Raw genomic sequence first — 274,771 nt, forward strand, 5'->3', positions numbered from 1 at the left:
AACTTCTTACTAAAAAGTCATCCTCTTTTTTGTTTTTTATTTTTATTTTTAGTTGTGGACAGTATGTGATCTGCAATTGACAGTATGGGTTTAAAGAATTTAAATCCAACTCTAGTCTGACTTCAGCAATAGCCTACATAAGATCTACCTCAAGTAATGGTATAACTTTGTATAGCTGAGATTTTGATGGAGCCTGAAGTGTGCCACAAATTAAACAGGCATTTACAGAATGCAGTTCCAGACTTTATGCTCGATGACATCACGCATTTGAGTTTTCACATTCTTTCATTCAAATTTGGGAGGGAGTTGTTCATGCTTACTAATACTTTTAGACTGTCTTAGACCATAGGAAAAACATGTACATTTTCAACGTTGCATAGATTTCCTTTAGTTTAAAGCCATGTATGTTGCACATAAAAATTAAATGCAAGCCAACCCAAAGTCGTATTTAAAAAGATATTAAAACTAAAGTAACCATGCAAATAATTGCACAAATGATTTGTGTAAAATATCTAAATAAACCAGTAGTTTGGGAAAATATCAAAACTCAACTTATCATTATGATATGATGCTTTATCATTCATATTTTCATAACAGAGTTTAATTTTTTTTCCTATTTATATTTAATTATATTTTTTCTTCTTTTCAAAAGTCAGTTTAAGTTTAAAATGTCATTAATGTTCCATGGTACATAGTTCCCCTTTAGTTTAAAGCCATATATGTGGAGCATAAAAATGAAATGCAATCTATTCCACAAAACAGCCAATCTGGAAATCCATCGGTAAAAAAAAACAAAAAAAAAAAAACAAACTTTTTTTTCTTCCTTCTACAATGTAAATTGCAGAATCTGTCAGAGATTACAAAACAGCCCCAAAAGTCATTATTAAAAAGAAATTAGAACCAAAGTAACGATGAAAACATCACACAATAAAAATGTGTAAAATATCCAAATAAACCAATAATAGAAGAAATATTAAGACTCAACTTATCATAATGATATGGTGCTTTATCATTCTTATTTTCATAAGAGAGTTTAATTGTCAATCTATATTTAATTATATATATATATATATATATATATATATATATATATATATTCGTATGAAAATGCCCCTTTTCAAAAATCTTTAAGTTTAAAATGACATTTTTCGATTTTACATACATTAAAAAAATCTAACATGAAATAGAAGTGTAACTGTTATTAAATACACCAGTGACGAGCATTCAAAATTTGAATTTGTATAACTGAAAATAAGGAATTCCAATAAAAATATTATATATCTACATATATACATAAAATATGTTATATCAAAATAAGTATGATGAAATAATAATCATAATAACAGTTTAATGATTCATTTATGAATTTACATTAATTTATTAAATTCTCATTTATTTTATAGTGTCTTTTTTAAAATGTATGTTATATTTGGGCTTCATTAATTTAATAATCTTTTAATTGCTTGTGTACTATTTTTCAATTTCATATCGTTTTTTTGAATGTCAATTTAATTAGTCAATTTATTACAGCTTTTAAAAAATGTAATTAAACACTGTTGAAGTGGCGCACTCCAGGCTCCATGTTGTTATAGCAGTTAGACGCAAGAGGACAGCACTGCGACATTAAACTGAATGTGATCCATAATACAAACACTACGACGAAGAAGAAGACAAACAGGAAGATGAAGGAAACAGCTGCTGACACATCCTAGGTATGCTAATAGTGATGATAAAAAAACACAACAGAATAGCTTCGTTATGTCGCCGCAACTGATTTAAAAGCAAAGAAACGCCTGTTTGGAAAGGGAAAATTGCAGTTTAATGTCTAACTGGATATGTTGGTCGTTGTTTTTAGCTGAATATTAGGAAAGTCCCTCCTGTTGTGGAGCGGGTATTAGCATATACGTGACACCGTGTTTAACGCTCAGTAAATAGCTCCTGTGTGGACAGGTCATTTACAGCCAGACGTCAGCTCAGGACTCATTCAATGCACCAGTCGGAGTTGTACATGTTTTATTTCCCGTCTTTTAATTTCACAGCGACACAGTGTCAGGAGACACATTTTAGAAACTGGTATTGTATTTATTTATGTAATGTTTTATAGATTATTTGTGCGCCGAATTTTTCAGTAAACCGTAATTATTCATAAACGAGAATAGGTTGTAACTAATTAGTGAGAAATGCTATTTAACTTTAAATTATGTAACATTTTAAAGGGAGTTTGGTGTAGTGCGCTTCTTTGAGGGTGATGCAGCATATATACAGTGTGGCTTGACGCCTGTATGTGGTCACGCCTTCAAGTTGTTGAATGGCAGTTTCACAGATGGGTGTTACAGCTGGGAAAATAAGTTGTGAAAAGGTCACTTGCATAAAACGTCATCATTATATGACAGCTATCAGCTTTATTTAAGACCTGAATCATTGTCTGTGTAGTCTGCAGTATCTCTTTTGTGGGGTGGAAAATTAGGGTGTAGCTTCAAGGAGTTACTGCACATTTTTAAAGTATGCCTTTGTCAATATATTCACTGTCTCGTTGATTTTATCTTTTATTTTTCAGCAGGTTCTATGCTTCAGCTAAGGACCTCTGCAGAAGAAGAAGAAAGTAGTCATGAAATTTCCAAGCTCAGACAGGCTGTGTTAGAAAACAATGACAGACTCCTCGATGAGATGCTCTGCCAAGAAGTCTACAAAAAGGTCATCAACTGCAGGGGAGGCTGGGGCATTGCAGGCACGCCTCTCCATGCTGCAGTGTCCAAAGGCCATTTCAGCTGTCTGCAGGTTCTGCTAAGCCACGGCGCTCTGGTAGACTGCGTGGATGTCAAGGCTCAGACGCCTCTCTTTGCAGCCGTTCGTGGGAAATATCTGGACTGTGTGTTAGCGCTGCTCAGAGCTGGCGCCAACCCCAATGGGAACTCATCCAACAACTGCTCCCCCGTCCTCACTGCTGCTCGAGAGGGTGATGTAGAGATTTTAAAGGAACTGCTTAAACATGGCGCCGAGGTGAACTCCCGCTCCAAAGTGTTGCTCTGGACTTCCAGTGCCAGGGTTTCCAGTGGGCCGCTGTACCTGGCTGCCGTTTACGGACACATGGAGTGTTTCAAACTGCTGCTGCTCTACGGGGCAGACCCAGATTACAACTGCACAGATGCAAAGCTGCTGAGTTCTATTAAGCAGCCCAAAACTGTGCTGGAGATGTGCCTCAGGCATGGCTGTGGCGTGGAGTACATCCAGCTTCTGATCGACTTTGGCGCGAACGTCTACCTCCCTACGCTGATCATTGAGAAGTCCACGAAGCAGAACGAGGCTGTGGAGCTGCTTCTGCACGAGAGAGGTATCAAGTCTAATTGCACATGATGTGACTGGATGGTGCCGTGCTCCTGTAATATGAGGCATTTCTGCTACGTGGTATCATGATATGACGGTATATCAGTGTATTAAGAAATCCTGATTAAATGATTTTCAATACAATCAAAGATACAGATGCTCCAAACTATTAAACTCACATGGAGATGCTGTATTGAGGATGTGTAGTGCACAGCATGTGCCACCAGAGGTCAGTCTCTGCTGCTGGAATTAGGTGCAACAGGCAGCTGGGCTGACAGACGTGGCAACTGTCAGTGGTGGGGATAACATTTCAGCACTGGCAGAGAGACACAGTGGGGACTAACAACATATTTTCAAATCTGATTCTGCGAATTAAGGGTTTATTTCGACAGTGTACACAAATACCATCCTACTGTATACCCCATCGAAATTTTAGGAAGGTATAAATATAAATATATGAAAAAGTAGATACTGCCTAAGCCTTATGTCTGCCTCAAACAGGAAGTTATGCAGCAACTGGAAGTTTTGAACAGATTGAATCACAACAAAATTATACTGAAGGCCACTGCATTCTCACTGAAGTTGGGCAGTTGCACATAATCTTGAGATTTACATTTATAAACAGTTTGTTGGATTTTATGGAATGTAATTTCTGAATATTTTTATAATAAGTTTCCCATAAAGGACAGTGTAATTTGGGGCCTATTATAGGGAAATTAAAAACAGTTTTCAAGTCGTGACTTGGGATAAAATAAATTGCCAGATTGTGTTTAAATTGGTGCACAGCAAGGTTATTGTAGTTAACTAGAACTAAACTAAAAATTGAACTAGGTGTGGAAATAACCTTTTTGTTTTCTAAAATAAAAATAAAAGCCAGACTTTGGAAGAAAAAACAAAACCAACTGAAACAATATTGTGTACTTACAAAACTAACTTGAATAAAATAAAAATAAAGAAGAAATATCCGTAGTTTTAGTCTTTGTCAATTTGGTCAAATTTGTCAATACAACCAGCATGAGGAGGCGGTAGTGAATATTTTTTTATTGTGACTTGGATGTTAACATGAATGTGAGTCAGAAGTGAGTTTATAGAAAAAAATAAACTAAAACAAAACACGAACCAAAAAAAAAGAAAACCATCTGTTGAAACTAACTGAAACTAAACCTGATTTAAAAGAAATAAAAGTTATAAATGAAAATCAAAAATAATTATGAAAAGTTGGGAAATTGCAGCCCCGTAAAAGTTTTTACATTCACTCCTCAAAACTGTTAGACCTGGAATTGATGATCAAATTACAGCTGCAAGACACAGTCAAAATGTTTTTCATTCCTGATCTGATATTGAAGCAACAGAAGAAGTCCCCCTCACACATTAATCCAGCAGACATTTGTCTTTGCCACTGTTGTGCAGAATCTGATTTTCACATTAGTCTGTGTGTGAGCATGAATATTTGAATAACAAATTCTCCAAAACCTCTGTCATGGAGAAGACTGAATTAACCTCCTAGTGATGGTATTTTAAGTTTAAAAAGTAGCCCAGCCATTGCATGTGTTGAGTGACACCCTTGAATATGACTGCTAGTGCTTAAATTGCGAGATGAGACGTCACAGACAACAACTAAAATATTCTTGTGGCTTTGGGCAGGTCTTGTTGTCTTGTTGAAATGCAGTAAGAGTATGTATTTTAATATATTTCTTAGTGTTGCCCAAATGCTAACTTGTTTCCTGTCACCTTCTGTCTGTAGGAAATCCAAAGGCCTTGACTTCACAGTGCCGCCTCGCTGTCCGAAGTTACCTTAAAAAGATCAACAAGATCCACTGTATCGAGCAACTGGACATGCCAACAAGTCTCATTAACTTCCTGCAACACAAACCAGTCCCAGTCACTGTTCTGTAGCCGAGCCAGCTGTGTAAAGTCATTTTTATTTAACTCCATGAACCACCTTTGTTTTAAATTCTGTCTGTTTGTGTGCTGAAATGTAAAGACTGATTCTTCAGTCAGAACATTAAATGTGTGGATAAGTGGTGTGTACTTATGTCTTATTATTAGTACTTACCCTGTAGCTGTTAGAAGACCTCTGTGAAGGAGCTGTTTCTTTGAGTTAAAGTTCTTCATCACATGTTTATCACAAGTTAGTGACCTCTTTTAGAGGAGCTGTTTGCTCCTGTGAAAACTAAGCAGGTCTTTAAATGAATCAAGTTCAGTGTGCATAAAACCTCTTGTGCAAAAATGTGAAGACTAATGTAATTTTAACTTGTAGTCTTAGAGTTAAGGATAAGAGCCATGCATAACCCTATCGAAGTGTAAAGACTTGCTCCTCAGTCAGTTATATAAACTAATCAAGTACAAATTCAACTGATTTTAAATTTATAAACTTGCCAGTAAACATTTTTAAGAAAATAATTAACTCTTGTTAATCTGTGGGGTTTTTCATGTTGGAAAATGCTAACGGCTCTGTGAAGCTACACAATAGTGCTTTGAGCCAAATGCTAACATTAGCATAAAGCTACAGTATATTATAGAGCAGGGGCGTCAAACATACAGCCTGGGGGCCAGAAGTGGCCCACCAAAGGGTCCAAATCCGGCCCTCTAGATGACTTTGCACACCTACTGTAATATTGATGCACTTGTGAAGGCTAAAGCGATTTAACCAGTAAGCAGACACCTCATATAAAATGCTTCCTCAGAGGCTTTTCCATCCCAACCAGAACACAGCTCTCTGAAATAACAATGAATACTCACTGAAGTCAGATTTAAAGATAATAAACATTGTGAAAAATGTTGTCAACCAGCCGCTTTAGTACAAAGAATCTGTATCAATCTGTATCTTAAAACTGTATCGGTGTAACCCTGCTGCTGAGGCACTGACAAAACTTCAGACTGTAAGGCGGGGGATGACCTACAGTAACCTGCTTCTTCCATCCCTTTCACTTCAGAGGGAGTGGAACATTATGAAAAAAATCCACTGATTTTTCTTAGGATATTGCTGGCTGATCATCATTTGTTTTCTTAGTGGATGAATATTTTCAGAATTAACTTCTTTACATTAAAAAAGGGAAACATTTGAAGATGCTGTTATAGGTAAATGTGCAATGGTTTTACTGGTCTGGCCCACTTGAAATGAAATTGGACAGTATGTGGCCCATGAACTTAACTGAGTTTGACACCTCTGTTACAGAGCATATCTTACGAGTCTTATGCATACTGGGCCAGAGCTTCAGGCATCAATCAGAGACAAAGTAGAATTACTGCCCTGTGATAACTAAAGCTGAACATTTGACCTTTTGGATAATATTATCAGTTAAAAAAAGAATATAGTCATACAAAAGTTATCCCTGTCATTTATTATTTATTTATTTATTTATTTATTTGAACCACTGTCAGTGTGTGGCGGTGTATTTAATTGCAGAGACTCTGCCCTCTGTCGGTATTTTACTACTTTCTTTTTACTTTGCTGTGTTTGGGATGTTTATGGGCGTGTACTCCCACAGTGTGCAGGTGAGGTTGGGGCTTTATGCACCAAAAAACACCCAAAACAACACACAGAAAACAAATATAGCAAGGCAAACCAGTGTGAATCTAAGGTTGGCTTTTACTGTCACTTGGCTGGTGAGTGTGCTTACAAAATGGCAACCTACAATCCTGCAAAGCATACCGTTAAGGCATTCCTGAGATATATTCACGAGAATGGGACAAACAGATGGACAACTCAAAAACATAATGCCTCCGGCGAAGGCTAGCACCGGTGCAGATGCATAAAAACAAAGAACGATTTAAAGACAAAAACCCAAGGGGGCTTATATTTCTGTTGGCACAAGAGCATCTGCAAGTGAATACTGAGTGCCTTGAAAACATACACCGAAGAAACAGAATCACTTGGTTATTTATTCATACAAAGACTTTGCATGTTCTTTGAGTAAACTTCAGCATTTAAATAATTAAACATGAACCACAACATGTTCAGACTGACCTGTAGATGGCAGGAGACTGTTTGTGCCCCAAAGAAGAAGAAGGCACTACATTTGGTTGAAAAGGAGACGATCATTATAGAAGAAGCACGAAGTAAATTATCCTTGTACCTTGCTGTTTCGCAGCGACAGTAATACAGCAGGAGTCAGAATGGAGTACACAAAATAAATCAATCACTGGCGATCCCTTACGTTACAAATCAAACACCAGACTTCAAGTATTGCCATCATGAGGAAATACAAAAACTGGAAGACATAAATCAAAAAGTAACATTCATTTCACCTTTATAGCCAAGAAATTTTGTTTAACAAATGATTTTGAAAAAGAAATCTCATCAAAACATTCACAAGCTCTGGAATCAGGAGAGTATCTGTTAAATATTTATAAATGTCCCTAAATGAGGTGCCTGCAATTTGAAAAACGTGACAGCTGCTCTCAGGAAGTGACTGCTGGCATTAAAAAAGATAAAACACATCAAAGACAGCTTCAAGTACAGTCATCTTCACACCTTGTTTTACAAAATAGCTCTGTTTCTCTTTTCACTACTGAATCTCAAGTAGCAACAATTCAAACAAAATGGATAAATAGTGTTTCAGAATAAAACACTTCATTTGGTCCCCTTTTTTAAAAAAAACTGAGGTCAGCAGCACAGTGATGACATCATGGCCGTTGAGTGTTCTGTTGACTTGGTGCCAGTGTCCACAGTGACGTCAGCCCAGCCCCACATCCAGTGACATCATCACTACAAAGCCCAGGATGGAGGTCCAGGATGCCAGCTTCCCATTTCCACTGGTGACACCAAGTGGGAGCAAAGACATGAGAGTTAAGTTAAAGACAAAGACTTTAATCCTGTCATCAAAAAGTCCATAAATCTACTCTCACCTGACTTGAGCCTCAGGTATGATGTCGTCCACCACCACGTATACCATCGCCCCGGCAGCAAACGCCAACGCATATGGCAACAGAGGTTCTGCCAGGACAACAGCAACGGCTCCCAGCAACCCAGCAATAGGCTCTACCATGCCACTTAGCTGGCCATACCTGATGGGAAAACAGGAACCGTCAAATTGTAGTATCTAAACTAAACGTATCTGTACTCAGCACAAGACACGTTTTCCTTACCAGAAGGCTTTCCATGTTGAGACCCCTGAACCCCGGAGCGGCAGGCTCACTGCCAAGCCTTCTGGGAAATTCTGGATGCCAATACCGATGGCCAAGTTTCTGAGTGGACAAAAAAAACAGTCAGAGAATATCTCTTTATGTCAGCTATTAACAATCTCGTAGAAGTTTCTGAATCGTTTCATTAGCTACTGAAGCACAGAATACATTGTCTGACACATTCCTCTTAGTCAGGCGGCTTAGCAAAATAATGGGGATGCGCCGGACAAAAGCACCAAATTTTTTCCACATGTTCTTCATCATCATAACTTTCAATTTAGAAGGGGAGCCACTTCATCAAGATGGTGGAAGGAAATCCAAGATGGCCGCCATGTAAAATCTATAAGTGCCAATATCTCAGCTTCCAAGCTACTAAAAAGGTCAATCTTGGTGTCAAAATATACATTTTCTGGGTCAAGGAATGCATTAAAGCTATTAGGAATATCACTAGATGATTGTTTGTGCCAATATTAAATCATTTGGTTTGTTCCTTCACGAAAGACTGGTGCTGAAATGCGCTGGAGATTGTTTCTATGTCTAATATGATCATGCCATTATAAAGGTATTTGACTTTTTAAAGAGATTGCTTTGAAACTTCTTTGTGATGTCTACATGTATCCCCAACCAAAGAGCACCTCCAAGAAATATTTTGAGTCCAGGAATTACTCCTACCCAAACATCGTTTGAGACAACAATATGCATTTGATGAAGTAAGCTAGAGTGATGCCACTCACTCTGCACATGCTCAGTTAGACAGTTAGATGTTCAGTTATTGACACAAACTCCCAGAGAAATTTACCAGCAAGTGTTTTTAGGTTAAAAAAACAAACAAACATTTCTATCAGAAGAATGCTATTTTTGGATGATGACACTGCTGTAAGTAGCTACTAAGTAGCTAGCAAGTACAGGTTAGTAACTAGGCTGCCTAGCTAGCTAGTTTCAGCGGGTTAGGGTTAGCCCTAACCAGTAGGCTACTCAAGTTGTTTTAAAAAAAAAAAAAAAAAAAAAAAAAAAAAAATCAGGCTGGATGGTGGATTTTTTCACATGGGGACATAATTTGTGCTGATGACAGTGCAGAGGGTCTGCCATAGCACCACTGCTCTTACATAGTTAGGGTCAAATGCACAGGACAAGTGCAAAATCATTTCTTCTTCTTCTACCTGGGTCAACTGATGATACTAATAATAATCAAAGTCAGTTTTGCTTTTAGAATATTGAATTATAGTGTATTTTTCAAAAAAGCAGTTAGTGGTATATGATCAAACTGGTATCTAAGGGTTATTTTTTAATTGGGATTAATTAAATCATATAAATTAAACAAGAACCCCTTCATGAAAAAAATGAAAAAGAAATTCGGAAAAATGTTGATCTTTATTGATACAAATACAAATATTGTAGGTTAATTGAAACTTAAAATATAAAAATATATTGAAAATACAAATACTACAAAATACATAGAACCAATTCTGTGGCTGCCTACCCCACTCTCCCCTATCTCATAAAAGTTTCCAGAGATTTTCATAGTCATGCTTGTTGTTCTCAATATTTCTTGCCCTTGCTTGCTGGCTATAGTTGTCCTCTATGTGAAGAAAACAAGCTCATTATGGTTTTGTTAAAATGACTGAGCAGAAATCTTATGCAAGCACATGACATTACTCTTCCAGTTGATTTTTAAGAAAACTACATATTTTCTTGATAATGCCCAACATTCAAGTGTGGATTTAAAAATACACTGAAAATAAAATAGTTCTGGGGCTGAATTTAATTTCTCACCTTCCTTTTAATATCACTGTTTAACCCTATGGGCCCTAGGCCTTTTTGGGGTATTTTTCCTGCCTTTACTTTTAAGCTCATATAACAGTCATTAAAAAGGCTACATACACATGCTATATCTTGTTTTTTTCAGGACAATCTGATCCAGATTTGCCATCATTTCATGTCCTACTATGTGCCTGTATTTTATATTAATTCTTATATCAATGAAAAAAACAAATCCGTGTTACTAAGTTATTACATTTTTACATGTATCTCAGCATAGCAAGTTGGAAGAAGACATATTCTGCCATATATGAAGAGGGGAGACTCTCTGGAATCTGGCAATATAAGAACCATGATGGTGGGACATTCTGTCACTTCACAGCTGTCCAAAACATGTGGTTTGTGCCAGGCGGACATGATAGCCAGTATTTTTTCATTATTGCAAGAAATTCCATTGACTCATTCACAAGTCAAAAATGTGTTTTATCTGAAAGAAACATGCAATATTCACATCTAAGATCATAGAAAAATAGTAATAATATTATTCCTCACTATATGAAGTGACTGATAACAAGATCTGTATAATGGATTGTAAAGAAATTTGTCAGGTTTTTATTTTGTAGACAGTTGATCTGTATTTATAGCATGTTGGGATGACAGCATAATGATGTGTGTGGTATCACCGGAAAGCTCTGGTCCTGCACTTTCATGTGATATGTGTGGCATTTCTGTGCGACCCTGCATTCGCGAGTAATCCATCCAAGAGTAATGTGTGTGCAAAGCTGTATGAAAGCTCTGTTATACATAATTTTAGTGTAACTTTATCATTTTTTTCGCTGTGAAAACATTGGACTACCGACAAGTGCTAAATGAAAAGTCAAAGGATCACCAAATGCAGGAGGGTAGATCCTCTGGGGACCATTAATGTCAGTACAAAATATCACAATCCAACCAATAGTTGTTGATATTTCACTCTGGACTGAAGTGGTAGAACTACTGCCTAACCAACCTAATGATGTAGCCATCCATAGAGCCACACTGCTAGCATGGCTAAAGATGCAATGATATTGAAAGACAAATCCAACTATTAACCATTTTAAGTATGAAGGATATTCTGGCATGAAAAGGGTTCTAGCAATGATCCATCAATCAACTGAATTTCTGAATTTCCCCAACAACTGTCAGTGAGGAATGCTGAATCTGCATCCGGATCCAGATCAGTACTGTATCAAAAACATATAGCGTAAGAAATACATGAGATACGAGAACAGCATACAGTAAATTTGTTCATCTACAACAAATGTTATTGCCCTGTCTTATCTTTTTCATATGTAAACAAAGTTGCTCAGTGGTGCAATGTTTAACCACTCTGGACAAACTTTAAACAGTTTGTACTGTTAAAACTGACAAATATATCTGAACCCAATCAGACAGAGGAACCAGTAACCACTGACCAGCTGCTGCTTAACTGTTTTTACAGTTGTGTTCTCACTAGGTGAGTTAATACTTCCTCCAAATGGTTTGTGCTATTATTCCTATTTGTTTGTTTGTTATTTAGCAGATGCTTTGTGACATTTTCATTGAATGTTACGCCATGGCAAAAAGAAAAAGTAATGATGGCATGCTTACTTCAAATTCCATTTAAAAGATTATTTATTTTTTTTATTTATTGGCTTTTTTGCCTTTGTACATGGGATGCCAGCTCTACCAAGTGAGCTACTGGGCGCCCCTGGAAAATAGATTTCTTAGCACTGGGTGTCAACATTTTCACTGATGTAATGAGCTACTACACTTGCTTGAAATAACATAATCCAGGACATGTATCCCCTGGTTTTCCTAGAATGTGTTCTAATGTACTGTTGTATTGTGGTTTGATGCTGTCAGTTAGAAAAATAATCAGATGAAATCAATTATTAAAGAAAACATATAGAAGACAATGCAGTCTTGTGCAGATGAGAGGACTGAGGACTGAGGACTGTTGGAGACTGTTGGGAAATCTTTAGGGAAACAAACCATGGGCACAGCTGAAATGCTGCAGAGGGTGTTTGCACAGGAGAAGGCCAATGAGGTGAGAGCCTGATCCTTCCTGAGGATAGCGTGGTTGTCCAGTGTGGTTATATTCTTTAACTGTCTGATTCCACTATGGTGGGAATGTTTAATTAATGTTTTGGTGTTTTCAATGAATACTTTAATTTTATTATCTAAACTCTCAATACTTTCTGACCCACACTCAAATTTCACTGTCACCAATTTCAACATTCCACTCTTCAACTGTGGAGGTCTGAGACCTGATGGAAGAGTATCTGAAGCGTATGCAGATCAACTTGGGGAGGCCACGGCTTCAACTAGCTCAAACTCGGCAAATAGAGATGGATCTTAGTGCCCAGCTCACACGGCTAAAGGTGCAAAGCATTGAAATCCTTTCATCTATCTTCGAAGCATCATCCTACATTCCAATAACTGACTGTTGTCAAATTTTAGCCCTGAATTTTAAATCCGAGCTTTTAAAATTAGCAGCAAAATGTAGGAACATCTATATTAATTCCATTATGATGTAAAACTCTCTTTTCTTTCTAAGAATTCCATGCTGGATGGACATATGAACTCTGCGCTTTTCAAGCAGTGGGTAAACGGAGCTGCCTTCCACACCCAGATGTTGATCCATCAGGCTCGTCTAGAGGGGGCGGTCGGTTCCAAAGCCATGCAAGCAGCACGGATTTATCAGCAACAGCTCAACCTTCTTCTGAAGACGTACAAGAGCTACCTTAGCAGAGTTATATTTGTGGAAGCTGAGGGTATGTCATATATTTGTTGTCTATACTACCATGAGAATGAGATTTTTGTTCCAAGATTTCAATGTATCAGCTGGCCAGAAATTGGGAGGTGTTTTCTTGAAAGTGAAGTAGTGGAAACTATGTTTAAAAAACCTAAGATTACTTGGGCAAAGACTTATTTCTCAAACTTAGCAGCACAAATTCCAACTCTTAAGAGCCAAAATGACACCTTCTATATCCAACTCTGACCGACTGTCTATGTTTGTGAAGCCATAAGTCCTTTAGAAACGGAAACTTACAGTGATTCACAGAAAAAAAAACACTAAACACTAAATTTGAAGTCTACATAAAATACGAAAGACTGAATTTGTTGTCTTTAATCTTTTAAAAATGTTTTTTTTCAAAGATGATTTTAATCCTGGAGAATTTACAAATGGTCAGCAATGTTAGAGAGGCTCAGTCTTAAGGAATTATAATCTGGTTCCACCAGACTGATCTGAGGAGTAAAATAGGAAAAGATGAGAACAAAACCTGTTTTGGTCGACCAACTGCCACCTCTCTCTGCAATACCAGTATGTAACCACTAGATGTCAGCAGCACACAACACAGCCCCAACAGCTACCATATTCAGTCCAGTAATCCAAACTTTAAACTGACCCAAACCACCTTTAATCTTGATCTAAACCCAACCATTTTCGACTGTATACAAAAACTTGATCCATTCTGAAACATCTCAACAGCTATTGGATGGATGGACTGCCTCTCTTCATGTAATGTCTAACTTGTGTTCTGATTCAGCTATTCAGTGCCATTTCACTAAAGATGTACTTTGTATGATGTAAAAAAAAATATTTTATGTGCCCACAGTTTTGGATTTGAGTGAGTATGTTCGCTCAAAAGATGCCCTGTGTTTTGTTCCGTAGTGGCACTTCACATTGCTGCTTTTAATAATCAAGGGTCTTGGGACATATGATGAGACGTGCTGGTTTTGAACTGCTCGTGGGAAGAATGAACATGTGAGAGTCTATCATTCTTGATTGAAAGCTCTGTTTTTGCTGTCTTTCTCTGCCTTAAGAACACGCACTGTGAAATTTCTTTCCTCCGACTCTCTTATTTCACTGACTGTTGTCTCTCGTCCATTCTCCTGTGTGTATCTCACTCACTGTAGTTGCAATGCTTATCAGAATGCACAGATTTGATTGGCTGAGTCGCATTGTGTGAGATGATTTAACCCATGCAATTGGTCTGTGAGGTTGCTGGTTGCTACGCTGCTATAAATGCTGCGTCACTTAACATAGAAACACTCTGTCATAATTCAATAAGTCTCAATCATTTATCAGTCATAGGTCTGGGTCTGGATAGGCTGTGTCTGGGTCCAGACCTGCAGGGTTTCTAGGAATGACTTTGGTGACTCTTTGTGTTTCATCTGGCACCATTATCAAGTCAAAGGTTTTATTTGTTTAATACTTTGTGACGAAAAAACTGCAAAACTAATGACATCCCTTTGAGCCTCACTTGTACTTTGTGTTGATGCTACTTAGCTAATAATATCATTCTAACACATTAGCATGCTGACTTTAGCATTTAGCCTAGGGCTGAGTATAGTCTCACAGAGTGGGTAACATGACTGTACTCTTGTAAATCCTATGACTGCCCAACCTTCTGGTTAGACAATCCAACCAAAGTGCATCTGCACACAACCCTGATGATGTTCTCGGAACCCATTGGCTGTAATCGGCGTCTGACTTCCGGCAGACGGCGATACAGGCGTTTAACCTGGCAACAACTGCAGCCGGCTCAAACGTGATTGGTCAATATCACGCGGACTACAAACAGCCTACAATCGGAAACCAGGGCTCTTCCGCTCTTCTTCCAGAGGCAAGATCTCCGGGGTTTTTTTCAGTGAATGTAGAGTCTGTATATAAAGACTACCCTGATGACACTCATCAAGTGGAAAACAGCTTCATGTCCACCTTTAGTTTAGTTGTATCTGACAGTAAGTTCATTCCCAAAAATGAGGCAACAATCGACATAAAAGATCTTCACTTTAAATAAAGCATATTTTAACCTCTTAATTTCTCGACCTGTTATTTGGTGCATTTTGCATTGTGTAAACATGTGTGCACTTCTGCTTCACAATACTCATGTTTATTCCTCCTGTCACAAATACCAGTAGAAACTGGTGAGTATTTTACCTGATTCATACAACTTAATCACACTGTAAATCTCAGGCTGTATTATAAAGTGTTACCCTTTTTGTGAAATGTTTCTCTTTGTTCAAGAGATAACTATGTTCACCTTGATTCTCTCAAATGGGTCCATAGAGAGGACAGTCTTTTATAATCAGATGCTGATGCACCAGATTGGCCTGGGTGGGTTATAAAATGGGATATGACCAGAGTTCCACATGTACTGATCAGATATCTCCTACCTCTTGACTATGACTGCTCTCTGCAGTACTATGATTTGACCACTAGATATCAGCAGCGCACAACAACAGCACAGTTATAGGCACGCGTAAAACCTGACCATGTTTGTTCCATGACTTTAAACACACCAAAGTTTTACTCAATTCAAACTGTATGACCTTAATACCAAAATTTAACTGCGTCAAAGCTTCTTACCAGAACCATCAGTAACTTCAGTCTGAATTAGCCTTTTAATTTCTCACTTGCCAGTGTAGAAAGATGCCATTTTGCATCAGTGAAAATGTGTATTTCATGTACTTTTCTTTGCCCTAATTCCAATCTTACCTGGCGCTTTCAAAAGTCGCAGATGAAGTCTTTCCAATAGCTCCGAATCCAACCCCAACAGCCAAACCCTCTGCAGATAAAAACACAGACAATTGATCCCTGTTAAGTGTATGCTTTTTCCTTTGACTTCTTTGAAGCACTCTGCTACAAAGAAAAGACAACATTTTTAAGAAGGAGGAAGGACCAAGGCTGGCAAAGTGCAGACAATGAGAAAATGACTGAACAAATCGATATAAGTGGAAACAGTTATAAAGAACGTTTGCAGGATAAAGAAGCTTCTATGGGCGCGAGATTACATGAGATGCTCTTCATATAGTACATGACAGCTTTGGCCTGTTCTGTCAGACAGAGCAGCGTGATCTACTTACACCAACAGTCCGTGGGGATCTGCACTGTGAGAAATGCGCTGTATTCTTTTTATTCTTTTATGTAGTCTCATCTTTTATTGTTAGGTTTTTACTGATGTAACCTGCTGTTAAGGTTTCATCTCTCTATCCATTTCTGCAGAGGCACTGTTGACTGTAGAATGAGACATAACCGCTGATCTTCTGATCCATAACTGAGAGATACATAATAGGAATTAGGTCTTATGTTGCTACTAAAGGTACTACATCTAGAACTGCAACTACATAAAGTATTACAATACGAAAGCTGCGCTAAGCGAGCAGCATCCTTCTCCTCTGATATCCCATTTGCCTCATTTGAAATGCCTGTCATGCATACTTAAAGTACACACCACTCAAACGGAAAGTGAAAAGGTCACAGTGCATGATGTATCTATGAGCGTATTCTTGTGTTTGAGAAGTATATGTGTATGCATGCGTGCCTGTGTTCGTGTGCACATGCAGTCAGATCTACAGGCTGTTTTGAATTTCATACCAAAAAGGCAATATTACGTCTGCTTCATACGCTGACAGGCAGCTGCGTCCTGTCATGTAACTGACAGCTAAGTTATTACAATGCTAAAACATGGTAATTTCCTAATATAAGAGCAAGCATCAAAGAGTTGTACCCACAGAAAGATGAATGGTTTATTCAGTAGCCCCACTGATCAAATCCTAACATACTGAAAGTACTCTACTACAGTAACATCTTTCTGAACTAAGACCTTATTTTGAGTTTTGTTATTTCATCCTATGAGTGTGCCAACATTGCGTGTTGAATTGTTAATGCTATCCTGATAGCATGTAAACACATATATAACCTTTACTTAACTAGGAGGTCTTAAAAACATCATATTCTATCACTAACACACAGCTGTCAAAGAGGATAAACCCTGTCAATTAAGGTAAGACATGGCCATCTCTGGAGCCACCAACAGATCCTTTAAATCGTTTAGCCTGACTAGTGGTAATCACCCGAGAAAGGCTAGAATGATTCTCCATGTTTCTCCAGTACCACAATTTTGTTTTCTGTAGCTTCATGACTGTTAAGATTCTTTGAGACAGCAAGCAGGTAACCATCCTGTTTCAGTTGGTGGCTAATTCTGACACCTTCTTTGGGTAGTGTAATCTATGGCACATAAGATCATCATATATTTGTAGTGTCACTGTCTTGTTAGAACTATTTATTTCTAAAACGTCAACTGTTCATGACCTCAGAAAAACAGTCCTGTTTTCAGCTTTGTGAAGATGTAGTTTCCAGCTGATCCAAGAGGCATTTTAAAGATTTAAATTTAGCTTAAGACACAGCAGATGTTTTTCAGCACATTAAGGAACACTTCATCCCTTGGTTTTTGAGATATTACGTGTCAAATAGTGAGCTTTAGAGGTGGTAATAGGCAGATTTTGACTTTGGAGCTGGTCCCCAAGAACGCTGCTCAGCATTTCTTCTACTTTTTTCCCAGTGGCCACTCCTGGTATTGCAGCAAAAAACAAAACAAACCCTTGTGGCCCAAAAAGCACTTTCCCCATAGACCTTTTTCAGGCAGACATTTTGACATGTCATAGTAGGACAAGCACAGGAGTATTTAGTAACATGGTATTGTGCATGTTGACTCACTTAAATAATTTACTGGCACACGTAATGGAACCAAGCCATCGTTCATGTTTTCAATTTCACCTTCCTGCTGTGACAAGTAAAAGATTCTGCTGTGAAAAAGGTCCACTGACCACCATTACAAAAGAGGCACCTGTTAAAGTGCGCACATGGTTAATTATGACTTAAATATAAATATTTGATTGATAATGGTTTTATACTGTATATGTTACTGCAGACTTTTTTATACTTTTTAATGCCACTCGAAATTAATAGGGCTGTAGTCATCCAAAGAAAATCTTGGTCGACTAAAGTCGTACATAATCTTCAACTAATCGTTTAGTCGTGGGGAAAAAAATCTGCATGTCATTTTTACTTCTGCGGTGGTGTGACTGTTTTACTCTGCAGTTACACCTCCAAAACGCTAGTCGGCGGTGGAGGACTCTATTAAGTGCTGTAAAGTTTACTTGATTCAAAACACACATTAATTACACATTAAACATGGCTTAATGGAGACAATTTCAAACACAAGTACGCAAACTGGCTTCACTATAAATTGCAGCACTGACAGACAAACACTTGAGTTAACCCGGACACATTTCCCCCACCAATACAACATGCTAATGTTATTAGCACAAGTCTATGGCATTTTACATTGTAAAAATTAGCCTAGCGGCTAACGATCTTTTCCTCTTCTCATATAAAACCAGGGACAACAGCAACATGTAACAAAGGTAACGGCACACAGTTTGGCCCCATTACAACTCACAAAGTTCACTGACAAAACGACTGTCCTGAAATTAAACACATTTTCCAAGCAAATACAACATGCTAACGTTATTAGCGCCAGCCTATGGCATTTTACATTGTATAAATTAGCCTAGCGACGAGCGGAGATTTCCTTTGCTTATATGAAGCCAGGATAAATCCCGAAGGATAAATCGACTTAAAATGCTATTTTAGTGGAGGCTTTACTGTCTTCACAATTTATTGTTTCTTATCTGTTAAATACAAGTAAATACAAGCTTCGTTTCCACTGAGGGAAACGGTGTCAGCTTACAGAAACTGACAGGAGGTCTGTGTCACTGCGACGCTGAGCGTGAGGGTGGGCGAGTTCAACTTTCTGTCAACACAGGTAACTTAGCCTGTCCCTGCACCGCAGGAAATAGTGGATTAATCCTGGAAAGCTGTTGATGTAGCACTTTTCTCCTTATGAAAGTAACATGGCGATTATTCGACCAATGAGAATTTGGTCCGACGAGAGCATATCGACCAAATAATCGACCAGTCGACCAGGAGACTACAGCCCCTAGAAATTAAATTTCAAAAATCTAAACTGGAAAAAAAACAAACACCAACACAAAAACATGAACCAGCATCAATTACTTAGGATTAAACAATTTTGCCAAAAGTTCATTGTTACATAAAATATGACTTTTTGGGATATTTTTGGCCAGTTTTGTGTTTCTCACTCTTGCACTGCCTTGATTCTCATCATGAGTTTTAAATAATAATATTTTTTCATAGAAATACACCAAGCCTCATGTGCACTGCCTTGTACCTGTCCCAACAATGCCACAGATTCTTGGTTAAACTGTCAGCTTTTGTCACAATTTGCACCGTGCTGTCCAAGGTACAATGACAGATGGCAAGCAGACAGTGAATCCTCTGCTTTGAGCATCTCAGCCAGAAACAAATGTAAGTGTTACTGGTACTGGCATGCTGATCTGTGTGACGTTAATGCAAGAGGCACTCAGAAATTATATTTAAAAAAAGATGTTAGCAATCATTTTGAGATTTTACAATGGATTGTCAGAAAATCCTACTTCCCAAGTCTTACCATATTTAAGACTCCTGACCAATTACAGCCGTTTTCTTTTTTAAAAAAAATAATAATTTCAATGCCTTTCAAGACTTTTTAAGGATGTGCGGGTACCCTGTTATATTTGTAAAACTTTCTTCCAGCTGAGAAAAATCTAAATTTAAGATTTATGTCTCAGACAATGTATGACACACAATGTAAAGTCTAGTCCTCAGGGGAGCGTCATCTCTCCTGTGCTGTTTACTCTTTATACTAATGAATGTCGAGCCAATTCATCTGATGTTTTTAATGTAAAATTTGCCGACGATACAGTTATCGTTGGTTTGATAACGGAGGATGAAATTAAATATCGTGATTGTGTGGATGAGTTTGTTAACTGGTGTCGTGCAAGTTTTCATCAGCTGAACACCAAGAAAACAAAGGAAATGATTTTTGATTTTAGGGTGGATAAAAGAACACACCAACATTTAGCTACTGACAATGATTGTATTGAAACTGTAAATGAACATAAATATTTTGGCATGGTCATTGATAACAAACTGACGTGGAACTCAAACACAAATGCTATTTATAGTAAAGGACTGCAACGACTATACTTTATGCGGAAGCTTAGACAGTTTGGTGTTGACAAACATATTATGCTTCTGTTCTATCGTTCCTTTCTAGAGAGTATTTTGACTTTTGTTTTATTGCCTGATTTTCTTCACTCTCAGTTGTCAATAAGAACAAACTTAATAAGATTGTCAACATGTCCAGCAAGATTGCGGGTCAGAAGCAGTGCAGCATAACAGAGCTTTGTAAGTCCCGGGTAGCGGGAAAGGGACATGTATTACATCCTCTGCATGGCGAATATGAATTATTACCATCAGGGCGGAGGTACAGAGTGCCGCCTCTTAAGACTTCCCGTGCCCAGAGGTCGTTTATACCTTTTAGCATAACTCTGTTAAACAGAATGGGTGAACCTGGGTGATGCTGTGGGCACTTTGGTTGTATTGTCTGTTGTATAGTTTGATGGACGTTTAAATTGTCTTTATTGTAATGTCCAACGTTATGAATTGTCTGAGGGTTTTGTCTGCAGTGTCAAGTGTTTTTGTTGTGGTGTCTTCATTGTAATGTTTTATGTATCTTTTTCTGTTTTCTCTGACGGCCACAGACACAAGAAAAATTTCCTAAAGGACAATAAACAATATCTATCTAGCTATCTATCTATGAGCCAAGAAGGAAGTCGTGGGTGGAGCCAGTGGAGGGCCACTACTGCGCATTTTCATCGGGCCTCATACCCTGGAGGTAAACAAGAAGGTAGAAATTGCTTTAGCATATGCACCAGGCGAGCAATTCTCATTGGATTGAATAAGTGCACTCTTAGGGTCTGGTATCCAGATCTAATACATCTTGTTCCTTTCGATTTCCTGTCATTATGATAGGCTAAGCTAAGCAGCTGCTGGTTGGAGCTTTGTATTTATTGTACAGGCACAGTATCAATCCTCTAAATCAACTTTCGACAAGAGAGTGAAAAGGCGTGCTTCTAACTTAACCAAGAATTGTCAACATAGGCAACTCCTTGCCACCGTCTTTACTGCCATGAGGGCAGGCCTGCTGCCATGTTTGTGAAATCACCTCATCAACCCCACAGATGTTATTGTGTAACTGCAGCCTTTCAGTTTTTCTATTTTTCTTTTCCTTTGGGGCTAGTGTCATGAGTAAAAAAATATGGGGCTGTTAAGGCTTCAAAGTATGTCTCATTTCCCTTTAATACAAAAACAACTGGTCTTTTCCAACCCCTCCTCTCCATCCCTCAGTGTTCTTCCCCTGTTGTTCCTCTCTGTTTCTCTTCCTGCAATATTAATAGCCTACATCAAGCTGCTGCCTTAAACCAAGAACAAGCGACAAAGATAAAGTTAAGAGAGAATAAGACAATTATGATGAGGCAAAACAGAGATGAAAGACAGAAACAGTGGAGAGACCATACAAAGGCAGGAGAGTATCCTGGTGGCTCAGAGGCCACTTCATGATAATCTAACGTCTGTCATTATCTCTGATAACAATGCACACCGGCTCTAATCAACTTTCCACCGGCCCATGACAGGCGGACATATTGCAGAGCTATTATGGACGGAAGCACACTTGAGTTACAATGTGTGTTCCCTGTACTATTCATCTCAATCCTCTGGAACTGTCTGAGATGCCATGGGGCCAGTGGAAACTCCAACAGCACTGAAAAACCTTGAAGTGATCGTGAATAAAACATGAGCTGAGAGTGTCAGTGTTTGCCGTTTGGCACAGCTTGTACAAGGCTAGGGGCATTATCCAAGTTAATCTTGACTGATTTAAATTGGTCCATCAGACAGTAGGGCCGCTGATTTAATACAACAGTAAGAAAAAAAATTGTAGCAGCTGCTCACCTGTGGTACTGCTACACAGCTGGAAATGTGCGCTGGGGGTTTGGGAGTGTTTTGCAAGTCCACTGAGCTGGAAGTTTTTGTTCCAAAACAGAGTCCAGGGCTGGAAGGGGAGCACTAAACGCCCCCACATCTGTCGGCTTTAACTCATGAGACACGTGTCTTAGTGTTCTGCCACATCTCATGGCAGTTAAAAAGCTATCTCAAGGATTGTTACAATATTTACAAACCTAAACCTGACTTTCTTGGCTTTTGTTGCAGCACTACACTGACAGTAGGAGTAGTGGGCCAGCTGTAGAGGATTAGGTAGTGGAGTCAACTGTGATGTGGCTGAACCAGCAAGCAATCTGCATTGGAACAGCGCCTTGGTTTCCCAGGGAAGAATGGCTGCCTCAGGGGGAAACGCAGTGGGACAAGGACGAAGGTTAAGGAGGCGAAAGTCAGAGTGGGGTGGGTGGGATAAGTGGTGAATGGGTCCAACAAACCACAACTTTCACCCAAGAGAGCGGTGTTCCCGACCTGTAAGATTCTAAAGCCAAACCCTGTTCTTTTTTTCCAAAACCTAACCATGCGTGTTTGTTGTTGAAGAAAAAAAAAAACGTCAATTTGCTGCTTTGTGCCGATGTAGTGTGTTTATTTTGAAAAAGACTGTATGTATGTATGTTAAATTTCCTGTAAAGACAGAAGTGTATCTTGAGAGAAGACAATGCATGTAACAGGCAGAACTTGACACAGCGTCCCAGAACGTCAACAACCAACGCACCCAGGGTACCTTGCATGTTGTGTGGACATGAAAACCAACTGACAATACATGACGAGGTCGGAATGAGAACGTGTTGATTACGTCACTTTAAAGATGTTGATATGATATGTATAAAACATGCAGATGCAGCATTTTAGTGGTTTGCAAAAACATACAGTGCCAACATTTTCATCTGCCAACTGGGCTGCTGACGGTCAACCACTTCAGTCCTGAAGGAAATGTACTGGAATAATTCTCTTTAGCTTCTATACAGACATCCAATGCATGTTCCTCAGAGGATGAAACCTAAAGGCTTCAGTGATCGTCTTACTTTTCATCTAATGCCGTCATGAGGTCTAAATTTAAATGTATCCAGTTTGGTTCATGATCACCTTTATGCTTTGATGAAACTTTTCCTCCTCCACAGGAGACAAAGGGCCATTGAATGGTTTGATGAGTGTGAAGATGATGTGAATCATATCCTTTGACTTTCACAGTCCCCAGATCATGTTAGACAGTGCTCTCCACCATCATTATCCAACAATGAATGAGGGAATATCTTTCAGAATAGTGTTCAACCCCCCAGTGGAGTAAAGAGTCTATGCTAAGGAACACTGAAGCTGTTAGGTTTTCCATTTAATTCTTACCCTACTGCATTATGGTCAGTGTGAGCTTTTTGTTAAAGAAATACACCACCAACATCCCCATATATCAATTGCTCAACTGTGTAATGTTGAATTTGTGAGGAAAACTTTCTCATATGCCTCCACATTGAATGAAGAATCCAAAAACAGCAAGCATCCTTGATGGATTGAAGTAAAGGGGTCCATGTTTGACATCTGTTTACAAACTTTCGCACAACTTGTGCAGTATAATCTAAGTCCCTGTCTTATTTATCCATCTGCGTGCACAGATGCATGTGCAAATATGCATGACAGGGAAGTGGTGAACACACGACTGGATAAATGAGACTTGATTACACTGCACAAGTTGTTTGAGAGTTTGTATAAAGATGCTTTCATAAAGTTTTGTTGTTAATCCTGCTTACTTCAACTCATCAAGGATGTTTGCCTTATTCGGATTCTTTTTTCACTTAAGAGGCGTGCTAGAAGAACATTTTCTTGCCAGATTCAATGTAACATGGGGCGAGTAATTATACAAATGATCATTTTGGGGGCAAGATATTCCTTTAACACCAAAAAGGGTTGTTAAGGATTCAGAACAATAACCATCAAGTCATGAAACAGTGTCAGAGGGTTTTTCAAATGCACACGCATTAAAAGCTATGGTATAGAAAACCTAGTGTCTCTGGCAAATCGTTGAGACAGACTGACATGATTCTTGAGAATATAGCTTAGCGTGAGTCTTCAATTCTGTCAGCAGAGATGAGAGATGTATATATTGTCCCCTGTGCACATTGTGATTTTTTACTCCCCAGAAGACACATTGGTTGTGTGTGTGTGTGAGTGTGTGTAGGTGGGTGTCTGCGTATGTGCAGCGGCTGGTCCTATCCAATTCCTGCTTAATGTTCTATGCTCTTTTAAGCGAGCCTGACGATAGTGCTGCTGACAGCCCATTGTCACAGCAGCCACTCATTTCCATCGCACTTTCCTTTAATCTCGTCTCCTCGCTCGTCTGCACTCCTTTTTCCACTGAGCCTGCCATTACTGCGCCTCCTCTCTCTCTCAGCTACCTCCCCCTTTTTTTCCCTACTGCAGAATTGTGACGTTTTAAGTTAATTTTACTCTTCTTTTCATCTGTTTTGTGATGAGATGTTTCTTACAAGCACATCAAAGTCTCCTCTCATCGCTCTTTATGCTGTTGCTTTTGCATCCTCCCCGTCATCAGGTGACATCAAGGTGACATTTCAGAATGTAAAATTATCCACTGGATCATAAGATACAAATTACTGGACGAAAACCATGACTTCATCCCCTGCAATACTACGACATCTAAAGAAATATAATTGGTGGTAACTCGTCTTTTATATTTAGAGTGACTCTGCTTTCTGCTGCTGAGTTTCTGCTTTAGTTCAGATAAAACAACTGTTATATCCACTTAGCTCTCCATGACTTTGCATTCTGTGAATTCTTAAATAGCAGTCAAGTTATGGACAGGCTTTATTCCTATCTTCCCAATTTATAAGTATATTTGATCAAATTTTAGTAGAAGCATCACTATTTATTGATCTGCTCCTGTTTAAATCAACCTCTATTGCTGATAATGCAAACTTAAAACATCTTCCATGTGTACCTGTTGTCATTATAAATTCAAGATAATGTACTCTTCCACAGCACCTATTAAATCAATACTCACAGTCACGTCAGACCCACCACTGCTGCTGAGTGTCTCTTTGTAACTGAAATTCTGTTCTCAATAATTGCCTCTTCTTTGCCGTGCTTCCACCCAGTGTTCAGCTGCTAATACTGAAACTCAAGACTTTGTGCACAGATGTTTTCAAGAGCCTTCCAGCAGGTCAAAGGGCCCAATCCACCTCTCTTTTCCAAAAACTGAAGTGTCAAAAACTGCAGGCCATTGAAGGCTGGCTAGGAAAGCCAGTCAATCCCCATAGACCCCCATGTTAAAATGCCCAACTTTACAGCTGAAATAAACATGTTTACAGTCTGGTGCAAAAACAGTTTTGGTCTGTATAGCTAATCTTAACATTGTGACAACTGTACGGGGATTGAATTTTTATATAACTCAACCACGAAAACCAAGATGGCAATGCAGAAATACCGAATTTGAACGTGAGTCCACGAACCAATGGTTGAGGCACAAGCCACCCTACAGCATCTGTCTGTGATGTACCAGGCTTTTAACTAATTCCAGTGTGAACTGATCTGCTGCAATGATGTAGGAGAGTGAGAAAGTCCAAACAGGACAGGAGGGAGCGGTGGTGGATGGTTCAAACACACACTGGACTTTTACCAAGCAGACAGCTGTTTGTGTCTCATGTGAAACCAAAAGTTAATTCTGAGATTTTTTAACGGCGCAATGAAATTACTAACATATGTCATGTGACGTAGTCGTTAACAAATGTAGTTGTTTTAACCCATAGACTGTATATAATTTAATAATGGACGTAGCTACCGAGACGTCACCCACTGCTTTGTAGACTGTTGTTTTGAAACCTTGAGTTAGACATTTTGACCATCAGCATCTTGAACTTTCTGAGCCAGAGGTGACCATATTTGGATGAGAGGTTGAGCTGTGGAGGAACAAGGGGTGGAGCTGACCGAAAGAGTCAGTTTTGGTGACGAAACATTTAGCGTCCGGTTGTAGCAGACAGCCTGTTTGACCTGATTATTTGGTATTTTGTAGCGTGGGGCAGGTTAGGCCAGGCTGCTCCCCTGAACCTTAATTGGCAGGCTTAATTGCTTGTCTGGTGCCCAATTAGTTTAACTAATCCCAATTAATAATTGCGATAATAAACGTTGTTCTTTCAGGCCTTAAGTTACGCTACACGGTGTCCACAGAAGTATATTTCCAAAGGTATTGTATGAATGTAACGTGCAGAAGTTGACAAGTCCAAAACTGATGGTTTTAGACCTCAAGCCATTGCATATACACACATACCATTTTTGCTATATCCCCCACAAGTGTTTGTGAGGTTGTGTCTGTGAATGCATGAACACCTGGATGCATGCATGTGTGTGGTCACAGCTATCGCAAATTCATGCTTCTTCTGACAAAATGTTAGAGAATCATGAACTATGCCCGTAATTATAGAAACTGATAGTTTCATCCCACCAACAATCTAAAATCCAAAGATGTTCAGTATACTTTATAACTATATGTTCCCTTTTGAAAAAGCCATAGCTCCATTAAAGTGCCAAAACACTAATGTTCAGTTCTGCTCAACCGAGCTTACCTGAGGCTAATTACAGCCTTCCTTCAACATCTGTTACTTTTTCAGTCTCCCTTTCAAACTCGATGCCGACTGATTCAGAATGATGCTCATGCACTGTATGGTCAAAGACAGGGACGGGATTTATGGCTGAGCTGACAAAGAGTTGCAGAAGTTATCGACTGTCACACCAGATAAGAGGCGAAAATTAGCGTGTCCAGCCAGGTATCATGTTTCCATCACTGCTGATTGGAGCTGAAGCTGATAAATACCTGAGACTACTGCAGAGTCATTTGTCCCAGCAATGAAGGCCGATTTAACCCTTTCCCACTAAACACAAAAACCAAATGTTAATGGGTTATAAGTGGATTTTTTTTGTCCAGTAGGAACAGGGCTTCATTATACTTAGACCAACTGCGGGCAGTAGCTGTCAGCGACCTTGTTCCATCAATCACACTAACAGGGATCAACCCTAATGGTGGGGTAAGAGGATGGACATCAATCTCCTGCTCAGTTTGATGAACCATCACTGAACTTCTGTCACAGCTCTCTCTCTTTGGTAAAATGGAGAGTGTAGAGCCTCTCTGAAGATCGGTACGTTATTATGCAGCTGCTGTTTGTGTTGTTCAAGAATAAGAGGAGAACAATGCATTAGCACCTCAGGAAGAGGGTTTCTATTCCCACTGGGACAGCTAGGTGTCGAAAAATAAGTAAGTGCACTTATCACACCCTGGGAAAAAGCACTCACTAAATGGCTGACTTTTTTAGCACCTAATATTACAAAAGATTACTGTTCAATATTGCTATTAAAGCCGAACAGAGATTTCTATGTAAAACAGACCTCTTTCATCAGCCTTAATCACAAAATGGGGTTATCACAGTGTTGAGCCACTAAGAGAAAGAATGCAAGGTCCTCTGTGTTTCTGGCTGATGTTCAATTACGTGATTACTGGGTGAAGACGCACTTCAAAGAAGCCTTTTACTGCAATTTGGGGATGAAAGATTACACATAACGCAAGAATGCAAAATAATGGCTCCCACTACATGTCATAGTATGGCAAATATACAGTACAGGCCAAAAGTTTGGACACACCTTCTCATTCAATGCGTTTTCTTTATTTTCATGACTATTTACATTGTAGATTCTCACTGAAGGCATCAAAACTATGAATGAACACATGTGGAGTTATGTACTTAACAAAAAAAGGTGAAATAACTGAAAATATGTTTAATATTCTAGTTTCTTCAAAATAGCCACCCTTTGCTCTGATTACTGCTTTGCACACTCTTGGCATTCTCTCCATGAGCTTCAAGAGGTAGTCAAATCAAAATCATTTTATGATTTTAATGTTGATATATCATAGTCTGGACACGGTTGCTTATATGAACACAGGAAAACACATGCCCATAATAATGTTTTTCAACTTAAAGCTTCTGCATGTGATATTCAGAGCACTAACATAGCCGCAAACATCTATTTGCTATATGGAGTATTTGCATCTTGAATGGAGAATGAAGTCATGCTCCCTCTGTGTTTGCTATAATCCAAGCTTTTCTGCAGAGTTGTGGTAGACGGTCTGGTGCAAGGTAGACATGCATGAGAGTCCCTGGGCCCTATTTAGATGGTCTAAAGCGGACGGCGGAGGGCGCATAATCCATGTCGCAAGTGTCATTGCTATTTAGATGCAGGCGCAGTTGTCATTTTCACGCCCTGCGCCCTTGTCGTCTAACTAGCAAATGAACTTGCGCTTCTCTGGGTGTGTTGGTCTAAAAATGAGAAGTGGTCAGGCGCAGTCATGGCGCGTTGCTAGTTAGATGATGTAAAAAGCAAATGCGCCAATGACCAACAAAAACCTGGTCTAAAGTCAACGGGGCAGTATTTTGCTGTTAAACAAGTTGGTAATACACGTCTCTAGGCGGGTGCACAACGCGCATGCACTCTGCTCAAACACACACGGAGCAGCCACACATATGCAAAGATAACAAATAAAAATATGATTACAATGAGAAAAGGTTATTACTGTGCACATTAAAATATTTATCAGAAACACGTCTAAATAGTCAGTCATTAGTCAGAATGATCTAATCGCAGTAATAATGATCATCATAATCCGGGAGGTCCAAGCTGCAGTGTCCGAATATACGGAACTGCGAGCAGACCTCCACGGGCTGATGATGCATAGCCTGTAAAATGAACTTGTCTTTCCCAAATGAATTGTGATCATTTTGGCATGTAAATCACAAAAAGATGTGAAAACGTTTGATAAACTTTATTTTGACATAAACACAACAATAACCAGTTTCTGTGAACTAAAAACGTAAACTTATAGCCCTACAAGTACAAATGTATATGTAAAAAAAAAAGCTTTTAGAACGTAAAACTGAAGATCATCTTGTCAGGAGGAGGAGGAGGAGGAGGATGACCCCAGCGCGCAGCCAGACCAGACGGGCCCGGGTGCAGCCACGGGACCAGCCCTTCCTGCACCTTCAGGCGGGGGGTTCAGGATGCTGGAGAGGGAGCTGGGCTCTCTAACCTCCCGAGTTAAAATAAAATAAACTGAACAGCCTAATTTACAATTTGTTGACAGCGTTTCTCTTGTGTGTGCGCGCTCTCTCTTTCTCTCTCACAGTTTCACTCTGTTTCTTTTCTTTTGTCTTTTCTAAGATGACAGATGCTGAATATATACTCCCTATCTGATGCTGTGGCTGTTTGTGGCTGGCTGAGAGGGATGTGAAGTTATTAGATTGCAGCTGTGTTAATCAAATCAGGTTGGGTTTCCATTACGCGTGCCAAATGTGCCAAACGGTGCCAATCCCCTTTGATCTGACATCAGATGTGACGGGACAGTTGATATAGAGATACATTTATTGTCTCCTCAGCTGTAAAACGCTCACTCCTTCCAGTTGGTAGGTCCGCCATCTAACTAGCTCTCCGCCGTGCGCTCCAATCGCGCCTCTCTTAAAGGGAATGAGAGGTGACACTCTGATTGGCTTATGGAATGATACGCCCATAACACACCCATGACTAATTCACAGAGTAAGTCCAACCCCTTTAGACTCTCCGCCATGGCGCACAGTCTGAAAATGTGCTGTCTAACTAGCAAGTGACTGGGACACGCCCATGCGCCACACGCCTGGCGCTTTGCGTTTGCATTTTAGACCACCGTTAAAGGTTTTTTTTGGGGGAGTTTTTCCTTATCCGCTGTGAGGGTCCAAAGGACAGAGGGGTGTTGTATGCTGTAAAGCCCTGTGCGGCAAATTGTGATTTGTGATATTGGGCTTTATAAATAAAATTGATTGATTGATTGATAAATAGGGCCCCCTGTGTGTTTATTCCACTTGGCTAGCTAATAGCTACCACGGTGCATTGTGCTCATATGGTGGTTACCACGGATGGCGTGCTCGCGAAAGCGAAACGTCCGTCCTCCCATTTCCTCCCCCGTGTTAACACAAGCCCTTTGGCAGTTGATCTTGTTCTCTGCTAGAATGGTAAGGAGCTTCTGGATGTCATTGTCTGCCCAATTTACAGCCACTCTCGGTTGCTCTTCTTCTTCTTTGAGTTATCTGCTAACTGCTACTACCTGCTTTTTAAATTTTGCGGCACTGTGTCATAATGCCCCATCCGTCCCGTCTATGGTCCCATCCTGCCTGCTGTCCTTCTTAGACAGACATCGATTCGGTGCTATTACTACCTCCAATGTTGGCTTAAATGTGAGACAACTCTGGCAGGTGCCATTAAACCTGAGGGCCATTTGGGTTGAGAAACGCTCCAGCAACATTTCAGCACCTTATGAATAGGGCGTTAGCTGGTCAGTCAGGGTGTGCAGCGTATTTAGATGTTGTAGTCGTGTTCAGTGACACGTGGGAAGCTCATGTTCAGTGGTTGAATACAGTGTTTGACAGGTTGGCAGAAGCAAATTTAACTGTGAATTGACCTATCTTGGCAAGGTTATAGGCCAGGATGAAGTTTGTCCTATGCAGGATAAGGTGGAGGCCATTGATGAATATCCTATGCCAACATCCAAAAAGCAGCTGATGCAGTTTCTAGGGTTAGTGGGATATTACTGCAGTTTTTGCAACAATTTTACTACTGTGGCTGCCCCACTGACTAACCTTTTGAGCAAAAATACTCCTTCTGTCTGGTCTCCCCATTGTCAAACTGCTTTCAGTGCTGTCAGAAAACTGATCTGTTCTGCTCCTGTTCTTTTGCAGCTCCTGTTTTTGATAAACCTTTTAAAGTTCAGGTGGATGCAAGTGGTGTTGGAGCTGGGGCTGTCCTCCTGCAGGAAGGGGAAGGGGGAATTGAACACCCTGTCTGCTTCTTTTCGTGTAAATTTAACCATCACCAGTTAAACTATTCAGTTGTTGAAAAGGAGACACTGGCCTTGATTTGGGTACTGAAGTTTTTTGAAGTGTATGTGGGACCATGATCGCCAGTTACCATTTACATGGATCACAATCCGCGAACTTTGCTGGCTAGAATGCAAAATGCTAACCAAAGACTTATGTGTTGGGTACTGTTTCTTCAGCCTTACTCACTTGTTGTAAAACTCATTAAAAGCCATGAAAATTTAATGGCGGATGCACTTTTTTCGAGCTCCATGTTGATACCACAAAGACCCTATTAGCGGGGGTCTTTGTTTTATGGGGGACGGCCACAGGCCTTGGGTTCAGTGTGTTTGCCTGTATTCCTGCCTCTGCTTTCTTCTTTGAGAGCCTCCTTGATTGCCTGCCCCTCCCGCCTCATTTAGGGTTTGGCTTCTCCTGCTTGGGGCTTTTAAAAGCTGGGTGAATCAAAGATGCCTCTCTCTCCGTCCTGGAGGGTTGGTGCCTTTCAAACACTCTCCTTGGTTTGTTTGGTTTGGGTTGATTATGTTGAGTTTAGCCTTGGTTTCCTTTTACACATACTGTAGCTTGTGTTAGCACCCAACACCCTCACCACTCTACTGATTTAGTCTGACTTAACCACTAGTTTTTCTTTGTTGAGTATTTCAATAAATTATCTGTTTATTTAAAAGCTGTTCCTGTGTTGTCCTCCCTTCTTTGTTATGCTCTCCAACGAGCTGGGCATAAAACCCCCAATTCTGTGATTGTATCTTTTCTAAAGAACGCCAAGGCAGGATAACAGTGCGACATTCCCACCTTGAACAGGCAGTGAAAAGTGTTGATAGTTAGCACTGTTAGCACTGTTCCCATTGATAGCACTGCTCACGCTGTTAGTACCATTTGCTGCTAGCCGCCAGCTCCACCTCCATGTTGAGAACTGTTTGCAGACAGTCCCGGCTCAGATCCTGAATTATAAATATGCTCTGAATGTCGTACACAGCTTCTTTAAGGAGGTGTTTAAATGCAAGGTTGTAATTAAGTATTTTTACATTGTTGTACTTGTACTTTTTCTTAAGTAAAGGATCTGGGTACACTGGGTTTGTTCTTCACTTCCAAGGTGGACCTGTACACAGTTGGTCCAACACAGAGAAATGCATGTTTGGATTGAATCCAATCATTTTGTACTGACTCAGACACTTGGTCAATCACAGACTCCAATCACGACTTAATGAGTTATGTGCTTATAACTGAATAACTTTAATAAAATTATGTATTTTGTTTTTCTGGATGGGAGTTAAGACTGTAGGAGGTATTTTTCATTAACAGCCTCACCGGAGATTGCTGTGGGTGTATTGCCACCTACAAATGTGTGGTTCTGTGCATGCATGTGAATGTGGGTGAGTTTATATCTGCACGAGCATGCATGTCTGTATGCATGCGGAACTGTATTTGTATAAGAGCACTTACATTTATTATTTGTTAATGTAAAGTATATATATATATATAACAATTATGATAATTTAAGTGCGGTGACCAGTCGTAATCATTAGTGAACCAGCATTTCACATTAAAATTCATATTTAGTGGAGGACCACCATTTACTCTCCTCCTACACACAGCATGTGTCCCTCATTTGCTTTTTATCCACACTTCCTGGAGCAAACAATCATTCCACACTATGAAAGGAATGGAAATCAGTCATGTGTATGGTGGAAAAATCATTCAAACCAGTGAAACCGCATTTTCTCATTAATAATGGGAGCTACACTTTGATGCAAATCCATAACTGTCCATAGATCAATACTCTGCTCATGATGCATTGTATATTTCCACATTTAATGAAACAATCAAATGAATGTCGTGGAGTAAAATATGCAAGCATGTCTTCACAAATGCTGGGGAGAAGTAACATTAGACTACAGAAGCCTGATCAGAAAGACAAAATGAGACTGCAGCAGTAAAAAGAAATACTGAGATTTGTTGTATAATTTACAGCTCTATGTAAAAAAATAGGACACCGTTCCAAAGTGCTACGTTCTTCAAATGAAATTAGTGAAAATTGCAATGTCTGTTATTTATACAAAAACAACAGGGAGTTGGCACACCTTTGCTGCCTATTTTCTCTCAAACATTATCTCAGAATAGTTTTCACACCAGGGTGTCAGTTTGCAAAACTCCACACATAAAATGCTACCAATAAATTTGGCTGTAAAATCTTGCATAGCACACACAATGTCATCAAATTAGGTAAAAACTCTTGGAGTACGTTTATCACAATAACACAACACTATGTATACATCACTGACTTTGTAGCATTTCACAATAAGATTGTCATTCGACTTATGTTATCATTTGAGGTGAAAAGTTCAGTATTTGAAATGATGCAGTAAGAAATACTTTAGAAAACTTGTTTTGTTCATTTTATGATGTATTACTGAAGAAAATGAAGTCTAGAGTCTGATTTTACAGTACACTGAGTCCTTCATTATTAAAAAGCAGAATGATGGTTGTGATTGTTCTGCATCAGTTTCCTGTTTCTGTTCTGTATAGTACAAAAAGTCCGTTGCCAAGACAAAGCAATATTGTGACATTATAAAATCTTACATTAGACCAAAAGACTCAACTCTAATAATAAGTCAGAAGTCAAGACAAACTCCTATCTGGTTCTAGCGATTTTAGTTTTAGTTTTTTTTTAATTTTATTCACTCTTCATCAGATTTAATGCTATTTGAGGTTCTGTTAGTAGGCTGTAGTCATTAATAGAATAAATATTTTTTGAAATAAACTAGTCCATAGCCATTGGTAGCTTTGTCACCTTCTACCTATGCCAATCCTCAATGCCTATGTGCAGTTTCACATAGATTGACCACGTCAGTGAATAGAAAAACATGGGACAGACAGAATGACTGACTGACAGAATGACACACTGACAGTTTCCGTGATTATGTACAGCATACCATACCATGACTTAGCCATACCAAAAATTAGAAAAACAAACAAACATTCGTCCACAGGGGGAGCCACAGCGATCGGTCGCATTTTAGCCATTTTTAAGCATTTTTCTGTTGTTATAGCGCCACCCAGTTGCCAATTAGAGTTAAATTTCTCCAGTCATCTTGAGGTGTCCTGTTCTACATATCTACCAAGTTTAGTAAGAATCAATATGCCGGTTAGGCCTAGATAAGAAATTAGCTCTCTAGCGCCCCCATTTTGTTTGATGGGGTCAATAATGGAGGGGTCCCCTCAGATTATGTGTGGTCATATGCCTACAAAGTTGCGTGGTGATCGGTGAAACCCTTGAGATGTTATACACCTTTATGTGATGAGCCACGCCCTCCTCAATATTCATTGCCTTATAGAAGCTCAGTTTTAGTAAGTTTTCCAACTTCTGCCAAGAGAGAACTTTAGATATTGGTCCCTAGATTATGTTCACCGAGTTTCATGCAGATCGGTCAAACTTCCTAGGAAGAGATCAATTTTAAGTTAAAATTCAAAATGGAGGAAAATCTATATAGCTGGAAGTTATGGGGTCTTTGGCAAATTTGTTCATCATGAAGAGAGGCATCTCTGTGCAAAGTTTCATGTCTCTACGACATACGGGGCATGAGATATGCCCATTCAAAGTTTGCTATTTCAATCGAATGCTTTAGCGCCCCCCTTTGGCCAATTGATGTAATATTGCTTCATTTGCATCCTCCCATTACCCTCTACCACTGTGCCAAATTTCACATGGACTGACCAAGTCAGTCAGGAGAAAATTGTGAAACGCAGAGACACCCACAGACAGAGTTTTAGACATTATATAGTAAGACATGCATTTGTTGATTAAAGCTTAAATCCTCTAAGAGGTAGGTTTGACAGTATTTTATTCAGCCTAAATTTGAATCTCTTAGTCAGTCCATTTGTCTTGAGCTCTTAATATTTGTGACAAGAGTTAACAAGTGACCATCTTGCAGTGGGATTACAGTCACAATACAGCAATCCACCACTTAACACAAATGACCAGGTCGACGCCTTGAGCTTTTGGTTACGTTCCTCAGGTCATTCCTGAGCAGTTTTTGCAGCGTGGCACGGTGCCTGTCCTGCTGGGGTGCCACTGCGTACGACAAGTGTTGTTGCCATGAGGGGGTTTATTTTGTCTGCAACAGTGTTCGAGTGGGTGGAGCACATCAAGTAGCATTCACATGAATGTCAAGACCAAAGGTTTCCCAGCAAAACATTGCATTGTAACGAGACGATCAATGTTTTTCACTTGACCCACCAGTTGTTTTAATGTTTTGGCTGATCAGCCTCTGTGGTACTTCCCGCTACATCAGGTGTCTCCAGGGACCACATTTTGCCATTATGACACACAACACACACAAAAACAAGGGATCACAAAGGGAAAACAATACCAGCTGACATGACTTGTCGCAGCTGGTGAAAATAACATAAACTCAAAACTTAAATAAGATCCATACATTGTGTTAGCTGAGAAGGTCACAACCCAAGATAAAATGTGAAAATGAGATGAGCTGCATTTCAATTAATTTCTTATTCATTTTTTTCTACCCACATGGCAGTGGTGGTGAAGTAATTAGCAATTATCTTTTAACACTATGCACCTGAGTTGTTATCATAAGGACGCATTTATTCAGTGATTAGCGTGCACACACTTGTATGAGATATCTGTCATCTAGACATTGAGATTTAGTGTTTTGCACTTAGCCATTAATTAAAAAAAATATTTTACATTTAAAAGTAAGAATGTAGAAAGTTAGTTTGGCTCTTTGGACCAAGAGTTCTGCACAATGAAACACTGTTTCAAAAAACATAAACCAAAGAAACCACATCATAAGACATAATTTAGTGTCTTGAGTGCAACTTAAATGGTCTACAGAGATGAAACAACAGAGGTAAGATAATATTATGAGGTGAGACTTTACTGAGACAACACAAGGGAAATGGGTTTAGGGAATGTAGCAAACAAAGTCAAGATAATTGTGTTGCCAATTTTACATGCACTGTGTGAGTTGGCTTTTTAAGCCCACGTCGGCAACAATTCCCAACCCACTCCTAGCTCTCTAATAAGAGCATAAAAAAGTCCCTACAAACCTCTAAGATACACGAAACTCAAAACTGTGTCTTTCTAACTAAAGAGGTGTTAATGTGTTGGTTGTCTTGCTGTCAGCTTCTAGAAATGTCAACAGTAACTGTTAATTGCTTCCCTGTTTGTTTGTTTTTTTCTTTTCATGAAACAAGTGATCTTTATTTCCTGCCTGAACTGTTTAGTTTGGAGCTGTTGTTTCATCACTGACTCCAAATATTGAACACTGCTCTTCCCTGGGCGTCACTTTTGATGTTTAATTGACACGTCATTAGACTAATTAGCTCATTAGACTTGACATAACATTGGCTCTGCGTAGCGTTCAATAATGCATCGTGTATTCCAGGATATATTTGGCTAGATTTTTCACCATTTACATTCAAATAACTTACTCCAAGTCAGGAAGAAACAGAGTATTGACTTTTAGTGAGCACTTCAGCCCAGAGTCAGTGCAAAACAACCTGAGCTGGCAAACAAGATTTAGTGCAGGATGTGACACAGCAGCTCTGCTGTTAGCTGCCTGTGGAGCTCAGCACCAGGTGAGTCTTTCTAAATGAACTGTAAATTGTTTGGCCTTCATGGGGTTGTGGTGTTGAGCTGATTTAATGTATATGATGCATGAGGTGGTCATGCTCCCTCTGTGTATTGATAATACAATACACCTGAACCCTGCTTAAAGAAACTGTCCATTTGACTTTAATCATGTCAAGGCTGCTCTGGAGTGTTTTCAGTCCAGCTTATTAAGGCTATGGCATTCCTTTGTTACTTTCACTGCTATACACTGTGCTTCACACGTTGCCATAGTCACACACATCACTGTCGTGTGGCACTATAAAGTTACTTGCAATATTTGCTTCAGCTTCTTAATTTTATTTTTTTCTTTTACAAGCACCCCTATTATCTGGTATCTGGACTTTTGTAAGAAAAAAACAGAACAAACCAGTGATTTCCAGACTTTTTCTGCCCTGCTCTCCTCCTCTGAGTCACTATTTAACCCCTAAGTGGTGGGGTGTCATCAGGTGGTGACAATATGGAGAAAATTAGTACCAAATGTGGTGAGTAGAAATAGAATTTTACTGAAAAATCATTATTGAGAACATGAACTACATGTTCCTTTTCACCCATGATGTCATTTCTGTTGTGCAAATGATCCAGAATAATTCTAGCTGCTCTCTGAGGCTGCACATAGACACAATCCATCACAGTCTTTAGTTTTGCAGGTATTTATTAATAGACCAAATATCTGAACAAATTAAAAATTTGATCTAATGATGGTGCTAGATGAAAGTTTAGCCTTTTACCGTCCCTGTAACATTTAATTAAATTTACCTATAACACTTATCCAAGGCATATCCAAAGTTAATTGAAAGCTGTTCTTGTTCCATTTTTAGTATATGTACATGCATGGTCTTATTTGAAACTTAAGTTCCCCCCCAACCGCTGCAAATGCCACTGTCATTGACTTATAGCAGTTTGAACACAATGAAATAAACATTTTTGTGTTTGCTTTTGTCTCTGGGACTTCTTATCTGGAGAACACAGATGACCACAGCCTTACAAAGTCCAAATTCAATGTTGATAACTGTATCGTAGAATGTCAAAATTGCACGTTTTCTAAGGTTTTGTCCAAGTGCTTTACGAAAAAAGAGGGTAAATCAATGTACCGAATGTGTGATTAAGAGTGAAATACAAATCAACAAAGACAAAAATGTCTACTTTATGAGCTTACTGTATAAAAAAAAACACTTGTAAAAAAACTTAAATTAATAAGAAAGACTTTCTCCCCAGGCGGCACGGTGGTGTGGTGGTTAGCACTCTCGCCTCACAGCAAGAGGGTTGCCGGTTCGAACCCGGGCGTGGGAGCCCTTCTGTGCGGAGTTTGCATGTTCTCCCCGTGTCAGCGTGGGTTCTCTCCGGGCACTCCGGCTTCCTCCCACAATCCAAAGACATGCAGATTGGGGACTAGGTTAATTGATAACTCTAAATTGTCCGTAGGTGTGAATGTGAGCGTGAATGGTTGTTTGTCTCTGTGTGTCAGCCCTGCAATAGACTGGCAACCTGTCCAGGGTGTACCCTGCCTCTCGCCCAATGTCAGCTGGGATAGGCTCCAGCCCCCCTGCGACCCTCAAGAGGATGAAGCGGTTAGAAGATGAAGACTTTCTCCCTTTGAGGCATTTGTTTTTTATTTATGTACATTTTAATGGTCTATGGCCATAGGAATGAATTCAAAACTCTTGAGGTCAAGAGTTTCACTGGCTACAAGACCTGTCACTCATCAGACTACCCATTTGCTATTGGCTTGCTCAATAAACTGAGAAGAGAGGCAGGCCGTTCCTTTCAACACATGCCTTCGCTGGCTATTGTAGTCTGTGGAGAGGACATGAAAGTGTTCATTGGTTCTAGTGAGGTGTCAATCAAAAGGACAGAATTCAGCCATCATTTCGATAGCAAGCTCTTATATTATATATATATTTGAAAGTTTGTTGAGAAATATGAACAGTTGAAATGATGCAACAGCAGTCCATCAATATCTATGGATGTGATAATGTGTTTGGACTAAATATTTCACTGGATTTAAATCATCTTGATCTTTGCAAAATATAAGGATTGTTTTTGTTGGAGTATTATCAATTTGTGGATTATGACAAGGCAAAATATGCAAGTTAAACTGTTTCGTTGGTTGTCAGAAGCATTAGTGTAGCTGCAGTGGTGGTTGCATCTTGAAATAGTCCACCTCAACTGAACCTCAAGAATCACAGCTTAGGTCATATGAGCAAACCACTTAAGCACAGCAGCTGTTTACATATAATTATCTATTAAAGAGGTTTGATGGAATCACCCTAGCGATTACACTTAATACTAATGGGGACATGACTGTGTGTTGCAAAGTTCATGGCAATCCACCCAAAAGCTGTCAAGACATTTCATTCAAAACCGCAATGGTGGTGCAAGAGGAAGAACAGGAGTACTAACATCATCAGGAAACATGATATAGGGAGCCTCTCATTTCTTTTGGCAATCCATCAAGAAGATTTTGAGATATCTCAAGGGATAAGTGAAAACTTACGGCGCTAAACAAAAAGCCTCTGGGGCACATGAATATCTGTACACAATTCATTGGCTATCTATGTAATGACTGTTGTCAGTCTGGACCAAAATTGTGGACTGTCTGACCAATCGTCAGATAAACATTCCTGTCCTGAGAGACATGTGGCTAGCTTGTAGCAAGTTAATCAGACTTCCAAATGAAATACAAGGCTTTCTGACTGTAATGACTCGAGATCACCATGGGTCTATAACATTTAGTATTTGACATTTTTGCTCAATGAGTATCATCCAAGGTTCCTGTAGTTTTAACATGGAAGAAAAAGCAGATTTAAGTTGGAATGGCCATTCCTGTCATCTACCTTTGTTGGGAAGAGCCCAAAATTTATTTGTGGCCTTTTTGTCTAGCATTTGCCTCAATTTACTTTCACACTTCGAGGTTGTTGCTGTAACTGAAACCTCTTTTAGCCAACTTGGTATTCATCAAGTTGTGCTGCCAGATGACTGCTTGAATTTTGCTGCCACTCAGAATCAACAAGAAGAACCCACAAGAAACCGGAGTTTGGCTTTTTATGCATGGCTTATGCTAGCAAGATCACAGCTGACTTTGTTTATACAGGAATTTGTGATGGAACATACATGCGCTAACTGCCACCTCTGTCATATAGAACATAATGAACTGAAGTTACATTTAGAAGGCTCATGATTTTGCAAGGTGACTTCCACTACCTGAACAGCAGTGGTAGAGCAGGACTGCATTACAAAATTTATTTTAACTTCACTAACAAACAACTTTATCAGCTACATTGACAAATTCCCTTGTCAGATACTTTAGACAGCAATATGGCTCATTCTCACCTGGGATGTTGTGGATGGTGATGGCAAGGATGAGGAGAACAATTCGTCGCCAGCTGCTTGCTGTCTGTCCAACTCCTTCCTGTTGTTTATTTCCTGTCTCCTGTCCATCTGAGCTGGCCGAAGGAGTTCCTCTCCTCCTCTGGTACACATCTCCATTATCTATTTTATCTGTGCGACATAGGAGAATGTTGTTGAATACAAAATTCTGCAATGACTGTTCAACAATTACACACAGATAAACAGTATGTATCTTACATCAGTTTGGCATGTAAGTTAAGTGAAAGCTTGAACAATCTCATAGTAACCTTTCCAAATAGACAATCCACCAATCTCTGCTACTTTGCAGAGTGACTGGCCAGGTAGACATGGTTCTCTTGGGCTCTCCTTTTTTTCATTTTTGCATTACTTTTTTAAGCACATCTGTCTGTATTGCCAAAAATATCTTCAAGGAAAGACTGTCTGCCTCAGATGTTGTTATTCCCAAGTGTATGATTTATTGTGTGAAGAATACAAAGACCCACAAAAGCCACAAAAGTCTTGGGGGGAGATCAGGGAGGCAGTGTAATGAAGCCAGGAGGTGTCTATCATCTTCCCAGCCCACCTGAGAGGAAGCCATACCATGCCCACTTCCACATGATGAAAGCCGGCTGTCTGACGTCAAGGCCAATAATTGGCTGCAAGCATATGCCACATAAAAAGACTGCTGCCTCCTAGTAAGTGCGCCCATGGCTGTACCCTGCGGTCCCTCCGCCTCACACCCGGCTCGGAGATGACAAAGTTGAAAAGCGTGTCGATTGGGGTGTGGAGTGGTGTGGGATCAGACCCCCGGTGCTAGGATTTGTGTCTGTCTGTCTCTTCAAAATATAACAGCTACATAAGACTGGATATTGGTATTTAAAGGGACATGTTGCTGATTTTCAAACAGCTCTGTGTCACTGGAGTGTGTGCAGATTAATGGTGTTTGGCATTTGCTGGACGATTAGCAGGGAGCTGCTGGCGCTGGAGCAGGGGGAGCCAAACACTGTTCATCTGCACACACTGCCCACACTGTGATAACAGAGCTGGTTGAAAATCAGCATAGTTTTCCTTTAACAGCTGCAGCCAGCTACTGTTAGTAAAATTAAATAAACACAGGGAAGGCACACACATGTAAACCAGACACACAGACACATAAAGGAGTTAGAGGGGCATCAAAACCCAACATCCTACTTCTAAAAAGAGGCATGAGAGGCAGTTGATTTCCTCAGTGTTTTTTGGCAAGGTTGGTGTTCAAAACCACAGATGAACTCAAGCAATAAGATGCCTCTTTGAGTGAGTGCCTGACTTGCTGCGTGCCACAGCAGTAGGCTGGCAACCAATTATCAGGTCTTGACGTACAGCAGTCTGCTTTTGTGAGTGTGGTTTCATCTAAAGTGGGTTGGAAAAACAAGAGATGCAGCTATGAAGAGGCCATGACGGCAGGTTTGTGGACCTGTCTTTAAATGTGGACATTCAGTTACCCAAGGGGAGGGTGGGAGCTAACATTCACTACTCTCTCCACTCACACAGAGGTTGCTAAAAGTTATGGAGTACTTTGCTGAAGACCCCATTAGTATTCAGTGAGAACACTTCACAAGTTGGATGCATTTACAAAAAGGTGCTGAGAACAAATATGTCAAGAGGTGCATCCAATAAAGCCCAACAAAGACACTCAACCCAACATCAAGACTCTTCTTTGAAATGCTTATCATAAACAAGACCCTCAAATTTGTCAGTCGAGCAGCACTGAAGCACTTGCCTTCCAATTATCTGTCACACAATAAAAACTTTCTATGAAGCATTGCACTCAGCAAATAGTTACCCACAAGATATTTGAATCAAAGAGAAACTTACAAGACAAGTAGGTTTATTACAGAGTAGAGCAGATGTGTCTGCCGGCTGCCTCAAGCTTGATTAAGATTTGTGTCATCGAGTCTATAAATGCAGCCTGAGGAACACACTACTAGGATTTTAATCTAATGTAAAAAATGCCCTGGCTTTGTCTCTCTATCTGTCCAATTATCTGCATTGTGATCTCTGTTCGCGTCATGGAAATAAAGCTAATGGTCCGGGATAATCTAATTAGCATAAACCCCCACTGGAAGTTTCACATTTAATATTAAATTTGCTTGACATAAAAAACGGTCAGTAATCATCAACCAAATGGACGTGATGGATAACCTTAGCCTGAGAGGAGTAATGAACACCACGGCATTTAGCTGACTAAATGGTGTAATGTGTTGATGTTTAACAGTTGTGTTCCCAAAGGAGACTGCCTGCAGATAGAAGAGGGTGAAATGCAGAGGATATTAATTTATGCACTGGGAAAAATTTGGGCAACCTCATGATCTCATACACTTCTCATGCCATGGGAAAACCAAATACCAGCATATTCAGGTTGCAGCAAATGCCAATAATGTTCAACGGATTTAACAAATTTCTGTTGCAGTACAACAAGTTACTACAACTTGCTCACATGAACCAATCTGAGTTTTCTTTTTGCTGCTTTTAATTGTAAAGTCAGTGATTTGCAGCTAATATGTTAAACACACTACAGCTAAGGTTTATCATGTTTTTCCACTTTTCACCCGTCTTTAATGGAGCCTGGAGTGTGCCACCAAGATGATCACTGATTGCATTAATAAATTGATACATTTAAGCAACTGTAAATTGACTGCTGCATTCAAACCTACAATAACATACTTTCTGGCCACTTGGGAGCAGCAGAAACAAGCTGTAAACACAACACTGACACTAGTATTATCCCCTTTTAAGTTGAGGATTTTGTCATAGAGTAGGACTTGTTCAACTGTGCAAACACAGCCTCTCTCTTTAATTCCTTTAACCACCTTCCTTGTAGCTCTCCCAAGCTCTTCCAAAAACCTGATATCAAAGCCCTCCATAATGGTTAATATGTTTTTCCTTCTGACCAGAAATGTGGGCTTATCAACGCACAGAGCTGATCGTAAATAGGCGAGAGGCCATGTGTGGCAAACTACGACAAAAACCCCAGCTGAGATGCATTTTCTGAATGCGCTGTATACATGTCCAAAGAATGCTCCTTAAACCTGAATAATATTAGCATTTCCCACGTCTTCATCGGAAAATGATACATTTGAAATAAGGCCTAATTCAGACTATCTACACAGAATATGCTGTTAACATGATCCGCATCCAATTCAGAGTATTGTCATATTTGGAATAATAATGGAATATTTGTGTGCATGTAAACATAGTCACTCTGCCAACTTTGTCAGCCTGCTTTTTGGTGCTGGGCAGGTAGTGAGATTTTTATAGTACTTTCTCTGAAATTAGCCGTCTGCTGTGTCTGGAACCGACGCCAAAAGAGTGATGAGGATGGAAAAAAAACAGCACAATTTCATAAAACCAAAACAATGTCCCAAAAGATGCTTTAAAACTCTGTAAAGCTGAGGAGAACTACAAAGGCGGGTGATAATTCTCTGTGGGATCTGTCACTACAAGCGACACCTCTCACATAAAATTAACAATGTGCTCCATTGTCAGTACAAAGACACTGATAATAGCCACTTTAATAATACATGAAATATTAAATCTCACCTTTGGCCTTTCATCTACAGATTTTGTACATTAGGCAGTGATACCATACAATTCCCATGCTTGTTCCTGGTCACTGGAGAGGGCAGCAGCACTGTGTAACAATTAACAGCTCAGTAATTGCCCCCCTAAAAGGATTTATTCTACTCGGCAAATTTAATGACATTTTTAGTATTTTATTCCTTTTTTTTACTTTTTACAGTATAATTTAAATGCAAATTTAATGAAAGTTATAATTGTTTTTGAATGTATTCATTTATTAATAGACTGTAATTAAACATTTAATCATCTCTGTAGTAACTCTGCAGACTCCATAATTTTTACCTCTTACCCCCCTGCAACCTGTCAATTCTAATCACCACCTGCTTCCATCTCTTTCTCCTCCTCCCCATCCTTCCTTCCTTCCTTCCTTTCGTCTCTCTCTCTCTCTCTCTCTCTCTCTCTCTCTCTCACATGCATTCCCAGACACAAGAAATTGACCTCTATTAGTGCATTCCAAGTGTCTCATTTTTTGCCGTGTAGGTGGCAGTAAATTGGAATTATTTGGCGTGCAAAGGTCAAATGATATAGACTTTTGCTCATGGTGCATCCTCAGTCACTGGATGTTTTTAATGGCCAAAAGCCCTCCATCCATTTTTATCCAACAGATCTTCCTGAAGCATTTAACAATAACAAAAGGCTATGTGTACATACACTACGAAGAGCATGTGCTACAAGCTACAAACACAAGTTACAAACCATATGTATAATTATATAATGTTGCTGAGAAACACATGTATATTTTCATGATGAAATAAATATCATAATGCAATCCAGCACCAAAGAGCTACAATGAATACTACCTTTGTGAAGCCTGTAATGTTCTCTTTGTTTTGAGACTGGCACAGGAGTATTGATTCAACTTTGTGGTCATTTATATTTTTCACTTAGTGGTGTTGATACATCGGATTATACTATATTGAATGATGCACTATTCACTAAGTCTCCCTGAGTGCCAGGGCCAGTGATGTCGGTTTAAATAAAAGACTGACTTAAGCCTCAGAAATTAATATGAACTTCTCTCTGACATGATCTCTTCAAAAAGTGACATGTTCCCATACCGTTCTCACAGATAATGATTACTGCAGGGTGGCTGTGGTGACCCTTTCACCCTCTGTTCTGTCTATTGTATTACATAGAAATCAGGTTTGGCAATTCGCATGGCTGGAAAATCAGAGCTGCATCAACAATGTCAATTTAATTTCTTAAAATTAACCTTGTTCTGATAAGATAAAAAAAAAAAGGTCACATTTATTATATGCACAAGTAGCATCTTGACGTTACTCAGTATTCAAATATAATTTTTTAAAGAGCAGCTGCGTAGTTGGGTAATTATGGTAATAATGACAAACTGCTGGAAAGTCAGGTCTTAAAATGTTTTGACTGACACCTAAAGCTGACAGACATACATATTTTTATAAATCTCACCTGTTGTGTTAACTCACACTACACTAAATCTGCCTCTCTATCCAACCAGAACCTGCAATGTTTATGCTCACACTGTCCAGATCAACTGAAAAAACAGATAAAGTGGCGGCATTACTTTGTTCTATTCTACTGTGAAGACAAAGTAAAAATATGGAGCCGCAGATGTCCGAAAGATGCAGACAGTATGTTCTGTCTGCTCTGTATTGAGGTTCCATTTTATATCACACCAATAACAAATAAGGAAGTATGCATGAAACACATCTTCTGACAAGCATAAAACTGAAGTAACACTGAGAAAATAAAGTAAGCTCCAAATAAATTTCCTGCAACCAAATCACCTGAATAAACACTGGCATTGCCTATGTTTCTGCAAACCATGTTAAATTTGTACATTTTATATGCGGCGTATAGGTTGAAACTTTACAATTGTTTAAAGTTTATATTGTGACAATGCCTTGGTTAACGTATGGTTTGGTCTGGCACAAAAACCACTTGGTAAGGGTTAGGCAAAAATCATGCTTTGGCTTAAAATACACAGTTTGATTGAAAGAAACAGGGCTGGAAATATCCCGAATTTGTTAAAAAAATACCTGCTTATGTCGCTACAAACAATGTCCCTATCTCTCATAAAAAACTACCTGCTTTTGTTGCTACAATGAGCCCAAAAATGTCCCTTCCTCTCGTTAAAAAATACCCACTTTTGTCGGTAAAAACATAGCTGGAAATGTCACTACCTCTCATTAAAAAACACCTGCTGTTGTTGGTTCAAACAGGCTGAAAATGTCCCTACCTTTCATTAAAAAACACCTGCTTTTATTGCCACAAAAGGGCATGAAATGTTCCTATCACTCATTATAAAATAGTCACTTTTCTTCCTAGAACAACAGCGTAAATTATCCCTACCTCTCATTAAAAATACCTGCTTCTGTTGCTACAAATACAGCTAAAAATGTCCCTACATGTCTTATAAAAATACCAGCTTTTGTCGCAATGAAAACTACTGGAAATGTCCCTTTTTCTCATTAAATAATGCCTGCTTTTGTCACTACAAACAGGCAAAAAAAATGCCCCTATCTCTCTCACTTTTGTTACAGCAAACATGGCTAGAAATGTCCCTACTTCTGTTAAAAAAAACCAACTTTTGTCGCTACAAACATGGCTGGAAATGTCCCTGCCTCTCATTAAAAAATACCCACTTTTGTTGCTACAAACAGGGCTGGAAATGTCACTACCACTCATTAAAAATACCCGCTTTAATTGCTACAAAAGGGCTGGAAATGTCCCTACCACTCATTATAAAATAGTCACTTTTGTCACTAGAAACATGGCTTGAAATGTCCCCACCTCTCATTAAAATATACCTTCTTTTGTTGCTACAAACATGGATAGAAATGTCACTACCTCTCCTTAAAAAATACTCCTTTTGTTGCTACAAATACAGCTAGAAATGTCCCTACCTCTCATTAAAAAATGCCTGCTTTTGTTGGTCTTGAACAGTGGTACACTACTGTCTACTGCTTGGCAGATGCTTCACCAAAGTGTTACATCATCCACCATCTCTTCCTGATGAGAAACTCAGCTCAAATACATGTAATCTTAACTACATCACATTAGCAATGTTGATATGACATATATCAAACATACAAATTTAACATATTCATGGCCTGCAAAAACATGCTTGTACAATGCCAACATTTTATTCTAGTGACGGCTTATTTTTTCATTCTTCATTTTATTTGTATCATTATTTTTACAGAGTGTCTGGTTGTTTGTTTACTGATGCTAGCACAGAGCTAATTTTGCACCTAGAAATAAAAATAAATAGAGAAATACAGAATGGAGCCTGAGAAGGTGTGCAAACACAAATAAGCAGAGGCAAATGTTGCATTAGAGTAGACAAACAATACTTGGGGGGTGTATGGGAATGCATATGTATGTAGTGGTGCACATGCATGACAAGGTTCAAAAAATCTATACCACATAATCAAGGTAATCAGATAAGATGGTTGTGCACCAAACCTTTACAAATTTGGTGGAACAATTGCTCATTAAATAAAAGGACAAAAACATTCGAAACAGACAGACTGGAGCAAACTGAAACATAATGAGACATTATAAAAGCCACACACCGTAAACCTGACAAGACAGCGTGCCAGGTTAAGACTGAGGAGGACTGTCATTACGATGGTGGTTTGCATTAGAGAAAGTCAATATTATATGAATTGACAGCTACTGAAGCCTGTTCTGTCTGTCTTACTCTCACACACTTACGAAACGTTTCTCAAACATAGGGAACTTTGGGCTTTTGTTAGGGATTATTTTCAATGTGGATGAATGCACATTTGGAGCACTAGTGGATATTTACAGGATTAGCACGGTGTACATTGTAATGAAACAACATTCAGCGCCGAGTCCAGCGCCATGTGGGGTCTTAAGAGGGCTTAGACCCCTCAGTTGTTCTTTGTGCCCCCCTCTTTTTAAGCTTTATGTATCTATACAATTACTGGCTGAGATACATGAGACTACTAGAGCAGTGCTGTCCACAGTACTGAAACGGAGTAGAGGAGACAGAAAGAGACCTGCAAGCGGCAAACACTTCTTTATTATGTGCCCTCCCCTGCTGATTTTGAAGCTGATTCCTAAGTGGAAAACAAATATTTAGCGCTCTGCTAGTGCTGTTTTTAAATGAATCTGACGAGTAAATGTCTTCTTTATCAATCAATCAATCACTTTATTTATAGAGCACTTTTCATACATAAAATGTATCACAAAGTGCTGTACATTACAGAACACAAGCAGGAAAGGATCAGGGGGTACAAAATAAAATACAAATACCCCCCAACCAACCCCCCAGCCCACATTTAACACAGACCCCCCCCCCCCCCCCCCCCCCCTCACACACACACACACACACAAAAACAAGTCAGGACTCAGCAGGAAGCCACAGAGGACTGAGGAAACGCTATCTTGAACGAAAATGGGGAAACACAGGAGCTAAAACTAAACTGATAAAACCATGACAAGATATAGGAAAGTAAAACTGTTTTAAAACCAAACAATAAAAGAAAATAAACAAAGTGTTAAAACATAGGATAGTAACTCTGAGACTAAAGTGGAGTAAAATACATAAGATTAAAAGAGTAAACTAAAAGAGAGGCTAAAAGAATAAAGCAAAAAAAAAAAAAAAAAAAAATCAGCTAAAAGCCAGACTAAAAAGGTAGGTCTTTAGTTTGCTTTTAAAAATATGAACAGTAGGTGCTGCTCTCAGGTCCTCAGGTAGACTGTTCCACAGATGGGGGCCATAGTAATGAAATGATGCCTCACCGTACGTTTTGGTTCTAACTTTGGGAACTATTAAAAGACCACTACCTGAGGACCTGAGGGCTCTACTGGGCTCATATGGTAAAAGCAAATCAGATAAATAAGAAGGACCAAGACCATTAAGAGATTTATAAACTAATAAAAGAACCTTAAAATCTATTCTAAAAGATACAGGTAGCCAATGCAGAGATTTTAAAATTGGTGTAATGTGAGCTCTCCTTCTGGTCTTCGTCAGCATGCGTGCAGCAGAATTTTGCAGCAGCTGAAGCTGTGAGATATTCTTTTTAGGAAGACCAGAGAGGAGGGCATTACAATAATCAATTCTGCAGGTAATAAAAGCATGGATAAGAGTCTCTGCATTAGCTTGAGAGAGAAACTGGCGCACTCTGGAGATGTTCTTAAGATGATAAAAAGCCGTTTTGGTAACATCTCGTATGTGTGATCCAAAACTGAGATTAAAATCAAATGTAACACCCAGATTTTTAACTCATTTGCAGGGATTAAAAGACAGTGCCTGGAGTTTGTTCTCCAGTTTCTCTCTCTCTGGACCTGTACCGATGACTAAGACCTGGGTTTTGTCTTGGTTGAGCTGCAAGAAGTTGTCTGCCATCCAGGACTGGACGTCTAAAATGCAGTTAAAAAGGGCATCAATTGGCCCTGTGTCATCAGGAGACACGGCCATGTAAAGCTGTGTGTCATCAGCATAGCTGTGAAAGTTAATGCTGTGTCTCCTGATGACATCTCCTAACGGTAACATATAGAGATTAAAAAGTGTAGGACCTAAAATTGAGCCCTGGGGAATGCCACATTCCATTTCATAGGTTCTTGATGAGCGTTCCCCAGTGCTAACATAAAATTTCCTACCATTCAGATATGTTTTAAACCAGCAACAGTTTGGCTTCTTGATGTGAGTTTTAATACTTTTGGACAACAATGGAGCCCTATGGTGCAGAGGAAGTAGATACATCAGGCCTTATTCTTCAAGTTTAGGCCTTGTTTCTCATTTTTACTGAAACCTGCTGTACATCTTCTGTCAGCTGCGAGCCCTTCCTTTAAGTCTCTGTAGCTTTAAATCTGGCAGAATTCTTTGAAATAGTTTTTCCAGGTTATTTAGGACTTTGATGGCCCCGTAGTTTGCAAGAGGACAGGGAAAGGATTTTTGGCAGTGGGGTTATATGACCACCACTGCTGATTTCAAGCACTGCAGTTTCTGGGTGTGCTGTTGTATTTCAGTGACAGGTCTGATTAGCGAATGGATGATGTTGTTGTTGCAGGTACATGAGTGGGAACAAAGCCCTGGCTCTCAACTGCTTCTTTCCGCTGTGCCACTTACTTGCTCAGGAAGCCCTCTCTGCATGTTCTTTATTTTTGTTCCTTCAGTGTGGTAGACCACAGCAGAGGAGAAAGGGCACTTTGCTAGGGAATCATTAAGGTTCATTGAACGTTCGCTTTCTTTGGGGAGCATTTGGATGAGATTGCTCTTTGCTTCAGGGCAGATGGTTTTGGGTGACATAGCAGAAGAGGGGTGCATCAATTGGTGGCTGATGACCTGTACTGTTGCCCTTTACTGTATTGCAATTATATCGCTTGTATGAATACAGCTGAGTATCAAGTTGGGGAAGCTGAGGATTGGTCCCTGGAAGTTCAAAGTTGGTCACTGCCCACAATACAGCAGGAAAGATTATTTTCCCAGCCTTTCCAGAGAGGCAAACATAAATGGAGCTGGGTATAGTGAAGTATGTTGGCTCATCACTGTTTAACTACTCAAAGCCAGTGTACTTTGTTAGCACAGGCAGCATGTATTTGTTTAGATCTGTGCAGTATTTGTCCTTCTGCCAATGATTTGGTGGATTGTTATTGGAATTTCTTGTTTGTTTGGTTCCTCCTCAGCTTGGTCAGAAGGTCTTTTAATTTACTTTCTAGGGTTTAGTTCCACTGGCCTGTTTTAAAGAGGAGTGACTTGAAATGTGTTTTCGGACAATGTGTGCTAGTTAACAACCAGAAAGCAGCAGGACTTTGGTTTTTATCTACATAGTTTCTGTTAGTATCTGATTCTAAAATCTGCCGGGGACAACTAACCTGGAAATCCAGGTCCCCGCCCCAGCAAATTCGAATTTGCTCTGCACGGGGATCTGGCCCCAACAAGCAGAGCCCGGTGAATCGCCATCGGACCAATCAGATCAGTCTAGCTGACAGAGGCGGGCTCTGGGCGGGCGTAACATGATGAGGACATGATGACTCCATAGGAGTCGAAAAGTAAACAGCCAAGATGGCAGCCGGCGAAGGACCGCGTCCATTCAATTTAGCTTTCGAAGAAACGCTATAACTACACTTATCTTTTTCCTTGAGTGAGGAACAGAAAACTGCCCTAGAAACCTTCGCTTTCAGGAAGGATATTTTTGCCGTTTTGCCGACAGGATACGGCAAAAGCATAATATATCAGTTAACCCCACTGGTCGGCAAGCCAATGGGGCTTAGTGCAATGAATATGTCACCTTGTTTTTTGCTCTGATTGGCTATCGTGCTATCCAATTGCGTGCAGCGGGGGAGCGTGTTGTGTTTTGTGGGTTGAGAAGTTCTAAAGAGGTGTTGCTTATGCTTATGATTGGCCAGTCTGCATTTGAAGGCAGGACATAGCAGAGTCAACTGTGTTGTTCTTGTCTTTTACAGCTTTTAAACTTGACACCACTATCCAGAGTAAGAACGTGTTGTTGTTATGCAGTTGCTACGTCTCAGTGGAAGAAGTGGAAGAACAAGACCATAACTCACAATTTAGATTTTCATGAAACCAGACGGTGTTTACTGCCTCTGCTGACACACATTAATGTGGTCTGTCATTTCAGGAAGGAGATATTAGAGCAGACAGCAGGAAAAATAAATCACCCACATCCTAAATTAATTACCCCAAGGAGGTTTAGGTAAACACTGCTTCCCAGTTGGTAGCTTAGATTTACAGGAAATTTGATTAGCCTGTGAAGGTAGCTTTGAGGAGCTGTCCTGCTTGGATTGCCTTGCACACTTGAATGAAGACAGGAGGTACACCCACTGCACACACACATCTCATTAGGGCATATTTTTCAGTCTCCTCCAAACACTTAGCAGAGTAGCCTGTTACTTTGATTGACAGGTGGGTGGAAACACTTCATTGAGATGATTAGCGTTCTACGGTGGAAGTCTCAAAGTGGCTCTGACTGACCTTGGAAAACCCACACAAATTCTCCTTGACAATAAAAACCACCATAGAATATTTTATAACTTGCTAGTTATTTATTTATTTATTTTTTGTTTTTTGTTTTTTTACGTAGCATTTTGTTATCAACATCTACCTCCACCTTCATTCTCTTTCACCCATTTCTCTGTCTCTTCCACCCACGCACTCACTCTCTCACACACTCTCTGACAGTCTCACATCTCTACCTTACAGCCCAGCAGTCTCACTCAGATATGCTTCTCCCCTCTCCTGCGGTCCCTCTGTCCGTCCGTGCTGATTGTGATTTCTGCGTCCACAACCCCCAAGTAAAACCCTCTCCTTGGCTCTGGCCTGCTGACCCTATATCTTTATTTTTTCTCTCCACTGCTTCTCATTAATCACCCTCCTCCTCCTCCTCCTCCTCCTCATTGTCTTCTGTGTCACGCTTCACCTACACAGCTCTGTCCTCGCTCTCGGTGACTCTGCCTTTGTCAACACCAATGACAGCACTAGCACCAAGGCTAAGTAACACATTCCACATGTAAGGAATTCTGTTAAACTTACAAATCCAATAAATAAGTTCCACTAACTTATTTGTTTAACAGTGGAAACTGTAACCACAGTTAGAGTGATCAGGTAGCTTGGGATGAAACCTTCCTATACAAATACTATTCAAGTAATTTGCTAATAGTAATCAAGTAGTCCACTGACAGCGTTAATTCTTTTTATACATGACAATATACATAAAAACAATTTAGTGTAATCCTATTTTTTATTTATTTATTTATTTTTCTCCCATGATACTTTGCCTTGCAATAACTTGTCTGCTTCTAGCTGGCTACCTGAGGCTGCTGCTGCTGCATGCACACTGAAATCCTGACAGGCAGAAGGTCATTCTCTCTCAATGAAAAACATAGCGTGTGCCCTCGAAGCTTCTTGCTGCTTGTCAGGGCTCCTAGTGTTGGAGACAGAAAACTAATGCGCATGGCGAAAGCACCTGTGGTTGAAGCTGCCCTCGTAAGATGGATTAATAATACCTGTCACATAATGCGCCCGGAAAGATACGGCCACACTCCATTTGCAAACATTAAATAAAATTCAGTAGATAGTGAAACTGTGTATTTCATTACTTTATATTAACATAATAAATATACAAACACTACTTATAGTGATCAATTTGACCTGGACAGACGTATCGCTAAGAGGTTTCCACCGTATATGAGATATTTCATATATTATAATTCCATCTCAATCATGTAAGATGCATACTGTGTCAAGAACGCATCACAACTAGATATACATGTAAATGCCTACTTTGCATATTTCAGTTAGTTATAAAGCTTTATTGAGTGATTGTAAATAGTTACGAGTTCTTTACAGTTGGCTGAAAAATGTGTATAAAAGGGGTTTGAAGAATTGAGATCATATGAAATATGTCAACTGAGAGGTAGACTTGGAAGATCAATGCCACTTTTGGTTAGCTTAGCATCATTCTCGGAACCCATCGGCTGTATTCAGCGTCTGACTTCCGGCAGACGGCGATACAGCCTCTGGGGGCAGACCCCCGATTTTTTGGCATTCTGGTTTGATTTGGGCGGAGGAGGTGAATTTCCGTTTCCGACTTCCGTTTATATATAAGTAAATATGCTGACCCATTGCGATGGATTCAGAGATTGCAGTGACGCCAATTATGTTGCACCTCGTTAGTTCACCGCACGGAGCGTTTAACCTGGCAACAACTGCAGCCAGCTCAAACGTGATGGGCCAATATCACGCGGACTACAAACAGCCTACAACCGGAAACCAGGGCTCTTCCGCTCTTCTTCCGGACGCAAGATCTCCGGGGTTTGCCTACAGACTCTACATTCACTGAATGTAGAGTCTGTATATAGAGACTAGCTTAGCACTAAAATGACTTAAAGCAAATAACTCTTCTGTAAAACCATCACTTGGTATTTCCTTTAAATGTTGAAATTTTCTTTTAAAATATTTTTTCTTTCTTTCATTATTTCAAAAACACTGACTGGAATTATAAATTGTTGTTACAGTGCGTTATAAAGCATTAACAGTTTCCGTTTGTCAAAATCATTCACAGGTGCCCTTATTTTGGTCTTGTGTGTATGTTACAAAGTACTGAAGCAATACCATTATGTATGATGTGTATGAGGACACATATAGGGTTGGGCCGGTGTAAACATTTTCCAACAAGTTTGAAAATAAGCCAGAATACATGTTTTTCAGAGTTTGAACTGGGCCTCTTAGTTCAAGTCATGGGAAATCGAAATGCTGCAGCAAATAATGATATGTTAGATAAATGTGTGTAAGGAGATAAGTGTGCTTCCAACTTTGTCTAATGCATTTTGCTTTTGCATGCACACAAGAACACAGTGGACAGATTCTGAAATTGAGCAACCATTTGGATGATTACATCTATTTTAGCTTGTTTAGCTATTGGACAAAAAATAAATAAATCTGCAAATGTTGGTTACAGGGTGTTCATCTGCCATCCTGCACTGCGTCACATGCGTGTATGTGTATCTCACACTAACACAAGCCTACTTAACACATCTCTCACACAGCCTCAATTCCCACCTGTTGTCTGTCATCACCTTGGGTACTCATTAGCAACAGCCGCCTCAGCAGCCATAGGAAAATCATTCTGCTAATAAACAATAAACATTGTTATAGTTAGTGATTTATTACCATTAATATGCAGTTACAAATGAATCCTGCTGTGCCAGCCACTCATATTGGCAACAGTTACCCTGACAACCTAGGAACATTGACTTGGAAAAATGAAAATGGCTCAGGTGACCTTCCTTGAGAACAGACAGTGGTGTGACAAAGGTGGGGGATCAACTCATATTGTTTTCATTGCAATCTGACTCTTTTTAGCTTTTTACCTTTTTTTGTGGGTCAAATTTCTATAATGTCTTGATATTGCCAGTCCAAATGATGTTGTTGATTAAATTCCCCGACATTAATTATTATTATTATGACTTTAATTCTCTGACATGTCTCTTTGTCTTATCACTTATCTTTGTTGGTAACTGACCAAGTGCAATTAAAGCTCAGCAGATCCTTTTAAAGCTGCACTAATCAATATTTTCATATGAATAATAGGTCAAATGACTAGTAGGGGTCGTTTGTAGTCAAGAACCAACAGAGAATTATCCCTGCGCTCCCCTTAGCTCTATATGAAAGGAAAACTTCACCCCCCAAATGACCCTTTATACTGTATATAAATTACTATTCTGTGTTACACAGAATTTGCGAAGAACACTTTGTTTTTTTTGTATGCATCAGCTGAAGAAATAATACAATAACAGAGACAATTCTTGATGAAGTTATAGGGGGGAAGAAAGATGATTTAAATGACTTTGGATGTGGCATGGTTGTTGGTGCCAGTCAGGCTGGTCTGAGTATTTCAGAAACTGTTGGTCTACTGGGATTTTCACACACAACCATCTCTAGGGTTTACAGAGGATGGTCCAAACAAGACAAAATATCCAGTGAGCGGCAGTTCTCTGGGAGAAAATGCCTTGTTGATGCCAGATGTCAGAGGAGAATGGCCAGACTGGTTCAAGATGATAGAAAGGCAACAGTAACTCTAAAACCTCCTCCTTACAACCAAGGTATGCAGAAGACCATCTCTGAACCAACAACACAGCAGATGAAGCAGATGGGCCACAGCAGCAGAAGACCACATGTCAGCTAAGAACAGGAAACTGAGGCTACAATTCGCACAGGCTCACCAAAATTGGAACATGAAAGCACAGATCCATCCTGCCTTGTATCAACTGTTCAGGCTGGTGGTAGTGGTGTAATGGTGTGGGGGATATTTTCTTGGCACACTTTGGGCCCCTTAGTACTAACTGAGCATCATTTAAACGCCACAGTATTGTTGCTGACCATGTCCATCCCTTTATGACCACAGTGTACACATCTTCTGATGGCTACTTCCAGCAGGATAACACCCCTACGGGTTGGGATTGAGTTACTGCCCCAAGCGAAGGATTTCAAGTATCACAGGGTATTGTTCATGAGTTAGGGTAGAATGGAGTATGAGATGGATCAGCGGTTTGGCGCGGCATCTGCAGTAATGCTGACGCTGTGCCGGACTGTCGCGGTGAAGAGAGAGCGGAGCCAGAAGGCAAAGCTTTTGATTTAGGCCCACCTAAGTCCCAACTGTGACCTATGGTCATGGTAATGACCGAAAGAATGAGGTTGCAGATGCAAGTGGCTGAAATGAGTTTCCTCCGAAGGGTGTCTGAGCTCAGCCTTAGAAATAGAATAAGGAACTCGGACATCTGGAGGGAGCTGAGAGTAGAGCCGCTGCATCTTTGCGTTGAAAGGGTAAGGGTAAGGGGTAAGTTGAGGTGGTTCGGCATCTGATTAGGATGCCTTCGGGCGCATCCCATAAGAGGTCTTCCAAGCACGTCCAACTGGTAGGAGGCCCCTAGGCAGACCCAGACACGCTAGAGGTATTACATATCTTGTCTGGCCTGGAAATGCCTCAGGATCCCCCAGGAGGAGCTAGTAAGCATTGCTGGGGAGAGGGGTGTCTGGAATACTGCGACCTGGCTTTAGATAAGCATTTGGAAATGGATGGATGGATGGACCAGAGGCATGTGAGAACCACCTAAACTTTACATATTCTATGTAACACGGGGTGAGTATCTGATTTACATGTGGTCATTTGGGGGGTGAAGTAATCCTTTAAGCTCATTGTTTTGGTTTTACAGTCTTACTGCTCTCATCATTCTCTTCCACCTGTAGCAGGAAGCTGTTACTAACAACAAAAAGCCCTAAACCAATGTACACTAACTACCCAGCATCAACTGCAGACAATGTTCACAGCTACCTTGTGAACATAATGAAGCATTTAGCAGCTAAAGAGTCAGAATGTTTTCCCCAAGAGTTTGTGAAGATCAGACCAGAGTAAAGGATGGTTAATATTTGACCTAAAGCACAACTCTAAATGATGATGTTGCTCTGTGACTGCTAAATGTGTAAATTAAACAGTTTTAAACATGGCTGCATTAGTAAGCATACCCCGTTTCAAACAATTTACTAGATCATCAGAGCACAAAAAACGAAATGCTGGTAGTAATATTTTTCTGCCTTTTTCTTGCTGCATACCTGATACATGGCAACAACTCAGTTTATTCAATTTGTCATAACTGACAAAGCACACTTGCTCTCTTTCAGCTGCGGTCATGACTTCACTTTCAGCCAGTAACCCCAACCACCCACTGCCAGCTGCCTGTGAGCTGCCCACTGTAATCAGAGCAGTCTACTGCTGGCCACTGAGCAGCTCCAGGGCTCATGTGTCATGTTTAAGGTCATTTCCCACCTCTTCTCACCTACAGTGTCCAAACCAGTGCAATGTTTGCATCGTTCGTCCACAGTTCTGATTCTGTAAACTCAAAAGATGGCGCTGTCAAAAGTTTTACTGCAGTAAAACAAAATCTCTACCTGAACACTAAACACTGCGCAGGCTAGCATGGAAATATATGAAGGTAAAAGGGATAATGTGGGGGAAATGAATCACTCCGGGATTGTTTTTTGACAACCCCCATTTATTGTGGTTAGTCAGGCAGTGGAAGGCACTGATTGCTGACATTATCAGCAGTAGAGAAGCTAATGGTCCTTTACATGGCCTGGGCAATGCTGCTGCAGATTCTGTCAGTCAAAAATGACCACAGACAGACGGGGTCGGATGGATTTGAACTGACATTAATAAAATTTAAAGAAAAAGGATAGCAGTTAGGGAAGGAGTTAGAATGATGGATTTACGTGACAGCGTGAAGGCAGGAGAGAGTGAGGTAAATAGAGGGAGACAAGGAAATGGGGAGCGGCGTGGGTCAGTGTGAGAGGGAAGAACAAAGACAGACCAGGGACACTGAGGGAAACAGAGGGGAGATAATGGAAAAAGAAAGGTGGGCATTGAGGTAGGAGAATACTATCCATTTTTCAATGTCGATGCTCTCCACCACTGTGTCTTAAGATGTGACTGCTAGATCACCAACGCAAACAATTAATAGTATAGAGGTCAGCAAAGGTCATAATCTCACAGCCCAGAAATACAGCACTGTATATAATGGAGTGACCTCAGACTGATATTCAGGGTTGTGCAGAGAGAAATACCAGCGAAGGAAACTCACTCACTGTACTGATTAACTGTCCAATGACAGAGCCAGTAAGCCAGTGCCAACAAATTATTTCAGCCTGGCATGAATATGTACTAATTATTGTGAACACAAAGCACTCCTACATCCATCCACTGAAGGGAACAGCAGCTGCACAAAGCTTGGTCTATGCTGTTTCTAAAGGGCCATTTGTTCACTTGGGGGTCATGTATTGTTCTATTTTCTCCATCTTGGTGTCCAAACTAAACACACCGATATAATGGAGGCATGTGAATTTCTACTCTTCTTAATTACTGTCTTAAATCCTTAAACTGTCATTAGTTTATGGTATTGTTGATGCCCAAGTCTGAAAACAGTAAAATCAGTAATAATCACATTGACTTTCAAGCCATTACATTCAATTTGAAAGTTCACCCTCTCAATTTAAGTTTGCAATTAATTTAGTGAACTCATTTTGTAAAGTCACGGCTGAAAATGGGCATGACCAAGTCAGATTTATGCAATTAAAACACAATATCTGCTGGCGCTCATCTCATTTAGTAGCACATGAGGGAAAAACACCTCTTGAGTAAAGTATTCGGGAAATCCTCCACAGTGAAGCCATTCTGCTAGTCTGCTTCTCCACATGAGGCTAATTAGACACTGTACATGTTCACTTGGCAAACACAGGTGTAGCTTGTTACATTAATAATGGATGCACTCCATTCAGGTGTGCCCCTTAGTGTATGCTCGCTCACTGATATGGATTACTGGCACCCCTAACTGAAACACGAATGATGTTATTAGCTACACCTGTGCTTTTTCTACAATGAAATGCCAAGGTGTCTGTTATTACTTGAAATGTTTTTTAGTATTATGGTTGGTGGGTGGGATTAGGGTAAGAGTTTTGTTTCTTTTTGTTTGGTGGGATTAGGGTCAGAATTTAGCTTCTGTAGTTGGTGGGATGAGGGTTTGGGTGTTGTTATTTCAGTTGGTTGGTGAGATTCGGGTAAGAGTTTTGTTGGGTAGGTGGGATTAAGGGTAAGAGTTTTGTTATTTCGGTTAGTTGGTGGGATTAAGAGTTAAAGTTTTGTTATTTTGGTTGGTTGGAGGGATTCAGATTATAGTTTAGTTTGGTTGTTAGGATAAGGGTTAGGGTTTTGTTTGGTTGTTGGGATTAGGGTCAGACTTTAGCGTCTGTGGTTGGTGGGGCAAGGTTTCGAGTTTTGTTATTTCAGTTGGTGGGATTTTGGTTGAGAGTTTTGTTTGTCTGATGGGATTAGAGTTATAGTTTTGTTTGGATGGTGGAATTTGGGTTGTAGTTTTGTTTGGATGGTGGTATAAGGGTTAGAATTTGGTTGGTGGGATTAAGGTTTAGAGTTTTTCTATTTCAGTTGGTTGGTGGGATACAGGCAAGAGTTTTGTTTGGTTCGGGAGATTTGGGTTATAGTTTTAATTGGTTGGTGGTATTATGTTTAGAGTTGTGTTTGGTTTGTGGGGTTAGGGTTGGAGTTTTGTTTAGTTGGTGGGATTAGTGTAAGAGCTTTGTTTGGTTGGTGAAATTAGGGTAAATGTTTTGGTTGGTTGGTGGAATTAAAGGTTAGACTTTTTGCGGTTTCAGATTTGTTTGTTGGTTGGGTGGTTGGGGAGATAAGGAGCAGAGTTTCATTTCTTTTGGTAGGCGGGGTTTCATTTGTATGGATGTATGTATGAATGGACAGGGTTGTCAAACAGATTGATAGATAGCTACATCACAAAGTAGTGCTTTAGAATACTATTAAAATGAAAGGAAGAATAAATTTACATAAAAGGATGGCTGGGTGGATATATTGCAGCATTAGAGAGCTAACAGCAGAACAAACTGAATAACAAAATAACATATAATACTTTCTGTATGGAATAATGAAAAAATGCAGGTCAGCAGTGCAGGCATCCAGAGAAACAGACTGGGAGAAAATGAGAGAAAATGTCCAATCCAAAAAGACAGATGGTGCCACCAAAGGAGTGAATGTGAAGATCAGCTGTAGACAGAGTTGACAGGACACCCTGTGCTCTCAGTGATGACGGATGATAGATACAGACATTCACATATCTAAATATATATTAAAAAACATCAGAAGCAAGGGGACAGATGATTTGCCCTTTATTCTAAAATAAACGGTGCACTTAATTGGGATAACTCCAGAAATACAAACTTTGACACATTTCTTATGGGAACAATTGAGACTTCTTTTTAAAGTTGATGGTTAACTTTTGTAAAATTGAACATTTGATACTGTGAGAGCTGTTTGAGGTCCCGATTAAAAGAGAATTGAAGCCCCTGGAGCTGAACATTCTGTCCAACTTACTTTCATTGCACAATGTATTTTTGCATTGTATGTGTCTTTCTTTGGGTGTTACTGAAAGCTAAAACCTGAAACTTGGGTTTTCTCTACAAATTGTATGATAGTATCTGCTACTGTGCTCTCTAGAAAAATATGAGCACCTCATCATTTTAACAATAAGGTTTTGATGGCGTGTCTACGTCGCCTACCAATGTTTTTATGGTTTTTCAGCTGCCATGAATAGAGTGATGTTTTTTTAAGAAGTGTGACTGGCCAAAAACTGTGAGTTCAAACTTTTTACTACACACACAGTCAGCCCATTTCTAAATTCATACAGCACTAGCAAAGTTACCAACTGACCTCTGAAATTATTGCAGATTTGGTAATTATGAAACAGATGGCTGAAACAGCAGCAAGCCCATGAATGTTTATAGTTTTCCGCATGAATTAATTTGCTTTGTTGGTTAAAAGCAACAGTGTGAGGTGAAATGGACAGGTTCGTGCTGGTGTTCTATAAACAACAGGATGTTAGCTATTATAGTTTGTCTCCCTGATTTGTCCGGCTCACCAGTGTGGTCAGCTATTGCACACTGAGGTCATGGAGGAATTTAAGGTACTTTAGCATCCGACTGCTGCAATTTGCATCAAAATTTTTACTGCTCTGGGTCATTCTCACTCAAATCTGAACACATGGTATACATATTTCTGGATTCCATGTGGCTTTCTGAGGATATCATTATCCCTGATGTCCCTGATGTTGTAAATAAACACTGATGAATCTGCTTCTAAATCATACAAAAAAGAAATTCTTTTTAACTCCAGAATTTGCCTGACAATCATCATAGTTTAAGAGGAGCTGTATGCAACATTCAGAGCATTAATGTAGCAGCAAACTGTCTGCTATGCAAAGATATACTGTAGTAATGGTGTCCAGAGCAGAGAATGAAGTCACTCTACCTCTGTGTGTTTGTGTATGTTGTAATCTGATCATGTTAGTGCATGTGAAATCCAGTGTGTAGCCCTTTTTAGACAGGAATTGTGCAAATTTGCAGGAAAGCCCAATCAGTCTTCTTTCAGCATTGGCAGTATAAAAACAAAATCGGGGAGTGTGGAAAAATGGCACTACTTTTGTTTATACAGAATGCACCTTTTTCGGGGCAATGGAGGGCGTGAGCAAATAACAAAACATCTAGCTCAGGGTGTGACATAAACAGTGACGTGGGAGGGAAGCCGCAGCTAGTCAGTCCTTTGGCGATTCTCTCATAAGTCTGCCCGTCCTTCACCGTCCCCATCATCTGACGGTTAATGACCTCTTCATTTGCGAGGGCAAGGAGGGCGCGCAATTCCTTGTCTCCTCAGTTGCTCATCTTTACAGTGTCTGTCAGGTTTGCGTTTCCTTCTTGCCACGAGCTGCTCGCTAATTCCTGCGATCAGCTGTTTCCTGTTTATCCACCGCCAGTGGCTCGCACATGCGGCGTCATCAACAGCTCCTCCCACAAGTCTTCAACAGCCCCTCCCGTTGCGGAAGGCCACCTCTGTCTTTTTAAACTGAAAGGGTTCCGCCAATATGACTACCCTTTAAGGCAGAAAATTGGGCACCTCGAATCAACTCGCCAATCCAGCTCTGTGCATCGTGGAAAATCTGGCAGTGTAAAAGGGGCTTGTGTTTAGCACTGGCTAGCTAATCGACAATGTTCTGCACTGCACTCATACAACAGTTACTGCTGAGAGCATAACAGCCACCCTTCTGTCCCACTAACGTTAACACTGTTAGCTCTGTCACTACCGTTGCCATTGTTTGCACTGTTAGCGCTGTTGGCACCATTAGCTGCAAGCACCATTAGCTGCTAGCGTCGGCTAAGCCACCACCATGTTGAGAGCCCTGTGCAGGCAATCCCTGCTCAGACTCTGTATCATAATGAGGTTCTGAATATAGCTCCTTTAACTTTCTTTCAGTTTCAAGGTAATCCAGTGGTAGTTGACTGCACATTGCAAACATTTAATGTTGCTAATTTGCAGAAATGTATGCAAATATAGTATAAAAAAGAGCAACTTTTATCCCACAGCTACCTCACTGACCTTGTGGTAACATAAACATTATTCCTTCCTCAATTAGCAATGTCAATTCAAATGACCAGCTAAGAGCTACAAGTGAATCGGCCTAGAATGTGACTGAAAACATTCTTCATGCTCCTTGTCATTTTGCATCCATTAACCGGTGGCCTCTTTTAGTAGTGTCAATGTAACTATCAATGTCACATGAAAGTTGAGCAAGGGCAAACTTCAACAAGGTTCAGATAGTATTGTAAGGTTGCATGCCTCCAAAATAACAATGGTGCATCACCTTGAAAATGATTTGGTGATTCCGTTCTGTAAGAAGCCAAAACAACATGACATTCATACATCCCCTCCGAAGTAAGAAGGACAGGGGACAAGGTTGTCAACACAGAAAGGCGTTTTTAAATCCATTTTCCACTTTCATAGCATGTGTAAATCTGTCTTACTCCTGCTGTTTTGTAACAGCAGCAGCAAGATGACGAATAAATATGACAGGACACAAAAAGTAATGAAAATATGACATAACACCTGCCACTTTACTGTTTCCATTTTGCTTTGAACTAGGGGTGGAGGTTCCTGCACAGTGGGGGAAAAAGATGCACTTTACGGGGGGAAAGAAGTATAAAACAAGCTGACAGATACGCAGCCCTGACATATTATCCTTTTATAGAGTTGTTATGGCAACAATGATAGCTAACATAACCTATTTACACATCTAGCAGACACAGAGCAACGTTACTACCTAAGGAATATAAGTCTAATATTCACTTTCCCTGTAGCTCTGTTGTAGTTTCAGTTTTATTGTCTTTAGCTGCAAGACATTACTTTTCTTTCCACCAACCAATGGGTTTATGAGTCCAACTGAAAAACAGCTGCCTGCTACTGCTGGAAACAGGGTTAAGAGTGGAGGGACTACACCAAACAGAAGCTGACAGAGGTTAAACAGTTCCACATACCTGCAGACTCTCTGTGGGTTTGTCACTACATGCAACCCCTTTCAGATTAATATTTAATAACATTATCAAATATGTTTCCAATGCCTTTCACATTTTATATGTGGTTACAGACTGCAACAATATGAGACAATTATGATGATAACTTAATTTCTAAATCATTTCAGTTGCTCTACTTCTTGCAATCCATGCCAATACCACCCACTGATTTTAAACATAACTGGAACAGAGTGGATGCGTGACAGACTAGCAGCGTGTGAGAGACAGACAGTGACAGTATGTGAAAGAGAAGGATAACGGACAGCAAGTGAAAGCGAGAGAGCACGATGTCGAGCCAAAGAGAGAGATAGTCAGGAACAGAAAACGGACCCGTCAACAGCAAAACTTTCATGTGACCATTGGCCATTGTTGCCAGGCAACTGTCTGACCCTGATGGGGATATCATGGCAGTGTGTGCAGACACAGACAGACACAAAATTAACTGTGCCACACCAATCAGGCCATACACACCTCCGGTGTAATCATGTAAGCAGGGAGATACAGACAGACAGAGACAATGTGTTGGCAACAACTTACACCAGAGACCATTGATCCAACAAGGCTTCAAAATGACACATACCATTTGTCTCCTTTTGCCATCAATATCAATTTCATTCCTAAATATTCCTCTGTGCCGTACCAAATTATTTTGTGAAACTGAAATGACAGAGAACAACTCTCAGTTGAACAATGTGGATTATACGCCTACTAACAGACAGCTCAAACATAGAAAAAAAATGTCATTTTGCCAAAATTGAGCCAAATTATGATAAATACGCACACTGTTTCTCTGGGTAAAGCTGAAGCTGGCTCTGAATGTTTTATTGGATGGTAACTTAAGGTGGCAGCAGGTGGTTAGCACTGTTGTCTCACAAAAAGAAGGTCCTGGGTTTGAACGAGCTGACCAGCTTGGGCCCTTCTGTGTGGAGTTTGCATGTTCTCCAAATGTTAGCATGGGTTTTTCTCTAGATCCTCCCCGCCTCCTTCCAAGACATGCAAGTTAGGTCAACTGCTGACTCTAAATTGCCAATATATGTATGTGAATGTGATTATCAATGGTTGTCTGTCTCTTTGTGTCAGCCTTGTCATAGTCTGGTGACCTGTCAAGGGTGTACCTTGCCTCTAGCCCAATTTCAGCTGGGACTGGCTCCAGCCCCCTGCTACCCTGGATAGAATAAAGCTTTGTTTGCTGCTGTTGGCACCAAAACTACGTGTTCCGAAATGCTAAGAAGCATATAAACAAAGTATTCTGTGAATAAGCACAGAAGTCAACGAGTGTAACTGGATGAAAGTTACCAAAAAAGTAGGCTGTCTGGCAGCAATAGTAGAACACAGACATACTGCCAATCACTACATTAGTGTACTGTAATTATTGTTGTTATTTACCTTTAAGTTGAAATGATTTTATACTGCTTTTTTTCTATAGGGTCTCCACTCTTTCCATGAGACGATCTCTCATCTTCTTCCACACCCTGTGGCAAAATGCCTCTTTTTTCCCCAGTGTGGTGGCTATTTCTTTCCAATAATTTAAAGCCGTTTGACCGTCCCTGTGGTCTCTCAATGAGGAGTCATAAAAACGTCTGTAAAGGCGATCCTTTTTTTTTCGACAGTGTTCCCCAAAAGTGTCAATGCCAAGCTAAAAAAACAACAGCGTGTACAGCCACTGCCTTGTTACAAAAATATAGAGGTGGACCACAACTTTCTGAGCCTTCATCCTTGATGTGGATAACTTGATAATGTCATTTTTTGGTGTGCAGATCTTGTGCAGGGAACACAACAGCAAGTATAAACCTAGCTTAAGCGTTTACAGATGATGGATGGATGGATGGATTGATGGATGGGTGGGTGAATGGATGGATATTATTTTATCCACTCCGCTTCAACCTATCACCACCAAAATTTTATTGTCTGTTCCTTGTCCCATTATCAACCTTTCATCAAAATCCGTTCAGAACTTTTTGAGTTATTTTACAGACAAACAGACCAATGCCGGTGAAAACATAACCTCCTTGGCGAAGGTAATGAATGAATGGGTGGCTGGCTTGCTGGATGGATTGATGGATGGATGGAGCGATGGGGTAATTATATGAATGAATGAATAAATGAATGAATGAATGGATGGGTGGATGGATGGAGGGGTTGGTAGCTGAATGAATGAATGAATGAATGAATGAATGAATGAATGAATGAATGGGTGGCTGGTTTGCTGGCTGGGTAGATGGATAGATGGGTGGAAGGGTGGATGGATGGATGGATGGATGGATGAATGAATGAATGAATGAATGATGGCTGGCTGGGTGGATGGATGGACGGATGGAAGGGTGGTTGAATGGATGGATTATGGAAGCGTAGATAAGTAAATGGATGGATGGATGGATCAGGGGTGGTAGCTAAATGAATGAATGAATGAATGGGTGGCTGACTTGCTGGATGGATGGATGGATTGATGGATCAGGGGGTGGTAGCTAAATGAATGAATGAATGAATGAATGAATGGGTGGCTGACTTGCTGGATGTATGGATGGATGGATGGGGGTAGCTGAATGAATGAATGAATGAATGAATGAATGAATGAATGAATGAATGGGTGGCTGGATGGATAGATGGATGGATGGATGGATGGATGGATGGATGGATGGAGGGGTTGGTAGCTGAATGAATGGGTGGCTGGTGGATGGATAGATGGGTGGAGGGGTGGATGATGGATGGATGGATGGATGGATGAATTAATTAATTAATTAATTAATGGATGGATGAATGGGTGGCTGGATGGATGGATGGATGGATGGAGGGGTTTTTGTAGGACTGTTATGTTTTCTTCCTCATTACCTCTGTTATGTCTGAACAACTCTGTGGTGCTGCAGAAAACAGCCCTCCTGTGGATAACACAGTGAAAAAAATTACCAAATTTGTGAACAATGGTTTTTCTCCCACTGGTCTGCTGCAAGGTGATGGATACTCTCTTGTGTGACTTCTAATGGGGATGATAATGTGGCCTTGTCGCAATTCATCATTAATTAGAAGAGGATGTCTACAACATTTCCATGTTTATGTTCAGTCTGGGATCAATCTGACTATAATAGAGATCTATACATTTGGCATCCATCCACAGGAAAGCAAGGGGTGATCATGTATTCATGACCATGTGCTGCTTATATTAATTTTTGTTTGTCAAGTCTTCACCTGTACCTTGTTACATAACATGGAAAAAACATCATCTGCATTTGAAGACATGAACAAACAACACCAACCTTGGGTCTCGGATTTTATTATATCATTAGAGGAGAATTATTTTCCCACGTTGCTTCAGAAATGTCTGCTGCATATTCCTTCCTGTCTGGCCTTCCATCTGTCTCTAGCTCTGCTTTCTTCCTTATCCCTGACTCTATCTGCTTTTCAGCCTGTTTTTAAAAAGGCACAAGCTAGAAAATGCAAATTAGTGAGCACAGAAGCACACAGACACAAATAAGGGAAAGACTCACAGTCAGATTTGCTGTTGGGCAACATGTTATCGGTGTCAATTAAAGTTGACTAAACTTCATGTTGTTCAGAGACAAAAACAAAAGCTTTTTTATTGTATTGGCGCATACAAAAGGTTGGACATGAAGTACTGTGCTCTCATAAGGGGCAAACAGATGGACCTTTTTCCCCAGTAGATCTTTTGACTTGTCATAGTAGAATAAGCACAGGTGTTATTAATAACATTAGCAATTACACCCTAATTGAATTTCCCATGACAGTGCGACAGAATGCACAACACCAGGACTCTGAAACTGGAATCAAAAATGAACTGAGAGGTTCCAAATCAACTCGCATTTCTGATTTGGTTGTGTAATGTCAGGCTTTTTCCTCCTGGAACAAGTCAAAAAAAATTCTGTCAAATTCTCTGGGGTTACAGGTTTCCAGTTATCAGTACATAGTGAAATGTACTACAACTTGGATGAGTGTTCCTATGGAAGCCCAGTATTCATGATAAATCATGCTTGACCTATCATTTGGCCCTGTATGCTATGCTAGGCTATGCTATGCTGTCCCATGACAAGTGACACCGTCTTTTGCCCTGACCTGACTGGGGCTGAGATAAAACAATTGATCCATCTGATTCAAATCTTCATTTGAAAGATCCAATATCAATTCAGAAAATCAGAGATCCATCTTTTCATATATGCCATTTCCCAGGGATGTGTGAAGCTTTAACCCCATTAATCTTGCCAGTACTAAACGGACCCTGGCACTAAATTATTAAAGGCAAGCTCCAACATTACTGGTTCTTTTATCTGCAACTGTTAGCCTACTTTTCACTTTTTGGTGTAATTTATGATGAATCGGGGCTGCTGCTCCACATACACATTCACACAGACATGTGAACACAGAGTGAACAGCAGAGACGCCGTGGTAGAGATGATGAAGTGAAGATAACTCGAGTTGACAACAACTATGCTTTTTATTGTAAGTGCAATAAACCTTTGTGAGGAAAAAGCAGACGCTTTTTTTTCAGTACACCTGCTCAACAAGCATAAACACGTACACATGTAGATAGTGATATCTTAAAGGGATAGTGCACCCAAAAATGAAAATTCAGCCATTATCTACTCACCCATATGCTGATGGAGGCTCAGGTGAATTTTTAGGGTCCTCACAAGACTTGCGGAGATCCAAACAACTTTTTATGTCGGGGCTTCAGGACACTTGGATCACTACGAACGAGCAGTATGGAGATATTTTGTGGTTTCAGTTATGTGTTTTTGGACATTTGAATCTGGGGCGCTGTAAGCCTGCATTAGGTGGAGTTGTGTTGCCACCTCCTCTCCCTTTGGATCTCCGCAAGGGATGTGAGGACTCTGAAACTTCACCTGAGCCTCCATCGGCATATGGGCGAGTAGATAATGGCTGAATTTTAATTTTTGGGTGCACTATCCCTTTAATCTAATCTGTCCACAGTCTCTCATCCAGCGTCGCTAATGCTATGTTTTACCCAAGCACAGCACTGGCTCAGCTAATAGCAACCTGTTACATATAACCAAAAACAACAACAACTGATTATGTCCAACAGCTTTGTTTATTTTGCCACGTATCTTTAAATATACCAGCGGTAACTTTACTTGTAGGCACTGATTCCATCAGCAGCAGTGGGGGGATGATCGAGGACTGATACTGACTGATGTCTCTGTTCTTTATTCTTTCTTAACTTCACTCAGTATTGTGATATGAGGAACATGACTTATTTCATAGACATTTTAGATTTGTTTCCAGTGAGATATGCTGGAGTTTATATAGTGAATTTGCTGTTTTTTATTACTGTTGCTGCTCTAGAATTTTCTGAGAATCTCTTTCACGTTTAATCAAAAATTGGTAATGTAACTGAAATATGCCTTAACAATCAATATTGCATTGAAAAGAATTGGAAATCGAATCAAATCAGGACCTTGTGAGTTGAAATCATATTGATTCAGGAAATCAGTGGCAATACCCAGCCAAGGACCTAACTTACCTTTAAGCTGCTTTTTACTACTCATTGTTACTCCACATTGTCCCTGCTTATAGTAAACTGACATGACTGGTCCCACTGGCTTGATAGGCAATATCATCTTAATGCCATGACCTGCTGGCTTACAGTGTGTACGTCCAGCACCTTCCTATCTCTGCCTCACTCACTCACCTTTCTTCTCATCCACAGCAAGTCACTGGAACCGGCCACAGCGTCTGCCACGTTATTCACTGCCTGCTTCAGGCTCTGCACTCTAATACCCAGTTCAGTTAACAGGGACAAAACTGATTTGCCAACAAAGCCCCTGCAGACAACTTGCACTAAGCGGATCCTTGGTTTCTAGCCACGCTCCTCTGCCTCTGCCACCAGCTCCTTATATCTACCCTTTTTCCTCTCACAGGGGAATTTGATGGCAGATCATACTTATGTGTTTCAAGCATCCAGAAAAACCTGGTGATTCTGCGCCTCGCACTGTTCTGTTGAATAGCTTATTCTTTTCTAGGTAACCAGGCAACCTCTGTGCCACTATACACTGAGGACAATCTGACCTTCTACATTGAGAAGTCAGATAGGTCTAACTTTCCTCTATCAACAGAATCTTTCTACAGAAGAATAGAGACTCCCCCTGCTCTTCACCAAGACCTAGGAATAAGCTTGTTTTTCCACGCATTCCTCCTAATAAGCACAAACAAAAACCACAACACATCTGCAGAATTTTAATACAGCCTGTAGGGCACACCACTGATCTCAAGGGCTGAAGCAGACCTATCGACAGACCGAATAGTGTTGACCAATCATGTTTTAGAGGTAGGTGAACAGTCCATGCGGAAAGCAAAAGAGGCGAAACGCATTGGCTGAAATGCAATCTCTGAACCAAGCTGCTATCATCTGACAGTGGCTTAGCTTTCTAGTTGCTTTTTTTTTTTTTTTTTTAAAAGATCTGTATTCATATGCAGATTTCTGTTCATAGAGATTAGCTGAAATGATTGGTGCACAAAAGAGAAAGTATTGACCCGCTTATCTGCTGACTATATCCACTGGCAATCGTCGTCAAATCGATAGCCAATGGATTCGGAGATTGAGTAACACAAAAAACAAAGTTTGAGTCTATTATATATTAATATATTGGCTGCCAGTATGAAAAACACAACGCATTTTGTGTCTAATTTCACAGTGTACAGTAGGAGGTAGCACTGTAAATTGACTTTTCTGTCCAACTGCAATTTTGGCTGGTGGTTTCCAAAATCTAGCAGCCACTCAGAGAATACCATTGTTTTTGTGGCTGGCGAGTGAAGCAAATCTAGCAGCCACTTGCTTCGTCTTTACCAGCATTTAGCTGGTGGCTGGAGCGAACTTCCAACCATGGGGGGAGGTCAAAACAGATGCCCTTCATTTTTTGGTAGAAAAAACATCAAGATGGACACTGAAGTATTTGTATAGTTGTCCAATAAAATGTACCAAAATATGCAAGGTATATCACAAACTGCCATTTAAACAAAAATAAAAAATGTCTTAAGTCCTGTTTCCACCAAACATTTTCGGTATGGTACCTTTGGAACCAAAAGTACCCTTCAGACATGGTACCTAGACCCTAGCGTTTCCACTGCAAACAGTATCTTTAAATGTGGGAGGGGTTATTGTAACTCACTGCTCCATCCATCACTCACTGTATTTCCTCTTATTATCAGTGACACAGATGAAAGTCTGCACCCCGTTTCTTGTCCAGAGAACAAGGTTGCACGCTGACATTTTCAGAACAAAATAGCTCAAAATACAACAGGCTGCAGTGAAAGTCTCTCTCCATGGGATATTTAAAAATAGCGGGTTTGTGCATTTAGTCCTTCTCAGGCAAGCTCGGGGGCTAAGTGTTGCGTTGGCCAGACACTATGCGACCCTTTCTTCTCTGAGTGAGGATTAGAATGCACTTCACATTACCTGGCTGAAATTAATACATATAAATGCTTGAAGATCCACTCATTGCTAAAAGTGTATGTCATATAAAAACTAAAGTAATGGTCAAAGTTGTCATATAGAATATTTGAGGTGTGTTGATGAGTCACGCTGTCAGCTTGTGCATTGAGTAACATTACGAGACAACTCGGCCCTGAGCAGAGTGACTGTCCGCTATTGACCAGTCAACAGACTGCAGTGTTCACAGCTCCACCTTTTAGTACCAGATCTGTGTGCTAGGTACCCCAACAGAAGGGTGACCAAAATGGTAATGATTAGGAACGGCTGTATCGGTACTATCCACAACTTTTCACAGGAGAAACGGAAAAAAAGCGTACCGAACTAAACCGTACCGTACTGTACCGTACTGTACCGTACTACTTGGTGGAAACAGTGTGGCTTTTTCCTTTTGTTTACTCTGCTATGGTGTTACTCTGGGAATTGGGGGATTTGCAAGAGGCAGTTTAAAAAAAAACAAAACTTTTCGTCCCTGGTATAAGTCAATCTCTATAAACACAACCTGTAATTACCACAATGCAACCACCTTTTAAAAATGATTTTCTTTATTGGTACTGTGTGCAATTTATAATCCTTACAATCAGCATTTAAATAGAATTAATTGCTCTAACACTGCACCATACAAAATAACAAATATAAAATTCCGTAAATATCAACCACTGGCCCTGTGTTCTTCTGCTCCAGTTATTGCCAACTGACTCAAGTGAGCAGGCATTAGCAATAAACTGAACGCCATATAAATGAAGGCTCCAGCAAGTAATTCTAATGCAATGTTTAGCAACTTTAACTGATAAGATTACATAGATATTAAAAAACATGCAACACGCTTAATTATAGCTAAATATCTATACTGTGTATATGTTATGGATAGCTATCACTCTTTACATCTCTTAACCTTTTAATTCAATTAACATTTCTTGCTTACAATTGTATCTGCTGAAGCCAGGCTTATTGAAAATTGATTTGTGATATCATCTTTCTGGGTTTTTTTTTTTTTTTACACTGTTGGAGAGCCATTCGATTTGTGCAGCTCAGTTTGGAACAAGAGACAAGTTGTGGGGGGAAAAGAAGAGATTAGATCAATTAGCCTCTCAGTGAGCAGAAAAGTTGTGGAGCCACAGTCTTTTTCCTGTCGGACAACCTGCTGATTCAGTGGCTGCCATGAAACCTGCTGAGCTGGGGAACTGTAGAGACATGGAGAGATTTCACAAAGATTTCCTCTACTAATTAACTGCTGCAGTTTCCATTCCTTCCAAACTTCTCAAGATTGACACACTCCAAACGGAAAGGGAGTACAAGAATAAAAACAAGTTGAGGGTGAATTTTCTGTCTCTCTTTAAATCTGTATGCGACAGTCTGTGAGAGAGAGAAATAAAAACAGGAGGAGAGATGGAACAAGGAGCATAAATAATACAGGAAGAGAGATTCACATTTGGTGAAACACCAAGCCCAGCTGGACAGAGTTTTGAGTGTTTACTGTCTATCTCTCTATCTCTCTATCTAGTTCATCAAACCTTCCTCCCACTGTCCTCTGAGGTTTAGGAGAAGATGACGCAGCAATAGTGTCTCTCATCAAAAAGCAATGACCTGGGGTGAAACACACCGACAGGATATTCAGCGGCAGCACAGAGATCAGAGGAGCACACCTCTGGCCAGAGAGTTGTTTGTTTGAAGTTCAGATCAACTGAAAAACTCAAAGTACTTTAATAACCCTCAAGAGAAAAATTATACCTATTGTCACTGGAGCTGTTCTCTACACTACCATTTTAATCTTCAAAAGTATAATTATGCACTTTAGCTAAGCGACCAAAATATACCTTTCAAGTCAAATTGGAAATTGTTGCTAAGAGATCAGAGGACAGTTTATTTCCTTGGCATTTCTCTACATTGTTTTATCAGAATTGTAAATACCAAAAAGTGAAACTTAACTTTAATTTACTTTCTGTAGCAATACTTGCAAAATGTTCTCCACAGCCAAGAATTTTGGGCCCAACAGACAATTTGCAATCTGACTGGCGCAATGTCTGTGTGTGCGGGCATTAAAAATAGTTTGTAATACCCATAGACAGTATAAAAGAAGTAGACATAGCCACCATGATACCGCCCACTAGTTTTGAAGCTCAAGTTTGTCATTTTGGCCATTGTTGAATTTTTGTAGCCAGAAGTGACCATATTTGGGTGAGAGTGTTGAACTGTGGAGGAAATGCATTGCTACCAGGGTGGCATCCTGTCAATCACAAGGTAGCCACGTCCTTAAGCGTACCCTGCTTTATCATCTATTTAATTCTAAATGGGACCATAATTTACAAAATGAACACCATGCTGTATTGGAGAGGACTTGAGACTAATTATTAAGACCATAAACTCATTAGGACAATGTTTACTGAGGCAATAAATCAAATGAGAAGTAGGGTCATTTTCTCATAGACGTCTATACAATCTGACTTTTTTAATGCAACCAGTGGAGTCGCCCCCTGCTGGCCATTAGCCAGGCTGTTTAAGACAGTGTACTTGCTTCTCTTTTCAGACCTGGTACTTTCTACCTGTAAATATCACTTAAGTTTAAACAAAATGATACTGACACATAATCCCATCTGTGATTTGAATACTCCCCACATCACTCTGTGTCATGATTCAAGTCACAACGTAATGCAGGGCTAAGTTTTGACCATTCAGTCACAGCTTCACAATAACTCGATTCATAAAAAAGAGACAGCTAATGCTAGCCAGACCCCCCTCCTTTATAATACAGGAAGAAAGCAGTGTGTGTAGAACTCACACAGGTTCAGAAGGTGCTGAAATAACATGATTAAAAAGTAATGTATATTGGAAAACAGTGCTAACATGGGCTTCCTACTGTCCATTTTCTAAGTGAAAGCCTAGCTTACTAGCTTCCACTTTGTTGTACAATATAGACCTAACAGCATAATGCATCCTTCCAAATATTGAATTCTGTACAGGGACAGGCACCTTGATAGCCAAAACTGTGTGGGCTTGTTAAAAAAGTGAGGGGAAAATTGACTCTCAAATGCTCCAGTCAGTAATGCACCACAGAATTTGACAGAATGCTTTTTTGCAACGTCGCCGCTAAAATGTCAGTCAACCACTGCCATGGGAAATGCCCAACCAGAGGCTTGACACTGTTTTAGCAAATACACTGCCTGGCCAAAAAAAAAGTCGCCACCTGGATTTAACTAAGCAAATAGGTACGAGCCTCCTATTGGATAATTACTGCATGGGCGATTACCTTTCAGCTGGCAACAAGTTATTTAACCCCAACTGGTACAATGAGTTGCTTCTCATTTCCTAAACAACCATGTCGAATGACACATCCCGTGGTCGTGGAAAAGATGTTAGTCTATTTGAGAAGGGTCAAATCATTGGCATGCATCAAGCAGAGAAAACATCTAAGCAGATTGCAGAAACTACTAAAATTGGGTTAAGAACTGTCCAACGTATTATTAAAAACTGGAAGGATAGTGGGGACCCATCGTCTTCGAGGAAGAAATGTGGCCGGAAAAAAATCCTCAATGATCGTGATCGGCAATCACTTAAACGTTTGGTGAGATCAAATCGAAGAAAAACAACAGTAGAACTCAGGGCTATGTTTAATAGTGAAAGTAAGAGCATTTCCACACGCACAATGCGAAGGGAACTCAAGGGATTGGGACTGAACAGCTGTGTAGCCTTAAGAAAACCACTAATCAGTGAGGCTAACCGGAAAAAAAGGCTTCAATTTGCTAGGGAGCATAAAGATTGGACTCTGGAGCAATGGAAGAAGGTCATGTGGTCTGATGAGTCCAGATTTACCCTGTTCCAGAGTGATGGGCGCATCAGGGTAAGAAGAGAGGCAGATGAAGTGATGCACCCATCATGCCTAGTGCCTACTGTACAAGCCTGTGGGGGCAGTGTTATGATCTGGGGTTGCTGCAGTTGGTCAGGTCTACGTTCAGCAACAGTATGTGCTCAAAGAATGAGGTCAGCTGACTACCTGAATATACTGAATGACCAGGTTATTCCATCAATGGATTTTTTCTTCCCTGATGGCACGGGCATATTCCAAGATGACAATGCCAGGATTCATCGGGCTCAAATTGTGAAAGACTGGTTCAGGGAGCATGAGACATCATTTTCACACATGGATTGGCCACCACAGAGTCCAGACCTTAACCCCATTGAGAATCTTTGGGATGTGCTGGAGAAGGCTTTGCGCAGCGGTCAGACTCTACCATCATCAATGCAAGATCTTGGTGAAAAATTAATGCAACACTGGATGGAAATAAATCTTGTGACATTGCAGAAGCTTATCGAAACAATGCCACAGCGAATGCGTGCTGTAATCAAAGCTAAAGGCGGTCCAACGAAATATTAGAGTGTATGACCTTTTTTTTTGGTGGTGACTTTTTTTTTGGCCAGGCAGTGTATGTCCAAACACAGTTTTATTCTCGTTTGAAAAATGTAAGCACAATAGCTGCAGTATTACAATTTTCTGTTTTTGTATTGTGAGATTTTGGAAAAGAGAAATTGAGCTGCTTATTTGTTAATTCCATCATTGTATTAACCGAGGTATCTGCTCTGAGTACTAACAATTTTTCCATTTTGGTTCTGATGTGAAATTCTATGAGAGTTTTCATTCAAAATGTGAAGTTTCTTCTTCTTCTTCTTCTTTTTTTTAACAACGTTTCTCAGCACAGAAAAGCCCTAAAAGAGTAAACAGTCTGGTCGACAATTAGGCTGACTGTGAAGAAAACAATCCACCATCTAATGCAATAATATGTGAGAGAACCCTGTGGGGAGTTTAGTATTGAGTAAGCCTTAATATATAATTCCTACTTCATTAGATACTATACTGCATTTTTCTGCAGTGACATGACAAATGCATTTGACACAGAGAACATGTAAAAAAAAAATAAAAAAAAAAGGGTTGTAAATAGTTTCCAGTCCCACGATCATATCAATTTCTCTTCTCCAAAAAACATTGATTTTAGTCACTTTCATCACAGACTCCCTTTGCATGAAATTATCTTAAATTCATCTTGAATTAGTGCTGCTGAGTGACATCAGTGTGGTGTCCCAAACCAGCTCAAACTAAGGATACCAGCTGGTGTTCACTTGTTCTGCGCGCATCAATCTCACTTAAATTTTCATTATATCCTGACCTGAGTGTAGACACACTATCACGTTCAACCTGTTCGGTGGAAAACACACAGTTTAAACTGGGGAATTGCTGCTGTTGTGTAGAGACACAGACTTATGAAACAGTGTTGAGCTGATGTGAGCAGCTGTGATCAGAGCCAGTGATGCATTCACTGGCCCCTGTGTCTATACCACAACTAAGGGAAAGAGTTTCACTCAAAACAACATCCTGTTACAAAAGTTTCAGAACAGCTTCCTGACATGAAGTGCAGATAATATACTTTCAGAAAAAAATATATTTAGTTCAGTTTTGGTAGTTGGCCAAAGCTGAATGCCACTGTTAACCCTTTTGGCCATTGCCTTTACATTAAAACGCATTTATTTTGAAGCATATGCAGGAAGTGATGGATCAGTATAAGCAGTAGCTTTAGAGAAGGAATATATACTTTACTTTACTTTATTATTTTTTTTTTTTTTTACTCTGTTGTCATATATGCACAGGAAATACACATGTGCATAAACAGGACCTATACATGCATTAAATGGACAGATGTCAGGGTGAGAGAGCTGCCCATTGAGAGGCGCTCAGGGCAGTTGGGGGTTTGGTGCCTTGCTCAGGGGCATCTCAGCAGTGCCCAAGAGGCGAACTGGCACCTCTCCAACTGCCAGTCCACGCTCCATAATTGGTCCAGATGGGGACTTGAGCCAGCGACCCTCCGGTTACCAACCCAAGTCCCTATGGACTGAGCTACTGCGGCCCCAGTCGTGAGCATCAACATTAGCTCACAACAGCTAAAGAAAGGAGCGTTACAGAAAATGGCCAATATTTTGACCACTACCCGCACTATGGAGTAACATTTTGAGTCGACCACTGTTTTGCTAGTATCACATGAGTGCACGTAGGCTACATATGATCATATTCTTGGTTCTTATGCTATCTAACAAATTAGCACCACATGAATTAGTGCCCCAACTAGTAATGTTAGGTTTAGGAAAAGAATCATGGTTGGGTGTTCATGTTATGTAATTAAAGGGAAATTTCGGTTTATTTCAACCTGTCTCCTATTGTTCTAAATTTGTTTCAAGTGACTAGTGACACAGAAATAATAGTTAGCATGTAAGCCGTTAGCCTAGGTACAGCCGTAGCGTCAGACCTGTTAAAATGTAATTGAACGGGCATCCCTTCAAGTGCAAAGTTAGTCCACTAAACAAGCTTTTTCTCTACAAAGACCGCCTCATATCGTTAGGATAAATGTCAGAGCACATATAGAAAACGACATGTAAACGTGTTGTCTTACCTTACCAGTGTGGTGCCATGTTTGTTGTTTACCATTGAGCTAAGGCTGCAACCGGTCCCATTCCTTGCAACAGAGGTATTCCTCTTCTGTTGGCATTGGGGTACAGCATTCACAGGTAACGTTACACCACCAATCTCCAGAGCTAAAGCCTTCCAGCAGCCATTCCTCCTCTGTCATCCTCTAACGTTACCCGGTGTGCCTCTCTCTCTCTCCTCCTCCGTTCTTCAATTTCACGAAGCTCTTTGTCAGTGTATTCTGGCTCAAATAAATAAGGGCGGCCATCGCCTCTCGATGTGGAAAGCCTATATACTAACATTCCACATTTAGGTGGTTTTCAGAGTTGTTGTCTTACCTTACGGTGTGTTTACCATTTACCTCTGCTTCCCAAAGCGCGGCTGAAATATCGCGAGAACAAGCAGCGATCTCATACCGTGCCTGAAATCTCGCGAGAACAAGCAGCAGCAGCTGCAAGGCAGAACCGGACAGTAGCCTGAAAAGTTCGTTCATTTATTTTATTAAAGATTTATAGAATAATGGCTGACTTTTTGCCAGACTCCGACTTTGTGGAGGAGGAATTTGATTTTGCAGAGTTTAATGGCCGCCCTTATTTATATATTTCTAACTTTGCACTTGAAAGGATGCCCGTTCAATTACATTTTAACAGGTCTGACGCTACGGCTGTATCTAGGCTAACGGCTAACATGCTAACTATTATTTCTATGTCACTAGTGACTTGAAACAAATTTAGGACGATAGGAGACGGGTTGAAATAAACCGAAATTTCCCTTTAACATAACATGGTGACGTACCTTACAATAACTCAAAATTCACTTGGTTTCACAAGGGACACAAACACTGGTCACCTGAGGGAAAGTCCTGTGTTTGTTTGACCCATCCAAAACCCCAACCAGAGTTGGAAATTAACTTACGTCCACCTGCCACTGGCTTTTGGACCCTCTTAATAGATCACCATTGTATTTTGGCCAGTGAGTAAAGCAAATCTAGCAGTCACTTGCATAATTTACAAGCATTTGGAAGGTGCTAATTTCCAACCCTGACACCAAGCCTAACTCCTTGCACGGACCCTCCGTCTTTATACAGTACTTCTTCCTTTTGTTCTCTCGTCAGTGCATTGGTCACATGATTGCAACCTTAACATTCATGTGGGTTATACACAAATTACTGGCTCATGAGTATGTGAGTTACATACAAATTCTGGTGCATTACTTTGTAAGTACACTGTACGTACAAACAGTGCATGAGAACAGCCAGATGTAGGTCATGTTATACATGTTATACAGCTGTAGCTCAGAGGTAGAGCAGGTCGTCCACCAATCAGAAGATCAGCGGTTCGATCCCCGGCTCCTCCAGTCTGCGTGTCTAAGTATCCTTGAGCAAGATACTGAACCCCAAATTGCTCCCGATGATGCTTCCATTGGTGTGTGAATGTGTTAAAAACTGAGTAGCAGGTGGCACCTTTTATGGTAGCATCTCCTATGATATTAGCCAGTAGCCTTAATGAAATCTCCAACAAGAAAACATCTGCCTTTTACTTTATGTTATCAACAATTCAGCTTATCAGTGTGTAACGGAAAATCACCTCCTGAGGAGTACTAACCCAGCCACAACACAACATTGTCTATTAGACTGTTTCAGCATTATCTATCTCAAGTACCCCATCTACCTTACCAGCACTTTCCATTAAAGGAGCTGTTGAATCCAAAATGAAAATTCTCATTATCTACACTCCCTGAGGTCAATCAAAACAAAGCCAAAGTGCGTACGCAAGCAAGTTAGTAAGTTCAATTATTTGGCTTCTAACACTGGCATTCTGCTGCATTAGCTGTTTGGTATAACTAGTTCACTCTTTGTAAATTACTGTACTTTGATATATATATTTAGCAAGAAACCATTCCTTAAAGTCCTTTCAAGGTATGCTTAGGATATAACGAGGGCATTTTCCACTTCATCTTGTCAGAATATATCCAGAAAACCTAATGCACAGATATATGATGTGGTTGGGAAAATACATTAAGACTTCCCTCTGATCACAACGATGGTATCACCTCCTCCTCATTATAAAAGATAGGTCATGCAGTTGGCTGCAGCTTTTGCCCTCAGGCCGATGAAAATATGATAAAAAAGAAAAGATTAATTATTTAATTAAAGTAAGTGGCACACTGAGTAATACAAGTACAGAGGCACATATTCTGTTAGGTATTTGCTGCTAAGTATGCACTGAGAAATTCAGATCCAATCCCATTTGTCATTTTATAGTACATTCCAAAATTCAGTCTGAAGACCTAAATAAACAAAACCCCACAAGGCACACTTTGATTCCTCCTAATGCTGACTGAATTATTTAGGATGCCATGCATTAAGTATTAGAAGGAACTGGAATAGTTTTGTGAAGCATGTGTTCACACGTACACACATGCTTCTTTGAGAGGGCACATGCTTACAAGGAGCTTCTTGCCACTTCAAATACCTGGTGAGCAGCAGGAGGCAAAGCACTGATCTATTAAACATGTTTCATAGCTCATCGAGTCAGAGAATAGCCTGTCTATTAGAGTTGCTCACTTCACCAGCTGACAGCAGGTCTGCAGAGTATTTCAATATTATTGCCATAAAATCCTACCGTGACAAAATTGCATGATGTCTAATGATATCATGGATCACAGTTAATGAATGAGTGAATAGTACTGTTAGTTTTAAATTCTTCATGGTATCTTATGTCAGTGAAAACTACATTTTGTTCCAGTAAAACAATTTGTATATAAATCCGATTCATTGGGATGATGTGTAGTGTGTTTAAAATAACTCTGGTGGGAGGTGTGGACTCAAGTCACATAACTTAGACATGAGTTACAAGTTTGTTTGTAGTTTGATGACTTTAGACTTGATTAGACAAAAGACTGGTAAAATTAGGTAAACTTCCTTAAATGTCCCCCCAAAAAATTTAGGTTCGCATGAGGTGGTTTTTGTCTTGCCAGATATTCCCATAACCAGATAATTTGTCTTCATCTCCAGACAGCATGAAACATGGCCAGTACTAACTGACATGAAAGAGAAATTATAACTTGCCCAACTGAAACACATTCCTAAAGACCTCTCCATGTTTCTCTCGTAGACGGGTTTGATTTCCAAGGTGACTGGTTTTGTTTATTAATAAACTTGACATTTAAAAGTTTGCTTAAAATTTGCTTGACAACTGGATAGAAACACGACAACTGAAAGAAACCACAAAGCAGTTGTACCTAATGTGTCACATAGATGAGGTTCTCCAACAATGCCGTAGGGGCTGGACCATTACGCGGGCTATGGCTATTCAAAGTACCCATAATTAACTCATGACTTACCTTTAAAACGTCTACGCTGAAAATCAATGATTCAGTTTAAAGTACCACCACAGAGAGTTGGTCACTTAACTTTAACAATGTTTTGTTTTCAATTCTTAAGAAAAACATGTGTATGCATGGTTTGAGGTACGCATGAGCAAGTGTGGTGTATGCATTTTTTCCCCCACATTTTTTATACACCTGACCACAGGTGTAATGTTCCAGTACAATGTTTTTATTGTATTTAGTGTTGTGGTGTTCATGGGGCGATGTGTCTTTAAAGTTTAGACTCACTGGGACAGGGCGATGCTCTGGTAGTGTCAAAATTCTACATTATCAATCCATCATCTCATTCCACAACTTGAGGATAAACATGTTAAATTAACTAAAAACGTAAGTAAATACATTTGATCCATATTGGGGGTAAGTTTTAAAAGTTTGCCTATCCAATGACTCAAAGTGACTAGGCATTTCTTTGTTTTCATTTCCACTTAAGGAGTGATCAACATATTTACTTTCCAAATGGAAATTCAAATCATGTTTTCTAGTCTCCGCGTTTCAATAATTGTGCTGGGGAGGGCTTTTTAGAGATCTTCTCTAAGAGCAGAAAATCCATTCATACTTCAAACAGATGTCTGTCTTAGCAGTGAAAACGCAATTTAATTTCGGCCTTACATGGCCAAAATTCTGGTTACTAGATCAACATATCATTAAAAAAAAAGGCAATACATACCATCCACATTCATATACCACACATCTGAAGGACTAAAAGGATCGGACTTTTGCTGTGTTTATCTTCTGTGATGGCTGAAAAGGCAGTGACGGCTGTCACACAGAGAGGACTTTGAAACCAAGAGGGCACTTGAAACATACCATATTAGATTAACTGAGGACAGGAAGATACAGCACCAAAATTAATCAAGTACTTTCAGATTCAAAAGAAAGACCAACCACCAATCATACTGAATGATGTCAAGGCAGAGACATTTTTTTAAAAGTCTCTGCAAGACACAGAAAGATAGAGAGTGAATAATGTGATTGCATTCAGTGTGTAATACTGTCATTTGGGTTGATTGCAGTTTCAGGATGTGTTCCTATGCATGATGCAAAGGAAGTATTACGTGATGTTGTAAGTCTCACAAAGACCAGCATTTGGCAATGTCAAATGCTGGTCTTTGTGAGACCAGCATTTGGCAATGTCAATCTCAAGTTTAGATACAGCATTGACTAAGACTGACCGAATGTGTCGTCTCTACATAGCACAGGGACAGAAATGTCAATTATCTATTGTACAACCTACTTGAAATGCATCTATCTCAATATATAGTAAAAGCTTGTTCAGCCTTACTGGACAAAAATGAGGGACGTAAAAGTGGGCGCTGATGCCAACAGGCTGTATATGCATGTGTGTAAATACTGAACTTCTTCATCTCCTACCCGTCTCCTCTCCTAACAAATATAAAATAAACACTCAACATCCTGATACAGGCTTTAGGAATCCTCACTGAGTTTAATACAAACTGCAAACTCAATTCTGAACAATTACAGCACCCTGCAGCTCTTCCTCTCTCCCTGCAGGAGGAAGTTGTGACAATTCAGCCTATAGGTTTAAACCAATAATGACAGCATGAGCCCTGAGGCTATAATCAGCTTCTACTCTGTGGCTGTTGACACACTATGCAGGAAGACAAGGACTCTGACGTTGATGCCAATGAGCCGTGACTGAAGTACTTTAACTGTTTTTGATCTGTTTGATCTTTTTTTTGCACCTCTCTGTGAGATGTAGATGACCACTGACTCAACCCCTTCCCCAAACAGCAATTGTTCAATCATAGCTTAGCAACCAAAACTAGGCACAAAAGACCTGTTAAGCTTTGGATTTCTCCACATGCTGAATTGGTGTATATGGGGCTGTAGTAAGAGAAATTCTCTGTATTTAAGAGCCTGGATAGTGGTTTCTTTTCCCTTCCCAGAGCTAGAGATACAAGTGCAGCAATGTAAGGATTGCAAGGCTCAACAATAAAGATTGCCTACTTTTCCGGGGCAAGTCGAGCAAGTGAATCCAGCAACTCACTTGCTTGAGTGGCAAAAAGGAATTAAACATCCTTTTTTCTGAAGCTGCTGACAGAAGTAGCTAAGTAGGGAGCCATCTCATTTCTCTCTTATCTCTGTTGACCAACCGGGCACTCGCTAAAAAATGGCGGCAATTACGAACAAAGTTGAAGACATAAAGTGCTAGCGAGTATTTTATTATGCTTGAAACAGGACATTTATTGGGTGGTGTTAGAGGATGTGGGCAAAACTCCATCTATGTATTGTGCAGTTTGCAGCAAATTTGCGCGAGTAGGTATAGCAGTGGGTGGAGCAGCCACATGATTTTGGTCATTAGGTTTGTCTGGTGGTGAGCGCTGTTTGTAGAAGCGTGGCGTGTAGGCCTCTCGTGTAGCTTCAGCTACACATTCCTAAGTTTAAGAGCAAGGCAGATTGGACAGCATCATTTTTTATGACAATTAACTTTGGTCTTATCGTTATTTGATGACACTAATAAATAACAGCCAAGGAGCAAGTAAAAATTGACTTTAGGCAAGCAGATCTCTGACCCACTTGCCTGATCGGGTACACATTCTCACTCTCGTCACATATCACCATTTGGTCATAGACTTTCCATGTTGAGATATGACGTTAGTCAGGTACACTGGGTGCGTTGGTTGTTGACGTTCTGGGACGCCGTGTCAAGTTCTCCCTTTTGCATGCATTGTCTTCTTTAAAGATAAACTTCCGTTTTCACAGGAAATGTACCATTTCCATACAGTCTTTTTCAAAATATGTTGGTACAACACAGCAAATTGACGTTTTTATTCCTTCAACAACAAACATACGTGGTTACGCTTTGCCAACACACACACGTAGTTGGGTTTAGGCACTAAAAGCATGTGGTTGGATTTAGGAAAGAATTGTGTCTGGCTTTACAATCTTACGTGAGGCGAACACCGCCCTCCCGGGTGAAAATCAGTGGTTGTTGGACCTATCCACCACCACTTCCATCCACCCTACTCGGACTTTTCCCCGCATTAACTTTCTTTCTTGTCCTACGGTGCTTTCCAGTGACACTGCTGGGCACCATTACACTATAACGGCAACCAGCTGCGAATCATGCTGACGCGAAAGGGCGTCATTTTCGTCAGTGTCGGACGCCGGAAGTCACGGCCCAACAGCTGGATTTCTACGACTGAATTCTGGAATGGATTAAACAGTGTTTATCTGCTTTAATGTAAGCTGCAAACATTAGCATGTCCCGCTTACTAGCTTACAACTGGGACTGCAGATGCAAGTTGGCTATATAGCTAACTCTGGCTCAACAACTGTGTTGTACATAGCCCATGTTAATAAACAAACTAAACTAAACTAAACTAAACTAACAGTAGCGTCATAACCCTGTGTTATACTATGTCACATTATTTTTAGATTATGTAAATAAAAAGCCCTGTTCATGGTAGTACACCTGCTGTGTAGTGTGTAGCTAGCATTTCCTCGCTGAGTAGAAGATGGTCCCGCATCAGAGTGTAGGCTAACATTAGCAGCCCCACCCTGCTCTGATTTTGGGATGGTTACATCACAGCAACCCCAACCAAACTTGTTATCCAAGATGGCCTTACATTTGACCAACATATTGGTAATCCTAAAAGACATCTCTCTGAAAGGTGAAATGTACTTTTTGAAAATAAGAGCAAGGTAGCATTAATCTAATCTCTTACTTGTTTATGTGCATAAGATAAGCAGTTCATCAGGAAAATAACATATTATGAAACCTTTACAGAGGTCTCCTTAAAAAAAAAAAAAGGTCTGCTAGAAACATTTACATTTCAGCTGGTGACAGTCAACAAATTCATGAAGTAAACATTGGCTTCTCTGATTGCAAAAGATGTCATTACAGCTGTGAAAATTGACGGTCCACAGCCTGCTTTTTTCTACCTGTCTTAAATCAAGGACCCATTGTTTTGAAAATGACTAACAATTTGGAGAGCTGCCGAAGTTATCGCCAACTGCATGTGTGCCAAGCAAGAACACGATTAACTCCCAATTGTGCTATTGCAGCCCTTCATTGCAAGACTCTGTCACACAGTGTGGTATTTTAAGGCTTTGTTAGGTAACTTTTTTGATGTAAAAAAAAATGCATAATAGCCCAAGCCACATATGGAAATACAATTTCCAATCTACAAATATCTCTGTGTATTGCATTGGATATGCTGCACTCTGAACAGCACAGTCAAGCATGCAGTGACTTACAACGCAATGTGATCCCCAAGGGGCACATGGGAATCAAACACATCTTATTTATATATATATGTGTGCTCTTTTCTGTTTACTGTGTTGGCCAACTCGCTTCGGATACCCTCAGGCAAGCCACAGGGATGCAATGAATTTGTAAGTGAGCCGTAGTCTGAAATATATATCAAATCTGGGGACCACAGAGCTGCAGGAAATGTACCATCACCATAGGGCAACTGGGACTCATGGCCATGTTTGACTATTCTGAAATGACAGTGATCTCAAAAGTTATTTTTTAAGGGTTTAGAAATAATATTTGATAAGTAGCTTATCATTCTATCTGGTCACGAATATTGCTTCTTGTTCCTTTTTTTGTGTGAGTTTTCGAGCTTTCTTTGGATCTCTACCTGACAACAGTCCTCACATCAGTGGTCAATCAAACTCCCCTGAGATTTAAAACTAAAAATGTCATTAGCATTATTACAAAATCTCAGGATAAATGTGAGGTCACTGTGACAATGAAGGAAATGAAGAGGAGGAGTGAGTCAGATAAAATGATTCAGAGGTGCACACACTGTCACAAAGGAATTAGCAGCAATTGATTCAGTCCCCCAGCGATTTTGATCAATTAGCAGTGCTCAGGTTGCTAGGTTACTTTCAATTGTGTCTGCACAAATTAACTTTTTTTTTTTACAACAGACAGTTCATCCTGTCAGCAGGAAAAGCACAGGTGTAATTAAAATCATTAATGACTAATGAATGATTCCATTTGGGTGTGCAGGTTTAAGAGCCTTGCTTTTGTGTAAGGTGACTCTCTAACTTGGCTTATTAGACCCTTGACTGGAACCGAACCATCGTTTATCCTATTAATTCCACTTGTGCTTTTCCTGCTGTGAGACATCAAAATATCTGCTGTGAAAAGATCTTTTACTTTACAGAATTACAGACAGCAATGCCTTAGAAAACCTAGTTTTGAGTGTAGGTTCCCGCTGCAACAGTTTTTCCACATATGCCCACCAGAATTACTGCCAGCCAGTCAAATTGCAGTTTACATCCATGTCTGTCCGGACTTATGTATAGCCATGACAGCAGACAATGCTTTAAGTATGAATGTTGCTGCAAAAAAGCTACATATTCTAACACATTTTTGTTTCACACACATCTACAACCAGGCAACAAATCAGATCTATACAACCAGCACCATTTCAAAGTGGGCACCCAAGACTACTGTCACAGATTCAGTATCTTGACCAAATGTCTCCCCTTCTGTTCCTTAATTATGGCTTTGAGTAACGGCCAGAAAGGTGTTTTTGCAGAACATTATGACACCTGATACCTTTTGGATATAAAATGTCATCATTTTATCTCTTTATTCTATTAGACATTTGTGGGAAACATCATAAATAGTGTACAAATCTTGAGTTATGGCCAAAAATGTGAGGTCACAGTGACCTTGACCTTTGACCATCAACATCCTATCAGTTATCCTTGAGTCAAAGCCGATGTTTGCGCCAGATTTAACGAAATTCAGTCCAGGTGTTTCTGAGATACCACATTTATGAGAGTGGGATGGACGCAAGGTCACACTAACCTTGATCTTTGACCATAAAAATCGAATCACTTCATTGTTGAGTCCAAGTGGACGTTTGTGCCAAATTTCAAGAAATTCCTTCAAGGCATTCTTGAGGTAGGGCATTCACAAGAATGGGACAGACAAACATGGATGAATGGACCCAGCCTTGGCTGTCACTGGCATGGAGGCATAAAAACTTGACTCAGAATCAGGAGGGGCCCACCTGAGAGGACACACCTGAGAGAGCTTTGTGAGTGTTACACATGCAAAACAGATGAGGTGTTAAGTTGGTGCCACGCCAAGAATATCCCAGAAGGGTAAAGTAGTTTTCTTTGGACTTAGTAACAAGAAGGAACTTCACCATGGTTTCATTTTTACCAGTAAAAAAATTGTACTGCCAACTAAAATTAGGGGTAGGGCTGCTGAGTGTCATAGTTCATAGCAACAAGTCCAAGTACAGACTTTAAAGTGTAGCATCACCTGCTGTTAGTCACCAGAATTTGATTTACCCACATGGGTCCATGTAGCTCTGATGATGCAGGGTGGCATCACCAAAGCGGTCCAACTAATAAGTTACCTGTCAGTCCATATGACCTCATCTTATTTCTCATGGTTGGTCTACTAAAAGCCAGCGTGGTCTGAACCAAATGAATCGAACTACAGTGTGTATAATCCAGAGCCACTGTTTTGCTTGACTTTAATGGGCCCAGTGAGAGACAGCCAGCAGGCACACAGTGTCAGAATACACTGTATATAACAGATTAATTAAAATGTAATTGTATTCAAAATGTTACCAACCAGTGAGGCGAGGGAACAACATTGATTTATCTGCCACAAACAAACAGCCCCAATCTGCTTCGACACACACACTCTCACACAGCCAAACACCAGCTTCCTTTTTTAAATTCCGTTTTTTTCCACTTTATTTGTTTTTCTACCTTTATTTGTACTCTAATTTTACCACCATGTTGCTCTCTTTTGTCACAAGGATGGCTGTGCAGTTTCTCCCTAATTGCTCATCATGCTATAATCGTTCTTTGATTTGTTGGAAAATGAGATGTATTTATCAGCGCCTCAGCTTTTTCTGTATCACAATAACAACATTAGTCTCACTGTCTACCTTACAGACCAAAAATATAATCGACGTAAGCAACAACATTAATGTGTACTACAGGATGTTTTTGACTCAGTGTGCGTAGAGTGAAATGATAGCATGAAGAATGGTTTAGTGTCTCGCACCCCAGAAAACAAACAGAGGATAATTTCAAAGAGCTATCAAGATTGAATCACCACTCAAAGTTTGGAAAAAACCCATTAAGTGTTACAGACAGACAGGTGAATTAGAAAATGGAAAACAGAAACATCAGGACAGTAAAAAGAAGCCATCAGAGAAGCTTTGGGTGAGATTTTACAGTGGTAGCCACGACAGTCCCTCTTCATGCAGTTTTATTCTACATTAGTGCCTGATACTTGCGTTGACTTGAAAAAAGTGGGACTGCAGTGGCTACAGCTGTAGGTCTTTTTGATAACATGTAACATGCTGTTTCTTTTTTAAATCCAGCACAAATTGATGTTGATGTGGGTATATGAAGGGAGGCTTGCCTGAGAGAGGTCCAGCTCTACCTATCCTGATGGTCATCTCATCGGAGTCCAAGAACTGGAATGAGGGCTCCTCCACTTTCTGTTTGGACAGCTTGGATTCAGGGGGCAGAGCCAAGGAAATGTGGGGGTCAGCACCTACACCCTGTGGATAGCAGAAGACAAGAGAATGGGTAAAAATCCATTTAATGGATAGAAGATCACAGGCAACACTTTGTTTTATAGGTCCCCTAGTTTCCGACTAATGTTATAGAAATGTTCCTTATCTGATAACAAGCTGATATGTAACTGTTAAAAATTACCTCAAAATGGCTACGTAATTTACATTGGACAAAAAGGTATTGAGATCTGTTACCGAAATAAAGGTAGCAATGCCTCAATGTAAAAATACTTCATTACAAGACAACTCTTTATGCAATATATTCCCGTACTTCAATGTTGCAAAATGCCAGATTTGCAACTTTTGATCTGAGCATATTCATATGAAATAGAAGATATAGGTCACATGTACAAGCAGCTTATTACAACACATAGTTACACTCAATGTAAGGCAGTGACAGCTAATGACCAAAGTAGAGAGACAAAGTCCACTAACAGAGAAGGTCAGGTTGGATGTATGGGTCAAACAAACACTGGACTTTCACCCAGGAGACAACTGTTGGTATCTCATGTGAAACCAAAGGTCCACTTTGACTTTTTAACTAATGTTTACTTATGTTACATACCAAAACTACCTACATTTCTTTAGTTGCGTAACAAGCATTCTTACTGTAACCCCAACCATGATCTTTGGCTAAATCTAACCAGGTAGTTTTGTTGCTTAAACCTTACCAAGTACTTGTTTCACAATGTTAACAATGTGTTTAAAACTGCAGCCCTGTCACAACTGTATTATATATATTTTAAGTAGCATTTGTTATTGGTACTCTCCACTGGCCCTTCTAAACATTCAGACATTTACATGGTATTTTTTCAGAAAGAAAAATCAGGGGAAAATAAACTTTGTTTGAGACATGTCTCTGACCGAAGTGTATACCATTTTGTACCATTGGCACAGCTGGTAATGTGTTATTTTTTTGTATCTATGGTCCGAGCCAACAGTCTGTGCAGCAGCAGACCCTGCTATAGCTCTGTATCATGCTAAACTCTAAGCCTGCTCACTTTTTAGTGGTCAAATCAAATGATAAATCCTTCTCGTAACTGTACACCACTCAAATTCCTTTCACTTGGAAATATGTCACAGCACAAAAGCTTAAGACAGTGTAACTTCTGTCTCATTGTGACTTTACAAGCGCTTTCCCATGTTCCCATACATAAAACTACAGTTAAACAGATTACCAAAAATTACTTGCCACAAAATGCAGACACTCTGAGGGATCTAGGCTCCCAGGTCAGTTTCCTGTTTTGCATGATTGGTAATCCAGCCTTGCAGATATGAACAAACAGATCAGCGGGTCCCTGGGCTCCTAAAACTTGCATATTTCATATGCAAGACAAATATGATTCTCACTCAGTCATTAAACCACAATACTGGCAACTTGACACACACTTGTGCTTAAGGAAGCACACATTTAAATCAACAAAAGAGCCCACAAATCCACCATAACAACAAAGAATGGGATGGAAGGATTCTGCCTGTTGTCAACAAGCATTTGCCATCCTGAGTCAGCCTCTTTCTTTTTCACTGAACAGTATCTACAAACTGAGAGGAATAATGGTGGACCCATACACACTTTTTATTCAAGTGACAGACAGAGGAAACAAAAAGTGGCATGCAGTAATCATTCATCCTAATCAGGTTGTTTATGACCTGCAATGTTACTGTGTTACTAGGGTTGCTATGACAATGATAGGATGTTAACATGCAAAGCCAGGTTGGTCAAGTGTCTTTGTGTGACTTTGTGTCTATTATCAGCACCTATTTTTTTTGTAAAATAAGTTGCTTTAAGAGTTTGATTTCCTTGTGGAAGAAAAAAAACCAATGTGGTTGCTGATCAGTTACTGTATCAAAACAATGATAAAACGTAAGCACCCACGACAAATAAAATAGCCTATCCTATCAGATGATTTTCATGTCAGACATTATCTGAGGCCGACAAACACAAGACTGAACAATGAATCACAGAAAATGGCAAATTTGAGGAAAACAGAGCCCACATATATTCAAAAGCAAACCATTAGATGACTAATTTCTAAAAGTAAGAGCTAAAAAAACATGTGCATCCATATTTCCTCCCCTTCGTCACTGCGACACCTCCATTACTGTCTAGTCGCAGGTTGTTTAAAAGCAGGTAGAGAACTGGCAGAGCTTGTGTGCGTCATAGTGCGCAGAACATTAGGGGTCAGGTGCACTGAGATAAACAGTTGGTGGTGCTAATTCTGTGTCGTACTCCATAAAAGTACTGCAGGAGAAATAAGGCACAATGTGATGGCATAATTAAAAGAGCATCGGTCAAGCCTCAGATTATGGGGAACCACTTAGACTATGTGATGGAAATATGACCCTTTATGCCAAAGTTAAAGCAATTACTGTATTTACAGATATAAAATACTAAGTGCTTGTTTACATTGTATAATAACTATGACCTATTGGACACGGCAATTTTCCCATTCCTCTCTGCAAAACTGATTAAGCCCTTCAGATATCATGGGGGTGGTGAGTGAACAGCCTTTTTGAAGTCCAGCTGCAAACTCTAAATTTGAGTGACATCATGATTGTGACTAGGTCATTCCAGGACATTGACTTGTTATTTTGAAGCCATTCCTGTGTAGCTCTGGCTTTATGCTTGGGCTCAGTGTCTTGCTGGAAAACCAATCTTTCCCAGAGTCATAGGTTTCCGGCAGACTGCACACTTCATGTTACCTTCTGCCCTCATAAGCCTGAAACCCCTTGACTACACACAGGCGATCTGCTGCAGAGAAACAACCCCACAGCATGATGCTGCCACCACTATACTTCACCGAAGGGATTGTATGTTTTTGATGATGTGCAGTGTAACATGGTGGAAAGTCTGATGGACAAAAAAAAAGACGATATTCGTCTCATCAGACCACAAAAGCTACTCTGACCTGTCCAAAAATAATAGTGACATTGTGCATTTCTGCATTTGCATGTTATTATGTAGACCATATTTTGAAACTTAATGTTTCAACAACTATGTGGCAAACGTGGGGTTAGGTTTGGCTAAAAATACAAGGTTTTGGAAGCAAATTCCTTGTTAGAAAAGCAGATATATGATAAAAAACACCACTTTTCATGCCCCTATCCCAGCAGGAAATGCAGTGATGCCTTGGTAAAAAAATTTACCATTTTTTGTGGCACTGTCCCTACTATAAAAACAGCAACAGATCACTACAAAACACCCACAATTATTGTCTGAAAAGCTCCTGGAAAACAGCAATGGCTCACCAATGACTCAAATCACAAATGGTTTGTTGTTTGTTGGTCTCAAACAGTGGTCTGCAGCTTGGCAGGCATCTTGTCTAGGTGACACAGCATCCACCATCCCCACCCCGCTCCCAATCTCCCAATCTTAGAGCCCATTGGCTATCGTCCTGATGATGATGAAGCCTCTGGGGGCAACAGCCAATATTTTGGGGAATTTGGCATAGCCAGTGGATAGACATCATCTTTCATGCACTGGTCATTATATTATCCACAGTCTGAGACACAACTTGAGACACAAGAATGGAGTTGCAGTTGAACAGAGCTAATGAAAATAAAAAAACTGTCTTCAAACAATAGCCAGTGCGTTCGGAGATTGCATTTTGGCTAATGCGTTCCATGTCTTAAGCTCTCCGCACAGCCTGTTCACCTGCATGCTAGCAAAGCCTGCTCAAACATGATTAGTCACTACTACTTATACTACAAATGGAAACCAGAACTCTTTCAATACCAAAATCTCGTCCTGTTGCCTAGACCTTGATATGCAAGTATGTGTTTAACGAGGTCACCTTTTTGCATGCCCACTTTAAGTATGAATTTTCAGACTACACACATTTAACTGAACTTCTATGTGTGAGAATGCTTCATCTTATGATGATATGTGGAACACTTTAATGACATGTGGTGAATAAGTCTATAGTATGGAAGAGGTGCCCTGCTGCCTATGTCTTTATTGTTTTTGGTGTTGTTGTTGTCAGTATTATAATAGTTGTCTCTTTATTCATCAGATGGCACACAATAACTTTCCAAAAGTACTAATAAATATCTATAAAATCAAATTTATTTGGATATGTGACTACAAAATGGGGATGGCTGCACTAGTCATGATTTTTAGTGTGTCTTGTGCCAAAGACAGATTTGTTGAGGGGGAATAAAATAAAATAAATGTTTTTTAATAAGTATGAGGAATAACGCTGGAAATAAAACAGAAAATATTGTTGTGGAAACATTTTCTCTGAGCAGTGAATTCACTTCCTGTATTTGTCAGTCTTGTTCTTTGGTTATTACTCACGCCAGCAGCAATGGGGCGTATGAAAAGGATGCAATCAAGAATGCAGCAGAGGCAAAAAAAAAAAGGGAGGAAGTTTGCTAAGGCATAAACTAATGAGTTAGGTGGTGCATGACATTTGGGGATGATGTGGTGTAATTGTTGGGCTGAAAACACAGAATGCAGCCTGACCAGCAGGCACAAATACAGATTTTATACATTTCTAATTTATTAAAATGCCAACAGTTTGCATTTGCTTTAAATATTACATGCATTTTACAAGCTGTTGCTAAAGCAGAAGACAGTTCACCGGTTCAAGGCTTAAATTATTGATCATTTTCTATCTTCGCTGTTTTCATGACCATTTGTATGCATCTGTTATTGAGAGCAGAATATACCATCCTGTACTGTGTTGATATGTGTGTGGGCATGTCTGAGTAAGTGTGTATTCAGCTAAATGTGTGTGTGTGTGTGTATGTGTGTGGGTGTGTGTGTGTCATGATGAGACAGTTCATATACCATTTCAAGCAGGCCTAACCCTCAGTAACCTTTGGTGATGACCCATGATACAGTCTCATCAGCAGGTCCAAGCTCACCATTAAACCACTTGCAGCAGCGGTCTGGCTCTGCTGATCACTGAAAGTCACCTCTCTCGCTTTCTCTTACTCCTCATCTCCCCTCCTCTCTTTCCCTCCCTCTCTCTTGAGAACAAGCCTCTTTAATTGTCCTTTCACAGCAGAAATGTTTGGTTACCTTCAAAATATGCAGCTGCAATCAGCAGGCTACCGTGTGAATATGTTTGATGACACCACTTAACATAACCAAAAGAGCAAACCATCCTCATCCCCAGGGCGTTAAATAAAGCAGCTTGGACAGTAGCCTTCGGAACGTACCAGGCTTTCAACTAACTCCAATGTAAACCCATATGCGGCAATGGCATAGTATAAAGCGTGACAAAGTCAGCGAATGGTGGGAGGGTGTAGTGGTGGATGGATCAAACAAACACAGGACTTTCTCCCAGGAGACTGCTGCTCTTGTCCCATGTGAGCCCATTTAAACCTGGTATTAACATGTGTTTTGGTGATCCGAACACAAGTCTGTCTGTCATGCATCTCCGGCTGATAACTTGTGTTCAGATTTTGTTACTGCCTGTAACTTATGTGTGAAGGGCCTATCCACATTATTATGTCCACACTCTTGTTAGCATGCTTGCTAGTCACATTAGCAGTTGTATTGGTAGGCTCTAGCTGGATATATTGCTGTCAGCTGAATTCAACATGTCTCTTTCCATAAGGCAAAGCAATGGACGGTCAACACTTTGTCCAACTCATTTTAAAATGGGCAAGTTATAGAGCATTAGCATGCTGTCACCAAAACAGCCACTACGTATTCTACTGATGATGTATGTCAGGAATGCATTAGGACACATTCACGTTTACACAATAAAAGATTTGCGGTCAAATGCATCTTAGTGGTTGTTTACACTTGTATTTAGCAATGTCAACTTGTGATCAGATAACCCAAGATGCATGTTAATGCCTGGTATAAACAGGCTCATAGTTAATGTCATGTGAAATATTCATTAAGGTACTCATGTAAGTGAAGTTATGAAACAAATGTACCCATTTTAACCCAAACCATGATCAGCTGTCCCTGATTATAACCAAGACAAAAGCTGCTCATACATATCTTTCCCAGTCAAGAAGAAGAAAATTAAAGTGTGCAAACACAGCCACAGAGGGGAAGAAGAAACACAAAGTAATAAGGAAATGGGATTCAAGGGAATGGCCCATTTCAAAATGATGCATAGTCTTTAATGTTTTTGTTCTTTTTTATTCCAAGCAATAATTGCTTCCCACTGATCTCAATTTTGAACTAAAATAAACCTGCAAGGACTTGACACGAACTTGAGATTGATGATCCACCAGTGACCAATTTGCTAACCTTATATTACACCAAACAGCTAGGCATTATGGAACCACAGAAAACTAAAACCAAGAAGCCTGTTTGTGCATTCCTGTCGGCGTTATTGGCACATCTGAGGAATATAACAGGATTAGGCAAATTAAACCAATGACATTCAAAAATGACAACAGTGTTTGCAGTTTTTTTTACACATGAGGAATCAACAACACAGTCATCCTGATTTTGGTATTTACTTTGGCATGACTTTGATGCTTAACCTGGATGTAATGAATGGATGAAAAGGCGACATGCAAAGGTGGAAAAGAAAACTGAAAACTTCAGAGCACCTGTCTCCAATTTGCTGTGTGTTTGATGTTTAATGGTGATGTAACAATGTGAAGTAAACATCAGAGATGCTTTGCTACAAGGCGCAGCTGCAAACAATGCAATGTTTAATGGTGATGTAACAATAATAAATATTACAAGAAATGTTTGTTCCTTATTCTGATAGTGGTACTGGTGTCACTTAGTACTCCCTTTGTTTGTGAATGAAGCTATACACAAATTCCATATGCCACTGGGTCTTCATTTGAGAAATAAACTTGGTCCCTGATTCCTCTGCTAAACACACAAGTGAAGTTTCCGAATTCTTTTCAAGGTTCTTAGACCCCTGAGAAAGTTTATATAGTGCTAATGCCCCAGTATCAACATATTATCATCAATCTAAATTTTAACATCTTGTGGTTGTATGTCCATGAACCAGTCAAGCTGCAGTTACAGTTTACATCCATGGCTGTACAGACTCATATGTTGGTAGGACAGTTAACAATGCTTCAAATGTTGCTGAAAAGAAGCTGCATACTCTAAAACATGGATGCTTCACACACATCTTGAACCCTGACATTATAGAAGATCTGTACAATTAGCATAGTTTCAAGGTGGCCACCCAAGATTAGTGTGACCAGTTAAGTATCTGAACAAATGTCTCCCCTTCTGCTTCTGAGTTATGGCATTAAATAATGGCCACAAAAGTGTTTTTGTAGAACATTATGAAGTCAGTGAGGTTGATCTTTGACCTTATGTATATAAAATGTCATAACATCATTTTATCCTATTAGACATTTGTGTCAAATGTCATAATTAGCATACCAATTCTTGAATTATGACCAAAAGCCTATTTTATAAGGTCACAGTGATCTTGACCTTTGACCACCACAGTCTAATCAGTTAATCTTTGTCCAAGTGGATATTTGTGCCAAATTTTAAAAAAAAAAAAAAATCCCTGCAAGTTCTTCTTGAGATATTTGTGTTCATAGGAATGAGAGATGCAAGGTCACACTGGCCTTGACCTTTGACCACCAATACCTATTTAGTTCATTGTTGCGTCCAAGTGAAAGTTTCTGACAAATTTGAGGAAGTCCCTCAAAGCAAAGTTTAATTATCACGTTCACAATAATGAGATGGACGCAAGGTCACAGTGACATTGCCCTTTGACCTTTTGACCTTAGTATCAGAAGAGTTCTGGTTTCCATTTGTAGTCCAAGTAGTACTGACCAATCACATATGAGCGGCAGGTAAATAGTCAATTTGGGGAGGAGTAACACATTGGCTATAAAACAATCTTGGAACCCACTGGCCATCATGAGACGACAATTTTTATTCATTTATTTTTTTTCTCTGCATTTGTGTAAAGGTTTATCTCTATTTATAGAGATTGTAATCCTTATTTTTATCCTTAATAGCCAAAATGACCAGCACACAGAAGAGGAAGTCTTGACCCAGATATCCGCTTGCTACACTGGACCTCCTGAAATACTGGTCATTGCCCCCATGCTTATCATCATCAAACTGATAGCAGAAGGGTCCAAGATTGCAAGATATATAACATTAAAGTCAAATGTTCTAATGATTCTTTATATAATGAAAATATTGTTTTTATGTGTTTGGTATTCATTTATTACACAAAAATAAAATTGAGAATTTTTCTATTGAAGGTACTGATAGTTAACCTTGAGACTAGTGACACGTTACTCAATACAAGTGATGATACTTCATGTGTCTACTGCAAAATGTGAAATCAAAACAGCACTACTACCTGTAAAAGGTCATATTTGTATGCTTAGAAAGTAAAATATGTAAAATATATGAAATTTGTAGTTAACTGACTATTTTTTATAATAATAAGGCCAATAAACAAACCGCTGCATTCATTACACAGACCTTCCTCTGACCTTTTAGCTCACTGAAAGCAACCACAAACTCTTTCTTTTACTAGATTACAGTTTTGGACGTAGTCCCAGCTGGAGGTGGGGGGAGTGGAGGCTCACTGGCTCAAAATCAATACATTTTTATTGGCAGCTCTCTAAACAGATACAAACTGTTTATCTGCATAAATTCTGATGATGTTATCTTGCCTCAACTGAGATAAACTAAAATCACGGATTTTTAAGATGAAAAGTAGAACTAGTATGCAGAGAACTGGCTGAAGTGTATCTGTGTAACCCACAAAAATCTTCACATTTAAAGAATTTAAGTGTAGTTTAACTTTACTATTTCACAAACTGGTAGATGTATCCACCAATGCCTTCTCAAAGTAGTGCCTATAGTACAGATTTTCATGTGCCATGGCTGGACTCTATATGAAAGTACTCCAGCTATCTGATGTTTGTGTGATTCATTCTGTGTGAAAGTTACAGCAGGAGAGATGTCTCAGAGGACTTGTCACAGCTTGACGAGGAAGGCAGGAGTTGAGAAAGAGGAGAAAAAAATTGAAGTGGCAACTGCCCCGTTCCCTTCAGGAACACACTCACACTGTCATGCGTTTCCACACACTCAAGCTCAAAGTGTACTCACACACTCACACACACACACACACACACACACACACTGCACTCTCTAGATGTTTCTGATTTACACACTCCTTCTATCTCCACTTCAGACGATTGAGTGGACTCAGTATATTTGATCATGGAGACAAACTTTCTCAAGTAGAGCTAACCCTTACTGGTGCTCACATATCAAGAAAAAAACTTTTTCAAAGTAAACAGATTATTAGAGACTTCATAGCAGAAAAAAAACCTTTCAGAGTCACAATCCCTCCATGTGGACATCTAAGTTAGTTGCTCAGGTTTGGCAGTCCGATGAAAACATTTACAATTTGAGGATACTATCAATAATCAGATACACAAGATGCCAGCAATGTCATTGACAAGGTCAACAATAATATTCTAACATTATTCTAAATAACACCTAAATACTTACATACAGTAGGTAACTACAGTGATACTATACAGGTCATAGGATGCAGCTACTAATATGCTGATTTACTTATCTGAAATTGTCTGCCACAAATGATCTACTTTACTTTTGTGGTGTTGTATCTGATAAATACTATGTCCCTACTATCTCTCCAGGATTAAAGGATAAGGCTGAGGATATTCTGTATTTTTCTGTTTGTCGAAAAATCCCATGGAAAGACCAAAACCAACAATGACTTGATCCTACTAAATAGTACACGGGTGTCACTAGGATATGTTCACGAGTGTGAATCTAATATATTTTGGGGTTGTAATGCACAGGTCTACTAGGAAGCAATGTCAGGTTTTGCAAACAACAATGTAAACATCATATAGAGAAAATCAGAAAATGGAAATCAATTTCACTCCAGTCGGTAACAACCCACTTCATCTGGGGAATAAACATGAGAGATAAGGATTTATCAGCATACATGGACAGGACAAAGCCTTTTCTACCACGAGATGGTTCCATCGATCAATTTGCTTGTGTGACGGGTTTCGCATTACATGTTGTTGGGATTTGAGAGTTGTGTGTGTCAGCTCCTCTACAAGCTCTCTGGCACACACTCATCCATAACACTCTTCTCTGTGTTGATGTCTATGTGCATCTCCACAGGATAACAATTCCAGCTTAATAAGTAAAGCCTGACAATAAACAAGACTAGGTCAAAACCTAGTATGTGCTGGACCCTGTATGGTTAATGTGCTAAACTGTGCTCCGAATATTCCAGGGATAGATGGCCATAGTAAAGTGAGACCGACCCTGTACATTTACTCCCACTTGACAACTTTACTCCTAATTTCCTTTCTGCTTCAACTGCCACCAGCTGTCTGCTCTGAGCACATTCACTGCCACACTCTCCCTCTGACCATATAAATCAAACTGTTTCAACACCCTATAAATATAGGATTGAAACATCATGTCAGGAAACACATACATATGAAACACATATTCAGGAATATCTACATATTAATATGTATATCTATACCACCTCGTGGTTGCATGCATCCGCGAACCAGTCTACTTGCATTTACATCTACATCTGTGAATACATGGATGCTTCTTCCCCTTGATAAATCTTCCCCTTGACCTCGGACTTTTGACCACCAAAATCTAATTGTTGAAAGCAAACAGATGTTTGTGCCAAATTTGAGGAAACTCCCTCAAGGCCTTTTTGAGATATTGTGTTCACAAGAATGAGATGTATGCAAGGTCACAGTGACCTTGACCTTTGACCACCAAATTCTACTCAGTTTTTGAGTCCAAGTGGACATTAGTGCCAAATTTGAAGAAGTCCCCTGACTGTGTTCTTGATATATCGGGTTCATGAGAATGCACAGGATAGGGTCTTAGTGACCTTGACCTTTGACCACCAAATTCTAATCAGTTCATCCTTGACTCAAAATGGATGTTTGTGGCAAATTTGAAGAAAATCCCTCAAGATGTTCTTGAGATATTGTGTTCACAGGATATGATGGATGTATGGTAACAGTGACCTTGACCTTTGACCACCAAAATCTGATCAGTTTAAACCTGAATCCAAGTTTCAATATTTTGCCAAATTTAGAAAAGAAAATACCTCAAGGTGTTCTTGAGATATTGCATTTACAAGAACGAGAAAGATGAGATCCCAGTGACCTTGACCTTTGACCTATGACCACCAAAATCAAATTAGCTCATTGTTGAGTCCAAGTGGACATTTGTGCCAAACTTGAAGATTCCCCTCAAGGTATTTTTGAGATATTGCATTCCTGAGAATGGGACAGATATATGTACAGGCGTACATACATACAGACAACCTGAAAACAAAACGCTGGTGGGGAGGCACAAAAAGTGGCACCAAAAATTGCAATATTTTACAGCTCCTCCTGAATTTCTCAAATGAGGTTTTCTGTGTCAACCTTAAGGTACTTTACGCTTGCTAATAAATTGTTGGTTGTGGTCTTTTTATGGGATTTGTTGACATTAAGTATAGTATCACCAACCTCATTTTCAGCCACAGCTAAGCATTACAGTGTTGTACTATGCATTGTTGATCATGATTTTAAATTTCTACTCATGTTTAGTTAATACCAAAACCGGGGTGCATGATTACCAAAAAAAATTATATCTAAATATGACAAAACAATCTGTCAACTGCATTTGAGGAAAGTTGCCCCTGTAGATTAGTGAGATCATTTGGCATCAGTTTAATTAAACAATGCAGGATGAATGGTAGCCAGCAAGTTTGGATCCCATAGTCATACACATGATCAAATACTACCTGTAAACAAAGTAGATGTGTAACCTGGCAACTATAGATGCCATAAGGATGCTGTTTATGAAAAGGAACACATACTTTCTTAGGTGCCAACTAACAAACATTAAGACTGGAAAACAGCTGCCCAGCAACTAACTACATCTAATGATTAGGGGTGTAAATAATACATTTTATTATAATACAATATATTGATTCTTTAGACAAAGACAATTTTTTTGCTGATATCACAAAGTCCGCCACAATACAATTTCGATTTGATTCAATTCAGTGGCCTGCTTTCAATATGAGACAATATTAGTAAATATCCTCATTGTCTCTTTCTTGGCTGCTTGCCATTGTCTGCCTGGCACTAGGGAGGATGCACTGTTTGAATGTTTAGTGAGGAGGTGTCCTTGGATGGAAATGCTGATACAGGCATGCCATGGGAATTTCAAAATAAAGGCTAGTCTTAAAGATGACGATATGTATCAGTGTTTCCATTTTGGATTGTTGGTCATTAAATCAATATATCGATCCAGATCAGTGTATCATTACACCCTTTCTAATGTTGTATAATTTGCCAAGCCATATGTATAAAACCGTTGGGCAATATGTAAAACTTTTCCAATCAGCCACTGTCAGGCTGATGGAACACAGGCTCTCACTCATCCTGCAAAGACAAACCATCAACTTAGCAAAATAAAATGAGAAACATAACCCACTAAAACAAGAAAAAAAAAACAGTGATGTACTCTGCCAATTGTTGCCCAATTCTAATGTACAGTATTAAAATATCATGTCTCCAATACAGCCACCAAGGATCTGTAACCTCACAATGCCAGACCTCTCTTTTGTCAAGTTCTATAACATTTTGCTTTAAGTATTGTGATACACTTGGTAACTGGGATGAAGCAATTTGACTGGCTGCTAATTTGATTTGATAAATTCCCACCTTGGAAAAAAGCACCTCTGCTTAGTTTTCTATTCAGTTTGGAGTTCTATAGTAATTTTATTCATTTTAACTAACAACAGCCCTGTGTGTCATCACGTTTTAAAACTGACTTTTGTACTGAATCTGAATGACAGTGTCTAAAGAAAGCACCTCCATTCCAATTCCCACCTTTCAGCTGACACAGAGGTCACCAGGACTGTTATTAGAGCAGCCCCCAACACTGTAATCACCACAGAAATTCAACTCTTCATTCACAAAGCTATCAAAATAAATGCATTTGGTATCACGCATGAATTAGAAATGGCTGTAATGCATTTTCCTCTTTCATTTGCCTTTTTAATGAATTAATTTGCATTTAAATAAATGTTGAACATTCCTTTGTTTCATCCAGAAAATTACTAGTCACTGTCGTCCTTGTCACTTATGGACATTTTAGCCAATGGTGTTGGCCATAGAGGCACGGCGGTTCAATGGCCTTTTCTACTCTGACTGAACACCTGACATTTAGAAATAATCAAGGGATGAATACAATGACACAGCGGGCCTTTTTCCACAACATCCCATTATACCTTGGGTAGCAGTTAGGACATTAATATGCAAATACATAATACATGTTTCGGGAAACGGCAACAAATTCAACTCGAAAACATATCTGGGGTCAGTTATGCATCACCCCATTTAGCTTCACTTCTGAAATGATCACCCCCAATGGCAATGATGGTTCAGTAAAGCTTAAAATTGAGAAGTGTGGCCTTTCAGGGTGGCTTAAACTATCATTACGACAAAGACAGAGCTGTTAGCAACCAGGCAGGGAGGATAAATGACTCTCTTCTGCAGCTTAATGCTCGAATCACTTGGTGTGTCTCTCTTGATAGATCAGAGGAGTACTGAGAAAGTGGCCAGACCCAGCCAACCCCAAGTCAGATCTTCTGCAGATCAACATTCATTTCATGTGCACTTGTTTTGGTAGATCAGCAGTTTTCACACCCACATGCAATTAAGTCTTTTCCAAACTCCAACTCACTGAAGCTTTCAAGATTCAAGAACCTTTGGTCAATCAAAATAAAAGGCATCACAAGGGTTCAACTGGTATCAACAGTTACCAATTTTAAGATTATCATAGCGTGTCCAAGTCCAAGTATAAATTGGCTTGGTAGAACTCGGCAGATAAACAAATCATAAGAGATTCAGAGACAGTCATATAGCTACACATACTGCTGTAGAACTCCCAACCCCAAGTTACCACATACTCGCTCAAAGCTCAGTTTACTTTCTGATGTCTGTTTTATACTATATTAGAGTCTGCTTTGCCATTAAGAGCACCATAACACCAAAGGTTACTAATATTAAATATAGTCAGCATGTTAATGTTTGACTGCACCTTTCAGCTTTGTTAGAGGGCAACTGGTTGTTAAAACCAACACATTCTCGCAAGTGTCAAATACCGACACTTGTTGATTGGACCAATGTGTGAAATGCTCAAGGTACCCTAGAGCATCAGTTTTCCTTATTTAGGTCCCGTTTATACGGCAACGATTTCAACTGAAAACGGTAAACTTTGGTTGCGTTTTGGCAGACAGCAGCGCTTTGGGTGCCTGAAAATGCAATGTTTTGAAAACAGGTTCCAGAGTGCAATTTTTTGGAAATGGCACCATCTCCATTGTCATGTAAACTTGCAATATGAAGTTCCTCTGAAAACAGAGACTTTTTGTACATGCGCATTACGGTTCCAGTCACTAGGCATGCGCGAGAAAGTCGATCATCACAACAACAACAATGCCGAGCTCTGTTTGTGCTGCTCACCCTGTTGAATTTATCAACGCTTCTTCAGCAAAGTGTAAATTTACTGTAGCAACTCCATCTTGTCGTCCGTCCAGACAAAGTTATCTGTGCATGCTTTTGCCATTGTGTCTTCTTTGTTTTGGTTTGTAATCACCGCGTTGTAGAGGAAGGCACTTCAGCGCAGGCGCGTGGCGTCATGGTATGGTGTTGCTTTGCAAACTTACACTGCCACTCATTGGCCTGGCATGCATACTACAGCGTTTCCAGTAGATTTTGCGGCTCCGTGTGAACGGGGATCATTTCAATAAAGTTGTCATATAAACAAAGGACAGACTTTTCCGTTTTTAGAGAAACCGTTGTCGTCTAAAAAGGGGCCTTAGGGATGGCATGCCAATTCACGGTCATTACATGCATTTTGTCTTCTCAAAATAAACTTACGTTTTGACAAGAAATCTACAGTTTCTGCTCATTAAATGTCAGCAGTCTCTTTTCAAACTTAACTTAGAATGTGAGTTTTTAGGTTTATACAAAACTTTGTTTTTAGGTTTACTTCCTTAGGTTTAACTGGCAAAAGTACATGGTTAGGTTTAGAAGAAAATACATCATGGTTTGGCTTAAGATAAGTGACTTTTTCACTGATATACTGTAACATCACATGACATACATCACATACGTTATTTGGCATATGTTACCAGCATAGTATGCTACACATACTAGCACATTACGTGGTTATTAATGTAACTTGATTGACTTTTGGTTTCACACAGGACACAGTCTCCCAGGTGAAAGTCCGGAATTCTTTGACCCATCTGACTCACCTCCCACCTGCCCTTTGCGAACTCTCTCTAATTCTTTATAATACAGCAGCTGCTCAGGGTGTCAAAAAGTGTCGCTCGGACTACAGCTAAAGGGTGCCTCATTGAGTCAGACTTTGACGCTGAAGGCTACTAACCAAGTGTTGGTATTTGATGAGTTTGGAGGGAGATCAGGTTGCTAAAACACGTAATGGAAATAAGATTATACAAAGAGGCACGAGTTCATGTACTGCTTGCTATCTAGTACATCAAGCTTCCTACTTTTTCTTACTGGTGTAGAAAAGTTATAGTTCCTTTATGTTGACATGCTGAGAGTGAGAAACTGAATCACTTGTTCAAACAGAAGGCTTTGGTGTGACAAATTCCACATTTTTTTTAAGGCAAATCTCATTCAGCCACCAGTACATACAGTATACATGATGAAGCACAAACATCTTGATTATGGATGCCTTAAAAGGTGCAGCATGTTTTCATGTGTATCACTCTATCACACTTGTTTAGTGTGATGTCATGTTACTGACCTTTAAGACCCATACTGGTATACGAACAAGAACCCATTAAAATACCATTTTCCAAGATGTATACAAAATGGGACTTGAACATAACCTTATAAGAGCATACACATTTCTTTCTTTCCTTTGTGAGCACAGAAAAGGTCAGCTTGAGATCTTGAAAATGGATGTGTAATGTTTGGCAATTTATCCCTGCTAATACTTTGGTTAATTAGTACAGTGCAGTGCTGTGAGTGTTACCACACTAATAATGTAATGATTCTCCCGTTAAACACCCCCCAACAGCTGATGAAAACAAATTTGTCTCCAGCATGCTGGAGGTGTTATCCCCAAAGGCTATTTAAATCAGCGCTGGCATCTAAATGCCATGGCATATACATGCTCACACTCATAGTCCTTATGGTTCTCTACTTGCAGCTGTAAAAGTAAATTACAAATACTTCATTTTCTATAGCTTATTTTTAGTAATTTAATTTGAAATTAAGTGAATTCCAGTGACTCCTCACAGATGGAACGAGCCAACTGTGAAACTGCTTTTGCTTCTTTTGAAGATTGAAGATTCGAACTGTCCTTTTAACACTGCAGGAGAAAGGCTGAATGGATGGTGTGCTCCATCTAACTTGAAAAGCCTCATATAATTTTTACACTAGTGTGAAATGTGCTGTCCAATAATTTAAATAATGCTATAGTTTAGAAACAAAACTAATTTATGATCATCACTAGAGTTAGCACTGTGCTAAGAACAAGGTTCAGGTTACATTACATGTAGGGATGCAACAAACAAGCTACACTTTGCTAAACATCTGCTACCTGAGTATCAGCACTGCACAAATCAAAAGTGTTTCCTCATTCATTTTCATATATCCTGTAACTGCTTAACCTAATCATGTTCTACAGAAAAACAGGCAAATTCAACTCGGTGTAACTTCGACACAGTACAGCCATATTTCTACCCATGTTATTGTTGTGTGTGCATGTGTGATGATTATCTATTAATCAAAAAGGTTTTAGGGACAGAATCTATACGGTATGGAATGCTCACAGCAAATCTGCATACATTAACAGCATGATTAATTACTGCCACATGAGAGCTTTGTCAACAAAGCACAAACTACGGTGTTACTGTCTCTAAACCCACTGGCTACACACAGTATGGTAATATGTTCATATTAAATATATTGATATGCGGACATCAGACTCTCATCTCTTCCTGTTTCTACAATTACTGTGGCCTTTAAGGGATAGTTCTGAGTTTTTAAAGTGGGGCTGTATGGGGCACTTATCCATAATTAGTGTATAAAATGCAATAGATGGCAGTCTGCATGCCCCCAGTTTGGAGACGCAAGCAGAAGTACTGCGACAACAGCTAAGCTAAGTGCTGCTGTGAATGGGGGGCAGCAGCAAAACCTATTTTAGCCTACTTAAAGAGTCAATATTAGTTTTAATGTATGCTTCATGCTGAATATTTTCACCACTTTACCTTTCCATCAGACAGTAATTTCCAATGGTTCCAAATTTTCAATGGTAAAATGAAGCTGTTATAACCATCTATGCTCTCTTTAAAGCCACCAGACTCACAGTAATTTACCCAGCAGAACGTGACAGTTGCTAGTCTACTGCTGCTTCAATCAGTGAGTGGTTTGTGTTACTGTGTGACTTTGATGAAACCGAAATAACCCTTTAAAACACAACAAACTAACAGATCGAGGGAGCAGTTTTTCAGCAACTCCCATGTTCTGAGAGGTAAAATTACTGTTTTTGTCAAAGGACTCTGATAGCTTTGAAGACAGCAAAGATGGACATAACAGCTTCATTTCACCATTGGAAATTACTATCTGATGGAAAGGTAAACATCTGAATTTAAGGTAAACACTATTGATTTTTTTAGGTGGCTAAAATACATTTTGCTGCTACCTCCATCCACAGCAGTACATTGCTAGCTTCCGTGGCGGTTCTGCCTGTTTCTCCAAACTGGGAGCGTGCTGATTTAAAACACAACAAACTAACAGATCGAGGGAGCGGTTTTTCAGCAACTCCCATGTTCTGAGAGGTAAAATTACTGTTTTTGTCAAAGGACTCTGATAGCTTTGAAGACAGCAAAGATGGACATAACAGCTTCATTTCACCATTGGAAATTACTATCTGATGGAAAGGTAAACATCTGAATTTAAGGTAAACACTATTGATTTTTTTTAGGTGGCTAAAATACTTTTTGCTGCTACCTCCATCCACAGCAGTACATTGCTAGCTTCCGTGGCGGTTCTGCCTGTTTCTCCAAACTGGGAGCATGCTGACTGCCATCTACTGTAGGTAATACACTGATTACGGACAAGTACTTAATACAACCCCACTTCAAAAAATACAAACTATCCCTTTAAGGATCACACATACACACACAAACGTACACTGTCATTACTGATCAGCACATATGCCCTCCTAATCGATGATGACATGAATCTGTGTATATACCATGTGCATGTGAGAGTGTGTGTGTGTGTGCATGTGGGCTGACATCCTGCCAGTAAAAATGAAGTCTCCTGGTCTGGCACTCAGCTGTTAATTAATGAGTTATTAGACTGGTGAAAAATAAAATAACATTTTGACATTAACACCCAACACACAAAGGCTCCCACACACACACACGTACAAACACACACATCTGGGTGTGTGTAATAAGGTGTGGATCCTGTTGACATCTGAGTAGGGATGGTGATAATGATGATGATGATGATGATGTCAAACTGACATCCTGTTAAGCAACTGGCCTGGAGGCATTATTAAAGACACACATTTCACAGAATTAAAGGAGACACGACACTTAACACTGGAGTCACTTGTAACTGCTGGAATCAAAACTGACTAAAGAAAACTTTCCAAAATCTACAGACAGTGTATCTATGATACTCCAAACACAGATTTTCATCGTAATATTCCTTCAAGATTTTGTGATATATAAAAGCTAACTGGCTGCTGGCTCTAGTTTTATATAGAGTAGAGACACGAGGAAGGTATGACTCTCCTCATCTAGCTTTCTGCAAGAAAGCAAATAAGTATATTTCTCAAAAAGACAAATAACATGTTAAGAAACACACTAATGTGCCAACAAAAGCAATGAAGAAGAATGGAAGCAAGTAAACATTGACGTAAACACTGCAACTTTTCAACTTTTAAAGCTGGCTTTGCAAATGTTTTATTAGGAAGGAAACGCATTCAGCATGTTTGTTAGACCTCAAGGCTGCTCACAAAGCATCTTGGTGAGTGACACTGAATGTAGAGAGAAACTTAGTTTGTCTATAAAAAAAAACTCCGGGAAGCAACATCACTTTTCTTGTGCTGCTTTCAGATGCCTTTCGCCAGTATTTAAACCTTTGAACCCTGAGCAAATTGGTGCGATTTCTCTCAAAAACATGGGGAAAAAGGCAGTGAGCAACTCGGTAAGAAATGTCCCACAAATTGCAAAATAAATAACTAAAAAAAGATTTTGAAAATTACTCAAAAGAAAACCATGTTACAGAATTATTATAATTTTTAATCTCTCTTTCCAGGTTATCTCATTGTTTGTTTGTTTTGCAACTGTCTTTCTTTCTTTTTTGTGCTAATTTCCTTGTTTTCAATTTTCTCTTTTTATCATTTTTTTTGCTATTTTTTTTGGTTCATTTCTTCTTTCAAATCAAGACAATTTGCTCAGGTTTCAAAGGGTTAATATGTGAACGTATAAGCAGGATTTTATGACGCCACAACCAGTTTGGAGGCCAAACATGGTCCAGTATGCAACTTGGTGTTATGTCTATACACTGAGAATTGACTTTTCAGTGCAGTAGTTGACATTAGTAGTTCAGCTTTTGTAAACAACGTACACTACAGTTGGACGATATGGAGAAAATCAAATATCACAATAATTTTGACCAAACACCTCAATATCAATATTGTGATGATAATGTAGGGTTGACTATTGGTGTTTTCACAAAGTATTTACACAATGAGATATTTGATGAATCATCAGTAATGTAACAATGCCAAAGGCAAATAATAGAACAGCCACAACAATCTGGTGAGTTAAAAAAAATCAATTATATCAATATATTATTGATATATTGCCCCAAATAAACAATATGTACATATTAGTAAGATATGGATTTTTCAGATTTTTTGAGAGAGATGAGGAAGAAATATCATTTCAGATTTTTTTTTTAACAAGCGAATTAAACTTTTTTCCTTTTTTTTAAAGAGGCAACAGATAGCATCTTTTCATAAGTATATCATTATGAAAATAATGTGGGTTGCACAGGGTAGTATACACAGTAAAATCAGACTATCAGTGTTTACATAGGTTACTTAGTGGCTTTGCAATCTTCGTAATAAGCTTCTGCCACCGGGGGCGAAATTTCGCGGAAAAAAAAATCTGCTTTACGGCAGGAAATGCATCATGTATTGCGAAACTGGTTGGTCAGCCAATCAGGGACTGGAGCTGGTCCTTATGAGGAGTTGGGCATGAGATAGTCACAAGCACAATGGCAGACGGACAAAGTTTGGAAACAAGTGAAAAACGGTCTAGCGAAAGAAAACAAGCTCCTCTGTCTGAGAAGGCAAAGAAGAGCAAAAAGGAGAGTGATAAAAGAAGAGGAACAACAAGAGTAAACCTCAGTCAGGCGTTCAAGAGATGGAGGGAGCTCCGTGACCAAAGAGGCTTCAAAACCGATGTCCAGCTAGCTTTCTTTCTAATGGATCAGTAAGTAACACGGCTAAATGTTAGCTAAACGAGAGAGGACTGTACTGTACTGGCTACTAGTTCATTCCTAGCTGGCCAGCATCGCAAATCACCGCAACCAGGGACCGGGTAGTGAGTGTTGGTCAGCTGACATCCTCGGTGCCATTCCACAGCACCTAAGTGAACACTGGACTTTGTTTCCCATTCAATTTGAGCTCCAACCGGCCGCATCGTTTCCATACGGTACCCTTTATTCTAGAATCAGGACTGTTTACATGTGCACACTGGTAGAATTCCACTGTGTCTACTGTTGTTTGTACTGATGCTGTACATATTGGTATAATTCCACTGTGAGTTGTTTGTACTGGTACTGTGCATTCTGCTATAATTATTTGCATTACTATTTGTTTTTTCTTCAGATAAATCTGATAATTGTTGCTCGGTCTCTTTACTCATTTATTTAGTATAGTGTCCACACACCTTCTCATTCTACATATACATAGAAGTATACTGGTGGCTTTACAGCCTACATTTTATTTATTTTAGAGAGTCTAATAGAGTCATATTATTGATTATCTCTGATCCCCACAGTCAATTTGGTCGGTGCGACAGTGCGTCGCAACACCACTGACGCTAGGTAGCGCCAAGCTAAAAAAACCCCGAATCCTATCTGTTGCCTCTTTAAATCATATCAGACACAAACGATTAACAGTGAATAATTTGTATGCTTTTTAAAACATGTCTGGAGGGGGGTCTTTAAAAGCTTCTGGAGTCTCCAGTGATACTGAAACATTTGGCGGTCTGATTTGCGCACAGGAAGTATTCTAGTTATTTTATTTTTATTTTCAAAATATATTCTTGGGAATAAATGTAAACAAACTTATGAGTCAATAGAGGATCTCCAGTACAGTGCAGTCATGTACCTGAAAATGTTTCAGTAATGGATAACCTCAAAGGTACAGTAAATGTATTAACTGTTATTGTTATTATTATTGGTATTAATTGTAGTAATTGTTTTTCTGTGGACTCATTTTCATTCATTTTCAAGTGCAAATCTCTAAATCAACATGTCATTTTCTTATGGATATGAAAGAAATTTGTGCAGCACTCAAATGTTTGTGTTTAAGGGGGCTCCCCTACTTGTGTCAGAAAGCTATCTCTGTGTGAATGATTGACATCCCGCTGGGGAGAAAATAGTGGCAGCAATCTAAAGTGGCAGCAGTGTCTGAGCTTCAAATCATTCAGCCTTCACATCAGGCCATGCACTATAGAAGAGTCACTCATGTTGGAGTGATATTTCAAACCATCGCTTTATTAATAGGACCTCTTGATGTCGACACTCCCATCAATACTGGTGGCTGTGGGGACCTGCACCAATTATTAAATTTACTTTCTTGCTGAAACCTTCAATCATTTTACTTCCAGGAAAATATTCTGCTAATACTGGTTATGTTATTCTGCACAAGGAGGCAGAAATAAAAACTTTGCAGTTAATCAAATCCCTCTCTGTATTAAAACCGCCTCTCACTCATGTTAGTTTATTGATTATTTTGTTCTCCCACACATTATTTCTCATGCTAGTTTCACTTCTTTAATGACTACCGATTCTTAACCTGGGGGCTGGTAGTTTGACATAAAAGACAAATAGGCGGGTCACTGAAAGACTTTAGAGTGCAAGCATATGGCTTTTCCCTGGAGGCATGTGTACCTGCAGTTCCAGTACGAACTGAACATGCAAAAGAATCGTTTGTTCATTTTTGTGTTTTTAACAGCACTAGTTTAAGAGATGTAGGGGACAGGAGATTCAGACACTGTGTGATGATCCAACAAGCCCTTTCTATTAAAGATACTTGCTTGATGCCAGGTTTTATGTACAACAAATGTTAGTTGTGAAACACAATTATGAACATTTGGATAGGTGAAGTACAAACCCTTTAACTTCTAAATTGTCAGTAGAAAGATATTTAAAAAAAAAAAGGAAAACATAGAAATCAAAATTTGAAGGTCAAGACATCCTCTTCGAAATGCTCTGCTGCCAAGCATCTCTTTGATCAGCCACTTAAAGCCTTTCTACTTCATGAAAAGACGTTGGAGTTGGAGAGTCATCAGAAAAAGCTTTGGAAAATATGAAATGATTACATCAAAGGAAGTACAGCCTTTTGACAAACACAAATAAATTATATGAACCCAACACACCAGGAACCAGGTTGACAAGGGTAATTAGTGGAATGCCGGTTTTAATAATTAACGAGTTTAATGAGAGTGTGCTTGTATAGGGCAACAAATCTTAGGGGTCCAATACCCAACTCACTAAGGTTTCTGCCTTTTCCTCACGAACATGCCCTCTTTTCTTCAGTACATGTGCTCCACACAGGAAGAGACATGATCCTACATATATTCCACTCATTGTGGGCAGTTTGTTGTCTGTTGTTGTGACAGAGGGAAATGGCTCTGGGTTATCTACCTCATTTATCATGCATTCACTTGGAAAAATGCCTACGATATTCTCTGAGTGTTGTATGGCTCTCACTCTCATTTGAGTGATTGATGGTACAGTGTACAGAAGAAACTATCTTTTCTTCTTTCTTTTTATGTAAAATGTAGCTGTCTTTAAATTGTAAAGCTGTAGTCCTAGTTGATTTGGTGACACCTTTAATACTGCACACCATTTATTTACAGTGCAGCCAAACAAACTCACATTGTTTTAATGAAGAAGCCACTTAATTTGCTTTTTCCATCATGCCATGATGAGAAACCAACATTCAAAACACATTCTGGGCAAGGTGGGGAAAAAAATTGATACCTACTGTGGATAAGAATTTTTTTTTTTCCTACTAGCTGTACCCTAATTTGTGTTAAGGAGTGGAAAGTTTACTGTGCACACAGACCATATAAACTGTCAAAAAAAAGTTTTGTCCTGCTGCAACTTCATGTTATGTTGTTTTTTTTACACTGTGAGGCCAAAAGCAGAAACAAGTTGACTATTTCATACAATACTTCGAATTTGCTCTCTTCTGTATTTCAGAAACACCAAAATACTGGCCAGTGAGCCAGAAATACACAGGATGTCTACAATAATGACTTGCTAATCTTCAAGGAGCTACCTAAAATCTCCATCTTAAATCCCTCTTTACCATCAGGTCCTAACCCACATTCTTTACGTCAAGACAAGTTGTTTGGAATGTGTCTTCAATGCAGCCCTAGTGGAGTATTTTTCACACAGAGACATAGATAAAAAACACACAGTGATGCAATTCTCTTGAAAAAAGCCCCAGAGAAAGTAAAAGATCAAGGAACTGAAACAGGGGGGAGTGAGAAGGAGTACACATGTGGATTTATGCTTTCATAAAATTGCTAGCACTGTCTGACTACTGATTAAAAAGGTGTCTTCAAAGTGGGGCAGATACATAATAAAGACAGTTTAGAAAGATCATCAGCTAAACTATAGCTGAACTCCAAGTGACTTGTAGGCCTTTTGTGTGAACTCAGCACACTGTAACTTTAGGTGTAACTATGGCTTCTGCCAGCCCATTCTCATTTCAAAATTGTCTAATACCGCTGCTTTGTCAACGATTGCAGCATCAGACACCTGACGCCAATAGCCACCTTTCTTGGCAGCATGATACGTGGCTATGCAGCATCAGTATGTAATGCAGCCCAACATATCCTTTCGCACTGTTATGATGTGACGCTGGTTGCCTGGATGGCACCTGTAATGGCGGAATGATGTGGGGCTGGATGGCATCAGGTTGAAATGCTGCCAGTAATGACATAATATAAGGAGCTGGAAAGTCCCCATAGAGGGGGTGGTGGATGGGTCCAACAAACTCAGGACTTTCACGCAGGAGCCTGGTGTTTGCTTCCCAAATGCCAAACATTTTCTTTTTTTAAGTGCGTTAGTTGCCTAAACCTAACCATGAGCTTTTGTTGATGTCCCAGCACTAGTGGTGCATCCTGGATCATCAACAGACGCAGAAGGATCCACTGACAGAGGTGATACGTGATGATTTGGGATGAGAATGTGTTGCTTCTGCTGTTGTTTCCACAGTTCTCCACCTGCTCTGGGGGCATGTTCCTTAAACTACATTTTGGCGCTGCTCAGGAGGTGGTACTTAAAGCAAGTCCCAAGTACTTCTAAAGGGGTGGAATCGCTGTGAAATCCGGTATGTCTTGGACCCTAGGGGCACCTAAAGACATCACAGTGAGATGTCTTTTTATCTCAGGCTGTATCCAACTCAGAATTATGTTAGTCAAATGGGATTTGGCTGTTCAGGACAAATATTTAACTAATCCCTCTTTATTCATATAGAACTTTAGGAGTTTGAACAGGGTTTTGTCAAACTATTCAAGGGGACTGTGATGTTCACATAAGAGTAAATACACCAAGTTAGCCCTTAAAGCTAATGTTTGCCAACTATGGTAACAATAGATCAAAAATGCGCAAGAACATTTTTGCCAGCACTAGATATCAAGTTTCTGTGAGCTGAAAAGTTCACCACTTTTAAGTAGAAGGCAGAAGATAATGTTATCTTGAAGCCTGACCAACCAAAGCCTCTCTTTCTCTGGGCAGCTGCCTCTTGCTCACTCAGACCCACCCTGGGTCTGGGTCTGCAGCTGCCTGTACCAGAGAGCCGAGTGAATGCAAGGAGCACTCACTCTGCAGATAAATCTTGGGACAGAAACATCCTCAGAAGTACACTGACTGACAAAAACAAAACAAAACAAAAATGGATTGCTCAACTTAAAAGAATCTCAATAAACTAAGGCATCTCTGACTGATCATTTCAATCTTCAACTGTCAGGGGGCAGCCCTGTATCTGCCTATATCAATTGTATTTTTAGGATGACATAGAAGAATATTCATATCTACAGACCCTATCAACAGGATGACATCTGTTGAAAAATAAATTTGTTTTATAATGTGAAAAGGGCATGGATAAGGTTTGGTTAGGTTTGGGCCAAAAACGAATTGGTTAGGTTCAGGGAAAGAACATGGTTTTGGTTAATGTAAGCACTTTGTTAGGGTTGGGGGACATTTTTCGTCATGTTTAAATTTAAGTAACAATCACGGTCATTGTTTAAAACAAAGCAACACTGACCTCCTGTCATAATTACTACAACCACAAGAGGGCTTTGTCACTTAAATCTAAATATATGTCATGTTGGGACATTTGCTGAAATGACTAAATCTGACTCTTTTGTTGAAAGGACAGTCTCTTACAGGTCAGGGTATGGGAATCTCCAGGTTAGGGGTTGTACAGGTCTGGTAGTTGAGAAAAAATCCATAATGGTGTAGAAACCAATAAAGCACAGTTAACTATGCTTTGTGCAAATTATGAGTATGTTTTTATGCCTCCATGATGGCAGCGGCCATGGCTGGAGGCATTCCGTTTTCAGGTTGTCCATCCGCCCGTCTGACCCACACTTAAATTCTTGTAAATGCAACATCTCAAGAGTGTCTGAAGGGAATTCCTTTAAATTTGGCACAAACATCCACTTGCACTCAATGCTTAAGTAATTTTTTTGGTATCCAAAGGTCAAAGGTCAAATTCACTGTGATCTTGCATTCTGTTTCATTGTCGCAAATGCGGCCTTACAGCCTGTCTTGCATTCTGTTTCAGCCTGTCTTGCATTCTGTTTCATTGTCGCAAATGCGGCGATACAGCCTGTGGGGGCAGACCCCCGATTTTTTGGCATTCCAGTTTGATTTGGGCGGAGGAGGCGAATTTCCATTTCCAACTTCCATTTGTATATAAGTAAATATGCTGAACCATTGCGATGGATTCAGAGTTTGCAGTGACACCAATAATGTTCCGCCTTGTTAGTTCACCGCATGGACGTTTAACCTGGCAACAACTGCAGCCGGCTCAAACGTGATTGGTCAATATCACGCAGACTACAAACAGCCTACAACCGGAAACCAGGGCTCTTCCGCTCTTCTTCTGGAGGCAAGATCTCCAGGGTTTGTATATAGAGACTGAGGTCACTGTGACCTTGCATACATTTCTTATTAACACGATATCTCAAGAAGGCCTTGAGGGAATTTTCTTATCAATTCGGCACAAATTAATCAATTTGGCACAAACATCAACTTGGACTCAAGAATAAACTGATTAGAATTTGGAGGATGAATGTCAACTGTGACCTCACAAAACATGTTTTGAGGTTTTGGCAATGACTCAAGAATTCTGATATTGATGACAAAATTTCACAATAGGATAAAATGATGACATTTTATATCCAAAACGTCAAAGGTCAACTTCATTGTGACATCATAATGTTTTGCAGAAACACTTTTCTGGCCATTATTAACCGCTATAAATCAGAACAGCAACAGAAGGGAAGACATTTGGTCAGTAACTGAATTGGTGACACTAATTTTGGGTGTCCATCTTGACACTATGGTTATTGAATAGATATTGTGTGCTGCCAGGGGGATAATGTGTGTAAAGCATCCATGTTTTTACAGACATGAATGTAAACTGTAATTGCATCTCAACTGATTCGCAAAGACATACAACTGCAAGGTGGTAATTTCAGTTACATGATTCACCAATCAGATTGCTTTGCTGGACCAAGTAATTCTGTACATTTCTTGAGGGCCTTTGTGTTAATGCCAGCGGTGCACCACAACTTAAGCAGTGGCTCTTACTAAACTAAAATCTGCCTCTGGCCTACATTTGAACCTCCAACTCAAAGTCAAGTTGTCAGAATAATTGTTTCCCTCTTCTTGTGATGGAACACACACAACTTGCCACTGATATTTGAACAAACAGAAAAACACAACAAAACAAATACTCTATGACAACCAAATGACAATGAAACAGAGCAACTTGACATGTTTATGCATGACTCCAATACAAGGGCCTTGTCTCTATTACATATCCTCTCAGCAAGATGAACACTATTCAAATAAATACCACACTGTAGATACTCTAGACAAATAAATAGACTGTTGACAAAATCCCCATGTCTGGGCATATTTACATTGAGTCTTGCTCCTCAAAAAGTATTTAGTTTCTTACTTTTTTTTTATAGTTTCACATGTAATTTAATGACTAAGAGGACACGCCACAGAATTAAGTGGAAAAACTGGAGAATCCAGGCATGTCAGAGGTATTTTCAACAAACACTGACTTATTTTTGCATTACTTCTAATGACAGACTGGTTTTCAGATCATTCACATGAGACTGCTTTTTCGTGTTATAGCCCGACACTTCTCTAACTGTGACATGTAGCAACTGATTTAGTAAAAATAAACCTTTCCCTTCCCTACTTTTTACTTGTTTCTATTTTTGCACCAACCTAGTAGAACATCCTGATGCGTGTCTAGTGCTTTTATGTCCTTTGATTTGAGGCTATACATAGAAAAACATCCTTGAGCACGCCACAGTACTTTACAACATCCTCCTACGGAAAGACCCATGTTATCTTGTCAAGAGGTTGACTGAGGAACAAAATAAAGTAGCTTCATATATCTACAATAATGCACCTTTAATGCGCACAAACTGTTTTATTCATCCACAATCACATTTTCTTTCTCTTTTGTTGAAGTTTTTTATACTCTACAAATCCTGTGAACAAATGGCAGTCATTGCTGTCATAATAATACAGCTAGCACAATAACCTGTGGTGGCTACTGTTTAGGTATTTGCATATAAAGCAAAAGCCTGAGAAGAGTGCCATGTAATTTAAATCTACATAAGGAATAAAGCATTTTTTCTTTGCTGCATTCAGAAGGAAACAAACATACAAAAATGCAATCATATTCAGAACATGGCATTTGGGGTCATGGCAGTTCAAACTGAAAGAAAGCCTTGCCTTTTTCTATTTTAATATGGCTAATTAGTGCCTGGAAATACAATTAAGCAAAAGCTTTAGGTAGCTTGTTAATTCTGTATGATAATACACATGGTATTCTGTTAAATTACCATGGCTTTTCCTGATATTTTAGCATAACTGGCACTCCCTACCAACCACACACTGAGTTAAATGGATGTTTATCTTGGTAGAGGAAGAGGCGAAGACGTGACAGATCTCGACTCTGCCAGATCATTCTTTTGTAGGTTGATCCTATTCTGTCAGAGCTCTCTATTCATCCCCTTTCCCGTCTTCATCAATATCTCATTTTTTTTCCTATCAATTCCAGGGAATATTTTAACAAAAGAATCTGACCTCAAAAAATGTGAGAAGGAACTAGATTTAGGTCTAAGTAAATCCCGGTAATGATGGTGACAATGTAACAGATGGTGCGGTACTACTAAGATGAATTTAAACTTCACTTATTTTAGTAGCCTTTAGAACAGACTGATATCATCAATGCAAAATCTATATATCACTTATTATAAAAACAGCACAAATAAACTTGACAACTTTATGCAGTTCTTTGTCTCATTTCCTTGTATTTTACATCGCTGCATCATTTTGTTTGTTTGCTCATTTGTTAGATCTGGAAAGGCTTGTTCTGTCTGAAGTGCCTGATAAAGTAGGAAATGTAAAATAGATTATACAAAGTAGCAGAAACAACTCCGTTGTCAAGAAAATGAAAATGAGAACAAAAGCTTTCATCACACTAGAAATAAGTAGGCGTGACTGGAGCAGTAGCTTCAGAACTGTCAGCTGGTCTTTTCAGGTCACTATCATAAGCTTTTCAGACATAATGGAAACGCTACAGTCTCTAAGCATCATCAGAACACGTTGATGTTTGCCCTTTTAGTATTCTTCATCTCATAACTCAGACAAATCTGGCATCCATGTTTGCTCATAGAGGTTGTCCATCTGCCCTCGAAGCTCATTTTATCAATCTATATGATAACTAAGTCATTTTGTAGATCAATACACAGATCAATGAAAAGATATGAAGCTCTTGTCATGTCTTCTCAGGAATCAAGTGGACCACAGTGTCTAGGAAGAAAGATGGAGCGAAACACCAAAAGAGGGGTACTTATTGAGGACCTTCGGCCCTTCTTGAGGCACTAAATTGTGTTTGTACCTATTACGTGCAAAATATAGGATATATGACCACTGAGGTATGAAAAATTGTCCCTGAAAACTTTTTCTTGGAAAAGCTGTTTAATGGACAGGGAAAGACAGAGAGAAAAACATCAAGTGTTAGACAAGTTCATCTCACCTTTAGTAATAGCTAAGGAAATTCACAGCAGCAGCAAAGAAACTGCAGCAAATTAAAACATAATGTAGTCACTTTAGAGAAACTCTCCGTTCAGCAGCACCACCACCATACCACAAAATAAAGACACAGCCTTTTATTTTTCCCATAATTCTCCCATAATTTGCTCAGCAGCATTTTGCTTGAATCAGGCATGTAATTATTTTTAATGACTCACATCCAAGGTAGTCTGGTCAAATATGATTGTAGCAGTGGATAAATCGTTGCACAAGTCAGTCTTTTTCTCAAAAGACTGTAAGCATTTTCATGGTTACATGAAATGGTTTCATTGCTGTCATAATAATACAGCTAGCACAATAACCTGTGGTGGCTACTGTTTAGGTATTTGCATATAAAGCAAAAGCCTGAGAAGAGTGCCATGTAATTTAAATCTACATAAGGAATAAAGCATTTTTTCTTTGCTGCATTCAGAAGGAAACAAACATACAAAAATGCAATCATATTCAGAACATGGCATTTGGGGTCATGGCGGTTCAAACTGAAAGAAAGCCTTGCCTTTTTCTATTTTAATATGGCTAATTAGTGCCTGGAAATACAATTAAGCAAAAGCTTTAGGTAGCTTGTTAATTCTGTATGATAATACACATGGTATTCTGTTAACATGAAATGGTTTCATTGCCTCTTTATATGATGTATTTCTTGCTGAAACTGAACACTAAGAAATTATGTTGTTTTCACTTCATATGAGATGGAGAGTAGCAATAGGAGAGATTCCCTATTAGGTTTTTGATGTGTGAGCACAAATGTCATTGACAATTTGAGACCTTATAAATATAGAAAAATATAAACAATAGTAAGCACACTGCCAAGGTCAACTCCACTGAATGGGCTTGGGATCTTGGAACTGGCGTGCTTTTCTATACTGAAAGGACAACATAAACAAATGGCACGTCTGTGATGACCAAGTGTACTTGGTTACAAAAACATTACTAATGTGCAAGACAAGTGGCGGGGTATGGGGGCAGTCGTACTCGGCTAGGTGCGAATAAGTCCTACCTAATGCCTTGAAAGACTTCAATTAGCAAAACCTTGGGTGGTTTTCATTGTGAAGAAGCCACGGGAAATGTAATGAATTTGGCACAAAGATTAGCGTAGACGGGACATAAATCAAGAGTCATTTTCTGTATTTTTCTGACTGGGATCAGTTGTAAATATTGCAGGGAGTAATAAAACAACACGAATCTGGCACAGTGAGCTGTTAGATGAAGAGCAGCGGGCAACAGACTACACACCTCCAACTTTTCAGCAAAGTAACAAACTTCTTTTACCGTGTCTTGATGTATGGAAAACTACTTGTGTCGTATGCAGCATGAAATCAGGTCGCGGTTGTGTGTGTGTGTGGGGGGGGGGAGACACAGCAATAAACAGACACAATAGTTGCTTCCTGTTGTTTTTCTCTTTGAAAGCAGAGGAATTATAGATCGCAATTCACACCTAAGTGCTTGACTATGAATAAAGTAAAAAAAAGTGTGTGTGTGTGTGTGTGTGTGTGTGTGTGTGCATTTGTACCTTCATGTGAGTGTCTAAGAGCTTATCAGGACTAGCATGTTACCTTGTAAATCCCTCTCACATGTGGCATATATTGTGCCCACACTAAGCCCTCAGTGAGTGTCTGTGGTGACTTGACTGAGCCACTCAGCGACCCGCTGGCCACTTTGTCTGATCAAAGATAACATGTTCTTGAGAAGATCATGGAGCAAGTATTCCCTGAGCAAAGGGGCCTTGTGAACAGCTTTGATCTAACAGTACCTTGCCATCAAAGCACTGCCAAGAGCATCCACCTCGAGCATCTGTGTGGGTGTGTGTCTGTGTGGACTGAAAGACACCCTCCATGGCCAGAGAGAAACAGTAGCCACCACAGGGTACCTCTGTCCTGAGGTGGCCATGGAGTCGTCTCAAAAGCATGAAAAATGGCTTAGAGAACTGTTGACTCACGATACTGGCAGCTACTTTGCCATGTAAAGACATGCATGGGGTGCTAAATTTTGATTCTTAAACGGTACTTCTGAAGCTAAGTAGCTGCTTGCTACGGGCAAGAAAAACAATCCTCTCCAGACGTCACTATGCTTTAATCTCCCGGCTGTCTGGAAGTAAACAGTTTTGCATAAACAGTGTACTGAATTGACAGCAGCAGTGCTGGGTGTAAAATCTGTGACGGGAAATTAACTGTCTAGATTGCCAACACCTTGAAACTAATGAAGAGCTTCATGGTGCTCAGAGTTAACCAGGGGCAAGAGGGCTGTCAACTGTTTGACTTCAAGGGTCAACAGAACAGCAAAACAACATGTAAAGTCCTCCTTTACAAAACTACACAGAACTCAGAGAGATTTAACTATTTTAGTTGCATGTGATGTTTTTTTGTATCGTTTAATAGCAGTAACATAGTTGCTATATTCTAGAACGTGCTGCCCTTTCCATCAGCTCCACTAAATTTGTGCTAAACATATGCAAATTAATGCTACTGTGACTATTTTACTGATTGTGCTTTCTGTGATTTTTTTTGTAAGATGGTGATGGAATATGGCTACAGGTCACTGATTAGGATGAGGAAATCCACTCAACACTCCTACATGGCCGATCAAGGTATTCAAATTTAAACATCAGTAAACATCAAGGAAATGTGGAGAAACAAGAGCATGTCTGCGGCCATCGCTACATCGAAGGAGGCACCATGGTAAGCATGGAAGAATTAAACACCAGCTTCCATCCATGTCACGACGACCTTCTCTGCCAGGCTTCCTGCTCATCCTTTTACAGGCATGCCCCAGTTTCTAATGGCATATAAGGAATTTTTACTTCCTCTGTTTCATTGAAACTTGGCTAAATCCTGGAATACAATCATCATCGGCATCGCAGTCTCGTAAGACCATAGATTTCTTATGAGAGTGCTATTTAACAAGGTGACTCTGACAGAACAGAGGACTATGGCACAAAAAAAGGAAGCCTGTGGGAATATTGAAATGCTGTCCCATCTCTGCTTGCCCTCTTCCACACTCTGGATCACTGCTTTAGACTTTTTCTAACTTGACAACATAAACACTCTAAATGGGCCCCTTTGTATTTCCTGTCTCAATGTTTGCTGATGCAGTAACTGACAGGAAGTAAACAGGGACCAAAGCTGTTTCCCTTGCAAGAGAATAGCAATAAAAAGGTCTATACCCCATTCAAAGGTAGCTGCAGAGCGGAGTCGCTGCCCATGTTTGGGAAGAGCGATAATGCTGCTACCTTGATGAGTTCCAAATATGTAAACAAACTACAACCACAGACTGTCTAAAATAAAAGATGTAGCTACCGGAATGTTACCCATTTGTTTGCGGACTGCTGTTTTGAAGCCTTGAGTTCGGTATTTCAGCCATTGCCTTCATTTTTTGAGCCAGAAGTGACCGTATTTGGATGAGAGGGTGTAGAGAAGCAAGGGGTGGATCTGACTCACAGATAGTAGCAACACTTCGCAGACAGCCTGTCACTTGAGTGGCCCAGTCCTTTAATATGCATAACTTTAAGCCTACATAAAATGTGAACAGGTGAGTTATATAAAAACTTACTTCCCATACAGGTGTCATAAACGGGGAAATTAGTTGTAAAAACCAAAACCGTTTTTTTTTGTACCAGGTTGTAAACATCTTTATTTATACTTAAAAGTTTGGCATTTTAACATGATGTTGATGGGAACTGACTCTGTTTTAGAGCCAGCCTCAAGTGGCCATTCAAGAAACTGCAGTTTTTGGCACTTCCATGTTGGGTTCATTTTTTAGCTTCGGAGGTTGCCGCTTGACTAAGTCGCATGCCGCAAGTGATGTGAAAGGTCAAAAAGTGGTCAGATTTATCAGAGGCCACCCTACAGTCTACACTTCACAACACATTCTGGAGAACGTTCCAGGGCACCACAAACACTGAGTCTAATTTGCAAAACAACAGAGTCAGTTGTACCCAAAACTACAGTTACATCATTCTACAACCACAAACCATGGATTACCAGGACCATCCGGGATGGAATAAACACACACACTGCAGCCAGTCTAGAAACACAGACAATTGTAAAACAGCAGCATACAATGTAAGAAGACACCATAAAAGAGGCAAAAAAGGACTAAAGTGCAATGCACAAATTAAAGGTGCTGGGGGGGATTATGATTAATAAAATGTTTCAATATCATTTTGGAAGAAAACTAGAGGATAAACTGTATTAAAGCCTGAACTTCAATGTATTTCATTTGCATAATTTACTACCTGAAACATAGTTAAAGATTTTTATAGAACTTAACATGCTAGAACTTCAATTCAATGTTTCTTCAAGTCTCTCCAATGAGTTACGCTGCCTCTTTTCTGTCTTGTACGATGAATAAATTCTGTTGAGAGGACATTTCAGCACAAATGTATTCAATTTTCCATCACACTATAAATTTTCATCTCTCTATTTTCTCCCTCAATATTCACAAAGGAGCATAAGACCTAAATAATTCTCAATCTTGAAATATGCTGCCGGTGATGAAATGTATATCACTGCAATGGGCTGAGCCAGTGTGCCCTACAATTACAGTAATGGGTGGTATAATGGAAAATTAAAGGTCATGTCCTTTAGCAGGGTGTCTGGGAGGGTTTGAAAGAAATGTATTCAAATACAGAGTTCCTCTGAAATTATGCATCACAAGAGATTGAATATACACCATTTTTTGTAAATGGTGCTGTATCTTTAATGTTTTTTATTTATTCCTGATCCCTGTGTGTTAAATTGATCCAAATATTTCCTTGTCCTGCATGGAAGTAACATTTGTTACTAATATGAGGCATAGACTGGGAATTTTATTTGTACATACCTGTTGTTGATAGAGGGCTCTAAGCCTGAAACAATTAGTTAATAAATGATTCTCTTTTTTGTCTATTGACTAATTGATTAAAGGCAGTTTTCAAGCAAAAATGGCAGAAATGTTAATGTACATGGGTGTAACTTTTTGACCATATTGTTGTATGCATCCTTTTTTATAGGGATGGAGTCAGTGATTAGAGAGTTGGACGCAATGTTTCCTACTCTATCTTTGCAGAACAGTGCTCAGTTATGTTCAGGATTTACACTGTTTGGGATTGTTTAAACTTGGTGGAGCAGTAATAACGATCATGGTCCAGGCCGCTTGTAGGAAACTTTTGAGAAATGTACTGAAACTTCCACGGAAACTACATTTATTTTTACTGCAGAAAATACTGTAAAATGCTGAAATGGTAATTAATGGTTATTCGGTAAGTATCATTCAAATATTATTATTCATATTTAAAAATAATTTTAAGGTTGATATTTTAATGCATGAATCGATATAATTCAAATGCAAATGCAGACAGTTATCCCTTCTACTTAAGTAATCTACTGTATAAGTAACATGACGTAATATCAGTTTCAAGACAAACCAACGCAAAGCAAAAAAGCTGACAATGACAGACAGACTAAACAAACATAGACCGAATCTCCCTCCAGGGGCCTGTTGTTCGAAACCTAGATAAGGGATTAAGCCGGGATATGTTGGTTATCCTGGCTTAATCTAGCGTTGATTCGGTTGTTCGAAAGCAGAGGCACATATGTTGCCATGGATATTTATTCTGTGTACTTAGCCTGGTCCCGACCAGGCTAACAACCAGGCTTAGTTTAGCCTGGTGCCTTATCTGTCCAGTCAGCTGTCACTGCGATCGGAAATCAATGTGTTTTACCGTCATTTCATGTTCTTATGTACGTATTTGCCTCATTTTTGAACAAAATACATTAAGCCTACAATAATAGAAAAAGTTTAACATTTAAAACATTTTTGTCATAGCCCAAACATACTTTGACATGCACATATCCTTACCAATAAAAGGATTAATTGTTGGAATAAACATACAAGTAGGTGTATTTGGCAATAACACAATTAGTGGTTATTAGGTTTCATAACTGTATGACTTTCCCAAATTATATTCGCAGTTAACTGGACCAATACTCCAGTGTACTTTACATCAGTGAATGAAAACATGAAGATGAAACCACAATATTCTTTGACCTCATTTTATTTAAATGAAAAATACTGTAATCAGTCACTGTCTGCTTTGAGCTATGGAGAGAAAGAGAGAAATAACATTGATTAATACATTGCGTCATGCTTACAATGTACATTAAAATCACTTACTTCTTTCTGTAGTTTCTTAATTTCTAAGTCCAGTTTCCTTAAGGTTTTTCTTTTAATTTGTCAATTTGTCTTACACTGCAAGACAATCCAAAGTCAGACAGTCCACATAACACCAATGGTTGATTAATGAATGAATAAAATGATTGATTCCATGTACAGTATACTGGAATAATGTACCTTGTATGAAGAGGGTGGTTTCCCCCCCTCGACCAGGTGAAGTGTACAACTGTTAATTTGTGGAAGGAACTTTAATTGTAATTATGACAGATTAATTTGTGCCGCAAGTGTATATTTTTAGATTACTTAGGCATTCAGTCGGTCCGCAATTGTTTGCCACGCGCTCTCTCTCTGCTTTATTATCGCTGCAGTGTTTCCTTTCTTCGTGACTATATGTTTTGCCTCTTCATAAGTGTCCATGGTAAGACGCTGCTCACTGGGTGAGAAGTATGCGGCACGTGCCCTCTCCATTGCTGCATCGGTGAATCTGTGATCAATCTCTGGGTCTATTTAAGAAAGCCGTGGACGCGCACTCACCTGATTAAGTTACACCTGGCTCGACAAAGCCGCGCCTCCTCAGCCTGGCTTAGTGTTCAAACAACCAATTAAGCCAGGATGGATTTAGGGGAATTTGTCCAGCCTCGCTTTTCCACTTATCCTGGATTGCTTAATTCTACTTTCAAACAACAGGCCCTCGATCAGCAAACTTTCTGTTGCTGCCATTACACAGATCAAACCCAGCCCACTGTGACCCCTGGCTCGAAGGTTTGTGGCAGCTCAATTTGAGCTGCTACAGCCGCAAATGAAGGTTAGTATCCACAGCTTCCGCCACTCTCCTCCTGTCCATTATTCTTCTAATGACAGGAAGTGAGGCGGACAGACTGTTGTTATACAATCTATTGTATATGTACATTTTCAGTAAGTGGGTAGGCCCAGGGAAGTAAAGTTAAATTAACATAGCAGTCACAATGTGCTTCACAGGAATAAATAACAACGTTAAAAGCTGAGACCTTAATAACAGAACAGTATTAGTTTATTTACCATTTTTCTGTGCATTATATGACTCTGCTACAATAAAAGTTAGGATGACTGTCTCTAGAATTGTATGATTCAACTTTTACTTATGGTCTATTGTTTAAAAAGTAAACATAAATCGCAATAAATTGTAATATCAAATCACAATACTTAATAATTTCAACACATATCGAATGAGCACCCAAATATCATGACAGTATGGAATCAGAAGATAAGCATATCTTCCCTCCCCTTCCCATAAAGCAATTTAACGTATAGAACTATATACTTTACATGGGTTGCACAAATTAAAAGGAAAGCTCTCTGAACCAATTATCCAACACCACAAAGGACTATGGATTACAAATGATATGTTTCCATGGCGACATGGTCCCCTTAGAGACATGAGGGAGAATACAGGGATTGTAACAAGGGTTATGGAAGTGTCATCCCCTTGTTTACGCACACACAGACACACAGACACACAGACACACACACACACACACACACACACTTAAAAGAAGCTTGTCTCATTTAAACATCACAAGTGTTTTTAGCTGAGAGTCTAGATTTCTCTCTAATACAGTATACTGTGGTTCTCTCTCTCTCTCTCTCTCTCTCTCTCTCTCTCTCTCTCTCTCTCTCTCTCTCTCTCATGAGCACACACACAGAGTTACACATGCAGTCACCGCAGCCCCTCCGTGATCCGCTTGGGGCCACCGAGTTTGGAAGGTGACATTTCAAAGGGGAATGATTATTCATAGGTAAGCCGGACGGCAGCCAGCACAGTAGGAAAAACACACATGCGAGCTCACGCACACACACATACACACACGATGGCTGGCGTGCCCCTTGTCATGTGATATTCAGCATGGAGCATGAGCTCTGTGTCCATGTGGTGAATAAATGAGGTGGAGAACCGCTGTTGGCTGCATGAATGATGGGGCTCCGCCGAACCTTTGTTACCTGCAAAGCCTGTCAGGATCCAACTGCTGAGAAAACACTACAGTTTCAGAGCACACACACACAGTGACACACACGCATCAACTGCAGCCATCAGAGATCACCACCATCACCCAGCGGGAGCAAATCATCCACATCCTGTATAATCAGTGAAGGTCGCTTATGTTGCAAGGTTGAAAAACGCTCTGGATCTGCATGTACAACACTGAAGTATAAATATATCTGAGATTGTTCAGTGTATCCGTTGACAAACACACACAACTCTTTTCTATGATTTCACACTATGGAGCAGTCACAACCACATGTTGCTGAACAAGTTCCTCTAAGAACACTTCTCATTTAAAAATTGGCTTTGGAAAACTGGTGCATGAGTACAGTGTGTTATATAATGAATAAATATGAGTGATGTAGTGGGGTTTGCCAGCAATGTTTGGAACATAACCTTGCAGTGTAGACTGCGTTACGTAGCATTTAGTCATTTGACATGTGTAGCACACATCACATGGATGCTTTTTCGAATACATCTACACATGTAAACACTGCTTTTTTGTGTCTCAGTATAATGAAAAAACACAATGTCTGATACAAACCTACTGCATATTCCTCTGTTTCCCTTGTCAAATGACCTTGGTTGGTAGGTAGAGCTGTATCGGTACTCAATACCTTTATGATACCAAATGAAATAACCTGGTACCAAGTAGTACTGAAGCTTCTACAGTCAAACAATACCTGCATTTGATTCATTTTGTACAGAGGTCTGGGGTCAATGACTATTTGTATGGTTTTACTTACAGCTTAACAGGTGTTCTTCAATTTCATGCCACGTGTGATTAGCCCACTACCAAAGCAGCTACAACACATACAGTCTGTGGTGTGGTGAAGTCTAGTGCGGTGTATTTGACGGAGGCTGCAGTTTATCATGCCAAGATGCCACAAAATGTTCAAAAGTATGAATATACCACGCGCATGTGATGTCTTGTGGCTTCTTACAAAACTGAATGTTTCCATGCATTTTATGGGTCTCAAATGAAGATTTAAAAAAAGTTATCAAATTAAGTACTCTACTGGTAGCGATATCATTTTAATGCTACCAGTAATCGTATCCTGATTTTTTAAACGATAACTTACAATAGGGCTGCTATTGTTAAGGTACCATTAATGCCAAATACCTAATTTCGCTTAGACAATTCATAAACATTTTGGTGACTGGTGACCTTATGCCTCTGTTATCAAACTATTAACTGTGGTCTGGAGGAATACTCAATTCTGATTGGCTAATTCCTGACAGTTTCACTGGAACTACTTAGTAAGTGTCCTACAGGCTGACTGTTGAGCATTCTAAATCAATGGGCTGGCCGCATCGTATGAGACTGTATGTAAAATCAATAACCATAGCGACAGGGACGCAGTTAAAGCCTCCATTTACAAATAACTGAAACTCGTTAGTGAGCTAACATCTATTTCCAACACTGAGTCCAATCCATCAGTGCCTCTTCCTCTGAACACTACAGTTGCAATCAAAATTATTCAACCCCCATTGCATATTAGGCTTATTGGCCAAATGTACAATTTTTCAGCTGTTTGCAATAAACAAAGTAGACAAGAACAGTTGAAATAGTTTAATAAAACTAATATTACCATGGTTTTTATCCAAATTCAACACAAAATGCTACTTTTAATCACTACGGCAGTCTCAAAATTATTCAACCCCCTGTCTCAAGCACACCTGATGCAACTAATCACAATTATTCAACCCCCTGTTTCAAGCACACCTGGTGCAACTAATCAAGGGCTTCATTAGTTCAGGTGTGCTTGAGACAGAACACATAAATACCTCAAGTGGCTAGGGGTTTGTTGAGAGTGACGTTTGATTGCATGTTAGAAATATGGCTAAGTCAAAAGAATTGTCCAAAAAGTTCAGAGAAGAAATCATTGCCTTGCACAAACAAGGAAAAGGATACAAAACGATAGCAAAAGCTCTGAATGTTTCTAGAGATACAGTTGGAAGCATAGTTCGCAAGTTCAAAGTTAAAGGAACAGTGGCTACACTACCTGGATGTGGCAGAAAGAGGAAACTATCAGCGGCTGCCACCAGATTCCTGAGGAGGCAAGTGTTCAAAAACCCTCGAGTGACTGCAAAACACCTGCAGCAAGACTTGGTGGCAGCAGGCACTGAGGTTTCAGTTTGTACAATAAGGCGCATACTAAACACCGAAGGGCTCCATGCCCGGACTCCAAGATGTACACCACTACTGACCCAAAAGCACAAGAAAAGTCGGCTCCATTATGCTCAAAACCATATAAATAAGCCACAGAAGTTTTGGAATTCTGTTCTGTGGAGCGATGAAACAAAACTGGAACTTTTCGGGCCTATGGAACAGCGGTATGTCTGGAGGAAAAAGAATGAAGCATATGCTGAAAAGAACACCCTGCCTACAGTGAAGCATGGCGGTGGCTCAGTGATGCTCTGGGGCTGCTTTGCTGCCTCTGGCACTGGAAACCTGCAGCGTGTGGAGGGCACGATGGATTCAGTCAAGTATCAGGAAATCTTAGGTAAAAACGTCGTGCCGTCAGTGAGGAAGCTGAAGCTTGGGCGTCATTGGACCTTCCAACAGGATAATGATCCCAAGCATACCTCCAAGTCCACCAAGGCTTGGTTTCAGAAGAAGAAATGGAAGATTCTAGAGTGGCCGTCACAGTCGCCTGACTTGAACCCCATAGAAAATCTCTAGTGGGATTTGAAGAATGTGGTTGCAAAACGCACACCCAAGAATATTACTGAACTGGAGGCCATTGCCCATGAGGAATGGGCTAAGATTCCTCAGGAACGCTGTCTGAAGCTGGTGTCTGGCTATGCATCACGTTTACAGCAGGTCATAACAGCAAAAGGGTGTTCTACTAAGTACTGAAGATGCTCGTCATGAAGGGGTTGAATAATTTTGAGACTGCAGTAGTCATTAAAAGTAGCATTTTGTGTTGAATTTGGATCAAAACCCTTGTAATATTAGTTTCATTGAACTACTTAAACAGTTCTTGTGTAATCTGTTTATTGCAAACAGCTGAGAAATTGTATATTCTGCCAATAAGCCTAATATGCAATGGGGTTGAATAAATTTGATTGCAACTGTAAATGATGGTGACCATACCACACAAGCTTCAAGGAGTACACTGGCCTTCTGAACTAAGTGATACAAAGCAATCATCTCATCCCATTCGCTATTCACCTTGCTACTTCAGGCTGCAGCCAACGGTAATGTTACACGTGATATATTGTTTGTATGTGAAAAATCATGATATTGATTTGGGGACACTGACACAGTTGGATAACTAGCTAGTCTTGTTGTCAAACACAAATTATATTTACTGTTTGTCAACATTTTGCAAATTTGCAATTCCTAGGATAGCAAAGGCATGACCCGCCCACACTCTTTCTCTGATTGGCTAGAACTCATTGCCTTTGATGGATGGATTGGTAAGGTTTGGGCAAGAGGAGTGGGACTGGTTAGGATAAGGATGTCAGGGTAGGCCAAATAGAGGCAGAGTAAGGCGCGGCAAGCCATGCCTTTGCTATGCTAGGAAACGCAGACTTGCCAACAGTACCCAATGTTGTTGACATTAAATCTTGCTCGCAAATATGTTAGCTTTCTGGTTCATAGCTGGGCCAAAGGTTCACTGAGCTAAGCTGACTGGAAATATCTCCTATTGCCTAAGGTTTGTCCCATTTACGGGAGCAGAAAAAAATGTCGCCACTGCATAAGAACCTTATGAGATGGCAGTGACTGTTCCAGGTATTAATCATATCCTCAGGTGGTACCAGGAAAACTGAGTTATGGCTTGTAAAAAAACACACACACATGAAACTATAAATAAATGATCTTTATGCTTTGTCTTTGGCCAATGACCATGGTTTAAGTGGAATAATGCCCTTGAATGTGTCCATAATCGGCACTTAATGGCAGAGGAGACTGTTTTGGCCTTCCTGCCATCCATAAATTCCTGATAATGGACACCTTTTCGGCCATTAACCCCTTCGTACTACAAATGGCATTCAACCACAACAGAACTGAACCGAATTACAGCAAATTTACTTGAAGTTGTGTTTCTGTACTTTCTGAATCTCTCTTCTATTCAAAAAATGCAAGTCTGTCCTTGTTAAAGAACTTGTATAAAATACAATGTCACATAAAATTTTGTTAAAAAAAAAAAAATCTGAAGAAAAAAGGGAAGACGAAGGGGAAGAAGAAGAAGAAAAAAGACCTCAACCTAGACACATGTCCAGATGAAGCAAGCAGGAATAGCCACATGCCATTTTTCCATAACCACAAATGCACAGACATAATCTCAAAACCGGAGTTGGCATGTTTGAAAATGAGAGTCTCATTTTGACTGGATCACATTATATCATGTCATCCAGCAGGATTTAGTCATGGAATGATGGTTTCTTGCCAAAGGAGGCATCAAATACATATAGCTTTTAAAATGACAAACACGATAAATCACTCATGTCAAGTAAATGCCATACCAGAGCCACAGGCTTATACCTGAACTCATGTTCTCTTTCTTTCAAACACAATCAGATGTTTATTTACAGTTCATACACACTGATGTGCAGCCCCTCATTACCGGTTTGAGTTTTCATCTATCACTAACCGGTAAACTCCGGTGCGAGCCAATCAGTCCGGTATAATTACATGTCTCGCTTCCACACACCCACTCATGTATACAAGAGTAATCATTTTTCTGTACACAAACACACATTCATAAGCCTGTGTTTGACATCCAAGAAAATCATCCTTTAATATTCGAGCCAAGAAATTCTTATCTCATGTATCAAACATTAGTATGAGATTAAGTTTCCCATAATAACATCACACTACAGGTGGCAGCCTCCTGTTGTTTCTTTACACAAGAAATGACACAGCACGCCATCATTCAATACGGCTTCTTTTTCCTGATGATATATTATCACATTACCAGGTAATGATTGTATTTCAAAGCAGCAATGTTTCTTAATTACTTGAATGTTATTCTGAGTTATGGTCTAGTTTTTATTGTATATGTAAGCCACTTTTAATTACATTATAATGAGTTGAAACAATACATGCCGATGATAAGATGATCATGTTGCCACAGAAACCGAAAGCTGATTTTAATAAGCATGATTTGTTTTGAAGCCTTTTTGCCCTTATTAGCTTTTCAAGATGGCCAATCAAACTGAGGAGTAGACAAGTGGCAAACCAGTTGCATATAGAAATATACCTCCCATCAATTACATTCTCTTTTTCTCTCTTTCTTTCTCTGTGTGACCCTATCTCTCTCTCTCTCGCACACATAGGCACAGCAGGAGAACAGAGCCGCTGTCTAATGACGTGAGCGCACTGAGAGGTGGTCTTTATGTGAGGCAAAGGGCCATTACTAATGCATTGACTAGCATCATCCTCTGCTGACGCACCCTCTCACCCCAACAGCGTCAGGACAAATTTCACTAAGGTTTCTGTGCTTCGTTTCAGACGTTGTCTGCACAAGGAAAATTGTTTTGTTTTTTTTTTAAATTGTTTTTTATTCGTGAAACAGGCCCACGCACCCGGAGGCACAATTCACCTGTGTTCTGTCATTATATCATCATGTATTGAAGGAAAGCTAATGCATGTAACAGAAGAAGCTTATTAGGGTTCGCACAATTTGTGAGGTACAGATTTCCATGGTGCAGATGTATTGTAAAGTTTTTTGTTTTTTTCTTCTAGTGACAGCAGAAAAGGAGTGAACACACCACAAAACTTTAAATTGAGCTGCACTAAACAGGATGACAGAAGAAAAAAACAAAAAGGTGGACTTGAGTCAGACTCAATTCATAAATCTGATGAATTTTGAATTGGCTGCAAATAACACTTTTTCTCATTATCTATCAATCTGCAGATTTTATTGATCAATATTTTCTATTAGATGTCAAAAAATAGTGAAAAATGGCTATTTAAGACATCTTAAAAGTGCTTGTTATATCTCACAAACAGTCCAAAACAAAAAGACATTTAGTTAATGATCATGTGAAACAGAAAAGCTTCAAATCCTCACTTTGAGAAGGTGGAACCAGCCAATGTTTTGCAGCGTAGCTTTTAATGACTTCATGAATTAATAGATTATCTACATATTTGCCTTTTTTTTTTCGATGTACTGATTGATTAACCAACTGTTTTAGCTTTTTTTTGACCATTTAAAGCTGACTAATAGGTATAGGGATAAACTTTCCTAACATGAAATGACCACAGGATGATCTTTGCATCCAGAATGTGGCAGCCTAAATGCTGTCTTGCAAAAATCAATAAAGATCAAAGATCCTCAGACCAGGCTGACAACTGTGACTGGACTGCATCTTTAAGGCTCAGTGATTAGGCTCCATGTACAGACAGTCCCACCTGCTGATAGAATAATTAGCTGCTATAGGTAACTGAATGCCAATCAGTTGTCATCACATATTGATGTTTGGTCACGGGCTCTCCACATCGACATGTGACATTTAAGGTACTCTGGTTTGGTTGTTGATGTTCTGGGATGCCGCATTGTCTGTTTTCAAAATACACTTCCATTTATACAAGAAATGTACAGTTTGCATACAGTCTCTTTTGCAATTAATACACTATGTTGGTAAAACACCACAAATTGAGTATTGTTTTTCTTTAACAGCAAACGCTAGTGATTACGTCTAGCCAACACACTCACATGGTTGGGTTTAGGTAACGGGGGTTGGCTTTACATTAATACAGGAAGCGAACACCAGCCTCCAGGGTGAAAGTCCATGGTTGTTGTTGTTGACCAATCCACCACCCTTTCTGCCCGCCCTTCTCAGACTTTCGACCCCTTAACTTGCGTTGTTATCCAGCCACATTTCCCCCTGACGCTGCCGGGCAACGTTACAAAATAATGGTGACTGGCCACATATCATGCTGCTGTAAAAGGTATACAATTTTTTGTCAGCATCTGATGTAGGAAGTCATTGCCCAAATGCCGGTATTTGACGACTTGGGAGTGAGACCAGGTTGGCTCAGTACTTCCCAAGCAAACAGCCCATTCTGAAATTGCACTGAACTAAAAGTGAAACTAATCTATGCTCACTTCAAAGCCAGACTCCATTGACAAAGACAGTAATTTTACCCCACTGAATGCAGGAGCTGTTGGTCTACCACTGCCTTGATCAGTAGTTTGTTTGTGTTATTGAGTGAATTTGGTGAATCTAGACTAACACTTTAAAACAGCAGTGTCGCTCATTAAACAAAGTGCTGATCAAGGCAGCAGTAGACCAGCAGGTCCTTTATTTGTAAACAGATGTTTTCATCCAGTTTTGCTGCTGTTGAAGGCAGACCTCTTTAACTTAAATTCAGCAAGAATTTTCTCTGTTTTTGGATTCTCCATTCACCAGAGGCATGAGAGAAAAAACAAAGTTCACCTTACAAACCTAATTTAAATGATACTGATTCTTTTTGTGGCCTTTTTGAGTAGTTGCACCGTATATATTTGTGTTCGTACCCTTTGTGCGGCAATGTGCTTGTTCTGAGAAAACCCTGCTAATACAAATATAGCATGAACATCAGGTGGAAAAATGAGATGGTACAGAGGTATGAATCCAAATCATTATTAAAATATGGCTAATTGTGTAGCTTTTTCCTCCAGCAGTAGACACATGCTGCATAATTAAACAGAAGAGCTGCCAGGGAAGTCCTGGCTCTTTGCAGCCAGGTAAGGTCACGTTAAGATAAAACTGTGGAATTAAAAGGTGAAATGGAAAAACAATACCTAGGAGTGGCAAAATAATAAAACGTGTCTGCTGTGCGTTAAACAACTCCCTGTGTAATATCACATCAAGTAAAATGACAGGTGGAAGCTGGTGGAGCTGTCTCGCTGATAGTCCTGTCTGTGAAATGACACATGATATTTTAAAGTTCCTATAATGACTATGTAATTCTGTTAAAATGCAACCCACAGCATTCTGTGCAAACTGTGGAGGACAGGAGATAAGGAGAGGTGGATGTGGGGAAATAAAGACTAGAATAGTAACATGAGAAGAAAGAGGGGGTGGCCTACGTGATCGATGGAGACACAGCAACAGGGAATAACGGCAGGACATGCACGTACTCAGTCAAGAGACCCACGCATAATAAACGGATTAGCTCAACATGACTAGGCAGGTAGTCAATGCGTGACTGTGCAACACCCTAGGTGCCATCTTAATCAGGTAGTCTCCTGTCAGTCCCTAGTTCTGCAGAGATCGGCCAAATCCCAATACCCCAGAGTCTGGCAGCAGGACTTAAAACTTAACAGCCAAATTTATCTTCTTCCACACAGGATTAACTCTTAAATCTCTAAGTAGCTTTAGAGTAAAAAACTAATTATAGGTTTTGTAATTTGTTTGCTATATCACATATTTTTATCATAAAAAGATTGCTATTATTTGTGTTAAGTACATCTGAATCTTCAGTTTGTAGAAAGCATGTGATACTTGCACTTAACTTTCAAATGCCACAAATCTGAACATATATTCACAGCACATACTATACCACTATCAAAAACATTTAAAGGGACAGTTCGACCCAAAATTAAAAACACACACTTTCTGTCTTCCCTGTAGTGTTATTCATCAGTCTAGATTGTTTTGATTTGAGTTACCGAGTGTTGGAGGTATTGGCTGTAGAGATGTCTGCCTTCTCTCCAATATAACTGAACTAGATGGCACTCAGCTTGTGGTGCTCAAAGTGCCGAAAATATACATTTGAAAAACTCAACAGCAATGTCTCTTTCCAGAAATCATGACCCAGTTATTCAAGACAATCCACAGCCCTTGTTGTGAGTAGTTTCATGCACAAACTATTTTCTTTTTACCAAACTACACCCACCAGTCGTGTCACTGCGCGGAACGCAATATGCATCTATTGCTAGCTTACCTAGCACCACTGAGCTTGCTAACGTTAGAGCTCAGCCTAGGAGGATGCCATTATTGTTTACATCTCGCACTGTCACAAGCACGAGCCTCTCATCCAGAGGAGACACACACTTCATTCTGTGTGGTGATGCCATTGGCGAATGTAGTTCACAAGAGAGAAACTATAGTTCCTACATAAAACTGCTCACAACAAGCTCTGTGGATTGGGTAACTGGATCATGATTTCTGTAAAGAGACAAGAGTTGGGTACCATTCACATCTGAACCAATACCAGTGTCGATGCTGATCCCAACGGTACCTTTATTTGATACTTTGCTCTTTCTGTAATAACCAAAATGTAATTGTTGAACAAGCTGCTGTCAACAAGCCATTCTGTTCCTCTGCTCTTTTCTGATCACAAACAGAACTACTTATATGTGTGTGTGTCTGTCTGTGTGTGTGTGTGTGTGTGTGTGTGTCTGCTCATCTCTCTGCTTATCTGTTTACTGAAAAATATGTGGAATAAGTACGTAATGTAAAAAACACAATCAGAAACAGCAGTGGCGATTTCTAGACCGAAAATGTTGCCGCTTTCAGCTGGCCAATAAGCTCCATTGGCTTCCTGGCTAAGGGACGCTTTGCCCTGCTTCCGCCTCCTGTCTGAACCCTACAGCTCTGTGGAGCTCTGCTTTCTCCACAGCCAAGCATCGCAGAGCCAGCCAAGGAGTTCCACGAGCGGCCTCATGGTGCTTTGCAGGGCATCCTCTTCTGCCTGAACCCGGCGTTCTTGCGGTCTTATGCCTGGTACACACCACATGACATTTCTGTCCATTCTGACAGTCACTATGTCACATTACGCAATTGTGGAGTCAAAAAATTGTGCCGTGACTTGGCCGACACACATGACCCACTACACAATGGTCCACACCAATCATCCCTGGTCATCTTTCACGACGTGTGTGATGTCATCAGGTTATTCGTGTCCTATTTTTATTACTTTTACTATTATTTCAGTCACTGTGTCTGTTCATGTGCCAGCTGAAATATTATTGCAGTAATATGAAAAAGTGGCACCAGATGGGCTGAGCTAATCCTCCACAACAAGTTCCTGCAAATGTTTCACAATAAAAGCCTATTTAGAAAATGCAGGGATTCTCTCAGCTGAAGTTGTAAGGGGCTTTTAATTTGAAACAGATACAGGAAGTGTTGAGTTTGAAATGACAGCGTGATGCATTAACTTCATCAAGACAAACTGGAGCGGATAAAAAGTAAAAATATTAAAATATAGAGGGAATAATAAATAACAGCCCGTTTATGATGTAGTCTGTTTCAAATGAAGATGGTAGCCTCTGCAGTTGTGGTAAGTAAAAGCCACTATTTTTTTCATTTTCTTACTTTAAAAAAAAAATAAAAATTTATGTCTGTCTCCATTATGAGGAAATAACATTGTTTGCTAGCTAACGCTGGCATTTTTCCCTTTTTACTCTGTGTGGTAACATCCCTAGAGCAAATATCTAAAACCCTGGGGTGCTGTTGACATACAGTCATCTACGGCAGCAGATTGTTCTGTGTTTTCCTATTGGTCAAAGTGACGGCTGTGACAGGAGAAGTCGTGAACGACAAAAAGAAAATCAAACATGCTAGACTTTCTGTTGGGACGTCGTGAGGCGTCCCAGACGTGGCGTCAGTTGTCATTAACTATGACACACTACACGAGATGAAACGATGGATTATCGTGGGCGACACTCATTGTTGTTCACGATCCATGCCAACACTGTACGGTGCTGTGTCGGGCTAGAATCGGGCTGATATTGTGTAGTGTGAACCAGGCATGAGGTACCAAAACCTGGCAACTATTGATTTGATGTAAATTTGGTACTTGATAGTACTAATGTAATTCTGTTGGTACCCTTAAACGTCCGTAAGAGTCAGTCTCTAAACCTAAAAGTCCAAATGTATTTTTTTGGCACTTTGACCACCACAAGTTAAGCGCCATCTTATTTCATTATAGTCAAGAGAATGCACACATCTCCAACATTTGGCAACTCACACCAAAACAATCGAGATTGATAATTAGCACTACATGTATGAGAAAAAAAAAATTGATATTGGGTTGAACTGTCCCTTTAAGCCCGCAACTTACCCATATTTCTGTAGTGCTGTTATCCAAAGTGCTTTTCAATTTGCTTCTTATTTGCCCATCCATAGTCACCCATTAGTGGTAACAAGCCACTATGCAAGTCACTGGTCTGTCTATTGGGACCAATTGGGGTTCAGTGTCTTGCTCAAGACCCTTCATGTCGACAGGAGGGATCGGGGATCAAACTGCTAACCCTCCAATTAGTGAACAATCTGCTCTGACTGCTGAGCTGTAGCTGCCGACAACAACAAAAAAAAAACCTCTGGCACTGCCTGTGGTGGTGAATTTTAAGAGTAAAGGTAAAATGTTTACTTCATTCACTTCATCTTAGAATTTAAGGCAATATTTTATACCTGATAAAAAATTATCTGAAAAAGTCACAGTTAAGTATTAAACTGACTTAAGGTAGCTTCCTTGCTCTTTCAAGCAACCGGCTCTAAAAAGCACATCAGAAAAGGACTGTTAAGTCATGGCTTCTTGGTTTGCATTTGAAATGACTGAAAAAGTGATTGATTTTTACATGTTGTCCATAGTAGCAAAAACACATTTTGCCCTCATGAGTGTGATGACACACATTTTCTACATAGAGGACTGCAAACAACTATCAGCAACAACAGCTTTCTTGATGGATGTGTAGCCAAAACAATACTCCTTCAAACCTCCCTTCAGTGTTTTGTGATGTTATAAAATGCCTCTGGGGAACATTCAGCATTCAGCGTCTCTGTTTTACTCTAAACACTGACGAGATAGCGTATCACTGTTTCACCAGCATCATTCATTAAACATAGGCTCTGCAGCCCAGCCAGACGCCTCGGATAAGGAAGACATCACTTGTTCACAGGCCAACATAAATCTCCATAACACCAGGGAGATAACAAACAAACTAGCTGGAGCAGAGAGAGACGATGTGTACTCATTAAACGGTCACTGTGCTCCACTATGCATGATGCTGGAAGCCGGGACACAGATGACATATTAAGGGGCAGAAGAGAGTAGTGATAGTTCAGAGATGCAATTATGGTGGCTTCACTTGAGAAAGGCAGGTGGAAGAGTGAGGCAAAGAGCCTGAGAAAGAGACGACTGTGCTGAATGGAAAAATATACACACCGAATAAAGATGAAAGCCTCCCTGGCCCATCAAAAAGTGAATAAATATGTGGCCTACAAAAGAATGGAAATAAATATATATTTTATTTATATATTAAATAAATGTGCACAGACAACAAATGAGCATGGAGCACAGAGAAGGTTTTCAAGGTCTCCATATTGGTGTGTATGTATGCTGCATTTGTAAAAGCCTTGAACAGAGTGATTAATTGGAATATTAGGGCTAACAGGTTTGGGACAGGTGCTCTCAGAGGTTTTCTACCAATGCCATTTTTCTTTGTTAGAAACTGTCCACATGAATTAATTTGACTAATGGTATTACTCAAATATATGCACGTGTGCACACCTGTGCATGAGTATAAGTAAGCATTAGTGAGAAACACAGATAAAGACAATTCTAGGTATTTTAATTTCCATGAAAACTGATACATGTCAAACGAGTCATCCAAATTATACGATAAAATACATAGCTCTTGATTGCCATCCAGAACATTTATGTGTTTAACGTTACATTACTGTTGGCAGGACACCATCATTTGTCAGCGCCTAGCAACACCGTCACTTACCTACGAAAGGTATTGTATGATATTTCTTACAAAACCCACATAATCCTGAGCCAGGACGTTGTAATCACGTGACATATGCTCTGCAGGCTGACCTTCCTCATGTGACAGGAGCAAAGGAGAAAGTCAGATCACGTAGTATTAAGAGCAACAAAGTCTGCATAGGGAGGTGGTCAAGGTGGTAAAAGGGTCAAACAAACACAGGACTTTGACCCAGAAGATCGGGTTTGTGTCCCATGTCACCAGTCATCGCATTTCATCAAGTATGAAACCTGACAAGGCTCAACCATAATTCTTCTCCTGAACCTAACCTAACTGGTACAGACACTAATCTGTAAAACATGCAAACCAATGTGCATAACATTTCGTAAGATACCATACAAATATTTGTATGTGGAAATGTAATGGTTAAGATTAGGTTAGGTTTAGGCCAATACTCGACTTGTTAAGAGATAGGGAAAAGTCATGGTTTGGGTTAAAATTACTACTAGGACCCTATTCAAACTTAAACTGGAATTACATTATTCCAAAGATACACATAAAGGTCTGTGAACCTCATATAGAAGGTTGTAATGGGTATCAGTCAGTGGTGCCCCAGAAATTTTTCAAAGGGGTGACCAGACAGGGCCATCAAAAATGTTAGAGTGACACACCATAAATAAAGCCATAACTGAATTTCAGATATTTATGCTGTTGTAGTATATAAGCAAATTGATAAGCACGTCAATATGTGAGTTAAGGAAACACATACTGATATAGGCCTACTTGGGTTTCTTATTTCACAGTTAATATTACTAACAATCTGATTTGCGTAGTGCAGTACAGTTGGGTATGGGTGCCCATCAAACCTATTTTTATTCAGATATCTTAAGGTAAGAGTTCAAGGGACTGGGGCTGTACCCTGCTCAGAATTATGTCAGTCAAATCAGATTCGGCTCTTCAAAATGAAAATTCAACTACTTGTTCCTTTTCTTTTATATAGAGTTTGAGAACTTGAAAAGGGTTCAGCAGCACACTCAGTTTGACAGTGACATTCAAGTAATATAGTAAACAATGCAACTACACTAAAAACAGATCAGAAACGTCAACAACACTTTAGCCAACACAATATATCAAACAAAAGCCAGAGGCTGTATCATATAAAGTTGCTGTAATTCTGCCACTTCAAAAGGGAAGGCAAAAGATTACATTATTTTAGAGCTTTTGGCCCGTCAAAGCTTCTGTTCCTCAGTGCAGCTGCCTCTGTGTCAGCAGCTACCTGTACCAAGAGCAGCATGAAAGTGCACTCACTCTGTAGCTAAATGTGTAAACTGAAATGTCTCCAAAAGTGCACTGGACACTGACTGACAAAAAACAAACAAACATCAAACAAAAGAAGACTGCTCAACTTGAAGGAATCTCAGTCAGCTCAATCTGGAAATCCATCGGTACAAAAAAAAAAAAAAAAACTTCCCTTACCTCTGGAGGCACAGCCCGGAGTTTTTCAACTAACGGAAGTGCAGGGGCCTCGGCGATCGCTCACGCCCTTCACTTCCGGCGGTGCCCCCAGGGAATCGCTGTGTTGTTTACAAATACTTCGGGTAGAAAACCAGCAGAGTTTCGCTATCACATTTTTCACGTCACTATATCACCGTGTACACTAATCTGATGTTTGTTAAGTCTATGAACACAATGATTGAACAAACATTACTATTTCTGTGTGCACGTTTTAACATGGTTATCGTAGATTAGCTGGGCTAACCATTAGCTGTTAACGTTAGCCGTTAGCGGTGTCTGTAATAACCATAGACTGTATAAAAATAAGGTAATAACTCAATTAACGGTCTGTGAATAACATATTTTTTCCAGCGGATATCTTAGTTACAACATGATTGAGCCAGCAAAGCAGTTTTGCGTTGCTATGTGTGGTATTTATTCAGTTATGGGAAATCACGATGTCTAGAAAGCATCAGTGGCTGCAGCTGACAGGGACAGTTAGCAAAGCTAACATCAGGACGTCATCTGTTAAAAGCCTCCCATTGTCGGATACGACATGAAACTACTCCAGTTAGCTCAATCATGTTGTAACTCAGACATCCACTGGAAAAAAAAAAATCACATTGACGAGACGGTGTTTTGGGTGGAGCGGTCGCTATGGACGCGGAGCTTGCTGTTTCTGTAGGTACACATTTCCTGGGGACACCAGCATGTCTCAGCCACGCCCCCTCCATTGTGATTGGCTAAAGCGCAGCACCGTTCAAACTCAAAGCTCCGCCCTCCCCCCCTCTCTAGTCGTCTTTCACACAGGGCTACCGACAGATTCTATAATGTAAATTGCAGAATCTGTCTTGAGAGATTACAGTCATCTTAACTCAACACTGATGATTGGAATCCCTGACTTTCAGGGGGCAGCTCTACAAGGGACCCATTCATCCTCTTACTGAGAAACTAGCATAACATGGCTGATACCAATGTATGCCTTAGGCTGTATACTTTCACAAGATACCTGTATCTTTAAAAATTATTTTTTCCACAGGGGGCTAGTAGGGGGCAAGCAATTGTATCAAGGGGGTATGGCCCCCTTGGCCCCACCTTAACAGCAGCAACAAATCCTATGGCCACTTGGGGCCCTTGTCACTTAATGTACAATAAACATGTAATTTTGGACCATTCGCTGAACCGACTGATGCTGTCGTTTTTCTTGAGAGGATAGTCTTAGGTGTCCCAGAGTGCTACTGAGCTTTATGTTTATTCATGTGCCAAATAAAGACAAGAAAAGGCAAACAAACAAGAAACCAGCCCAAAACACTCAAATCAAGTTGATTCTGTGTCAATCTAAATCAACTTTATATGTTGTTGATGAGAAGACAGCAACCAAACCAGGGCTGAGCCATCAAAATCAGGACAATGCAGCTGTGTCTAATTCTTTAATTTATGCACATATAAAAACAGCCCCTTAACTCACATTACAATTTCTGCTGCTGTGTAACTTTGACTGTGTGAATCTCCCACACAGGGAGGCAGGCTCTTAGAACGCGTATGTGTAGCTGAGTGTGTAAAGGATGATACTTATGCTGCGGGGGTTACCAGTTTCATTCCCAGTGGGGTCGCTTATGTTAAATATGCATACACTCATAATACTACAAGGCTGAAGTACAGAGCTCATCAAATTGCATATGCCACATTATCAAAGCACAGTTTTGTTAAAATAGGTCAGATGATAATAAGTCAGACACATCAGCCGTTCAGCTAGCAGCAGTGTCTCTAAGAACCCTTATCTATCAGGGCGCAAGACTCCAAATGTCAGCCATTTAATAGTCTAATGGGAGACAGGAGAGCTCAATGCAGTCTTAAAGGGATAGACCAACTATGCTAAAAATCCAGGCAGTGATCATAGATTACTCCCTGCAGGTCACAGGGTTGTCAGACTTGCTTGGAATAACTTTTCGAGTTGCCTTCATGAGTTTTACTTGATGCTTCTCTGAAGCCGTTTTATACAGTCTGTCCACCAGTCTTCTCAGTCTACATTCCAAAGTGGAAAAGAAAAAAAGAACAGAGTTGTCACAAAGATGTTATTTTGTCACTGGACAACATGGTGATATGGTTGAGCAGTGTGTTCAGAAGACTGTGTGTCAAATTTTAGAGATATTGCAGTTTCACAATCAATGGGGCCTTTGTTGTATTTCATAGTCCTCTCACTTCCTGTCTACCTCTTGTATAATATTGAATAAAGGCTGAAATGCACCCCCAAAAAGAGGCACTCGACATACTCGACACAAGAAAGTGAGTTTTATAGTCATGGGCAGTATTACTTTTATGTGGCTCTGAAGAGCTTTGACGTGCTCACCAAAATCACCCTGAGGACATCATGATATGGATGTTTAAATTAGATACATAATTTATTAATATACTGAGAGATTTGCATATTTAGAAATATGTGTATTCTTATGAAAAGCCAATAAGTTGAGACAGGATAGGCGGAGGAGAAGGAGGACGATGACGATGACAAAAAAGAGGCATGGGATCACTTTGTCACACATTTCTCAATGGACTAAAAGTGGAAATAGACAAGTTTTTGCTTTAATTAATCGTTATAACGCCAATGTTGATTGCACAATGTAATGGCTACAGAATAACGGCAAACAAGAAAGGACAGCAGAGAAGATACCCACATGCCAATGCAACTGGGCTGGACAACCACAAAAAGGTCCACAGGCTGAGATCAGTGCAAAAATTAATCAATTGGGTAGGTGCCGTTTCACAGCAGCTCTAAGACTTTGTAAAATAATGACACCATGGGCTTCTAGATTGGTTCTCTAAAAGCCTCGCTTTCACCACTCAACACTGTCTGCCACCAGGTACAATATTCCCAGAAGATGAAGGCTTAAGCACTATTCAGACGGGATTAGTTTTACATGGGCACGTGGGGTAATGTCACTTTACCACAGGACGTCAGTAATATTAATGGCCGATTCGCACGGGACAAGAAATATCAGTAAAACTACCACAAGTGGGAGGGGTAAATCCATTCACGCACCACCCCTCCTGCCATCATGTGCGTATGATAGGACTGTCAAAAGCACCATGAAATTGAGTTCGAATATTTTCAAATTAATTTAGTAAAGTTCAAATAATATTAGAATTTATTATTATTATTATTATTATTATTATTTATTTTACTTTTTTTTTTTACAAAAAAAAACAAAAAACAAAAAATAAGATGCTTATTGCTGGCGTAATATGAATGTGACACTCAGATGAAAACACCCGTTCTGACCTCACTGAAGTGCCAGGTATGATCAGCTTCTGCCTTGTTATTTGAGCAATGTTTGGATACTTCAGTGCGCCTGTAGTTTTCCACCACAACAGTGGATCCTGGCCGGCTCATAGTGGTGTCTCATTCTGGTAACGTTTCATCTCTTCTTCAAAAAGGGTAGGCAGGGAGGCAGCAGGTGCAACACTCTCCCTGTATGTCTCCCCGAACAGGTCACACATCGCGGACAGCGCAGTGGGAGGTGTTGGCACAGCGGGCTCCTCCGCCCGCGCCTCTCCCTCCCGCTGCGTCCCTCTCTGGCCCGGCTTGTGCGCGAGCCATTTCCGCCCGAACGGGATTCACCATGATATACAACATTATTGATAGTATTAATTAATTATTAATGATATTCGAATTATCAAATTTAGGTTAGAACTTATAAAAAAATATATAGGCTATATTCAAATATATTTCTAACGTCGATTTTTTTTTTTGACAGCCCTAACACACATATTTACTGCTGGTCTATTCGCACGGGATTAGTATTACCTGAGGTAATTGTCCGGGACCCTTTTACAGAAGGTAAAAGTCGTAGTAATCTTTACTGACGTCGTGCAGTAATGATTACTGTCATGGCACATTCGGACGGGACTAAAATATCTGGTAAGTATTACTTTACCCCACGTACAGTACAGGCCAAAAGTTTGGACACACCTTCTCATTCAATGTGTTTTCTTTATTTTCATGACTATTTACATTGTAGATTCTCACTGAAGGCATCAAAACTATGAATGAACACATGTGGAGTTATGTACTTAACAAAAAAAGGTGAAATAACTGAAAACATGTTTTATATTCTAGTTTCTTCAAAATAGCCACCCTTTGCTCTGATTACTGCTTTGCACACTCTTGGCATTCTCTCCATGAGCTTCAAGAGGTAGTCACCTGAAATGGTTTCCACTTCACAGGTGTGCCTTATCAGGGTTAATTAGTGGAATTTCTTGCTTTATCAATGGGGTTGGGACCATCAGTTGTGTTGTGCAGAAGTCAGGTTAATACACAGCCGACAGCCCTATTGGACAACTGTTAAAATTCATATTATGGCAAGAACCAATCAGCTAACTAAAGAAAAACGAGTGGCCATCATTACTTTAAGAAATGAAGGTCAGTCAGTCCGGAAAATTGCAAAAGCTTTAAATGTGTCCCCAAGTGGAGTCGCAAAAACCATCAAGCGCTACAACGAAACTGGCACACATGAGGACCGACCCAGGAAAGGAAGACCAAGAGTCACCTCTGCTTCTGAGGATAAGTTCATCCGAGTCACCAGCCTCAGAAATCGCAAGTTAACAGCAGCTCAGATCAGAGACCAGATGAATGCCACACAGAGTTCTAGCAGCAGACCCATCTCTAGAACAACTGTTAAGAGGAGACTGCGCCAATCAGGCCTTCATGGTCAAATAGCTGCTAGGAAACCACTGCTAAGGAGAGGCAACAAGCAGAAGAGATTTGTTTGGGCCAAGAAACACAAGGAATGGACATTAGACCAGTGGAAATCTGTGCTTTGGTCTGATGAGTCCAAATTTGAGATCTTTGGTTCCAACCGCCGTGTCTTTGTGAGACGCAGAAAAGGTGAACGGATGGATTCCACATGCCTGGTTCCCACTGTGAAGCATGGAGGAGGAGGTGTGATGGTGTGGGGGTGTTTTGCTGGTGACACTGTTGGGGATTTATTCAAAATTGAAGGCACACTGAACCAGCATGGCTACCACAGCATCCTGCAGCGACATGCCATCCCATCCGGTTTGCGTTTAGTTGGACCATCATTTATTTTTCAACAGGACAATGACCCCAAACACATCTCCAGGCTGTGTAAGGGCTATTTGACCAAGAAGGAGAGTGATGGAGTGCTGCGGCAGATGACCTGGCCTCCACAGTCACCGGACCTGAACCCAATCGAGATGGTTTGGGGTGAGCTGGACCGCAGAGTGAAGGCAAAGGGGCCAACAAGTGCTAAACATGTCTGGGAACTCCTTCAAGACTGTTGGAAAACCATTTCAGGTGACTACCTCTTGAAGCTCATGGAGAGAATGCCAAGAGTGTGCAAAGCAGTAATCAGAGCAAAGGGTGGCTATTTTGAAGAAACTAGAATATAAAACATGTTTTCAGTTATGTCACCTTTTTTTGTTAAGTACATAACTCCACATGTGTTCATTCATAGTTTTGATGCCTTCAGTGAGAATCTACAATGTAAATAGTCATGAAAATAAAGAAAACGCATTGAATGAGAAGGTGTGTCCAAACTTTTGGCCTGTACTGTACCTATGTAAAACTAATCCCGTCTGAATAGGGCTTTAACTTACAGGACAAAGGAAGTGCATCAACCACTGCACAGCCAAAACAGGAAGAGGATAGCGCTGTTGTTTACTGCGGCAGCTATCAGTGGTTATCCTCAGTTACCAAAGAGTATCAAGGTATATATAGAAATCTTGAAGGTATGGTTTTTAGTGGCATCAAATATACAGATATACAGAGTTCAGTCTCTACTGTTGGAACAGGTAGCTGAGCTGAGAAAGATGGCAATGGTGAGTGGTGGGGATAATGTTGCAAAACTAGTACAAAAGAAAATGAGATGACTTGAGATGACTTTCTCTAACTATTAAATCACAAGTGTCATCAGGGCCTCCAACAAGAAGAGCACTTATTTCCTTTCTAGTCATTATTCAATGGGCCATAAACCTAGCAAGACTTGCCTATGTAATCTAATTGTGTATTATAAACATAGCATTATGGGCTGGACAATGGACATACATGCTACAATGACTTCAATCACCAGTAGGTCAGCATTTACTTTTATGGGGCTGGAATCAGGACTGGGGGCTAAAAGGCAGGTTATCTTGGCTTTTGCATTTCAATCTGTCTCATGAGTCCCATATGACAATTACAATAATACACTGCTGGAGTACATGAGTGTCAAGGCTTAACAAGCTAACGTAATTATATTACATTATCATGCTTTTTAACATTGTTCAGCTATCTTTATTCATGTCCAAATCACTAATCCAACCATGCTAAAATACTGAAAGACTAACTGAGCAATCAGCACAGCCAAACAGAAGAAAACACTCCAAGAAAGAAAATCAAGACTCTGCTTAATTAAATTGCCGTGTCTCATGCAATCAAATCTCAGGGAATTGCTACAAGGTTGAAGGAGTGTGTCAATCACAGCTAGAGGGGTTAAAAGAACACAACAGCAGAGGAATTTTAAATCTCCCATCAACCATATTTCCTCCATTATGCAGTGACATAATAGTGCACAGTGAGCAAGCAGAAGGCTGATTTCCATTATATCTCATTATGGATGCAAAGTAATGTAATAAGGTCTGCTAAGCTCTTTTGTGTGGAGGTGTAATAAGGCACAGTGTTCTGTCAGAACAAGAATAGGACCAGGACCCTCTGAAATGGAGGGAACCTGTTTGGTAACTAGGCCATGTCTGTTCAACACTCTTCTCCAATTTGTGTGCCAGAGAGAACGACACAAACGGAGAAAGACTTTGTGTGTGTTCATTAAAGATGGCTTCCCAGATGGCTTCGCTTTGTGTGCAACCACAAACATTCTCTCTCTTGTTACAAATAAGGTATGAACCTGGCAGATAAACAAAGCCTTACTCTGAATTGCACTTTGACCAGCCAAACATCAGCACCAGAGTAATCCAGTGAGCCTGTTAGTGGCCGCTAATGGTCGGACTACAAATCCACCCAACTCAGCAAGGACCCTGGTCATGAGTCTCAAGTCCTGCTGACAGCTTCAGCTTCACTCGCTCAGGTGAAGCTGTCCTGCTGACAGCTTCACCTGAGCGAGTGAATAGAGGTAAATATCCTGATGTTAAAGAGGCCAGACAAGAAACTCCTACAACTGACTGAACTAGTTTGAATGGGGAGTCACTCACATTTGTGAAAACCAACAAGGGTTTTTCATTTAAATGCATCAAATATCAGCCAAAACTGTTAATATTAGATAATTAGGCAAAACTCACATTGCCACTTTGGAAAACAACATTTTTCTGCATCTAATTCTGAATACATTTTCTGCAATAATGGGGCATTTATGGTATGGCTACAGTTAGAGAAAGATTATTGATAATGGTACAAAAAACAGTTATAAAGTCTGATCTGTTACAGGTTGCAAACTCTGGCCTTACTTTCCGCCTTGCTACATCAAGATAACATTATTTCCTGCATTGGAACTAAACATTGGTATTCAATGCAAATAGCGAAGTGCTGAATCGTCCAATGTGGACATGAATACAAGACATACTGGAATCAGGGCACAATTCTCAGGGCTGGTTTTGGTGCCGGACGTGACCATATATGGACAAAAGGGTGCAGCTGTGGAGGTGTGAAGGATTGATTTGACTAAGAACCCAAAAACACTGCTGTGGTAGCGACTTCTCAATCACAGCCATACCCTAAAGCATAACCTGCTTTATTGACTAGTTCACTCTGAATGGGACTAGCATTTACAAAATGAACATAATGCTGTGTTGAAGTAGACTTTAAACTAGCAATTGAGACCATTATTACAGTAATTAATCAAGTGGGAAGTAGATTCATTTTCCCTTAGACCTATACACAACTGGACTTCTTTTTAGAGTTGCCCCCAACTAGCCATTATGGAGATTGCAGGTTTAAGGCACTTCTGCATTGGCTTCACTTTTCACACCTGCAGAGAACCCCTTTTCTAAAAGATACCAACAATATTGACAGCCCGTTCGTCTTACTATGTCTTAGCTGACTTATTACCAGAATTGTAACATCTATGTGGCAATGTTAAAAATTCAAATTGGAGTGCTGTCCTGATCTTTGCTTCAGAATTATAAGATGCAATACATAGGGAACATGGTTAGATGCACAACTGATCCAGGTTCTTGGGACTTACTAACCATGGTTGGCGTACTAACTCTAGTTTCCCTTTCTTGTAGCTTATATCAGCAAAAACCTATGAAGAGAAACATGTACCTCAGTACGAGCACAAGTGAAGCATTGTGTTAGACTTTGCTTTTTATGTATGAGTAAATGTTGACTAACACAGTAATTTTATATTAAAAAAAATACAAATATCTGTTCATTTTCCTGTAGTTGCTGCAGACAATTTGGGCTCCTTTTTATTTTTTTTTATTTTTTTTTATTTTAAATGACGTGAGTTTTGTTACTCATATTTAAACTGCGTTTGTTTTGAAACCTTACTTCCAGTAACCTTTTTTTACAAAACCCTATGCTCCACTTAACAAAAGAGACAATTATCGACAACTGTAAAATATTGCCTAAACACAAGAAGCCGCACAAGTACTTTGCCGAAATAAAATAGTCTAAAACAGGAAGAATTGACACCACACCACTGACACATTTTGGTCAGTACCAAAAATTTTGAGATTCAATGTACATTTAAGAAAATTCAATTAATGGATGACTCAAATCCATATATTTTTTTATGTTTGTTTGGTTTATCTAGTGCCCTCTTGGTATGAATTTCGTTGTCTTCACCTGTAGTGTAAGCACACTGATGGAGTAAATGCTGCAGGAATCAAAGAAGCTTCACAAAACAACCTAGGTGATATTTTACAGTTGTCGTGTCCCAGTTACCGAGTCCCAATAGCTGAGACTTTGACCCAGGGTAACCATGACTAATCATCCCAGTTAGTCACTCCAGTAAGACAGCAATTCTCGGGACACGGCAAACAGTAAAGATGTTATGTATTTGCGGTGCTGTGGTCATTGTTAGTGCTGTCCATTTGGCCAAGTGCCTCCTGTGTACTGTGGACAGGGAACCCAGATCTCGTGATATACTGTACACCATGATGCAATGCTCCTACTCCAAGGTGCCAACACTGCTGATGCCCCAACCACTATTTGTTGTTATGGTGATGCCTAGTAGGGTGGGATACAAAGGATAATAAGTTGAGAAAGTAGCACTGTTTCATTCAAGTGAGACCAGACACATTAAAGTCTCTGCAAATACAAGCAAACACTGTATCTTCACACATATTATCTAAGGAGCGCAAGTGAGAGTTTGAAAAGAATAAGTGAAAATGGAACAGTCTCCCTGTTTCTTTTATTTTCTCCCTCTCTTTCATTACGCTCTCTACATCCCCCTCTCTATCTCCATCTATTTTTCTAAGGAACACTACTCTTGCTTCCCAAAACCACTTAAACCTGCAACAGCTAGGCCAGCTATCATCTGTCCTTTTCCAAACTGGTATCCTCGTCCTGGTATTTTCTGCCATCCTTGTGACTTTTTACTCAAATCCCAGTGGGAACAGAGAGTGGGGTTATAGAACACTGAGAATGTTTCCATTATTCTAGTTTACTGTAATATTTTTACGGCCATTACTTCCTCCTCCTGTCCCATTGGACGCGCATGGTTGAGATCAGCATATTTGGGGTCGAGGTTCAATTTAATTTAATTGAAATTAATTGATCAACAGAATGTGCAATGCTCTCCCAATCTGAAATGGCCTTTCTTAGCACAATGTCAAACTTGAGCTTTCAGTGTAAAAGGCTTTTCAGACCATTGAGTTAGATAAGGAAAAACTTCACACATAAAAAAAAACTCTCATGAGGAAAGAAGGAAGAAAGGGAGATTCTCCAGAAGAGCAAAAAGGGAGAGATACCTCTTCCAGGACAAAGAGACATGCAATAAATGCTGCATTATATACTAATACTGTAATATTAGGCATCACTATGAAAGGGGGAACATATTTGTGGTATTGTACATTTTATATATTTCTTTCTACCTTACACCCTTCCCCTCCACTTGGTAACCCATTTTATTGTTTCACTGTGATTGGCATTACGGTTGAGATTATCGAGTATAGTGTAAGTGGTGTAAGTGGAGTGTAAGTGGTGTGTTTTGGTTTGCCTGCATTGTTGAGGCACACTTAACCAGGTACATTGTGCTGGTTCCTGTGATTGTCATGTTAAATTACTGTAATTTCTGACACCATAAATAGGACGTTTACAGCTGAGAAATTGCACCAGGAAATTAAGTGTTTTCCATGAATTCATGAAAGTCAATATGCTGAGGACAAATTGATTGGTACATTGTACCTACTCCATCCATCTAATATTAAAGTGCAACTTGCAGGTTAATTTTTTTTAAAAATATATACATAACCTTGTCTGAAAATTATTTTTTAGCTCCTTTTCTAAAAACGCTTTTTTTTTTCAACATCGCCTGATACTACGTCACGAGAGGGACTCTGCGTCCTTGACCCTGCCTCTGTCCAATGCGCAGTAGGTGGTAGTGAGTCTGAGCGGTAGTAAACTTGTGAGTTAGTATTTTTTCAGTTGTTAACAGTGCATTTCACCATTTGTGATTATGCCGAATTATTGTGTTTGTGCAGGAGAGGGAGGCCTCCGTGTTTGAGACAGGAGCGGGTGGCGTGAGGGTTGATGGGCAGTCTGAGGCATGTTATGTCTGTCTGGGGGTCAGATTCTCCACCAGAGCCCAGAAGGCATCCACCTCCCTGCAGCACATACTCTCCACAGCTGAGGACATGGGCTGGCAGTTCCCACACAAGCACCTATCATACAAAAAATTATCAGGAAATCTTCGTATTTCTCTCTCTCTCCCTCTCTCTCCCTCTCTCCCCTGCGGATGTCAATACACCGTAATGCGGAGTTATAACACGCATAGCAAGAGACGTCTGATACAAGCTGATATTTGCGCATTAGTTTCTGTTATGGGTAAGTAGCATTAGTTATCTAATACTGGCAGAACTATTGGTAGCTTTGTTATAACCTAATACGTGATGGCAAACTTAATGTTGTGATGTGAACACAGCGTTGGACATCGTTAGCTGTCGTTAGCTAACGCTGGTCGCTCACCAAGACACCTGCCCAGTTCTCCAGTGGTTCTCCTCACACCATAGCTCTATTTCTCTCCGTTATTTCTCCTAACCCTGATCTGTTCCTGGTCTCTTGGACGCCTAGCAGGCTCATAATTATAAGCCTGTGGGCCGTCATATGCATATGAATGTACATTTTCAACCTCTTCAATCTCAAAATTAGTACTGGGATCCATGTTTATTAATGTTACACTCAATCGAACTCGGCCGGACTCCTTTACGCTACGTCACTTCCGGTTAGTGGGTATGTAGATGTGGAAGCAAAATTCTCTCACAAAATGACCCCAAAAGTCACTGTAGTGTGTATATGTTTTTGTTTTTTTGTTTTAATCAAGTTTCTACATCATTTCCCTATACATTTATTCACCATGGTCTCCAACCTGCAAGTTGGGCTTTAAAACCAACTGCTCAGCAATTACCTTACCAGGTGTGGTGCTTTTGGGCTTTCAATACTCCAGCTCATATTTTGTTGTTGGAACAAAAATTCTCCCCCCTGCATTTTAAATATACGAGTTCAATCGCCATGACATGGTTCCAAAACAAAAACTACTGTATTGAAGACAATTTAAGTATAATATAATGCCCTTTAGTGTGAGGGGTAGCAAGATAGAGATATGTGGGAAGAAAGATGGGAAATAGGAGTGGTGATAAAATGTCTTATTGGATTACACAGTGTCATGGTTACTTGGTTTTCATCACCAAGCTGGGAAGCTCTCTGAGCTCCTTCCTGCACTCTGCCAACCTCTCTCCCTCTCTCATCTTCCCCGTTGCCTTATCGCTTCCATCTTTCTCTCCCTGTCAACCCCAGCTCTCCCTCTCTGTCCATCTTGCCCTTCCTCAATCGTTCTTCTCATTCAGTCCCAGTGTTTGTTGAGGAGCCAGTAAAAGTGGCACCAGCAGCTGTCCAAACACTGATGGCCCCCCGCTGTGTGTGGAAGACCCCCCCTATGGTCCCAGTTGATTTTGTGCGAGCCATTATCACAGCCTGACGTTTTCTACTGCTGTCACCATGGCACCAACGAATGAAAGGGCAGAAGGAGAAGAAGACGAACAAGAGGTGGAATATGTGGAGAATTGAAAAGGAAGCAGGGCTGGGGAGGAATTAGAGGATCAAGGAATAAAGCAGAGATGTGGATGAGTGATATAGTGGGAAATTCAAAAGAAAATGAAATGAAATGACACTGAAAAATGAGGGGCATGACAGATTAAATGACAAGAATGATATAAGGTAGCAAAGAAAAGCAGTCAATGAGGATATGTAATATTAGTCTGCTAGCTTGAGTCCAAATAGCAAAAAGATAACTTCCAATAAAATGGTGAAAAATGTGAATGTTCCCAGACTTTTTTCACACTTACTGCAGAAATGCAGTTTCCTGACAAAATGTCAACTAGTTGCACTCCGTTTCCATCTTCAGTCTGACACTGCGTCCACTCTAACCAATTCCTGTGGAGGAGAGGGATTCCATTTTACCCTAACCATTTACTAGACACCAAAGTATCAACCTGAATCTAATGTCATTTTTAGTCCACTCTGATGTGTAGCCATGCCAACTTAATTGTTGTGCCGGGGTTTTTAAGAGTGGAACAGCACAAAGTAAAACAAACTACAATGTCAATTGATATTGGGAAGACGTTGATTTAGAAGAGATAGCAACATCTATCTTGTCTATAGCATTGCCATTCTTGTAGTTTGCTGGGAGTCAAAGTTCTTGTCTTACTAGAGTGCCAAAAAAGCATCCAGTTATGGGTAGGTGAAGGTAAGGTAAAGTATACCAAGATATTCTAAATCCAGTTACAGAAAGAGCGAAGAAAGAGATAGATAGAATGCTGACAAAGCTCTCCCATCCCAGTTATATATGGCAAAGACAACTGGGTTTTCAATTGTAGGAGATGGTATAGGTGATACAGAAGCTTTGAGACAGGCTTCACGCTTATCATGACTGTTATGGAAAGTGAACATGTGATAGAGTGCAACCCCTCACAACTGATGGATATGTAGTCCAAGATACTGGGCCTGATGCAAGAACAAGTCAAACAAATTAACATGTCATGTTATATTTAAGCTTGTTGCATTCACCAATTTTCTTGTGGATACAAAGGAAATCACAAGTGGAAAAGACCCATTGTTCAAGTCAAGTACACTTAGTATACCTTCGTTCACGAAGGGAGGAGCACTTGTGTGACTTAAGAATCATAATGCCTTCTGATTGTGTTTACCAATGTTACCAAACCCAAATTAAAGTTAGTAATGTAAAATGAATACAAAATAAATGACCATTCTCTCTTTGCTTCTGTTACAGTGAAATGCGCTGATGAAACATCATTGTCCGCTGTATTTATTTCCTTCGCTAATTGTTTAACTGACTGCGCACAAATGGAGTGGAACAGGCAGCCTGTATGGCATTTTATGGGCATCAAATTTAATGTTCATCAGGCTGAAACCAACTTGCAAACTCTGAGGCTGAAAAATGAAGCCAACACAAAAGTGACAAAAACTGCAGTTCCTTGAATGGACACTTGGGGCTGGCTCCAGAAGCGAGTCGATCCCCACAGACCCCCATGTTAAAGTGCTAAACTCTGCAGCAGAAATAAACGTGTTTACAGCCTGGTACAAAAAACAGTTTTGGTCTCTACAGCTAATTTTCCATCTGTACTGTACAGGGGTGAATTTATTTATAACTCACCCATTTATATTTTATTAAGGCTTAAAGTTATACATAATTAAGGGCGGGCTTCTTTGAGTGGCATGTTGTCTAATGACAGTGTACTCAGCTTCTCAGTCAGAGCCACCCGAATTCGCACCTCCACAACGCCAGCCTCTCACCCAAATCTAATCACCTCTGGCTCCAAAACACCAAGATGGCGATGTCTAAAATGCCAAACTCTGGGCTTCAAAACAGGTGACAACAAACCAATGGCTGATGTCATGGTAGCTATGTCCATTATTTTTCCAGTCTATGGCTGAAATTAGCGATTTATGACGAGTTTGTGCAGTTAAAAAAGTTTGGTGAATCCAACTTGGAACACTCATATGAAAAAGAAAGATTAGAGAAAGATTTAGAATTACAATAAAAAAATGTCTCATTGTGCCTGTCCCTCCATTGCTCACCGTCCCGTGAGCTGCTACACAAGCATATTTACGAAGCACGTTCCTAGCACTATTTCTCCACACTTATTTATAATTGTACCAACAAACAACTGGGTTATAACCACATCTGACAGTCAAAAAAATACACTTAAGTGTATAACATTAATACAATATATCAGACACTTAATTTTAGGATTGTCAGGTTCTGAAGCTTCACTATGGTGTCATGATGTTCTCTGTAGGTCAATTTTGTGTATTTGCTCATCATTACTTAACTGACCCCGCAATTTCTTCCACAATTGCTTGCCTGTTGTAAATCGCTTTGAGCAGCATGTGCCCCCTGTGAAGGCTTTCAGCCTTAAGAAATAAAACCCATTTGACACAATTTGCTGGAAAGCCTAATTGCTTTAAGATTGGTTTGTTTGTCCATCGCTGCTGATACAGATCTCTTTTCAGAGCATCCCCTCTGCCTCAGACTACCAACAGAGTGCAGGTACTGAAGTGCAGCATTGGTGGTTTTAGGCCAGAGAGGTCAGCCTCCCAATTACTGCCTGCTGAGTTGAGTGGAGAGGCAGCAAATGACTGGGTTAGATCTTAATGGCTACCTTTAAGGCTAAGCAGACTTGTAGTGCAGCTGAAAGTGAGTGTCTAATCTGTGTTTCAAAGCAGAGAGTGCCTCCTTTTTGGTCTTAAGTTTTCATCACAGTCTCTTTGGTGACAAACATTTCTTTTTTTGGAAGAAAGCTTTTTTCAAGAAAGCTTGAAATAAGAGGAGTGGCTTAAGATATTAGACTGCAGCAAAGGGTGGCAGGACCAAGTTCTACCATGTGATTATGACTGACAATTACAAGCAAATACCTGGTGAGACAGAATGTTCATACACAAACGCATGTTCAGAAAATATAAAAGTAAAATAGCATTTTATCCACCTGCCTTAATCAAATAATCAAGTAATGATACACAATTGTATTTAAACCTCCATAAAAAGAAAAGTTTAGTCTAAATAAATTGATTAAAAAGAAAAGTAAGTCTGGTTTTTCTGAGTGAAGAATCAGAATCAAAATCAGAAATACTTTATTGATCCCCAAGGGGAAATTGTGATTTGTTACAGATGTAAAGAATATATAATTATTATAATTAAGAGGTATGAATAAGAGTATGATATAGAAGTTTGTAGATATCTCATACTTTACAAAGTTATTCGTTTTTATGATTTCTAAACTAATTTATGAACATTTGCTTTGATGGCAATCGCAGATTTAGCCACCACTTTAAAGGCCGAGTTGCCATCGTTGTACACTGTTATCATCATTCGGCAATTAAGTGGAATCAACTAATCTTTTTATGAACTCAAAATGAATAAAGACGTTTTATTAGTCTCGAATAATTCAAACTACAATAAACACCTCTTACATCCATGTCTTGTCCAAACTCATATGTAGCCATGACAGATGCTACAAATATGGCTGCTACTGCAAAGAAGCTACACATTCTAAAACACGGATGCTTCACACACATCTTCAACCTGGCACCACGGAAACTATCAGCACAGTTTCAAAATGGACATCCACAATTAGTGTCACCAATTCAGGATCTCACCAAATGTCTCCTCTTGTGTGTCTGAGTTAGGGCGTTGAATAATGGCCAGAAAAGTGTTTCTGAAGCACATTATGATGTCACAGTGAAGCTGACCTGTGACCTTTAGGAAAAAAGATGTCATTGCTTCTTCAATGTATCCTATTACACATTTGTGTGAAATTTTGTTATAATTAGCATATGAGGTATTGAGTTAGCACAAAAAAAGTCCGAGTGGACGTTTGTGCCAAATTAGAGGAAACTCCCTCATGATGTTCTTGAGATGTCACATTCACAAAAATGGTACAGATGGACCAATGAACAACCCAAAAACAAATGCCCCCAGCCAGGGCATAAAAAATAAAACAAAACTTTCTAGCTTTTTAGTTTCAGATTACCTAAGAACTAGTAAACATGAGGGTTCTTTTCCTTGAAGTTTTTGGACTTAAAATAATAAGTTGGATGAATGTAATTCAGTATAATCATCAAATTAAGTTCCTAAAGAAACTTGATCGTTTAAGAGTTAAAACTCTCCAGGGACCCCTCTTTTTCATAGTGGGAAGAAATCATTCATGATCTTGCTGCGTTTCTTTAATACACAGTAATTTACTGGTTTTACATTTTCAAAACTCATAAGACCACTTTTAAGTAGTTGTTAAAGTTCAGTTTACTCACATTTTTAAAGGCAGCAGTGGAACCATTTTAAATGCCTTACAATGTAGCAGTATATGTGTGGTGACACTTCAGCAGGAAAAGGCAAATATAACTGCCCAAATGTTACATCTCTACACATGCACACCCATTACAGAATGGCAAAATTAGCTCAAACCAGTCCATAGTGTTCAAAACTCATAATGTGAATCAGAGCAGAAAGGTAACCTACACTCTGATCAGTAGGACGTCACCAGCGCCCGGCACTAATCCCAACAGACTGAACCTGTACAAAAACCACAAACATGCTTACATCACATATGTTTGCACCAGCTTGTCTATGTATAGACAGGATGTATCATCCTCCTCCTTCACTGCCCATCTTCCTCAGTACACTGTGTTTATATGACTGTGTGTCATCTTGTATGAGTGTGCATGATGGTGATGTGTCAGCCGTTCCTTCATATGTAATTCGTGTCATTGCTGCTGTCCTGGTGTGACTGCAGGAGCTTAAGGCAACAGCTGTTCTCTGCTACTTCAACTGCAGCGGCTGCATCGCATTTCTGTCTCTCTGTGTCCCGTCTCTACCCTTCCCTGTTCTGTTAAACTCAGGTCAGAACAAGGCTCTGATGATGTTCTGATTTATTCATCAGATATTGTTGACGTGTGCAACACTATGATGACTTTCTATTTTACAAAGACAATTATTATTATTTTTTGCTGCAGATTAATAAAACAATTCTTCCTTTTTTCTGCTTCTTCTTCTTTTCTTACAAAATCTTTAATTATAGGATTCAGCTTTTTGTTATTCAAGACTTGTACACCTCTTTAAATATTGAAATATAATCACAATCAGTTGACTTTCTCATTCACCTGCCAAAGGGTCATGAATCAAAATACATTATGTGCTGAGCAGGGCAGCACAGATAATCCTGTTAAAATAATAATAACCTTGCCTCATTTTTCAAAGTGAACTGACTATAAGTGGCATTGATCCTTTAGAATTCAGGGCTGTAGTCAAAACCATTTAGTCCCAGGCAAGTCCACACAGCTCCAGGACCAAGTCCAAGAAAAAGAAGAAGAAAAAAAAAGCAAATTACAGAAACTGCACTACAGATCATGTCCTACAGTTCAAATTATACACTTAATTGTAGCACATAGCATATTGCAAATAGTGTGTTTGAGGCGTATTTTGATATTTTTCAGACTCAATATATTAAACTTTTAAATCAAAACAAGACTAAGAGTCTACAGCCATGCTGGCAGCTCTGTAAGGGTGTCTTTCAACAAGTCCTCCAACCCATTTTACCACATAGGTCGTATGTTCTTACCTTCTAATACCATCCACATGAGTGTTTCCTAAATTAGTGCATCTACAACTGAATAGCTTGGATTTGACTGGTAACGCTTGCAGTTTTGAATATGTTTTGAAATGGTCACAGTTGCACCAAAACTACATTGTTAATTTTAGAAAAAAGGTCATTGTTTGGCTTAAAATAAGTGTTTGTTACTAATATAATTTAATGAATCTCACATACTACATTATGTTGGTAAAATAAGTCAATATTCCCTTTTGGTTTCACACAGGACATGGTCTCTTAGATGTAAGTCTTTTCTTTGTGTCAGGGTTGGAAATTAACTTTTTTGTACACCTGCCACTGTGGCCACTCAATAGATAATCTTTTTTTATTTTGGCTGGTTGATTAAGAAAATCTAACAGTTGCTGGCATAGTTTACCAGCATTTGAGTCGTGGCTGGTGCTAATTTCCAACCCTGGTTTGTGTGACCCATCCGCCTCCCCTCCCTCCCACCATAAGCGAAGTTTGTTGCCCCTTACACTACATTGCCTGACTTCCCCCTTTGCTCCCAATTCAATTACTACAACCACAAGAGGTCACTGCTAACAATGAATGTGAATAAATACTGCTTCTTAATATGACCTATGTGGTCATACTTTGGAGGACAGACTCTGATGTATTTAGGCATAGCCGTGCTTTGAGCCAAATGCTAACTTCAGTATGCTCTCCATGGCCACCTTTTTTTTTTAGTATGTTAGCATGCTAACATTAGCTAATTAGCACTCAACACAAAGTAGCCTAGAGCTGAGTCTGGTGAGAATGTCATTACTTTTGCAGGTATTTGGCCATTAACTAAAGCTAGGTAAAACGTCAAGGATCACCAGAGTCACCAGAGTACCAAATTTCATAGCAATCCATCCAGTAGTTGTGGATATCTTTCAGTCTGGGCCAAAGTGGTAGATCAACCAACAGACAGACTGACCAACAGACCGACATTCCCAACCCTAGAGCTATCCTGCTAAATGTCACTGAATAATCCATCCATCTATTTTCTAGCCGCTTATCATCTTGAGGGTCGCGGGGGGGCTGGAGCCTATCCCAGCTGGCATTGGGCTAGAGGCAGGGTACACCCTGGACAGGTTGCAGGGCTGACACATAGAGACAGACAACCATTCACACTCACATTCATACCTATGGACAATTTAGATCCCCAATCTGCATGTCTTTGGACTGTGGGAGGAAGCCGGAGTACCCGGAGAAAACCCATGCTGACACGGGTTGAACATGCAAACTCCGCACAGAAGGGCTCCCACACCCGGGATCGAACCAGGAACCTTCAAGAACTGCATTTAGACCTTAAAGTTTGAAGATATCTGATGTTTCCTGCCATCATGTGCACCAAGTTATAAGGGTTGACAGTGCTGTGTACGGGGCATGTGCTTTTGAATGAGTTGCAGATAATGTAACTGGTTGGTTCAATGGATCAATCTTGAGATTACTGGATACCTATCTATATATACATAGTCACTGATCTAATATTAAACAACAAAAAGCAATTTTTGTTACCTTTATCCAAAATATCAATCAAAAACAACATCCATAGACTAACTGATCGAGTTTTTGGTCCTTAGCTTGCAGGCCAGGCCTGCTCGTGAGTTTTTATCTTGACAAGCAGGCAGCAAATTGAGAGACGGAAGGGAGAGAATTCATCCTACAGTACAAAAATGACTAGACATTTGCTCTACTACTGACACAAAAACCAGAGACTTAAGAGTCAAGACCAGGGGCAGAGAGTGCCAAGTCCAAGATTAAAAATGTCTGGGGGGAGGACTCAAGACTGGATTTGAGTTCTACATGCCTGGTAGCATCTAAACATTAAGAGGCTCTAAAATGATCAGCTCTACTTCAGAACTCAAGTACTTCATTTTAAGCTGTTTCCTCTTTCAGATATTATGGGACGCTTGCACAGAAGAAACCATCATACACCTAGACAGCTTTTGCAGTAATTTTGATTAATACTACAGCGTTCTGATTCCCTCATATTTTCTTTGAGCGGAGTCCTAAAAAAGGCCCATACAATTACATACTAATCACAGCCAGAAAAGTGAAAGTGTTCAGACTTTAAAAGGAACTTTCTAATTTGAGTTTTTAAGGGACAAAAAAAACATGATAAGATAACACGGTAGTCTGGAACAAAATGGAACAGAAGTCAGGGTGTGGTCTCGATTTATCCAATTATGATTTCAGACTTTTGCACTTCTTTCAGGTTAGTTTGTTTTATAAATGAAAAGCTTCTTATGATAATTTTCCCATCATCCCCTGTACTAGTTAGAAAAATACAAACATGTAGAACATTTTCATAAATCACTGGGTTACTAATGGACTCAGACACTAAGATGTTACTTTATACCTAATCTAGGCATTTCTTATGTGTTGTGAATAATTATGCAACTTGCTCACTTGGCTCTGCCTTGACTCACAAAGCTTAACAATATGCAAAGAGCAAGGGCTATGTAGAATAAAGGCATTCAGAAGTTATCATCTAAAGTTACAGGTTACTGCAGGAGGTCCCCCTTTATTGATTAATCCTCTAAAACACATTTTACTGATGTGACACCAAGACTAATTCTCTTGTTTTCCATCGATCAACCAGCAGCTGAAGTCAAAGCTGAACAAAAAACAACGTTGTTCAGTGTAGCAATAACTCTGAGTCACCTCAGGCAACATCCGATTGTTTCCACAAACTTCTCAGAGAGGTTATGCCCTCAATATGACTGCAACTGATATGTAACCCTGAGGAGTCACTTTGTTTCTTTTTGTTCATTTGCTGCTGTACATTCAATAAGTGTATTGATGAGTATTTTCCTTTCAGTTCTCTAAATAATCCACCACAATCGACACAGCTGTGCACCTGCTACAGTCAGTGCTCACGTACCACTGCAAACACTGTGATTGCAGTCTTCAGTACAGAGAATGATAGAGTTCTTACCAGCAGGGGCATGGCAAGGTCAGCGAAATAAACAAAGGCTGCCCCGAGTGTGAATCCCACAGCCACAGGCAAGAAAGCAAATGAGCCGTACTTCCCAGAATCCTCCGCCATCTCGATCGCCGGTGCCAGCAAAGACCAATAGGAGGCAGCCAGCATTACCTGAGAAGGGAGATGGGGAAAAAAAAAGATGGGAAATTAATATGTGTTTCATAGCTGCAGTGTCTCATGTGCCTTCAAACACAGAAATATGGCAGCCTAATTACAAATTATTATTATTATGCACAAGGAAATGTTCATTGTAAATAAGTTAGTTCAAAAATAAATACTGTAACTGAGCCGATCTGAAGGGGATGTTTTACAGTTTTTGAAATATCCATTGGGCCTTATGCAGGAACCCCTGGTATAAACACAATTATCCTTCAGCTGCACGTACAAGCGATTTAAATATTTCCTCATATTTTGAATTTTCTCTTGGGCATGAGCAAAATATGAGTGATTCAGACCTGTCATCAAAGATGTTGTCGTACAAGTCATATACAGAAAGCCTGTGTGTCACTACAAGGAGAATACACTTGTTTGAATTAAGAATTCGAAACCTGTAATATGAATGAATTTAGAGTTTAAATAAGATACTGGAATCAACTAAATGAAAACAACGTAAATATACTGAATGCACAATTCATGTTTTTTTCACTACCATTCTGGCATGGTAGATGTAACAAAAACTCTCATAACCTAACAGATGTGTTACATCACCTACTGTAGGCTGTATTATTCTCTATGTCTGTCTTGACCCCTTGACCACCTCCCATTGTAACTCCATTTCAAACCATTCTTTCTTTGTTTATGTCATTCATTCATTCATTCATCTTCTAACCACTTCATCCTCTTGAGGGTCGCGGGGGGGCTGGAGCCTATCCCAGCTGACATTGGGCAAGAGGCAGGGTACACCCTGGACAGGTCGCCAGTCTATCGCAGGGCTGACACATAGAGACAGACAACCATTCACACTCACATTCACACCTACGGACAATTTAGAGTTATCAATTAACCTAGTCCCCAATCTGCATGTCTTTGGACTGTGGGAGGAAGCCGGAGTGCCCACGCTGACACGGGCCGGTTCGATCCCACACCCAGGATCAAACCGGCAACCCTCTTGCTGTGAGGCGACAGTGCTAACCATCACACCACCGTGCCGCCCTGTTTATGTCATTGTACAGCCCGAAATCATAAGAAAATATGAAAGGTAAAGTTCTGTATTTTTCAACCTGGACCTTATTTTCCTGAGTTTTGTGTCTAAGTGACTGATAGGAACATCATCTTTTCAAATTATTCCAGTATTGAGTGAGAGGCAGCAGCAAAACAGTCTGCACTGTAACCACTCTGGGCATGTTTGCACTGTAAATTTCTATCCACTATAAGGGCTTGTTTTTGCCACTGACAGGCTCAGGTTATTATTCTAAGTGTCTGGTAACATCTGGCAACATTTGGAAAAATACCCCTACAGAGATAGAGCTTTTGTTAAAGAGTAAGACCCTTTTTGTTTAATCAGACACAGACCTGAAAATGGCATCACCAATTCCACCAGACTGCATTTAAATAAATAGTTACTTTAGCGTCAATAGAGACAGCTTATTTTCACATCTACCTGGGTGAATTAAGGGTTTGGTTCAACCAGACTACAGCTGATAATTGTTGGAACAGAGTTTTATTTAGTTCCCATCAACTTTAAATTAAGTGTGTTTTACGCTGATTAAATTACTGTCTATTGAGATGGAGTTTGGTGGGATTGGCGATTCAAATTTGCTGTTTCTGGTTAAACGAAAAGTATCTTTTTAACCTGAGCCTGTCAGTGGCAAACACAAGTACTTTTAGCAGATGTAAACTGACGATGTGTACATGCCCCAAGTGGTTACACTGCAGCATGTTTTGCTGTTGCTGTCTGCAGGGGTATCACTCAACACTGGGCCAATTTCAAAAACTGTTGATCGCATCTGACACTTAGACACAAAAACATGGAAAAATTGGGTCCACGTTGAAAAATACCTGTAGTATTTTAGAATAGTTTTCGGTCCATTTGTTATATGTTCACTGTCCTCTGTCTTTACTTGGCAGGTGGCCATTGAGAGAGTTGGGTGAATCTGACTTGGAACAAACAACCCTCAAGAAAATTGTATGTTTAGATAATACAAAAATGTTCTTGCATGAGGCTTAATGTTTTGCAGATTTCCCACTAAATACAAATGTGCAGAGGTAAAAGTAATTTGATCTGGCTGAAGTCTAATTGATCTCAAAAAAAGCCTCTAGTGAATTCAAAACATTTCTGATATATAGTAAAATACAGTAATAGTAATGTGTTTAGTCTTACTGCCAATGAACATTGTTTCCTGCCCTGTAAACAAAAAAGTTTCTGTAGTTTACATGCGTGTGTCCATGTTCCGATATGGGTGCTAAGTCTTTGTATGTGTCTAGTTTATTCAGCATTCTCAGGTAATTAATCCCACCTTTCACTTCAAAGCCTGGTCTGGTTTGTGTCAGCTGTCAAGGTCCAAATAGAGAGGGGAGGGTTCTCTATGTCTGATCACATTAGTGTGTGTTTTCAAGCTTTGTGTTATGCACGCAACGCAACTGCAGCTTCTATTGTTTATCACAGAAATTTGCCATATGCCATTCTTTATTCTGTTTGAGTTCAGCTTCTCACATAGCTTCCTCCTGACACTGTATCAGCACTGGGAATGCGAAACACGAGTGTGTGTTCAGCCCTGCCAATCAAAAGTAATGGAGGCGCATTGTTAGGCTGCAGCCAGCTCCAGCACTCAAAAGTAATGCACCTCTAGCACGAAATCCAGTCAGCTTTGTCAGTCAGACAGTGTAAGACTGCCAAAGTTGATTGCAACTCACTTGATTTGGCTCAAAATGGAACTTTGAGCTAGAAACTTGTGAATTATGGAAAACTTAACAGTTTCATTCCAGTCTTATTCATGTTGAATTGTCAAAACCTGGCAGCAATCAAGTCCTCATCATGCCTACAGAGGACAAATGATCCCATTTTTATTTCCATCTACAGTATAACCTGTCTTGACACTCCCAAACAGAGTTTCTTAGTCTTCTACCCCAGCGGGAACTCATGCTATTTTTATATTAATACCAAAGAACAATTTGCACTTACACTTACAGTTCACTTGATCTGAATGTGTATCCACTTTCCCACTTAATCCCTAAGTTGGCCGCATGAGGCAATAAGCAAAGAGAGGGAACAGAGTAATAAGCTGGATTCAAAAGACAGGATGGGTAGAATATTAACTTTATTTCTTTGTCTTTATTTGGCTTCTTCATCTCTCCACTGGCAACGGAAGTAGGACAAAGCTATCACAGAGAAGCCAAAAAGAAACTCAAAACTGAACTTAGCTAAGAATCTGTGTGGGGAATATTGCATTAACATTATATAACAATATTGCAATTTATTACTGCAGCAATAATATTAATGAACATAAATATGTAGCATACAGAACTACAGCACAATAGCAGGTATCATATCTATTCTAGCTCGCAAGATTTTATTTTTAAGTGGAATTGTACGTGACTATTACGTTGATGTGTTTCTAATGTTTTGCCCACCCCATCTATAAACATGGGGGGGTTGAGATATTAGAAATATACTTCTATGAAATGTACTACAGTCCAAGTACAACAAAAGTACCACTAACACGAGTTCAGTTATAAACATGCAGTTAGTCAACACCCCTAATACCACCTTGCGGTTGTATGCCTCCACCAACCAGTCAAGTTGCAGAGTTCGTCCATGTTTGTCCAGACTCATATGGAACCATGACAGCAGACAATGCAAATATGGATGTTGCTGAAAGAAGCTACAAATTCTAAAATTTGTATGCTTTACACATATCTTGAAGAAGCTTTTTACAATCAGCAACATTTCAAGGTAGACACCCAAGATTGGTGTCACCAATTCAGTATCTGACCAAATGTCTCCCCTTCTGTTCCCAAGTTATGGCGTTGAGTAATGGCCACAAAAGTGTTTTTGCGGGGCATTATGATGTCACACTGAAGTTGACCTCTGACCTTTTGGATAGAAAACTGTATGAATACTTGAGTTATGGCCAAAACAGGTTCACAGTGACCTTGACCTTTGGCCATCAAAATCCAATCAGTACATCTATGTCCAAGTGGATGTCTGTGCCAATTTTTTTCCTCAAGGCATTCCTGAAATATCACATTAACAAGAATGGGACTGGTGTAAGGTCACAGTGACCCTAAGCTTTGACTTTTAACCACTAAAACCATATCAGTCCATCCTTCAGTTTGAAGGAAGAATTTGAAGCATTTGAAGAAATTCCTTGAAGGCATTTCTGAGATATTGTGTTCATTAGAATGGCATGGATGGATGGAGAGACAACCCAAAAGCATAATGCCTCCACAGGCGACTGTCACTGGCATGGGAAATAAAAGTATATTTCCAATCATTCCATCTGTTTCTGTTTTGCAGTGTTGTTGTGGACATACTGGATTTTTTATGTTTCTGTACTGTAGATATATTCCCTCTACCGCTGAATTTATAGGTCTGCATGGGTACACTTAAACATCTCTGCAGATCTATAATAGTGTGTTATGGCTAACTGTGGGCTGTAAAGATTCACAGAGGAGCCGGCGTACACACCTCCCCACATCTCAACAACACGTTGGCAGCATCAATAAGCTGACTGGTTGTTCCAGCCTTCTGTTGTGAGATGGATTGGAAAAGAGAAACACAAAATACATTCTTGTTTGCACAAGTATTAAAAAAAGCACTTCAACATATCCTAACGACAACTGTGCATGTCCATTTACATGCTGCTTGGAGCGACATGTTTCAGTCCTGTACCACTCACTGAAATATGCTTCCACATCTAGGCTTTCAAACTAACCAATTAGTGCATCAACTGATTTTTCGAATCCGTTAAACCTTTACCAGAGTGGGAGGAATTTTTTGCCATTAAATTGATGTCAATTTATTCCTCAAAGCACATGGCTGGACACTGACTTAATGGGAACACTGGTTTTAGAGGCCTACCTGTACTCATGCTACTTACAACAAAGCAGCCTAATTAAAATTGTTTCCATTCAATACTGCTCCACTTCACTTGGTTTTTAGTTCTAAGAGGTAATTTCATCCAAGCAAAGTGGTTAGTCAAAAATAGCAACTGGTTCCATCCATACTGATGATCCCCATAAAGTAGTAGTAGCCTCTGTGTTAACTTACAACTTGTAAGACTTTGCTCATTTGCTCAACTTTAAATCATTCCTAGCCGCACTTACACATAACCTATAATCATGGAAAAGAACACTCTTGAGGCAATTATTTTTATCTTCCACACCAGCTCTCTTCACATTCACTTTCCATCATCTACCAATCAAGGGTGCAATTCTGCAATCCGGAGAACATCATGTACTTCTGTGCCAATTGGGTCAAGGTGGGGAGCTATCTACATGTTAATTAGCAAAAATCCAGAGCGTACATGGTATGAGCAGTTTGACACACTGCTGTTACAGCTGCCATGCCCTAAAGGTGCACAAAATTTATATACACAGACACAACTTTGCAAGTATAGTATACTCTGTATGGCAAACCAAGCCTTAGGTCTTGTACAGGATTGTCTGAGTAGTTAAATTCCAATTCCAATATTACTATTACTACTATTCAGACATGTACCTATAGAAAATGAAATGAGATCAGCTTTGACATGAAGTCATCGCCCGCTTACAGTATTTTCACAAAATAGAGCAGTGTTATTCACTTTTAAGCAAAAGATCAACATTTTAGGAAAAAACCTTATTTGCTATCTTGCCGAGAGTTGGATGAGAGGTTCAATACCACTCTAGTGTCTGTACTTAGCTTAGCATAAAATCTGGAATTGGGGTGAACAACTAGCCTGGCTCTTTTTGAAGAAGCAATGTCAGTTTTGGCTAATTTCGTTTTCAACAGCCTGACAGCCATGAAACAATGACTAACCAGTTCATTTTTAAAAGGGAAAAAAAAGAGACACAAAATGATGTTGAATACAAGAGGCCTTTCCTCTAAGCCCAGTGCTCCATTGACTCTAAGAGCTTTAAAATCACTTTTAATTGCCCGATTATTTTAGAAGTGGTGAAATTTTAATGTTTTTTGGTGTAAATGTCAGCATCAACATGCAGAAACATATTGTAGTGCCCATCACCCACCCTGCCGTCTCCACTGTTTAGCTAAAATTAGCCTTGGCCTCACTGCGCTGCATATCACCCAGGCAAAGTGGGAGCTTACTAGCGGCATAACTCAATTGGCGATTACAGCTAGTAATGCCATGCCAGTGGTGGAACACACTGTTGCTGCTTCATTTTGAGCTGCAAAACTCCTTAAGCATTGTAAACTCTGTTAGTACCACTAGCTGTACTGACAATACAAACATCACTAACAGTAAAGAAAGGAGGTTTGCAGGTTCAACAGTTCTAATAATTATATCTACTTCAGGACACCAATTGTCCTGACTGCTGGAAGTGGACAAAGAAATAAAATTAATCATCTTACAGAAGTGTTCATAACAAATGACGAAAGATAACTGATTTTGCTTTTTGTAAATGCTTACACAAGATGGTTAGTCATTGACTGGGACATGAATGTTCAGCTCAGATGCCTCTAAATTCAAACAAAAGGTTTTAGAAAGGCCAGTCTGATGTAGAGTTTTTCGTGTCAGGCATTCGTTTTTTGTTGTTGTTGTTGTTTTTTCCAAAGACAAAAGGAATGGTTTCAAAAATTATGGCTGAAATAGAGAAAATCATTCTGTGTTTCATCATAGAAATATGGGTGACTGTGATTTATACTGTGGGGTTCAAAACAGCAATAGGCAATTTCACATGCTGACGGCTCCACATGGCAATGAGAGAGAACAGTTTGAAATATTTGAACATAAATGCTATAACAACATGACATTACTTAACCCCACATAGAAAACTCATATCAACTATGCCGGTCTGTGAGGGCAAAGAGAGACAATCTAATCTTTCTTATCCCAGCTTTCTGAGAGCATAGAGCTTGCGGCCTGCTATTCAAAAAACAATTTTGTAGGGATGGGTATAGATGCTGATATCACACTATTTGAGGATTTCAAGGTCAATAAGTAAGTCTTATTTAATTCACCTGAGACACAATGGTGGTATATTCTATTTGTTTCAATCTCTCAGCTCCTACTGTGAATTTCTTGCCACTATTCTCTGTTCCTCTTTTTCCATTCCACTATCAGCAAAGTACTTTTTTCTTTCTTCCTTTATGGTTTCTCTCTCTAATTTGCATTTCCAGCAGCCAAACCCCAGGTCCATTTCACAATCTCTACTCTCACTCATTAAGTCTCAATTCAGCAGTCCCAAGGCTATTGAAACACCTGTCTAACACCGATGCCAGCACCCAATTACTGCTTCGCTGTCTCACTCAGGGCCAAACACTAACCCTTTTGCAACTGAGATATGGAGCATTGTGCCTGAGAAATATCCCTGTTATCACAACATGTGAACATGTGAACCGAGCTGGAATTCTAAAGCATATGCATGTATTAGCATCTGGCATTTAGGGGAAAATTGTACAAAAACTGCAGTCAGAAATGGGTTTAGTTATCATTATTGCTATTTTTTTTACTTTATTTCAACATCCTGACCTTGTTGTCTAAAAAAATTGCCAGAGCGAATTGTGTCTTTTAAGTTCTCGCTTGGGAAAATGAGATTTGCAGGCACCCACACAGATAGCTCCAGCCATAAATAATATGTAAGGCAGCAGACAAAACAAAACACAGGATCCTCCTCACGCCTGAATTTGTATTGCACTGTACAGCTACTGAATATACAACAGGCATGAGAGAAAAGTCATATAGGAAAAATCTCTCAGTGTGACTGTTGGTGAGTCGATTGGTCTTCCACTTTGGTCCATACTGAAATATTTCGAGTCATTCACAAAGCCGATAGCGTGTCTGTATACACTCTATCCTGTTCATGAATAAACAACCCTGTCACACAAATAGAAAAAAAATCGAAGGAAAAAGTAAGTGAGGGATTCTCGAAATCAACCAACGACTACACTCTCAGAAATAAGGTCTCCAAAAGGGTTTTTCCTGAAGGGCTGAGGTCCTCTCCAGAACCATTTGCTTCTGAAGACTCTTGTTTTGAAAAAAGGGTTCTTCAAGGATTGCTGAAAGCATGGGTGTTAAAAGATTGTACCTTCTAATGTTACCAGCCAACAAGCTGGCGGTGCTAAATATAGGGCACACGCTGAATCATCTACGTCATCAGCCTGATTTGAATAAATTTTCTGTAACTTTGAGGTGTGGTGGAAAAGCAAACCACACAGATTACCAGGATTTCTTTTACCCAGGTAAATAAATTCCTGGAAATAAATGTTCCTGGAAATGTTTGTGGAAAAGGAGCTAATGTTTTCCCATGTTTCAAATGGCATTTTTAAATGTAGATATACCTGGATCCCCTTAATCAACTAATTTTACTTGTGTTCTGCCATAGTTGACATCTTTACCTTCATTTTATGCAATACAATGGTTAAATGCGTACCCATACTGAACAGGCACTATGTTAATTGGTTGTTGTGCAGAGATACTGTCCACTCCACCACTGCACATCCTGGTAAGAGTTGAGATCCACAGCACCATTAAAATAGCAAAGGCTGAAGTGGTAATTACTTCACAAAATCTTCACCCCCTAAAAATATGATTGTGAACCATGGGTGTTGTGGGTTGTGCTGAACCACATCAGCCCTGGCCCTTTATGAGCCTCATGAAATCCAAGGCTGCTGGACATGGTTTCCTGGGCCCCAGGCTAACCTGTTAAACTGAAACTATAATTAGTGGAATAAAACAGTTTCTCAACAGAACCTCCTGGGTGGGCTCTATATGAAACCCTTGAAATATAAAAGGTTTCACCCCTGGGTAGGTTCTTGTTAACATCCTTAAAGGGTGGAAAGGTTCTGGATTGAACACCCAGAGAGAATTCCCTGTAGAACCTCTCATAGAGGGTTCTGGGTCAGACCTCCACACAGGGCTCAACAATAAGGATTGCCGGATTGCTCGGGGCAAGTAAAACTCAAGGTCGGGCATGTAAACTAACAACTCACTTGCCCGATCAGGCAAGTTGCTAAAAATAGTAAAAGTTAATAATTAATTGATAAAATAAATGTATTTTAAAACGTGCTCCTTTGGCTCTGATGCAGCGGTCTCTCTGCCTGAAGTCACAGGCACACGTAACAATGTCCTGCCCACAGCCCCCACTGATATTATTTTGCGCGACGGACGCTTCATATAATAACGTAACAATATACTATTTATGATGTTATGTCATCGTGTCATTTCTGTCTCTACGTGGTCACGCGTTAACAATTCTCCTCTGCTCTCTGTATCGTGCACGGCGGAGTTCCGCCACACACACAGGTGAGCACGCTAGAGCGGCTCGAGCAACATTTTCCTGACCAAACCTGACCCCGAGCCCGGCGCAGTTTGTCAGCTGACAAAGTTATTGTTATGGACAGTGTGTAGCCTAAATAACCATCAACAGACTGCTGTTACGCACAGACGAGCAGCGTAGCACGGCACTCATGCTGAGCTTGTGTTGCGTTCAGGCGCTGTCACGTAAATAACATCTTCCAACACTTAAATAGGTCATTGCACAAAACAGCAGCATGTCAAGTGACTTTTTACTGTTATTATATTCAATACAATTGTATGTTCCTAAATCTTGAGACACCTCATATGTAAGCTAGACAGACATTTCACCTGCTCCTTACTGTGCACACATGTACTGTATGTACTTAGTCCTAAAGAGCCCTTATGGTGCCAGTAGATACATAGAAACATCCCAGCAGGCTGTGCTTTGCAAGCATACAAAAAGTTTCACGCATGTGAAAATTATTTTTCATGCGTGTGCTTCACCTCCGCTGCTACAACTCCATCCTAGGGGAAACACTGCTGTGTGCGTTTTGTGCAACAGGTGGATGTGGTAGTCTACTGGTAGAGTAGAGAGAGAGCTAAGTAGCGTTGAAGTAGAGTAGAGCAGGGCAGAGAGATGGAAGCAAAATATATTAAACCCGGTGTTAATACAGCAGAACTGGAGAGAGGGGTGGAAAATAAATAGAGGTGGGCATGGTTCAAGTAGGGCGCAAAATTATAGACAGAGAACGATTGACAAATTTTTCACTTTAAGCCCCGACACTGTCATATTTGTGTAGGAATTAAGCTACAATACATGACATATGTTGTTTTAATTAATAAATACAGTATGAATAAAGATTACATAACATAAAAATAACTGCAGTCTTTGTTATTTGATAGCCGCTTAAATTAAACAATGTTTATAGGGCAAGTAAAAACTGACTTCGGGCAAGTAGATCTCTGACCAACTTGCCCGACCGGGCAAGTGAAAAAAAAAACCTTAGCGTTGAACCCTGCCTCCACAGATGGTTCTTGGTATAACCCTTTAGGTTGGGTTCTGGGTAAAACCCTCTGAAAGGGTACCACACAGGTACCATAAATGTTCTACCAGGAACCAAGAGGGATTATCCTATCAGGCCAAGCTGATGAACCCTATATGGTTCTAGTTAGTGCCTTCATATAGAGTGTGGACCATTGGAATGAACTTTGCAAATATCTTAAAATTCAATAACTGCAATACACATTACTAATTAAATAAATGTAATTATAGAAATATGTCGGTGAAGACTCTCAGTCATCCAGGTCATGGTAATCGCAAGTGCTATATCGTAGGCAACTGGACTTGCTTGCGTTTCTTGAAGACGTTTCACCTCTCATCCAAGAAGCTTCTTCAGTTCTAAATGACTGGTACGGAGTTGCAGGCTTTAAACCCTGTGTGGTTGGGAACCCTTGCAGAGTCGTAGGGGTCACGTGTGAGCTCTTGTTTTCAGAGTTGTTAAGGTCACAATGTGAGTCGTTGACCGCATAGTAGGTGGGTGATAAGTGGTGTTGTAAGCCACCCCCTCTGTTTCACTATTTCTGCCAAAATGGATTGGAAATAACTGTCTTACTTTTTTCCCAGTTTTGTTATGATTTCTATTGTTAGATTGGGGTTAATGTCACATAGATCAGTTAATCAACCTTGGAAAGACAGAAGTATCAGGAGGACTTTTTCCAATATATGGTCTATTTCTCCTTGCAACAAACAGAATTAACCATTCTTCCATTTTAATTATCCTTGTCTTAAATAAACAGGAAGACAGGCATTACAAAGTAGCTGCTTAATCAAACTACTCTCGACAGTATCTCAAAATGCTCTCATCATTAAGGACTCTCTTCATGGGTGCTCTCATCCCACAGTGCTTCAGGGCAATCATCTAGATGCATGTCACAGCATTATCAATTCAGCAATCAGTGATTACCCAGCTGAATTTGAAGGTTCAATATTAAAAACCAGCACTGAGTTATTTAATGGCTTCATAACTGTCTAGTTTTACATACAGTGGTATGTAAGGTATGGTATGGGAGTATATACAGTCAGGTCCATAATTATTTGGACAATGATACAGTTGTTGTCATTTTGGCTCTGTACACCACCACAATGGGTTTTAAATGAAACAATGAATACCTGCTTAAAGTGCAGACTCTCAGCTTTCATTTAAGGCTTTTTTCAAAAATGTAGTATGAACCGTGTAGGAATGACAACCATTTCTTCACACAGTCCCCCGACTTTAAGGGCTCATAAGTATTTGGACAAACTAACATAATCATCAATTAAACAGTCAGTTTTAATACTTGGTTGCAAATCCTTTACAGTCAATGACTGCCTGAAGTGTTGGACACATAGGCATCATCAGATGCTGGGTTTCTTCCCTGGTGATGCTCTGCCAGCCTTTTACTGCAGCCGTCTGCACTTCCTGCTTGTGTTTTGGGTGTTTTGCCCTCAGTTTTGGCTTCAGCAAGAGAAACGCACGCTCAGTTGGATTCAGGTCAGATGATATGACTTGGCCATTGCAGAACATTCCACTTCTTTGCCTTAAAAATGTCTTTGGTTGCTTTTGCAGTATGCTTCAGGTCAATGTCCAACTGCACTGTGAAGCATCGTCCAATGAGTTTTGAAGCATTTAATTGAATCTGAGCAGATAATGGTGCCCCAAACACTTCAGCTTTCATCCTGCTGCTCTTGTAAGCAAGACAAGACTTCACTAGAATAAATACAGAGGGTTTATCACAAGATGCAAACCATTGGTTAGCCTTAAAAATGGAAGGCCAGATTAGAGTTTGTCAAAAACCATCTAAAAAGCCTGTACAGTTGTGGAACAGCATACTATGGCCAGATAAAACAAAGATCAACTACCAGAATGATGGGAAGACAAGAGAAGGAAGAAGGGAAGGAACTGCTCATGATCCAAAGCACACCACCTCATCAGTGAAGCATGGTGGAGGTACTGTTATGTCATGGCCATGTATGGCTGCCAGTGGAACTGGTTCTCTTGTATTTATTGATGATGTGACTGCTGAGAAGAGCATCAGGATGAATTCTGAAGTGTTTGGGGCACCATTATCTGCTCAGATTCAACCAAATGCTTCAAAACTCATTGGATGATGCTTCACAGCGCAGATGGACATTGACCTGTAGCATACTGCAAAAGCAACCAAAGACATTTTTAAGGCAAAGAAGTGGAATGTTCTGCAATGGCCAAGTCATATCATCTGACCTGAATCCAACTGAGCATGCGTTTCTCTTGCTGAAGCCAAAACTGAGGGCAAAACACCCAAAACACAAGCAGGAAGTGCAGACGGCTGCAGTAAAGGGCTGGCAGAGCATCACCAGGGAAGAAACCCAGCATCTGATGATGCCTATGTGTCCAACACTTCAGGCAGTCATTGACTGTAAAGGATTTGCAACCAAGTATTAAAACTGACCGTTTAATTGATGATTATGTTAGTTTGTCCAAATACTTATGAGCCCTTAAAGTCGGGGGACTGTGTGAAGAAATGGTTGTAATTCCTACACAGTTCATACTACATTTTTGAAAAAAACCTTAAATGAAAGCTGAGAGTCTGCACTTTAAGCAGGTATTCATTGTTTCATTTAAAACCCATTGTGGTGGTGTACAGAGCCAAAATGATGACAACTGTATCATTGTCCAAATAATTATGGACCTGACTGTACCTGCTATGAAAAAAGTAATCAGGTGCAAGGTAAACAAGGTTAAGATCTTCCTTGAGATGCTACATTCAGCAGAATTGTAAACTGTGTTGAGTGCAGAAAAATAGGCTGTGCTACTACTGTTAAATGCTAACTGGTGTCAAACCTCAATACATTTTTGGTACTAAGCGAAATATAATTGACATACTGAAACTATAAAGAAAGGTGGTATCGTAACGCTGATCAAATTTGAAGTTTTGTCTTCTTATTCGTTAGGTAAAGCAAGTACCAACATTTCAAATGTAAATTACTATTATTTTTCTCAATGTATGTTTCCCAAAGAAACTTACTGAAAGAAAGTGTTGTTTTTGGAATTCATATTAAAATTTGTGTATCAGAAATCCCAAAATCAGAAGCAATGAGCAGCCCTAGTGGCAAGCAAGCTCCACATGATTGCAAATCTTCTATTGTACCTGGTTGAAATTAATATGTGGCTGAACCACACATTGCTGTTAGAGAGACCTTTATGCCCTGGCTTAGGGCTGAAAAGGTCAGACAGGGGGCAATGTCAAAAGGAACGACTCACCGCAAAATCAAAAATACATATTCACCCTCTTACCTGTGGTGCTATTTATCAATCTAGATTGTTTTGGTGTGAGTTGCCAAGTTTTGGAGACATCAGCCAAAGAGAGTCTGCATTTTCTCAAATAAAAGGAACTACATGACACTTGGCTTGTGGTGTTCAAACCCCCCCCCCCCCCCCCAAAAAAATTATTTGAAGAACTCAACAGGAATGCCTCTTTCCAGAAAGCATGACCCAGTTACTAAGATACTTACTAAGATAATACAGACCTTGTTCTGAGCAGTTTCAAGTTGGAAATATCTGCTTTCTACCAAACTACACCTGCTACCGTATCGCCATGCAGAAGGAAGCATGCATCTACATGCTAGCTCACCTAGCACCACTGAGCTAGCTAACGTTACAGCTCAGCTGAGAAGAACGCCATTAATGTTTACACCTCAAGCAGGAGCCTAGCCTCCATTAGTAGATGCACAGTTCCTTCTGCGCAGGTGAAGCTCAATATAAAATATATAGTTCTTCCATGAAAGTGCTCACAACAAGGTCTGGGGATTATCTTGTGTAACCAGGTCATGATTTCTGGAAATCTGTCGAGATTGATAAATAGCACTGTAGGGAAGAGAAAATATACGTTTTTATTCTTTTATATTTGGGTGAGCTGTAGCTAAAGCTAAAAAAGAAAATGCCAATGTTACATTTAAATATGCTAAATGAAATAACAGCACCAAGAGACTCGCTAAAAAATTGCAAAGAAATAGATGTTTGAGCTATGAACTGTCAAAATAGCGAAAATTGCTCATCCTAATTTTTTAAAGGCCAATTTGTCAACAGCAATTAATAGTCTAAAACGATACAGAAGATATTATATTTTTTTAGTAATTTTCCTTGAAAAATTACAAATAACTAATCCATTAGCAAACTAAAAATGTCAGTCCTACATTTAAGTTTATGGTGTATCTGAATCTATAATGTTCATGTTAGTGTCATAAAGATAAACTCACAAATTAATAATACTAGTTATCATGAGCCTATGATCCTGCTTATAGTCACTGATTTGTTTTTAATAAAATGTGCTGGAGCATAAAGACAAAACTAACTTAATACAAATACTTAATAGTTGCAGTGTATGTCTAGAGAGCAGAGAACAAGAAGACTGATCCCACCAAAAGCTGCATGGAGAGATATGGCAGCTCTTAAGCATAATATGAATATGAAGTGTGTACATTTTTGTGATGTTTTGAAATTTTATCTTGGACCCACAGTCCTACACAGAGTAAATTAAATGTTTTATTTACAGGAGACACACAATTTAAAAATGAGCTTGAGGATGCTGCTGATAAGGTCTGTCACTTTGCTGTGTAAAGCACAAAATAAATAGAGTTTCAGTCTTTCCTGAGGACGATTCATTGCCTTTTGAATGCTTCCGTTTTCTAAAATAACTGCAGTATTTTTTTCGTCAGCTGTGGTTAGTGGCTCTATCATCTAATCACAGCCTGTGGCAAATGGAGACATAAGCTGTTTAGAGATAGTCTGATTGATTGCGAAGATAAAGACAACTTGATTACTGCCCTGCACGAAATGAGCATTAACCGGCTCTGTGAAGTACTTGGCAGGTGAGGCAAATATGCTCTTCATTACAGGAGCAAGACAGATGAAATCATTCATGTTTTCATCTCACGATCTAAACTGCTTCTCTGTCCATACTTCACTAGCTTTCTAAATAAAGTGTAGACTAAATTGAGCCTCAAGGTGGTTATTCTTAGATTCTCCTCTCACCATGTGTATGTTCCCAGTTCCATTGCTCCTTTATAACGGCCTGTATCCCCATCAGTGTAGAATCTTCCACTAAGGAGACAATGTGTCCTTCATTTACCTCGCCGATCAATTCAGCTACCTTCCTGACATCTCTCCTATTCCATCCATCTTGCCCCTGTCAACCTGGGAGCTAATAACGGTCAAAGCTGTCCACTTTCTCCCACTTCATCTCTCTTTTCCAAGCTTAACAGATCTCAATCCATGATTTCTGCATTTATCACTCCATCTGTCACCATCTCTCATCCAACCTATCTCATCCTGCAGCACAAACATCATTTAAGCGTTGTCCAAACAGTCCTTAATTTCTTATGGGAAAATTCCTGCTGGTTGCTGTCATACTTGGCTGGAGAAATTTAAAACACCAACATTCTACACTGAAATCCAGGTCACATAGGTCATATCAGAAAAGATAACAGGACAAACGATTTATCACCATGTTAGAAGCTCTGTGAGGCTGTCCGTAGAACTAAATGCTAACATCATCATGCTAACAATGACAATTTTAACCTGCTGATGTTTAGCACATACAATGCAGGTATCATGTTCCATCATGTTTTAGCATGTAAGCATGCTAACATTTGCTAATTAACACATAGGCTAACATAAAAAACAGCCGAGGCTGATGGGATGTTGTTTGGATCTTATTGTGAGTGTAAGTTGTTGAGCAAAAATACCAAATAGTGCATATTTTTAACTAACATTTTACAGACTTGTTTCATGATTAAATGAGCTTTATATGACATTCAAAGTGAATTTATGATTCAGAGCTTTTCTGCAGGTCTCTAGCTAGTAGCTTAGGGTGCTAACAGTGTGAACAGTGCTAACAACACAATGGTGCTGACAGAGATTACTGTGCTAACTGAGAGGAACCAGAGGGTGGGCACTACGCTTTCTTGACAACAATGCCCACAGATTAGCGGTTACCGCTATAGAAGCACAGTGCAGAGCTGCAGCGATAAGCTAGCTAGTAGGATACACAAACAGGACTCACATGCGCTAACATGCACCAGCGGCCAGACCATCTACCACAACGTCAACCAGAGAAGCTCAGACTACTAAACAAACTGAGGTAGCATGACTTAACTCTTTGCTCAGGACATCATTACTCACCTATATCTTTACAAAGGAATTAGCTGTTTCCTGATAAAATGGAAATAATAGTTGTTTCACAACTACAATAATATATTCCTATCAGAAATAGCTACTTATATCTGTGCATATATCACAGTATGTCTTACACTATTTACTAAGGATTTGCAGCCATTTTTAAGTGCTTAATACTCAAACTGCATTTGTCCCTGTTTGCTTAAGGACAACACTAACATACTGCTGTGCTGAGGAAAAGTGGCACCACTGAAAATTGCATGTTTGGGCTCATACAATATGTATTTAAGATGCTCCTGTTTAGAGGTGCAAATACATGTATGAGAGGAGGGAACTGAAGTGTATACAATATGCCTTTGTGTCTGATTTATCATTACCTTTTGACCACTGCAATCTACATCTGGGGAAATCACTTATAAAATCTGCAGCATTGTTTTAGCAAACAGAGGAAGAGTATAAGACATACAGACAGAGAACGGGAGAGAAATGGTATGACAGCAGACAATGTGAGAGAAGCACTTATTTGATCAGCATTACTGGAGTATGTCAAATCCAGTTCAAGTTTTGGTAAATTTAGTTTGCCTTCTTACTTGTTTCGGTTGTACTAATAAGACCTATAGCTTCTAATGAATTATAAGCCACTTGTAATGACTTGAAAATATATACTGATGATTGTTAGGCTCATGTACCTGTCACTGTAAGCAACATGGTCATAACAAGCATTACGCGATGGCTGAAGAGCAAAACCTCCTATATGAAAAATGCAATTTTTTGAGGAAACAAAAAAACAACTTGCTGTTTCTTGCAGAATGCTATTTGTTAAGGATACCATGTACACAATACACTGTTTTTGACTATATTACTATGCTAGTCCATACCCATTGAGTACAGCATACCATACCATGACTTTGTCATACCAAAAATTAGGAAAAAAAACAACAACATTCGGCCACAGGGGGAGCCACAGCGATCGGTCGCATTTTAGCCATTTTTAAGCATTTTTCTGTTGTTATAGCGCCACCCAGTTGCCAATTAGAGTTAAATTTCTCCAGTCACCTTGAGGTGTCCTGTTCTACATGTCTACCAAGTTTAGTTTGGCGGTTAGGCCTACAAAAGAAATTAGCTCTCTAGCTCCCCATTTTGTTTGATGGGGTTAATAATGGAGGAGTCCCCTCAGATTAGGTGTGGTCATATGCCTACAAAGTTGCGTGGTGATCGGTGAAACCCTTGAGATGTTATACACCTTTATGTGATGAGTCATGCCCTCCGCAATATTCATTGCCTTATAGAAGCTCAGTTTTAGTAAGTTTTCCAACTTTTGCCAAGAGGGAACTTTAGATATTGGTCCCTAGATTATGTTCACCGAGTTTCATGCAGATCGGTCAAACTTCCTAGGAAGAGATCGATTTTAAGTGTTTTTCAAAAAAAATTCAAAATGGCGGAAAATCTATATAACCGGAAGGCAAATTGGCTCCTCATGAGGAGAGGCATCACTGTGCAAAGTTTCATGTCTCTACGACATATGGGGCATGAGATATGTTCATTCAAAATTTGCAATTTCAATCAGTCGCAATAGCGCCCCCCTTTGGCCAATTGATGTAATATTGCATCATCCGCATCCTCCCACGACCCTCTACCACTGTGCCAAATTTCACATGGATTGACCGAGTCAGTGAGGAGAAAAATGTGGAACAGACACACACACAGACACACAGACAGTTTTCGTCATTATATAGTAAAGATAAGATTATGTGTTAACACTACTGACTAGGTATTATTGCCTTGCAAAGTGCAGACAGGAAGTATTTCCCCCACTTTCCCTGGATCATTTTGCAGACAGGAGGTTTTGTGCTTTGGCCAAGGGCATTGTCAGGGTGTCTGTGGGCTGTTCCATCACCTGGAATGCTGCATCTGACGTAAGCCACCTGTAAGTCTGTTGCTATGATGTCTTTGTAAAAATCCAACAACTGTAGAAAACAGGGCTCTAGAAATCTGCCTGGACTGATACTGTTCTTCATTTTAGCATTCTGTACACCTCAGTGCTGCCTGCTATCAGCCTTTAGTTATTTTTTGCCCTACCAGAAACCCTCCAGGCAGAAAAAAAAAACAATGCAAGAAATGAAAACATGCAATGTTACTTCACAGTAGCCCTCTGTTCATCACCATCACACATCTCTCTTTATTCCAGTAAAAATGAAGAAGCTAAGTTGGCCTATAGCTTTATTAATAATTTCCCCCTTACAAATAACCTCCCTTTTGCCTAATAAGCACATGTTTGCAGTTGCAAATTTCTTCCCTTGAACCAATATTACAATTTAAGCAGCAAAAACACTTTTCACATAACCCAGCATTGGATCTTATTTATTAGCATATTATGCAAATCAGTTGCGCTGCAGCTCATTTGTAGTCGTAGTAAATCCCTGCTAAACTGAACAGCTGCAAGGATGCTAATTTTTTTGCCCCTGATAGTAATTTGCAGCAGGCCATGTATATATTCCCAATGTATTGTACATTGCTTTGACCATTTATCATTACATCAACTAGTTATCTGACTTCACAGAAGAAAACTGTTTTGTTTTGCTTTTTACTTAAAGGAAATTCCCTTTGTGCAGCAACAGTGTGAAATATGATGGACACACACAACATGAATCAGTCTTCACCACATTTAAGATCAGCCATCTCATCTCTAAATTGCTTCATGATTACATTGTGGTGACAATGTATTCACTGCCTGGATTATGTTCACAGGCTGTTTTTTTTTTTTTTTGAGTTAATGAAACACAACATTTTTGCTACCACACACACCAGAAACACAGGGAGATGGTTGGAGTGGCTGGTGGACATACAAAGAGCAGGACTGTGACACTACAATTCCGGGTTTGCATCCAGACTCCTGTCTGTGGTTAGGTTTAGGCAACAAAAACACTCTGTGTAAGGTTTGGGAAAGATCTTGATTTCAGTTAAATGCTGATGAAAAAAGGTAAAAATTAAATTAAATTAAATTAAAAAAACTATGCTGTTCGGATTGTTGGAGCCTATTTTGGTGGAAAACAAATAAAGTATTAACATTTTTGTGACTTGCCAGGTGCGTTAATAAGCAGCATTTCCTCATTATAGTAACAGAGAATGTAATTCTCTCTGCATTACATTTCCCTAAAATGTATTCGCCATTTCAAATTAGTTGTATATCAATGTAATTTCTTAAAGACAGGATTGTTAAGACCTATAACAAACCTATAACATAACGAACCAAACTAGAGCAGAAACACAATGTACTTGGCAACGAGCAGCCAAAAAGACATTCATTATCAAATCCGCAGTGGTTTTTACAAAGCACAACACGGCAGAGAGAAATGAAGTTGCCGATCTCAACTGAGCCTTGGGAGACGTCCAATATTTTGAATCAACTTTTGCTGAAAAACAATCAAACTGTGGAGGCATCAAAGCTTTGACTGTCCCTCCATTCCAAAAAAGAGCCAAAATATTAAAGACACAGGAGTATTGCCCAATCCGAGTAACATTAACAGGTTGTTCTCTCATACTAAAAACCTGAGGAAGAAGTAATCACCTGTGGCCTCTGAGGCACAGATCAAATAGTACATGTTCATGTTGACAGTCAAGGGAAAACAGGAAGCGCTGTTCACTCTGCATGTTGAAAAGCTTTCAACTAATCCTCATTCAGGAGAAAGCTTGACATTGTGATTCTACAGCGCTATGAAGCAGATTCATCAAAGCCCACAATCTAATATTTTTCATCACTCCCAATATCACTGAAGAAATCTGCAATATTTCAAGTACAAATGGAATATTGACAGAGTAGTACAGTATGAGGAGCTTTAATGCCAACCACGAATGCTATTTTTACCATGATTCCACTGTCAGAAAAAGTCAAATAAAACCCATTACAAAACTGCTTCAGTAAAAGTTAAATAACAACTTTGACCAGTGACCAGTCTCTGCCAGCATTATCTAAATGCTGCAGATCCATAAATTTCAGACCTGCCAATCAAAAAAGAATATACTTATATCATTGTGTCATTACTTGCCATCAGTGAGAATCTATATATTAGTGCTAGTGTTTCCGTCGTTAAATTGCCAAAATGAGCACAAGCAAAGGCTTTTCCTGGAAAGGTCACACAGAAATACTTGTAGGTCAAATACATTTGCATATAAGCATTCAGCTGAAAATCATCACTGAATTCTATGTGAGGACAACAGTAGAAAAGCTTTTGAGTTAATTGAAAATGAGAAAGATACAATGTGCTAGCAACAGATGACACAAACTATTCCCGAGACCATTGAGGCATAATTTCTTATTTAGAAGTGCTTGTTGTAAGAACACACATTTAGCTGACCAAATAAAACTGGAGGGAATGAGCGCTGAGTGGGATTCAGGTGGGAGGGAGAAATTGAATTTGTTGACGAGACATAAAAAAGGAAGCAAACCTTTACAGTTGCAACACATTATGGAAGTGTGTGCTTTCATCAATTAAAATTAGGTTAATTTATCAATATCCAATACCAATAAGTTTAAACATATGTAAGCTAAAGCTATGCTAGTACTCCTGTGAGGCTGTGCTTTAGGGCAGCAATGCTTTAAACTAAACGCTAAAATTTAGAATGCTAAATGCTCAAGGTGCAAACACTAGTATGCAGATGCCATCATCAACTAAATTGAAATTTAGTCGATGATGGCACACAAGCTTGTTACAATGAATCCAAACGGGAACATGAATGAATATCCAATGGCAATCATTCTAATAGGACCACCAACGTCATGAGGATACATCCTCTGGAAACCATGAATGTTTGTACAAAAACGTCTGCCAGTCCATATAGAAGATGTTGAGATATTTTACTCGATAAGAGAAAACGTTGACCTGTTATTGCAGTACAGGAAAGGCCAGAGGATCACTTTGCTCGTCACAATTTATCTTCTAGGGACCATGAATGTCTGTACAAAATTTCATGGCAATCCATCCCATAAGCCTAGTTGTTGGTCACCCTGAACCAAAAATGTAAAATGAAAACTCAGAAGATCACCAAGGTATTTAGGATACATCCTCTGGCAACCACAAATGTCTGTACAAAGGTTTGTGCCAATCCATCCTGTAGAAGTTGAGATATTTTATTGGATAAGTGAGAATGTTGACCTGTTGCTGCACTAGAGGAAAAAACAGGGGATCACAAAGGTAGTCGAGTTCATCCTCTGGGGACCATGAATGTCTGTACAAAACTGTGTGCCAATTCCTTTAGTAGATGTACTGCATAAGTGAAAATGTTGACCTGTTGTTGCAGTACAGGAAAGGCCAGGGGAGCACTTTGCTGGTCACAATTCATCTTCTAGGGACAATGAATGTCTGTCAAAAATTCACGCCAGTCCATCACATAGGCCTAGTTGTTGTTCACTCTGAACCAAATATGTGAAATGAAAACTCAGAAGATCGCCAAAGTACTTAGGAAACATCACCCGGCAACCAGGAATGTGTGTATAAAATGTTTGTGCCAATCCATACATTAGAAATTAAGATATCTAATGGATAAGTGAAAACGTTGACCTGTTGTTACACCAGAGGAGAACCCTGGGGATCGCTTAGGTAGTCAGAGTTCATCCTCTGGGGACCATAAATGTCTGACCATACAAAATTTCATGGCATTCAATCCCATAGTTGTTGTTCACATTGAATCACAAATGTCGAATGAAAAGTCAGATGATCACCAGAATGATCAGGATACATCCTCTGGCAACCATGAATGTCTGTACAAAAATGTGTGCCAATCCATTTAGTAGACGTACTGGATTAGTGAAGATGTTCATATGTTGTTGCAATAGCGGAAAAGCCAAAGGATCACACTGATCATTGGAATTTATCCTCTGGGGACCACAAATGCCTGTACAGAGTTTCACAGCAGTCCATCCCATAGTTGTTGAGATATTTCAGACTGACCGACCGACATGGCCATTCTGAGGCTAAAGTGCATAACACAATGCCCAGTTTAATATTCCTATAATTTCACACATTCACAATGCCGTGCAAATTGTCAAGTACAGTCCTGCTTAAAAACAAACATCTTCTCTGGTGTACCCAGGGATTATGTCCCTCTGAAGGGCATGTCCAGATGAGTGTTAGTGGGGGAATAGAGGGAGATGGTCTTTCATTCTTCTTCTTGTAAAGATTTTCTCAGACAATCATTCTTCACCCAAAGACTCCCTTCTCTAACCTTTAGGGTGCCAGTTGCCAGCTAGCCTTTATAATCAGGTATAAAGGTGCTAACACTGAGAGTAAAGACTTACTCTGCAGACAGCAAAGATGAACAGAGATTACTGAGCAAATGTCACAAGAAGAGAGGCAAAAGTCTAACAGCCAAGATAGCAGCCCCATTCTCACAATACTGTGCTCTTGCTGGCGGGGATTCAAATCAAAGTTAAACATGGCGAATCTATCTCTGAATATTAATTTGATTCAGTTGCAGCATGTAAGACTGCAGGGCTGGTTTAGTATGCTGTGAAATGCACACAGCCTGCAGCTCTCCATCGTCCACGTATAAAGTAATGCCTCGCAATTGACTTAAAGTGGTGAGGCAATGTCTGAGCGTAATGACAGGGACAGTGTTTACATTATTTCCATCACTTTTGTTGGTTTTCTTTTTCCTTACGCTAACAGTGGATACTGCAAGGAATGATTATTATTCCATTAGTTTGATTTGCACTCAGCCATGTAAAGAAATACACATATCCTGCTTATTCATGCAGGAGTAATACAAATATTTTCTGCCCAAATGTTGAAATCCCACAGTTTGACTTCACAGTTACTGAACTGATACTGTACTGTTGGTCTCAACAGAGAACTGTTTGGAGGGTTGCAAGACTACATCTTTGGTACTTTCATTAACCAGATAAAGCCAAAATTCAATATTGAATTGCTCACCAATTCCGGGGATAATAAATCATCCACCTTCACATAAAAGTTGAAATTTTATCTTGTAGAAAATTGTCTTTATGAAAGAAATACAGAAAAGAAAAGCAGAGACTGAGCAGTAAATGTAATTCTCTGTGAATCTCTGGCCCCATGATTCATATGCATCCATCCAACCCTTCATGTAAAACATGCTGCACCTATATGAAAACCAAAGATTTACTCTCAACAACGTTCTTGTGCATATATTCTTAGACTTTGTGCTGGTCTTTGCATTTGTGCCATTAAAACAGGTCCTCATAGCCACTCAAAACTGCGATCCAACAGTGACTGGAGAATTTCATCACCTTGTCACAGTAACACAGACACTTGTGATGGAGAGGTGGAAGGACGGCTTGGGAAAAAATGTTCATTTAGAATTTTATATATTGACCCTGAGGATGAGCAGAACCTTGATAATTAAGTAAGGCCTTGTAAGATTGACTTCATTCCAATTCTTCTTGAAAAGCCTCACTGTTACAATTGAAATCTGTAAATACTTTGTACATAACAGAACATGAATATACAACAGGAATATCTGTGGTGTCTGCATGTTTTGTTAATGTGTATGCATGTGTGGGTAAAATACTTATGACACCCCAAAATGTCCATCTGCAGATCTATTTCTCACCCTATTATGTTGAATTCATGAAGAAACTGTTTTTCTTGCATATGCCTTCAAGGTGAACGATGAATCCAAAAACAGTTATTTTACTTTCCTGATGACGATAGTTACTGGTTTACCACTGCCTCAATCTGTAGTTTTCTTGTGTTACTGTGTGACATTGGTGAATCTGAACTAACCCTATAAAACACCAAAGTCACACAATAACTTAATCTAGCTGATTGAGGCAGTGGTAGACCAGCAGCTCTTGTGTTCAGTAAGTAAAATTTTGGCTTTGTAGAAAACATAGATAAGTTTTACTCTTAGTTTAGTTCCATGTCGGAAAGGGCTGTCTGTTTGGGAAGTACTAAGAATATAGCTGGATAAATGAGACTTGGATTATGCTGCACAAGTTGTGTGTGAGTCTGTAAACAGATGTTCTGATATGCTTTTGCAATCACCTATGACATCATCAAGAATTTATTTCAGTTCCTGAATACTTGGTTCAATGCAGGCGTGTAAAAACAACAAAATTTTCTTCACAAATGCAACACAACACAGGGTGAGTGACTGATATACTATAAATGGTCATTTGGGGGTGAAGTATTCCTGTAATGTAATGCCTCATTTGCTTCTTGTAAAAGCAGAGATAACTCAGTGGCATGCCATTAAAAGAAACTAGCTTTTCATTATTACTCTCCAATTACATCAGAGTATTTAGATTCTGTGTGCATAAAAACCACACACCACTCTTGTCAAGTATTCCTGACAGGTACTGTCTACCCCTCGGGACGCTCATGCTCACACGCAACACACGTCTGGCAGCAGCATGGCAATAGAGTTAATGCCCACGTGGACAAATGCCCAGACCTCTGCTACAGCTTCTTCAGGCTCATTTACAACCATTGTGCATGGAATGCTGAAAATCACAAGAGCTGTTTTGAGATGGTGGGCTGAATTCTGTGAAATATAACACCCCAAGAAAATCCCACATGGTGTAATTACATAAAATGCTGTTTATTAGCCTCTCTTTGACACTGGAGTGTAAGCCTTTGTGCATTATGCATGCCATGTGTTTTGCTTCAGCAAATGGATTGCATTTATATAAAAAGAAAAATCTCCACCATCTCCAGTGTCTCCATATGGGTGGGCAGACAACCAGGTGGAGCCAGTGAATGACATGCATGATGAGCGCCTACGGTAGAAAGCAGGAGAAAGTGTTTTAGTACTGAGTGACTTTCTGTCGAATAAATGGGCTGCCATATTCAGATTCCTCATCCATTCCTCAACACATCAACAGGCCACTCGAAAGTTAACTGTATTATTCTTGGCAGCCACATTTCTTCAGTCTCAACGGTCAAAGTAAATTGCTTTATTTCTTGCTGAGAAAGCTGCTGTTTTCTTCTAAAGTTCAAAGACTTTAGATTAATATGTGTTTACAACAACAGTAGTATATAATGCATTCAGAGAATCAAAGTGTAGCCTATGATTAAAACAGTAAATCATGTGTATTAACCCATCAAACAAGGACAGCATAAAAAACAGCTTCATACAATCCACTCGAGGATGTGGATGATTTATGACACTTAGAATTGTAGATCCAAAACATGCTGACAGACTGAGAGGTGTTGACAATACAGCGTTTCACAACTTAAAACGAATGTGGGCCAAGGATGTAAAGTGGGGGGACCGATAGCTCCTTCTCTACTTCTGGCCTCCTTGCTCAGACGACGCCCATCTTCGAACTCAACCTTTACTTTGATCTCAACTGCACATCTGTAAGGTTTCGTAACTACATCTTGCACAGTAGTGATGTCATCACATTGACAAAATACTCCAAACCACTTCTGGGGTAGTTCCCGCTATGATGAAGTGCTGCATGAACTTTATTTGTAGGCCACCACAGAAGAGGGTTGCCAGGGTTCCTTCAACAAAAAGCCAATGGGATTTTTCCACTGGGTAAAGCAGCAGCTCTACTTCGAGCTCCCTCCAGATGTTTGAGCTCCTTACCCTATCTCTAAGGCTGAGCCCAGCCACCCCACGGAGGAAACTCATTTCTCCCACTTGTATCCAGGATCCCTTTCTCTCAGTCACTACTCAGAGCTCATAACCATAGATGATGGCTGGGACATAGACCAGTAAATCAAAAGCTCAGCTCCCTCTTCACCAAGACGGTCCGGTGCAGTGCCCGCATCACTGCAGAGGCTGCACCAAACCCCCAGTCCATCTCATGCTCCAGTCTACCCTCACTCATAAACCCAAGACCCAAAGTTACTTGAACTCCCTCACTTGAGGCAGTAACTCTCGCCCAGCTCAGAGGGGGCGATCCACCGGTTTCCAGCAGAGAACCATGGCCTCAGACTTGGAGGTGCTGACTCTCATCCCAGCCGTTTCACACTCGACTGCAAACCACCCCAATGCACGCTGGAGATTACAGTGTGATGAAACCAACAGGACCACATCATCTGCAAAAAGCAGAGATACAATTCTGAGGTCCCCAAACTGGACCCCTTCCTTCTCCCGGCTGCACCTCGAGATCCTGTCCATGAACATCACAAACAGGATTGGTGACAAGGGACAACCCTGATGGAGCCAAAACCCATCGAGAACGTGTTTGACTTTACACCGAGTATGCGGACGCAGCTTTCACTTTGGTCATACAGGGACCGGATGGCTCATAGCAGCAACCCCAGTACCCCGTAATCCCACAATACCCCCCACAAGACTACCTGAGGGATGCGGTTGTAAGCCTTCTCCATGTCCACAAAACACATGTAGACTGGATGGGCAAACTTCCATGACCCCTCTAGCAGCCTCACCAGGGTAAAGAGCTGGTCCAGTGTTCCACGGCCATGATGGAATCAGCATTTCTCCTCCTGAATCTGAGAAATGAAAACCACTTTTATGATTTTTGAAGCATAAATGTGATTGCCAGAAGTAAAATGTTAATGATAGGCTGTAAACAAACGGCACCACGGTCACATGAGTTCGGCATGATGACACTCAGTAGTCTCCTTGAGCCACTTGTTGCGACCATCTTTTTTATAGGGCTGTCCTGAATACCATTTTTTAACATTCGGACCTTCGGCAGTATTTTCGACAATATTCGAATATTAATTGTATTGCAGAGTTTTGCACAGCGGCGACCGGATCTTTGCTCTCAAACCACAAAAAAATGTGATGGCACAACAGTCTCCTTCAGTACATTATTCTATGCTTTCTTTTGATTTTCACATTGGCTATTCATCCTGTTTAATTTGTCCTCTGATTAAATCAGAACCGTTTAAACAAGTTGTAGGAAGCCTCTGCAAGTAATTGGTTGCTGGCAGACACTGTGCTGCAATAAAATGGTTAATCAGCAGTGCCGTGCACTGTAGAGCCAATGCGCTGCTGGTTCTGCCGGCCTGAATAGAATATAATGTCTATAGCCTTACTGTTGTGTGTACAGCCTTTATAGACTGAGCTGAGTAGTGATGCGCGGGTCGACCTGTAACCCGCGGGACCCGCAAATGGACCTGCAGGTCAGGCAGCAGTGATCGTCTGTTAAATCGGTCTGTAAATGATATTTTGACATTATTATTATAATCTATTTATCTATAATCTATTACTGTCATGGCATCCGAAAGTACTGATGCGTTGAGCAGGTGTCACTCACTCCAAAAGAAACTTGTTGAAACTTTAAACAATAATTTATTGTACAAAACGGGGGAAACAAACGTTGACAAAAACGGTTCCATAATTCATATTAAATTCAAAAGATTATGAAAAAACAGCTACAAGTTAGAGGGAATAGTGATAAAGTGGTAAAACTTGGCATTGAACCACAGCCTCAGACGGATGCGCTCAAGCGTGCCATGCTCAGTTGGTAGGCGATACTATATTTTCACATTTTTAACAATGCAATTTAAAAGTTTTGATTTTTATTGATAACCTACATTTACCAACAACAAAAAGACTACATTTACATTTACTACCAAAAAAAAGTAAATAAAAAAACGAATATCGAATACCAAATTTTCATAACGAATACTTACCCATAGACACGAATATTCGAATATCCGAATATTTGGGTACAGCCCTACTTTTTTAAGACACACAAAGGCTTCAAAATTTATGAGTGGGGTATTCATTGTGGTATTTTATGTTATAGACCAAAACGTAAAAGTCTCTTAAACTGGTGTTAACCACGGACCATATTATAGGCATCTAACCAAAAACCCATTCAAAATGCTAAAGAGTGCTAAAATGCTAACTCATTTCCAGGGTTTAGGACTCAATCCTGCATCACTCTATAGGTGTCACTAGGACCACATTTCACCAAGATGACAAACATACACAGAGACTCTAGAAGTGAAAACAATAACAGTTGTTGCAGCATTATCACAGCTTGTAAATATAAAATATTTTCTGTCCCCTGGAATTGTGCTTGCATTACCACTTACATGTGTTGAGACTGTTGTATATAGAGTTCTCATTTTTGCTCAGACCAATGATGATGACTTCATTCGTTTAGATGTTCATTGCACTGACCACCAAGAAGGAAGTATGAAGTAATGCTAAAATGAAAATATCAATTTTTTTTATTGCTTCTTGTGTCCATGTGTGGTATTTGATGGGCAATAAACACAAAGTTGTGACGACCATTTTTGTCTGTAAGGGGCTGGAATATTCCGTTCCTAATTCCGAATGAAAGAATTTCTCGTACTTGTATACACTCATTCCTCTTTTCATTCATTCCGGTCTTTCTGCGCATGCTCGTTTCCTTGCCCTTCTGGCACAATGACGTATATAGCGCGCCGCGACTCGCTGCACTAACCGGTTTCCATTCGCCACAGCACGGTCTTCTATCTCCCTTCATCTTCTACCTCCCTTCTCCTCCTCAACAGACGAAGCATTAGCAGAACAAGGTTGCTGTCGTACTGCTGCTTTAAGAATATAAGCAAAACAAGCCAGAAAAAGGCACTAAGAATGGCGTCGTCAAGCATCTTGTTATCCGAAATGAGGACTACAGGGTTTTTTCCGGTAAACGTAAACATGTAACATCCGCCCCGCCCCCTATCCAATCAGAAACCTTCCCTGCCCCAAACCTTGCGCGGACCCAAATAAAGGCGATTAAAAGGTGATTAAACTGATCTCCCGTGTAAACCCTCATTCAGAATGAATATTTCCTATGTAAACTACCTGGAAAAACTTTAATTACGAATGATTTCCTTCAGATTTATTTCATTCTGAATGAGAAGCCATCATGTAACCGCACCCACTGTGTTCTAAATCCTGGAGGTGACAGAATTCCTATCCCAGGGTAGTAGTATGTCTAAATGGAGCAAAGAGTAAGGAACTATTTATTACTCAGAGACAGGTTATGAACAGGAGTCATGAACTAAATTACCAAGAGACTAAATTTATGGAGGTGTGTTTCTGCTTATGCTCAGGAAAAAAACAGATCACTGATCTCTAACTATACAAAATCAGCTGCATTGCTTTTTCTGCCAATCACCAGGAAAGGAGACACTTACAGTAACACAACTCATTAACACTGGGTAATACTTTTTGAAGGAAACATAATACCCCCCCCCCCCCCCCCGCGTTCTCTGGCAACAGTTTGTCCCAATGCAGCAGGTAGTTTGACGTTACCACACAGCAGTAAAACCAATGAATATTGTTTGTACATGATTGTAATTGGTGAAAGACAGCTGGAGCCGCCTTCATAAAGTGTCTGTGGAGGAACTGCTGCTGTGTTATATCAACTGAGCCCTGACTAGGCAAACTTTATTTAAAATATTCCCGGAAAATAACTGAAATAAACAGAAAATGCAGCAACAGTGAGTGACGTTAATTGGCAACATGTAAGCCCAGTTCTCTAACATTTCCCAGATCCAAGAAAAATCCAAAAATGAACAGCGTCACCACTTAAAACATGCAGAGAGAGGGGGGACTGAAAGGAGTAGAAGCAGAGATACACAGAGAGATTAAAAAAAGAAAGAAATGATCATCAACTGTTGCTTTTATTTGCCAACAATCACAGCTGAGAGGCACTGTGTTCTGGGACAGCATGATATGATTTCCTGCTGTGACAAAGACTGTAAGGCATGTCTCTGTCTGTGTATCCATCTGCATCTGAATCTGTGTGTGTGTTGGATTCAGGGTGTGTGAGTTAGGGGGGACAGCAGTTGTAAAGGATGGGACCAGGATGGCATCTGAATCACATGAGATGCAAAAAGAGTGACACATGCAGGTCATGAAACACCCACCAACACACACACACACACACACACACACACACACACACATACACACACACCATGTATTTTTCATGTCAGACTTTAAAGCACAGCGCAGGACCTGAGCCTGGCTGTCCTGCAGGGAAAAATGTATTTTGTGGCAGAGGTTCAAGTACACACTGTGCTGCTGTGTGAACACATAATGCGCAAAACATAATGACATAACTGTGTTAATACATTTACATGTACAATTAATATTCTAATGTAGCGTGTAGCAAGTGCATCACACCAGCCGTGTCTCTGCAGTGAGCTGAGATAAAGTCTACTGTTTCTATTTCACTGTGTAGGCTTTATCAAATCTGCATATACATGACAGAGAAGACCATTAGGTGTCTCACTTTTTAACCCACTGTTCATCTTATTAACTATTACTTTCAACAGGGTCTTAAAACTATTTCTAATGCAAGTATGTGTAAAAAGTCTCCCTTTTGAAAATATTCTATCCAGTTTTTTGTTGTTTGTTTTTTCCCCAATGGCGTAGTTAAACAAATGTACATGATATGGTAACTGTCAACTTTCAAATCATGGTATACCTTGAAACCGGTATACTGCCACAACCCTAGTCCAAATGGACTTGAATACAGCATGTCAAATTGTTATGACAAGTCAGTGTCTTCATCAGTTTTAACCACTAAATTTCAAATTGTAAGAAATGTAGTAATATTTATCTTACTTGTGAGGACTGCATAAATAATCCAAAAAAATCATGGTGTCAAGCATTTTGTCAAGCTAATAGAGTGCCACAGACTTTCTGAGGGTGACACAGAGTTTAGCTCACACTGGTTCCCTCATCAAAAACCATATGGGATTTTTCCATTCGATTTTAGATCACTGCTGAAAATAAGCTCTGTGGCAGACAAACATTTACAAAACATGTTTTGTTAAGCAGAATAATCTTCACAAACGTACACCACTTTCAATATTTTTGAAGTCTAAATACAATCACCAGAAGTAAATATACAATATTAGGCTATAAACAAACTACACTACAGACCTCAACATCACCACCATAAAAAGACTGTAAAGTCATGTTCAGCGCGACTCAGCATGATGACGTTCTGTAGTCTCATTAAGCCACTTGTTAGCAACCACCTTTTTTAGGATACATAGAAGCATCAACGTTCATGAATGGGGTATTCACTGGTGTATTTTGTGTCATAGAATAAAATGAGGAATTCTCTTAAGCTATCATTGACCACAGACCTTATTTCAGGCATCTAACCAAATACCCATTCAAAAAACTTCAAGATGAGGGAACTGTGAGTGGTAAAACGCTAACTCATTCATGGGTTTTAGGACTCATTCCTGGAGCACTCTATTAGGGTTACTGCAAATATTTACTGAAGAAGGATTTTCATTTTTTGACAGCAGTAGTAAACAATATTTGTTGTTTTCTCTAAAACAAAATAAGTAAATAAGGGGTGTGCTGAACTTTCTCTCTTTCTTGATGGCCCAATAATGTCGTGAAATGGGAGAAGGTATTTTAGGCATCCAGAAGTAAAAGTCCTGTTGTATCAACAATATTAAGCAACTGAGAGTTGGAGCACTTCTAAGGCCGTGGATAAATCTGACATTCTCCTGATTCAATCACCAGTGAGACTTAGATTCATTAATTAATTCAATTTAATAGGGCTGTAGTCAACCAAAGAAAATCTTGGTCGGCAAAAGTCGTACATAATCTTCAACTAATCGTTTAGTCGTGGGGAAAAAAAAAATCTGCACGTTATTTTTACTTCTGCGGTGGTGTGTCTGTCTCACTCTACAGTTAGACCTCCAAAACACTTGTTGGCGGTGGAGGACTGTGTTAAGTGCTGTAAAGTTTAGTTCAAATCAAACTTTATTCATGTAGTTGATTCAAAACACACATTAAACATGGCTTAATAGAGACAATTTCAAACACAAGTACGCAAACTGGCTTCACTATAAATCACAGAACTGACAAACACTTGTCTTTATCTGGACACATTTTGCCTACTAATTTAACATGCTAACGTTATTAGCACAAGTCTATGGCATTTTACATTGTATAAATTAGCCTAGCGTCTAGCGATCTTTTCCTCTTCTCATATAAAACCAGGGACAACAACAGCATCTAACAAAGGTAACGGTAGATAATTTGGTTCCATTAACGTACAGCTCACAACATTCACCGACAAAACAACTGTCTTATACTAAACACGTTTTCCAAGCAAATACAACATGCTAACGTTATTAGCGCCAGCCTATGGCATTTTACATTGTATAGGCTACATTAGCCTAGCAACGAGCGGAGATTTCCTCTGTTCATAAGAAGCCAGGATACATCCCAGAGTAGTCCGACTTTCTGTCAACAATGGGGGTGTTTTGAAAACACAGGTAACTTAGCCTGTCCCCCTGCCGCAGGAAATAATGGATTAATCCTGGAAAGCTGTTGATGTAGCACTGTTCTCCTTATGAAAGTAACACAGCGATTATTCGACTAATGAGAATTTGTTCGGACGAGAGCATAGCGACCAAATAATCGAATAGTCGACCAGGAGACTACAGCCCTACAATTTAGCAAACTTAGTGCTGACATTAGAAAATACATGGTTCTTTAATAAACAGTCCAAAGTGCAACTGGTTTAACTTAATGTCCCAGGTTATATTTTGGTAAGAAACATTCCATCAAAGATCTTAAGATTCGTGCAAATATTTGTATAAACCTTAGAAACCATCAGCAGTTTTGCTACTTCAAGACACCGGGTCACTATTTGATCAATTTGTCTGCTTTGTTTACACCATTGAATATATTTTTCTCAAAACTGGCTATTAGCTCAGAATCACACCTGACTGGCTTCTACTCTAAATCAAAGGCAGCTGAGGCTCATGGGTACTATACTATTTACACCTAATTGACAGAAGAACAGAGATCTCAGAGACAACAATAAATGGTAATTGATGGCCATAACATAAAGTGTATTGTTAAAAATATACTATGCATGATTCTAACAAAAAATGTATGGACTCATACTGAAATAATCCCTCTTAATCATCACTTACAACCTACTCTCAGTGTGTGGCGGTGTATTCTGCCTGGGGTTTCTTATTTTTTTCCTTATTTTCTGTGTTCAGGGCATTTATGTGTGCATACGCCCACAGCACTCAGGTGAGGTCGGTGCTTTATAAAAAGGTAAAAACCAGTTGCCAGACCATAAGTGGCAGGCATCCAAGAGACATAGCACAACAGAAAATGCCGATATAGCAAGGTGAAATGCCAAACAAGAGTGAATCTGGGGTTGACTTTTACTTTTGCTGTTTATAAACAGTGACCAACAATTGTGCCTAGTATACCAATAAATTATTATTATTATTATTATTGTCTTTTATGTTGAGGCTCACTGACAATATTAATAAAAGAAACATTTGATATGTAGATTTATATTCAGGAAAATCTCATGGAAGCAGCTGCTCCTCAAACTTGAAACTATAAGAGCTCCCAAGGGCAAACTCAGAAGTGGGGTCAGCCTCATCTCCTAATTAAATTAATGAATTAGCCATTTCTTGCTCATAGTCACTCTGATGTTTTCTACATCCTTCCTCAGGTGAGACTCCTAGACATTTGAGACCAAGGTTAAAAGCTTGTCAGACTGCCAATTGCGGTATACTGCATGTGTGTAATTGCTTTGTAAAAGGAAAAAAGAAAATTATGAAGTAAAAGAGCAGGAAAAGAATGGTTTGAAAAATGAAAAAAAGGTATTTCTGCTCAGAAGTGGGGAAAAAATGCCCATCATTTAATACTGTGTAACACTCCATCCATCAGTACCTGCCTCCATCCTTTAAACTGGCTGCTATTATCTGTTTGACCTTCTTTTACTCTCCATCTGCGGCTAAAAAGCAATCCCAAGGCTGGTCAGGACATTCTTCTTTGAAAACGACATAAAGGGAGAACCGATCTACTTCCCTCCTCTTTCCATCTCCACTCAACTCCCTCAGGTATTATTTTCTCAGAACCTGATATCACTGAATAGTTGAATTTGTCCAATATAAAAGCAAAATGGAGCAGTAATCTCGTCACTTGGCAAAGTCAGGTCTCAGAGGCACAACATCAGTGAGCACGGAGGACTGCAGTTTACTGTTGGCATTCAACGAGCACAAAATTGCATCAGTTGGCCACCTTCAGCAGCAGCACTTAGTCCCTCTCCATCCATATATCCTGTATTCATACTGCAGATAGTTTCTTACCAATGTTTTTTCCAGGTACACAGCAAAATCAATAGAAGCACTTTGTTATTTTAATTCTTGCATTGAGTTCCTCTACATTTGATGTCTATAAAGTCTCAAAAGTCGATCTCAACCAAAAACTCAAACCAAACTTGAGCCAAGGAAGTGCAATAGAACAACAAAACTGAAAAAGTCGTCCATTTACACGTTCGGCTATGCCACCAGATACGAATAACTTAGACTACATAACAGATTATTACAGCCAAAAACTAACATTTAATATGCAAGAAACAGAATGAAAAATTAAGCTTCTTATTAAAATGAACTACTGTAAAAGCATATTATGCTGACAAGGGGCTGCAAAATTGGAGAGACTGGCAATTTGTATCAAATATTCATCATGCTGAGTGGCTAAATTCATCAAAAATATATTTCAGAAGGATATGCTCCTCACTAAATTGGAAAGAAGCATATGTGTGACTTTCTGTCACACATCTCTGCTATTTTCTCCTATTTCACTGGAATGCATAAGAGCAACAGCACAACCAGGGATGTAATTGAAAAGCTGTTAAGACCAAAGTACAGATAATTGCGATAACGGCTGACTAAAATTGGATCTAAATTTTCTGCTGTTCTCTCTCTCAAGGAAGCGTAGACCGTCTCTCATCATGTGGCATTGGTCTTATCACCTCACTTATCACTAATCACGATAAGGAATCGCAATTAAAGTTTTGACATGATTTAAAAAAACATCAGTTTCACACAGGTATGTCAGCTGTTTATGAGGCTGCCAACTTGCTGAATGTTATCCTTTGAAATGCTAAGAACTGTAAAATCAAATGAATAATTAAAGATGGCATAGTTTGCTCAATGAACACATTTAAAGACTGAAGAGCAGAAAGAGGTATGTGTGAATTGCAAACTGAGTACATACTGGGATTAAAATATAGGCCATAGAAATAACATAAATGAATTTTGAAAACTGGCGCAGTTACTCATTAAGGTATAAGAAGTTTTCCGTCTCATGTATTACCACCTATACTCCAAAAGCCTATGTAATTAAAAATACCATCATAAAATACTGGCATCTTACTATATCTTACTATATAATGACGAAAACTCTGTTCCACGTTTTTCTCCTCACTGACTTGGTCAATCCATGTGAAATTTGGCACAGTGGTAGAGGGTCATGGGAGGATGCAAATGAAGCAAAATTACATCAATTGGCCAAAGGGGACGCTATAGCAACTGATTGAAATTGCAAACTTTGAATGGGCATATCTCATGCCCCTTATGTCGTAGAGACATGAAACTTTGCACAGAGATGCCTCTCCTCATGAGGAACAAATTTGCCTCAAGAACCCATAACTTCCGGTACCGTAGATTTTCCGCCATTTTGAATTTTTTGAAAAACACTTAAAATTGATCTCTTCCTAGGAAGTTTGACCGATCTGCATGAAACTCGGTGAACATAATCTACGGACCAATATCTAAAGTTCCCTCTTGGCAAAAGTTGGAAAACTTACTAAAACTGAGCTTCTATAAGGCAATGAATATTGCAGAGGGCGTGGCTCATCACATAAAGGTGTATAACATCTCAAGGGTTTCACCGATCACCACGCAACTTTGTAGGCATATGACCACACATAATCTGAGGGGACCCCTCCATTATTGACTCCATCAAACAAAATGGGGGCGCTAGAGAGCTAATTTCTTATCTAGGCCTAACTGCCATATCGATTTTTACTGAACTTGGAAGATATGTAGAACAGAACGCCTCAAGGTGACAGGAGAAATTTAACTCTAATTGGCAACTGGGTGGCGCTATAACAAGAGAAAAATGCTTCAAAATGGTTAAAATGCGACCGATCGTTGTGGCTCCCCCTGTGGCCGAATGTTTTGGGGGGTTTTCAAATTTTTGGTATGACTAAGTCATGGTATGGTATGCTGTACATAATCACGGAAACTGTCAGTGTATCATTCTGTCAGTCAGTCGTTCTGTCTGTCTGTTTTTCTACTCACTGACGTGGTCAATCTATGTGAAACTGCACATAGGCATTGAGGACTGGCATAGGTAGAAGGTGACAAAGCTACCAATGGGTATGGACTAGGTTAATCTCTAATGATCCTTCACTTAATAATAAATTTAAAGACCTACCTTTGTTTGTGTATAGGGTGGTCAGTGCTAGTATATAAACAGCTCCAAGTCAGACCCTCTTGGCACCTCTGAGAAATGGCAACTATCCATGCGGCAATTGTGCCCAATGTAACAATACTCAGAAATCTTTTGACTTTAAACATCCCAGATCTGGAAGAAGTTACCTGGTGAGAAGTTTCATTATATGTAACACTAAAAATGTGATCTACATACTTAAATGTCCCTGTGACAAGGTGACAAGGTGTATGTAGGCAAAACTTTACATAGTTAAAAGCAGAGGATCAGTGAACATAAAAGTTCCATCAGACGTGTTGATCTTAACTATCCAGTTGCCAGTCACTTTAATGCTCTTTCTCATCCTATCTCTTCCCTCCGTTTTCAGGGAATTGAGCATGTATGGTTGCCAAGAGGAGGAGACATTGACAAAAGATTATGTCAAAAAGAACTCTTTTGGATACACACATTAGACTCTCTACACCCAAAGGGCTTAAACGTTGATTTTGATATGAGTGCTATGTTATAATACCGATTTTTGCAGATCTGCTTTAGGTCTATGTTATTAGGGTTTTAGGTACTGCATTTTATGATGGTCTGCCTGATGTTTGTGCAGTGTCTTCACCCTTTTATTTTAGTATTATGTATATACTCAGTCTTCTATTTGTATATATTGTCTTCTCTATTGTTTAGTTGTTTTTGTCTGTGCATGGTTCTTGTGGAGTTTCTCTATAATGTTTCCTTTACTTGATATTGAAATCTACTGTTGTGCAGAGAGGACTACACACTCTGCTTTTGAACTACATTTCCCATCTGAGCAGGAGTGATGCAGCACAGGTGTTACTGACTGCTTTGACTAATGTGCAGATACTCTTTTCTACACAAGTTCGACACGTGGTTTTCTGGCACCTTGGCATATTCTGGTCATGAGTGCAGTGATTTGCTCCTAGCAGTTACTCATTAAAAAACTAAAAGAGTGTAATGTCTGTACATGTGACTTTAGCACAGACATTACACTCTTTTAGTTTATAATGAGGAACTGCACCAAATTTCAAAATTCATATATGTTACTCCTATGGCCTAAGAAAGCCTAAAAGTGCAGCTCTCAGCACAAAATAATCGCTCATTGCCTCGTCATGCTGCTAGCGTTTGTAACCTACAGGGTTCCTACACATTTGGAATTTCAAAATTCCATACTTTTCCATACCCTAATTTCCAGACTTCTCTGCGTTTTTTTTTTTTTTTGGTTTTTTTTTTTTTCAGAGAATATGCGACATCTGAGTAAAAATATCAGTGTATCATATTTCACATCATATTTAATTATTCTTAATACTACCATAATGGCCATAGTACCATAATGGCATGCAAATAAAAACTCAGGTAAGTTCAGTGTCTGGGCTGAGGAAAAAAGGTTGGGACTCTGGGTGCAAGCGATTCAGTAAAGAGACGTCAGTGTTTTTCCTTTCATGTGGCTCAGAATCGCCTTCTCCCCCATGTTGGCAATGTCAAACGATTTCACACAAAGCTTGCATCTAGCTCTGTGTGTGAATTGGGAATCCTTGGCCAACCAGTATTTATATACGGTATTGTCAAGCCATCCATCCAAAAACTTGCATCTACCCATTGTGAACCATGTGAAACTCGTCTTCTTGTTGAAGGTGCAGTGATACCTGGGGGGCTGGAAGAGGGTCATGGGGCAGTGGACTGGACATACCACAGGTAAAAGGGGCGGTATGTTTTCTGAGACGTTTGCTCTCACACAAACTGTGCTTGGCCCGGCATAAAACACGATCCGGATTAAATTATTTTTGGAAATATCTAATTTTCTATTTAGAAAACAGTATTTTAGAACAGTGGTAATAGTCTGGAAAAATAAATATTATTCCATACTTTATTTTTCATTTTCCATACTTTTTAATACCTGGAAATTGATCAAATTTATTTCTATACTTTTCCATACTTGCGTAGGAACCCTGAACCTAAGATACAAACGTGGTGCTCCCGAGTCCCAAAAAAAACAAAACACTTTTGCAGACAGACAATGCTACCAAGTTAAGTTTACTCAGTGCACTGTGGCTGATTTAAATCACCTATGTATAACATACCAATAGGTATAGACTTTCCTTTGTCCCGTCTGCAATAGTGGCTCTTAATAAGCACTGATCAGGTCATTTGTTTGTTTGTTTGTTTTTTGTTTTTCTTGAATGCATTGTGTCCTGTGCTGTGAGTGTTGTTTATTGGTATTGTTGTTGTTGTTGTTGTTGTTGTTGATGTCTTGTTGTTGTTGACTACTGGCTGCAAATCAAATTGCCCCACGGGGACATTAAAGTTTTACCTTACCTTACATAAAAAAAATTCCCTGTCGACTAATCGATTGGTTGAAGTGTAAGAAGAATTTCAGTGGACCAAGATTTTCTTTGGTTGATTACAACCCTACACTGTACTTCAGCTTTTCAGCTGGAACACTTATTTAAGAAGTTCATTGCCCCATAGCTTCAATAAAATCAAGCCTTGGCAACACTAACTGACAATAACTCTGTAAATGTTTTGATAGTGTTGGCAGTATGCTCTCTGTGTATCTGTCTGCTATGTGTCAATAATAATTTGCAAACACATTAGCCAAATTAACTTTAGAAGGTTAAAACATATGTCAATGTTTTGTTTACAGCTTGTTGTGCTGCCGCCAAGGGGTAAAAATAAAATCAATTAATGCAAGCTCAGAGAACCTTGCTGTTATCTAAAATCAAATGATTATTGCACACTCTTTACTTCTCACCTAATACAATGTGTGTAGATGTCTATCCTATTATTTCTCTCCTGTATGAACTCGTGATAAGTTTAATAGCTATGCAGCTCTCCTAAATCCCAGAAGAGCTACATTACAAGATAACTTTCATAGATTAAAAAAAGCTAAAAGAGTTATTATGATATATTTTAATAGATGTCACATTGAGACTTCACACCTCTGTGCCAGTTCAGATTTGCAACTGATTCCCTACTCTGAGACACTTGATACATATCGGCCATGAACTGTGTCCCCCTCAGGAAATCAAGAAATGTAATTGTAAGAGTCAGACACTGGGGTTTAGGGGGTGGATTTTCTATCTGTCACATAATACCTCTTTAGACATGATAAGGCCAAGAATTCCTTCAGGGGAACAATTATTGCAAACTTTTATGAATTAAAGTGGCATCTGGAAGTGTTAGGCTTTGTCTGTCTCTGGAAGAAACTCAGCTGCCACAGCGAAAACGTCCAAAAACCCATCACATCGTAGCATCCTCCTACCTGCGCTGTATGTGAGTGTGTGTGTGTAGGAGGTTCAGTTCAGAGGAAATCCTACTCACCCCAGCTGCAAAGCCTAAACTTCCATCCAAGATGCGCTTCTGAAAAGGGCAGACAAGAGGACAGATTGTACGAGTCAGTCAAATCAATATCCTCAAACCCTTCAGTAAATCTCTTACTGTTGACTTAACTGGCAAAAATGCAACATGTCCCGAGGGACAGAGGTTCAGAGATAACAAAAAACTCAATCTACCAGCAACATCATTCTGTCAACAGGGGGGTTTCGAGTGATGTATTGTAACACACTCTCGAGCACATATATTGGAAATCCTCAGCTCCTGGCACCAGCAGCTAAATGGCTAAAACCATTTAAAAACAATGGAAATAGAAACTGATTATTTTATCACTGATATGTCTGATCAATTTTATGTTAGATGTTTCGCCTGACTCACGTCTGATGGAAAAGGTACTTCTGTTTTAATCACTATATTATACAATATGCATTTTTCAGCTTCAAGGAGTGTTCATTTCATTGACAAAAACTATGATGAACATTTTTCGTCAATTACCTTTTTCCCATGACAAAATCGAGACGATGACAACCTAAAAGCGAGAGCGACAGGCAAATAGTCTGCACCAGGATGTTTTGCTAGCCAGCAAAAACACTCACACCGGAGCAGCGTCAACTGTTGGTGCAAGTTGTGAGCTGTAATTCAGCAGTAGATAATCAGCCATGTGCGTCTGACTGTGGATGGTGGAGCTGCTGGATGGATTTGTGGAGTTCGTTAGTTACAGCAGTGGCTGTTAGCAGCTTCGCTTGTTAGCCGCTGAATGGCAGCAGAGCAAGCAGACACCGGCCACCAGACTTTACAGCTGGTCCCTGTGGGACTCCACTGAGATCCAGACTGTCTCAGGAAGGTTTATAGGTTGATGCTGTTTGACAGGCAGGTAGGAGGCTCAGAAATCTGAGTGTAGCTGTGCGGTGAGTAAACAGTCTGAACTCTGACAGAGATAAAAGTTAAGCTTTAAACAACAACTCTGTGAGAAGACACGAGTTTAAACCTCCAGACTTTGGTGTTGCAGAAACAATTCCGGCTTTAGTTAAGTTATTTTTCTGCTGTTTAACAGTGAGGTGGATAAAGTCAGAGTTTACAATGAACCTGGGTACAAATCCTAGCTGTCTCAGATTAGTTATTTGTCGTGTGAACGTTTTTAAGACCATATATAGGGAGATGTTGAGCTTTTCAAATGATGGTCAGAAGTGTGTGCTCGTAAATCACCGCTTAAACCTGTCAAAAACTGCTGGAGAAATTACAGTTTGTAAGTGTTCAGAAATTATTCGTATTTGTAGAAAATTTGTCTAAAATGTTTGTACAACCTGTCACCCTAATTGTAATTTCTGATTCATTAATTAGCCTAAAAGGGTTAGTTTAAAGATAAAAAGATGTACAGAAAACATACTGACAAAAAGTAATGACTAAAATGTCATTCATTTTCATCAACTAAAACTAGACTAAAACTATGAAGGATAAAATTGACTAAAATGTGACTAAAACTAATAAGCACTTTTGTCTCAAAACTAAGATAAAATCTAAAATAGCTGTCAAAATTAACACTGGCTTCAATTCTGTTTTGTTTTGTTTTATACATGTAACTACAGCAGTTTATGGTAATGCAGGTGACCTACACTCTGCTGTGTCTGAAAGAGAAGGGAGATTTTTGGAGGTACCTCCAGTTAAGAAGTAGCACTGGAGCCATAGGCATCAAACCAGGCCTGGGGGAAATTCTTTTTGAGCTACTTAGATCTGCTCACTCAGCCTCAGTCCTTTACAATATGGTTGCAGATGCTCGGTGTGGGAAGCTTGAAAATGTAAGACTAATTTGGCAAAAAGGTCTAAATTGTAACATTAAGGTACATGCATGGAAAGACATAGTGGAAAAATACAGCATGTTCCATTAAGGATGTCACATTATAAGATCATTCATAGGTGCAATTATACACTAGTAAGACCTTATAAAAACAGACCTGATACAGAACTAATAGTGTTAGAACTCTAACATAGAGACAGGTACCTTCTCAAACTCGTTGTGGGAATGTTCTTTTGTTTTTCCTTTCTTGAAAGAGGTTATTGGGAAATTGGTTGAATGGCTACAAAAATCCTTAACAGAATCCCCCACCTTTGAATTTGGTTTGGCATTTACTGGCTTAATTTCTGCAGCTAGAATTATTCTTTGCCACTGTAATAGTCCGACACAATGAGGATTTACTGACTGGCTGATTGTGCTTCCTTTGAATTGATGACAGCTAGGTTAAACGATAGCAAAGGGAAATTTTTGCAAGGATCTTTTGGGGGGATCTTTTGGGGTCTGGGATCTTTTTTTTAAAATCACATTAAAGATGAAAATCTACTTCTATGTATTACGTCTATGTATTTTTTAACCCGGTTCTATTGTTTATACTCAAATATTTGTTTGTTTTTTTCTTTATATGGCATTTAACTAACCCAAAATTTGTGGGCTGCATAGATATTGTATAGCATGAAGAGCATCCACATTAAAAGAAAAATATGTTTATTTTTTGCTAACCAAGAGTGAAATGATATCACTCTCATATCTGTCCATTAAATATATTGTTATAGCCAGGAGACAGTGGTCTTGTCTTGGATTAGATAAGATTAAAAGCAGGAGGAAATAGCAATCCTCGCTTTATCTGAAGATAACAAAGTCCACCTACCAGCACCTCTGGAGCTCACTTATCAACATGTTAGACCTCATTTGTTTAATCCACAACAAAAAAAGTGTAAAAAAATATTTTTGTTTGTAAAAATGAAGCAACATACAATGTGTTAATTAGGGAACTTCAGAGGTGCTGGTACAGTAAGCAGATTGTTTTACTATTTCCCTTGTTTCTAGTCATTATGCTAAGCTAAGCTAACCAGCTGCTGGCTCCAACTACACACTTATCAAACAGATGTGGGGCGTGGTATCTTCACATCTAACTCTTGCCAGGACAGTGGCTAAGCACGTTTACCAGAATGCTTACTACACCTGCGTGTTTACTCAAGCTCTGCATGTCAATGGGTTTTTAAATTCATACAATACCTGCCGGCTGGAGAAGACAAACACCAGAGCTGCTCCGGCAGCAGTCAGACCCCAGGTGAACAGAGTCCCCAGCAGGGCCTGGGTCACAGGGGTGTAGCCTTCCAGCATGGTGCCAGACCTGGACAAAATACACACAAACATACGCTCAAACTAATCCCACGGCACATTCACATTACACTGATGATGTGGCAGATGATATCTTGTTCGAATCTTTTCACAAAGACTTTGAGAACTGGGAGAATAAAAAATGGGTGGATTGACATCTTCAAATAATTGCACTGCCTTTAAATACTCCAACAAGACTTAAGTAAATATCATTCCCATCTTGGAGCGAGTATTTCTGACAGATGTTGACATGTGAAAGCAGGAAGTTTATATACGTGATGCCCAAGTATAGACAAGAATGACAAGAGAACTAACAACAGATCCCGCAACAGAGGTAAATGTGGTTAGGCTGACTCATCTTAATGTGTGCCTTTAAGTCCTGGCATTACAAGACTGACACACACCTGCTGTGTTTGCTTCAGCACACAGCTGAACAAGTGAGTCAAATCCTGTTTGTTCAGGAATTAAATATCCTGGAATTTCCATTTGCATAAGGTTATCCCATTACTTCTCAAATACGAGATAATACAGGAAAGAAAGAAAAATCTTATCCTTCATAGTTATTCAAAAAATGCAATGTACAGTAGGTGCTGCCAATAATTAGTACATAATTATATAGGAGATTTTCTCCACATTGTGTTTGTTTTGGGGTAATTCCAGGGATGGGGGTGCTTTCATCTACAGTATGTAACTTGCTGGAAAAAGTGGCCACTGTGATCACAATTGACTATCACAGGATAATTAAATTTAAAAAAGCACTATTGGCATGCCCATGCTGAAAAATAGTATTACCAAATTATAATATTAAATCATAGTGTAACAGTGGCACAAGGAGAGACGACTCATAAAGTCACAAACTGCCTGAGTCATGTCCGTTATACAAGTTTAGTGGCATCAGCAACCGTGGCTTTCTGGTCATACCAGACCAAGTGAGACCGTAGTGACAAAAAAACTCCAAGTATTAAAATGAGAAAGTTTCACTCCTATAGCTTATGAAGTCAAATAGGCCTACGTGTTTCTCTTTAAAGGAATACTCCACCCACAAAACAACCATTTGGAAATCACATAGTCATGCTGTGTAACCTTGAATTGGTGAGGAAATCTTTGTTTCCTCACATGCCTAAACGGACAAAGGGGAACACATTGCCTTATTGATTGATTGGGGACTACCTGTAACAACAGTAAAACTATGTCAAAACATCTTCTCACAAACTCTCACACAACTTTCCGTGAAGGCATGCGAGAAAACAATGTATTCGTCACAAATTCAAGGTAACACAACATGACTAATTGATATAAATGGCCATTTTGTGGATGAAGTGCTCATTAAAAGTAGCTCTAGATGGCAACTTTCACATTTATATTCAATAAGCATGTGTTGTGGTTGCTGGAAATATTTACCAACATGAGCTGTACAAACTGCTTTCATGTAATCACTGAATGAGATTTTCATGGGCACATAAATAAAAAAAACATGCAATGGGAATATTTACCACACAGTAGCACTGGAAGCTGTTTATATAATGTATTGAGGACTGACAACTTCATACGGTACAAATATGACTTACAAATATTGATATTCATCTCAGAAGGGTGGAATGAATTTTGAATGAAGGTTTAAATGCATGTGTGTGCGTGTGTGTGTGTGTGTGTGTGTGTGTGTGTGTGTGTTCCCGCAGATAAACTGCATGTCTTATGATTGTTTGGATTCAGAACTCATAGGCTTTAACCTTTTTACATAAACGGCTAATATGTAACTTATGTTTCATTTTTTTATTACTGTCAAAGTAGGTTGCGTAAACGTCTTTAGTGTGTCGTCATAAACACTGCTGTGTGTGGTATAATTGGTCTCCCTGTAACTGAGTTACAACCACAAACACAGACATACAGTATACTGTACACAGAAGGCAACTGACGTGACTAACCTGTAAATGAAAGCCAACCGGTTAACTTTAAATGCTTGCTCGCCTTATATTATAAAGTAACGCTGTTATATTTCACTCAAACTCTATTCGCAGTAATATAAAACAACTTGCATTCATTCGGCGGGGTTTAATTTTACGTTAGTTTACGTTATCGGTCATTTTTAGCGTTAGTTTCAGGTTTACTCACTTCTTTCCAGTGGCACCTCGACTTCTGTGTATTTACTTCCTACTTCCCGGTACACGTGTCTATGACAGTAAAAGCCCCGCCTCCCCCCGCAGCCTATTGGTCAATTCCTTTGACAGCTATAGCTGCAATGGGGGGGACTTAATTCATTAAAAACACATACAATGGGAAACATCACAGTTGTTTGGAAAGCTGAGGAAGTTGGGTTTTTTTTTTCTTTTTTTTTACATACAAGAAACACTAGGCAATATTAAAGTGCAAAAGTGCACTGTTTAATGAATTAAATTGAGCTGGTTATATCAAAAATCTGATCTGAAACACACATTTTGAAATCTGTGAGGATTTAATGCAAATGTACAAGAGGTGAGATAGCCAACAGCAACAGCAAAGTGCTAAATGCAGCTTCATATATTTATACACTGCTTTCCCACAGGTCTGAGAGGAGTGCTGCACTACATGTTCAGGCACTACAGTTCAGAGGAAAATATTGTCCTTTTAACTCCACTTCATAAACAGATCTACTCCTAGTTAGGCAACTTTACACAGAATCTAATAGTTTATAACCAGTTTATGAAATATGTTGCATTGTTGGAAATTAAACTACTCCACAGTACTGTATATAAAAGATAAAATAAGCTCCTCCTCAACCAACAATAATGCCAAAATGCTGCTTTGACATTTATAAATCCATATCATTCTCTCAATGCAATAGAAATGTGTAACACAAGCAGTGCAAGACCTGGGCAAGCTCTCTCCCCAAGTATCTCTTATATGTGTTGTATTCATTACAAACATGAATAATGAGAAATCAATGCAAACAAATACATTGCTGATAAGCAATAAGAATATGGTATGTGCACCTGAGATGCACCACAAAGCGCCACAGGAAGTCGTCCCTGTTGGTTGCCATCAACCTGCAAAACTTCTCCATCAGAGAGTCAGCTGTTCTGAGTCAGTAGACTTGCATTTGGACTTTATTAACCTACTGCTGTTGTAATTCATAATTATCTATTGGGTGCAATGATTCAACTGCTGTAATATTCTGTGCAATTATTCAACCGTGCAGTATTTTTCACCTCTTAAATGTATGTATTAATTCGCCATACAATGCACATAACTGTATATTTCTTATGTTTACTCTAATTCTATTGTTGTTTTATTCTATCAATGTATATGTTGTAGTTGAATTTTTACACTTACAGCCTCAGCAGAGTGATGATATATTTTCTTTAATATTTTAATTTTTTATATTTTATGTGCTAGTGTTAAACACAATAGCATAATGCACATTTTATTTTATTGCTTTATATTTCCGTACTTTTATTTCATACTCTTTTTCTCACTTTTTATAATTCTCTGTTCTCCACATCGGAGCAACTATAATGAATCATTATTGCCCCTCGGTGATCAATAAAGTATTTCTGACTCTGATTCTGACTCCCATTTGCAAATTTTGTCGTCTTCCATTTTCTTTTTGGTTGAAGTAATAGTAGTCGTAGCAGTAGTAGTAGTGTGCTCTTGGTGGCTCTTGACTTTCATTTTCTCTTATTCTATTGCCCTTCACATACACTCACTCAACCGTACCCATCAATGCTCTATGTGCATGTTCTGACTGCGATGATCCCTGCAAGAACACATTAAGGTGATTTGCATTGCCAGGACTAGAGGTGATACCCTTGGAGGCTGCCTATGTTGCCTATAGAAAATTCCACCACTGAACACAGGGTCACTGAGTACTTACATACTTTAAGTTCATGTTGTCAATAATAGCAGGTTTTACAATGAACTAGTAATGACATATCTTTTTTACAATTACTAGAAATGGAGGGGTTTTTTTGACTGTGGCAGTACTAGTTTTACTCAGTAAAATACTTCACCACTGTTTGTGTGTGTGTGTGTGTGTGTGTGTGTGTGTGTGTGTGTGTGTGTGTGTGAGTGCACGTATGGACTTTTTGCTGCCTTCTGACAAGGAACAGATTGTGGGGATGTTTCTTTGGAATTTTCTCTCCCCAGTGGAAGTTTCCAGGATTGCTGCTCTCACTCACTTCTCGGGGGTAATTCCTAGGCATGCTGACCTTTAACCCGAAGACTGATCATCAGTAACTGATACAACTCTGCCACAAAGCACTAGATTTCCTGTTTGCAACACCTTCTATTCATAATTTTTGCATAATCATCCACTTAAATATTTCCTGTAAAGCACTGTAGCAAAAACTTGGTACACTGATGGTTATGTGAATTAATATCAGCATCACAATTCACCATCTAAACACTGATAATAACACATTGTTGTGAGTTTTGTATCATACCAGCCACATTTGGCAGATGAGAAGATACTGTTGAAAGTTTCCTTTCATCTTCTCATCATGAATCAAGATGCAGCATATCTTAGGTATCCATCGCATTGTGATTGCTCAGAGGATTAGCTGGTCTTTCTGCCTTTTCTTCAATAGATGTCTGTCTTTTCAGGATTACTGAAAAGCTGTGCATAAGGGTGGCTCAGGAAAGCAGCCCTCATCCTTTGATTATGAGGAAGAGACTGATGTTTACCTCTGATGTGTGAGACTCTTGCTGTTTTATGCTAATATAACTTCAAAACGCCTGCCTCGGAAATATCCCAGTGTGACATCACACTGCATATTTTTTTGCAGTTTTGCATCATAATAACAGGAATACACCACCAAAGAAAAATCACCCACAGTGTTATACTGCCTTTTGCCTTTTTTTTATGGCATTAATGTTAATATGCCAACCTGGATATAATGAATCCATCCACTGATGCAGTCAGATTGTGCCTCATCCATTTTGTTAATGAAACACAGATGTAACAGTGCAGTGTTCGACCAAAATTCCCTTAAATACTTTATATTTTTGTGTTGCAATTGCAGGAAGCCTGATTTGTACATGAGTGACTCTGGGTTCATTGTCAGTGTTGCTGGGAAACAAAAGGATAAAAATAAGCTGATACCTATAAATAATAAACACAATGATATGACGTGGAGTTTCCAGATTTCTTCTGTGACAAATTCCTCTCACTTCCAAGTATGCTGAAAGCATTTGGTGCCTCATGCCATTCCATATGGAACATCTTTTACTGAACATGCCTTCTTGTGAAACATTTTAGTCAAAGCTACAATAACACTGTCCAATTCACATTTTGATGGAATTATGTTATTGCATGCACGCTGCATATGGTCTCTGTGTTTCATTTAGGGCTGTGTTTTAATTTTAGCAGCATGGCTCTATGGATGGGAATGTTGGTCTGTTAGTTGCTCAACTGCTTTGGTCTGGACTGAAATATCTCAAACATTATTGCATGGATTGCCATGAAATTTGTTACAGACATTAATGATGCCCAGGGGATGAATCCAACAGACACTGGAGATTTGTTGATGTATCTTGTGGCGCTATCATGAGGTCAACATTTAGAGTCATCTTGAGTTCCCTTGAGGATCCTAATGACTGGTGTTCCTCTGACCAACAGATGAAAACTTTCACTTATTCCGTTAAAAAAAAAAGCTCAACAGTGACAAGATGGGTTGGTTTGTAATTTTGTACAGACATTCATGCTCCCCAGAGAATGAATCCTACAGATGTGATCCCTTCACATATCCTTTAGAGCATTAGTGGTTCAGAATGAAACATCTTGACAACTATTGGTTGAACGCCTAAAATCAACTACAGATATTCGAGGTCCCTTGAGGATGAATCTTAATGACTTTGGTGGTCCTCAGACTTTTCCTCAAAAGACACTAGCAGATCCAAGCTGTCACTTAGTTGGTGAAAAATTTTGAAAGCTACAAGACAGAATGGCACATACTTTTTTACAGATATTCATGGTTCCCAGAGAATGAATCTTACAGATGTGATCCCTTCACATATAATGTAGTGCTATTATCAGTTTGAATGAAACATCTTGACAACGACAGGTTGTATGCCGTGAAATCAGCTAAAGATATTCGAGGTCCCTTGAGAATAGGGCTGCAACTAATGATTATTTTCATTGTCGACTAATCTCTCGTTTATTTCTTTGATTAGTCGACTAATCATTTTATCGAAAAATGTGTTAAAATGTTGAAAAATGTCGGTCTGTCTCTCCCAAACCCCAAAATTATGTCATCTAATGTCTTGTTTCGTATTGACACCAAAGGGTTTTAGTTCACCGTCATGGGAGAGTGTGTAAAGCTGCCAATATTTGAATAAAATAGTCACCGATTATTTTAATAGTCGATTAGTCATCAATTAGTCGACTAATCGTTGTAGCCCTACTTGAGAATGTTTCCACTTACTTGGTGAAAAAGCTTAACAGCTACAAGATAGAATGGCATGTAATATTGTACAGCTATTCATGGTCCCCAGAGGATATCCTACGGAATTCAGCTATCCCCTGACTGTAGTGCCACCATGAAGTTGACATTTTTGTTTATTAGTGAACTGTCGTAACTACCAGATAAACTGCTGTGAAAATATCGCTTGAGGGACTTTGGTTATCTACTGAGTTTTACTCCGGCCCCACAAGCAGATCAAATTTTTTGTTTCAATAGCTTGACAGCCACCAGGTGGCTTGGCACAAATTTTTGTGTAGACATTTATTTTTCCCAGAGTATGGATCCTCATAAGTTTGATGATCCTCTGTTTTTTTTTCATATGCAACCATCACGTTAGAGTTTCAATTTATTCGACTCTTTAATGACCAAATACATAGACAAATACAAAGACATTCCAATCAGCCTCAGCTGTAGTGCTAATCATCAAATGCTAGCATGCTAACCAGCAAAACTAAGACAGTGAAAGTGATAAAGGCTACCTGCTAAACAGCATCATGTTAGCATTGTCACTGTGAGCACGTTAACATGTTATTGTTAACATTTAGCTCAAAGCATCACTGTACCTAAACACAGCCTCACAAAGCTGCAAGCATGGCTAAGGACTTTGTGGTATGGTTAACATTTACATTTTGAGGCTCAGGTGGTCATCATCTCATGCTCATTCAGATATTGCAAAACAAGAATAAGCATGTATGGTATTCTAAAGTATGGATTTTTTTTCTAGTGTTCCCTGGCAAAGACTAGGAGTCCAAAGTTAAAAGCCACAGCTGTTTGACAGTGAAACAAAAAAATATTTTCCTGTGACCCCACATGTGAGATGGTGAAGAGACACAACATCCATTTGAGAAAAATAACCTCTTGAAGTGGAAACAGACAACTTTTCTACGTAGTATTATTGTTGGCACTGTTGTTGCAAAGCCAACTGGATTGATCTCTGTTTTCCTCAGAGCACAGCAAATATCATATTTACTTCGGCTGTTCTTGCGACCACCATTTCCACTACTGGGGATAATACCTGCAAAGAACGTACAGCGATACTCTTTGGTAACTGGGAATAGCAATCCAGTCTCACTCCCATCTCGTCAAATACCGATGCTTGGTCAGTGGCCCTCAGCATCAGACACCCACACACAGAGGCACCCTTTAGCAGCAGTATGAGATGCACTGGGTAGTGGCATTTTCTGACAGTCCAAGCAACTGCCATAGTCTTTAAACAAGAGGGTCCACTTTGGGCAGGTGTGAGATGAGGTGGATAAGTGAAACTGATGTTGGAAGGGTACCTAGCACGTCACAGTTTGATGTTTAGAGTCACTGACCAAGCATTGGTATTTGAAGAGTTGGGGGTGAGAATGTGGTGGGGATAGCTACAAAAGCACTGTCCTCTTCTTGTTTTGGTTGTGCAATAGTTGATGCACTTCCTTTGTGCTGTTAATCATGCCTTTATTTTCCCGGGAGATCGTACCTGGTGGCAGACAGAATTGCATAGTAAAAGCGTTGCTTATAGGGAACCAATGATGGTGTCATTATTCTATTGTCATTACATTTCCTACATAATAAGTCAAAGCAAAAAACGTGTACATCTCTACTTTAAAAGCTTATTTTCAAATAAATAGTGAGGCAGCACTTAGCCTTGAGTTTGGCAATGTGAGATATGACATCTGTTTGATTGCACATGGCTCGTCCTTTCGCTGCAGACAGCTCTGCAGCACGTGGATGTGGAAGCCAGCGTGTCTGTTTGAACACTACAGTGAAATACTGCCTGTGAAATACGAAGCTGTCAAACGTCTCCAAATTTAGCACCATGAAACAGTGTTTCCAGTGATGTTTTTACGGGGTGTTGGAGCTGGGGCGAGAGGTGGGCTTCGCTGTGTGAAGTGCTAGTCCCCAGGGGGAAGTTAAGCCACAACCTAATCAGGAGTTTAGACTACAAAGGCATTTTTCTAGATAATTGGAACCAGTTAAAAGCAAGAGTGAAGGTATGTCTTGAAATATCTCTGAGGAAATCTGTGACACCTGATGAATTAGCTCTCAGAAAATGTCTCTGGAATTGTATAGAATCAGTGGACCGAGGTTAACGTGACCGGAAGAATCAACTGGGTCTGTTTGAGCCTTGCTTGCAGTGTCAACGATGGGTGGCGGAACATGCTGGAGGTTTTCTCTGGGATGTTCCTGGGGTATTCCAGCTATGCATGTCAGAGCTGCAACAGGACGGAGGTCATCGCTCATCCAGAGTCTTTATCTTGCTAACCCCCCATCTACCCCTCTCTCTCTTTCTCCTCTTTTCCATCTTTTCCCCTTCCTTCCCCGCACACTCTCATCTCCTTTTCGCCCTTTGCTTTTCCTCTTTCACCTCTCTCTTTGTGAAGTATGGAAAACAAGGAGGAAAGGTGGGAGAAGAATGGAAGGAGTCAAAGAAGCAAAAACAGCATCCCATGTCAAATGTCAAAAAACAAAAGCCCTGAAAAAACACACAGCAGACTTCTATTTCCTGGTGGCAGATTTACACAGGCTGGGTTGTAAAGGTGGGTGGCCCGAGCAACAAGATAGTGTTATTGTGTGTGTGTGTGTGTGTGTGTGTGTGTGTGTGTGTGTGTGTGTGTTTAGGGTTAGTTGTATGACCCCCCACTGAACTGTGAAGGAGCACAGGATGAAGAGAGTGGAGAGAGACAAAATGGATGGTGTGGGGGGGGGTGAAGTAAACAGAAGCAGAGGGGAGAGAAGAAAGAGTGGAGAGAAAAAGTTATGAAAACAAAAGTATTGTAGCAGATGGGGGCCAGGGTTTACCTTGGAAACAGCATTACGGCAGAGGAACTGGGGGAGCGTTGAGGAATTGAGAAAGGGGCGTGAGCCAAGCTGGAGTTTATCACAATCTCTGGAGACTGATGAACAGGGGGGGGGGGTGTCCACACACACACACACACACACACACACACACACACACAGCAGCAGACACACTCCTCACACACTATGGGGGGAAGAGATATAAAAGGGCTCCCAGGGAGAAAGAGTGGTCAGGCAAGCATCTGAGTGTTCGTCCTGCTCATTTCCACACTGCTGAGTGTGTTTACGGGAGTGTGTGTGTGTGTGTGCACATTGGTATCAAAGAAAAAGCGTGCTGACTCCACCACAAAGGAATAAACTCTGACAAGTTTTTTTTAAAAGATAAAAGGAGGTAACGATTGACTGGATGGGGGAATTTGGAGAGTTGCTGAAGCCCGGTTGCTCTTGAACCTGAAAACGGTGTTTGATTTTCAGGTTTTTCGGTTGACTTGTTTACTCCTCTCCCTCTGAGTAGTTCCACCACGGGGAGTCAAGAGGTGTCTCTTGAGCTGCTCACAGAGGAATTTAAACAGAAGCAGAGATTTTCTCCCTCTGAGCTGCCACTGCTCTGACTGTAATTTTACACTTTTATTCTCTTTCTTGATCAATTATTTGATGCGCTGCGGCAGGATGGATGCCTCATTCTTATCAGATATAGACTACAATCACACCTATGTGGATGAGCATTTTTTCTTGGAGGACAATATTGACGGCTTCGGCATCACCATGGCTATGCTCTACTTGGTGGTTTGCATCCTGGGACTTGCTGGGAACATCCTCGTTGTCGTTGTCATTTTGAAATTGGACAAGATGTCATCTTCCACAACAGTGTACATTTTCAACCTGGCGCTAGCCGACGGACTCTTCATGGTCGGTCTTCCCTTCATTGCGACCCAGAACTTCCAGAATGAATGGATGTTTGGTGACATAGTGTGCAAAGTGGTCATGGTGCTGGACGGCATCAACCAGTTCACCAGCGTCTTCTGTCTGACGGCAATGAGCATCGACCGCTACATGGCACTGGCTGACCCGCTGCGGTTTGCTCGTTGGAGAACGCCTCGCTGGGCCAAAATCATCTCGGCGTTCCTGTGGCTGTTCTCCCTCCTCACCATCCTCCCCATGGCGCTTCACTTCTCAGCTGATCAAGGCCTGTGCATACCAGACCTTGCATCAGACACCTGGTGGCTCGGCGTCTTGTCTTACACCTTCGTCATGGGGTTTGCTTTGCCGTTCACAGTCATGATGGTCGCCTATGCGGCGCTGCTGTACACCCTTTGGTCCCAACGGTTCCAAGGGCAGACGCGGAACCACGAGAGCCACCGGCTGGAGAGACAGATCACCAAAATGGTCATCGCAGTGGTGGTGGTATTCGGGATCTGCTGGCTGCCATTTTACACCTTCAACTTCTGCTCCCTGTATCAAAATGGCCCGATCCTGACTTTCGCCAGAGCTTTTGAGTTTGTGGTCCTGCTGTCGTACTCGTGGAGCTGCGCTAACCCCATCCTCTACGCTTGCCTCTCCGACACCTTCAGGAAGCACTTCCGCACACTCCTCTGTCCTGCTGCCAAGTCATCTCCCAGCATGCTGTGCAACACTGAACGGTATGACTTAAATGACACAGGTGTGCAGGATGTGACAATTCTAGCATAGTGAGACGAGGAAAAATAGACTCATCATATTACTCCATTTCCTGTCATGATGCACTGCATGATAGTCCTTTAACTATATTTTCTTATTTGATGGTTTGTAGATATGTGATATATTCTTACTTTGTTTTTTATTTCCCCCATTTAAGTTGACATGTATTAAAGTTCTTAAATTTTATTGTCCTACGTTTTCAGATTTGCTGAATTTGAGGTGATTTTGTTCATAACTGTCTAAAATGTAGAAGTTTGATCAAGTCTCTGTAGATTTGTGAGACTTACAACACATTAGTGTTGCAGTGGCGCTCTCAGAAATTTTTCATAGGGGTGACCAGATAGGACCACTGAAAATCTTGGGGTGACACACCAAAACCAAAAGCCATAACAGGATTTCAGGAATTCGGTTACGCTGTTATAGTTTACAGGCTAGTTAAAAACTACTGCAATATTGAGGGCTAAGGAATTGTATACCGATACTTTCATTTCTTATTTTACAGTTAATGTAACTGATTACCTGATGTGTATACCTAATACCGGTACAGTTAACATTTTGAGTAATCCTGTTTTAATGTCTTATCTATCTGTATATACATGTTAGGCGATTCATTGTTCTTCACATAGGTTGGTTGTCCTTTTCCTTAGAAAAAGACAGACTACAGCTTTAATTTGAAGGGTTAAGTTTTAAGGAACAGAACATTTACGTGGACCAAGTCTTCTCAAGTTTAGGGGAGACTTGTGTGTACCCATTGAACCCTTTTTCACTCAGATATCTTAAGGTGAGAGTTTAAAGGAGCCCTTTGAAAATGGCCCTGCCAGTTGATCCTCGCCAAAATTTACCCTAACTTTGCAGCGCTATTTTGCACCTTTCCTGACAAGCTATACTGACGTGGTTGTTACCAATGGATGTCTGAGGTTGTCTAGTTTCATAAGATACTACCTTCACGCCACAGCCAAAATGAATGAGTCCCACCCTGTTTAAGATAATGTTGCCCTCCAAATATTTTTGCCAGTGGTGGGGCAGCAATTGTATTGCACCTTAGGTGCGCCACTGTTGATAGGATCACCCAGCTCACTGTTTGAGTACTGTACGTGAGTCTTTCTGAAATGCGGATCTTCCTCTATTCCCTGTCGAAATTAAAAAGTTGCCCTTGTACTTTGCAGTTTTCTTCACAGAGTAGGAAGAAAAATGCTCATCAAACAACATAATATACTTTGACTTTCAGTAACACAAATCCCACGTTTTGACGGAGTAGAAGTCCACCTCTTGCTCTGTCTGACTCAGACCTGTTGTATAAATTGTTTTCTAATAACTCAGACCGCTTAGGCAACCTGCTCCGCCGCATCTCCTGTTCTACAGCATTTTACCAGAACTAATGAAATGAGGCACAAGAGGGATGAAGTGTAGACAGGTGGAGTGTAAACAGAATAACATGGGACACATGCCTGTGGCCAAACACCAGCACAAAGACACGCACAGACAGCTCCCCAACTCCCACAGTTGGATTATGTCCGAGTGGCTTTAAGTGCGGGAGACCGTCAGATGAGTGTGTTTGTGCCTGGGTGGCCATGTGCATGCACCTGCACACATGCATATTAGGAGCTGTGTGCGCCTCAGGCTTACTGTGGTATTCTGCTTGAACCTGGCTTACTGAAGAGGATTTCCAAAGGATTTTGTGGGGAAATGAACAGCATAAAAAGAAAACACATGTTTCCACATTCTTTACTGAGGTAGTGAGTGAAAAAACACACCAGCACTTGTCTTGTTTTGATAAGTTGTATATGTGTGTTGTATATGTGATACTAGCATTATTTTTTTCTGTGTCCTTGTCAAAGGTTGATTGTCACAACAGATGTTGGCTGTCAGTTATCAGTGATGTAAATATGTATAAATGAAAACAATGGTGTTTATGACAATCTGTATTTTACACACAAAAACACATGCTCTGTAAAGCCAGTTGGGCCGTACTCACTCTTTATATAAGCATTTCTCAGATCCTACCGTTAAAGTATATTGACTGTAAATAAACATAGTTGCTTGTGTTTTAAATGTGTCTGTTTTCATATTTCAGTGCGCAGGAATGAACCACATACATCAATATGATACACTCTGTTTCCTTGTATGGATGCCAGGGAATTTAATGAAAAGATTAAGAGACAGTTTCAGAAATTACTCTATGAGTCTTACAATATCTTACAACTCTGAGTATTTCTATTTTGTGATACTACTATTCCACCACATAACAGAGGGATATATTCTAATTTTTACTCTACTTTTACACTAAATTTTTGGACAACAATTGAGTTAATTAAGATTTCACATAAAACAACATACAGTAGTGGAAAGTAGCTAAGTACATTTACTCAAGTACTGTACTTAATTACAGACAGTATTTCCATTTTATGCTACTACTTACACATAATCATAGATGATCAACCAACAGAAGGACCAGCATTTAAAATACACCTCGACCAGCAACAACATAAACATGCTTCTTACCTGTATATGCATCAAAAGCGATTATCCAACAATACATTTATATAATAAAAACACTGAGAGAGGTAGGGGCGTAAATATAGACAGTGCGGTTGCACTGGGGCCCATGGGGTGGAGGGGCCCGACTGCCACCTGGAAATACGCCCGTGTTCAAAGAAGAACTCACATTAAAACAAAAATGGTGCTATTTTCCATACATGCCCTAAATAAGGAAAAGCCATCTCCATCATGGTTTTCTGGTTTTGTAAAACAGTGTCAATCTATAACAAATTATAAACTTATTCTACATAAACTATTTAAAAAACTATAATTTACCAATAAAAAACCATCAAGTTAAACTCATAATTTCCTATTTTCTTTTGTAAATTTGTCTTAAACAGATATGTAATGATGATCGCTGTGTAATATGTAGGCCTATGTTAATGTGTCCAATATCAAGTATCTGCAAGTGGATGTAATGTAAAAGCAGCAATAAGACACACTGTTGCTAAAACACCTAAACTCTGTGTGTGTGTGTGTGTGTGTGTGTGTGTGTGTGTGTGTGTGTGTGTGCTTCATAACTTGTAACCAGGGTGTAATAGGGCCGCTCATAACAGTGTGCACTGGGGCCCATTGTAACTACCTTACGCCACTGGAGAGAGGCCATTCGGCATGACAATTACTTTCAAGTATTTTGTTGTTAATACTTCTATACTTTGAATGCAAGACTTTATTTTAACAGTTTGGTATTGATACTTTAACCTAAGTAGTACTACAATATATTAAAAAAATATTTCATTTAAAAACATGTATTTTAATTGTTGAAGATAAAGCCTGCTTTTTTAGATGTCTATGAGTTGTTAGCAGTTCCACTGAAAAGAGCTTTACCACAGCTTTATTAAAATAGCTGTTTATCCAATATTTCAGAAAGATTAAAGGAAAGTCCAAATATTAAATAAAGATTTATGTAGCAAAACTTTGTTTTTCTTCTCTCATCTCATCTCATGACTCCTCAGATTTATTGCGTGACCTTTTGGAGAGGTTGACCTCTTGTTTAAGAACCACTGGGCTGAAAAGTGCCTCCACTCTGACCAGCTACAGCAGTAACATGCTGCTTTCATGTTGATGCATCGGTATAAATTTTCTTAAAATGTTTTTCTGCAAAACAAGTAACTTTTGATTCTTTATGTTTGAATTACTCTAAATAAAAATTTGATTGCAGGACTTAAACAGAGTAGTTTTACACTGTTATAATCATACTTATATTGAAGCAAAGAACACATATTCCTCCACTGCAATAGCCCAGCAGCAGGGGCGGAACCAGACATTGTAAAGATTTGGGGCTCAGCCCAAACCTTGAGGGGTCTAGGGGCATGTTCACACGAGGAAATTATTTTCCATTTACAGCAGCTATATGCACTATTTTTTAGCCATTTGAGTTAAAGTGTGCCCTAAAAATCTGCACATCATTTGGTAAAACATGATAGTTGGCGAGGAAAAAATCATGGAGCCTACACCCTATTTTTGTATCTACTCCTGTCATCATCATTTTGAAACCATAACACAACAACATGAAAATATCTCACTCCTGCCACCTAAAAAGAGGCAAAAAAATTCTGATGTTGCTGTTTTAGATTACATAATATCATAGTTAGGGAAGGAATTTATCCAGTGTTACTAATCTGTTACCAATCTTGAAACCTAATTTTGTTTTTACTGTGTTCGAGCAGAGTTTAAAGACAGTTGAGCTGAATTATCTGCCACATTTGAATCCATGCTATAAAATTTGAGATGCTCAAATTGCAAATCAAGGATCCCCAACAATATGTTCAGTTATATTAATATCTTTATCGCAGGATAAACAACATGTGCATATGTTATTGTCTGAGTGACACAAAGTTGAAACTGATAGCCAGCCACTACATGGAAACTCTATTTAAAATAATTATCAGCTTGGTAAAGCACCTAAATTTTCCTTTGAATTTTAAGATTTCTAAAATATCATGATCTTCTTCTATAAGATGAACAAGCACACTGAGTGTCTCCTGGAGTGCCTGCTTCGATACTTCCCCTGATGGGCATTCTGTGAACTGGAAAGACTCCAGTAAATGTCAAGCCCGCTTGCTGAGACCCACTTCAGTCTGCCGGCTTGTTTTTAAAAGAGCTAATAAACCTCTGACACGTCTCCTGAAAATTATAAAGATGCTTACGTGCCGACGGCAAAGAAGAATTTGATGGACAGTGAGAGGAAACAAAGTTCAGTGTCAACCAAAAGCACAAAACACTCACAAACTGATTTTTTCACAGGGCTAAAGTATATGTCATATTGAATCAGATTCAAAGTGTTTTAACATATCATAGGGCCAAATTACTTACTTATGATGTCATCTCAAGTTACATGGGTTCCCAACACTAACATCAGAGATAACTCTACCTTGAAATCTTATTCAACTGTTACTTCTTACTCTTCTTTTTACATGAAGTTTGCCTGAGAAATGAACCATGGAATCTGGGTTTGAATGTTCCAGTTGTCTGTCTTCATTGTTAAACATCACATAAAGTGCAAAATGTTCCTAAAATAAATCACAATCACCTGGTTTCTGTGCTTTTGTGTCATTTTCCAACCTCCAGTTACCATCTCAAAAAATGACACTGCTGTGCTTAAAAACCTGAGAAAAAGGTGTTCTGGGTCTACCTGTGGGTGTCATTGAGTTCTTGGCCATGTTATCTGTCAGTGAACATTGGGGGAGGTGGGGGCTGGGCGAGGTGGTGGAGTTCAGGACAGGGAGAGTTGAGGGCATGTGTACAATACTGTGTCATCACCCCGCTGGCTGCATCACAGCTGAATTTTGAACCCAGAAGAAGAAAAGCATTGGGATGCAGTTCTGGTGACGGCCACTAGATGCTGGCTTTTTAATGTGAGTCTTGGTCTTAATGATTGGGTTTTACCATTTGAAGGATATCAGATCCTTCAGTGGTTGAAATACAAAATAGTTGTTCTTTTCCTTTTTGGCCTTTCTTAGGTTCTTTGGGCACTAACAAAAAATTTTAAAGCTGAATGCAGTTTCAACAACTTGCACAGATCTGAAACCACTAAAATGAAATAATCAACATTTGACATATAAAAAACAAAAATATTCTTAAGATTTGTAAACAAAATAAAATAAAAACTAATTATCATAAACAAAAGGCATACATACTATTCTGTTTAGTCTTTGTAAAACTAAATCATCATGTGTTATAGATGTACAGTGCAACATTTTTTTTCCAGAAGGAAAAAGTAATACATTGCTGCATTTTAGTTTTGGTTTAGTCCCTATTTTTGCAAACGAACCAAGAGGACTGACAGGTAACTCGTTGATTGATCGTTAGATTGAATTTTGGCGTTTGTCATCCTGCATCATCAGGACCCACATGGGGAAATCTATTCTGGTGACTGACAAACGTTTATGCAGCAGCACTTTAACGCTTCTAAAGTGTGGCACAAAGAGCTCATAGAGAAATAACTGATTGTAAGGATTATTAGTGGGATATTATTAGACTGCAAATCAGTTGCATGTTATGAATAATGACTAACATGGAGACAGGATGAAAAGAAGGCGTCTGGTACAGTAATGATTTGGGGCTTAATACTGTGGGATCACTGTCACACAGTTTATTGGACTTAATGAACAGACAAAGTACAATGATGGCAGTTTTTTTAATCAGGGAAAATACCCTCATGCATATGTGTTTCCATGGTTACATGTTTGCATTAGCATAAATATGTAATGGGTATACAAGGCCTTTATCAGGGTCAATTACAGATCACAGGCAGATTTCACGATCAGCAGATGGATTTATTTTTTGATTTAGCTGTTAACATCATGCTAAAAATCACATATCTGCTATCATAAAATCCTGTGAGTGGTTCATTTTCTTTCTCACCACAAACGAACTGCACCAGAGTTTGTCTGGAAGTGGATCCAGACCCACCTTTTCGAACGGCCTCAGTTTGGTTGTTTGGTCCACACCAGGGTTCAATTGACAGCTTTCACATCAGCCCAAACAGACCATACTGATCCCGCAAACAGACATGAGTTCATTTTAACTAAACCAAATAGGTTAGGTGTGAAAGCACATTGAATGTTTTTTTCTACAATCAAAACACAGACTTTGGGCAAGTGGTCAATTTCCACAGCTATTATTAGGGACCTCGGCTGAAGGGAAAACCCAAAGTTGACCCCCTAAACATGCTCAAAAACTCACCAAAATTGGCACGAATGTCAGGACTGGTGAAAAATTTCATAAAATGAAAAAAATAATCCCAAAAGTGCCAAAATGGGCGCTCTAGCGCCACCTAGGCACACTAAAATGGCCGCTGCGGCCCGTAGGAATATCGTAGAAAGATCAAACCAAAACTGGCTTGTTCGTCTAATCGAGACCTACGAATCACACCTTGACACCCCTGACCTAAATCCAACAGGAAGTGAGTTAGTTCCTCTGAAAGTAACATGAGCAAATGTGGAGAAATTGTCAGCTGTGAGCTAGAGTGGAAAGGGGTCTAAAATCGTCTAAAACTTTTGTCTTTAACTGTCTACGTGAGCTGGAGGCCGAAACAGCAGGAGTCCAAGGTCCCGCCCAACGCTCTTTGCAGCTTTAATTGTACTTAAATTTGGCTTTGATTAACCATGATTACCAGCATCAGCAGCATTGCCCTGGATTTACCTGATTAGTGACTGCATGTAGAAAACCTCTGACAATGTGACAAGTGGTATTAAGACCCAAAAGCAGCACAATGGAGACCAGAAACAATTCAGAATGGTATTTATTGTTACTACTCAGCCGATGCAGAACAGGGCTAGCAAACAGCACAAAATACAGTTCAACACTCCAGCGAAGTCTCTCCACAAAGTCCTTGGCAGCCTTGACGAACTGGACCGAGAGGCAGGTGAGTGAGTTGTGGCATTAGTCCCACAAAAAACAGAGTTCAGTTCAATCACAGGCAACGGTATCGTGGAGGAGCAGACAGAGGACGTAGTCAAGGAGGCAAGACATCCAGAACCAGGTAAGTACTCAGTCCAAGCAGATGTACTGGTGGGGTATAGACAGACGGTAGGTTGAGGCCAAGCAAAGTATTCACAGGACACACTGACATAATGGCGAGTGTGGCAACAAGGTGGAACACTCACACTGTAACTTCAATGTCGGATGGAAACGGAAATGGAGACAGTGATGATAATTTGAGACAGTTGATGAAAGTGTGGGGTTTTTCATAGCTTATTGGACACATTCTTCAAGACATGAATCATAAATCAGCCTTTTGGTGCGAAAAAACAACCAGCTATGGTGACAAAGCAGGACATATCAGTCAATAACCACAAACACGTGGCGGATTGTTCAATTTACTGGCATTCAATCGGATGTGGTTCAAGATTTAGAATGTTCTGTTGTATCGCAGTCCAAAAGGTCACACTAATTAAAAGGTCTGAAGTGTGTGTGTTTGTGTGTGTACTGTACTTGTGTGTGGCCTTAATTAATGCACTGGCAGACAGCGGTTATTTTCATTGGTCCACTTTACACTGACTGATCCTGCCTTCACCCTCTATGTGTGATTAAGACCAGATGAAAACTGCCTGAGAGGTTTCTCAGTAAAGAATATTGATGGGACCCCTGAGAGAGAGAGAGAGAGAGAGAGAGAGAGAGAGAGAGAGAGAGAGTGTGTGTGTGTGTGTGTTTGCCCATGACATGATTAGACGAACAAATCAATAAAGGTTAATTAGGGAATTTACATAGTCCACTCCCTTATGGGCATTTCTTCATTTCCGCCTAGTGTCTCTTTTCCAATTTCCTCCCCCTCCTTTTTTAATTTTTCCTCATCCTCCTTCTCCTACATTCCTGTCATTCACTCACCTCATTTCCCAACAATGGATTTACCTTTTTTTTGAAATCCCTTCTTCCCATTCCATGCTGATTATGCAACAGTGTCAACAATTGGCCAAAATTTACATGTTTATGACAAAACAAGACCCTTCTGAGCCAGGGTTGCAGAATTGACGAGGGCAAATAGCAAACAGAACCAGCCAGGAATTATTATGACTTTGCTATATTCTTGGAAGTCACTGAAATGTAAACATAAATTGAATCAATGTTTTCTGCCATAAAGGTATTTTGCAAATGTTTTAATTACCGTGACATCTGCCCAAAGGATTCCAGCTCTGGTCAAAGTTATTCTTAGCACATGCACAGAGGCAGCGTTTTTTTTTTTTTTTACTGTGAATTGCGGACCTGCCTAGATCCCATTTTTCAATAAACAGTATTAGGATAAATTAAGTTTTATGAATCTGGTAATTAGTTGACTGAGAGATACCAAACTCCTGTCTAATGATGCACTAATTTGTATATGATTCACTACTGAAGATTAGTTAGTAATAATAGTATTATCTGCGGTACTAATGCAATAAGAGGCGACTGAGTGCATGATGATGGTCGTCTGCAGAGGCTGCCTCCAAGGCTCAGGCTCAGATTCAGTAATTGAAGAGTATGCACTATATATAGGAGGAAATAACTCCCAGTGCCTTTTTGGTCATGTAACATGCGACACATATCCTCTTAAAATGGGTTGTAGGAAATCAAATGAATTAGTGCCCCATGAATGACATTACACCCCATCCAATATTTATGTGTGGTGGCCATGTGGGTGGTAAATGAGCTGAAAAATTGGCCCTATATGGGATTGGCGCCATGCCAATTACTCACATGAGAGGTTTTACTCAAGTGGGCCCAAGATAAGAAGCCCAATTATGGCCTATACCCACTTGGTGCCCAGGTAGCCGTAGCACAACCCATGTGGGGCCCACTTGGGTAAACCCACCCATGTGAACAACTGGCATGAAGTCATTACGAAACCCATAGATAATCCCATAAAGGCCCCATTTTTTGGTTAGGTGTAGGAAAAAAAAAAATGTTTGGATTAGGATTAGAAGGCAAGTAAAGTAACTGTGGTTAGGTTTAGGGAAAAAAAAAACATCTGGACGATGTACATTAAAATGACACATAGTTCACATGGTTTCATGTTTCTTAACACCAGTCTCCAGGGAGAAAGTCCTGTGCTGGAAAGTCCTGTGTTTTGTAACCCAACCACCATCCCAACCTGCTTCCTTATGTGGACTGCTTCTGACTGTAGTCCAGTCAGCACAATGGTCTTGTGATTGCAGCCTTCCCAATGGCGGGGGTTATATACAAATTATGGGTTGATTATTACTTAGGCTATATAAAAATTGTGGTGCATTATTTTTCATAGATTTATGTACAAACAGTGAATGAGAACAGCCTGTATGAGTTGTGTTTTTGAGGATCAGAGTTAGGGAGAGCAATATGGATCCTAACCCAGCTTTCAAATAAGGTAATAAGGTTTTTTATAAATACCTTCCGAAATTCAAGATTCCGACATCCAATTTCACAATTCCAACTTCCAACACTGGGTGCGGTTACATGATGGCTTCTCATTCGGAATGAAATAAATCTGAATGAAATCATTCGAAATTAAAGTTTTTCCAGGTAGTTTACATGGGAAATGTTCATTCTGAATGAGGGTTTACATGGGAGATCATTTTAATCGCCTTTATTCGGGTCCACGCATAACAAGATGCTTGACACCGCCGTTCTTAGTGCCTTTTTTGGACTTGTTTTGCTTATATTCTTAAAGCAGCAGTACGACAACAACCTTGTTCTGCTAATGGGAGGTAGAAGACTGTGCTGTGGCGAATGGAAACCAGTAAGTGCATCGAATCTGACTGCTCTATCTCAGCCCGTTGCCGCATACCAGTCACGTGTGCTATATACATCATCGCACCAGAAGGGCAAGGAAACGAGCATGCACAGAAAGACGGGAATGAACTTAAAGAGGAATGAGTGTATACAAGTGCGAGAAATTCTTTCATTCGGAATTAGAAATGGAATATTCCAGCCCCTTACATCAGATTGAATTTTCAATCACATTGGCCATTTTCATTCTGAATTAGATGTTTACAAGATCACTTTTAATAGGAATGAACTTTCATTCCGAATGAAAAGGGAATTAAACTGTCCATGTAAACCCGTTCATTGTGAGGTAGGTAAGGATTCAAACCCTACTTAGAGTTAGGGTAACATGTGGTTACTGTGGCAACAGCAACCAGCAGTTTATTACTTTAGGTCCAAACTTTGCATTCAACAACCAGCTGTTGATGACAGTCAGCAATTAGCAACCAGACATTTTCCTCAGGACTTGGTGGAGACCAAATATAGAGCTAAAAGAGAGTGAATCAAAGATTTACATTCATTCATCACTGGGCCAGAAACACAATGTGTAAAAGAGTGACTGTTTGCAAACAAGTTGGCTTAATTTAAAAAGTTATATGTTGTGTGAATCACTTGATTCTGCAACCCAGCAGTGGCAAAACAAATCTGGTATTGCAGGTTTAAGGATTTAAATTTTTATTAAATTAAAGGCAGGCAGTGCAACACTAAAGTGCTCTTGGGATATATGTGTGTATATGTGTTGTTGTTACTACTGTTTTTGTGGTGGTATGTCTTTTATATGTTGTCTGCTGTGTCCTGTCTGACTTGTATCTTTTTTGTTACTTGTCACTGTGCATGGGCGACCAAACTAGTTCCCGCTGTCTGGTCTGGTCTGGTCTTTTCTTACTCTGACTTATACAGAGTGCGCAGATAGCTGCCTAACGGTGTGACAAAAATATATCTGCTGCATGTCATGGTCATGTATATACATTTAATTAATTTTCCACATTAGTAATTTATGGATTTATGGGTAAGATTACTGTTGCTTGATCATTGTCACGTAACTGACCTTGCGTTTCATATGGACATAAGATGAGCATCAAAAAGAACAAAGAGGGCTGTAGATTATGTACAGAGGAAAGATCAGAGAAATTAAAACACAAGTGGTGGGTCAACCATAAAGCTGAAGCTCATCAGTTGTATTTGAAGTTAGCGCTGAAGGGAATATTTCATTACACGTATCCCTCTTCAAAGCCATTTGTGCCTCTTCTCAACTTGAATTTCTTAATGAGTAATAATGATATTTCTAATGAATAAGACCAACGTCCCACACATCTTCAGAAACTGATTACCAAACCAAGCAATACTAGATCTTGAATTAGCTTTTGCATTCTTTACATTCAAACCATTCTTATGCATATCAATAAACTTCATATGTAAGAATGTCTTATATAAGCATCGCCACAAAGTTCTGTGAAAGACTGTCTCAGAAAAAGAAGTAGGTTTTTGGACTTTCCTACCAAAAGTATCACCACATATCTACAATTGGGTGTGTTTTACAAAGACTTCATGAATGTGAACCAGACTGGGTGATACAGCGAGTACATCTGCACTCCTACTTTTTAGCAAATTCAAAAGCGGGCCCAGACAATGCTACTATAGCTGCATTTCGCCAGAGACTAAATTAATGTTTCATAAGGCAGTTCAGGGTTGAGTATCTTTTTATTGTATCCCTTTACTTGTGTCTCTCTCTCACAGTTTGTTCACTATACAGGTTACGTGTCTCGCTCAAGGACACTGTGTGGATGTTTTCTGTTTAGTTCAAAATCTAAAAAACATATCTCTCTACTTCATTTTGCATCTCAAACCATCCATCTTAGTAAATATGTTTTTCAGGAGGGAAACAACATAATCTAGATTCCCACTGGAAATTGTCCCAGGATCATGCAAAGGGCAGTACATGGGACCAAATGAGGATTATCAATGAGCTGTATTTAGGTGCTATGGGTATCCAATGTTGGGCTGACTCTCACAGTGATAACATACTGAGTTTTGTCTGACTTGTGCCAATAAGACTCTATAGGCCATCCAGTCTATGCTAAATACAGACACAGCTGCAGCAAACATATCTATTTTGCTGCTGATGACCTGCTGCCGCATCCCGTAAAAGTTCTGTCTTGCATCAGCTATCAGAAGGGACAGAGAATGTCCAGATAACATGGTAAATATAGTGATGAGATCCAGTTTCTCTCTCTCTGTTGTCATTCTATGCTGTATATGCACTACTTTTCCCAGAGGTCACTTCTCAATAAGTTTAGCCTGCACTCTGATGTCTTCCTGTTGATGACATTTAATCTGAGAGTTGTGGTGCTACCAAACAATGGGTGTCCAATTGTTGGCTCATCAAACGCCACCCCCCTTAGTTACTATTGCTACATCTGTCCAGCTTCCAGAAGAAAAAATAAAAAGCAGCCATCTCTTTCTAGCCGACAACCGTGGGCGACTGTCACCAGCTTTATTAGCTGCAGCTTTCTAATACATAACTTTGTGGCTAAGTTGAAAATGCTCTTGCCAGCAGACTTATTGTGTTTGTTTTAAAAATGAAAATCTTGTAAAAGGGCCAATATGTTGTTATTTATCCCCCTTATGTGTCAAGAAAACAAATAAATCTTCATTATATATATATATAAAAAAAACTATTTAAAGTCGTGCAGTCCTGCATTACTCTACCTTTGAATGAGCACATATCCATAACACACATTTACAGAGCAATCTTTAACATAATCTTTTTTCACATGAAAAACATTTTTTAGTAACTGCTTCAAAAGCCTTTTTACTACATATAATATATCATAATTTCCTCTCTGATATCCAGGTTGCACCTGAAAAGGAGCAGAAATTCGCGTCCACTGGGGTGTCATGTTTCTATCACTGCCGATTGGTGCTGATAAAGCAGAAATCCAAAAGTTCATAACCTTTCCTTCTAAAGACAGAAGCCAGATGTTAGTGGAAAAAAAGTTCTAGCATAACCCTTACATGGTGTGGATAGAAAACCTATCTTTTATAAAAGAAAAGAACTGAGGATTAAGACCTAGGGTGCTTTCACACCTGCCCTGTTTGGTTCGGTTCAATCAAACTCAAATTTGCCTGCCCCCAAAGTGCTGTTGGTTTGGGCAGGTGTGAACACAGCAATCACACTTGGGTGCACACCAGAATAATTGTACCGAAACCCTCTTGAAGAGGTGGTCTTGGTGCGATTACAAACAAACTCTGGCACGGTTTGTTTGTGGTGAGAACGTGTTCCGACCTCAATCTGAACCAACTGCAGTCACATGACACATTGTTTGGGTTAAACAAGAGCATGTTACAGTCCTGGAGGATTATTAATGTGCACCTCCCCCTGTACTGCCTTAATATGCACATTCAGCACATCCAATGCATCAAAGCATTGTTTTCTAGTTGGAGCCGTGCCTCATTTTCACACTCTATGGTTTGACTAAAATGAACAATGCAAGCAATATAGTACACGATGACCAGCACTAAAATCACCCTGCATAGATGTCCCTCCATTGTGACATTAGAAAGTGTCGCATTTATCTTGTAAGTGTACTCTTCTTCAACGTTTTGTTTACTTCCTGGATTTTTCCTGCATGGAAATTCGGACCAATCAAGAGCAGCTTTCTCGCACAAGGCATTTTATCTGGTCCGCTCGTAAATGCTGCAGTGAGAACACAAACCAACTCTAGGCAATAATGCAACTTTATAACAAAACGAGTCCTTGATTCAGACCAAAGCAGGCGAACTCAAGGTCTGACAGCACATGAAGTGATGAGATTGGTAAAGTAACACTGTCATTACTCTAAATTCTGATGTGCTAGCAACTTGGCTGCCACAGGGTGTGTTCCAGTCCTGAAGAGGTATTTTTAGCATAACCCCTGCCCCTATTAAATAATGTTATTAGTTTATGATAAGCCCCTTGACCTTAAAAATAGCCATGGTAGTATCACTAAAAAAGCAAAACAGCAATGCCAAAACACTCCTCCCCCATGGTTCAAAGCCAGGCACAATGAGATGAATGAGCAGAAGAGAGCACATAGTCTACACCAAGAATCCTTAACTAGCTTTATTTGGGGGCCACTTTTGCAAAATGATAGAAGACCACAGGGGCAGTTCATTAACAAACATTAATAATAACAATCAGAATAACAAATGATCTCCCTGTTTTCAACCTTTTGACACTTGCTGTCCTCACTTATCTTTGGCAAGAGGCAAATCCAGTCAAAGCAACCCCATGTGGGTCAGATGTATGCAGGGGCATTTCTAGGATTTTAAGCAACACTGGCCTACACCAATTATCACAAGGACTGTCTAATTTTCCTTCAAACTGAGTAATAGTAAAAGTGATACAATTATGTGAGCTCCACATTGTAGCCAGTCAGTCAATCCGTACAGTGGAAGCACGAAAGTCACACGTTCTGCAGAAAGGCCAATTAAACACAACATACAAGAATTCTAACATGCACCGAAAGACTTTTTGAGCCACCCTCAATCTCTAATCTCTCCAATCTCTAATTGCATCTTTCCAGACATGAAAGTATAGATTTTTAACAGCTCGAACAAAGACAAAATTAAGACAATTTTAGAGAGAAAGATACACAAAGAGAAAGAGGGACATAGCCATGACTTTGATTGTAACACAGTATCTACACGTGTGTTGAACTTTGGTTCAGGCCACCATTTCAACATCTATCCAAAATCTAAATATTTGCTGGGTGCCTTTAGAGGGCATGGGAAAGATCTCAACAATTGATTAAACTGTCAGAAAATCACAGCAATAACAAGACACTGTCACGTTTGGGTTGGATTTGACATTGATCAAAACTCCCACCTGTCCCTCTCTTTGATCTCGGTCCAACAGGGCTGACCTCAGGTTTACACCTATGTCATCACAGCAGTGTGACAAAGACAGAAACTAACACTCAAACTGGCACTGACTGGTTATTTGGAACAGTGTTTGTGGAGCATTACATGACAGACTTCAAATATGGTAGTTTGAGTTGCTCTCTCGAGGGAACGAGACAGAGAAAGACATTTTGTCAGAGTTCTTTCTAAGTATTTCTTTGTATCTGTCAGAGGTAGTAGTTTACAAAATGAACACAGCCTGACCTCCCTGTTCTGTTTGTGTCAGCCAGGTCCTAGCTGCTGGATCAATATAACTGTCAATGATTTCTCAGTTTTTAAAGTCAGTGCTGTCTCTGGGGTTAACCCAAAGTCTAGTGTGCTTGTACCATGGTTGTCTCTTTCCCATGTGGGTTGTCAGTTCATGCTGTTTATTCTTACCAAAGTTTCTTTCTAATATGGTTAAAGTCTATATTTGATTAACTTTCTGTCCAAGCTTTTAGCTGTGCTTTCAGAACCAGCCAGTACATTTGGTATGTCTCTTCAGTTCTTTGAGATTCAAGGCTTTGGAGTGAAAAGACTCCAATGGATTTGATAGATTAATGGACTCTGATGATTCACCTCTGAGCTTTGATAAATGGAGATCATATGAAGTGCTGGTTGCTTTGTCAGCGTCCTAGTCACAGATGATTTTCAAACTTTTTAAAATTTCTCTCTGGTTAACTGATGATGTGGTTCATTATCATTTAATACAAAGTGACATGACTGACATTCTTTTCTATCCTGGTCATAATCTGGACTTTTTTTCTGGTGATGTGATTACACCAGCCCAGCTTTTTCTTACTTGCTGCAAAGCCTTGACAGAATGCTCTGTGGTGGTGAGGATCAATCCTAAAATTGTGTATATTTATACATTACTGTACTTACTATTGTTAATTCATTGGAATTGCTTTTGACAAGGTGACATTTTTGTCCGATTAGTCAAATTTACTCAGAAATTTAGTTTTTGTAATAAGCTAAAAGGCAAGTCAATTCAAGATCACCAAGTCACGTCAAGTTCTGCATTAAGACCAAGTCCTAAGTCAATATTAACAAGTTTCAAGTAAAAACAAACAACTTAAAACCAGCAGCAACCAATGTCCAATGTCAAGTCCCAATTCAAGTTCCAAGTAAAAAACAAACAACTCAAAACCAACAATACCAGCTAAAGTGCCAAGTCAAGACCATTATATCTCGAGTCAAGTTCCCAAATCATCCAATATACATACAATACATCCTCAGTGGCCCTACATGTCAAAATATGATGCTCCAGGTACCCCTCCAGGGTCAATTTTTAACACTTACAGACAGAGTGTGAACTTACACTTGTTATATGCATTGTGTCTTTTCAAAATAAACTTAAATTTCCAAAGAACATGTACAGTTTCCACTCATTAAATTCATACAGTCTCGTTTCAAAATAAAATGATAATGTTGGCAAAGAATTTCATTTTTATGTTAACCTCCTAAGGTTTACTCAATAAAAGTATGGTTAGGTTTAAAAAACAAAAACATCATGGTCTAGTTTAAAATAAGTATGTTTGTTACTAGAATACTGTAATGTCATGTGACATACATCACTAGCTTAGTATAGTACACACACTAGCACACTACGTTGTTACTAAAATAACTCGATTGACTTTTGGTTTCACAAGGGAGATGCACAGCAGTCTCCTGGGTGAAAGTCTGTTTAGAAGTTTGTTTGACCAATCCACTGCCCCTCCCATCGGCCCTATGCAGAGTTCCCTACTCTTTATACTCCGGTAGTTGCTGAGACTGTCAAATAAAGGTGACTTAGTGTGTCAGGTCCTGACATGATCAAGTCCAACAAGTCCCATATCAAGTCCCAGGCCAAGTCCCAGGTCAAGTCTGACAAGTTCCCAGTGAAAACCAATAAGTCTTAAATCATAAACCAAAAGTTCCAAGTCAACACCCACAGGTCTAAAGTCAAGTTGAAGCACTAAACTTTGACTTTTAGTCATAATATAGCCTTCACAATATTTACAAATCAAAAAACTAATTTTCAAGTTTTGGGGTGATACCGAAAAGGTGATGGATCATAACATTGATGAAGAGCTATTAACTATCCACAATGACAACTCTCAGTCTATCAGTTTTCAATCAGGACAATTGAGCTATCCCACATAGTTCTGTCATACTGTGAGGCTAGAAAGTGGACCTTTAGTTAAGGTTTTGTTTGTTTTTGTGAAACTACAGTTTCAAAAGTCTAGAATGAACTCGTGCTCAACAGTAAACCTCTTGACAATCTAGCAGCTTTGCGCTAATGTACCACAGTTTGCCACTGCTGCTACTGAGGATCGTAACTGCAAAGAACTTACACTGATACTATTTGGTAATTGGGATAGCGATCAATAGCTACCAAGCAAAATAAAAGCGTTGTCCTCTTCCTGTGTTGTTTGGGCAGTGGTTGACGCACTTTCTTTGTGTCATAAATTGAGCCTTTGTTTTTCCAGTACATCATACCTGTTGGCAGACACAGTTGCATAGTAAAAGCGAGGCTTATAGGGAACCAATTTAAACACAGATTGTGTCATTATTCTATTGCTGTTGCATTGTGCAGTCCACATTCACTTCATACTGATGAGTTAGAGCAAAACACTTATGTATTTACGCTTCAACATTTGCACTGCTGGCAAATGAACCTAATCAAGTTGAATGAGCCAATCAGAGCAATATCAACTAACTCAGCCATATTAAAAACATGAAACAATAAAGGTGAACATGATTAGAATCCATTAGGACAAAAAGATCTTTTCTGTGAAGTCAATATGAGAACATAAGAACACAGCAGGAAGACACAAGCTAAAAAGAGAAAGAACAGTTTGTATTAATGAGTGCTTCCTACAGCGGTTTGTCTTGATGCTGTGCCCTTAGTCTGCGATGCCACATTGATGTAATGCTCTGCTGAGAATGAATTGAAATAAAGAACAGAATAAAAGCAGATTACAAGAACACCCACAGGCAGAACATGACTATAATTTCAAACAGAATGCAACTCTGTTATTAAAATTAAGTCTAACAGGCCTTAAAAGCTCCAGCAATCCTTCTGTTATTCTTCTATTCACTGTCAATAAAGTACATTGTGGTTGTGCTTATTGATCTTTAATGGATTTTTAGTTTTGGATCATAAAAGTGCTCCATCAGGGCGATGACATATGCTTATTATTCAGCTAAGTGATACTTCAATGCACCGGGTCTTTGACCATGTAGGCCATCAAAACATGCGTGCGCTGACGCATTCAGCTCACAGTCCGATCACGGCAGTAACACAGCAGCATGCCATCCCAGTGTGATTCACATTCTCAGAAATGTTTCTGTAGAGCCTCGGAGGTTTGTGCCAGAAACATATTTCAGTGGTCATGATATCATTATATGTTGTCTGGGTGAGTGGAGATTTCTTATGTAAGATCACAACTTGTTTATGGTGTGCGGAGACAGGAATGTTTAAAGTTTTATTCAGGCGGCTGGCTCACTGTCGACCCATATTTGCACAGAGTAGGACTTTTGTCATAAATAATTCTAGCTCATAATTTGTATCTAACTGTTTTCTCACCACATGCTGCCACTATTACACCAACGTGATCTCATGCCCACTCGTCATATTTTGACACTTGGGTAGAGCAAAATAACTTGGTTGGCTTTTAATTAAACACAGGACACAAATACCAGTCTCATGTGCTTGTTGGACCCATCCACCTCCCCTAAGCAGACATTCTCCCTCCTTATATTGCATCTGATGCTCTGACCATCTAATGATGATGCAGCATAGATAAGATTGAGGTAGGCTGAAAGCCTGGTGCGCCTCATGAAGCATTTTTACACCAGGTATTAACATGCGCCTTGAGTGATCCAATCATAAGTGGACAGTGCTAAATACAAATGTAAATGACCATCAAGATACAATCCGATCACTCACACCACTTGCTTTTGTGGTCTAGGTTCCATTTGACCACATATGTTTTGTAGTGTAAATGCTAATGCATCCTAATCATTGATGTATAAAAAAAAACTAAATACAGTGTTGGAGGCTGGCCCTCTTTATTCCCTAAGAAAGTTGCTCAGTGGCACATGAAGCCAAAAAACCTGATTCCTGTGTTATTAAATTACCCAGATCTTAAGTATCAAGCAAGCACACTGGAGATTTTTGGCGGCCGAGTGGTTAACTTCCACGGTCCAAGTGACTAACTTCTGGTTAGTGCTCTGTTCATGATGTAACCATGTGGCCATTCTGGTCTTGCGAAATGTTTCAGAACAGAGAGGATTAAACCCTGATAGTGAGTCATTTCAGTATTTCACTATCCACTGATTCACAGACATCTCTTTGACAACTTGAGTTTATAGGAAAAAGTCTTTTTGGGCCCATGTCATCAGACCCACACGTTGGATTCCACTTTGGTCGAGCACAGTCTCACTCTGAGGTCATCGAAATCCAGCGCTTGGGCAGTGACTTGTGGAGCCAAAAACCAATGAAAAAAGCATCCTTTAAAGGGAAATTTCGGTTTATTTCAACCTGTCTCCTATCGTCTTAAATTTGTTTCAAGTGACTAGTGACATAGAAATAATAGTTAGCATGTTAGCCGTTAGCCTAGATACAGTCATAGCGTCAGACCTGTTAAAACGTAATTGAACGGGCATCCCTTCAAGTGCAAAGTTAGTCCACTAAACAAGCTTTTTTCCACAAAGACCGCCTCATATCGTTAGGATAAATGTCAGAGAACATATAGAAAGCGACATGTAAACGTGTTGTCTTACCTTACCGGTGTGGTGCCATGTTTGTTTACCATCTAGCTCTGCTTTCCAAAGCACAGCCGAAATATATCTCGCCAGCTCTAGATAAAGCCCAGCTGGATACTACTCCAGGTGGAGGTGTCTCGTCCTCGGTCACATCCAGACCTTGAAAATAAGGTCCCATTCCTTGCAACAGAGGCATTCCTCTTCTGTGGGCACTGGGGCACAGCATTCACAGGTACACCACCAATCTCCAGAGCTACGCAGCCTTGCAGCAGCCATTCCTCCCCTCTCGTCCTCTAACGTTACCTGTTAATGTTGCCATGATACGTGGCCAGTTGCCCTTATAGTTCAACCGTGCCCGGCGGCATCTGGGAGAAATGCGACGGGACAAGGTCGAAAGTTAAAGGGACATTGTGTAAGATTTTCTGTTGTTTACTGGCCAAAATCGATGTCTGCATTTATAGAAGAACTACGCGTTTTCCCTGCGGGCCAGTGCAGAGTGATTAAGACGCCGGAGGAGAAGTTCAGCGAGGGAGGCTTACTACCCCGGCAAATCTGCACAACTGCAGCATAATGCAGGACCATGCATATGCAGCACTGGAGCCAGTTTCACCATCGACAAGAAAGCGAAAAAGAGAAGTTAAAAGGCAGCGTGACCGGAGCATTCAAAAAAAGAGGGTTAACATCGCGCTAGCCTTCACCCGGTGGAAGGAGCTCATGAAGGAAAAAGATTTTAAAAGGGACGCTGAATTTGCCAGCTTTCTCCTCGACAAGTAAGTCAACTGTACTGCCTAAATTAGCCTAAAGCTAACGTTTTTCATTCAGTTTTGTTAGACAGTGTTCCTCATTACCATAAGCAGCATAACAGTAGATCCTGCTAAAATAGGCTACAGCCTCGTTGGTACAGAAGTATATGTTTATGTGGTTTCAGTAGCTGTCAAAGTCGCAGTAAAAGCCGGCTTGTTGTCACAGTAAATGCCTGCTAATAAAACCTGTTCCAACTGGCTTCACCGCAACTGAAAGCAGTATTACCGGCGGAGTTCACTGTATGTGTAGTGTCTGTGTTGCTATGTGTACTTATTGGATAGCAGAGGTTGGAATTATATTTTCAACAAGTCATCTCCATGCCGTGTATTTGTTCTGCTCATGCACTAAACCAGGTGATTCCAATCAGCACAGCTCTTCAGCCAGGAACACGAGCTAATTAGTGAATTAACTTGGTTCAGTGGCTGAGCAGAAAAAATACAAGGCATGGAGATGTCTAGTTGAAGCCACAATTCCCATCTCTGTTGGATAGAGTCAACAACGCAGAGTGAAATTGCATGTTTTTGTTTTGTTTTGTTTTGAGCATACTTGGCCAGTAATCCTGATTCTGATTTGTCCAGCTATGAGAGAGGTCTTTGGAGTGGGAAAACATCAGTTCCTGCTGCTCCTTTATCAAGTATTTCCAGTGGGACCGACAGGTAAGTCATTGCAGGGAAAGCATTTTCTCATTGTTTGTGTGAGCACAAGTATCAAATTAAACTTGTATCTTCTTCACTACCTCATTTCTGATTATTATTTTCAGAGATGAAAATCTCAGTGCAATTGCAGAAGCCCCTGAAATTGAAAACCTTGAGCAAAGGTAACCCATTAATTCTCATATTGTGTATTGTATACATAGTAACTAGTCTTTTTGCATGTTTTCATATTTATACATACTGTATGTATGTATGTATGTATGTTTATTTATTTGTTTGTTTGTTTTTTAATTTTTTTTTTTCTGTAAGCATGCATGAAATGAGCATCGTTGAATGACGAAATTGGACGAAAATGTCTTCAATGACCCCATGAACAGTGTGTAAGTGGGCCTTAGTTCTGTTTTCATCATTGGCTGCTTTTACTATTTTGAGTTGTGTCGACATCAATCATGAAGTTGCTATTATCTGAGCAAGTTATGTCTTGCAGAATTGATTGGGTAGAAGAGGGGGCTACAGTTCATGATGATGATGATGGTGGGGACAACTCAGACGAGGAGTATCTTCCACCAATTTCTATGCGGTGAGTCATAATCTACTATTTTGATACAAATCTGTATCTGTTGTTCCCTTCTTCATGACCCTCTGTCAGACATATCCTCATGAATGCAGGGCCACTGACCCGCTCTTCCGAGAGCAACTTTTCTCCTCACTGCACTTGTCTTCTCTGCTCCTCTCTCCTTCTATCTTCCCTTCCCTCCCTACTTCTCTCCTGATTCTATACCCTCTAATCTGTATCTCAACTCTGCATTTATGTAAGTGGCTCTTATAGCCTGGGGAATATAAGGTATTATTTATTTACACTATTTGTATTTGTAAGTTGATTTGGATAAAAATGTCTGCTAAATGATTTAATGTAACATCCTTCAGTGTTTCTGTGCTAAGGTTTTACATTTACACATGTTCAGGAGTATTGAGAATTGTATTTCTTTTTTTGTAGTTGACTAAGGTCATGGAAATTTGGCACAAAGTCATGGAAAATCTTTGATTGAAATGTGTTTGAACCCTTATGTTCTGCCTTTCCAGAATGGGTGGTGCACTAAAGGGAGCCCCATTAATAGATGATTTTCCAACCATCGGGATCGATGAGACTGTGCACGACCTGCCTGTTGATGAAGTCCCTTCTGATGAGCCCCTGCGTATTGAGTAGCCCATTTTGCCAGAACCTCAGAAAGTCATCAAAGAAGATGACATCATTGGCATCAGAGCTGCACTGATTTATGAAAACTGCCTGGAGCAACTCGTCTTCTTCTTAACTCTGCCTGTAGACAGATGTACGGGCGTGCTGAGGTCCGGTCAAGTGTGTGACAGTGCTGGCCCATTTCAAACAAACATCGCTGTCACGGGCACTGCAATGAGCATTGAATGGGTAAACCTTGAGAAACACATCACATTACAATTTTACACTGTGCAGTATATTTTTTTCATATTTATTAGGCTTCTCTTATCTGACCATTAGATCTGCCCCAGTGGACACTGTCTATGGAGGTGGAATTCCCAGCCCGTGTTGAAGTTCGGCTTGCAGGCCGGGGACTTCCTTCTTTCCAGCAACATTTTGTTGTCTGGCAACAACTATGCCAAAGTTTCTCTCCTGTTCAAATTCATGCACATTAAAATGGTCAACCCCAACACCTACTTCACCATTCAGGACACTTACTGTGTTGACATGATAAAAGAATTCTGGGAGGAGAAGAGTTCTGAGGCAATCAGCCAACTTCAAGGAAAAAATGTTGTGGTCCTAGGTGTGTATTTTTGTATATTACCTTGATCTACATATATTTTTATGGTGTACTGAAACTAATTTGCAAGCACCTGTCATTATGTGTTGTATTTTGAAATTACCTTCTTTTTTCAGGTGATGGCAGAAATGACTCACCAGGACATAGTGCGCAATACTGCAGCTACACTACCATGGAACTTGAGTCCAAGGAAATCATCCATGTGGCTACTGTAGACAAGCGGCAGACAAACTGGAACTCCAACATCATGGAGAAAGAGGGTTTCATCCAGACTGTGGACAAGCTGTCAAAAGAGATAAAGCTAGTGGAGTTCTGCACGGACGCCCATGTCCAGATTGGAGCCCTCTTGAGTAAGTGGCAATGTGATAAGATGTTTGAATACAAATGTTCAACTTCAATTATGTTCATTTTGTCTTCTTGTCAAGATAGTTATGTTTTTTGTGTTCAGGCAAACAAGTAAGGAGATGTTACCTGCTTGACAGTTTTGAGTGTGACTCCAGTCTTCCTCGAAGCGTAATCCGACGTGCTGCTGATGTGTCATTTATCAGCTGGCCGGCTCGCCAGACTCTGATAGGTCTCGGCGGCTTACACCCTCCTGCACACCTGGGATTCCCTACTCCAGAGACCATCCAAGGCGGGGGGAGGCGCGGCCAGCTGATACACGTCAACAGCACGTCGGATGATGCTTCTAAGGAAGACTGGAGTCACAGTCGAAACTGTCAAGCAGGTAACATCTCCTTACTCGTTTGTCTGAACACAAAAAAACATACCTATAAATGTTCAACTGCTGATTGAGAGGTTTGAAACTCAAATGAATCCGTACTTCACAGACCCAGACAAAGGCAAATATAAGTCTCTTGGAATTCACCACAGCCTTGACATGTGGCATGGTGCCAAAAATCTGGCCAAAAAAATCTCTACTGTAAGTTATAATAAATCTATTTACACTAACAAAACTGTCCACTTCCTGCCTGTGTATCAGTGTAATCATTGTAAGGTCTCCATGCAAAAGTGTTGCATGGACTAACTTGCACTGTTTGTGTTTTCTTTATCTCCTAAAGGCAGGAAAGGTGAAAGGACAGAATCTTCTCCTTCATTGGTTGAGGGATATTGTCAACCATTTTTGGTGGTCCTGCAAGACAGCAGAGACATATGAGCAGTTTTTTGTAAGCAGCTGTTTTTTTTTTAATTCAGTATGTTACAGGATTCAAATAGGCTACTTTTGGCATGATTATCTTTTTTGTGTTTATTTGTTTTACTTTGCTCAGGCACTTTGGATTGGAGTTCTGCATCATGTCTGCAACAGTCATACCTGGGAAACAGGAGGCTGTCATCATGACCATCTTGAAGATGCGCAGAAAAAACAGTGGATTGAGAGGGACTCAAAATGCCACAAAACGCTAGCAAATATCATCCTCAACAAGCGCTGGCTGAAAGACGTCCACAAATATCTGCGCTTCAGGTAAAGTGTGGGGACATGAAAAACAAGCAAATTTCACAGATATGCAAGTCGTGTGGGTGTTTGTGTCTGGGTATAATTTCCCTTTTCATTCATCCAGATCAACAGCACATCTGGAATCATTCCAGAACCATGTTCTGATGTACGCCAGCAAGCGACACACATTCACTCCCCGAGTGTGTGAATCCAGGGTTCTGCTTGCAGCACTGGATTATAATTTCCACTGTAAACGACTGACCTACAGAACAGCCACGGGCCAACAAATGTAGGTCAAACTCTCATTCACTATATCTGTTATATTCAAATAATTGCATATTCATACATTTAGGTTTGTAAATGTTGGGACAGTGACACAATTTCCATATGCTTGACCTTGTATACTACCACAATGGATTTGAAAAGAAAAGATCTAGATGAAATTTAATTGAAGCTGTGCATCTGATTTCCTCAAGATAATTTCCTTTCAAATCCATTGCGGGAGTATACAAGGCCAAGCATATGAAAATTGTGTCACTGTCCCAACACTTACAGACCTAATTTTATGAATATGCAATTATTTTAATAAAATATGTTGTCATAATGACTAAATGTAACACCTGACATTTTTTAATTCAGTCTCAGGAAGAAAGTACAATAAAGATGCCCGCAGGTACAGCCTGTATGCCCTCAAGTGTGACAAATCCTACGATTATATTCGGGAGTTGCAAGCACGGATTGTGAAGGGCAGAGTCGAAAGTGATGCTGGGATGCCGCGGAAGAGGCCTCTTCACCTGGATGACCCAAGAACACTAGGTGTTGTGCCCCCACTACCTCCTCCATCGACATCAGAGTTGGTCCGGACACAGGTCAGCAGAGGTCTGGGTAAGTGACCAACATCTACATGCCGTTACTTTATTTCATTACCTTTGCCTCTCACTCATGGTCTATAGTGTGCACATGCCTGTTCATGAGAAACTGTTGTGCGCATTTGACTAATGGTACTCCATGTCTTTCAGGATCGGCCTTCCATTCTGAGACGAACTTGGAGGCAGATTAATCTGTTATTTTGTTCAGTTTGCAGTTTGCAAAAAATGTGTACATGTGAATAAATGTACAGTTTCAAAATGATTGAGTGTCATGTTGCTGTTGCACCTTATTCTGACATTGATCACGTCATCTGTATCACTAATGTAGAATAAATACAGCACTGACACTTTCAAGTAACATCTTTTATTCGTTGTAACAATGATAGAAATCAACAGAACTCAATAATACTAATTCCAAATCTTTACATGGCTGCTTTACAACTATTTACAGTATAATGTACAGTATTTAACCTTTATTGTTCATTTTAACTATTTACAAAGCTACTTGTGTCAATCATCTATATAGCTGGAATGTAGCCGGTGTATTGTCCCTGAGGGTCGGGGAATTTTTCCCTTATCCTGCTTACACAGCAGCTGGGAATCACTCGCCTGTTCCCCTGCCCTAATGCGCCATGCTGCCAGAAGATGAAGTGTCTGTAAGCTGCATACTGGTATTCTCTGTTGTCATCACCAGGCTCCCTTAGATTCCCAAATGCTGTTACTTCCTCCCGGTACTGCCGATGTATTCTCAAATACCCCTCATCCAGGCAGTATTGTGTAAAATGTGGCAGGAGGCTCACACAGTGGGCTGGGTCTTGGCCACAGCATTTTCTTTCCAGGTCAGTGGGCATGTCTCTGCAGTTGTTGCAGGTACACCAAGGTACTCCCACTACTTCTGCAGATGCAGGGGCACCATGTCTGCTCTGACGCTCTGCCAGTAAATCAAAGACCAGGCCTGGCTGTCTCTCCAACAATCTAGCTGTGAGGTCTCTGTAGTCCTCGAGGCTCATCTCCTGCAGAAGATTCTGAATGAAAGGAAATAAGATAGGGTTAGACTAGTAGGTATGCAGGTGTTATGCAGTATAGTAATAGCACTGCAGGTAATCCAGTGAAAGAATCATGTGTTTAGGAATGACCTAACAATAGCTATAAAAACCTATAATGGTGTGTAAAAGCAAACATTGCTGTGTAATATTTTGCCCTTTGATTTCCATAATACTGAATTAGTCACGTTTTGATTATGGTTTCACTACTAGATGGTGGGCGGGGAACAGAAATTCATAGCCTATTCATGTGCTGCTGGCTAAATAAATGGTAAACACACCTCTGTGGCTTCTCTTCTCTGCCTTTGGAGATCTTCAATTCTAGCAACATCTTCAGCTGCAGGTGCCGGTCGTTGACGTCGTGGTCGTGACTGTTGTTCTCCTCCTCCTCTTCCTCTTCCTCCACGCCTGCATCCCAGTCCTCTGCCTCTCTCTCCTCTCCCTCTCTCCCTTCCTCTTCCTCTCAATACCGTTGCAGGTGTTGAATCACCCGATGATGATCTCTGATAATGCACGCACGTAAATGGATAATATAACCCGACTAATTAGTACATTACGAGGATCATAGCGTGTTGTAGAGCAATATTAGCACTTTGGTAACATTCGTTTGTGTTCGTTATCAAATTGTAGCTACATTCTAGCTGCTACACGGTAACATCTTTTTTTTTTTTGCCCTATACACACTCAACACTGATGATGCGATGCAGTTTGCAATATTTATGAAATCACGAACCTCTTCACCTGAGTGATCACTCCATGAAGTATCGGATGACATGGTTTCATCAATGTTATCATAGCTTTTTGGTACACGGCGGCTACCGTAGTTGCAATACGCGTATGAAACAGTGAGGCGCTAGAGTGTACTATCCGTTTGAATGCAATATATGAGTTCAATGTTAGATGGGAGAAATTCCTACACACTGTGGCTTTAAGGTGGCAAAAGTCCGAGTGGGGCGGGCGAGAGGGCTGGCGGATGGGTCCAACAAACACTAACTTTCACCTGAGAGAGAACGGTGTTCCCGTTGCATAAGATTCTAAAACCAAACCCTTTTTTTTTCTCCCTAAACCTAACCATGTATTTTTGTTGCCTAAATTCAAGTGTGTTTGTTGTTGAAGGAAAAAAAAGTCAAGTCACTACCGACGTAGTGTGTTTATTTTGAAAAAGACTGTATATAAACGTTAAATTTCCTCTGAAAACAGAGGTTTACCTTGAAAGAGGAGAACTTGACATGATGTCCTTGAACATCAACAACCAACGCACCCAGGGTACCTTGCACGTCGTATGTGGATGTGGAAAGTCCATGACCAAAACATCAATATGTGACGAGGTCGGAGTGAGAATGTGTTGTTTGGTCACTATGTTGAATTGGCTTCAAAGCCCGTTGCTGTTCCTGGGGACTTGGTCCTGATGCATCCCCGACCAGGACTACGTCATCATTGCAGGATGTGGTGGTCATTTTGGTGACAGCGTGCTAACACTCCGTAACTCACCCATTTTGTCATGGGTTGGATGAAATGTTGCTTGACCATACATCATTTTGCCCTATGGAAGGAGATGGCTGAATTTTGTAGACAATGACAACCCCAGCTATATCATCAAAACCTCTAACGTGACTAGCGAGCATGATAGCAAGCAGCTAGCGAGAGTGTGGGCATGATAATTGTGCACAGGACTCTTTGACCTTCTAGCGTAAGTAACGTAGGCACTAATGGAATCTGAAAACAAGTGGTCACCTGGAGACGCAGCGTGTTTTGACACCCTGGCAGTGAGACCAGGCTGATTTACACACATACAAGATAATAATTTTTTTACAGATAACACTCTATTGTATATATCCCTTTGAATGTTTTGTCCATTTGCTTAACTGAATTTATTGCAGATTTGTTTTGTTTTTTTATTGTATTATTATCGTAAAACAGTGAAAGGAGGCTCTTTCTTCCAAATGCCATGGTCATACCCTATGCTCTGGTGCGACTGCTGCACTTCTCTGCCTGCAAGTGATTGACTGCCCCGTCTCTCGGAGGTCCCTGTGGTTGCTGATCTTGATCAAGGCTCTTCTCTGTTCTGGGTCAATAAACTCCCCACTGAAAACAAGACAGCAGAGTTACTTTCCATCACCCGCCACAGGCTGAAAAACAACATTATCAGACCATACTTTTTGAGACACAACAACACACCATGCTAGAGAGACGAGTACTGTCTGAGAAACAGTACCAAAAAAATCCAATGAAAGTCTAAAAGACTTTACTAAATACATTTTGTCATAGATCGCATTAAAAGGTTACTTCTTATTTACTTAAAAACTTGCTATTACGGTCAAAAACAGGCATTTTTTTCAGTGTTTTTGCTGATTAAATTAACACAGAGTGGCAAGTTTAAATTATAAGAATGACATTAAATAAAAGTGTGTATTCCTGAGCAATTTAAAAGATACTGAAGAGTTAATCTGGCAGGCATGTGCATGGAAACACATTTTTGCTGAGGGGCGCTGCACATAATAAATGTGTGCACATGATGGTATATGTGCATGTGCTTACAGGAGACGTACTTAGATCAGTGTTTCCATCTGACGTTAGTCGAAAAAATGGGCCTTTCCTCGCCACACAGACAATTTCTCTCTGGACTGCACATGCCAAAATTTCTAATATTTCATTTTGAATGGTGTCAGACATCCAGTTGTCTCCTCACTAAAGCCACTCAAATGCCCTGAGCATATCATACACTGCTTGTCGACTGCTCAGTCATTAACTGCCATAATACTCCAGCCCGACGGCTACACCCCAGCAGAGGAAGTCCCTCGCATCCAAGGATTTTTATGGATCTAAAATGTAGCTCCAAAACTGTGCTGGTAATTATCTGGTCTTTCTCAGCCTGTTCAGCCTGGCTGTGACATTTCTTAGCTCCCGCTACACCAAATTTCTTCACAAGTTTATCTGACACTCTTGCACTTTGACTTGACGTGATGGAGGATCGGAGGAATTAATTTAAGTTGCACATTAAAAATCTTTATTTTTTTTCATATATTTTATGACAGGCACCTTGTCATGTGCTCTTCAAATTTTAAAGGCACAGTGTGTAGAATTTAGGATGATTTAGTGACATCTAGCAGTGAGGATTGCAACCAGCTGAAACTTGTCACTATTAGAATTCCTTCAGTGTTCATTATTCAGGAGGTTTTTACCTGCATCTGAATTATCCACAGACGTCTCTTCCTTTCCAAAACAAATGGTCCACGTGATTAAAATGGGTAAAACACTGAAAAATGCAGTTTCACGTTACAAATTAGTGTTTCTCCAACACTGTTTGGCATGTCGGAGGTGGGCCATTAGCCTAAAAGATGCAAACGTCAGCTCACCTTTTATTTCAATTCTAAGGACCTTTAAAGGAGCATAAATGTTCTTTTTCCTTTAGATTTGGTTAAGAGTCACACAGTTACAATTTAGAGTCTACAATTACATTCTGAATTCTGTTAAAAGGCCATTACAGCAGTCCAATCATGAGTAAATGTGAGCTTGTATAACTGGTATAACTGGCAGGAATGTTCCTGAGATGGTAGAGGCAAGATTTGATGGTCTTCAAGTCATCAAGGTTTTCTGACTGAACACTCAACATATTTGAACAGTGAGATGTAAAGACTGGAATTGTATAGGAGCAGACGTGTGAGCTCAATAATAACAATTTTGGCTTTGTCTGAAGCTTTAGCTGAGGAATATTTTCAGACCAAAACATACTCAAACTGTTTCTTAAAGGCATACTGATTTTTCAACCAGCTTTGTATCACAATAATGTGGTATATGTGTGTGTATAGATGAACTATGGTAGACTTCCCACCATTTCCCCAGCACCCAGATCTCCCTGCTTATTTCTCAGCAATTTTTGCTGGCTTCAGGGCTGTTGCTCCAACTACAGATTGTACTTCCACATTTTAGTCTGCTCACACAGAGTACAGAAGTGGATTGAGGGAGACAAAACTCCAATCAAATTGTAAAACTAGGCAGTGCTAATCAAATATAAACCAAGATTCTGTTCCTGCGTTGCTTATTTCTCACCTCAGATTTCTTCAGAAACAGATTTTAGTGCACTGTTTTGCTGTAATACAAGAATTTGTGAACAGGGAGTGGGCGTCATACTGTTTCCCGTATTGTAAAAAGCGAAGGCTGAAAATACTGCCATCAAATGGTAAAATTAAGCAGTGCTCTAACAGTAATTTGAGATCATTTGTTAGCAGCCAGCCGCCATATTGTTTCCTGAAGAAAGAAAAAAAAGCACAAGCTCGTGTTACGTCAGCTACTAGCAGGGCCTTTATTGGTCCAGTGCAGCACAGTGCATTCTGGTAGTTGTAGGTTTGCAGTTGTAGATACCTCTTGATCAAAAGCAAATGCCACAGCCCTTTCCTCTGTTTTCTGTTTTAAATGTATCTCTCTACTGCATAGACAACCTAGTCTTATAAAAAGACAAGCTTTCCAATAGTGAAATACTTCTTTAAGGAGGGGAGGTTCGTCGGATTTAAGTGTTATATATGTCAGTGTATCATCTGCAAAAAGGTGGAATGGAATAATGCGAGTGAATAATGAGGAAAAGAAGGGGCATATTAAATGAGAACAATGTTGGTCCCAAAATGGACCTCTGTGGCACTCTAAGGCTTACCAAGGAGGGGGTTGAAACAAAATTGAAATTGAAAAACATTTTTGGTTCAACAAGTAAGAGTTAAACTTCCTTTGCCCACTCAGTTATCTATCGACTTATGACTTATGTGGTCAGCACTAATATGAGGGGTCTGTAATTCCAGGTTGTGTTCAAGTTTTATTCCCCTAGGCAATCACATAATGTGACAAGAAATCCGATTAAGAAACACCTCAGATGGATTACTGGGCCTTTAACGGGCCTAAGGGTATTTTTATTTACAGCTGCACATACTGAGGCTGCAGTAACATTTCAGTATAATACAGCACAATTATGAAAACAATTTAAATCAGAACATCAGAATAGATCTGCGTCAATAAAATAGTACATGCATTTCAGGTTTCCTTTAATATTTTGTTCAGTGTTGTAGAGTATTTAAGATATTTTCTGTGAAAAGGAGTGTCAGTTTGGATCCGCTCTGGGGGGAAACTTCGGACAGGAGTCAGACAGCCTTGCCTCAGAAGTTCAGGTGCACTTGTAAAACCAACAGGACCACCTAAGAGTTCTGTCTTTAGAGGCACAAAATGACTACTAAGACACAAAATGTTCAACAAAGAAACATAAAAACACAACAAGATGCAAACAACTACAAGGAGATGTTAAAATGGCAACAAAGAGACATAAAGCAACTACAAAGAAATGCAAAGTGGCTTCAAAGGGATGACTGCAAATGACATAACTGTGTCTTTTACATGTCTGTACCTTGGGGCCCCTTCTTTCATAACCTCTCCATGGGCCTGGCCTGTCTTGACCTTGTGTACATTATGTGAAGCAAAATATGGCTGGCAGGAAGTGGGTTTTTCTAGTACTGACACCCCTTGAAAGCAGCCTCTTTTTTCCTCCAAGCCAAGGCGCATAAAACCTCTCTTCTTCTTTTGTGGTTTTGTGTTGTCAGAGTGGATTGTAAGGACCAGGAATCAGCTTGAAGAATGATCAAGAAGAAATTTTCAAAAGCTCAAGGCCCTCTGACCTTGGGGAGGTCATTCGTCTATGCTGCGTGATCCAGTTGATGTGCAGCACCTTCGCTCTTGCTCTTGGCGCTATGAGCGTCCACATCACTTGTGTGTATGTGCCGCAGTACTGCGCTGTCACCAGCAGTCAAGGTGATAAACAGCGCACAAATCATGTCACAGCGAATGCTTACTTTCTCCCAGAAAGAGTTTCCCCGACAAGCGCAGCATCAAGGGTCTGGGTTTTGCAGCAGCATTGAATCAGTCACACTTTGGAGATGTGTTTGTGTGCTCAGTGTGCCAGGAGCCATGAATTGTATGTGAAGCTGGCTGATAAGAAGGCAAAAGAATAGGTCATGACAGGAAAACAGTCAAGAGGCATTGGGCTGCGGAGAGAAAAATAAGAAGCATATATGGCTTGACACTTTTCTGTGGCTGCTTCACTCTTTCCAGTAACACCTTGTCTGCACAGCAAAAACAACACGTCAGTAGCCCAACATCAGCAGCTGTAATCCTCTGTTAGTCTGTCCTGCATCTGTTTAAATGACTTGACAGACCTCACAGTTCACAGTCATAGACATAAGCACCTAAATGTGAAGAAAAGTTCAATCCATGTTGTTTGTAGCTGTGTGGATTAGACAGCTGGACTCTACTTTGTCCTTGAGGAGTAATAAAGGGAAGACTGTAAGAAAGTTTCTGATCCTTAAGCCTTATCTTAAATGGACTTTTACCCTTTAAACTAGGCTTCATATTGACTAAGACATATGTCAGAGTTGAAGGCCAAGTGGAGAGTTGTTGACTGACGACGTACAAGGCTATGTGCGTGTTTGTGCTGAGCAGAAACCAAAGAGAGGGTGTAAGACTCATCATACTATGAATCGGCTATTTAGTGGTACAGTGTACTACACTTCAATCAGTTTCTTTCAGCAGGATACTCTGTGGGCGGTGGTATTCAGCAGTACAATCAATTTTATAAATGGACATTTTATTGAATGAGTACAGCCTTGCTGACAACACATATAGCGAAACGCCTAATTAACTTCATTTGAGAGCTGTGAAGCAGTTTCAGGCATTGCAAAATGAGTTTTAAAATATGAAATAAACTCTACTAATGTATGAGATCAATGATGAAAATGATCATGTTGTTGGTGTTTCTATAAATCCAGATATGAATTCCCCTGTCTGTTTTACTGAGGGGGACGTGGTGATTTTTTCCATTTGAATCCCAACCATGATCTGAAAAGGCTTCCTCCTAATCACAAGGCTATAGAAGTGCCCACTAAAGCCATTGGCCACTAAAACTATGGAGAGACTAGGGTGACCTTATTTTCAAACCTCCAAACTGGAACCCATAAGTGTCCCACACATTCTTGCCAGTGACTTCGTAAATAATGGACGTAGCTTTAGTGACCTCAACCACTGGTCTGTGGTCTGCTGTTCTGAAACCTTGAATCTGGCATTTCAGTTGTTGCCATCTTGGTTTTTTGGAGCTGGAAGGGACCATATTTATGTTGTGTATACACCAAATACGATGCGAGTTGCGTTACACACACCTTTGAACGCTAGAATATTTTGTGTTGACTCGCCTTGTACATGTGAATAACTCCCGTCATCCAGGCATAGAAACATGTGCATGTGAGTGCCCAAAGGATGCAAATTTTCTCAAGGGGCTTCCTCCAACCACCATCTTTCAGTCTCAGTCTGAGCTCCTTTTTTTATTCCTGTTTCTATAAAAGTGGGACAGGGTGTTATAGAGCTTGGGGTAGCCACAGACTGACAAGTTCAGCTTCTCCTCCATTCCTCGGATGAATGAACTTTCGCCAGTATGTCCTCAGTGTCATAGGTCCCCAGAGGATCTTAATGCTAATTGGCTATCATGGCCCAAATTGGTTGCTAAAGTTCAGATCTTTAACTCTCGCGAATACGCGTTTGAAGCGAAATCACGCTACTCAGGTCATTTGCACTGCGTAATTCATGTAATTTGCGTCACTCGCATCCTGTCCATCGGCACGCCTGATGGGAATTTGCATCTAATCGCGTCTTTACATTAACTTCACTCGTAATTCACTCGCACAAATTCTTTTATTCGTGCTCGAGGTGAACACATTAGATGAGAGGCTTGTGCTGTGGAGAAGCAATGGGTGGATCTGACTGAGAAGCTGATGACACTATCGGCAGACAGCCTGTGACTGAAGTGGTCCCACCTTTAAATATGTTTAACTTTGGGCCTTATAAAATTGTAAACGGGTAAGTTATAAAAAAACAACCCTTGTACAGTTGTCATGAATGTTGAAATTAGCTATAAAGCCCAAAACCATTTTGTTCCTGCATGGTTATAAACATGTTTATTTCTGCTTTAACGTTGGGCATTTTAACATGGGGGTCTAAGGGGTTTCACTCTGTTTTGGAGCCAGCCTCAAGCAGCTGTTTGATGAACTGCAGTTTTTGGTACTTCCGCATTGGCTTCATTTTTCAGCCTCGGAGATTACCGCTTGGTTCGTACACATGTATGCAGTTATGCATGCACCACAGGCATTTTTATCAGGATGGAGGACAGTTATTTCAGTGCTTAGCACGCATAGTGCCTCAGAAACCACCAAACTGTCCCCTTGAAAACACATAAGACAAGTTCCTTATTTTGTGCCTTACTGAAATCATTTTTTTGGCTCTTTTGTGTTGCTTTGTAGTCATTTTGTGTCTCCTTGTGGCTCTTTTGTGTCTCTTTGCAGTTCCTCTGCACCTTTTTGTGTCTTTTCATGTCTCTTTGTGGTCATTTTTTGTACCTTACTGATCAGTACATATTAATTTAAGTGGCATTTTGCAAGTGAAGGCCAGGGTGCCCCCTTACACTTCAGGCCCCTGTGCCTGTACCCAGGAGGGCCTTTCAGTAATCCATCCATGACTGTAGCCTACAATTTTTGAGACAGTTAAAGGCAAGATAGCTCAAATTGCATTATAACATCTACAATTCCACATATTGGATTTGTTATAAAAAAAAATCCTGCCATCACTGTGACTGTGACCCTGACTGTGACCATGGCAATTTACTGTGCTTTGTTTTTCTTCTTTTTTAGAAAATTAAACTGTAACACAAAAAAGACATCATGTTTAAACTCTCATAACATCTTTCTTTTTAAAGGTTTGCTGAAATTTTAAAAGTTATCCTGTTATGACCGACCCTGACTATGACAATGTAAATTCTTAAGTAATAGCCCATTACTATCTCACTCCAAACTGAACTGAAAAGTTGGCAGCCAAGGCACATAAGCAATACAACCCTTGAATAATGTTCAAATTGCTTCTTTAACCACTTTGGCTCCGTTGATCATTAAAAAATGAACTTGCAGGTCAGATGTGGCCCTCAGTGACACACAACACTGAACTCACCCAGAGGACTTCCTGACCTCATCACAGCACAGCAAACACACACACCCGAACGCTCCTGAATGCGCACTGGTTTACATGGAAGAGGATTTCATAACAGGATATCAAAAACCCTTCTTTTCTGGTGCACCCCCCTCCGAGCAGCTTCAACCCTTTCTGTCTTTTTAGGACGACATAAATAGAACTATTAATCTTTGATAACAGCTGGTCGTAATAATAGCAGCACTTCTGTGTTGCTATGTTGACATAAGTGGTAGAACATTTTCTCATGGAGAGGTCGTGGTAGATACCCGCCATCTGCACTTGCTTCCTCCTTTATAAGAAGAGAAGAGGGCTGTTGGATGACTGGCTTCATCCTTCAGATCCGAGTGCCATCACTGTCGGCCGACAAGAATGTGCACCATTGACTGTGATCTGCATGTGGGCCGGGATAACACTTGAAATCATTTCAGTGGATGCTGATTGAAGAGGCGACATTGGGCATCATTCTGTGGAGCAGCTTTGGCTTTTATTTCTCTGCATTTACTCTGCGCGCATACAGTAGTTTTCTTTTTGATAGACGCATCTAAAATTGCCACGAAAACAACATTTGTCACTGATACAGTGCTGCTGTGAAAATTCTTGGTTTATCTTAACACATTTGAAACAGTCTGCTGTATGACTCTACACAGTTTGCAGCGACATAGATGTGTTAATGACAAAAGACACCAGAACATGAGCCAGCTATACATGACTTCAAATTAGAAAGCCGTGGGACAGCGACGCACACGGGGTGACGCGCTCAACGTTTCTACTCATCTGTGATCTGCTCAGACTGTTGCTCTCTCTCTGTCTCTCTCCGGTGCAGTCGTGCGTCCTGCCGCTCTCACTAACTCACCGCGGAGGGATTCAGTGCCAACACTTTCTTGTTGGACGCAGCGCACTGTGAGCGCACAGCTTTTTTTTTTTTTCCAAAGACGCAATCTGCGAAGTTTTGGTTTACAAACGCGGGATATTCCTCGGAGATAAAATGACCTGAGAGACGTGGTATAACCAGCAGCTCTGGCGAAAGTGGCGCGTGGGCGCTTGAACGCCAGCGCCGTGCGTAATAACTCTGGGAGCAGGTGGATGGAGAGGCTGGCGGGATGCAGCTTTCCAGCAGGTCAGCGCCGCTTCGGAGCCGTTGGACTCCATATAGTATCTGCTGAAGGACACCTTGCCACGATGGACTTGATATGAAGATGAAGTTTTCAATTTTCAATTTAAAAGTAAGTGATGCTTTTGAATTTTTTTGCTCGTTTTTTATTGCGCTCATTTAATTTGCATGTCTGTGTGGACTTTGCTTTTGCGCACTTTATTACAATCCTTCCATAGCTCTGTTTTGTCTGTTTAAAGTCACATTTTTTGCGTGACGCACAAATCATGGTGCAGAGTTCACTGCGTTTTTGGCACCTTAATGCATTAAATAATGAACGAATCCAAATAAAGTCAACATGTGCTTCATGCGCACTGTGGAATCTAGTCCTGCCTGATGGTATAAGAGGGGGTAGATGCTTCTTCATCCCAGCACAGCCAAAATAATTGGAACAGGTGCACCACAGTGGAGAAACATACGGAGTTTTGTCACTTAACAGAGAGAGTTGGTTGTAAACATGTCAGGGAGAGTTTGTCTTTCAGTCAAAAGGTCAAAGGTTTGTCATTTTATGTCAAAGTATCCTTGAGAAGAAAGATAAAGCAACCTGCTCACTGTTGGAGAAGGGTTTCCACTTCAATGTAAATGAAAGAAAGTCTCCTGTTGAGCTGGACATTTATCACACACAGCCTGCAGGTTGGTGTGAGGCTGCATCAAGCCAAGCTTCTGCTGCTTCCCTGGCAGCACCTCATCTATTCACACAGTCAGCAGCGCTGAGCTGAAATGCAGCTCCTGGCACCTGCGATTTATGCTTTTCTGTGAGGTCCATGTGAGCCTATTAGACTTTGCCTATGCAAGAATCTTAATGGTCTCCAGAACTTTTATTAATATAATTATCATGCTTGACACTTACACAGTAATTAGCCTGCCCCCTGCCAGTAAATAACACTAAAAACCCTTTCATCAGTGGATGTATTTTTGGTGCTTTTCTGTGCACTTTCCATGTAGCTCTCTCATTCACTCACTCTCACACTGTATGTGTGGAGCTCCAACGATATGTTTGTAACAACCAATAGAGAGTCTTTAGAATTTTACACTTAAAATCATTTTTTTTAATGAAATCGGACCCCTTTTAATAATAATTATGGCCAGTAATATTTTTACTAATAATCATTCAATCTAATTACATCCACACTAGTGGTTTTGTAGTGTTAGTGGCGGGGTCCGCCATTCCTGTGCTCACTAGGTGTCACCAAATGAACCACCAGGGAGAACTTGATGATAATAACCTTAAAATTGGACTTTATTGGGGTCTAGAGCTGCAAAGATTAGTTGATTCGTTGATCAACAGAAAACTAACAACTATTTTGATAATAGAAAAATCATTTTTTATAATTGTTTGAGCAAAAAAGCCAAACATTTGCTTGAAATTGATGCTTGTCTTTGTCATAAATGATAATAAACTGAGTAGCTTTGGACATTTGGATTGTTGGTTGCAAAAAAGAACATATCCTAATTAAAGATGTCACTTTGGGCTCTGGGAAATTATACTGGACATTTCCCATTTCACTATTTTTCTGACATTTTATTCACAAGTTGATCCACTGATTAATCATAAAATAATGGGCAGATGAACTGATAATGAAAATAATTGTGAGATGCAGCCCTATTTGGTTTCAGTAAAATCCCTTTAAATTGTGAGAAAGCAGTGAGTCACATGTAATCTCACAAAAACTTCAAAAGTAAGAGAGCTTGTAGGTCATCTTGGCCTTTGAAATTCTGCAATGAATTGTACTAATATGCTTTAGGTTGGTGAGCAGGTCATCGCCACGCTTGCAGCTGTCTGAGTCAAATATTCCCGTTACAGAGTGATGGTTAATGTGTGCAGCCATGTGAAAAATGGACCAGCCTCCACTGTTTGAGAAGGCAATGACTAGAGAAATAGCAATGGCTGGATTTTCCTATTTTTAACTGTGCTGAAATTGTTTGACAAAGCTAATTAGTGATAATTAAGATAACTGAATGATTGTTTTAGTCTTTGATGTTTTTTGACAGATGGGCAGATAAAACAAAAAGATTAAAGATTGGCTCTGGTAATTACTGATGGGCATTTGTGGCTAGTTTTTACATTTTAGAAAATAGTAAAAGGAAAACACTGTGGATTAATATAAATGACCATAATTCTCTGTCGTTTAACCTTTACATGCCCACACATTAATCACACACAGACACCAGTATGCTGTTCCCTGATTTTCTGTGGTAAACAAGTAATTGTACCCAACAATTACTCAACAATATCCCTCATTTGCAAAAAGTGGACTGTCCAAAGTAGGCTCACATGTGCCAGTCGCATGTAATTCAGATAAATTATGAGAGCAAGAACTGGACAAATGTCCCTGATGCTGTCACTGCAGGGGCAGAATGAGTGATCCTGCTGCAGTGCTGGAGCTGTTTGTCCCCAAGATCAATTGAATAAACATTTGTCTTCTGCAGCACAGTAACTTTGTCATGCTCTCGCTCAGGCGTACCTTTTTGCATGTATGCATACATGGGGGGAGGCACACGCTCACATATGCACACACCTGACCTGGATGACTTAGTCAGTGTAACACTGGGAAGAATTACAGTCCAATCTGTGTTAGAAAGTGAGAAGAGAGCATATGAGCAGATGAGATCCAGCTGAATTTTTGACATTGACACAAAATGTCTCTAAAGTAGAAGTTGTGATGAGTTTTGTCGTCACTAACGCCTCTACATTTTCATGACATAGAAGATGTGTGTGTTTGGGTTGAGTTGTGTAGGGAGTGATGTAGCTCCAGTATTTTGCCTTTCACCCACCCCAGATTTTCTGTCTTTTTTTACTATGTGAGAAAATGGCAAAATTAATTTTTCAAAAGCTGAACATCATGTCAAATTAGAACTTTGTATCTTGGCATCTTCCCTCATGTCTCTGTCTGCCAAACGCTTGCCGCTAGGGGAATAAGTCGTGTTGAGGATAATGAGAACTAAACATGCAAAAAAAACATGTCTGGAGTATTCTTTAGAGAGAATATTTGACATGTATCTCTGATTGAAGACGTGAGAGCAGTTATGTAAAATAACCTTGCAACTGTTGCCATGGATGTTGAGGGACTATTACTACTTGTCAAAGAAAAGTATTCTCAGTTTTAACCAAACTTACTGTTCTTTCACTCTGTTGTCTCTTTCTCCATAGATCTATCTTGCTCTATTACTGTTTCTCTACAGCTGGGATGTGACACTTGTGGTTCCTTATTATTGAAAATCCCCAGTCATCCCGATCCCCAGAGCCCCAAATCCCTAGACCCTGAAGTCTTTAATTCCCAAGCTAATCTTAGAATTTACCACCTCAAGTTCCTTTACCCTTATTTCCACAACCTTGCACCATAAAACCAATGCTTTTAAGCTTTTAAGCTGACTCAGTCATAATCAGACCTTTACCTCTTACCCCTTGCCATCTTTAGACACTCTGAGCCCTTAGATACCCTAAACCCAGTGGTGTAGTGGAGGGTATACGCAGGTATACGGGGTACACCCACTTCTTTTCCTGGTCAATTACAGTATACCCTCCTATCAGCCTAAAAGGAATATATAGGAGCGTAGTACACCTACCTCATCAACTACCACTACACCACTGCCTAAAGCCCTCTCAGTCATCATGGCCTTGGATCAGTGGCCCTTTCTCCCGACTCCCCCCAACATCTCCATCCCTGAGCCCCTCCTGTATGACAGCTACATCCAGGGGAATGAGTCCGACCTGGACCTGAACATCACCGAAACCAGGGAGCCTCACCAGGACAAGACCAGCTCCATGGTCATCACCTTCATCTATTTCATAGTATGCACCGTGGGGCTGTGCGGCAACGCCCTGGTTATATATGTCATCCTGCGCTATGCCAAAATGAAAACAGTGACGAACATCTACATCCTGAACCTGGCGGTGGCAGACGTCCTGTGCATGATGAGCCTGCCGTTCATCGCCCTGCAGCTGGCGCTGGTGCACTGGCCCTTTGGGGAGGTGCTGTGCAGGGTGATCATGACTGTTGGTAGGTGTGGAGCTAATGGTGTAATAGAAGGTTTATGGTCCACTTGAGAAAGTTGTTGCCATTTTACCAGGCAAAAAAAAAAACAAAACACTTTTGGCTTTCTCAAGAGAGAAAATTATCCTGTTATCACTGCTGCTGTGGTAGCAATTTAAACCCAGATTAACATCTGTGCTTTTTTAAATGTGAAGACTTCAGTTGCATATTAGAGAGTGTTTGTTCAAAACCTCAGACACTTGGATGTCTTAAAGGAGACTTTAGACTGCAGCTGCAGTTCAAACAGTGCTTGCCATCCTGGCTATCTTACTAACAGCCTTTATCTCACTTTAGACACCTCCTGCTTTAATAAAAAAAGAGCAAGCATTAACAATTACTGATGCTGTTACTTGATACATATCCTCATTTTACTTTTCTTTCTCCACTGTTTCCCCTCTACGCCCTCCCAGACTCTCTTAATCAGTTCACCAGCATCTTCTGTCTGATGGTGATGAGCATCGATCGATACCTGGCTGTGGTCCACCCTATTAAATCCACAAAATGGCGCAAGCCCCGTGTGGCCAAGCTAATTAACCTGACAGTATGGGGTGTGTCCCTGTTAGTCATCTTGCCTACTATGATCTTCAGCGGCCTTGATAAGGTGCCAGTGTGTGGGATCGTGTGGCCGGAGCCCCAGGATGTCTACTACACAGCCTTCATAATCTACACCTTCTTCATAGGATTCTTCCTGCCACTGGCAGTCATATGTCTGTGCTACCTGCTCATTATAGTCAAGGTGAGAGCCTGCCTCCCCATGTGGGAAATTATAATGCAATCATTTTCTGTTTCTGCTTTTCCACTGTGCTCAAAGTTCAGTGACAAGATATTTTCATCACTGGCTACAGGACTAGAATGTTGAACAGGTATCCAACCGTCACCAAGACTGTGGAGGTATTTTGTAGATTCAGACAAAATCCCTTGACAATCCTGAAATGAACAATGGCTTTTGCCACAGCACAGTAAACTATCTCATGAAAGAAGCCAAGGACAGTGCATGTGCATGATACATCAAGTTATTTGTGCTAGCTAGCTAGGTGCATGGTGAAAGACGACTGTAAAATACCACACTGTAGAGCTGAAACTGGTCAGTCAGCTTTCTCCATAAAGGGCTGTCAACTCCAAAACACATTACCAACTGAAATTAAATTAATTACAAATATAAAATAATTTACAGTAAAGGCTAAGTGCTGGTTAAAATCAAATCAGAACTGTAGGCTGCCAATTTTCAGCTAATTGTAATGTCGATTACCAAGGTGTATTGCTTTATAATGTATGTGTATTAGCGTATTATGGTATGGGTATTGAATGATGTGTATTTTATTGTATTTCCGTCTTCATAGTATGTGAGACTGGGAATGGGTTTAACACTTTTTGTCTCAGCACCTATAACTTGCTGAATTTTTGCGTTAGAATTCTCAAATTTTGACACAAAGTACCCTAATTGTTTCACCACAAATAGCAACATTGCCAACTTCTGCATCACATAACTCAGTAACTGATGTCCAATACAAGGAGGTCTATTGTAATAACCTGCCAAGCCCGGTCTCACTCCGAAGTTGTCGAAATCTGGTGCTTGGGCAGTGACTTGCGGTGTCAGAAACCAATGAAAAAATGTGTCCCAGAACATCAACAACCAACACACCCAGGGTACCTTGCACGTTGTATGTGGACGTGGAAAGTCCATGACCAAAAAGTCAATATGTGACAAGGTCAGAGTGAGAATGTGTTGACCTGCCCCACTACTGGGGTAAGTTGTAACAATAAGAATTGAATTAAAAACAACAACAATTGCACGTAAAAAACTCATACATCCAATAATAATCAAGTCCTGCTAAGGTCTGAGTTACTAAGCTGTACCTGTCAGATGCTTAGTACTTCACGTGGAGTGGGTCCAAAATACAAGTGAGCTGTCTCAGTTAAGTAACCAGCCAAGACATCTCTTCGCTTGCATTGAAGACTTTTTGATTGCTGTGATAGCCCACACAGGGCAGCTGTGCTGATCCTCTTCCTCTGAGGTTTTGTAATTTCTTGCAGTGTTTGCTCAGTGTCACATGGCAGACTGAGTATTATTTGGAGACAGACCTTACTGTCTTTCACACCTGAACATCAGTGTGTTGGCTGTAAAATCTGCAGACTTCTTAACGCAACTATGAAATGTCACATGTATGTTTGGAAGGAAGTGGTCATGCAATAAAATAATCTACTATGACTCATAGGTTATCCCTTCTTGGTGAAAGTGGTGCTGTTACAACCATCCCTGGTCTCCCTTGTATTGTGTTTTTTTTTTTACACTGAAAGCTATATATTTAAAATTAGATAGCAGATGTAAAAGCCCAACTGAGGACAAGAGTAAAAAATTAGCATCACCTATAAACTCTCTCAACAGCAAATCAGTTTAATGCTCTGTACTGGAACTATGTTAAATTGCATCTTCCCTGTAAAATCAAATAAATAAAAAACTAAATCATGATTAAAGATGCTTAGATTAATAATAACTTACAATAACAATAGAACACCAGAGTTGTTGCGAACGCAAGCTAGCTAGCCCCGGAGGGCTGTCCAGGCTAGCTAGGGAAATTGAAAATTCGTACTTTCACAGGCATTCATTTAATTTCTAATGGGAATAATTTAAAAAATACAGCAGGTGGTTGGAAATTGTCTCAAACAGAGGTGGAAAAAGTTTGCCAGGTGGGTTTAAAAGAACATAAAAATGATTTACTCTGACAGAGTGTGGCTGCCAGAAGCAATATAAACAAGACCATTGTTTTAATCAATGCTATTGAAGGTTTAGTTTATGGCCACAGACGGCAAGACTAATTGCACCACACCATCTACACCCTCCTGGATGGTTTGTATGGACTTTAATAGAGCTAAATCATGTTCTTCAAACATTACAAACCTGACAATATTTTGCCGTCTTGTTAGTCACTAAAAGCACATCTACCATCTGGTGAAATTTCTTTTCAATAGTTGTTCCTTTTGCAAACTTTATGAATGCCTGAGTGACTAAAATGGGTTCCCTTTGAGAGCCATTTGGCTTGTTCCTACAGGGCAGGAGCTCGCTAGCATTCAAACATTCAAGCTTTGAAAATCTTAAGAGAGACAATTTTATAATCTGTTTCCAAGGCTTGTAAAAGAAGAGCTAGACATTTTGACAAATACACATGCGATTTCTTGCCAAGGATGAGAATGCCACTGTCTAATAAATTTGAAGCAAAAGTCAGCAGCCAGTTGGCTCAGCTTGGCATAAGGATCAGCATCCGTAAATCTCACTAATTTACATGTTATGTCTTGTTTGTTAAAGTCACATCCCCCAGACAAGAAATAGTCAAGCACATAAACTTACATAAAAACACAAGTTGGTGTTTTGGGAACAGATTTTAACTTTGGAAAAAGCCAGGCTGCGTTCTGTCTTTATGCTAAGCCAAGATGAAGCCCAAAATGTCAAACCTTTACTTTAAGATATTTCTTTGTGGCATAGTGTGAACATTGTGCTTTTATATCTAAGTAATTTTAAGTCACTGACAGTCCATTTCTTTTGCCAGGTAAAGTCGTCCGGCATGCGAGTGGGTTCCACCAAGCGCAAGCGCTCTGAGCGCAAGGTGACGAGGATGGTGTCCATCGTGGTGGCGGTGTTCGTCCTCTGTTGGCTGCCTTTCTACATATTCAACGTCACCTCCGTCACCAGCTCTATCAACCCCACCTCTGCTGTGAAGAGCACCTTCGACTTTGTAGTGGTGCTCGGCTACGCCAACAGCTGCGCTAACCCCATCCTTTACGCTTTCCTGTCGGACAACTTCAAGAAGAGCTTTCAGAACGTCCTGTGCCTAAAAAAGGTGGCAGGCCTGGATGAGATAGAGCGCAGTGACAGCAGGGCAGACAGGAGCAGGATGGTTAACGATGCTATGATCATCAGCGCCAACTTGGAGACTCACAATGCTGCCCTGCTCAATGGTGAACTGCAGACCAGCATCTGAGCTGCAGTCACATCCAGGGAGGCCTAAGAGACTCAGCAGTGGCGCTTCCAGACTGATGAGCTACCAGTACACTGCCATTGACCCTTGTTCAAAGACGCGGGGGCAGGAGGATGATGTAATAGCTGTTGCTCATGGACATCGACACATGAACAAAGTCTAAGTGAAAAACAAACAATTTCGTAAGGGTTTGCAGAGGTCAGGGAAAGTACACTGACTTCAGCTCAAAACTCTTGATATTTGGGTTAACGAGGCAACTTGGGCTGGTTTGCCCTGAGGCGGAGCAAAAATGTTTCTCGCCTGAAGTGATTTTCAGCACAGCAGAAACAAGTGATGTTGAAATCAAACATAAATTAGAGTGCTCTGTAAGCTTGCCAGCATTGAGGTTCCTTGAGTTGTAAAAAGTCATGCAGACTGAACCAAAATTGAAAAACAGGAGTGCAGGATCTGAGAATGGACTGCTGTGGACCCACTGGAGAAATACTGGGGGTAATTCACCCATGGTAAAGAGAGATCTAAAAGGATAGAGCACCCTCCAGCTCACCTTGACGGAGTGTTTTGAGAGCTATAAAGGGTCTGCATTGATTTGAGTGTGGAAATACTGCTGAAGAAGTCAGCCAAATGTTTCAGTGGAGATCAGCCAACACTGTAATACTATAGACTTTGAAAGACAAAACTCTGAAACCACAAGTCAAAGGTGAAAAGCTTCATGGCTATGTTTTATTCATACCAGCTGATTAATGTCAACATGACATCTTATTTACCGAAAACCGGAGGATGCTCCTTCCTCTCTCTTGCTGGCACCTTGCGGGAGGAGCAGCATTGATCTGTAAACTCTCAAATCAGACATTCTGGATTATTGATTAAGTAGAAGGATGGAAAAACATCTTGGCGGCCACTCTGACCTTGCCATTTATAAAACAGCTTGACTTTGTATATACAAAATGGCTTTCTGTCAACCTCTGGGGGAAAGTTCCTGACATGGATGATGACTCTGTGTCCTAACCCACATGAATTTCAAAGGCATTCCCTGCTGTAAAGTTCTGTGTTCTTGTAATTCATCATGGACAGCTCTGAAGCTACGTGTGTGAATCCATCATATGTACTTTATACTTATACTCTATATGACTTTGCCTGGTCTTAATATTTCTCCCTGTGCCAGTGGTGCCATTGTAAAGAGCCCATTTCTACTTGTAAAGTGCTGTGTTTTGACAATGTAAGATTTCCTACTGAGTTCATGCTGAAATGTGGTCACTGCCCTCGGCTTCACATTTGGTTCAGCCAGTGTGCGCTTGCAAGAATGCCTCAGTTTCACAGAAGGCAGAAAAATGTGTCATGTAGTCTAACAGGGAGAAAAAGGCAGGATATAAGGAGACACAGAGAGAAGGAGATGGAACACATGGAGGCAAAACTTGACAGATTTTCGTAGGGTGGATGGATACAGCTGACAGGAAGAGAGCAGTGTGTGTGTGTGTGTTTGTGAGGTGAGTGATGAAGAGAGATAGAAAAATAGAGACATAACTTTAAACACATATATAAAAACTCTATAAATTGTTATTATAAGCCTTTTAACAGCCACTTTAGATGTTACCAGCTCTTGTGCAACAATGGCTCAGAAAGTCTGATTGTATTTGTTAAGTTATAACTTTACTCATATGTATCAATATATCAAATATACAGTTTAAAGATTTTTAAAAGGATGGTAAAAATCGAGGCAACAGGTGGTATGGGTCAAGCTCTAAAAACTATGGATCCTACATTTCCCAGGATGCAACTGGATCGTATCTTTTATCAGAACCTCTGAACCTGTTAAATGCCCACATTAATGCTAATTAAAAACATGGATTTAGTGTGAACTTAGTCATGACATTCCCACCAAGGCCACTTACTGTTAAAATATGAATTGTATGCTCACATATTGTATACCAAATGCCACATATAATGTAGTTTTAACCTGTCAAGTGACCTTGAATCAGTGTATCTTGCATCTCTCAGTGGCCTTCATTACATTGGATGGAAACGATTAGCAGGCAGCAGCTATAGATAAATGTGCATACATCTGCAGTACATTCCTGCACTATTTATAATTAGCAGAATCCTGAGAGACAGAAGACGGACAGGATGCCAGACTGATTAATGGAATAATCAATCAGTCAATCAGTAGAATTGGTACAGATATTCATGGTCATTGAATTGTAATAAATTTGGTGATCTCTTAACATTACATCTTGCATTATCATAAGGTCCAATTTTTAATTTAAGACCAAATACCTGCAAAACTAATCACATTCCGATTAGCCTCAGCTGTACTTTGTGTAGTTTTTTAGGAACTGTTAGCATGCTAACAGCTAAACAAGCCAGTAGGGGAATGCCCATAATTCTGACAGCTCATGACTCAGAAGCCCCAATAGTCCAAAAATGTCCCATCGGACCATAAGGCCATTTGTCCAATAGTCTGTTATCCCAAAAACAAATGTGCATTGCTCTAAAGGGTTGTTTCTCTGAAAGTAGTTTACACACTCATTATGCAGAATGAAAAGGACCTTCCAACAATTGTGAAGACATTACCCACCCTTTTCTGACTATTCTATTCTATTCTCTGACTGGCTAGTATGTTGCATCGATTGGTTGGGTTGGTTAGGTTAGGCATGGCATGACTAGGCATGACGAATGAGATTTGGTTAAGGTTAGTAGTAGAATATCAGGGTAAGCCAATCACAGGCAGAGTAAGGCAGGTCATGCCTTCGCATAAGTAGGAAGGTCCGATGACATCATTTTGCATAACAGTTAGCCATGTACTTCTTTTTGGGCCTTTCAGTCTATTGGGACAGTTTTTCAGACAACTGGGTCAGCAGAATTATGAATCGTTGTAAAATGGCATGGAACCAAACATCATACCTGTTAAATACCAGCATGTTAGCATGCCGATGTTAGCACTGAGCTCAAGTACAGCCACGCATCCACTAGCATGGCTTTAGGCAAGTTAGTTAGTTAGTAAATTGGAATGTCTGTTCACTTATTTACATTGAAATAGCTCCAATGAATATATATGTTTAGCAACCTTGAACTTAAACTTATACCATTTGTCAGGATCATCAGCTTTTATAAATTGGCTTGCTAGTAAATTAGCTGGCTAAACCAATAGCTGTTTGCTAAGCTGGGCTGACACCACTTAATCTTGGAACGCACTGGCTATCAACTGATGACGATAAAGCTTCTGGGGGGCAACAGGTGATATTTCGGAGGATCCAGTGTAGCAAGGAAATATCCGGGACAAAACTCTTCCATGCGCCACTCATTTCAGCTAGTCTCTAAACACAGAAATCTGCATATACATGATTACATTTCGGCCAACTTGTGACGTGATACAACATGATAGATCAGTACTACTCTGAGTACAATCACAAACCACAAATGCTTTTGATAAGAAAATCTTGTCCCATTGCCTACAGATTCTGCATATATGCATATATCTGTTTATAGAGATTAACTCCACTAAGCTACCGTTTCCTAAGTACAACGCTACAACAAAAGACCTTGTCACAGTGACCTAAACCTTATCACTCCATTAATACTGACTGAATGAGCCCACATCCATAGCAGATACCTATTTCCGTTTCAGCTATCAACCTGTTTGTGCACAGTGGCTTTTCCAACGCGCCTCCATGATTGAGCCACACCTGGTTGCCAGGAGATTTGTCAAATAACTGCAAGCCTCTATAGCAATAAGGTCGTCCACCACATGCTGCAGTGTCAGATTCACTTCGTCCCAGTGTATCAGTCAAGTCATAAGCCATCAATCAGTGCAATCAAAGAGATGAAGGTCCAGACAGGGCTTGTCCTGGGAGGTTACGGCAGAAAATAATTTGGCATGGTATTCTTTCTCGCTGCTGTCACTGCTAGTTGTAGTATTTGCAGCAGGGTCAGTCCCATCTTCATTCACAGGTCAAAATACTCACAGTCATAGACATTTGAAGGCATGCATGTAGGTACAGTTTCATATGATGTATAAGAATACAAGAAACTACACTCTCTAGCCATGTTGCTCTCAATGCGTCACACAGACGTAAGTTGTCTGAGTAATGCAGAAGGTGATGAGGGTGACCAATTCCGCATCAAGGAGTCATACTGACCTAGACTGTGTTTGTGTAACTGTGTGAAACATAACATGCCAAGACCAAAGGCTGAATGTGAGTGATACCCAGTACCAGAAACATGTTTGGATTGCAACTCGATTATTACACGTAAAGAAACCTGTGAATGAAACATGTTGTATCTTTTTGTATATCTGCCAATATTCTGCCAAATGTGTATCACAGCAAGAAACTCATTTGACAATCTCACCCATTGCTGTTAAGGTATTTAGCGCCTTCAAGCCTGAAGTGCAAAAACTATTATCTCATCATCCACAGTTAATTACTTTTGCTCTGTCCTTCTATCCTTCTCTCTCTCTCTCTTTCTTTTGCATGCACAGCTGGTGCAGAATAATATGAGCCGACACCAACCCAAACTCAACTGAGCTGAAATGAACTGAACCATACTGAAGGAAACACACTATGCCTGTTGTTGCCGCTGGCTATTTGGACATACTTAATGGACTTAATGTACTTAATGGACCATTCTGATGTTTATTAGATGTTGATAACAAGGTTTGTGCCAAAACCAGTGTAAATGTAGCGCTAAAAGGACAGCTGAGGAAATGAGATGGTGGCGGTTGTCATTTTGTGAAATCCACACCTAATTATCTCTCTGAAAATGAGGTCATATTCTGGAAAAGTAATTTGGGTCGACATGGCTCTTTGTTCACCAGGCACAATTAACTGCCAAATGTGAAAAGGACATTTGTCCGTATTTCTGTCTGGTTCCTGCCACTGTATAGTGTACAGATGAGAGGAAGAAGCAGGGGAATGGGAAACCTCTGCCTTCTTGTGCTCAAGTTTCTTTTTTCGGAAACACAAGTTCATTTGCGAAGGGCTAGAACGTGTACTCCTGAGGATGCACTGTTCAATATTAACTCTATGTATTTGTGGTATCCTCTGCTTGTTCTTGCATGGGGAAGATTGCGTATCCCATTTTATGTGTCTCCTCATTAACCAAAACCAGTGTTACACACTTACTGGGTGGCCACTTTTTTTTGCTAGGAACACCATCAGAAAAAAAGGTACAGAGATGTGCTTGAGTTTGGGTTCAGCTTTAGCAACAGCAGGTGCAACTTTGTAGCTTTTTAAGTTATGATCAGCAGCAAATACCAGTTGATCTCAAAGAAATAAAACTGTATGTAGGTTTCAACACTACAGATGAGAATCTTGATTGAGCCACATTTTAGCCAGGCTGGTCATAACTTACATGCTTGTTTCTGACAGTGTACAGCCATGGATACTTTTATGTGCAGTTACTTTTATCTATGTGCCTTGAAACTAAATATAAACTCATGTGATGACATCAATGTACAGCAAAACAACATTGTAACCTGTTTCTCCAAAAGTCAAACAACCAAAGGCCTTTGTACTGTACAAACATGTTGGTAACCAAAACATAACACAGACCTATTGTATATCATTTTAGTACTATCTCCCCAGCTTACATAGCTTATGTTTGTGTGATATAATGTGGGAAGCAGATGTTTATTTGTGACTCTTTATTGTTGCATAGAATATAATGTGATCATTGATTGTAATGGACAGGCCACAGTGTCCTCGTCTCTGCAATTAAAATGCAGACCAGTTTCTGCTCCCATGGTCAAACCTGTGTATTTGTGTGTCAGTGGATGTGGTTAGTGTTGGCGTGGACTCACTTAGCTAAATACACTATGTATGATGACTGTTGTATATCTTAGAAATTTCCAGGAAATGCAACTTGGAAGGGCTCTTCACTGTGTATTTCCCCCAGGAATGCAATCCATGGAGGAACTCCAAGTTTTCCCTAGATCCCTGAACACATCATACAGAATACACTGTTGTATACACATAGTGCCTAGTGTGGGATTCAGTGAATACCAGCGTTTCTCAAGGGGATGTGAACTCTCAAACACTTAAATATCAACACTCATTCTGTCACAACAAAGCTCAACAAGAGTTTGCCAAAAGAGAAATTAGGTCTTAGCTCAAGGAGTCCTATTCAGTCATGATTGTCCCATTCTATACCATAAAAGTTAGAACCATTAGGAAATGTTTCATAACCACTTTCACTGCACTCAAGAACTGTTGTTAAGTCACCTTATAAGACACATATGTCCAAAGTCTGGCCCGAGGCCAATCGTGGCCTGCTGACCAACTTTAAACAGCTCTCCGCTTGACTTTCAAAATATACTATATACATGATATTGGTTTATCAAGCTATATTGCTTTGCAGTTTTCCTTCTCCTCAAAATGGTTGGACTATCACCCAGTTTCTAGACATTCATCAAATAGGAGCTACAGAGGTGGAGCTAATGTGTATTCTTAAACAGATGGTAAACAAGCAAACAGAGCGATTACACAACAGCAGTCATTTCCTGTTAGGAGATACGGCCACAGAAATGATGCGTAAAGTTGACAGCGAGGGCCGCCGCTTTCAGGAGAGTTGAATACATTTTCACTGAAAGATGATCTGTCTCATTTGTTTGAGTGTTTGATTGTTTGTTTTAGTAACCAATTTGATGTGAAAAGCAGCTGGCCCTGAGGTATTTTCACATTATATAATCCGCCCCCCATTCCAAATATTTTGGACACCCCTGTTGTAAGCATCCAGTTAGTGACCTGAAAATAAAAAGCTGGATGTCAAGGTTAAAGCAGGCTAAATTTAAGTTTAAATGTTTTAGACATCTAAGTAACATTGTTTTGGCAGCATTTTAATGACTGTATTCCAATATTAAGCCTACTGTAGTTAAGAACTGCTTCACACTGAAACATAGTAACATGAATGCTGTTTAAACATTATATAACATAGTCTAAAAAACTTAAGCTTACCAAACAAATGTTTTGTCAGCGGTGCTAGCAGTGTAGCTCTAGAAATGGCAATGTTGTTCAGTTGGTCAACCACTTTGGTCCAGAGTGACTGTCGATAGATGATTTGCCTTGAAATTTTTCAAGATAGTGCCATGGTTCCCACAGGATAAAATGCAATAATCCCATAATTTTCATGCCTTACATCAGCCTTAGCTGAACTTTGTGTTTAGTGCTAATAAGCATATGTTAGCATGCTAATACGCTAAGCTAAAATAGCGTCCATGTTAGACATAAACTGCTTAACATTATCGTATCAACATGTGGGCATGTTAGCATTCTAACATTAGCATTTTACTCAAACCACTACTTCTCACAGAACTGCTTTCACTGCTTTCACTAGTGGAAGTGTTAATTTAAGAGATCTGTAAAACAATTTTGACATGTAACAAATATGTTTTTTACATGTAAAAATTCCGTTTTACCCAGTCAAAACTGATACACAGATATCCTTAGTTACCAGTAATTCCCATTTAACAAGTAAGAATAATGATTAGGCCTACACTGTGACTCGTGGAAATGTAATTTCCCATTTAAGATATCAGCCAGCAACTGCATCTCTGATATGTCCGACATATCATCAAACTCTATTGAATATGTAGGTGTCAAATTATTAATGTACCAAAATGCCATTGGTCAACTTTGGATATGTAGCCAAAATTAGCACAATATGTATGTAAGTCGCTAAAGGTACAATGACATTTTTGACTAATAGAAATTTCACTTTCATAACTAGAATTCAATTCTAAGTAGTTATAAAAGGAATTTCAGATATTTTGAATATAACTGTTAGTAGTATGAATATTATTTCCACTGGTTACAACTGTATTTTAGATATCTGAAATTACATTCTTATTAGTTACAACTCCACGTTGACACACCAATAATGTAATTTTGACTAGTCAGAATCGAATTGTAGAAATCTACAATTCAATTTATGATAGCCATAATGTAAGAACAGTAGATATCTACAATGAACATTGCCACTAGTAAATCAACAATTAACATTTTCATTAGTGAGAACTGAATTATAGATATGCAAAGTCAAAATTACATTATGGATATATCGACCTGAAATTGTAACAGGTCAAATCTGATTTCAAAACTGAAATTACAGAGATCTGTAATTCAGTTTGAATAAAAGTCAATGGAAAAAAGTTGATTAGTTGTAATTAAGTTACAGATCTTTACAAAGAACATTTCCACTTTTAAGAAATCAAGAATTAATATTTTGCCCAATGAGAAATCAATTCTTTAAATAGAATTACTTCTGGTCACAATTGCATACAGATATGTTGGCTTGGAATCCTAACAAGTCAAAAAACAACTGATATCTACAACTGCTAGTACTGCAACTGATTAAATGTTAAAAGGGCTTGCCATAAACCCACAGCCTCACATGCAGACAGCAGCTAAAGCTTTAATAGCTAATCCAGGAGGCTACTTTCTATGTTTATTTTCTGTCACACTCAGAGACATTTGAAACGATTTACATAAAATTTGATTTAATTTGGAAGTCTTTCAGAGGCTTGTGCGGCTTCTTTTTATGTTAAGTTAAGCTTGTTAAGTTATTATAACCCAGTAATCAGAATGGCCAAAACGAATATGGGAAAAATACCAAATAGTTGAAAAATAGCAAAATGTCCTTAACGCTTATAAAGCACCCACGGTAAAGAAAATTGTGTGAAGTTGTAGCTAAAAACCTAAATCATCTTATGAGGTGACAAAATCATATGAAATGCATGTTTCACTTGGTCTAATGTGGATTTATTGAGACATTCACTGACATGTACAAGTAAGTTAGGCTCAATTCAGTACCTTCCACACGAGTAAGGCTACTTGCGAATACCTCATATCACCTCTCGTTCTCCCTCCCGCCTGAGTCGCCTCCATATGACTCATGACTATGAACACTGTGCCAATCTGCACTGCTGAGGATTCAGTTCCACCGTAAAAACAAGTAATGTATTCAATAATGAATGTCGTGCTTGGGGGTGTTTTAATGTGGTGGTGGTGGTGGTGGTGTCAGGTGAGAGGATGGAAATGAGGATTAAATGCACAAAGTGGAGAGTGAATCCACATCCACCTCGAGCCAGCTAAATACGAGTTTTGGGAGAATCAAGTCTGAATGGAAAAAAAGGCAGCAAACGCAGCCCTTGTTTCCTCAGTGTGGACAACTACAGATTTATTATAGCGGGTCAGCACTGTGCCAAAGCCTTGTGATCAAGCCTCTGTGTTTGACCTTTTCAATAACCAGACAGAAAAATGACTTGTCAAACTACTTTCGGAAAATCTTTTGAAAAGTTCTGTTACATAATACAGACACTGGGTAAGACAAACTTAAGCCAAGTAGACCAAACTAGAATCAGTGTATGAAAAACTTCATGTACCACAGCTCATATGAAGTGTACTGAACATGAGGGAAATCAAACTCTGAAGTTACTTAGGCTAATTTCAAAGGTCAGACAGAACCCTGTTCAAGCAAAGATTAGGTTTCTGAGTCAAGGTTTCAGCTTGACCATTACATTTTTCCAGTTTGCTCTGAGAGGTCTTCCCACACGCAAGGCACAAGCTAAAAAAAAACATAACACCAGCAAGGCCGGTGTTACAAAGCTCATCATGACTACAATGGATATTCGTCATGCTGCACTTGATCCTCACAGAGAATTCAATCTGTTCAAGCTCACGTTCTACTCCCACTATTAATAATTTTAGCCATGTAGGCGTCCATTTTTTACATAATAGATGCCATTCTCACCATTAAACCTGCAATTGTGGAAACGAGCTGTAAACACATCACTGACTCATTATCTCCTTTTAGTTTGATATGGCTAACATGTTAGCCATCAGTTGCCTCTCTACACATTCAGCAGATACGAAGAAACATCAGCCTTCATTTAGAGTCATGTCCTGGCTACCTGGTTTAATAAGTCCAGTATTCACACCCCTTTAGGCTCTGATTTTGGTCTCCACCAGCTCCTGAGGGAAATATCTGACTCTCATTCATTCATTCATTTTTTGTAACTGCTTATCCTGCTGGGGGTCCCAGGGGGCTGGAGCCTATCCTAGCTGACATTGGGGTGGACTATCACAGGGCTGACACATAGAGACAGACTACCATTCACGCTCACATTCACACCTACGGGCAATTTAGAGTCACCAATTCACCTAGCCTGCAGGTCTTCTGGACTGTGGATGTCTTTGGACTGTGGTAGAAAGCCATAGCACCCAGAGAAAACCCATGCTGACATGGGAAGAACATGCAAGCTCCATACAGAGGAGTTCCTCCACCCTGGGTTTGATCCAGGAACCTCCTTGCTCTGAAGCAACAATGCTAACCACTGCACCACTGTGCCGCCCAATCCCTGACTCTTTAGTTGATAAATGCTCCACTATGTTCACCTGCTTTGTCTGCCTGCTGTTCGGTGCTGGGCGTGTAGCGTACAGTTGCTTTTGTTTCTGAAAACAGCCTTTTGCAGACAAAAAAATGATATGACACCTATGAGACTGAAGGCTTTTTTGCTTATAGGTAGATAAACTGCAAAAGGCCAGAAAATGAGGAGGGTATACCCAGAATACCTGCATACATCCTTCGCTACACCACTGGCTAAAACACTTAATGTTTTTCTACTACTGTTTATACTACTGTTGAGTTTTGTGTTGTAATCTGCTGATTTGCTTCGACCATAGAACAGAATTTTTACACCCCCCGATAGAATGACGGATGAATGCATGGAAAGGAACAAATACATGCCTCATGACCAGCTGGTTCACATGACAGCAGCTGAATCTACACGAGAGCACCAAAACCAGACCCACTACATCACGTCTTTCCATTCCACACAACCTGCACAGATGAAACAAAGTACGATGTCTGTTTGGGTTTTCAACCCATAATGAACCAAGTTTTTCTCAACACGGGTGAAGTGAAAACAAAAATTCTGTCAGTACCGTAGAGAGCTAATGTGGGAGTGGAACATGGTCTGTTTGATCTAACAAAGATACCCTTGTGGTTTTGTAGAAATTTCAGGGGAGCAGCGCACAGCGTGTGGGCTCTCTTTCCTAGATCAAACATGTTCATACACTTGTCAATACTCTATATATCGCACAGTAAGGCTCTTTCATCCCCTCCGAATCCTTTACCTGTCCCAGCACCTTTATCTTTCATACTTTGTCCTCTCACCGAAGTTAGAACATTTTTATTCCTGGCTCAGCTCTACCTCCCTGCATAAATTGTAGGATTATTAGTGATTTTCATGAGATAAAAAGAGTATTCAGGAGTGAAAATGGTGCATGTAAGCTTCTGTCAATCTTGAGATTGGGTTGGAAATTGCTGTTGAGCCTGCAGTCTTTTCAAATGTTGCAGGCTGTCTCCATCTACTGGTCTGATTCTGGCATTGTGGAGTGAATGTGCTTTTGCATATGAAGTACATGGTAGCAGTACTTACAGCCTAATTATGTTCAGGTTATAAAGTGATACCAGAAAAGAAAATTGAACCCAAAATATTTTTGTAGCTGGCATAAAATAAGCCTGTGTTTCTAACGAGGGTTACACGTTCCTTTATGGGTTGAGAGCAGAGGTGGGACCAAGTCATTGTTTTGCAAGTCACAAGTAAATCTCAAGTCCTGAGTCAAGTCCCAATTTGGGACAAACAAGTCCAAGGTCAAGTCACAAGTCCTGAACTTTGAGTTCCAAGTCCCAAATAAGTCATAATACACTCTTCACCAAATGTAATGCAATTTCATCAACAGAGTGATAATATATTGAGTTAAAAACAATCATGGCTGCTTTTTTAAAAGTTGTATTTATGTGTTAACAACTAGTTTGTTAAAAAGTTACTAAAAGCTAACATTAGCTAAGCATTAGCTGGCTGGCATACAGGGAATTTATAGAGTTACCGTTAGTTTGATTCAGTAAATGAATTGATTTGTGGAACACCTTTGAATAATAAAGCCTACTTTTTATCTTTGGGCTTGGGCTAAGGTATGAAGTATTTTTAAGGTAACACGCTCAAGTCCAAATGAAGACACGAGTCACTGTTAAAATTGTTAAAATCTGAGTCGAGTTAAGGGTGATTTTAATTTTACCAGGTCAAGTCTAAAGTCATCAAACTTATGTCCAACTCATGTGACTCAAGTCTACATCTCTGCTTGAGAGCTCTCTGACCTTTTGAGTTTCCAAAATCCTTTCCAAACCAACAAAAATGAATCAGTATTCCTCATAAATTAACCATCTGACGAAAAAGAAAGTATGAATATTGCTCACCAATGTTTCAGTAAAACAAAACCTTTGAAAATGTAAGTTTCTAACTCACTTAATATTTTGCATATGTTGCCAAATGACTGACTTAGTCATGATTTGGCCATTCTTTGTTGTTCTGTTTTTCACTCATGTGCTCTGGCTTCCTTTTTTCCCTTTCTGAATTTGACTACCCATCTGCACTTAGTCTATTCTGGGTGTTCAGGTTTCTGAAGGTGGTTATTTGGTTAGAGGTGTGATCCAGTAATCAAAACGATCTTTCCTCTGAGTGATTTGCTTTCTGATCATTGAGTTCCTTGGTCTGTAGTTTCTGAAAACGTGAGCAGTAATGCACATATTCAAATATGTATGGTGTGACATGTTGTCTATGTGTGTCTGTTATTGTACGTCACCAACTTTTTCCACATGCCTGTTGGTTGCTATCCATGGTACTCCGTGGGCCTGTTGATGAAGTCACATTTTTTAACTTTCCAGGAAATAAATAGACTGTCCACCAGGTATTTTTCCAGTGTGACCTATATATGTACGTATATTTAGATGTTCATAGTATGTTTAGTATAATTTTTTGGAAACTTTTACTACTGCCATGTTGCCCACTCATTCGCATTTACCTAACACGCTGTAATGATGACAATTATACTCATGAGTGTATTTAAAGGATGAAAATACACTGTATTGTTCTTTTTACTTTAGCAAAAAGAAACAGTAATCATAACTGATAATACCTCACAAATTAGTTGTGTAACCTAACCTTAATTTTATTGTAAATCTATTAACAAAACATTACTTGATTCACAATGTGAATAAATGTTACTTATATGCTTATGTATTTCTATCTGTATTTGCCTTTCTACATTTGTTTCTCCAATAGTCCATTATTTATTTAATCTTTAAAGGTTCAGATAAGCTAACCTACAGTATATCAGCACAGGTTAGGGTAAATGTTAAATGAGAGGAAGCTTTTGGTTTCACTGTGACTCAACATGAGTCAAGTCATAATTTTATCTGTGCTTCCTCAAATTCAACTTCTTTTTTTCTTCTTGATTTGTTATCTGACACAAAGTTGCATTCAGATGATTTACATACAGATGTGCCTGTACTGGAAGTCTCACTTATTTACAGTATACTTCCTCAGGTATGTCCTGCAAATTTATTTGTTAATGTCATTCAATTTCAAGGGCTAGGTTCATGTTCAGGGTAGGTTTCATGTTTTACCAGTCTCTACAGGATTTTGTGGACTGTTTTTGGGATTGTTGTAGCGTGAAATCTGCATATTGTAATGTTAGAAGGTTTTTTTTTCCCAATGAAATTGCTGGGGGCAAGTGAAAATTGAAAAAAGAAAAAAGTTGTGATGCTGTCATAGTTTTGGAGCATACTAGCATAAGCATTAAGTATTTCCCACAGCTAATCACCGAGGACTGAGCCTCTCTCCTACTGCGCTCTCTGCCTGGTTAGCACAAGCTAACTTGATAACAACTTGATCTAATTCGTACTTGTCATATTTTGCCACATGGGCAGAAGCCGCGCAGCAGCAGATACCATCCAACACCGAACTATTCATCACACACCGACACCGAAATGGCTCCACTGTGTTGACAAACCGGTTAATAAACACTGGGTAACGTTAGCTGTGTGACGCTAACAGTTAGCCATGTCACTGTGTTTGTGTGACTTTTGCGCTCCCACAGCAGTAGTCTCACGATGAACAATGAGACACAAAAAGAGAGAGGGGGTGAGTGAGTCAATACGCTGTACACAGCTCTACAGTGAAATTAAATTTGACCTGTTTTAAATAATCAAATTACAGCAAAGTTGCAGTGATTGGACAAAATTGCAAGGTCATGTAGAATTCACGGGGATTTGTTGAATTTGTTTTAACATCCTGGAGGATCTGTTTTACTTTAAGTTTGTTGGAGGCAACCTGGTCTCACTCCGAAGTTGTCGAAATCTGGCACTTGGGCAATGACTTCTGGCGTCAGACACCGACAAAAAAAAGCCATCCTTTAATGTCAGAATGATATATGGCCGGTCGCCAGTGGTGTAGTGGTAGTTGATGAGGTGGGTGTACTGTTAGGTTGATAGGTAGGTTACTGATGAGGAAGTAGGCATACTCTCCTATATATTACTATGGCATTTTAGCTGATAGGTCGGTATACTGTAACTGGATAGAAAAAGAAGTGGATATACCCCGTACACCTGAGTATACCCTCCACTACACCAATGCCAGTCGCCATTATAGTTTAACGGCAGCTGCAGGCGTCAGGGACAAATGCAGCGAGACGAGAACTTCTGTTCTTGTAGCTTGCTGCTTGGTCTTTTTTCCTAAACCCAACCATGTGTTTTTGTTGCCTTAACCTAACCACGTGCATTAGCTGTTGAAAGAAGAAAAACATCAATTTGCGGTGTTGTACCAACATAGCGTGTTTATTTTGAAAGAGACTGTATGTAAACGGCAAATTTCCTGTGAAAACGGAAGTGTATTTTGAAAGAGAGAACTTGACAAAGTGTCCCAGAATGTCAACAACCAACCCAACCCGGGGTACCTTGCACATAATATCTGGATGTGGAAAGTCCATGACCAAATGTCGGTAGGTGACGAGGTCAGGGCAGAGATATTGGATGAAGCGAGATACCCCACCGTAGGCTTATCCAATGTTAAGAAAACAGTTACTCTTCCTGTCTCCTAAGTGGGCGTGGTTAGCTCTCCCTCCAATCAGAGCCTGTTCTCCCTCAACCCCCCCCCTCCCCACCACTGTGTTGAACAGAGGCTCTGTGGATGTCTGTGTATGCGGATCGAGAAGCAGGTGGAATGAAAATACGTTCTTCCTATTATTGCAGCCTATTGTTGCACAAAGCTTGGGCATTTTTTATTTATTACAAGCGGTAAATAACTGTTTGTAAGCTGACTGTGACTTTACCGCCTGTTTATCAAGATCACAAGATCTCACGGGAACTTGTTTTCTGAGACGGACAGGGCTCAAACAAAGTTAATTTTCTCTTGATCTGTGCGGATGAAAAATGCAGCTTTAGTGTCAGAATGTTGGTAAGATGTGTGGCTTGTGGAAAACGAACCCAATATTTACTTTAGTGACTATAAGG

At 39.9% G+C, this 274,771-nt stretch overlaps 4 protein-coding genes and 1 long non-coding RNA gene across 9 annotated transcripts; 4 read left to right on the top strand and 1 right to left on the bottom strand.

The window, feature by feature from the left end:
- Nucleotides 1-1,653: 1,653 nt before the first annotated feature.
- On the top strand, nt 1,654-5,355 carry LOC117246826 (ankyrin repeat and SOCS box protein 12-like). 3 transcript variants are annotated; one of them, XM_033610807.2, is made up of 3 exons: nt 1,654-1,712; nt 2,558-3,331; nt 5,069-5,355. In XM_033610807.2, exons 2-3 carry the CDS (start codon nt 2,566-2,568, stop codon nt 5,218-5,220), a joined length of 918 nt encoding a protein of 305 aa, XP_033466698.2. In that variant the 5' UTR covers nt 1,654-1,712; nt 2,558-2,565; the 3' UTR covers nt 5,221-5,355. The 3 variants fall into 3 exon arrangements, with proteins under 3 accessions (XP_033466698.2, XP_033466699.2, XP_033466700.2); XM_033610808.2 differs by having other exon boundaries at nt 1,658-1,712; nt 2,561-3,331; XM_033610809.2 differs by lacking the exon at nt 1,654-1,712 and adding an exon at nt 1,719-2,073.
- A 1,836-nt stretch (nt 5,356-7,191) lies between these two features.
- Nucleotides 7,192-205,974, bottom strand: slc39a11 (solute carrier family 39, member 11). Of its 3 annotated transcripts, none has more exons than XM_033612248.2 (10): nt 205,915-205,974; nt 203,698-203,815; nt 200,658-200,696; nt 160,499-160,657; nt 87,612-87,732; nt 39,842-40,009; nt 15,737-15,806; nt 8,416-8,514; nt 8,176-8,334; nt 7,192-8,082 (listed from the first exon to the last, which is right to left on the bottom strand). In XM_033612248.2, exons 2-10 carry the CDS (start codon nt 203,803-203,805, stop codon nt 8,004-8,006), a joined length of 1,002 nt encoding a protein of 333 aa, XP_033468139.1. In that variant the 5' UTR covers nt 203,806-203,815; nt 205,915-205,974; the 3' UTR covers nt 7,192-8,003. The 3 variants fall into 3 exon arrangements, with proteins under 3 accessions (XP_033468139.1, XP_033468138.1, XP_078019342.1); XM_033612247.2 differs by having other exon boundaries at nt 87,591-87,732; XM_078163216.1 differs by lacking the exon at nt 205,915-205,974 and adding an exon at nt 205,728-205,746 and having other exon boundaries at nt 87,591-87,732.
- Nucleotides 11,645-15,104, top strand: LOC144459381 (uncharacterized). Its single transcript, XR_013488352.1, has 4 exons — nt 11,645-11,704; nt 12,162-12,277; nt 12,489-12,611; nt 12,788-15,104. It is a non-coding gene; the product is annotated as an uncharacterized LOC144459381 (long non-coding RNA).
- Nucleotides 205,975-213,262: 7,288 nt separating the features above from the next.
- LOC117246928 (somatostatin receptor type 2) lies at nt 213,263-216,749 on the top strand. Its single transcript, XM_033610961.2, has one exon. It carries the CDS (start codon nt 213,675-213,677, stop codon nt 214,707-214,709), a length of 1,035 nt encoding a protein of 344 aa, XP_033466852.2. The 5' UTR covers nt 213,263-213,674; the 3' UTR covers nt 214,710-216,749.
- A 33,558-nt stretch (nt 216,750-250,307) lies between these two features.
- Nucleotides 250,308-265,173, top strand: LOC117247299 (somatostatin receptor type 2-like). Its single transcript, XM_033611722.2, has 4 exons — nt 250,308-251,494; nt 254,573-255,422; nt 255,866-256,191; nt 259,001-265,173. The coding sequence occupies exons 2-4, from the start codon at nt 255,035-255,037 to the stop codon at nt 259,430-259,432; spliced, it is 1,146 nt and encodes a 381-aa protein (XP_033467613.1). The 5' UTR covers nt 250,308-251,494; nt 254,573-255,034; the 3' UTR covers nt 259,433-265,173.
- The last annotated feature ends 9,598 nt before the right edge of the window (nt 265,174-274,771 follow it).

The sequence above is a fragment of the Epinephelus lanceolatus genome, chromosome 21 (genome assembly GCF_041903045.1).
Source record: "Epinephelus lanceolatus isolate andai-2023 chromosome 21, ASM4190304v1, whole genome shotgun sequence".
NCBI lineage: Eukaryota > Metazoa > Chordata > Actinopteri > Perciformes > Serranidae > Epinephelus > Epinephelus lanceolatus.

Coding starts and splice junctions, on each gene's coding strand:
- LOC117246826 (XM_033610807.2), top strand. CDS start 2,566: ATGCTTCAGCTAAGGACCTCTGCAGAAGAAGAAGAAAGTAGTCATGAA. Junction 3,332..5,068: donor GCTGCTTCTGCACGAGAGAG/GTATCAAGTCTA, acceptor TTCTGTCTGTAG/GAAATCCAAAGGCCTTGACT.
- slc39a11 (XM_033612247.2), bottom strand. CDS start 203,805: ATGCTGGAAGGCTACACCCCTGTGACCCAGGCCCTGCTGGGGACTCTG. Junction 87,733..160,498: donor ACCTTGCCATGCCCCTGCTG/GTAAGAACTCTA, acceptor TGCTATCCACAG/GGTGTAGGTGCTGACCCCCA. Junction 40,010..87,590: donor TAGAGCTGGACCTCTCTCAG/GCAAGCCTCCCT, acceptor TATGTCGCACAG/ATAAAATAGATAATGGAGAT.
- LOC117246928 (XM_033610961.2), top strand. CDS start 213,675: ATGCGCTGCGGCAGGATGGATGCCTCATTCTTATCAGATATAGACTAC.
- LOC117247299 (XM_033611722.2), top strand. CDS start 255,035: ATGGCCTTGGATCAGTGGCCCTTTCTCCCGACTCCCCCCAACATCTCC. Junction 255,423..255,865: donor CAGGGTGATCATGACTGTTG/GTAGGTGTGGAG, acceptor ACGCCCTCCCAG/ACTCTCTTAATCAGTTCACC. Junction 256,192..259,000: donor ACCTGCTCATTATAGTCAAG/GTGAGAGCCTGC, acceptor TTCTTTTGCCAG/GTAAAGTCGTCCGGCATGCG.